The sequence below is a fragment of the Panthera pardus genome, unplaced genomic scaffold (genome assembly GCF_024362965.1).
Source record: "Panthera pardus isolate Hobbes unplaced genomic scaffold, ASM2436296v1 HiC_scaffold_20, whole genome shotgun sequence".
Taxonomy (NCBI): Eukaryota; Metazoa; Chordata; class Mammalia; order Carnivora; family Felidae; genus Panthera; species Panthera pardus.
In genome coordinates, this window is record NW_026526766.1 from 38,235,272 (window position 1) to 38,523,629 (window position 288,358).

Below are 288,358 nucleotides of genomic sequence, written 5' to 3' on the forward strand. Positions count from 1 at the left end.
AAAGATAAAAGAACATAGCTAGTTCTTTCCACTCTCAATAAATCCTGACTATATCCCTTACCTGGATGAGAATGCAAAGCTTCCTTATCGAAGGATAGAGACTGCACATTAATTCTTTCCTTTTATGTTGCTGTAATAACATTCTTAAATCTCCTCTAGTCCTTTTGCCGCAACACCCAGACCACATTCCGATCAGGCAGGGGTTAGCCTGAGGACACCAAGAAAATCATGCAAACAGAGCAAAGAGGAGCAGAACTCTCATCTTCATTTATCCTGGTGTCTCTCTCACCACCTCTACCAAGACCAGGTAAATAATTTGCAGGGTTAAGTGCAACATAAAAACAAGGGGTCCCTTCTTCTAAAATTATGAAGAGTTTCAAGAGTTGAGAAACCGAGTGTGGGCCTTTCTAAGCAGGGAGCCCTCTGGGACTGCACGGGTCACACATTCCCGAAGCTGGCCCTGACCACTGCTCTGTCCAGGTCTTTATCACCTCACTGGTTATTCAACAACTTCCTCAATCATATTTCTTCTTTAGATTCACTCCCTTCATAATCATCCGATATACATCTTCCAAATAAAATAAAATGTTCCCAAATCACACATCTGCTTCTGTCACATCCCTGCTGCAACCCTGCTCTAAATCCCCTACAGGGTAATGTCCGAGTTACAACGTGGGCTTCAAGGCGCTCCTCCATATGACCTCTAGTTGACTGGCCATCTCCATCTCTTTCTATTTCCTGCTTCACACGCCATGTTCCACTCGGTGTCAAAGTGCATGCCATTTAGGTATCATGGATTCAATCTTCAAATAAGTGGAGAGAGAAGGTAAGACCATGATGGACCGTGCTACACACAAAGCCTTCATTTCATATCGCTACCAGTTGGTCCTTTTGGAAGATATACAATTACCAGAAATGTTCATTTGTCAGCACAGGAAAGCTCAAGGACCCGAAAATCAAGTTAAATATTTGAGCGAATGGTCCTTAAACCCAATTACTCACTCACATCTACAACCCCTTAACTTTTATCTTCGTTACAATCTTCCATTTAAGAAACGATAGTCACCTCACTCTTTCTTCACATTGGAGCAAACCTTCGCTCTCTCGTCTCTAAATCACATTATTCTGTTGTTGCTTCTCTCTTAATAGAAGACCTATTTGCATTCAGTAATAACTATGGACATGTTTTCCTTTCTTCTCAATTATCCTCTAAGAAACCGGGTGCTATTCCAGGAAGAAATGTTCCGTAGCTTATACGTGGGGCATATACTTATGTATACTTATACATATACTTAAGTATACTTATACTGCTACCGTTCTCCACCGTATACACAGGATCTCCAGGAACATATTCAGTTTGATCCCCTTTGAGACAGCTGGGGAGGAATTCATCTCCTTATTTTACAATGAAGAAAATGGAACGTTCAGAAAATTTGTGCTTTTTCTGTTCAAATAGGGGTACAGCCCAGGCTGCAGGTTTTCGAAAACACGTTCATCGATCTCTGTGGCTCCTCCCTCTCCCAGCCAGATCTGGATTTTATTGACCAGTAACCAAGTAACCAGCATGTGCGTTGTAATTAAGCATGAGAATCTGTTCTTTAAAAAATAGGGCACTCACAACTTTTAGGATCTGGGGAGGCTCAGACTCAAGCCAGTTTCTGTTACATAAGGATTCATCTGGTCACTTGAATTTCCTCCTCACCCTCCCGAGATGTGATGTGTGATTGGATTCAGGCATTTTGCACAGTGCAATGGATCAGCTAATTGCCCCTCTGCTCACTATAAGCACAATTGGCTACATTGGTTGGAAAACCAACCCAGGGAATAGACTATGAAATTGGTACGGAAGCTTTGGTAGCAGACTGGCTGATCGGGATACTGAATGAAAAGCCAAAACACAAAGCACAGCTTGTTTTGTTTGGTTTAGTTTTTTTAACAGTAATTTCTAGTGGCGGAGACAGATGTTTCTTGAAGTGGCAAGAGATTTGCAAAGCAGGATGTTATAGCACTTACCATAATTGCTTTATTAATATTGTATGTGTATATGGCTTCTATCTTTTGGCTTGTGGCACCTCTTACTTTAAATGACTTTGGGTTTCCTGATGACTGGCAGTTAATCTTTACTTCAGAGACCCTTTGAGTCACATGAATGATTTCATATGAAGCCCTCAGGGGGCACTGAAACGCCATTAGAGAGAGAAGTCCTATGTGTGCAAAGGGCCCTCTAGTTTGCTGACAAATGAGTGCCTTGTTACATGCCCATCCTGCCACAGAAATGACCTACTCTTCCCCTCGCCAAGTCTCAGGACTTAAGGTCAGCTACAGTGTCATGAGAAAGACCTAAGAGACTCCAACCCAGGAGACTGAAAAGACTGGTTCCATTTGGAAAAGTCAAGTGTGTGCAACAGACATTACCTAAATCACCTCTTTTTTGGGTGCTTGGTTGACTTTGCTTCGAAGAGGTAGAGGCCATGTTTTAAACCTCTTCCAATGTTGTTAATAAAAAGAGGGAAGAAGGAACAAGGAAATAAACCAACAAATGAATGTGAAATTTGGGGTTGGTATTTTCTGAGAAGGTCAGTATGCCCATTTGGCCATTGCACTGTCTTGTTCCCTCCCGGGCCCCGTCAGAATGGCTCTCAGTTTCGTGGGTGATGTCATTATTGCTGTAATTTGCTTTATAACTGCCCCTAATGACAGCCTGTGAGTTAAACCCAGGCCCCACTCAGCCAAAGGCCATAAGGGGCATGTGGGGAAAATAGCAAAGCCCACCAAAAGATCCTGAGCTCCAAGCCATTACTAAGACCGGCTGAGATCTCCTTCTGCAACCAGCTGTGGAGGGCCAAGCCCGCACGTATTCAGCATTCTGCACTGTGTCTGGACCGTCCCATTCCTTTGCGCGACACGCACAAATGAAGGCCTGTATACTTTACTGGTGGAAAAGAAGCACCTTTCTTTAATTCGTGTCTCTAGGAGAAAGCCTACTCAATATTTAATTTTAATCTCACATGTCACATTTTTTCCCATGCCAAGAAATCGCCCTCCAGTTATGCATAATTCATTGGAGTGGACAAGACCTACATCAGTTTTAGACGAAATGCTTTTAGGAGGTGTGGTGTAGCGGCTAGTATAGTTGCCTTCCATCTGGATTAAGGCATTTTAATTGATCAACATAGATTGTTTGTTTATAGGCAGGAATTACTTGAAGGAAGAAAGAAAAACACCGAAATGGAGTAAAGACATGTTGGATTTTGAATATACACTATACAAGAAGCATAAATAAGGGCAGCACAGAGCTGCACATAGACATAGACAACTTTTCTTTATTTTAGAGAGAGAGAGAGAGAGAGAGAGAGCAGGGGAGGGGCAGAGAGAGAGGGAGACAGAGGATCTGAAGCGGGCTCTGTGCTGACAACAGAGAGCCCGATGTGGGGCTCGAACTCACAAACTGTGAGATCATGCCCTGAGTCACTTAACCGACTGAGCTACCCAGGCTCCCCAGACAACCCTTCCATACTGCAGACTCTTCATCAGGGCCAATGGCCCTTCTTTAGTAACGTGTGAAATGGCTTTTAGAACAATCAAGGAGAAAGAAACAGGACTTACATATATTTATTTCCAAGATGCTCCAGTATTGTTGCCTTAACTTTTGCAAATATTTTATCTTCAATAGTCGTTCATTCAATCAATATTCTCCTCCCTTAAATCTAATCTCGTTCCTCTTCTTGGGAAAGACTCACGTACTACTTTTTTAATACAATTAGGAAACAAGGGGCGAGCGATGAATATCTATAAAGTTATAAGTCATGTACTTAGGCTAATAGCATCTTGCAGGTAAACAGAGATTATTTATAAAGGCCAGGTTAACATATAATATTATTAAAATACTGCCATTCCCTCAAGCTGTTCCGCCGCACCACCAATCTGACACATTAACATACTGCATAGTGAAAAGGCTGTACTTGCTACATTTTTCCCAGATTTTGTTTCATTTAAAATATTGTGTACAAAAAAAAAGTCATCTTCGAGATACTGCTTATCCACAACATCCCTGAAGTGCTTTGACAGCTAAGAGACCTTTTTTTTTAAGTAACTGAGCCATGTATACATGCATTTGTTCCCCTTAATGTTTTTTGGGTTTTGTGGGGTTTTGGGGTTTGGTTTTGTTTTCTTTTCTTTTAGTATCACTTACCAGCATTTAATTTCACTTTTCTTTATGGTTAGTTCTTAAATCGTGAGTTGTTGTTGTTGTTGTTGTTTTGTTTTGTTTTGTTTGGATTTTTTTTTTCCTGCATGGGTTTTTCCAAGTGGATACTGCAGACTGGACGTTACCACATCTTACCTGTATCTTATAATATCTGACTGGCCTTCTTGGCCCATGTTTCCCCCCACCCCCACTAAAATAAAGAAGGAAAAGGAAGGCAGACAGGAAGGCAAGAAGGGAGGGAGAGGTGGGGAGGGGAGGAAAGAGGGAGAGAAAGAAAGAAACCCATGGATATTTTCCCTCCAATTTCTCATTTTCTTCAATTCCAAGATGTGCAATTCTCAAGAATATTATGTTCCCTGGGCTGATCAGTATTCTCTTTCAATAAAACCGCAGGACATAGCTGTTGGGCACAGAAACTAAATGTCATGAATTCAGTGCCCTGCTACTTGGCAGGAAACTCTGGCTGCATGCTTTTTATGTAATGTTTTTTTCACCTTCACTCCCTTATTGTGCTTTTTTTCAACAAAAGTTAGACAGTAATAACTAGTACATTTACACACTGCAGTTAATGATTATAATAGTATAAGGTAAGAGGATAAATACTTATTAACACAAAAAAAGTACAGTATAACCCTACGATGAATAGAAAAAATTATTTCAGCAGTTAATGAAAACATGGATACATTTGACAGTATTACTTAGGGGAGGAAAATCACTTGCATGCCTCCCGGGGGCAAATTAACTGGGTGTGTATGTGTTTAATCCTTTCAAGACTGTAAAGTATAATTGTTATAAACTGCCACCCTCCTTGCCTCCTACCCAAGTCTGAGTAGGCACCCCCCCGGTCCTATCTTACCTTTTGGTAACTAATTTGAGTTTCTCTTCCCAAGATGCACCACAATGTCTGCAGGAAAACAGGCCAATAATGCCTTCTTAGGAAATTCTAGATTCTGTTCCCTGGGGTTAATTGTTGATCGAATAATGGCCAATCAGAGCAGTAGCCATTTGGATGAAGAGGGAGGAGGTGGGGCGCGGGGGGCGGTATGGATAGAACAAGGAATAAAAGGAGACTTTTAGAATACATTCCATAGATTATCTTAATTCATTTTTCATTATTAATTAACACTTTTATGTCTTTTGATATGGCACTGTATATTAACTTGCTGGTGTGGCCTAATTAAATAAAATATATATAAATGGGCTTTCCACGACTGTCTTGTTCCTTGCTAATCTAGCTATCAACAAAGAACCTTCCTTGGGATATATGAAATATGTGCGGTCCAGGAGAAGGCACTCATCACATTTAGGGGACGAATCTATCAAACCCTAGAGGAGTAAAATAATCTTAGTTAAAGACATTAGGAAGTAATTTAATAAAATTAGTAAATGAGCAGCGTAGAGAGAGCTAAGATCTGACACTTTCTGATTAGAAATGTCATGAAAGTGAAGACATTCTCTTGAGACAATTACCTTATGAAGAAAATAAATTTTATATGTATATATACATTCTTGCAATTTGAGATGAATCACTTAACTATTCTGGCCCTCAGCTCTATCATAGCATTATTAAAACAAAACAAATAAACAAAAACAAACAAACAACAACAACAAAAAACCCACGGGGTTAGGTAAGGTGGCTACAACTCTAGAATAATTTGATTAGGTCACATTTAAAATTTGTAATTATTGGGGCACCTGGGTGGCTCAGTCTGTTAAACGTCTGACTTTGGCTCAGGTCATGACCTCCTGGTTCGGTTCATGGTTTCGAGTCTCAAGCCGGGTTCTGTGCTGACTGTTCAGAGCCTGGAGCTAGGTTCGACTTCTGTGTCTTTCTCTCCCTCTGCCCCTCCCCCACTCACACTCTGTCTCTCTCAAAAATAAATACACATTTTTAAAAAAATTTTAAAAATTAAAAAATAAAAATAAAATTTGTAACCATTACCCAAAAAAGGACAAAAGACTTCAGAAAATGAGAACCTAGCTATATCACGTAGATATATGAGAATCTTAGAGTTCTTGATAATATAGTCTTTCGAAAAGCAGATTTCAGTAGAAATGTGGGTTTCTACTGCCGGAGAACCTAACAACCCCCCCAAGCAAGGATGGGATACACTAAAATTTTCAAGCAATCACAGAGAGGAAGAAAAGGGAAATGATTTAAGAAACTGTGTCCCTGGGAAACAAACATGAAAACAGAATTTGGAGAGCAAGAGAAGGGGTAGTGATGCCCAAGGAAGAGAAAAGGAGAAGGAAGCTGGTTGGATGAGAGAAGCCGTTAAATCAGTCAGTGCAGATCTGACCCATGTGTAAGGAAGGCAGGGAGGGGCACAACTGGGGAGGGGAGTTTGGACAAACTTGGCCAATCCAACAGGAAGGGCAATAGAAGACTGCTAGATAAGACATGTCCTACCAACATGGCCAAGTCCTAGAATCCCCTCCATACTCAGACATGGCTGGGGACTTTCCAGAAATGTTATGTCCCTGGCCCAAAGCTAAGGTGGTGATATCTCACTGTAGCTTTGACTGCATTTCCCTGATGATTAGTGATGCTGAGCACCATTTTATGTACCCGTTGTCCATTTATATTTTTTCTTTGCAGAGAGATAGCTATTATCAAAAAACCCAAAGACAACAAGTATTGATGGATGTGGAAAAAGGGAAAACTTGTACAATGCTGAGAGGAATGTAACTTGGAAACTATGGAAAACAGCAAGGAGATTCTCCCGGAAATCAAAAACAGATCTACCATATCCAGCAATCCCACTTCTGGTAATGTACCCAAGGGAATTGAAATCAGGATCTTTTTATTTTTTATTTTTATTTTTTTTAAGTTTAGTTATTTATTTTTGAGAGAGAAAGAGAGAGAGCAGGGGAGTAACAGAGAGACTGGGAGAGAGAGAATCCCAAGCAGGTTCTGCACTGTCAGCACAGAACCAGACACAGGGCTCAAACTCGCAAACCGTGAGGTCATGACCGGAGTCAAAACCAAGAGTCAGACGCTTAACCAATGAGCCACCCAGACACCTCAAACCCCCTTCCAAAGAACTCTTTTTTAACTAAAACACTATCTGGGGCGCCTGGGTGGCTTGGTCGGTTAAGCGTCCGACTTCGGCTCAGGTCATGATCTCGCGGTCCGTGAGTTCGAGCCACGCGTCGGGCTCTGTGCTGACAGCTCAGAGCCTGGAGCCTGTTTCAGATTCTGTGTCTCCCTCTCTCTCTGCTCCTCCCCTGTTCATGCTCTGTCTCTCTCTGTCTCAAAAATAAATAAACGTAAAAACAAAATAATAAAAAAAATAAAAAAAAAACACTATCTAAAGTTTCCAACTTCAGATTATCATGGGGCAGTTTATTTTATGGGTATTTCACTATTGAATACCTTGACCTAAGGAGAAAAAGTAAAGAAATATTTTTAATTATTTCTAGAAAGGACTGATTATGATTTGCACCAAAATGTTGTTTAAATTTATTGAGTTAAAGCATCCGTTTCAAATTGAAAAGAAAGTATTTTTGTGTGTGTGTTATAAAACACTGTATGCTGGTTAGCAATGGTTTGCTGAGGAGTCTTAGGTATGAGGGCTTTTCTAGTAGATAAGAAAGTCTTAGGCCTCTGTGATCCTGGAGATTCTAAAACATGTCTCTGCCTTGGAAACAGGATCTTGAAGAGACATTTTCACTCCCATGTTCATCAAAGCATTATTCACAAAAGTCATGCAAACAATCAAAATGTGCATCCGTTTTTTAATCTAATACAATTTTAGTCCTTCCACCTTGTTCTAACTGTTGAATCTTGTAATATATCGTACTGCACTATGTGTGAAGCTTCTTTTCCAGTATCTTACAGAATAAACATATCACTGATCTAGGCCGTGCCAATGGATTAATTCAGTTCAACTGTGGCTTGTTTTCGACGCACCAACGCAACATTATAATGTGTTTACTTCAACATCCTAAGAAAAATACCATAGGTTATGATATCTATGTAAGTTTAATTGGTAACTCAATGGAAATGAATGATTTTACAATGATATTATTAACTTATTTTTCTAGTTGAGCAAAGTATGGAAAGAATTTTATAATTTAAAATAAAGACATGTGAGGGGAGATAATGAAGTAAGTATTATGACCGGAGCAATAAAGGAAAAAAAAAAAAAAAAAGAAGGAATACGGTTTGTCACAAATACATAAAATGGAAACTGAAATTTGTCAGGGAAAAACAAAATAAAATGGCAGTTTGTTGTATAATGTTTCTATTAAAAAAATTTTTTTTAATGTTTATTTTTGAGAGGGGGGGTGCAGGGGAGGGGCAGAGAGAGAGGGAGGCACGGAATCCAAAACAGGCTCCAGGCTCTGAGCTGTCAGCACAGAGCCCGACGCGGGGCTTGAACTCAGGAAACCGCAAGATCATGACCTGAGCCAAAGTTGGACGCTTAACTGACTGATCCACCTGGGTGCCCCTGTATAAAATTTTTAAAAATTAAATATGACTATGCACTGTGAATGTTCTTGTGAATGGGTCTCAGATAATAGTAACATTTTAATCAATGCACTTGAGTAAAGCATATCGCCTTCCAAAATGCCAGTGGTCCTCATTCCATCAGGTAAAGCCTGAATAAAACAAAAGACTGACCTCCCTAAGCAGGAAGAAATTTTCTAACATTTGATCTTTGGACTTGAACCACAACACAGACTCTTTCCTGGGCCTCCAGCTTGCCAACTCAGCCTACAGGTTTTGAACTTGCTACCCTCCATTATCATGTGAGCTAATTCCATAAATAAATCTCTACATGTATACATTCTATTGGTTCTGTTTCTCTGGATAACCCTGCCTAATGCACACTGCACCTCACATCACCACCAAATAGGTAAGCCCCTTGTGCAGCCAGCTCCATCATTCTTTAGTTCCTAAAGATGGGCAGAGCGGGGAATCCGAGAACGTCTCAGAATTTCCTAATTTCTTTCCTTTGGATCTCACTTCTAAAGGCTCTGTTTCGGAGAAGGACCTATGCTAGAAATGGACCTCCTCAGATTATGGACCTGGGTCTTCACAGAAAAAAAAGCGTAAGGTCAACCCTTGGAAAGCAAAGTCTAACGGGCAGAACCTTCCTGTTAATGTCCTACCTTTGATCTTCTTCCTGGATCTGTGTGGATGCTGCGAGACAAGAAAGAATGAGAGTCGGGGACTTAATTCTCACTCTTCTCTCTAAACAAGCTTCAGTCATTCATTATTCATGAATACTATGCTTTTCTTCTTTGAATTAATTAAGACTGTTTCTTTTCCCTATTATTATTTTTTTAAGTTTATTTATCTATTTTGAGAGAGAGAGAGAGAGATCCCAAGCAGCGTCTGTACTGTCTGAGCCGAGCCCCACTTGGGGCTCCATCTCACGAACCAGGAGATCGTGACCTGAGCTGAAATCAAGAGTCAAAAGCTTCACCTACTGAGTCACCCAGGCGCCCATCCTGTTATTCGTTTTTAAAGTGGATGAAACAATGTCCCACGGTTTCATCTCTGAAAAACGCAAGTAACCAAGGTTTCCTGCCTGAGGTCCTCAGCTGATATTCCCACTGTCAGTTTCTTGCGAAATGACACAGTTCCTCATATCTTTAGAAACATCTAGTTCAATTCAGCAGGACTCTGTTCTCTGAGCACAGGTGGGCTAGCATCTGATCAGAGTCTTCTAGAGACCCATTGCTCTCCACGTCAGCCCAACACAAGGGGAAGAATTGTTGCAAGGACACACGCCACGAAAGATAGCTCATAAATGATGCTAAGAAGCTCTTCCTCTCAAGTGCCCTGAAATAACCTTGAAAAGTCAAATAACCATCCATAAGCACTAGTAGTTGGAATTTATCCTAGGAACCTCTACCACACCCAGGCAGACGGTCTGCGAATTCTGCTTGAAGTCCCAGTCCCTGCTCTCACCTCTGTCCCATCCCACTGGTTCCCCTCAAAAGATGGGGTCTACTGCCTCCTGAGCGTTTTCATTTCAAGTGTCTCTCTGCTCCCACATGAGTTAGAAAAGTGAGCAGAATAGGAAAAACAAGACTCAACTTCTTCCAGGGGGCTAGGTCTAGAGTTCCCTTATCTGATTTCGATCTCTTTCCCCAATACTGATAAAAACAGAAAGAGGAGCCGCATCCCCCAAGCAACATAGGCAATCAAATCAAAATTCCCCGGGGTGCCTGGCTGGCTCAGTCGGTTAAGCGTCTGACTTCGGCTCAGGTCATGATCTCGAGGTTCGTGAGTTCGAGCCCCGCATCAGGTTCTGTGCTGACAGCTCAGAGCCTGGAGCCTGCTTTGGATTCTGTGTCTCCCTCTCTCTCTGCCCCTCCCCTGCTTGCACTCTGTCTCTCTCAAAAATAAATAAACATGAAAGAAAAATTAAAAAAAAAAATCAAAATTCCCCAGGGAGTAGAACTTGCACTCACTCCTAGGACAGAAAATGTCCACAGAAGAAAGAGAGCTCATTCTGCATTATCTGATGTGCTCTGAATCCACAGGTAACTAGGTACTTGAGGAAGGTACACTCCAGAGTGGGGTTCTAGGCCTGCATCACATGGCTCTGTACCTTTCACAGAGGCCTCCTAAGGGTGTGGGAGGAGCCGAGAGAGGAAATGCACACCCACTCTCTGGGTCACTAGATTCCCCTATCCTCCTCTGGACCTTACCATTTTCCACTCCACCCTTTTATCATGCCATATATATATACATTAGCATAGTTTCCTATTTATTCCACATATCACACAGATGCAGCTGGGTCCACCTTTTACCCCTGGAGATAATGGCTTTGAACCTATCAATTCTCTGGCAGCCTTGAAAGTCAAGGGTTTACTCTAGAATTTCTGCAAATTCCCTGGAATTTACACTCTTAAAATCTCCGTTCTTTTTTTTTTTTTTTTTTTAATGTTTACTTATTTATTTTTGAGGCAGGGGTGGGGGAAGAGAGAGGGAAAAAAGAGAGAATCCCAGGCAGGCCCCATGCGGTCAGCAACAGAGCCCGACGCGGGGCCCGAACTCACAAACCGTGAGATCATGACCTGAGTCAAAATTGGACGCTTAACGGACTGAGCCCCCCGAGCGCCCCTCTCTTCCATTCGTCACGCCAGTTTCTCCACATAATCTATTTTGGCCTTGCATCAACCCAGACACCTTCCTCAGCCTCCCCTTCAAGCATCCCCAAAGGAAGCCACTTTCACAAAAAAAGCCTAAGTGAGCAAAATAGTCTTTACTAAAGATTCTATACGGGTAATAAAGGGTGGATAACCCATCCCACTGCAAATAATATGCATTCTTCTCTTCAAAACGGTTTTCCATCCAAAGTGCTTTTTGGACTTTTATGCCCCTTAGGCCCTCAGCTCCCCCAACCCCCCACACACCTGAGCAGTGCCCTGCCCTCCTGGTTCTATCCTCGCTCCCAGATTCCCACACCAGAACCACAATATTTCAGTCTCCCTTTTTTGTAAAGAGTAGGTATGTCTGTTTGTTTTGAATCACATCTATAGGTTGATTCTTTTATAAAAGTTTTCCTAATTTTCCCATCTACTTGCTAACTCTTCACCAAAATCCCTACTAGTCTCCACACATCCTAGTGTCTTACACTGATTCAAAACAGGCGATGGTGGTTACCAGGGGATGGAGGGTAGGGGGAAATGGGGAGGTGTTCAACAGGTGAAATGGTTCAGTTACGCAAGATGAGTAAGTTCTAGAGCTCTGAGGGACCACACGGTGCCTGCAGTTAACAATAACGTATTGTCCTCTGAGAGTTGTGTTAAGAGGGTAGATTTCCAGTTGCGTTCTTACCACAAACCACCACCACCACGACAAAAACCAAATGGGCAAGAGGCAACTTTGGGGCGTGATGGATTTGTTTACTACCTTGATCAGACTGATGATTTCGCAAATGCTTGCATATATTTAAACATATCAGACTGTACACATGAAGTATGTGCAGTTAGGTGGATATCAATTACCCTTTCATAAAGTCGTTAAAATTAGTTGATATCATGGTGTCTATATGGCTGTTTTATCTACTCACATTAGCCATACATTCAAGAGATTTACTCTACCTATGGCCTCACCCTTAAGATGTTACACTGGAGAATTTAAGCCCCGTATCATTTCCTTACTTTGATTTCTTCAGTTCTGGTTGCTAATGCTCATGGGTCACTTTGTACAGAATTCCCAATGACCGCAAAGGCGAAAGGAGTTCCGTATCTATAGGCATCCTTTCAAGGCTGAGCAAAAGCAAGCTCTAAGAAAACTATTTCCAGGTCAAAGAATGGGCTGTAAAAATGGCCCACCGACTGCATTCTTAAAAAATGTCAAAGTCACAAAAGACAAATCTGGAGAGTTGTTCCAAATGAAAGGAGACTAAAGGATCACAATAAGTAAGTACGATGAGTGGTCCTTAACTGGATCCTGAACTGGAGGAAAAAAAAAAAAAAAAAAACAACAAGCTGCAAAGGACATAAAAATCCAGTGTTCATGCTAAATTACTCGAGTTGATAAGTATACTGTGGATGTGTAAGGAAATGCTCTTTTTCTTAGGAAATACACAGCAGAGCATTTAGAACTTAAGGGCCATGATGTATGCCATCACATTTCAAAAGTCTGAGACAAAGAACAATGTTTATAGAGAGAAAAAGACAGCAAGTAGGACAAATTATAAACCAGTAAGTAAATCTAAAGGGTATTGTGGCATTCTTACAACTTTTCCATAAGTTTCAAATTGTTCCCTAACAAATAATTTTAAGAAATGGCCCAGGGATGCCTGGTGACTCCAACTTTTATTTCGGCTCAGGTCATGATCTCAGGATCATGAGTTTGAGCCCCAAATCAGGCTCTGTGCTGGCAGCATGGAGCCTGCTTGGGATTCTCTCTCTCTCTCTCTCTCTCTTTCTCTCTCTCCCTCTTTCTCTGCCCCTCCCCACTCACACACATGCTCTCTATCTCTCTCAAAATAAATAAACTTAAAAAAAAAAAGAAAGAAAAGAAAAAGACATGGCCCATTGGTCAGTCCCACTGGGTTTTAACTCCCCTTGTGATGAACAGACTGATGTCCACAGCCATCACCATTAAACCCAACTCCTGAAATTGAGGAATACTAAATTTTAAACAGTTTTATTAGGTTCTATCTTGGGCAAAAATATTACAACTATGGTTCCAACACTGTCAACATGTGTTTTAAAAAAATATTGGAGGGGCGCCTGGGTGGCTCAGTTGGTTAAGCGTCCAACTTCGGCTCAGGTCATGATCTCACAGTCTGTGAGTTCAAGCCTTGCGTCGGGCTCTGTGCTGACAGCTCAGAGCCTGGAGCCTGCTTCAGATTCTGTGTCTCCCTCTCTTGGACCCTTCCCTGTTCATGCTCTCTCTGTGTCTCAAAAATAAATAAACATTAAAAAAAAAATTTAAAAAGTATATATTGGAAAAAAGGCAAATGGAATAATAATACAACTACATATAAGGACAAAAATAATCCCATTAATATCATGGTTTCAAGCCCTTGCCCTGTAACCTACTAGCTCAATGACTTGGGAAAGGCCATTTTAAATCTTTCTTTTTCAATTTCTTTATCTGGAAAGTCCAGATACAAACCCTTGATCACATGATAAGTAGGAGCTATGAGTAAGAACACTAACTGAATCAGTAGGAGATAACCACACCTGAAATCTCTTTATTCAGAAGACCCCAATTTTTCTGAGTGCATCTGGCACAGCTCGCAGCTCAATAATCCATGGGCCAGTGTCCTACAAGCCCATAGATTGATTCTCCTTGCCAAGATGGAGTGCTCCTTTCTCTTATTTTTGCGTGTTGATATCACTGCCCTCGAATGCGAAATGCTGATCTACTGAGGACCCGCCCCAGGCCAGATTGGGCACATTTCAGCCTGCTCGAGGCAGACCCTTCTTACCTCAGGGTTTTCTCTTCCTTTAGGCCCCCTCCCAGTGATGTGTTAAGCAGATCTCACTTAAATTCTACTTCCCTTCAAAGCTTTTCTACACTGGGATAGATCTGCCCCATGTTTACTTTACCATGTCTCATTTTTCGGTACTTCTCTCTTATTCTTGCTCTCTGAAAATCAACTTAGAGTTGTTATTTTCTACTAACAGATATGTTTGTTGCCAGTCTCCTACAGAACAGAAACAAATATTCAGGGACAGGCGTCCGCTACTCTTTTGTACACACATCAGCGTCACTACCTAGAAAGAAATCTATGGCTGCACAGAGATTATGACCTGAATTTGGAAATTACAAACCAACCACCATATCCGCGGATGAAGGTGTGCTTCACCAGGATCTTGATTAAGACAATGAGGGGGCTCCTGGGTGGCTCGGTTGAGCGTCTGACTTCGGCTCAGGTCATGATCTCCCGGTCTGTGGGTTCAAGGCCCGCGTCTGGCTCTGTGCCTAGAGCTCGGAGCCTGGAGCCTGCTTCGAATTCTGTGCCTCCCTCTCTCTCTGCCCCAACCCACTCACATTCTGTTTCTGTCTCTCTCAAAAATAAACATTAAAAAAAAAAAAAGACAATGAAAACTCCCAATCTGAAAGCTTGAGACAATAAAACGTAAGGCTCTATCATGTAGCCCAGTGCTAAATAATACTGAATGATTTTTGTTAAAAAGGAAAGAATACAAAGGTTCTGGCACATGGCATATGCAGTTGCAAATCCATACCAAAATACAGATATGGTTTAGAGATGAGTCTTTTAATTTTTTTTTTGGTCTCAAATACATTTGTTTTCCAAGTGTTGGCTTTAGGAAAGCCTATGTAGACTTAGCATTTTAGGGTTTCATATAAGAAAATCATATGAGAAATAAGGAAAACTTTTCAAATCATAACGAACTGGAATATTGTACGATAAGTGGTATTTCCGTGCTCTGTTTTCCTTCCCCCAAAGAGAAAATAATTAATCACCTTTTTTTTTCCAGGGAGTTAGAGAAGAGATTTCAACAACGGAACACAGGATTGTGAAAATGCACACCAGACCCAGGTAAGGATCTAAGAGGTAAATCAATTTAGCTCTCTATTCCGTATAATATGAAACTGAGGCTCCCGGGAGGTTTGCCCAGGACGGCTCAGCTACAGACAGCACATCCGGGTCTCCATTAGTCTCCTTGCTCCTGCCACTGGCATTGTCTTGCTTCATGGCCCTGCACGTGCAACCATTCCTCAGCCTCCTCTCCAATACCCCTCCCCTCCCTGTCAAGGCCTCTCCAGGGCTTTCTAGACAGGTGGCTTCAGAATAACATCTTGAAGTACTTATTTCCATCCTAGTTTTCCTTCTGTGATATTAAGATTGAACTGTAATGGAAAAATCCCGTTCTTGTTGACTTGAGGGTAATTTGATAGCATTTGTATCCAGGAATCCTTTCTTATTCCCTTCCTTTTACCTCCATTTATCCAACATGATTGAACGACTGCGGAATGAGAGGAACTGTGATTGATGCTGAGGGTATAAAGAAGAGTAAGACAAAGCTCCTGCCAGAAAGAACCCAGAGAGTTCTTGGAGTTATTTCCACTGTCATTACCGTCACTATTTCTACACCATTATTGAAGGTGCAATCCGTCTGCCAGCTTGCAGTTCTCTTAGTTCTTCTTGCTTGTTTCTGTTTGACATGACATGGCCTAGCTAATGGTGGCTGTCATTTGTTTACATGAATGCTAATATTGTCTTCCCATCTATCCATTAGCCTAATTCTTAATCTGTCTCTCCATCTACTTACTCCCTCAGCTGAAGATACCATTCTGTTGCCCAGGACACTGAATTGCCCAGTTTCTTAGTGGGCCTAGCACAGGCATGTTTCATTGTAATTACCTATTTCTCATAATGAATGGGCTTTTGTCCATGGGGTAAATAGTTCTGAGTTATGTAAAATGAAAATCTGGCATATGGTGATTTTTGCTCCTGTCCCCTTAGGGATGATCATTTTCAGGTGCTTCCTCCGCCATTTTTTTTTAAAGCTATGGAATGACATTTAAAAATAGTACCATATAATCAAATCTTCTCAAAATACCAGAAAAGATCAGTAAATGTATAGAAATTTGAGTCCTCATGTTCTTAATGGCTAGTCTCTTAATTAACAGCTTGGAGATCCCACCTGTTGTCAAAATAATTGTGCCACTTTTTCCTTAGTGTTTATATGATCCCCCGAAGACCCCCAGTTTGTTTGTTTGTTTGTTTGTTTATTTGTTTTCCTTCTTGGAGATGTGCTTGATTTCCCCCTTCACGTTTCTCATAAAGTGTTTCAATACACATCCTAACTCAGGGAAAAACTGAAAAGAAGGACCTCTTTCTTTTCTAAAATACAAGAGCCTTCTTGACAGGGAGGGGCTCTGAAATAAAGGAAGAAGCCTTGTTAAAACTTTGAGCTGTGTTCGAACACATCCTAAAATGATTAAATTGTCTGTTCCGGTTATAAATTATAAGCTGGGTACTTTAAAGCCAACTCCCATTGACTAATAAAATGGAAAATATTGGGGTAGGCCAGATACTCGTTTTCTGTGAACTGCTTCTTTGTGAATCGCAATGCAAAATGTTCAGCAGAAGTGACAGTAAACAAAAGTTGGATTAAAAAGAAAATGCCTGGAGGATATGTGATTCACAAGAATTATGGAATCTGTTTCTGCTTCCAGATAAAGACTACTAATAAATTATAAGCACATCCAGTGTAGCTGCTGAGACAGTAATAAATATTGATGTAAAACAAAACTCATATTACCTTCTTTTGCAGCCTGAATCTTGCAGTCCAGTCTGGCAGCTCCCTGCTACTTAGGCTTTAATGAAGGGAAAAGTCTTTATCTATTATTGTTTTTTGTTTTTTGTTTTTTTTTAAATAAACTATAACAATGGAAAGCTCTATGTCTCTCTAGTAAGGAGGCATTACAGTCCACATGGGAGGAATGGATTCTTGGGGAGACAAGACTTTATGTAATGCTAAGTCCCCCAAAAGGTCAAATAATTGGTTACGTCTAAGGAAACTAGCATATAACAGCAATAACTGCTGGTCTTAGAGGCTTGCCTTCATGGTGTTTCATGTAAAACCATACGATTGAAGAGTCTACTCTGACTTTGCTTTACAAATTAAGAATCTCGAATATTTGATTTCCGAGTAATTATTTGCATCTCTGCCCTTAGCTTTCCTCCCCAGAATGCTCCCATTTTGGAAACTTTGATGACAAATCTGACTTTCTGTGATTGGCTCTGATTTTTGCTACATGCTGAAAATCTGGAACACGGTATAGAATAAAAAGATGCCTAGTTTGGAAACTGGAAAATTCTGGACACTGGTTGAATATCTGCCTTGAGTTTGCTGTGAGGCCATGGGGAATTCATTCGGTATCTCTGCACCTCTGTGCTTTTATTTATGACATGAGAATGTTGGCCTGGATGACCCCTCTTCACTGTAGATTATGACTTTGTCAGCTCTAGTTTTGTACCCCCAAGGCTCATTAAAATTACCTTAAGAATGTAAAAACAAGAGAGAGAGAGAGAGAGAGATCCAAATCCCATCCCCAGATTTTCTAATCTAATCGAGCTAGGGTGGCACCTGGCCGTGACTATTTTTAAAAGGCTCCCTGAAGTTTCAAATGGGGGCAGCCAGAGTTGATGACCACGGCTGCATGAAACCTTCTCAAGGCTTCTCATGTCTCAGCGCTTGCTCAATATCGCTGAAACCCTGCACAATAGTCTGCATCCTCCAATGCAGCATTTCTTTTTTACTGCTAGCTTCAGTTTTCCTCACCAGATTGTAAATGTCTTTTTGCTACGTTGTCTACCACTGCTCATGGCAGGTTCTGGATACATGTTTGATGACTGAGCCATTTTCACTTACTGTACATATTCTTGAACTGCAAACAGTGATAGCTTTCGATTTTCCAAACCCTAAATGAGGTTCAGCTTGCGGTGTCTACCTGTCTTAAGACCATCACCCTTTATGGTAGCGAGTCTGTTAACGAGCGACTTCTGTGCTGGACTGTAACCTCCATGAGAGCAGGGGCCATGAGGATTGACCCCTGTATTTACCACCTCGTTTCCGGTTAACCACACAAGAAGCATTGAATACATCACTGTTGGATGAATAGTTCAATGAAAAAATAAGCACCTGAACGGATGCCTTGAAAGTCATGCCAGTGCATTATCTTGTCCGTGGAGAACGAACACACGGTCAGCGTTAACTTGAAGAGGTAGGTGTATGTGTGCACGTGTGTGCACGTGTGTCTGTGTGCGTGTCCCGGTTGTGGGTTACAGATGCACAATCACTGTGAGCATCCTTAGGAGGATCCAAAAGCTGCTGAGTATTCCAAAAGATCCCTCAGCACCTCTTGGTTCTGCACAGCTGGTGGCTCTGACCTCCATAGCTATAGTCCTGGGAAATACGGTTTTAACACCGAGCGAACAGATGGTGGAGGGTGTGTTACTTAAGACAGTTTTGCCAGGAGGTAAATGTATGCTTTATAAATGTACTTCAAAACTATGCTATTTGATTTAATCACTTAATGCAAAGACAGCTGCATACTATATTTGCCTTAACTGCAGTTATATGGGTTATCTGCCAATCTGTTAATTATAGTATTTTGAAAGGCTTCAGGAAAAAAACAGTAATTATACAGATTGGGGGGGGGGGGGAGGGGGGAAGAAAGGGACATTTTTGAAGCCTAAATTCAGACATTCATTCCCAGCTAACACAAACTTATTGAAGATTGAGAAAGCCTGTTAGGAAAGTGGGAGTGGATGGGATGGTCTCCCTTTGAAAGGGACATGTGTGCGCTCGCGCGCGTGTTCTCCATCGTCGTCGGCATTAGTTACCATGGGTAACCGCCAGGGAGCTAGGAATGCAACACTGTGCAACCGGACAGAGCTCCAGCCCACTCCCTAAGGTCTTTGAGCAACTGTTCAATTCCATAGAATTTTGAAGACCATGGGGGAGGGGAAGGGGAGGAAACAAAAAAAAAGTTACAGAGAGGGAAGGAGGCAAACCATGAGAGGCTCTTAAAAACTGAGAACAAACTGAGGGTTGATGGGGGGTGAGAGGGAGGGGAGGGTGGGTGATGGGCATTGAGGAGGGCACCTGTTGGGAGGAGCACTGGGTGTTGTATGGAAACCAACTTGACAGTAAATTTCAGATTAAACAAAATAATAAAAAAATAAAAAGGAGGAGGAAGATGAAGAGGCAGAGGTTATACTTTCATTATAAACATCATTCTGCCCTTGACTTTCTCATACTCTCCCAGAACCTGCTTGCTCCCCAAGCTCTCTGTACCTACGTTTTCTCTGCTAAGCAGTTGCAGTAGTGATTAAGCAGGTTAAATTAACACTATATCAGGGAAGAGGAATATTTTAAGCTTAGTCAGACAGCTTCCTTTTCTTGCCAGGGACTAGATGCCACATACTTGTAGGAGAAGTCTGGCCCATTTTCCTGTCCCCTGGGAATTATGTTCAATGAATTTCATTGTCATTTTGAGAACATTTCCTCTCTGTGTGCAACTCTACCACAATAAAAGGTTTGAATGGGACCTAGGCTATAAATCAAAGAATTCTGGAAAGGGTGTTACAGATTATCTGGTCCAACTCTCTCTTTTCACAGGTGAGGAAACTGGGGACCCAAATCTTTAACTGACTTGCCTTCCCATATTAGTTAAGGAAAAATGGGAATTTTGACCTGTGTCAGGGAGGGGAAATTAAGGCAGTTCATGCATGGGAGGCCAGCATTCCAAAACAGGAGACATTTCTTTCTGGCGTATACGGAATGGGACAAGGTTGAATGTGAGATGGTGACTGTGTGTGTGTGTGTGTGTGTGTGTAAAATAGCTTCCAAAAAAGCTCTGTTGCTAGCCCAATTACCCACTTCTGTTGTTCCAAAGAAGTCATTGTTCCTAGGAGGTATGTCAACCTGGGAGAAATTCCAGTTGTTTCGAGATTTACAGCCCCCCACAAAATCTAGGTGTCTCCTGGCATCCTTACTTAACCAGCAGTATATTGGCAATCCTTTTCTTAGACACTGTGATTTAGAATTTAAAAAAACATCTCCTAATGTCATCAAAGTGAAAATCTGTGTCTGTGTATGCCATTATTCTTGTTGCTTGGAGTCATTTCTGAAACAAGGGAACAAAACCAACTTTATTCAATCATCTACCAAATTCAAATGAAAACCCTCTCCTTATAGATCATTTAGGTTTTTCTTATTTATTTTTCTTTCTATCTAATAAGCTTTATTTTTAAAATAGAGAAAAAACACAAGACCTGCTCAAGTATAGTCAACTAATCTTTGTGGGGAAAAAAAAAAAGGCAATTTAATTATAATAATAAAAAAAAAAACATGGGTTTTTCAACAAATGAGCCTGGGACAACTGTACATTCATATGCAAAACTATAAATCTAAATACTCTAGACATAGGCCTTATATCTTTCACAGAAATAACTCAAATGGATCATAATCCCAAATGTAAAGTGCATAAGTATAAAATTTCTAGGAGATAACATATGAGGACTTCTAGCGGACTTTGAGTTTGGCAAGGAGGTTGTTTTGTTTTGTTTTGTTTTCTCATTAAAAAATGTTTATTTTTAGAGGGAGAGGACACTCACATGAGCAGGGAAGGGGCAAAGAGAGAGGGATACAGAGAATCCCAAGCAGGTTCTGTGCTGTTAGTGCAGAGCCCAGTGAGGGGCTCGATCTCACAGACCAGGAGATCATGACCCGAGCCAAAATCAAGAGCCAGATGCTTAACTGACTGAGCTAGGTAGTTGCCCTGGCAATGAGTTTTTAGATATGACACCAAAATTCTGAGAAAATACAGGAAAAAAATTTGATCATTGGACTGACTTAAAATAAAAAAATCTCTGCTCTGTGGAAGGCATTGTTAAGAGAATGAAAGACAAGGTGCAGACTGGGAGAAAATATTTGCAAAACATATCTAATAAGTGACTTGTATCCAAAATGGACAAAGAACCCTTAAAACTCAACAATAAGAAAACAAACAACCCAATTTAAAAATGGGCAAAAGATCTGAACAGACATCTCAGCAAACAAGATATGTAGATGGAAAATAAGTGTATGAAATGTCATACGACAGAGGTCATAAGGAAAATTGCAAATTAGAACGAGATCCCACCACACACCTAATCGAATGGCTAAAATGTAAAATACTGACAACACCAAACGCCGGTGGAGAAATAAAGCAACAGGAATTCTCATTCATTGGTGGTGGTACAAAATGGTACAGCCAGTCTGGAAGAAAGTTTGGCAGTTTCTTACAAAACTGAAACTAACTCTTTCTGCATGACCCAACGTTCACGCTCCTACGTATTTACTCGATTGAGTTGGCAGCTTATGTCCACACAAAAGCCTGCACATGAGGGTTAGGCAGCTTTACTCATATTTGTCAAAATTTGGAAGAAACCAAGATGCCCCTCAGCAAGTGAATGGTTACCCAAACTGTGGTACATTCACATACTGGAATGTCATCCAGAGGTGAAAGAACGGAAAAGAACCAAAGTCATGGAGGAATTTTAAATGTCTATGGCTAAGTGAAAGGAGCCAGTCTAAAAAGGCCACATGCTATGTAATTCCAAGTGCCTGACATTTTGGACAAGGAAAAACCATAGAGGCAGCAAAAAGATCAGTGGTTGCTAGGGGCAAGGGGGAGAGATTAATAGGTACTTCTCGGGATTGATGACACTACTTTTTATGATGCCGTAATGGTGGATAAAGGCATCATGCATTTGTCAAAACCCATAGAACTGTCCACCCTAAAGAGTAAACTTTAATTTAAACTATGGACCTTGGTTATAATAATGTGTCAGCACTGGCTCATTAATTATAGCAAATGCACCAAGCACAACAATGCAATATAATAACAGGGACAACCATGTGAAGGCCAGTAGGGGCGCGTAGATGGAAACTCCATACTATCTACTGAAATAAAAAGTATTTTTAAAACATCACATTTATTTTGAGCATCCACAGCTTTGGGTGATGATGCTATCAAAATGAAGATCTTTGGGAAATTCTTCTTCAGGCTACCTTAAGAGGCTGTGATGCATCTTTTTGAACATCTTCAATGCTCGCAAGCATTATTTTTTCTTTGAGTTTCTGAAATAACCTAATGTTGTTAACAGGTAACATAAGTGGAAACTTTTGTTGATAAGTCTGGGAAATAATTTTTTTGTTTCAAAAAATAGGATTAAATATGTTTATGACAAAACGGGCCTGTGAAAGATGGATTCTTAAAAAGACTATGAACATGGGGCCCCTGGGTGGCTCAGTCAGTCGGGTGTCCAAATTCAGCTCAGGTCATGATCTCACGGCTCCTGAGTTCGGGCCCCGTGTCGGGCTCTGTGCTGACAGCTTGGACCTTGGAGCCTGCTTTGGATTCTTTGTCTCCCTCTTTCTCTGCCCTTCTCCCACTCATGCTCGTGTCTCTCTCTGTCAAAAATAAATAAACATTAAAAAAAATTAAAAATAAAAAAGACTATGAACAATGACAATGTTATTACCATATTGCATAGTTTCCCGAGATAACTGTTGTGGAAGACTGCCTTCATTTGGATGCTCAACTACTGATTTTAATAAAATCCATCAGAAATATTAACCCAGTCCCTCCTGCACATGCATAAGGAGGAGGAAAGAATGGAAAACAGAGATGAGGGAGTCAAGAATCAGGAACTTGACGTTAGAGATAAGGTGGCAAGAGAAGAAATGCATGGGACGATAGAGGAAATAAGAGAAAGGGAAATAATACCTGTTTATTCATAAGGGATTTTACTCACTCATTTTACCGGTGAAATAAATAATGTTGGAAATAGGTTGAAATTAAATATGTAATATATAGGCTAACATTATTTTCTTATAGAATACAGAAGATACCCAGTTAATTATAGGAATGTAAGTTACACATAGAAAACAATTTTGGGGTGATCATCCCTATTGCTTAGTATAGCCTGAGGGACAAGCTTACATGTCCTTTGTTCACAAAACTCTTCTTTCTTATAGATTCTGCTCACATAGAGCCACACCTTCTGTACTGTAAGTTGCCCTAGAGTGCCTCTTAAGTCTTCATAAAGACTTTAGATAAGTGATTTAGAAATGGATTAACCCAACAAAGGGTGTTACCTGGTGCATGCCTGTGGCTGTCGGAAGCACAAGCTAGGACAGAGAGTTCAGCAGCTTCTGTCTGAGAAAGCAGTCTCTCTTTGCCCAGGAATAGTGGAGAGAATGTCACCATCACTGAGAAGAACAACAATCTTTTGAAGAAGGAGAACGGCAGTCAGCCGTGGTGGACTTGGGGCATCATGACTTGTATTGCTTAGGGTACTAAGAAAGTGCCTTAACACAACTGAATTCCATTGGATTCTTGTGAATATGATGTATATTAATAATTTGGAGTTCCCTACAAACTACAGAGACCAAGATATACTACTGACATTATCATTCATTTGCCACTACCTGCTATTTTTTGGTTATATTTGGCTATGTTTTTTTTTTTTACTGACTTCCTTAACTAAAGACTATATTTTTTAAAGTCAAGAAATACTATGTCTTCTTTTTGGCTCATCACGCCACACTGCCTTGAACATAGTATATGCTGAAAAAATAAAAATTTGTTAAAAGTTTTACTTAGATTTTATTTAAATGTACGTAGATATTCAAAAGCATATGGGGCAGGTTATAAATTCGTTGTGCTTCTCCTTTTCCTTCTTGAATGTATTATTCTTTTCTTTTTTTAAAAAAGCTATATCTTGAACATATTTCCTTTCTCTTTTCACTTTCACCAAGATTACTACAAATCCTATCACATTAATGTCATATGCTACTTGTTGCATACTTTACCTATACGCTCAAGACATGTGTGGAGATGGCTATTATAACAAAACTGTGGAATTTTTAGAATTTCTATATACTCTGTTTGAACACTTAGGTTCAGACAGAGTGAGTGGGAGATGGGCAGAGAGAGAGAGGGAGACACAGATTCTGAAGCAAGCTCCAGGCTCTGAGCCATCAGCCCAGAGCCCGACGCGGGGCTCGAACTCACGGACCACGAGATCATGACCTGAGCTGAAGTCGGACGTTAAACCGACTGAGCCACCCAGGTGGCTCTAGGTTCATTTTCAATTTCAGCACTGGTTTGTATTTTGACCTATGTGTAAATGTATTTAGAGATGAAATATGAAATTTGACAATGATATAAAAAAAGACCTTTTATAAAACTGTTAAATTACCACAATATAACTTACACATAACCTTTAAAAATTAAATCCCTGTTGTAGACTTTCAGTTTCTGGCCACGTTTAAGTAACTTCTGTGGGACCTACCATCCTGCTATTAAAGAAAAAAAATACTATAAAATTTGACAAAATATGAGATAGTTATATTCAGATGGTGGGAACAGGCAGAGCAGGACTGTGATCCAGAAGGAAAAAGTCTAATTCAGATCATTCCTACACTCTCCCTGATGACTATAGCATTAAGATATTTTTCTGGACCATAGTGCAGGATAGCAGTACTCAAGCAGAGCACAGACAACACAAATCAGAGTCTGGGGAGACTAGAACAACTGAAGTCTTCAGGAAGATTACAAGAGAGATAGTAGCGTTGCAGAAAATACCTCCAAGAGTTTGAATAGGATTCCTGTTGAATCTGTTGCTAAATGTTACATTGCACATATATAGGATGAAACTTCACAGGGGAGTCACTGAAGCCCTGTAAAATATAGAGTTCCCAGAATTCACACAGAGCTGAGAAACAAATGAGTCTGCCAAAGAAAGTGTAGAATCCTTGTGGAAAAAACAGGGCATTCAGCGTTGACCCTAAAAAAAAAACCAAAATGTTGCCTTAGTAATAGAGTTAAACTAGGTCTAGAGTAAAAGCTGTGCAAGGCCAGCCCTAAAAGTGCTTAAAAGCAAGACTTAAAAAATGAAGCTGATATGTAAATTACCATATCAGAACCGTATCCACCACTGTGTTTTTTTTTAATGTTTTGATTTAATTGAGAGAGAGAGAGACAGCACGAGAGGGGGAGGGTGGAGGGGTGGGACAGAGAGAGAAGGAGACAGAGAACACAAAGCAGGTTTCAAGCTCCAAGCTGTCAGCACAGTGCCCGATGTGGGCTCAAACTCACGACTGCTAGATCATGACCTGAGCCGAAGTCAGATGCTTAACTGACTGAGCCACTCAGGTGTCCCCCATATCCACCACTGTTTAAAGAAAGACAACAGAATCAAACAATTATATGCATAAACAATCTATAGCAAACTTCTAGAAATAAAAACCAGAGATGTCTAGCATATAATGAAAATTTATTAAACATGTCAAGAAGCAAAACAATATAGCCATGAATAAGGAAAAAAAAACAAAATCAGTAAATAGAAGCATGCAGAAATCCAAATAGTAGTAGAATTAGCAGACTTTGAATGAATTATTACACATCTGCTCAAGATTTAAAAGAAAATCTGACATCAAAAAAAAAGAGAAAAGAAACAAATATTTCTAAAACTAAAAGATATCTGAAATTTTAAAAATTTGCTGGACATGGTTAATGACAGACACTACAGAAGAGCACTAAAATTAAAGATAAAGGAATAGAGAATGACAAACTGAAGCACACAAAGAGAAAAAACTGGGGAAATGAACGCTGACTGAGAAAATATTAAGTGGGTTAATGTACATATAATTGGAGTCCCAGAAAAAAAGGATGATGATGAAAATATTTCAGTAATAATGACCATTTATTCCAAATTTGACAAAAATCTATAAATTAACACATGACAGAAGATAGAGTATGATAACTTAAAGATGAATACCATAAATCACTAAAATAGCAAAATAAAGAGCTATAGTGTATAACTAATGGCAGGTAACATGTAACTATAAAAATATTTAACTAGTGCAAAAGAATACATAAACAAGGAAAATGGAATAAAGACCAGAGGCAAAGAAAAGACAAACAGCAAGATGATGGGTTTAAAACTAATCATATGATTTTCATATTAAATATCAATGGTCTAACTATCCCAATTAAAAAAAAAAAAAAGGATTTTCAGATAGAAAAGTAAGACCCAACTATATGCTGCCTATAAGAAATTTAGCTCACATGAAATAAACAATTCAGAAACGGGATAAGGAAAGATACAATAGCGCTAATGAATAGAAATATGAAGTAGCTATATTAATATCAGACATAGATTTCAAAGCAAAGCATATTATTAGAGCTTAATAATTTCATTTAGAAATGACAAAGGGATTAGTTCATCAAGAGGACATAGCAATTTTAAATGTTCTTGCAACTAATAATTTGATTTCAAAATACATGAATACAAAAGAAACAGAACTACAAAGAAAAAATAGACAAACCTACAATTTCAGTAAGAGATTGCAATATCCCTATCTGAACCAAATTTTCAATCCATTTGATCCATTTATGGACCACTCCACCCAACAAAAGTGGATTGCACATTAATTTGTAGTTGAAAGTCTTTCCACAAAGAAAACACTAGACCCAGATGGCTTCACTAATAAATTCTACCATTTAAAGAAGAAATAATACCAATTCTATATAAACTCTTCCAAAAAATTAAAAAGAATATTCCTCAATTTAGTTGATGAAGACCATGTTATTCTGATAACAAAATACAAAGACATACAAGAAAACCATAGACTGATATTACCCATGAACATATATGTAAAATTTCTAAACAAAATATAGCAAGTTTAATTGAACAATATATAAAAACATAATACATTATAATCAAAGTTAGATTTATCACAGGAATTCAAGGTTGGTTGAACATTTGAAAATAAATAAATTAAGGTACTTCAACATATTAATATGCTTAAAAAAATTTCAACTCAGAAGACACAGAAGAATCACTGAACAAAATCTAAGATACTGATTAAAACTCCCACCAAACTAGGAAAAGAGGGAACATCCTAAACCTGATAAAGGGAATAGACAAAAAAACCTACAGCACTCTGGTTTCTCTTCAGATCGTATAAATCTTTCGCCTTTTACTAAAAAAACCTACAGCTATATCATGCCAAATAGCAAAAAAAAAAAAAAAAAAAAAAAAGAAAGAAAGAAAGAAATTAAACAGGACAAGGAAATGAGTGAACTCTCACCACTTCTATTCAATATTACACTGGACCTTATAGCTAATGCAATAAGACATGAAAAATAAATTAAAATTATCCATACTAGAAAGGTAAAAATAAAACTGTTTTTATTCACAGATGATATGATTGCCTATATAGAAATTAAATGAAATCTGCAAAGAAGCTACTAGAAATAGTAAGAGATTTAGTAAGTTTGAATGCTACAAGATCAATATATAAAATTGCATGGCTATATAGTAGCCGAAAAGAACCAGAAATTGAAATTTAGAAAACGATACCCATTAAAATAGCATCAAAAATATAAAACACTGAGGAGAGATAAACCTCACAAAAGATGTGAAAGACTTGAACTCCAGAAACTATAAAAGGTGTCTTAGATATTTAAATAAAGAAGAAATAGGAGTGCCCGGGGGGCTCAGTCGGTTGAGTGTCCAACTTCAGCTCACGTCATGATCTCACGGCTTGTGAGTTGGAGCCCTGCATCAGGCTTTGTGCTGACAAAAGCCTTTGTGTCTCTCCCTCTTTTTCTGCTCCTCCCCTGTTCACACTCTCCCCCCATTCCTCTCAAAAATAAATAAACTTAAAAAAAAGGAGGAAGAAGAAACAGACTTTGCTCATGAGTCAAAAGACTCAATGTTGTTAAAGTGTCACTTCACCTCAAGTTGATTTATATATTCATAATAATCCATTCAAAATCATCAAAGGCTTATTTGTAGAAATTGAAAATTTGATTCTAAAACTGCTATGGAAATGAAAAGTGCTCAGAATAGCCAAAAGCACTTTGAAAATTAAAAACAAAGGTGGAGGATTAATACTACTATATTTCAACGCTTCTTTTAAAGCTAGAATAGTGAATACTTTTGTATGTATGTAAAAATAGTGAAATAATTGAACAGAAATAGACTGGCACATAAATGAACAGCTGATCTTCCCCAGTGGTGCAAAGATAATTCAGGGGAGAAAGGACAGTCCTTTCCACCAATGGTGCTACAACAACTGAACATCCACACTTTAAAAATGAACTTGGATACATACCTCACACCACATATGAAAATTAAATCAAAATGGATCACAGAACTAAATGTCAAACTTAAAACTATTATAAATTTATGAAAAAAGATATGAGAAAATCATTGTGACTTTGAGTTAGACATAGTTTTTGAGATGCATGATGTATACAAGAACAAATTAATAATTGGGCTTTATTGAAATCAAACTTCTTGCTCTCTGAAAGATAGTGGTGAGAGAATGAAGAGAAAACTAGACAAAGATGAAAAAATATATGTATATATATATATATACACATATATATGTATATGTATATGTGTATATATACATACGTATATACACACATATATATAAAACAAAGGACTTGCATCAAATATATATATTTGCATCAAATATATATATACATACATATATATGTATATATGTATATATATGTACGTATATATACGTATGTATGTATATATATGTATATGTATATACATGTGTATATGTGTATGTATATATACGTATGTATATATGTATGTATATACATGTATGTATATATATATATGTACATATATATATACATATATATATAAAACAAAGGACTTGCATCAAATATATATACAGAACTCTCAAAACTCAATATAAGAAAAACAGGGGCGCCAGGGTGGCCCAGTCAGTTAAGTGTCCGACTTTGGCTCAGGTCACGATCTCGCGGTTTGTGAGTTCAAGCCCCGTGTGGGGCTCTGTGCTGAGAGTTCAGAGCCTGGAGCCTGCTTCGGATTCTGTGTCTCTCCCTCTCTCTCTGCCCCTCCCCTGCTTGCACTGTGTCTATCTCTCTCAAAAATAAACATTAAAAATAATTTTTTTAACGTTTATTTATTTTTGAGACAGAGAGAGACAGAGCATGAATGGGGGAGGGTCAGAGAGAGGGAGACACAGAATCTGAAACAGGCTCCAGGCTCTGAGCTGTCAGCACAGAGCCCAACGCGGGGCTTGAACTCACGGACCGCGAGATCGTGACCTGAGCCGAAGTCGGCCGCTTAACCGACTGAGCCACCCAGGCACCCCAAAAATAATTTTTAAAGAAAAACAAGCCACAATTTTTGAATGTGCAAGACAGATATGAATACTTCACCCGAGAAGATCTATAGAGTTAATAAGCACATGAAAAGTTACCCAACATCATTATTCATGAGGGAAATGCAAATTAAGGCTGCAGTGTAACACTGCTACATGCCTATTGGAACGACCACAATTAAAATGCCTAACCATACCAAGTATTGGCAAGGATATCAAGAAACTAAACGTCTCATACTTGGCTGTGGGAACATAAAGTGGTACAGCTTAGAAGTTCCCTATAAAATTTTACACACACACACACACACACACTTTTCTCTTGACCCAGCAATTCTACTTGTAGGTTTTATTGAAGAAATACAAATGTTATATCAACACAAAAGCTTTCTCACGAATCATCATAGAGTCTTCATTTATCATAGCTGAAAACTTAAATGTCAACCACAGTGGTACAAATAAATAGACTGTAGCTACCCCAGCAGTGAAATACCACTGAGAAACGTACTCCTGATACATACCATATAGACGATCTCAAAAACAAGCTGAGCAGTAGAAGCCAATACAAAGAGAATACATAATATATATGATTTCATCCATATGGAATTCTTTGATTTCTTCATTTTTTTAATTTATTTTATTCATTTTGAGAGAGAGAGAGCATGAGCAAGGGAGGGGCAGAGAGAGAGGGAGAGAGAGAATCCCAAGCAGGCTCTGTGCTGTCATGACCTGAGCCAAACTCAAGAGTCGACGCTTAACTGATTGAGCCGCCCAGATGCCCACATATGAAATTCTAATAAAGAAAAACTAGGGGCACCTGGGTGGCTCAGTTGGTTAAGCATCTGACTTCAGCTCAGGTCATGATCTCACAGTTCATGGGTTCGAGCCCAGCGATGGGTTCTATGCTGACAGCTCAGAGCCTAGAGCCTGCTTCAGATTCTGTGTGTCTCCCTCTCTCTCTGCTTCTCTGTCTCTGTCAAAAATGAATAAACGTTAAAAAATTAAAGAAAAACTAATCTGTAGTGACAGAAAACAGGTCAGTGGTTGTCTGTGACGGGATGTGGTCACTGCGGGGGAAGGACACTTGACTGAAAACGGACACAATCAAATTTGGGGAGATACTGGAAGTGATTGGCGTGGAGATTTATCAAAATTCATTCAGATCGACAGTTAAACCTGGTACATTTTACTGAATATAAATATGCCTTGTTAACAGTGATTTTAGCTCCAGTTTGTCTAACTCCACAAAACATCTTGACCAGGGCATCCGTTCCATGGTGAGATCTACATCATTCCCTATGCTCACTGTACCTCCATTTGTTCTTTACTTCAAAAAAAAAAAAAAAAAAAAAAAAAAAAGAATTAATGGGCGTTAAAGGGAGAAAAAAAATCCTTCTAGAGATGTGCCAGCTTGCTTTCAAAACAATCATTTATATAACTGAGATTAAAATGTAACTGGGCTTTTCAGCCGAAGCCGATAAAGATCTGGGTTGCTGAAACTTGTTTTGCTGCTCTATAAAATAGCGGCAGAATCACTGGCACTTATTAGGCATGAATCGTGGCGCAACCTTCCTGTTTCAAGACTTGAGCAGAACAGTTGCATTCCGAGCTGTAATGAGGTGGTTGAGGGCAGGATAGGGTCTGTGGGTGCAAGAAGGCTTGTTGGGGGTTTATGCAACTGTTCCCATTTAGTAACGATGACCCTTGAACCTGGCTTGTGCTTTCAAATCCTGTTTTAGTCGGGTTCATACCATTTTTTGCCTCCAGGAATGTAGCTACAGCTACACTTCTGGCAAAAATAAGAGTGGCAATGAAGTCAAAAGATGTGGCTTTGATTCCTATTCTGCCTCTTTTTAACCTGTGTGACCTTAGACCAATTATTCAACTACCTGATCTTTATTTTCCTCATATGTAAAATGGAGATCATTGCCCTCATCACATGAGTGTTTTTTTTTTTAATTTTTTTTTTTTAACGTTTATTTATTTTTGAGACAGCGAGAGACAGAGCATGAACAGGGGAGGAGCAGAGAGAGAGGGAGACACAGAATCCGAAACAGGCTCCAGGCTCTGAGCTGTCAGCATAGAGCCTGACGCGGGGCTCGAACTCACGGACCGCGAGATCATGACCTGAGCCGAAGTCGGCCGCTTAACCGACTGAGCCACCCAGGCGCCCCCACATGAGTGTTTTTAGCATTCCATTTTATAACACATCTGAGTGAACTGAGTCATCTTAAGCCCCGAGTAAATAATGGTTGAATAGGAAACTGGAGTTTTGGGCAAAAAGCTAACGCATTGGAGGCCACCAAGAACTAATGCAGCAGATAACGGAGGATGGTTGAACTATTACACTGTGCCCCACTAGAAGAGGATTAATCGACTGTTACTCTCCGGGGCAGGCTGGGCCCCAGAGTCAACCGACAGAAGCTTTGCAAAGTTGGACAAATTGGAATGCTCGTCGAACTGGATTCCACATTGGGCTGAGGTTATCCCTTCCAGCTGAATGTTTTCAAGCATCTCATTTGAGCAATCATCTTATCCATAGGGAGGAAAAGGATTCTTTCACAGACCTCTCTCCCCTATAAAAAAACAAAAAAAACAAAAAACCCTCCTCGGGAAAAGTTGCCAAAGAAAATATCTCATTCAATTTGGGCGATATTCATGAGATAAACAGTCCTGACAGGCTTCCAATTCCAGAAAAGTCATTGCACAAATGCAGGTCTTCATACCTGAAATACCAATGCTCTGCTCCAAGGTCTAATCTGTTCTAAGGAGATAAAGGTAATATATTGGAGGTTAACTTGTATTTTTTTAAAGACAGAAATGTCAGAATCCACTGTGACTATCTCCCAGGGAGTCCCCTTTAAAATTATCAGTAGGTTGCTTTGATACGAGCACACTGTCTCCTTGCGATCACGTCCTTGTAGTTTCCTAAGAAGGACCAACGTAAAACAACAGTGCATGAGTAATAACAGACTTATACACCAAGGAGATAGTTAGACTGAGCCAGGAGGATTTTCGTCTCAACAGCTCTCCTTGCAAAGCCTTTCCAGGAAGTTATTTGTCAACCCCTAGGTCACATCCAGAATCAAATCCGTTGCAAATCTCCGAAGTGAATTTATGCAGAAGGGGCAGAACACAACACTATGGAATTATAAAAGCAATGGTTTTTGGTTATAACATACAGGAATTTTGGAGCAGATTCATCACCAAAGCCAGTAACTGACAGCACTGTCTTTGAGACACTATAGTTTGTTTGCAATAATCTCACCGTCTGTTTAAAGCTTCTCCGCTAAAATAATCCACTTCTCTTTAGTTGGAGAAACATACGTGGCAGAGAGCACGTTTGTGTGCAGAGTGGAAACTTTAACATTAGCAAATACAGGTGTTAAAATTAATTTGGCGTAGAGTTATCAATGTCAAACATTTATTAATCTAGAGACTTTAGCTCCTATAAGGAAGAATAAGAGTGTCCAGCATAATGTTTAGAATTCAGATATACTTAATGTGCTAATTTTTGTTGGACACAGGGACCATGTGCTCTATGCCCAGCCCTGCTCTTGGGAATAAATAGTTATTCAAAAGTATAGGTCAGGGAGCCTGGGTGGCTCAGTCGGTTGAGCGTCCGACTTCGGCTCAGGTCATGATCTCCCGGTTCGTGAATTAGGGCCCCGCGTCTGGCTCTGTGCTGACAGCTCGGAGCCTGGAGCCTGCTGCGGATTCTGGGTCTCCTCCTCTCTCTGCCCCTTCCATGCTCATGCTCTGTCTCTCTCTGTATCTCAATAATAAATAAATGTTAAAAAAAATTTTTTTAAGTATAAGTCTAACCATGTCTAAGTTTTCTAAGGAAATCCCATATTTGTTCAAAATGTTTCTCCATGGCATTCCATTTCTCAAATGGTAAAATTACCATTTCTGTAAGTATGTTTGTAGAAAAATTTACTTCTAAGTGTTCCAAGGCCAAAGATACTAGCTACGTATTTTTTTTATCCTTCAGAGAAAAGTTTATGTACAAAATGCTGAAGACTACAGTGACAATCACTGATAGAGCTGAAAGCAGAACCTAGAAAAATGGATTTTTATCAGTGACATATTACAACATAATCTTTATTGGGTAAAATACAAAATAAACACTTATGAAATCTGTCTAAAATAAGTCAAAGAAAAATTGCAGCCAAATCTTTCTTTTTAGCAGAAGTGAAAATCTTCCTTTTGTTAGGAGAGAAAGAGAAAGACAATGGAAAACGATGATTTTAAAAAGCCACTTTTCTCTTTTAAATTCTAGCCGTGGCATGCGATAATAGCATCAGTGAAAAGCCAGGCTTCTAAGTATCAAGTATTTCATGAGGCTATTGTTGTAATGCTCTTCATATAGAATTTCTTATTCAGATTACAAAGAGCTTGGCGTTATCACCTATATTTTCTGACCCTAAGGTATATTTTCAGGAATGGAAGATTTTCTTAAGGACTGAACAATTGGGGCGCCTGGGTGACTCAGTCGGTTAAGTGTCCAACTCTTGATTTCAGCTCAGGTCATGATCTCAGGGTTCATGAGTTCAAGCCCCACATCGGGCTCTGCATTGATGAGTTGATGGTGCAGAGCCTGCTTAGGATTCTGTCTCTCCCTCTCTCTGCCCCTTCCCACTTCTGCACTTGCTCTCTCTCTCTCTCTCTCTCAAGATAAAGAAATAAACTTAAAAAAAAAAAAAAGGACTGAAAAATTAATTGATCTAGTGCTTAGTAATTTTTCAATAACACAGAAAAGCCTAAATGTACTCTTCTTTTTGCCCTAAGCATTTACTTCAAAAGGAGCTAATCAAACTCTCAAATTTGGAAAGGGGTATCTATCACATTCTACTCTGCTTTGTGTCTTAGGTATGAATCTGAGGAAATACAATGTTCCCGTATTTAGAAATGAGAAAAACAAAACAAAACAAAAACCTTTCCTGAAGAATCCATTTAGCTACTCAGAAGGAGAAGGCTGGGCTGGGGATGGAGAAAAGGTTGGGGGCGGGAATTCAGGGGTGGGGAGGGTAATGGAGACAACCCAAAGAGCATGGACTCTACTGCCCTCTGGTGGGCTTGGACTCCAGAAAATATTAAACCGTTTCATGGATTTCCTTTATTCTCTAGCAGCTTTTTTTTTCCTTTGAGAATTTAAACTAAATGGAAAGGTCTTTAACCAATTAACGTTTCCTGACGTCTCCGGGGCGGCCATATTTTACTGCATCAGTCACAGTTATCATCTGGTCCCTTATTTTTTCAGGTCACGAAGGAAGCATACCAAGCACAGAATCAGCACCATAAAAGCATCACAGGAAAGTGCTTCCCTCCCCCCTCTCCCCCCCCACCCCCACCCAACCCAATAGCGCAGTTTCAGAAATGTAGGCACATTTTCCTCAAGTGTCTCCACTTGTCCTAAACATCTAGCTCTCTTTTTACAGTCTGGAGCTCAGGAATGAAGATAAATCTGGCCCGGTGGTGTCACTGTTGTACTGTATGCGCACACCTGAACCCGCATACTGAAACCTAAACGGTGATGCTCCTGGGGTAAGCCATAGATTTTAATGTGGGCGCAAGTTTATTTCATCTTTTACATTTATTTATTGTGTCTCTGAAAACCGTAGGCTAATCCTTAATTCCCTTATTCCTAAATTTTCCCTTCAAATAGGACTTGCACTTTTTAGAAACTTACACTAAAACATCTTAATAGTGTTCCTTGCTAATCTATATTGATCAATTTCTAATGCGTTTCCATGTACTGAGTGTACTTTGTAATCACATATAATCCAACTGATTCTATGTACAGATACTTTTTAAACTGCACAACATATTAAATTACCACAAAATGGCTCTATTTTATATTCTGATATTTTAATCCCTATTATACAAACCTAGACATTTAATCAAGGTTATGTAGGGAAACTGTGCCAATAATAACCACAATAGTAATCAAAGTATCATTTAGCTTAGTTTTGCTTTTGTGTAACTGTCCCAAGGCTTAGTTGTTGGCATGATAAGAAACTGACGGGGCATTTGCCTTATATTACCGTGGGTAGGGCAGATAAAAGTTAAATGAACTCCAAATCACAGATACCATTTAGGAAACCATGATCTTTATTTAATACTTTTTGAGCAAGTTAGTCATATGTAGCTTCCTCATCTGTCAAAGAAAGACTTGAATTGAAAAGATCTTTCAAGTAACTTCCTGCTGGAAATTTCTATATATTGATGGCTATGAATTCCAGTGGCTTAATGTCTGAACTTTGGGGAGGACGGTTCAATATGTTAATGATAACAATCAGCTATTACTTATTCGTCTTCTTTATCCCAACTTCAAATGAACAAGATAAGCCAAGATGCATCGGGCTCATTTTCCTTGAATTAAGCTAATATGGTACGATACTATTATTAGAAATTATTTAAATGAACCCTTTTAAAAACATCATTTTCATATACGTGCGGTAAATTAAGAGAGCCACTGACTGTCAGAAAACTTGAGACTTTTAGTCCCAGTTTTACCACAGATTACTGGTAATTTTGAAGATTACTCATGTATAACATTATTGCGTTGAACTGCATTCTTTCCCAATTTACAATCTTTAATCTTATTGAAAATCAGAAATTTCCAGGCATGTTGTTTAGTCATATTAATAACACCGTGCCAGGCCCATAGAATATGATCCATGTTTGGGCCAAATTTGACAAGCTAGAGAGATGGTAGGTAATTGGAGTATGAAAATATACCCAAGCACAGGAACTTACCCAGTAAGAACAGCCAACTTGCAAACACATTTTACCATTAAAGGACTGGCTTGTATTCTACACCTAATCCTCCAATATCAACTAAATTATTTTGCTGCAACTTAACGGTTATGCCAACAGCTAACCCAATGTTTCCCTCTCCAGCTCCATGTTTGCTGCAGGTTAGACCATGCACAGAGGGTTTCCTTTTCACCACTCACAACTCAGTTAATTCCTCAAAAATAAAAGCACAACCCCTATCCAGTTCCTTTAGGGGGAAAAAAAAAATCTTTCTCTCTCAGGAAGAAAAAAAGAATGTATTATGTCCTGTTTCACTCTGTGGGTTAAAAAACTGAAGGAGACCCAATCCTTCTGCCCAAAAGCTCAAAAATCTGTTGGGGAAGAGAATATACAGCTGAATTACTCTGTCAAATCAAAGTCTAGTGTGGGAGAGGTGTGCTCCCAAAAAGGTATTCCTTAGAACTTGAGCCTCACTAGATATTTTTGGCCAAGTGGGTTTGGAAAATGGTATCCACAGTCAGTGGCGATTTACAATATATTGCTATATTTGACGTTCTGATAAATCAAACGCAAAACAGATCTCTTTAACTGTGTTTTAGCAATGTTTCAGCCATTTATCTTTGGACCGTGGATGGTTTGTGAATATATCACATTTGAAAAATACTGTGCCAGAGACACAATTTTATAAGCACAAGAAGAAAGACGAATTCTGATTAATAATAGTTCCTATTTTCTGAGCGTTCATTATATTCTAGGTACACCGTCCATGAGAAGCACTGTAATGTATATTAGCCCATTAAATAGAAAAATTCGTGAAAAATAAAAAAAAAAAATTTTTTTTGAGCTAGAACTTAAAGAATGAATAACCCAGGGGCATGTTTGAGGATAAGGTCATTCCAGAACAAAGCTAAGTATAAATAGGAACGTAAAGGCCAGCCTATGTCAATCTCGTTTGGAAAATTATAAAGAGAACAATAGGCCTAGGTTTCCATCAGAATGAAACTCTGGAGTTAGATGGGAAACTTGGGGCCAGGTTGTAGATGCCTCAAATACTGAGCAAAGCACGGACTTGTTTTTCTAACCAGTGGAAAGCCTGAGACGCATGTGGGCAGCAAGTGGTAGTTTTGAACAACTGGTCCAAGCACTGTGATACATGTAGATCAAAGACAACAGAAGCCACGCATTTGAAAGTCGAAATCAGGACTCAGAAAGAGCCAGTACTTTCTTCACTTCTAGAGCTCTTGCACGGCAAGAGGTTTTCTGCAAAATCTCTGCAAAAGTGTTTTACTCCTCAGTGAAGCCTTCTTTTCTTCAAACATTAGCTTCTGACACATCCCCAACACTAGCTTTTCTAGGCAATTGATTTCAACTATTAACAGAATACAGCATTAGTAGTGTTTGTTTATTTATTTATTTGGTTAAAAACTGCAAACATGCTGATCCACTTTGTGAGTTAAATATTTGGAGGTGAGGGAACCCATCTTATAAAGCAGCAGAGAGGAGTGGCCGGACACACGGCAGGAGGACCCATCCCGTCAGAACGATGGGCGAACCCTGAAAGTGCAAAGGGCAGGTTTGGGTCAGCGGACAAACATATGGCATTAGGGCAACCTGCGCTCCCAACCCAGATAAGGAGAGAGCAAGAAAGGACAGACACTAAGGTAAGCCGGAGGTGTATCTCTATCTCATTCAAAGCATGGGCAGATGACAACAATGACAAATGCAGGGCAGGCCATATTTGAAACTGAAGAGAGACCTCTGCCAGGGCCCAGGGGAGGAGGGCACTACTGAATTATCTTTGCAGTTCAAGGAAGGAAGGTTTTTCCCTTAACAAGCCAGTCTGGGTGCAGGGCGGTCTAACCATTGGCTAGAGCAGTGGTAAAATACCCCCTAAGGCCTATCTTCAACCAGTACCTTCTTCATCCCCAACTATCCCCAGATAAAATGGTGAAACAGCAGCCAGTTGGAAGCTGGAGATAGCCTTTGTGCATAGGGACTCAGAAATTTTCATTGTAGGAAACAGAAGTGCCATAAGCCTTGTTGCCCTACCCCTTAGAGAATTTCCTAGCTGGTAATGAAATACGCCCATGTCCTTAATGAAAGGCAGGAAGAATTGTGTTTTTTGTTTTTTGTTTTTTTTCCTTCCATGTCACCAAACTCACCCAAGCCGTCCAATGCCTCCTCTTTCAGTTGGGGGACTTACCAAGACTGGTTCTGTCACATGGTGCATTGTCCACAGGTGATGGGGTGGGGAGGAGAGATACAGTGGGTGCACTGTTGGCCACCCGCATGTGAGCTGGCGACCAGGGATCATCACTCAAGGACAACGGGTCACTTAGTCTCTACCCCCAGCCTCCTGGTCCTTATGCTGAGGACTCTTCCCCACCTCCTCATTTCAGGCCTCTCATGCCTTTATTCCTTCCCCCTCACAAGCCTCATTCTGATGGAGCTCTGTGGAGTGAAAAATTATGCGTTAGGCACCCAGACATTTTGCTTTAACATTTCTGCCATCAACCACTCTGAGACTCTGCTTATAGTTCAGTGTGGTCTGGGGCAGGGGAAAATGGCTTTTTGATTAGGAGAGAAAGAAAGAGAGAGAGGGGACGAATGGAAAGGGGGGCAAGGGGGAAAAGATAAGAAATATATAGAAGACACACTTATTTACATTTCCAAATATAGTCCCCCCCCACATGCCTGTGCACTGCTCTCTACATAACTCACATATCCTGGTTTGCCTTCCCTATACAATCCCCCAAGCTTTTTATTTTTGCTCGCTATCACTTATTTACGTGCTGAAACCAGGTAATGGGATGATTTTTACCGAGAAAAGTTGTCAGAGTTAGAGATTCAATGTATTTCCTAGGGGTTACTCTGTGCTACCCTCCGTGACAGTCAAGGAGTACATGGAACTTCTAGGTTGTCCAGCAGTCCCAGGTCAACTTGCCATGCCTGGCAGGCACAAGTGGTCATTCCGGCTTGAAGGTGGAAGAAAGAAATGGGGCAGCACATAGGGAGAGGAAAGTATCAGAGAACGAGTAGGGGAGGCGATGTCAGTTTTAATCATTTCTTTGAGAGTAGAAGATTAAGAGAAGATACAGGCCAACAAAGAATTTGAAGAAGATTTAATGAGCGTAGCATTTAAGATTTCATAAAGGAAATAAATATTTAGACTCCTTTTAGTTTTATTATTCGGTTGCCAGACTGTGGCGTTTCTTGGACTATGGTGCATTTATATTTGTACTACATATAAATGGGGGTTTACCTATTGATCATGCCTTTATGAAAATCCACCATAGAGTTCAAATCTACCATAAAATTTGTATTTGGGAATCTGGAGGGGGCCCACAAGAAAGCGAAAGAGAGTGGAAAGTTGATAAATAAGCTATGGGTAGAAAAGGCGTAGTCTTCAGGGATGTCATGTTTAATGATGGAAAACTAGGGGAAAATAAGACTTCACGAAACTATTCAAGTCACTTAAGTCTCGTGGATTCTGTTTGCTTTATATTTGTCAAGAAGGGGTTGCAAGTACCTCTTCTGGATGAAATGTTAATAAAATCATGGGAGTGAGCTGTGGGCTTCAGTCTTTGTGGCAAAACAATAGATTGGAAGCGAAGGCTTCCCTTGACTGTTAGAATCAGATTGTCCTTTCCCTCTCAGCCTAGTGTTACGCAATGATCTCTCAGTCCACTCGTCTTAACTCGGATACTTCATGCTGTGATCCTTCTAAAGGAAAGGCTTGCCAGCATCGCCCTTTTCCACTTGTACTGATCCAAACTAAAGACCACGCCCTTTTGTTTCCAGGAACTTGGCACCTACTTGTTTCTCTGAGAGAGGCAAAGAATCATTCTTCCTACAGTCCTAAACAAAAGCAATGATAATCATGTGGACGGGAAGCATGTCAGTGCTTCAAGGGACGTGCTGCATTGGGGTGTGAAGAATGCACGAATATCCTTCACTAGAGGAAGAGTTGCTTGGTGTGGGGAGAAGGCAAGGCTGGGCAAGATCCCACAGAGGATGTCTTTGCAGTCACTGAGCCTCCCTCAATCATCTACTTCTAGTAAACATTCACTGTCTAGACACTTCATGCAGAATATAGGTAAGAAAATACTTCCTGGCCCAAAGACTATTCTGGTTGTCAACACTCAGCTTATTTATCAAATATCTAATCCATAGCCCTGTGTGTTCAGTTTTTTGTTAGTACTTTATTTTGATTATACCTGTAGCCAAATCTATCCTAAGAGAACTATCTGGGAGACTGTGACACTTACTGAGTGATTTAATCCAGAAAACTAATTTCATCTGAAATATCTAGATTTTTGGCTTTACTTCATTTCTTCTCTCAGCCCATCTGTCGTGATGCTTCTCAGAGGACTTTGGATGGTTCACAGGCTGAAGGGCAGAGGAAATAATATTTTCCTTGCATGGTACCAAGCACCATTGGAATGGACTATTCTGATTATCGTTACCATTTCCTAAGATAAAAGTCAAGGAGATTGAGAAGGCCCAGGTGCTAAGTTTTATAAAGATTTATTGTTTGTCCAGAAGATAGGGCACTCATTTTGATATGCTGTATAAAGTGGGTTTGATTTAAGGAGATACACGTATTTTCTTTTTTATGATAAAGACTATCTTGGTGAACAACTCCAATTAAGAAGAATTCAAATTCCAGAAAGGTTTAAACCATACTGCCAGCATCTACCTGGATACCATCCGTTCCCCCTGGAAAGCATCCATTGGACTTAAGTTTTGGCAATGTCTACAGAAATAAGCAACAATGACAATCTGCCCTTCGTGCCTTTGACTGTGAGCAATTTTTTCTATTTCCTCAGAGTGAAAAATAGCCATGACTTACCATCGTTCTCTTAGTCTCATTTTCCCAAAGTTAAACAAAATGTTTAAAAAGAAGGGAAAGAGAAGATACAAGCCAGCAATTCCCCCCATTGGCGTAATTCTTGGTTTGTTTTTTCTTGATCTATCTTAGTCTGTCCCAAAATGACTATACCATCCATTTATCTTTAGTCACTAAACACTTATGAAGCCCTTGGTAAGTATATGCAAAATGTGAGGTTTTATAAGTTCTCTTTGTCCTCAAATTCAAATTAGAATTGACCTTGCCCTTTTGTTTTCCATGGGCTCTGAGGAAGCCTCTATTTAACCTTCATATATAATGGTAGACATTTTATCAGAATAGGCTTGGAGCCAATGATCTTCCCCTTTCCTCTAAGCTAACTTTTTCCCTTTAAAAAATAAATAAATAAAATAAAATAAAATAAAATAAAATAAAATAAAATACCTTTTTCCTTCTTCCTCCCATCCTTCTTCTTTTTCTCCCTCAGCCCTCTTACCATTGTTAAGCAAAACTCCTGAGCTAATATTATGTTCAGTATAGTAATAAAGCCCATAATGTAGATAAAATAAAGCAACAAAGTACAATCATTTCCAATAAAACATGTATATCCAAGACACAGCGAAGATAAAAACAATGGAAATAGCATACGTGGGAATGGATGTGGGATTGTTCTTCAATGGATCTATTGTGAATATATTTTTATAATTATATATATATATATATACACACACACATATATGTATGTATGTAATATATATGTATATATGTATTTTTAAAATTATGTATGTTACTATATAATATATATAACGTATATGTTTTTATATATAAAATATATATTTTAAAATTATATATATGTTACATATATATGTATATATGTATATGTATATATGTATATGTATATATGTATATATGTATTTTTTAAAATTATATATATGTTACTATATAATATACATAACATGTTTTTATATATATGAAATATAGATATTTTTAAATTATATATATGTTACATATATATGTATATATGTGTTTATGTATATACGTATATGTATATATGTTTATGTGTGTATATGCATGTATATGTATATAAGTGTATGTATATGTATGTGTGTGTATGTATACATATACATATATATACACAAACATATACATATTGCAAAATAAGAATTATATACCACCTCATACACTGGAAAAAATGGGATATATGTGATTCATTAATAAAGCACTGCATCAGTAAGGATGTTTCATTTCTAGGGCTGTACAACAGGAAAATGACAGCATATATAGACAATGTTGGATAATGTGATAACTTTTAATCAAAATAGCTATAAATGTGTGGTTTAGCTAATATGCAACAATGAGGTATGCTTTTAAACTTTAAAAAAGCTTTTTGATTTTCAAAAACCTGGGTAGAAGGTATTATTCCCATGAATACATTTAGAGAAACTATCTGGCCCTAGTAAAGATTAATGAATCCAATCCCATTTTTTTACTCCTTTGAATTTTAGAACATTTTCCACAATCCCATTCAAATTCTTTAGTAACTAAATTTCTATTCTCTCCAGTATTCAGAGTCCCCATATGGAAAGTCAAGTTAATTTTAATTATCTTTTTCTTGTTTTTCACGTGGAAGGTGAAAAATAGATAAGCTCTCTTTCTAGTATTAACATCATGGTAAATATGTCACAAAAAAAGATGATGCACGGTCACAGAGGAAAGTTCACCAAAGACTTGCACACTTTAGGACTTGCTATCACAACTTCATTTTACTTACTTACTTTATTTATAAGTTGATTTGCTTATTTTGAGAGAGAGAGAGAGAGAGCGCACATGAACCCATGCACACGTTGGGGAGGGGCAAAGAGAGAGAATCCCAAGGAAGCTCCATGCTATTAGCACTAACTGGACTCTGGGCTTCTGGACGTGGGGCTTAACTCCAGGTTCCATCTCACACATGGTGAGATAATGAACTGAGCCAAAATCAAGAGTTGGCTGTTTAACCAACTGAGCCACCTAGGCGCCCCTGCCATCACAACTTCTCACGGGCACATCTATCTATCAGGTGGTTAAACACACTGTATTCTCTGGGATCGCAATTCTTTAAATGTTTAAGGGTGATTCTTGACCCTTTGCTAGAGTCTAATATTTAGATAATCAAAAAACATGGTTTCTTTTATAAATATTCATAAACTATTTTATTAGCATATGGAGATTGAGAATGTTTTTGAAGCTTACCCTATTCAATGTACAAACCTATAAATCGGTCTGCTCTCCAGTTCAGAAAAACACTACCCTTCATCACACCCAAAGAAAAGTGTGCAGTATCCCAAATAGAAGTCTCTATTTTCTGGAGCACCTGGGGGGCTCAGTCGGTTGAGCAGCTGACTCCTGATTTCAGCTCAGGTCACGATCCCTGGGTCTTGGGATCCAGCCCTGCGTTGGGTCCTATGCTGAGTGTGGAGCCTGATTGGGATTCTCCCTCTCTCCCTCTGTCCCTCCCCTGTTCATGCTCCCTGACTCTCTCTCTTTCTCTTTAAAAAAAAGAAAAGAAAAGAAAAGAAAAGAAAAGAAAAGAAAAGAAAAGAAGAAAAGAAAAGGAAAGAAGAGAAGAGAAGAGAAGAGAAGAGAAGAGAAGAGAAGAGAAGAGAAGAGAAGAGAAAAAAAGAAAATAAAAGTTTCTACTTTCCCTACCCTCACCTAAATCTTAAATGGTATGAACTTACACAGACCTTGAAGCTTATTTATTGTGAAATGTGATCATCACTTGGGAGAAGTTCTGTTTAAATGTAAATCCCCAGGATGCCTGGGTGGCTCAGGGGGTTAAGCAGTGAAGCATCTGACTTCAGCTCAGGTCATGACCTCACAGTTCGTGAGCTCAAGCCCCACAGAGGGCTCTGTGCTGACAGCTTAGAGCGTGGAGCCTGCTTCAGATTCTGTGTCTCCCTCTCTCTCTGCCCCTCCTTGCTCATGTTCTGTTTCTCTCTCAAAAATGAATAAACATTAAAAAAAGAAAATTAAATCCCCTTTCCTTGAATCCTTAGAAACTCAAAAATTAAAAATTAAAAAAAATAAAATAACCATTAGTACTACATGTAACTTTCACCTTACATTTCCCCATCCAGTTTAGTATCAGTCGCTTAAGAAATATGATTTAATATGAAAGAAAGGAATACCTGGAAGACATTCAGACTTACCAACTTCCTTCTAGAAGACTGTTTAGTCTACCAAACTAGTTTCTTCTTTGTTCTCTCCCTTCTGAGACGGGATTGTGCATGAAAAGGAGGATGAACATAAAATCTATCCCAATTTAACACAGAGGACTAAGGAAGATAGATTATGTGAGTGATGGATATTGTACAATTTCCCATTTATTTTTAAAACTAGATATTTATGGATGATGCTAGTGATGTGGCTAGATTGATGATAAAAACTCCCACTGGGTTTAAATAATTCCCATCCCAAATACATCTTATTTACAATATTAAGGAGTGGCACATGCATTTCACCAACCAATGAGACTCTGCAGCTCTTACTTCTCCTGGAATTGTTTTTGCTTCTGTTTCCTATTCTAGCAGAAATGATAAGGAAATTACTAGAGTGAGAAAGTAAGGGGCACTTTACAAGGTTATTTTTAAAGTCAAAATATAAACCAATACTAGTGACAGCATACTCCATACGGCCCCCACAATTCTACGTGCATCGTCATAGCCCTTGAGTTCATGGACTTTACCATTTTTCAAGTGCCATCATGTGTAGACACTTCATATCATTTGATAGGAACAGAACTTTGAAGAAGATGCTATTATTCCCATTTTACAGTCAAGAAGGCAGAGGCTCAGAGAGAGAGGTCAGCTACTTGCCCTGTGGCAGCCAAGCCAGGGTATGAATCCAGGGATTAGGAGATGAAGGCTCAGGCTCTTCACACTCTATTTCAGAGAAATCTAGAATTCCTTCAGCAGAAGACATTGATCACCTATGACTTACATTCATGCAAGACAGTCAAAGTGAGTGTTGAGACTTTGACGTCTTCATTACATAAATACCTGTAACATACAGAGAGGAAAAACTAAAAAAAGCATCAACTACTGAATAGAAGGAAAACTAGCCAGGTCCCTCGCAATAAACGTAGATGAATGGGGTGGAAATAATTCACATCGTTTGTTATCCAAATGCCAATAAAAATTACAAAAATAGATTTTAAATGTACAATTCCTTTATTTATTAATCCTGAGATTAAAAGATGAAGAAATTATATGCCCCTTGGCCTAAAAAACCCTCCACTCTTTTTCTGTTCTTTCCCCAGACTTTTTTTAAAGGTGGGTCAGGGTCCTTTATCATACAGTGAATATCTGGCACCAGATCTCCTGTTTCGGTGGAAACAACGTCTGAAGAAGGATAGATTGTCCTTTTATTTTTAAAATGTGAGTAACAAATACATATCTGATCGTAAGGGAAATAATAGGTATGTATACAAATTTCATAAAGGCGTTTAAAAAACCACTGTGAAGCTAAAACTAGAAGATGCTGGGTGTCCTTTTAACTGCACAGGTATCCACCGGCCACAAAAGAAAGCTCATGAAAATTCACATTCCTTAAATGCAGAGAACTCACAGTTAAGTTTTAAAAAGCTCAGGGGCGCCTGGGTGGCTCAGTCGGTTAAGCGTCCGACCTCAACTCAGGTCATGATCTCGCACTCCGTGAGTTCGAGCCTTGGCCCCACGTCCGGCTCTGGGCTGATGGCTCGGAGACTGGAGCCTGCTTCCGATTCTGTGTCTTCCTCTCTCTCTGCCCCTCCCCCGTTCATGCTTTGTCTCTGTCTGTCTCAAAAATAAATAACGTTAAAAAAATTAAAAAAAAAAAATTTAAAAAGTTCGGTGACGTCTCTGAAATTCCCATAACAAAACATATTGTCTATATGTTTCATTATACTGACATATTTTCAAGAGTAGCTAGCTACTTCTTAAAATGTTGAAGGTTTATTAATATCTGAGCGATGACTGGCCGATCAAGTAAACCTATTAAATATTCAATTAGTAAATTTATCTTTTGAACTAACGTGTAGCCAGTAAAATGTAAACTTAAGTACTGCCTTGCTGGTTTGAGAGCAATCCTTTCTTATGGGACATATATTTTAATATTCACAGAAAGGAAAAAGATCATGACTGTGAGGAAGGACTTATTTTTTAAATTAGGTAAATATTTCACTATTTCATTTCACTTACAGAATCACCTTTTTTCCTTAAAAAAGAAGGATGTCAGGTTGCGTTGCCTCACTCAAAACTTGTCTGGTGCCAGTGAAGGAACATATTTTATACTCAGTTGAGAGATTTTTTATCAGTGCACTTAAAGGCAGCGGGGTGCATAATTAGGTATGCCTGCCATCTGCATAGCCCTCCAGGTGCAAGAGGCATTAGCCTTATTTAATATTACCACAGCATTAATTTTACTTCATTAATTTATGTCATTTGTCCTTTATTTCAAACTCGGATTGCCAAAATGCAATGCCAAAACGTGATGACCCAATCCCAGTGTTAGAGCCTTATAAAGAAAATTCTAACCTCGTTAACAAGAATACTCTGAAGAACAGGAATTGACTGGCTTGCTTTCACATTTTAAAAAAGGAGCCTATAGACAAAGACACCTATGGGGTAGGTGGCGCTGATGAGGCTCTAGAAAATACTGAATTACATAATGAAAAACGTTTTCTTTCAGTTCCTTTAAGAAAAGAGTTTCCACTGAATTATTACTACCATTCCGACATTTGCCATTCTCCCTTTCTAGCAAAGCGAGCAGGCCTTCCGACCTTTGGTAGGCAAGAGTATCTTGACAGAATTTAATAATGTAGTTTTTGCTTGTAGTTACTTCATATTAATGGCAAATGATAATAGCTTTCCGTTTAAAGTACTGAGACGTGGGGCGCCTGGCTGGTTCAGTCGACTGAGCGTCCAAACGTTGATTTTGGCTCAGGTCGTGATCTCAGGGTTGTGGGATTCAGCCCTTCGTTGGGCTCAGCATGGGCTCTCTCTCTCCCTCTGCCCCTCTCCCCTGCTCAGGCTCTCTCTCTAAAAATAAATAAATAAATAAACAAACAAAGTGCTGAGAAGCGTTTAGGTTAAAAATTAGTCTATATTTAAAAAAGAATATTTAGTAATTAACAGGAGAGTTATATGAGGATATGGAAATTATGGGTTGTATGACAACTGAAATTTCAGCGTAAGTTGATTTGCACCCAACTTTAGAAGAAAAAGACAAGATTACACAAAAATGAAAACTGAAGGCTATTTAGGAAAGCTTTTAAATTTATATTGCTCTGTGTCTACCAGGATATAACACACATGTACAACTATCACCATTTCTTGAGAGATTATCCCGTGGACAGTGTCGATGCTTTATATACAGTTACCTCTTTGAATTTTCCAAAGCAAGGTCAATCTTGTTCCTTTGGGGTAATGAAGTTCAGGGGAGTGGAACTCTGAATGTCAAATATTTCAAGGTAGACTCAGGTGAAAAAGAAATATCATGATTTCTAGTCCACCAATAAGAAAAGAAATGAGAGAAAAAGTATGTTTTCCAAGGGTAAGTGTGCTTGTTCCTGAAACTATGTCCACAAGTAAAGAGGAGGAGGGTGGGGGAGGGAAGGAGAAGGGATCACAAAGTATTCCCAAAGGACACACCCTCTGAAAAAATGCCCAGTGTCAAACAGTTGAAGCTCCCCACAGAAGCTGCCTAAAGCAGTCTTTCCACGGTGGTACTTGTAGAAACTTCTAGAAACATTTTTAGTGAGAAAATTCTGAGATCACTACCATAGATATGCCTCCTTTTGGACAGAATCCTTTTTAAGGGCCTATGATTGAACTTTCAGTACTTCACCGCTAAGCACAATTCTGAGACAAATAATACAATTTTTTTTCTAATTGACACCAAAATGAACAATGTGGACTACCTACCTATATTTTGAAAGGGAAAAGCAACAGCAATATCAAGTACACAAAAGTCACTTTTAAAACATTTGCTCTGCCTAGTTTTCATGCTCTTTCATTTAGAAAATTTCTTGCTGCTGATCTTTTTTTTTTTTTTCCTCTTGAGGTAACGGAGGACAATCCCGCCTTACAAATAACTCTCTTTAGAAAGGGGCAACGTTAAACGTTAGTTCCCCGTAGACAAAACTGAGGACCGTCTTTGCACAAATCTAATGCATTCCAGAATACCTGTCACTGACATGAAACAACACACCGGGGCTGCTGAAAGCAGGTGATGATAGTTCTGACATTCCCACACCTAGGCCAAAAAAAAAGGGCTATTTACTCCTGTCTCCCTGCAGGCGTCCTTTCAACTCCTCTATTCACTGGCCTGAGATAAGAACAAAGGCACTAAATCACACATGCCACGCCATTCTCAGATGACAGGCTCCCTGGCCAGATCCAAGACAACCTCGACAGTACACCTCCAGCAAGGAAGGGCTCCAGTTGCCTCGCCAAACCAATCAAAATCTGCTTTACCAAGATGCCCAGAAACACAACAAGAACGTGTCCTCTTACGTTTCGTGGCTTGTAAGGTTGGTTTTCATGCTTCCAACTGGACCACCGTTCTGATGTATGGAGCCCACGGACGTGCCACACCACATTGCTACTCCCGCAGCTACATACCCGTTGGTGCCGAAATTAAACACATCGTTATTACTCTCGTCACGGTTATAGTTATTGTTATCGTTGCCATCATTATCCTGTTGGGGGGGGGGGTCACGAAGAACACCAGGAATGTGTGGTGTTCTCCCGTGTGACTTAATCACGCAAGCGATTATATTGCACCTACGATGGGCTATCCGCCATCTTGAGTGTACGTAACATCAACACTATAACGTTCAAGTCCTCAGACTCTTTGTTCACTTTGTTCCGTCACTACAGAGAACTCTTGCTCTTAGATCTACAGAAAATAATAATAGAGGAAGCGTAAGCCTTTTCACTTTTCTACAGTGCTGATGAATCTATATTCCCCTCGGTCTTTCTCGTCCTCCTCCCCTCTTCCTCCCTCCCTCCTCTTTCATGTGCTGACTCTGTTAATTAGTAGGTTTCAGGAGGGGTGTTTTTCCTCAGTATTTATATATCTCTACAGTGGCATACCCACTGTTTCTTCTTTTTTTTTTTTTTTTTTTAGTATTTTGTTTTTGAGAGAGAGAGACAGAGAGAGAGAGACAGAGAGAGAGAGACAGAGGGTGGAGGGAAGAGAGAGAGGGGGACAGAAGATCCCAAGCGCTGACACTGACAACAGTGAATCTGACGTGGGGCTCAAACTCGGGAATGGAACCCCGAGATCATGACCTGAGCCAAAGTAAAGAAGCTCAACTGACTGAGCCACCCAGCCTCCCTCCACTGTTTCTTTTTTTGCATCTAGCCTGTAAAACAATATTAATACTGTGAAATGAGTCATGACCTATGATTTAATCATGTGTGTGCTCAACCAACAGGTGCTGTGCACCTCCTGTTCCCAGGTCCAGTGAGAGCAGCCATGAATGTAAAAACATCGAAGACACTCACTATTAGTGCCCCAGGGCCTCCATGGCAAAGTACCACAAACTGGGTGGATTAGAACAACAGAAATTTATTCCTTCACAGACCTGGAGGCCAGAAGTCTGGATTCAAGATGTCAATAGGGCACCGCTTCCCTCTGAAGACCTCAGGAATACATCCTTCCTTGCCTCTTCCAGCTTCTGGTAGCCCCCAAGGTGGTCTCTGGCTTGTTTCTTGTCCCATCTTTACATGGCCTTCTTCCCCTATGTCTGTGTGTCTCTCTATGGCAGTAAGGATTTAGGGCCCGCTGTAATTCAGCACGGTCTCAACTAGCTGTATCTGCAAAGACCCTATTTCCAAATGAGATCATGTTCTGGGGCTCCTTGTAGCCATGAATTGTGGGGAGACACAACTCAGGCAAGTACAGACACATACCAGGGACTGTTCTCCTTGGGGTGCCCCACGCATTTACTCAAATGTTCATGTGGTTGGTTAAGTTGCTCCCCTAGAGTCTAGCGTGAAGTGTGGGAGAAGAATACCTCCTGGATTGCTGGCGGTGTGTGTGGCTTCGTCCATCCTGTGTAAGAACCACGGAATTCTTACATGTTAGCACTAGATGCACGCTTTGAGATAAGATAACCCATCGTTTTACAGATAAGGTGAGTCAGACAGAATGCACACGTTCATTAGCTAACTGGGGACAGAACTAGCAGAACAGACGTTCCTCAATTCCTTCCTCAGTGTTCAACCAGACTTTTCATGTCTATTAATATAAATAACTTCCATTAGGACTTTTTCCATCTGAACTCACTTTAGCTCGTGACTATCCCCAAGAACAATTTATAGTATTACCACATTAATACAGCACCTCAGAAAAAATACAGAGGCAGGACACGTCTCTTTCCACCATGCTGTCTGTCTTCCACCGCTCCGGGAGGAGTCTATGGATCTGCAGTATTAGTAAAAATTCTGGATGTAAAAAACATGGGGCTTTTCATAATGATGTTGTCCAAACTTCCTCTGATTGTAACTATGGACACCATATGTTCAGTTAGACAGGATAAAAACCAATTTTAAATTGTAAATCTTGAACAATATAATAAGCTTTTTCCCAGTAAAAAGAACAGACAAAAACTACGCCTGTTTCTTTCTTCGTGCACCATGAAACTTCTTATTTATTCACTCCAATTCTGCATTTACACAAAAGTGCTGTAATAAAATATCTGTACACTACTTCTGTTACAAATATAGATAATATTTAAAGTGACTTCATATATTCTAATGTAGGAGTTTCACGCTCTAAAATGGGAATGAACACATGATAATTCCTCACCAGTTGTCTCAATAAACAGCTCCATCTGTTTCCCTTAGTCTTAAACTATTGTATTATAAGATGTTAATATAAGGCAACGAAATGAAGTTATGTTAATCCCCTTAATTTTTCTATCAATTTACTAATGGCACACAACCAAAATAATTACTAACACATTGCTTTTTTCTCTGTCATTAAGATTAATAGTAATTGAAAACCAATTGCACAGCGCGCTAACACATTTTTAGTGTTGCATCGGTTAAAACCAGCATTAAAGATTCTGAGAGACGTCTACGTTCCTCCGTGGTCAGCTTGGCCGCGTTCTAGAGAAACTACAGTCAATAGTGGGTGGCATCACCACTGTACTTACAGAAACATGAAAATATTTTATCACAGGTCAAAAATAAAAATGAACATCAAGATTTGCATCAAACATTTTCTTTACAAACTTAGGGATACTGCTTCATTTAACTGCTATTTACTCAACCTTAGAAACCCATTTTAGGATAAAATGTATATGTGTATTTTAAAGGTGAGGAGATGCCATTTTTCTATAATATTCAATATTGTAACTACTGAGAGTATTTTTAAAGATTTTTCAATGGAAAAACTGTTTAATTTCCTTTTTTATTTAGCAATGGGGAGAGGAGTTGGACTGACAAAATGACGCATTTTTTATGACACTTGAGATTTCTTCTTTATTTTATATTTTCATTCTTACCCTAATTTATTAAAGCCATTTCTCTTAGGTTAGCTTTAGACTATTTTTTTCTCTACTAACCAGTTCAGCGTATCGCATTTTCTGTACATGTGATGACAAGTCGTCAGACATCTTTACAAAGAAAGGCTGGATTTACCTATGCACACAGTCCTTCTCTTTAAGTGTACGTTCACAAGATCCAAGGAGAAAGGCAAAATGACACTAGGTGGTAAGAGAATCATTTCCACACGAGAAAAACAAATTTAGATGGTACTTCCCCCACCCAGAGTTTTGAAGAGCCTGCTGAAGACCGCACGGGGAAAGGTGTCCACAAGACCCATTCTCTCCACGGTGTGGGAGGTGAGCGAGGGGTTGGTTGAGTTGGCTCAACTCTGCAGTACAGTCAGGAGAGAACCATCAAGGTGACAGTTCCTTTTGTCCGCTTAAGGATGGCAACAGCTTCTTCATGGGTCACCCCTTCCAGACTCTGGCCATTGACAGCAATGATCTGATCACCCCTTTTGAGACGCCCATCTTCCGACGCTGCTCCCTGCAATTATAAAGCAGACTTGTTTGCTTCTCAAAAAATGCTGCCTCGCAGCTACACAACAGAAAAAGATCTAAACAAGAATGTAAATTGCTCTGCATGTACACACACATTGCTCTCGAAGCTCCATGGGCGCTGCACAGCCATTAAGCAATGATGAACATACACAAAGGAGGTCTTGCTCCTGCATGGTTTTAACACTGAGATTCCAATTTTAGAGAGAATTTAGCAGTCAACAGATTAGTTGGATGGTTTTTGGCTGTTCAGCACAGCAGTTGGTGGGAAATCAAATTAATAAAGAATATTTGGGAATCTGCCTGGCAGCAATGATTTCATAGAATCCAGGATTTTTCATCCTGTCAAGAAGGCCTACAGAAGACGACAAAGGATTAGATACGAACAAAAGCAGCTTTACAGGACAAGGGCATCAGGCCACGGAGCCCAAAGGTCTACAGGAGCAGAAAGCCCGTATGCATGTTGACAAGGACTAGGCAGGATGCAAGTCCTACTAATTCTAAATGTAATTCTTTCTGGGGCTTTGAATAGGCCGCTCAAGCTGCTGGTTCTTTACTTCCTGAGGGTATGTGCAGTCTTCGCATTTCTTCTGGGCCTTAAATGATTAAGATGAAACACAGACACTGCCGTTTGAAAAAGAATCCCATCTTAAGGCATGCTTACAGTAGGCAATTATGCAATTAAATATAAGATTAAAAATATGGAAAAGTTAATGAGGAATCCATAATGATGAAATTCTTAAAATATGTTCTAACTAGCATGCCTTAAATAAATTGTTCCCAGGCTGAGGAAAAGGACTGCATGAGTCTTCTATTCACTGACAAATGCTGTTTGTATTTTTGGACATACCAATGGCTTTTAAAAAAATCTCGTAAATTAAGCCTATAACTAGGTTGCTGTAGATACAGCACTTTAAATTGGTTAAAAATAATAATTCTTTTTCAAAATAATGGAATAAAACCTCCACATGTAGGCACTTTAAAGGACTATAGCGCTAACCTAAAGCAGCATCAAACTGTTCAATAGGTTGCCCATAAGGACTGTTCCTTTGCACTGTAAAATCCTGAGATTCCAGATTTTCTCCATAGGAAATTATGTCCAATTTTGTAGCTCCTGAAGAAAATGTCTCAAGAACGAATTAATAATAATTATGTGGGTTTGGATTATGTTAAACAGCACCAATGTTGTGATAAACTTATTCTCAACATCTTTAAATTAGAACACTTACTGTATATACAACTATATAAATTTTTTTACGAAATCGAGTCCCCGGGCTACAAATAGCTGATTTACTGTAGATGATATAGCTTCTGGATACTCTGCAATTTTTTTAGTTGTTATCTATTTTATTCAATAAAATTAAACTACAGAATAAATGCCCTGTTAGATATTAGTGAATCTGTGTAGCTATTTTATGTACTTTCCTGTGTCTATTTAGTATTTCACAACAAAAAAAATGCAAAGAAAAATAAATGCCAGCCCTCTACAGCATACATATTTAAAATGTCCCATTTTCAAAAGACATTCAATCATAGGCGACCTGTTTTCAAAGGACAAAAAAATCAGGTCTTACTGTCTAACTAAAGTTCATTAATAATTTTATTGCATGTTGTCAAGAGTTCCCATGGAATTTCAATTTGAGCCTCTTTTCCTTTAAACATAACTAAGCCTCAAATTGGACAAAAATATTTAATGACCTGTTCCTGAAGGGAGTTCCAAAAGAAAATGATCAACTGTTAACCATTTGGCGTTACCTCAGGCCATAAACTAATAAGCCAGCTGCTGACCACTATTAATGAATGTTTAGGGGGGAAGGGGGAGGTTGACATTCGCAAGCTTACCTTCGCAAACACTGTTTTAACATAAATGGGTAAGTCTCCATGAGGGCTGCCATATCCTCCTACTATACTGAAGCCTAAGCCATCTGGTCCTCGGTCTAGTGTAATAGATTTACACTGAGGAGGCCTACAGCAAATGGAAGGAAAAAAAGGGTTTTCGGATTTTCAAAATCAAATCTGTAAGTTATGGATTATCTGACATCCACCTAGAACCAGGAAAATTCTCTGTGCTACTGACGAGTATATTGCGGTATTTTGGGGATGCTTAAACTGTCAGTGCATGCCGGTCTCAGTATTTTAAATTTACATAATCTGCCAAAATCCTACTTAACACACCCTAATTCTATTACTCATCTAAAGTTCCCTTACACTAACATGTTCATGACATGATCCCCCTGCATGCATGCACATTCTTTTTCCCATTTATTTAAAGGAAGATGGCTATCATGGAAAAGGCATAAACATCAGTATTCCCAAGCTCAGAGAAAAAAATCGATTTCTAACAATGTAGAGGCTGCATCAAATTATTTAAAAGACTTTAAGATGTTCCTCTCTCCCCCTCTCTCTTGCTTTTTTTTTTTTTTTAAATTTTTGTCTTTAATGTTTATTTATTTATGAGACAGAGACAGAGCGCAAGCAAGGGAGGGACAGAAGGAGAGAAAGGCACAGAATCCGAAGCAGGCTCCAGGCTCTGAGCGGTCTGCACAGAGCCCAATGCGGGGCTCAAACTCACGAACTGTGAGATCATGAACTGAGCTGAGGTCAGACACTCAGCTGACTGAGCCACCCAGGCACCCTTCTTCCCCTCTCTTTATGTTCTAATTCTTTTGGACTACTTGTTGGGGGAAGTGTGAAATTTTTTTAAGTTTATTTATTTTTGAGAGACAGAGATAGAGCGTGAGCAGGCAAGGGGCAGAGAGAGAGGGAGACACAGAATCTGAAGCAGGCTCCAGGCTCCGAGCTGTCAGCACAGAGCCCTACGTGGGGTTCAAACCCGTGAACCACGAGATCATGAATCGAGCTGAAGTCAGACGCTCAAATGACTGAGCCACCCAGTTCTGGAGCCCCGGAACTGTGAATTTTTTCATCAAAATGATCATTTATTAAATGAGTTGGCAATATTGGAATTTAAAAGGGATAGCTTTGATCGGTTCCATATCACACAGGGTAGTGACATCAAGAATAAAATGCGCCCTCCCCCAAAAGAAAACTCAGGGCAGTGGCATGCTATGTACCTATGCTTGATAAACTGAATCCATGCCATAATTACCTGACAATTTAAAAAACTCATCTCCTATTTTTTCACCTTGAGGTGAGTGGTAGGGACATAGAAACCATAACATGAGCTCACCCTAAATCATCCTGAAATATACCGCTTGACGTGAGCCCGGTGAAAGGGATACTGGAACCAGCAGGCTCCTGCTGGTGACTCGTGACCACACTCACGTCTCCTCCAGCAACTACCTGTACACGGGAGAAAGAGAGAGACAGAAACACACGTTCAGGTGGCCAGGGCCACATCAGTGATTTTTCTTCAAAAATAACTTTTGGATTAAAACGTGTACTTTAATGTCCACTTAATCATTTCTGTTAACTTCATATTCAACCGAAAAGAAATAAATTCCACAAGGTCCAGAGGCCTCTTCAGCTGACAGTAAAAATACTTTAGTAATTCAATTCTACAAAGTTTTTTTTTTTTTTGATGTTTTCCAAAGGTGGTCTCATATGCAGTTATTTTTTAAAGATCTTCAGACTACAAAGCCACTCATACCACTTAAAATTCTAGCAATTAACTGTTTACCACTAAGGCCTTGCATATATCCCTTTAGATATAAAATATGAAGCAATAAACGCATCAGGATAAAATGTTTCTTACATGCTTTCTTGGAACGCTTGATGTAATCATCTGTGTTCAAGGGAAATATTAAATACAATAGCATCAGGAGATTTAAGCAGTTTTACCGCCTTACTGTGAAAGCTCATGTGTCAAGCTAACCACACTGCGAAGAGTGGTCGGGATGCCAACTCTTACCTGCATCTCAATGGAGCCAGAGGCATTTTTCAGTAAGTTAACTGCTTGGGTATGAGTCATCCCCTCAGTGGATGTGCCACAGATAGTGACGATCCTGTCCCCAACCTGCAAGGGAGAAAAGAAAATAGACATCTGCGAAGGCAGCCATGGAGAGTGGGACCCTGAGACCTAAACAGTCATTTCCTTCTCTGCCTTGAACATCACACACACAGTGCTCCCAGCAACTGAAACACAATCAAGGAAACCCAATCATTTCAAGAAGGAGTGATGATAAAAAGAAGCTCTACATGATGACTGAGTTCTAGAAGTCTCTGGGGCAAGGGGGAAAATCACTCATCCCTTGCCTTCATTTCTCCTCAGGAGGCACTGCTTCCTATTATAGAATAAAATATCTGCTATCAATTAAAAAAATTGCTTTGGACATTATTATTTACACATTAGCTGTGTCTCTAAGTCGGGAGTTGGCAAACAATGGCCCGTGGGCCAAGTGTGGCCCACTGCTTGTTGTGGTGGACAAAGTCTGGGTGGAACATGCTTACTCAGTTGTCTGCACAGGGCAGAGATGAGTGGCTGCAACAGAGACCATCTGTCCCGCAAAGACAAAAGTATTCACTCCCGGCCCTGCACAGCAAAGTTTTCCACTGGGTGCAACCATCAATTTTTAAGTGTCAGTCACAAATGTAGTTATCAAAATAGACTCCATCGTTTCTAGTTTAGAGACTATTTAAACTAAGACGTGGCTATGTCTTGAGACCCTTTCTGACACGAGGCCACACAGATTTTACTGGAATATCCACGTAATTTTCGGGCTGGACATTTAGTGTAAATTTCATCACAGTGTTCTATGCTAGCATAATCCCTCAACTTTGAAGCAAGTTTTGTACGGTTTTACAACGTAGGTCACATTTATAGTAAACTTCTGCAAAACTGAAGATCAACCACAACCTACGTGATAGTTTTCAATTTAATAAAGTTAAATTGGCATTTGAGCCAGTGACACGTGTAAGGAAAAACTTCACTTCATACTGGTATTCTGAAAACACTTTGTTTTCTTTTAACTTCTTTCACAGACCTTCAAACAAGTAAAAAACGACGGTAAATCTTCCCAGCTCATTTACTTGTCAATTTGCATACAGCGGGAAATTCTCCTCTCTTACTTCTCTTCACCTTTTACTCCAAGCAAGCCCTCCTGTGGCTGGACTAGTGGATTTAAAAGCAGAATCAGACATTTAAAACTGCCTGCCACAGCTGGGAGGACTCAAAGGGTTTATAAAAACTTCTGCCAGCTCTGTGAGGGCCGCCAGGGTAATTAGTAGAACTTACTCTGAGTTTTTGGGTCTGAGCTGCCACTCCATTTGGGTGCATCATTGCAATAAATATGGGAACATCACCAAGAGGGCTGCCCACTCCTCCAGCAATGCTGATTCCCAGGGAGTCAGCAGGCCCCTGCCATGGAAGAGATTAAAATATTTTTTTGGTCAATGTGGTATTTTAAATTGATGTTTGGTTTCTTTGGCACAATATCATCCAGTTCACTTAGGTCTTTGAGGTGTGAGGAAAATGAAGCTCAAGAAAGCTGCATTATTTCATGTGACACGGGTCCTTAGCATGACTTAGGAAAATGAGCATCCTTGCAGGAAATGAAAGAAATTAAAACACAATAAATGAAAATCATATCATTATGGGGTGACGGAAAGAAAGCAGGTAAACTGGTGAACTGAAGGACCCCAGTTTTGGAATCAGAAAGGTCTGCATTCAAAGCCAGGAACCCACACTTACAAATATTGGGCCCTGATGAAGTTCAGCCCTCTTAATGAGTAACTAGGCCATCACCGATGAAATGGAGATTAGAGCACCCCTCAGAAAGGGCTGCAGAAAATATTAAATGAGATGGTGACAGCATGATGTGTCTATGAGAATTTTCAGCATATAGAAAAGGCTCAATAAATTGTAGCTGGTTTTATGTTCTCTCTGTGGATGGCGGTCAGGGAAATCTGTTTCATGAGAGTAAGAAATAGCTGTTGAAAGCCAAGGCTCACTTATGAGAAGCGAGAGATGGAGTGATCATTTGTGTGGGATTCAGTGGATGCCAGTTTGGGTAATACAGGATATGCCAACAAAGATTTTCAAACAAGGTCCTGTGACCAGGAAATTCAGTGAAGACTGAATTGTGCTACTTTCCACTGTATTTCGGACATAATTTTTCAGATGGCATGGTAAAATAGTAAGACTGCTAATAGGAAAGTATATATGCAGATGCCTCTGAAGTTTCAACAGAATTTATATTGTTTTCTCTTCCCCAAGTTACCCTTTTCATTTCTTTTTAAAGATTTTTTTTAATGTTTATGTATTTTTTTGAGAGACAGAGACAGAGCGTGAGTGGGGGAGGGGCAGAGAGAGAGGGAGACACAGAATCCAAAGCAGGCTCCAGGCTCCAAGCTGTTGGCACAGAGCCCGATGCAGGACTTGAACCCATGAACTGCAAGATCATGACCTGAGCAGAATTCAGACACTTAACAGACTGAGTCACCCAGGCACCCCATTACCTTTTTTATTTCAACTGTCCTTAATCCCTGTATTTCAGATGCCACTGTAAAGGTGAAAAAAGAATAGGGTTATTAAATTATTTTATGTTCAACTAAATTTTAGTCAATGCCTGAAGCTGGATGTGACTAAATGAGACACACTATTTTTTTTTTTTTTTTGAAAGGGGGGTATTCAAAGTTGCCAGTACACATGACTTAATCCATCTCACATAGGGACTCTTTATTTTTCCAGTTGGAAAAATATGCACACCATCCCATTTCTTCTTTCTTATTTTAATCATTGATTATATAACTGCATAATCCACCTTGAATGAGTCAAGGACAGAATAAGCTTTGGACAGAAAGACACATGTGCACAGCTGAGAAAAATAAAGTCATGGATACATTAAAAGGAATTCATGGACCTAAGTGGCTAAATTTCTAGAATATTAGTCACATTGCAAACAGAGACTGCCATATGGTTAGTTCTTCAATTTGAACAACTTTCAACCAATGCTCCAAGCCAAAAAACCCTCTGCATCATGGTTTCATGTAATTAAAACACAGGAGGATCATACTAATTTTCTCAATCAAAATTTTGCGGTCTTCATGGAAAAGAAGGCTTCACTTAATGGTATCTTCTGAATTATTGGTGTTAAACAGAAAAAGGAAATGAAAATCAAATGCACCAGTCTTCTTAGTAAGAAAAAAATTACAGAATCCTGATTCTAATGTTTAGCATAACTCATAGAACAAAACAACAAATGGAAAAGCTGCCAAAGAACAAAGGCACAGCTTCACGTTGTTCAGATTTTTTGTCGATGCACACCTTGGCACCTGTATTAGTGCACAGAATGATTTAGGGAAAGAGAGCTCAAAGGTAAATCAAGACAGGGGGAAAAAACCAACAGCGTTGGTTACCAAAATTCAAACCAGTAACTCATGTTTAAAGTATCAAACCGATCTCACATGCATTCTTCTTCAAACTACTTTCCAGTGACTCCGATGTACTGGATCCAGAAAGTGGAAAAGTGAATGATGACAGGCTGCCTTCACTCATCTACGAAATACACAATAATTATTCTAGAAAGTTTTGGAAGTAATTATACTGCATAAATACCACTTATTTCGGAATTCAATTCTTTTTTAATGCATCTAGAGAGAAATACCTTTTAAACAACAGTGGCATTTGATAATTAGAAGGGCACTTTAAATAGTTTCTTTTAATTTTTTTCCATATTACAGAAGAATTTTCCTAGTGGCATAAAAAACGAAAGCTAAAAGAATAGATGAGGCAGATTCCAACCCAACTAAAATTTTAGTGGATTTTCATAATCTCATTCAAGCGAACCCTCTCTAGGTGGAAACGGATGTTGTACATAGACTGGGGCTTGTGCAAACTGTAAAATCAGGGCCAGTCAATTGGAGATGAATGGTAGTCCTGAGGAGGTGAAGAAGGGGCCTTTCTGGACCGGTGATGGAAGTGGGCTTCTGTCATCAGAAGACAACTGAGGAGAGTCATGAACAAATGTGGTTTGTTCAACTTAAATGGGAGTTTTTCCGCTGAATATCGATAAATGTTTGTTATATATGTGTCATCTTGGTAGGCTTTACATCCACTAATTGGTTAACGTATGTAATTATGGGAAAAGAAAAGCAGAATTGTTGACATCAAGTTCCTTAGAATGACTTACAAACTACTCAAGAGCCACACCTTGTTTACCTGTCCCTCTCAGCAGGTGCCCCCCCCTCAGACTCCCCACCTCACTCCTGGGGCCAGAGGGCCAGGCCTGGGTATGCCCCCCCTGGGCAGCCCCACCTTCGGGGCCATCGCCAAGTCCCTTTTGGCATGCAGACCACATCACCCTGATGAATCCCACAGCTACCCACCTGGCTGCTTTGAGAAGGCCTCCTCTCCGAATGGAATGGACCTGCTTTGATTCTTCCGACTTCCAAGGTTACCGTGCCCAGGGAACACTAGGGGAGTGGTTGTTTTATGAAAAAGTTCAATTAAAACGCTCCATTTATCGTCAGCAGTACATAATATTCTTTAAGACTAGGTGTTTGAAAGGCACCCTCGTTGTGGGGTTTCCACAGTCAAGGATGCCTCCAATGCTTTGTGGAAAGAGACTTTCCTAAAACATAAAACTAGTAACAGCAAGCAGCAGCAACACCCAGTGTCTGCCTCACCACCTCATGATTTACATGGAGACTGTTTCTGCCGAGGAAGAGAGAAACGGAGAATCAAGCCATCAACGCAGGAAACCTACTGGTTCAGCTAGGCCAAGTGTACTAACTAACCAGGGCTTAACAAACAAAACAGAAACAACAGAACAACTGTGTCCTTAATCGATAACTGGGCAAACTCTTTACTGCCACACTGGACCTGAACAGACCTATGACACAACACTGAAATGAGCCACACTGCTATAAACACAAAATAAGAATGAAGACAACTTCCCTGTGACCTTTGCCAAATAAATCATAGGCGTGCAAAAGACACCATGTAGTCTAATGTGCAAGCACAATGAGGTGTCTGAGATCCTGGGCTTCTGGAGGTAGACGCACTGGTTTAAATCCTACTGTGATTCACTAGCTATGTGACCTTAATGGATGTCAACCTTGACAAGGCTTTTCTGTGACATTTAATAACAGAAAAGACATTATATAATAAAGCACTATTACAGACTGTTCAGAAATTGCCACTAAGAATGTGTCTCATTTGAGACAACATTTTAAATAAAGAGAATTCAGTGCTTATTTGACCGTGGTAGCCCAATTAGTTCGCCCTCCTTCCCCCATGCCCCGCATACTCACTGTTGGCCTCTGAGGTTTACCTTCAGCAAAGCAGCCACAGCTTCCTGGGTGGCATCACGGACATCTTCTCCATTCACCGTTAAAATCTGGTCCCCCTGCACCAGTCTCCCGTCAGCGTCTGCAATCCCTCCTTTGACAATGTCGGATACAAATACTCCACTATCACTTCTGCAAACATAATTTTGAATTTGAACATGACTGTTTTTCTGCCACTGGAATGTACTGCTTACTTTTTGAAAAGAGAACATTTTTTAACTAAAAACTTGACTTTTAGTTTGATGACTTTAAAAGTTTGTTTTCAGCAACACAGGGGCAACATTATTAGAATTATTTTCTATGATAATAATAGCTTATGTCTTATAGTATTTCATGGATTAAACGTATGTTTCATAAGCATATTTATTCTTCAACAATTATATAGTGTGAGGTGAAGTGGCTACTATTATTTTCTCATTTTATGGGTCACAGTTACTAACTAGCAAGAATGGGACTTAGGAGTTAGTTCTTGGGTGCTAAGTCTATTGCTCTTTCTACATCATAATGAAGCCCTGAATGAATATTGAGCTGTGGCAGCATAAATATGTTGGTATTATCATCAACATCATTAACATTATTGAAAATAAATAGCGGGGCACCTGGATGGCTCAGTCGGTTAAGCGGCCGACTTTGGCTCAGGTCATGATCTCACAGTCTGTGAGTTCAAGCCCAGCGTCGGGCTCTGTGCTGACAGCTCAGAGCCTGGAGCCTGCTTTGGATTGTGTCTCCCTCTCTCTCTGCTCCTCCCCTGCTCACACGCTGTCTCTCTCAAAAATAAATAAAGATTAAAAAAAAAAATTAAAAAAGAATCACCTTTTGGCAAACATCATAGGAATAATTAATTCAGGCAAGAAAACATTCATGGACAATGAAACTCATGGGCAAAAGCAGGATGAAAAACTGGATAATCCTGAAGTCTCAAAACAGCTCCACAAAGAATATTTACTGATGATAAAGGGAAAGGAGAACTTACTAGTGGAGAGGCCTGGAACATAACACCTTAGCCAAGAGATCAAAATCAACATCCCCAGTGCAGAAAGACATCATGAGCCCCCTGGTGGGATGCTGTGAGAGGGGCAACGCTCCGCGTCTGTGATATTCCTGCCAAGGATGACTGACCTACCCTCACATGAGCAACCGCAGGCAAACCGGCAGATCCAAACAGCCGAGTGTTCTATAAAATAAGTGGCTGCTGGGGCACCTGGCGGCTCAGTCGTTTAAGCAGCCGGCTTCCGCTCAGGTCACGATCTCATAGTTCGTGAGTTCGAGCCCCACATCAGGCTCTGTGCTGCCAGCTCAGAGCCTGGAGCCTGCTTCGGAGTCTGTGTCTCCCTCTCTCTCTGCCCCTCCCCTACTCGCACCCTGTCTCTCTCTCAAAAATAAAATAGAAACATAAAAAAAGAAAATAAATTGTGAATGTGTACCTTAAACTGAAACCATTTGTTTAAGTATCACTCCTGTGATGTCTTTTATTTTAAATGGATTATTCTTACAATCTAACTTTCGTGCAAGATGGATTTATGCAAAATGAACTAATACTAATCTTATTCCAACCTGCCTTCCATTCATAAAACTACAAAACTACCAGCATTTTCTTGCTGACATAAAACATAACCGTAAGTAGAAATGTGCAGTGTGAAAGTGCAGTCACGTAACTTCTTGTCAAGGTCAGAACCTCAAATGCACCATTTCCCCATCTGATCCTCTGGCTTTGCTATCTTTAGCATAAAGGTGTTGGAATTTACTGGATTATGAATTGGTTGATACTTATCTATAAATATTTAAATAAATTAGGTACTGAATTCACCAATTTACCACCTGGCCTCTTACTTTCTGTTCCCTTCTGATGGCAAGCTTCTGCTCAAGCCAGTCCTCCCTAGAATATCCTCCACTCCCTGCACACAGACTATCACTTATCACTTTCAGCCTCAGCTCCGGCACCTCTTTTCTGAGCAGTTTCTCTAATCTGCTTCCTCAAATAGAGTCATTTGTCCCTTTATGCTGCCACAGCTCCCCCACCATATGGTTTGGTCACTCATCAATGGAATCCTTCTTTGCAGGAACATATTTAACTCTCATTTACCAAACTGTGAGTTTTTTGAGACCAGGAACCATATCTTATTTAACTTTGTTCCCCAGAACCTAATGTCTTCCCTGGCACACAGCAGGTACTCAAGAAATACCAAACGTCTTTTTGTCTAGTACCTTCAAAATCCCCCAAAGTACTAACTTAAAAAGTTCAAAAGTGAGGTCGTTTGGTGCTCCGTTACTGAATGGGCTGATAGCAGCTGCCTACGGAACACCAGCGCCTGGGAGAGAGTCTACTACTGTTAATACTCTTTAAAAGAAGTGACATTCAATCATTTCCGAAAGGTCACTGGGTTTGCCCTCGTCGGTCATACCTTTTCCCAACAATACTTAATCCCAGGCCTTTCCCCGGCTTCTTGTGCAGCTCAATAGTGAGGGTATCACACACATGTTCCTCCTTGTAGGGGGCCTCATCTCTATACAGCGTCAGGCGTACTCTGTGTGGCGTCTGTCTCAGGACATTTATTGCTTCATCATGTGTGGCCTTTCTCAAGTCAATTCCATTCACCTGGACAGACACAGGACACTGTGAGGACCCGGGTGAGTCAAATAAAGAAAAAGCAAGAACGGGGGGGGGGGGGGGGGGGGGGGGGCTGATGAGGGGGAGACGAGAGGAGGAGGAAAGAGGAAGTGAAAGAAACAGAGACCACCCTCCCCAGAATAGCTCTTTCTTTGTTAATTATAAAGGTATTCTGTACCTCTAAAATCTGATCTCCAGCCCAGAGTCTCCCGTCTTTACATGCTGCTCCTTCTTCATAAACTTCATGGATAATAATGGCACCCTAAGGGCCCAAACAAAATATGCTTTATCCCATTCTCCCTAGGACTGATGAGCAAAAATAAAAGGAAAACACACTGTACTTTCAAAGATAATGCTAAGGGTTCTATACTCACTGGATCCAGAGTGAGTCATATCAAATTTCAAAGAAACGTGTAATGTGATTTTCAAGGAAGTTTATATTTATCTATTTTTTCCAATGATAGGGAGGTTTAAAGAAAAAAATTATGGGGGCGCCTGGGTGACTCAGCTGGTTAAGTGTCCAACTTCGGCTCAGGTCATGATCTCATAGTTAGTGGGTTTGAGCCCCATGTCAGGCTCTGGGCTGACAGACCAGAGCCTGGAGCCTGCTTCAAATTCTGTGTCTCCCTCTCTCCCTGCCCCTCCCCCGCTCTTACTCTGTCTCTCAAAAGTAAGTAAACATTAAAAAAAAAAGAAAAAAAATTATGAAACATATAAATCATACATATGTATATATAATAGATAGATATCACCTTTCCTATCTGCAAATGAAAATGATAGATATACATCATCTTTCCTATCCACAAACGCAATTACTAGATTTTAGAAGATTTTTGACCTTTAGAAAATGTTGTTCACGACTTTTCAAACTCCTCAGTATGGGACTGACCCAATCATATCCCATCAGTAATAAAGGAAATTAAAGTACGGCAAAGACTGGAAAACTGATGGACCTATTTTGACCTGAAAGTCACGATCGCGAGTGTAACTATCTTAGTGAGTCGGTATTCACTTCCTCAAATACAAATCCCAGTACTAAATTTCTGGTATTTGCTCTACAAATGAAAACAACAGTGAATGATGCATTTTTCTAAGCCTTTATATTTCATTTAATAGAACTGATAAAAACCTCCCGGACAGTGATCTCTCAGGTGCACTGAGGTTGCCTGAGTAACCGAAGAATCTCTGTGTATCTGAGTGTCCTCACCAGCAGAGTGTCGGACCCTCCAACAATGCTCAGGCCCAGCCCTGTTCGCCCTTTGGAAATCTCAATTGTTGTTTCACAGCCTGGGATAATGGGGCAGGTTGCAGGATCAGAAGCAAAGATTGCTGGTGTTGACGATCTGCTTGTACCTAAAAATAAATTAAACATGAAATGAAGTAAGATACAAATTGATTAGATGGTATAAACAGCAAACTCACCACACTGGTTGCCTTTGGGGGATGGAAAAGAAAAAGGGCCCAAGATTTGGGACAGCAAAACGTCAAATTTATCTTAATCTTTTAGTTATATTTAAAAAAAAAAAAAATCAGGGGCTCCTGGGTGGCTCAGTCGGTTGAGCGTCCGACTTCAGCTCAGGTCACGATCTCACAGTCTGTGAGTTCGAGCCCCGCATCGGGCTCTGGGCTGATGGCTCAGAGCCTGGAGCCTGCTTCTGATTCTGTGTCTCCCTCTCTCTCTGCCCCTCCCCCATTCACGCTCTGTCTCAAAAATAAAAAATAAAAACGTCAAAAAAAAAAAAATCAAACAAAATGATTACATCATCATTAATTAGGCTGGTGGGTGCCAAGTTACTTTCTGCACTATTGTGTATTTTCTAAATCGCTCGAGATAATATGCATAAAAGCCCAAGAACAGAGAGTTGAACTGAACCTCTAGTGTCATGTTGATAGTCGACATTTCACTAGAGCCAAAAAACCTTCTCATGAAATTATGATTTGTAAAACTCAGAACTGTGATATGTGGCAGTAAACTAAAAACACATTCTGAGAAGACCAGAAAACACAAAGCACATCAATAATTCTAATCATGGTGCCCGCATTTCAGGGCTTTTTATGCTTTTGTTTTGGTTTTCCTTTTCTTCGTCTCCTAGAGCATCTCTTCTTATGTAATCAGATCTGTGTCTACATGCCCCAGGATTTACTATCTGAGTTTATAAAACGTCAGGGGACCCCCACCCCCACAAGCAGTTTCGTTCTTTGTGTGTCTCACGTGATGTTTTACAAACTCAGATATTAAATCCTGGTTCATATATGCTCAGGACTAAAGACATAAGAACAGATCAGGAAAAAACAAGGAGAATATAATTTCACACGTTGTTTTATGATAGTCTTCATATCATATGTTTTATGATATCCCAAAGAGCATACAGCAAATGTGATGTTTTGAAGAAGTTAAGAGGGGTGCCTGGGTGGCTCAGTCAGTTAAGCATCTGACTTTGGCTCAGGTCACAATCTCATGGTTCGTGAGTTCGAGCCCCACATCAGGCTCTGTGGTGACAACTCAGAGCCTGGAGCCTGCTTTGGAATCTGTGACTCCCTCTCTCTGCCTCTCCCCCACTCTTGCTCTGTCTCTGTACCTCAAAAAATAAATAAATGTTAAAAAATTTTTTTAAATAAAATTAAAAAAATTAAAAAGTTAAGATACTCAATGAGTAGTTTAAGACAAGAGGCTCTTTTTAGAAATCGGAAACACACTAATTCTTGCTCCTGAAATGGTAAGAGTAGGTGTAAGATGTTTTCTTTTATGTTACATTTTCATTTAGCATTTCATATTTTTATAGACAGTGCTACTTACAGATTGACATAAAATTGAAAAATGAGAAAATTTTTGTAAAACCTTTTAACATTTCAGTGAATTACCCAGTCTTTCTAAATAAAGGATTACCTTCATCACATATGTATTACTTTAAGATTTTTTTTTTTTATCTAACTATATTACATATGTTTTAAAAATTGCTGTTTCCCTAAATACCTGTCAAAAGAAGTTAATGTTTCAGACTGGAGGCCAAAAGATTTCTTCTCCCATCACAGAAAACGCCTACGTGGGGGTGCCTGGGTGGCTCAGTCAGTTAAGCGTCCGACTTTGGCTCAGGTCATGATCTTGCGATTTGTGGGTTCGAGCCCCGCATCGGGCTCTGTGCTGACAGCGCAGAGCCTGGAGCCTGCTTTGGATTCTGTGTCTCCCTCTCTCTCTGTCCCATGCCCTCTTGCATGCTGTCTCTCTCTCTCTCAAAAACAAATTAAAAAATATTAAAAAAAAGAAAACGCCTATGTGTTTAAGTACTTTTTTCAATGTTGCAAAGCTTGAAATTTACTGTCTTACTTAAAAGTTAGTGAACTGTTGTCAAAAAGCAACTTAAAGGAAGGATTTGCCTCAATATGCCACATTGGCATTTTAATGGCACACACCAGTCTCATTCCATAGTCCACATACAACCACTTCATTTATTTTGACAGGATCAATTACACCCAAATGACAGAACTCAAATCAATTATGCTTGCCATAGCAATAACTAGCATTTTTAAGAGTTTCTGGTAATGCCAGGCATTGTTGATTCCACAGGTAAAGAGATACCACTGTATCCATTTTACAGATTAGATCACTAAGGCTTTAGAGAAGCTGAATTATGTGCTCAATATAAAAAGGGGATATTCCAAATGTTGTTTACTTCATTAGTCAAACACCCAGACTCACAGGTACCTTCAGCAAAAGATCCTTGGAGAGCAAAGAGTGTCATTGCCTTGCTTTAGACAGGAAGCAGCTGAGGCTCAGAGTGGCTGGATGGGTTTCCCGAGCCTGTATGGCTGGTTAGCGTACAGCCCACAGACTCCCTGCCTGGAAGTCCAGCACTCTTTCTTCAGGAGCTCCTCTCTTTATACCATCTTGTCACCAAAGTGTTCCCTGTCTACGGCCTTTCAAACAGTGAGTTACATACAGGCAGGTGGCTCCCAAGTAGGAGCCAGCTGCTGAGGTTAAGTGCACCACACAAGCCCTTACTTCGGATGGACTCCGGTTCCGGGGAGCCAGAAGCTGGGGGCATCGGAGACAAGGAGCTGCTCTTTTCTCCACTGGATGTACCAGCTGCTGAAGCAACAGCCTGGGAGTCTGGATTCTCAGCACGAATGGTAAGTTTCACTGTTGTCTTTGCTGTTTTCAAAAGGCTAATGAACTGGCGGGGTGTCGGTATGGCAGGGAAACAAAATTCAAAAGCAAATTAGTAGACATACCAGTAAGTCACTATTATAGTTGGAATCTCTTTCCTTGTCAGAACTTGAGGAGTCAAGAAAGAATGGTTGTAGTTTCAGAGTAAGGAAAACGATGCAACCAAAGAATCAAGCCAAAGGGAAAGTGAGAATACAGACGTATGGGTTAAAGGGTCCAACCTTAGACAATTATTAAAACTGAATTTAAAAAATGATTTAAGCTTCTTGCTGGCCAATGTAGAAACAAAAACATTTGCACACCAAATCTCACAAGAAACATAGCTTTTTTTCTAGCACTTATATATGAAAGGCCTAAGTGAGTCTACTAGTAAGTACAGACATAGGGAATATTTATTGGAGCAAATAGTCATAAAAATTCCTTTGATCTTAACACTAAGTTGATATTTCTTTAGAAATGCAAGTTTTTCTAAGGGAAAATGGAAATTGTATTTATCAAAAACATCCACTGAACACTGGACTTACTAGGCAAGAGAAAATATCTTAACATCATTCCATCGGAAAATAGAAAACAGAAATTGGAGGATTTCCAAATAATCTCTCTTCTTCCTTAACGACATCGGTCTAACATAGCTACATGGTCCCAATTCCCTATGATCACATACACACAGACACACACAAACACTGGCCATGCCCACGGATGGGTTCACAGCGTTATTTGCTTTCTTTTGGAAAAGTACCTTTTCAACAGGATAGCCAACAACAACTTCATCATCTACAGCCAATATCTGATCTCCAACTTTCAGCCGTCCATCCTGAATGGAAACATGTAAGATTTGGGGCGATCTTATAGAAGTAATTCCCTTCTCCACCACTTTATGACCGTGAGAAAGCCTCACCTTGGCTGCCGCCCCGTGCTCTGTCAGACTCTTTATGATGACTCCGCTGAGCGTATCTTCTTCACTGATAGCAATGCCCAAACCCCCTTGATCCTAGAGAAATAGGAACAACTTAGAAGACTTGAAACAGATTAAATTTATCCAAAGGAAAGCTATGTGGCCGTAACTTCTAAACATTATCTTCCACCCAAGGGCTAGAAAACTGATTAGAGCCATTCTAAAGTTCATTAATAAAAATCTCTTCTTAAGCAAACTTTCAAGTTTTTTAATGGGAAGGAATTCTCTTCCATCAACTATTCAAATGTATTCATTCCTCCCATATGTATACTGTTTCTAGTATATTTAGCATATATATCCAGTTACACATCTCCAGTAACTTTAGAAAAATATCCAGGGAACAAAATGCATTCAATAACTCAATAAACATACAACATTTGCCAATGTAGTTCTGTGTAACTGGCTGACGGCATAAGTCATTTAAAACCAAATCAAAGTATCCTGCTTCCTCTTTGTGGCCTACAACTTAGAAATAACAACCCAAACTGGCCCCGTCATCCTGCCCTTCTTCCTGGAGCAGACAGACTGCAATTACTTCTGCGTGCTCTGTCCTTTCTGGGGCTGAATGCCCAGCGTTGTTTCCCCAGACACTTGTGTTTTGATTTGGTGCAGAGTGAAAACACTCTCAACCCTGAGCCCAAAGACGTGCACTGAAAACCTGCCAAGCCTAAAGAGCCATCCATGTTTTGTCTATATTTTCCACATTTTCTTTTATCAAGACCAAATGTTCAATAGTATTGGCTTTTACATTTCTTTAATGTTTACATTAATAAAATTAAAATAGGGTTTTGGATATTTTCATTCTGGTTAGAGCTAGCAACCTTTTTCATTGTAGTTTCTACCCAGAAATGTAAACTGTAAAGCAAAGGTAAAGCAAAAGAGGGAAAGGGAAATCTTGCCGTGATTTCTACGACATGTACACATGAGAGCCAACCAAGCCATTGGGCCTTTGGGACCATGACCATGATACCAGATAAGGTCACACCGCCATTTGAAAGACTATCAACACTGTGGCTTTTCTGAGGTAGACTATTCATCGTAGACTTTCAGACTGTCACTGGGCATCTCTCTCTACCACTGCTCTCTTTCCAGACAATCAGTCACATGCATAAGACAGAGAAAATTGCACTTTTGGGGTGAGAAGAGCTCAGTTCTAATTTACTTTCTGCCTACCTGCAGGAGTTTGGATAAGCCACATAACATGTCTGAACCTCAATTTTCTTATCTGAATAAAGGAGTAATGATGCAGGTGACCCTTGAACAACATGGGGGCTGGGGTGCTGATCCCCCTCCACACAGGTGCAAACCCATGCATAACTGCTGACTCCTCCAAAGCTGAACTACCAACAGCCTACCACAGAATGGAAGTCTTATTATTGATAACATGAATGGTTGAGTAACGCATTTTGCATGTTATATGCATTGTATACTGTGTCTTCCGATGAAGTAAGGTAGAGAGAAGAAAATGTTAAGAAAATCATAAGGAAGAGAAAATAAACGGCAGTACTATCCTTTATTATCAAAAATGCCCACATATAAATGGACCCACACAGTTTAAACCCATGCTGTTCCTTCCCAACCATGACATTGCTCTGAGGATCGGACGTAATAAGAAAGGGATCGGAAACTTGGTGCGCTATATACAGTATACGTTCCTTCTGCTTGTTACTCTACAGAATGTAACTGGATTTACTCCAGATAAATTCTCTCAACTTGCCAGGATTTTGAGACCTGAATCCTGATTTAGTGGTAAAAGAATCAGGATTAATGAGTAGGAAGGTGAATGTGCTACCAAAAAGATAAAATCCCAATGCCAATGCCAAGTGCATCTAATATAGTTAAACATTCTATTTGGGATTTTCTACACCAATGGTCTTTCCTATTACCACAAAGAAATATTTGTTTGAGTATTACTGTGTATCTACAATGATTGTATGTACTCAACTCTGGGATTTGATTCTATTATTGCCTATTCACTTACCTGCTGTCAGGAAAGTATTTTACTAGTACAGTGAGCATTTGCTGGTTGTTTGCTTAACGCCCATTCTCATCTTACTCTTTTGTATAAGCTCATACATTTGTTTTAAAGAATATCCAGCCCCATTCCCCCTGCTGCCTCAAATAACATACAGGAGCACACACACTCTCTCTCTCTCTCTCTCGTTGGCTCTCTTCCTCTCTGCCTACGTGTTGGGTGGTGGTTTTAAAATATATATACAGGGGTGTCTGGGTGGTTCAGTAGGTTAAGCATCTGACTTCGGCTGAGGTCCTGATCTCACGGTTTGTGTGTTCAAGCCCTGCGTCAGGCTCTATGCTGACAGCTCAGAGCCTGGAGCCTGCCTCAGATTCCGTGTCTCCCTCTCTCTCTGCTCCTCCCCCACTCACATGCACGCATGTGCAGGCTCTCTCTCACAAATAAACATTAAAAAAATTAAGAAATAAATAAAAAAGATAAATAAAATACGTATACAAACTCTTCACCATTCCTCCCTTCAAGAAGGAGATGCTGAATGTGGGCTGGATTTGGTTGCCTGATTATAAAATACGGAACAGAAAGAATGGTGTGTAATTGCACAACTATGTCAAAAGGCCCTGGGGCTTCTCCTTACTCTCCCTCTTAGATGACCTGCTCTGAGGGAAGCCGGTTCCCTGTCATGAGGACATGAAAGCAGCACCTCAGAGAGGCAACGGGAACCTCCTGCCAACAGTCATTTAAGCAAACCAGCCCGGATGCGGATCCTGTAGCCTCGGTCAAGCCTTCAGACGCCTGCAGCCCTTAGCTGGCCGTTCGTTGGCAAAATGTACAACAGAGTCTCACCAGACCACCCAGTTGAACTGCTCCCCAATTCCTGATCCACAGAAACAGAGATAATAAATGTCTATTGTTTTAAGCTCCTAAATTTTGTGGTGATTCATTATGTAACAGTGGATAAATGACCCCAAGGATGGAGCGTGAATGAGTGAAGTCCATAGTACAATTCCAGTCCCCTGGCCACAGTCCCTATAGCTCAAGAGCAGGCATGTGATCTGAACTGGCTTAACAGCACGGGTCTCAGGACTTGTGCTCAGCATTTTGGGACAGCCACTCTGCCCCCACCCTGCATGTGGAAGAAGCGGCACATGACCCCAACTGTGGTTGGCAGCCATTGTAAAACTGAGAGAAGACAAGCCCGGGGATACCGCTGACCCTTCACGGCTGTGCAGGGAGGAGAAGAACTGGTTCTTGACGACACGACGGAGCCACAGGATCAACTATCCCTGAGGATCGCTGCCCAGTAACCCGAGCCCATAAATCCCCTTCTTTGACTAAGCCTGTCGGAGGAAGTTGTTTTTTCTTGTGGTTGTTTTTGTTATTGGCAACAGGCAGAGTCCTAAAAGGAACAATAAGCTGCACACCTGCAAACGCGAAATGTTCCAATTCCACCTGGAGTCCTATAAAAATAAGCATGTGTATACATATATACAGACGTTACTGGTATCAGAAGAACAGGATAAAACACGGGTAAAGGATAACAGGGCATAAGAGCAATGTCTTAGCTAACTGCTTAGCTCTCCACCTCACTTCTGCCACAGGACATACAGTACTTAAGAGAAAAAGAGCTGAGAAACACCGTTCTGAGCCAGTTACTAAAACACCACCATACAGAGAAGGTGAAACAAATTAAGGGACCAAATTATTTATGGATCAACAGATGTATAATTAAACAGCTAGAAAAGAGTGAACAAGAATTAAAAGTGCAACAAAGCTGAACTCTTATTATTGTCAGGAGAGCTATTTTGAAGTTGGAACATTCCCCCCAAAATTCTCAATGCTATTTGAAGACTTTTACCCTATAAAACTGTGTGGACACAAAACCTATCTCTGACAACCATGTAAGGTCGTCACCTGCTTTGATGTATAGGTACTTTCCTAGGACAATGTGTACTAAAAAATCAATCTTTCTTTAATCAAAAATATTTCGTCTGATAAACTGAACTGGCATTTCAGTCAACACTAAGGGTTCAGATTATATACATTATAAACTTTGTTTATACTTCTATTTTCTCACTTCAAAAGGGGGGGGGATTAAAAAGAAAAAAAAAGATAATCAACCTGTCTCAAGTGTTTAAGAAGTCAAAACAGAACTAGAAATGACCTGTTACTACAATTTCTGTTTTGAAACAGTAACAAAAACTATTCTCCCCTCCTTGTATTCTTCAAGTACACTTGACATCTTTCCTTTGTGCACACGTGGCATGTAAGCATCCGTGCATTCCTCCTTCTCACATACTTGGCATGAACTATGGTACCCCATACTATGTAACCCCCCACTTGTCATGGGAGAAAAAGTATGGCAGTTTCTCCCTTTTTAACGTGTTTGCAATACAGACGTACAGAAAACTTATCCACATGAATGTTTACTGCAAGAGACATGCTCTTGAGCTATGATTCGTTAAATGACAAATAAATGAAGATATCACTAGTAAGCATTACATAGGCCAGAATGTTGAAGGCGTATGTCAAAATAAACAGGCATTAGATTAAACTAGGCCTTGAGTTACCCAGGGTGTAGATAAGCTAAAAGAAAGCAGAAGGGCATCCCAAGTGCAGAGGCAAGGAGGGATGAATTCTCAAAACAAATCTCCATGGGCTCTTGATACAAGTCAGTCTGAATGAAGTAGAAGACTCATAAGACACAGGTCTTTTGGAAAGGTGAATGGGCCCTGGTTGCAAGTTGAAACAAGGAATGGCAAATGTAAGACTAGAGTTTAAGTTCTAGCGGTAGGTACCATTTTGAGTTATGGGAACTGTTACAAGTGGGAAAAGCCAAACCAATCGCACAGGGTTGCTGAGAAGTACAGAACACAGTGACTTTACCTTTAATTTTTGTCAAATAAACGTAATTTTTCAAAATACTGGGAGTATAAAGGATAAAGAACTGCAGATGACGTATGAATGCTAGAAGATTGGTTAATTCTCCCTTCTTTGCTTTCTTGCATTTTCTTCCCAGAGTCGACTAATAATGGGGTTCAGAGTGGACAGGCTTATACCATATGCCGTCTCTTAACATGTCATTTTTAGCAAGGGCTTCCTCCAAGGCTACATTCTGTGGAGCATTCAGAACCTCATGGTTAAAATATTAACTTGCAAATAATAACTCAAACTGTGCCAAGTGTAAAGGCCGCTTTAGGCAAACAGGCTTGGGTGACGGAATGTAGAAAGAGCCCACAGCGACCCCCTGGCTTAATACAGGCAGGCTCATCAGGTGACCCCCCCTCAAAATATCCACAGGCCCTAACTAACCAATAGGCTACTTATAACCAGGCACAGTTACCAAAACAGGGAAAATTCCATTTGTTGCCTTAACTCCTCACCTTCTCACTTTAACTATGGCCCCCAGTCCCTCCCTGGTTGCAGACAGCCTCTCCTTTGCTGTCCTGCCTACTGCTCCCCTGCGGCGTGTTCAATAAATTTCTATCTTCCTTGTTCTACTACAAGTAAATGCTTTTACCACCTGTGCCATTGGCTTCCACCAGATTGTCACCCCACATGCGGGGGCCCCCATATGATCAGGAGACACATCACATTTACACACCACGCTAAGTGCTTTATACAAATTCTTTCATTTAATCTTTACAAAAATACTTCCAATATAAAGGTATTATTATTTCCCTATACTGTAGGTAAGGAAACTGAGGCCCAGAAAAGTCAAGTGGCTCCAAGAGCCCACATTTTAAGTCATAGTTGATTGCTTCTTCTGTCAGCTGATCTTAAAAGATCCTTGAATATTCCCCTTTATTCACTTTGGCTTTCATCAATAAATACATTTCAGTTACCGAGCTTTAGATGTGTTTGAAATCGACATATAATCAGAAGCTTTCTGTGGGCAATAAAATCTGACATTCTTCCTAGTTCTTAGGTTTCCCCCACAGCAACTATTTCAGAAAGGGAAGTGTACATGTTAGACAACTGCTGAATAAATCAGCAGTAGGCTAAAGACAGAATAGCTCTTAAGCTGCTGTAGAATGAGGGCAGCTTGCCCATTAGCTTGAAGAATCTCAGAAGCAACCCCTGAAACAAGCAGCCCCATCTACAGAAGAGGAGAGTGGGGACCAGTGATATCAAGCTTCCAAGTGATTTATGGGAGATCACTCAGAAGGGCTTCTGACAAAGCAGGCCTCTGTCCACTCCACTGCTGAATGCCAGGTCAAGAGACTTTATCTGTCTGGGAATGGAAGTCCTTGAAAGATTCTGAACAGGGGATCAGGACGATTAAACATCTAAAGAACACCTTAATCAGGTAGCCTGAGGCAGGAGGAGAAAGCATCACAAAAAAACAGTGCCAACAAGCAGTTAGACATCTCCCTCTCTGCCAGCTTATTCCTTCCTAATAACAATAAAAACAACAACAACAACAACGACAACAAAAACAGGCAGTGTTGATGTATGTGTGCAAGGTTCTAGACTCTTCACACAACATACATTTCATTCCCAGTACAACTCTATGAGGCGAGCACTACCATGATCTCCATTTGGTAGAGGGGAAGTTTTCCAGATTAAGAACCCTATCCAAGGTCCCAGCCTGTAAGAGGCAAACGAGGGCTCCGACTCGGAAGGTTTGGCTCTAAATCTGCCTGTTCAGCTGCTACTGTGTTCTGTTCCTTATTCATCTGTTTAGCTGGGTCACTCCCCCAACACTTCCTGGGTACTCATATTCTAGGATATACTAAACCCTCGGTAAATACATTAAATCAGTGCCATGAAAAGTACTTGTAAAAAATATATATTATTTTGGGCTTTTCTAAAGATACGCATAAACCTGTATTTTAAAAAAAGCACATAGTATAATGAATCCAGCCTACATTTAAATGCTTCATAATTAACAAACTGTAGGGAAGTAACTGCACTGTTAAATACTATAAATTCTGACACTTCAGGATTTAGGAGGAAAAGGAAACTCAATCTGAAATCAGCAGGAGAGAAAGAAAGGTATCCTCTCTCTTACATGGCAACAGAGCAAGGGATTCCTGAAGTGTATGAACTTCTCAGTAGAAGAGGCAAAAACCTTAATGACTTGATGTACTTCTCCTTCTGCCAGGAGACAAATTGTGCATAATAATGACTTCTACGTGTACTGTAAATGACAGGACCAGGGCAATCCATTTTGCTCATAGTTATTTATTGAAAAAAAGAAACAAAATCAAGAGCCACAGTCTTCCTCCACCCCACCCCTCGCAAATACTTAACAAAGACTGGCTGTGCGCCAGGCATTATGCCAACTCCTTACATACAACTTATTTAACCTCTAAAACTAGGTCAAAGGTGATATTATTATCTCCAATTTACTGGTGAGAAAACGGAGGCAAAGGAAGATCGCGTAATGTGTCAGGTGTGTACCTGACGAAGTAAGGATCGAAGGTGGACAGACAGACTCTGGAGCCCAAGCGGTAAGCATCACACTGCACTGCCTCATCGCTGAAGACTGGCGTATGGACCACTTCTCTTCTTTCCGCCCATGGCGAATATCCCACCGCCCCGCCGCCTTCCCCTTCTCCCTGAGCACCCCAGGGCTCTGTGCTCTCCTTCACCTACTGCCTGCCTGTATTCCAGCATGAGCCCGCAGCACCTGAAAGCATTTCTAGGTTTCTGTTCAGGAAACCACTTCTTTGAAGTGGTCATTTGAACGGAAGGTTCAGATCTTTTCAAAAGTAAATACTTCGCTGATGTTTATCAGTGAAACTTCTAGTAATTGGAGCTTTCGGTTTTATGAAGCACAAAGACTATAACTTGTTTCTTTATTCTTTTTATTTCCTCCACAGCGGGTCTTTGGTGAATGTATCAGAGCAGAGACTGCCAACCGTCATGCTGGGAGATAATCCTAAAGGCGGGAAAAGCTTAGTCCCTGCTAAAGTATCAATTAACACGGTAATTCTCAAACTTCCGTGTGCGCCGGAATCGCCAAGAAGGCTTACAAAAATCCAAACCTCGGCCCACCCCCAGGGTTTCTCATTCCATAGGTGTGGGCCGGCCCAAGCGGCCGCATTTCTAACAAGATCCCAGGTGATGCTGATGCTGCTGGTCTAGACAGCACACTTCTGAGGGCCAGTAAATTAGACCACTGGTGTGAAGGTGCTCACACCTTTTCATTCCAACGCAAAGCAGACTCACCTTGGGAAGCTCCAGATGCTGCACGTTTGTGAATGAACAGAGGTCCACAGGTGCCTCAGAAGCAGTCACACTTGGTTCGGCCTGACACAGGGAAAGAACGGCAAAATAGACAACGGAGTGTTATGTATTTTTGCTTAATAAGGGCCACTTCATCAAAATTGTTTCATGTATTAGAATTCGTTATTATTCTAACATTTCATGACGTTATGAACATTAGACTCTTCAAAATACTAAGAAGGCGTGATTAGACAGCGATTGTTTTAGACCACAAATTGTTTTAGACACAAAGCAGCTCTCAAGACTGCCTGCATTTCCTCTCAGTGAAATCTAACAGCGACCCAGCTACCAAGTGGCGAAACTCGCTTTTTAAACACAGAACACGAGCAGAGGCGCCATTCACTCCTTTTCACTCTGTTAGTCATCAAGTGAATTTGGGAGCTATTAAACGTTTTACTTGAAGATTACTAAAATATTCCATTTTCCTAAGGGATATATGCAGTCCCACTCATACGAAAATAAAATTTTCTCCTTTCTAATCTTGAGAAATCACTCGCTCGGTGCACCACTGTGAACGACTGCCAGTTCACCAGAACGAGCGGCCTGCATCGCGTACCGACGCGCCCAGTGTTTGTACGCTCCTTTACGGGACAGTGTTTCCGTATCTGCACCTTCTTCCACCACGATCATCACAGCTTCTCTCATTTTATGCTCTTCGTTCTCTATGCCTCCTTTCATTCATCCTAAACAAGTATCGGAAGCTTTACCACATCAGAACTCCCACCAAAAACTCCAAATTCTAGACTCACCGTCTAGCCACTGCCTTCTCTTTCCTAATTTTTTAGCCACCATTTGCTCTCTCAAAAAAACACCAGTAATCACCTGGCTACCAGGTCCAATGGACTCTCTTTAGTCATCTCCTCATTTGACCTCTTTGCCACACTCAAGACTGGAGAATGTACCCTTCGGCTGCTATGCAACATGCCCGCTGGTCCTTCCTCATTACCTCTGAGCACTCTTTGTTAGGTTTCCTCCTTATTGCTATTAAATAATTCTGACCTTGGCCTTCTTCTTCTTTCTAAGTGTTTTCTGTACATAAGAGCCTCAGCTCCTGTGGCTAACAAATGACAAATCTGCATCTAAGGGAATTCCTCTCTAAACTCTAGACCCAGTGTCCCGATGTACACTTCTCCCGGGCTCTTCAACAGGCACTTCGTTCTCAAGCAGCCTCAAATAGAATGTTTTCCATTTTTACAGCTATCTGCTTTTTAGTATTCTTTTTGGTAAAAGTCAGCCATCCACCAAGTCACCAAGTGAGCCAACCCAAACCTTGCTACATCTTGTCTGTTTCCTTCACCAGCCCATTTCCAGCCCCCAAAGCAGCACCAGACACAAGGCAGATACTCAGCAAACGCTTGTTGGACAAACAGATCGTCAACCACTCACTGTTCCTCACTGAGTACATTTAGTCAGGGATAAGGTGACACTAAGGTGGATCCTAAACTTCTGAAACTTCTGACATAACCATTTCTTTCTTTTCTTCTTCTTCTTCCTCCCCCTCCCTTTCCCCCTCCTCCTCCTCTTAAGTTTATCATCTCTTCCCTGCAACCTCTGATTTTTCTCTGTGCCATTTCCAAAGAAGTATTTCAAAACACAATTCTTACTGAGGTCCCTAAGGCCTCAAAGACAAAGTTTCCATCGTGAGTCCCATGGTCTGACCCTACCTCCTCTCTCTCAGTGACCCTTTCCTCACCAGGAACCCACTCCCCCGCTCCCACTATTCAGTGATGCCCTGTGATTTACATTCCTTGCATCAGCCAGAGTCCACACGCCATTCCTCAGTGCATGCCCTCAGTTTGGAAGGTTTTTGCCCCCCCACATCTTCTACTTCCGACATACACTTCATGTGTCACTTCCCCTAGGGGGTCATTGTCTCTCTCCAGAAGGAGACTTGACAACTTTTTCTACTTTCGTTATTCCCCATGCAGACGCCACTAGTGGCCTCCACGTAAGCAGTGTGCCTATTTACAGGAGTGTTTCTTGTACCAGGCTATAAACTCCTTGGGGGCCAAGACTATGAGTCATTTATCTTCAACATCCCAATAAGGGCTGTGTAATTGTTCACTGAATTAATACATAGTACATCAGTCAAAGCTTCCCAGAGAAATAGACAGAAAATACATACCTCCTTATTCTGAGAATTCTCTGAGGTAGAAGGCAAAGGTTCTACTGTATTTCCAGGACATACAGCCATCTGACTCACCGCATCTTTATTTCTAAAAGAAAGAGTATTGACCTATCATAGCATAATGATTCATATTATATTCATTCTTTTACTTGAGGACTCAGAAGGATTATTAGAGAAAATTCTGCAACCTCAAAGACTTTGGACTATAACACTCATACATTTATAAATGTCTTATTTTCATTCAAAAGAACTCTGAATTGAAAGCCTAATCAAAAATACTTAGTAAACCAGAAAAAGAAAGTGCTTACCTGATAAAAATTATTTTTACTTTAGAAGGGGCACATTTAATGATTGAAGAAGCATTCTGATGACTTCTTCCATATAAAATTTGACCATTGATCTATGAGAAACAAATAGCATTAATTGAGCCTGAAATTTTAATTTTGCTCATTTCTTATCACCTTATCTAGCTAATATACAGGTCATTTTTTTTCTTCCTATAAAATATTATATGTATGTCTCTTCCAAGAACATGAACCTAACTCTGAAGGAGAGTAAAGAAAAGCTCATGTTTGAAGCCGACGTTACGATGACGTGTGTGTAGTGTGATCCCAATAGACAACAGAGGCAGCACTTGGGACTGTAAAAAAAAAGCACAGCAAGCTTCCTGGAGGGCACTGGGGTTCCAGCATGTTCTGTCGAAGCAAGGGCTCTCCTGGAAGCACTAGTGACCTCCGTAGATCATCAAGGGAAGTCCCTGTGGTCACAGATCTTAGTCAGTCTCAAGAATCAGGCCCTGGGATTGGCCGCTGGGAGAAGCATTCCGGCAGACCAGGGATGTGGGAAGCAGAACGTGCCCAAGCAGAATAGTACCTAATGGAAACTTCCCGTCATCTAGTCACTTAGCCCCTGCTGACTGAGCCTTCCTGGCCAAGGGAGAAGCACAGGAGTGCAAGGAAGAGTATTAAGGCAATATAAAGACACGTGGATCCCAGCCTCCAGGAGGCAAGGACAAACAAAACAAGCACATGTGATTCTAAACACTATAAAGTCTGGTCCAGAAATTTATTTGGTTTGGAGGGCTGAGTTATTGTTTTTGTTATTTAGCCTTAACCTTGACCCCACCTCACCCGACCCCTATCGCTTCTACCATTAGGAATTCAACTTCCAGAACGTCCAGTGGGTCAATCTCATTACTAAGGAGTGATTGGTCGTTTGGCTTTTCAAAAGCTCCTAATAAAAATGCAGCACACAAAAAAATGTTTTTGAAGTGTGATCTTTATTACTGTCTTGGGGCAAAAATTGTTTCTGGTGCGACACAGTCACAACCTTTTAATGGAAGTTAATGGGAACACGGACTCTACTTAACAGAAATTTGGTTTAGAGCCAAACTTGCTGCAGCACATCTATTTTATTAGGCAAGCAACAGTTTTCTCAGTCACCATATGAGGCCCGGGTGGATTTTCTGGAAACTGATGACTCCAGTGCACCAATTCAGCAATGAATTCAGCATTTTCCATTAAGAACTTACCTCTAGAAGCTCGTCTGCAACCTGCAGTCGACCATCTTTCCCAGCTGCTCCATTTGGATCGATCCCCACTATAAAGACACTCATCCTGGATCGGTCTTTGTTTCCAGCAAGACTTAGACCCAAACCACTACGACCTTTCTCCAGTTCAATCATATGGAGCTCTCCTGTTAGGGTTCCATAACGCTCTCTGATATTTTCTACGCACAACAAAACAACAACAACGACAAATTATAAGTTAATTCACAGCCAGATGTTTTACTATGGAGGGTCATCTGGCTTCAAAAGAGCATTACTTGGACCAAAATTAAATCCTTGGCAGTTAAGGAAAGCTAAGAAAACTCTGGTCCCCTAGGCGTCAAGACTGGGTTCCTGGAGTACCCAAACTCTGAGGAATTTCTTTGCATCTAGTGTGCAGACAGTATCATGTCTAATTAATCAGTTCATCTGGGTGATCAGGCCCAAGAGATTCATTATTAACCAACTCTCAAAAGACTCCGATTAAAACAAAGCACTAGTTTATCATTCACAGAGAAGAGAACATTCTTCTCAGTGAAGGATTTATCTTCACTGATCAGTGGAGACATCTCTCCCATAGAAAAACTGGCCTATGTGTGTCACATCATGTTGGGCAGCTACTTGGTACATACACCCAGAATAAAGAGGATGCACTGTCTTATTGCACAGAGCCATTAGGCCAGGACAAATCAATGTACCCGTCTCAGATTTAGGACCCATGTCCTCACTAGATGAGACCATTCAACTCTCCCATCCCACATGTTCAAGAGTTGAATCTGAGAGGGCAAGGCTACACGGAGGTGCCCTAGGCCACAGGCCCAGATGAACAACCAGCCAGGAGCCAACACAGATTTCTAGCCATGCGAGTGAGCTACCCTTAAGGCCCAGTCCAGCTGAGCCCAGTCGACCACAACACCACAACACAGTAATAAACTGTTTCCTTAAGCCCTTAAGTATTGGGGTAGCTTGTGACATGACATTCCCTTTCATGTTTTCCTCAGAGTATATTCTGGCCACCTCAACGGATTAGCAATATATTCTTATTTTATTGAAAACAGACTTAGAAAACTGCAAACTTTACAAATCTTCTCTTAGAAAATGTTACTACACAGCTGATGTCTTGCATTCCATATTGATTCTCACCTGCGCCAACTTCATAAACTGCCATTTCCTGATTCCTTCTAGAATCCAGCGGCACAAAGTTTATACCCTGTGCTTCCTAAAAGCATATACCATGGCTTTCTTAAAGGAATTATATTTTTTAAAACAGAACTTCTTAAAGCACTGATACATGAGTAACTTTTCACTAAATTTTTAATATTTCCTTATAAAAAGGCTTCTTTCATTAGAAAAACAGACACCCCAATGATCCTAAGAACAGCTGCCTTTGAATGCTTCCTGTGCATCAGACATTGTGGTTTGCACTCCTCAGACATTATCAAATTTGATGTTAGCAACCTGAGGTGAGGACTGAATTTTCAAAAGAGATATTAGCCCACTGGGCAAAAACTTAGAGGCAGTTAAACAACTTGCCAAAGGCCCCAAGTTTTTATCTCAACACATACTATGCTACCACCCTAGGCAAGACAATACCAGAGTTCAAGGCAAAATATGAACAGCAACCAGACTTTACAATGAGGAATGTGAGGTCTGGAGAGGGGCAATGACTTGTTCAAGACCACAAGGTGGCGGATCCTGTACTAGGTTCTGAGAGAGTGCCCTGCCCTCTTTAATGCTCATACAAATGGCAAAATGGGCTTAGCAGGAACGTTCGGTTAGAGGCAAGGAAGAATATGATTTCATGCTTTGGGAATGTGGGCTGTATCCAGCAAAACAAACAGTATTTTTTCCAAACAAAATTGCAGTATATATAACTAAAGCTGAAACATACTTATCCACCCAGGGCATAAGCCTTGAGAAACCCAGAGCTACTTTAATGTCGCTATTATAACTGAATGCATCACAAAAGACAACTTACTCCAGCTGTAACCAAACTCATCCTCTTTGTCCACATCTTCTGAGACTTTGCTTGTGGATGACTGTGTATGATCGCCGCTCATTTCTTTAGACGCTGAAGAAGGGGGTGGAGGCACATTGCACAATGGAGCCTTTTCCGGCTCTGATTCTGACTGACTGGGTGCCTGCGGGAACAAGAAGAATACAGTGGGTATGTGCAGTCTAAGGAAGACCAACTTAAGTAAAAGAAATAAAAGTATAATGTCAAAAACTGGCTTTAAAATATCTAACATATATATAATCAAAAAATGTATATACAATGGCAGACAGGATTCAGGTAAAGTTTAAATATAGTAAAAAATAGCATAATATATAATAAAAAAGTATAATTCATTAAACTATTATTTGGTATTATTTGGTATTTTAGGCCAATGATTTTTTTCAATTTGAAGGCTTAAATGACAAGATAGAAAAAAACTGTGCAAACTTCCCCTTTTGGAAAAAAATTCTCATTCAAAAGTTTTCATAAATATGCAGGGGTCTAGGCGAGATTTTGTGTGTCTAGAAAAGTCTTCCAAGAAATTGGAAAAAAAAAAAATGAACAAATAAGTTAATCAAACAATGAAAGGCATTCAAAGGCTGGCAGTCAGACTATATACAAAGAATTCTTCATCGCTACCTGAATCCTCTCTCCAAATGACTCTCTTAACAAACCCATGAAAATGAGCATTACACATGCAGGCTCATCTACCAGGGGAGCTGGTTTGTTAGCACAGAGCGCACAGACTCAGATCTGAGGAGCAGGTTTTAAGGGAAGGCCCCATCATTCCCTTGCCAAGGGAGTTCACAAGGTAAGTGAGAAAACACAAGAGACCACTTCATACAAACCCAGAGTACGGCATACTTGCTGTCACTTGGGGCTATGGGTCCTACTTCAAAAAGAGGGCTTGGTATCAAACTCTTATATTGCAGATTATCAAATAGAATATTAGAGTTGGAAAGGCCTATAAGTCACTGAGCTCATTTTACTCATTTTTCAGATGAAAGACCTGAGGCCATGAGATGATGTTGTTCAAAATCACACCGGTACTAGATTTCTTTTAGTTCTGCACTTTCCATTATGCCATGCTGTCTCCTCCCACTTCCATAGTTAGTACCTAATCCAACGCTCAGAGATACCCACTTAAACTTCTAACCATGGTATGAAGCTGTCCATGATGCCTTGAATCAACATTTTTCCTATTCTTATTTTACCCTTTTTTCATACAAAAATCCCTCTGATATACCTCATTTTATATGTGTGGATCTGGAAAAAGATTTTGATGAAAAAAAAAAACTTCCTATAGAACACATCAGATGATAAGCATGCACAAATAGTTAGAAATTGTTAACTCGTGTCAAGAACCAGAATACCACAAAATACACCTAATACTACAACTATATAGCACTGAAGGTGATCTTTCTTTATTGATTCAGAAACCACGTTAGGATGCTAAGCTGCCCCAAAATGAACCTAATAAATATCAATTACTATTTTTTCTGGCAAAGTAACAGAGAGCTCATTGGTAGAGACTTATAGGCAATAGATTTTCAAGTGACAGAATCTACTGTGTTCAAATGTTTGGTTTACACACAGCTGGCCACCCAGACAAAAACTACCACTGCAAACAAAACCCTTGTTATCTTCCCAAATACTGTGCCATAAAACCCTCAAATCAACAATGTACAAATAAAAATGTCCAACAAACAAACAAGGTTCATTTAACATACTAAGGTAGGGGCGGCGGGGGAGGCAGGGAGTGGGGGAGGGGGGAGGATGGAATTTACTTTTTTTCTGGTTAAAATAAAAACAACTTCTCTACAACAAGAGAGAATATTAGCAAGTATAGGTTAAGCCCATTCGGTTTTTAAAAAGGGGGACAAAATCTGATTTAAACTTCCCATAATTTTAATAAATTTATGGATGCAAACGTTATAGATCTTGCTGCATATCTTTCCTGAGCGGTTATTTTATTTAAAAATAACAAAATCTGCCTAAAAAACTGTTTAGGAACTGACTTAGGCACACCATTTTCATACCGTGAGTAAACTAAAACGGTGGGTCCTCACATTACTGACTAATCATAAAGGGAATACAAGCCTGTTATTTATATTTACTACAGGGGCAAGCGATTAGGTGTTCTATTTTACTACTCCCGAAAACCCTCCTTCTGAATGAGATCATGTAATTAGCTTGTGGTTGACACTTAAGATTTATTAACGAAAATACAATTCTTTAACAGAGACTGTTTAGCCTTCATTGGCAAAAAACGCAAAGTGCACTTGAGATCACTCCATGCCATGTATGCACACAAGTGTAACACACACATAGCACACGGTAACACACCTACTTACTCATGAAAATTTCACACTGAGACAAACCTTAAATGGTGTGGGAGCAAAAGGGTTAGTTGGGGAACAACGGAAGATAACTCTACTTGAATTCTGTAATTCCTATAGTAACAGAAAACATATTCCTTCAGATACAACATCTTTGGTTATCCATATTACAATAACATGAAAACCCAATGAATATTCATAAAATGCTTCCTGAAACTGTTGAGAGCTTTCTTCCTTATCATGATCAAATTATCATATAGAGATTCTTGTAAGTAAGGTTTTGTTTCAATTCTGGGTTTATAATTTCATCAGAATATAAGACTATCCAAGTATAGGTTTACAAGCATTGAAACAGGGGCATGTTTCCTCATTCAGGCATTTATATGGACACACTTTATGAATATTCAACATACTCCTGCATACACACAATTATTTGTGGAGTGATTAACTTACAGAAGGGCTTTTTTAGGACCACCTTGTAGAAGTCTGAGAAGGATTTAAATCAATACAAGGCTTTAAATAAATTATGTGTGAAAGTACTTCATACATTTGGCAACTAACAAAAATTCAAATATCAGAAAATTTAACTCACACCAAAATATAGGAAAGGCACTGGACTCACGATTCTCCCTTACTGTTCAGAAGGGCCATCTAATTTCAGCTATAAAAATGAATATGCTCTGGCAAAAAAAAATGTGCTTATGAAAGGATCTGCATGCCCACTCCAAACACACAGTTTTGCTTTTTTTTTTTTTTTCCCTGCCCCAATTTAGTAAACAGTGAACTAGGACAAAGGCACAACAAAGAACGAAACATTTGCAAAAGGCAACGAATGGCAAGACAATGGCATTATCCAACCTTGTCAGCGTTGAACTGAAGAGAATCAGCAAATGGGTTAGTGCTGCTGAAGTTGTACTTAGGGTAAAGGTTGTGCGGCAAGGAAGACAAAGGGGATTTCTAAAAGGAAACATAAGAGGCGCTGAGCGCAAAAGAAATATATTTAAAACAACTCAAGTTTTAAGAACAAAGTACTGATTTAAATAACAGTGTGAAATTACTAGATCCAGTCAGATCTAGTCATTAAGAGCAACATCGTATTAAACAGTCTAGGACTAAAGGTTAACCTCTAGCGATCTGGATCTACACCTCGACCTAAATCTGGCCACGAACTACGTAGGATATGAGCTGGTGAAGCTGATACCACATTTCTTTTATTTTCACTGTCACAGACAGATGCACATACACGTTGCCCAATCTATATAGTCATGTATGTCCCATGCATATCAGTAAACAGGTTTCAAGACGAAAACCATAAATGTTTTTTGTTTACATTTAAAAGCAAAGTATGCTTCTATTGTAAAACAAAAAAGAAACAGTCTATCTGCTGCAGAATGCAAATTAAACATTTGTCTGCTAGTTCACTGGTAACCTTCATGATTCTTTTATCTTGTTTCCCAGGAAGGAAAATTTTCAAACTTAGATTGGATATTAAGGTTACATCAGGTCAATAGGATTTTTCCCTTTAAAAAGGGAAATCAACAATTTTAAATAAATGAACCACCCTACGGTGGTGTTCTTTATTTCTGCCCTTTTTTTTTTTTTTTTTTTTTTTTGTGGAGGTAGAAACATTGATTTTTAAAAGTTTCCTATAAAAGTTCCCATATGAGAGGGAATTTATGAGGCTATGCATATACTGAAGTCCTGCCTTAGAGTGTTTCTCACAGATTTTGTGGCTTGCTTGAGATACTCCCTGAGCTAGGACTACTGGAGTTGAATATATGTATTAAAGGCAGGATGACTGCCAGATAGAATTTAGCATTTTCATAGTTTAAAAAAAATGAAAGTAATTTCCTTAGCACAATAAATTCTTCTCCTTCTTTTCATACCCGCTATCTTCTTCTTTTATTGACTGTATCTTTCAGGGGAAATTGCAGACATTTAAAATTCATTTTGGCTCCAATTAAATGTTTGTGTTACTTCTGTCTATAAAAAAGCCCTACTGGCAAGCATCAAGAGTAGGGAGAGGTTGTCATGTGACGCCACCCTGTACGGGAGAATACTCTGGAAAGGCTCTATCCTCAGTACGCCTGTACTAAAGCTTATGCCACATTACCCTTTCAATCTGCTCTTCCTGCAATGTTTTTCCTACAGAGGGAAGATGGGAAAAAGAAATGGGCACAATGACATTTCTGCTCATCTCAACTTTCTCTCTGCTTTTCAGTTTAAATGTCAACTCCTGCTTTACAAAAGAAAAGATCATGAATGCCAAGGAACGCGACCATTTATTAAGGGTGGGAGAAATGACTAGGCAGAGATTAAAATCATATTCTAGGCAAAATAATTCCATGCTATGGAAGGTGGAAATTATTTCTGATCCTCATACATGGAATTTTTGGGTTTTAAAGTTCCTTTATAATTCTATAGAATAATAAAAAAAACATAATGGTAAGAAATGGAATATTTAATGAGAGCTCTCCTTTCCTGTTTTTTTGTTTTTTTTGTTTTTTGTTTTTTTTAATTTGCAGCTCCTACGTAGGATTAGAATTTGGCCCTGATAGCAGAGTATAAAGTACAGCATGAGTACAGCAAATGGAGTGGTAGATCTATTACTATGAAGAGATTTATAGGAACAGGCCATATTCTTTATTAAAAAATCAATGATGAAACTTCTACTTATAGTTCGAAGGGCTGATAAAAACGAAAATGTTATTAACTAAGACAAAGCATAGGAAAGACAAAACCATTCTCTAGTCCATATTAATAGGGTCTGTCCACCCTTTGGTATGACCATGTGGTCCAACTGATGGAACTGTCAGTAATAATAAGTACAGAATATATTATTAATTATCATGAGGATTATTATCATCATTCTCAGTTCTGGGAAATAGGTGCCAAAGAGATTGACTATCTTTTCATCCTATGTACAGGATTTTTTTGAAGTTTTATTGTATCTACAAAGAAAACATTTTCTATTAAGAGAGTCTTCTGTATTGGTGATTTTTTTTTCCCTTTAGATTACTGGAAACATGATTATTTCCACAAGGAAGTAAACCACTGAAAATAGACCTCATTTTAAATGCAAAAGTGATTCTGATTTCCCAAAGCTGAATGCGTATGAAGAGGAAGAAAAATATCTTTCCCCTATTCATCTGAAGTTCTCAGCTCGATCTCTGTAATAAAAAATGGGATTAACAAGAGAAAAGTACTTATGTTGATTTAATGTTAACTTTCACATGACACATGATCTGAATGACACAGAGCCTTCACTAGATAATGAAGAACTGAAGCAATAGTTAGACTTGAGGTTTTTTTACAGGAGGTTTGCTTAAGAGTGGAAAGTCATGGAAAATATGATGGGACAAAAGAGTATGAACACAGTGGGGAAACTGAGGAAAACTTAGGAAGGTCTCTTCGTTCAGATTCTTCCCAGTGTCCCTCTGTCTTTGGAGGCAGGGATGTTCCTTTCCTCCAGGTATGGGGAGGGCGCCTCTCAGAGGAAGGAGGAAGGTCTTACGACCTGCATCAGGGGAGAAGGGGGAGGTCTGAGTCCTTCCAGCACCTGCCTTTTCCTAAATTCCTTTGGCTTAAAATATTCAGTATTCTCTATTTTGGGGTAGCATACTCTGAATCCTGTCACACATAACTTGACTAAACATGTCACTCTAAGAAAGATTTATCCTGGAGTAATTGCTATAAAATGAAGAGTCATTATACCTCAGAATAAAAGAGCGGTATGTTCCAGGTGTATGAGAAAATATCTTCCCAGTTCATTAGAAACTGTGACCAGCATTGAAAGAAATGTCTGCAGTTTAAGTTTTTAAAACTAATATGAAGAATCCTATTCAGCAGTTTACAGTACTGTCCTGCATGATATGCAACTTGGAAATTAAAAATAAAACAAAGGAATAAAACCTACCCACGTACAAAAAAAAAATGGTTTTAACTTAAACAGCCATTTGCCAACATCATCATTCTGTATCTACATTGGACACGACAAATGGAAACAAATGTGGAAAGATTTGTAGTTATTTAAACAAACTGAATACCATTTGAAGAGAATTGCAGCATGGTGCAGCCCTACCATTTGGCAGATTTTCTCATCTGAATGGGCAATTATTACCTAACAATAAACAACGGAATGATTAAAAACTGCAGATGTGAAGATAACTGCTTACATGAAGAACGACTAAATTCATTTCTTACAGTAAACCCAGACCAGAGCTACACCTGTCTTGACAACAGAAGGACCGACAGGATAAATCTGGTCACTTCGAATTCCACTGCACAGAATACTGACGAGTCACTTTTGCTGACCTCATCTACGGAGCTGCCTGCTACTCTCTTTCCATCATCTGAGCACTGATTTCTTGCATTCTTGATTTTAAAGTTATAAAGTAATTACCTATTTTAAGTTTTAGAAGGTTCTTTTAACTTCCCTCACAGATGTTGACATTTTTCTTTTAAATAAAGCTAATTAATGAGCAGGTATTTGAAAGACAACCAGTGTGACAGGGTCTTTTTGTGTTTTATTTTCTCTTTACTAAAATCCAGAAGTTAGAACCTCTGTGAACTTCAGAACATTTAGGAAGCCCCTGAAATGATACGCAAACTTTTCAGTGAATGTGTGGCTCTGAAGAACTTTCCAAGGGGTATGGTTAAGAACTGCTGCACATGAAAATAAGCTTTTTCAGTGAGACCTGAAGAAGGAATAGCTAAGCAAAAAAACAGTTGTAAACTCTTGGCATCGTTTTCCTCTTCGGAATCGTCAGGGCATATCAAATCCACAAAGCCTTGCTTCGTCTCTTCTCCATCAACAACATTCATGAAATTCATTCATCCTACTTTCTCGAATATTTTTTCAAGCCATTTTACCTGTCAGGACTGATGGTAAAATGGGTCAGTAGGTTTTTGTCTGCCAGGGATGAAGACCTTTACAGTGACTGTGGCCGGGAAGCTTCAGTTATGAAATCACTAGTGTATAAACACACTGCTTACACATTTCCACTGTGTAGAATGTTCAGTGGGACAGACAAATACACTCAAGATGATTCACAGGTGATCACGGGATTGCATCAGCTAGAAATTCTGTCTAGAAAGTAAGTGTAGAAAGAAAATGTAATCTCTCGGGCTTCTCAGGGACTCCACCAGAGGTCACACACTATTAAGTTAAATGATTGTATCACGTTCCTCTTAACAACTTATATATTTTGTGACTATGGTGAATACTAACAATTATCCATCTAGACACCGATGGCCATCAATGAATCCTACTTCTCTGTGTCTTCAATGGGCTTCCAGTGTTTATTAAACATGGCAGAAGGGATTTCCAGGATAACTCAATAAAAACAAAAACAAAAACAAAAACAAAACAATATAAATTTTAACAAGTCTCCTGAGATTTCAACACTGGCTATCTGCTCTTAGAGACAACTTGGCCCTTGTTACATTAGCTTCCAAGTTGAACACTGTTTGGGTTTGCCTACCTTGCCCTTTTTGTTTGCTTACCCTTGGTCTGTTTATAATGCTCTGTACCATAAAGACTACGGGGTTGCCTGCTTTCCGAATGGCTTCCACAGCTTGTTCATGGCTTGCATCTCTGAGGTCCATTCCATCCACCTGCAATGGAAGGCCTCAGCTTAACATTTCAAGAAGCTATAGAACAACAGAACAATTTGTGGATCTGGAGTTTTGAGGATCCTGGGTGAGGCTCCTGGAAACTCTGTTTCAGAATCAAAAATAATGGTGACTACTTGTGAGGCTCCAGAACTCTTAATTTGTCCGGGAGACTTGTGGTCCCTTTTTTTGGACACAGATTTCTGTCTCCAATAATCAACTGAAATAATAATCAGTTGAAATGAAAGCTCTGCTTCTGCTTTCCTTACACTATCAGCTGTTCCCTTAAATTAGGAAATCAACATCATTAAAGAAATCATATGAGGGATCTGTCCCGCAGCACTGTCTTCATCAGGAAAATCACCGTACACATTTGCTTCCGATTCATTATAGATTAGTTTGGGAAATGGGTGGGCGATGCTTTGTGTGTTTCTCTCTGTATACAGATGCTTGAAGTTAAAAACAAAAGTCTGATGTTCGGAAAAATCGGGTTATGACAAGATTAGTTTTGCAAAAGAATCTTTGTAGTAGATGTGACAGGAGCTGGAAGCCAAGAAATTGTGCTTGTTAGTAATTCTTATATAAATAGCTTGAAAATGAAAGTTATTTTGTAACTTTTTTTTGACCATGGAATGCCTGGGTGATGATCAGGTCAGCTTATGCACTGAATAGGAAGGAGAATAGTTCGAAAGGCCAAATGCTAATCCTGCCAGGTTAAAATTATAGGATACTGTTATCATTTTATCATTTCCAATTACCACAATATGGTATATGCAACAAAATAGCAAAATCGGAATAGGCACAATTCTGGAAAAGAAAATTAATTATTCGATCTCTGCATAGGACATTATCACCTTTAAAAGAAGTACATGCATTTAATTGAAAACCTCCCTCAGGTTGATACTTAGATAATGTATTACATCTTTCAGTGCGTATTAAAAATGGCTTTCATTTTTGTAGAATAAAAGTTAGTGTTCACATCCACTAAATATTCCATCTGTGGATGTTTACCAGGACGTTACAGATCTTTGCTCAAGTCCAAAGAACTCTATACTTAGAATGGAATAGTGTGCAGGTCTCTACTCGTCTAGTCTAAATACATTTTTAGACACTTGGCAGAGACAGGTTTTAGAATCTCCAGGATCCCAGAGGCCTAAGGCTTTCTTACTTACTAGAAAAGCCCCTGTACATAAGAGCCTTCAACAAACTAGTGCTAAAACGCATATAGTATTTTACCACACACAGAAACATACTTTCTTTTCAATTTGAAAGGGATACTTTAACTCCCTCAATACATTTTAACAGCATTTTGGTACAAACCATAATCAGTCCTTTCTAGAAATAATTATAAATGTTTCCTTACTTTTTAGCCTTGGGTCAAAGGTATTTAATAGTGAATTATCCATAAAATAAACTGCCCTGTGATAATCTGAAATTGGGAACTTTAAATAGTGTTCTAGCTAAAAAAGAGTTCTTTAAGAAGGTGCTCTGGGCCTGCCTGGGTGGCTCAGTCTGTTAAATGTCCAACTCTTGATTTTGGCTAAGGTCATGATCTCACGGTTCATGAGTCTGAGCCTGCACTGGGCTCTGTGCTGACAGCAAAGAGCCTGCTTGGGATTCTTTCTTTCCCTCTCTCTCTGCCCCTCCCCCCATTCACACACGTGCACTCTCTCTCAAAACAAATAAGTAAACATTTCTTTTAAAAAGGGGCTAAGATATCACCTAATGAAAGGCAAGGATGCAGGAAGAGAGAAAAAGCCCATTATTCTCCCTTATAAATGGTTGGAGGAAAAAAACAAAACAAAACAGAAAAGACATGACCCTTATCCTACCATGTCTCAATCTTCCTCCCTCTTTAGCTCTCACAGACAATCAACCAGTAAAGGACTAAATAAATAAATCCTGAAACTGTTCATTTTAAAGTTGTGGTTAATATGTTATCATCTTTTTCTACACAATTAATGCATTTTAATGCATTATTAATTATTAATTAATTAGTTATATTGATTTAGAAAATGAGAGACAATCACTTGCATAAAGTAAATATAATGGTCCTTATAATAATAAAGTGATTGGTTTCTACTGGGAAGTTGTCTCTTATTCTACTCTATAAATCCTGACAATTTAGCAAATCTGGGTCAGGTACCCTCCCTCCACCCTCTTAACTAAAACTACACTTACCCTGATCAAATAATTTATCACACTGTTCTGAAGTGACTTGATTACTTGTTAAGTCTGTCACACTTGACAGGCAGGCATGGTGCCTTGTTTACTGCAGAATGCCCAGAGCCTGTCGTAGCATCTGGAATGCAACAGCTGTTCCAGGAATATTTGCTGAGTAAATGAGTAGTGACCAAGGAAGAAAAGTCTATTTAACATATTATACTTTGTTTTGAATTAAGAGATTAGCAACAATTTGACCAAATACTTCTCTTGTTCATAACAAAGTTACACATACGTGAGTGTGTAAATACACACACACACACACACACACACACACACACACACACACACACTCCTCAGTGATAAATGGGCACAGCACTGAGAAGTAGGAGGAAAATCTGAGCCTGGATTGTGGGGGTGGGGCATTTATATAAAAGGTTACCAGGGTGATTAGCATAAAAGATTTACCAAAGAGACTCACTTGGAAAACAATCTTATCCAACGAAGTTAATCTACAATGAAATGATCGTGACAAAGCATTTCTTGAAATAAAATCTCACTGGAGAGCTTAGTTATGATGTACACATTCTGTACATGTATACATAATTTCAAACAATTCAATTTTTCCCCAAGAAACTTGCTTTGTTCTTTCAAACAGAACTTCATTATTTTAATTCAGGGCCAATGTTTTTAAAAATAGTTGATGATACCTCCAAACACCAGTGTCTGAATCAAGATATATAATCTGTCACCATGCTCTAAAGAGAAAAATTATAGATGAAATGGGACATATGAGAGAGAGATGCCTCCACCACAAGCACATTTGACTTTCATGTTGGGTCGAGTAAGCAGTGTAAAGACAACGATTCCCTTAGTAAAAAGGATGGAAGAGGGAGGGAACTTTGGCACAGAAAGCTCACTAGAGGATACCTCTACTATTCTATCTCCGGGTTTCAAGGTTCCATTTGTGCCAGCTGGACTATCTTCAAGAACATGTTTGATGAAAATGCCCCTCATCACTTCACCGTTGCTTAGACGACTCCCCATGCCTCGTCCACCAACAATGCTGATGCCCAAGGATTTGCTTGGTTCTCTCCAAAGTTCAACCCTATAAAGATAAATAAAATTGTAAACTCTTATAAGAAAGCTTAGAGAGAGAAGTCTCACAACACTGGGCTTTGCAATGATTTTTGGATATGACTCCAAAGTCCCAAGCAACAAACGACAAGACAGACAGACTGGACTTCAAAAAAATAAAAAAAAAACAACTTGTGTTAATCAAAAAATACTATCAATAAAGTAAAAAGGAAACACACAGATTGGGAGAAAATACTTGCAAATCACTCTTTAGATAGGGATTGATATCTAGAATTCTTAAAGAACACCAAAACATAACAATAAAAAATTAAGCCTTCGGGTTAGTTAAGCGTCAGGTCATGATCTCCAGCTGGTGAGTTCAAGCCCTGTGTCCAGCTCTCTGTTGACATTTCAGAGCCTGGAGCCTGCTTCTCATTCTGTGTCTTCCTCTCTCTCTCTCTGCCCTTCCCCCGCTCACACTCTCGCTTTCTCTCTCTCTCAAAAATAAATAAGCATTAAAATTTAAAAAAATTAAAAAATTAAGCCGTCTGATTAAAAAATGGACAAAGGAATTAAACAGACTTTTCTCCAAAAATGATATACAAATGGCCCAAAAGCTCATGAAAGATGCTCAACATCACTGATCATTAGGGAAATGCAAATCAAAACCACAGTGTGATACCACCTCACACCCACTGGGATGGCTATTATCAAGAAACAAACAAACAAACAAACAAAGAGAGAAAGGAAGTGTTGGCAAGGAGAAATTGGATCCTTCTGTGCTGTTGGTAGAATGTAAAATGTTGCAGTCACTATGGAAAACAGTATGGAAGGATTTCCTCTAAGATCAGGACAAGACAAAGGTGTCCACTTTCACCACACCTGTTCAACATATTGCTGGAAACCCCAGCTAGCGCAATCAGGCAAGAAAAATATTCAGAAGGTATCAGAATTGGAAAGGAAGAATTAAAATTGTCTCTATGGAGATGACATAATTTTCTATACATAAATCAAAAATAATCAAAACACTGTTAAATCTAATCAATGAATTCAGTAAAGTTGTGGGATACAAAATTAACATACAGAAATAAGTAACATCTCTATATACTGACAACAAAATTTCTGGAAAAAAAATAATTGATCTCATTTACAGTAGCACCAAAAATAATAAAATAGTAATGCATTTAAGGACTTGACATTTCTCTACTCTGAAAACAACAAGACATTCACAAAATAAACCAAAGAAGACACAGATAAATGGAAAGGTATCCTGTGTTCATGGGTTGGAAGAATATTGCTAAAATGTGAATACTAACAAAAAACATCTATAGATTCAATGCAATTCCTATCAAGATTCCAATGGCATTTTTTACAGAAATAGAAAAAAAAAAAAAACACTCCTCTAGAATTTATATGGAATCACAAAAGACTCCATCTAAATAGTCAATGAAAGCCTGAGGAAAAAAGAACAAAGCAGGAGGCATCACACTTCCTGATTTCAAGCTGTACTTATAAAGTTACAGTCATTCAAAACAGTATAGTTCTGGCATAAAAACAGTCACATAGACCAGTGAAACAGAATCAAGAGCCCAGAAATAAACACAAGAATATATAATAAGGTCAACTAATATTTGACAAGGGAGGCAAGAATACTCAATGGAGAAAAGAAAGTCTCTTCAATAAATGGTGCCAGGATAATGGAATATTTACATGTAAAAGAATTGAAAGGGATTCGTATTTTATACCACACACAAAAATTAACTTGAAATGGATCAAGGACTTAAACGTAAGGCTTGAAACCTATTGTGATAATCTTTCAAGGACACATATAAAATCAAGCCATCATGCTATTTGCCTTAAACTTATACAGTGATGTATGTTCAATTCTCAGTAAGACTGGGGGAAAAGAAAGAAGAATGGTGATTGCTAGCAAATGGGGGTAGGCAGAAATGGGGAGTTATTATTTAACAGGTACACATTTTCAGTTTTGTAAGACGATTTAAGTTCTGGAGATAGATGGTAGTGATGGCTATGCAGCAATGGGAATGTTCTTAATGCCAGTGATTTGCACACTTAAAAAATGGTTCATATGGTCAAAAATTGTAACAAAATTTTTAAAAACTCAATGTAATGTAAGTTAATGTAATGTAATTTTAAAAACTCAATGTAATGTAATGTAAGTTAATTTTTGCCAATTTATGAAATTTTGCCAATTTAAGGTTTTACCGGTAGTGAAACAAAATCATTTTATTAAACACTTTCTCAATTATATGTTTTATAGGGTCTGATAAACACTAATGCCATTCTGAAGCTGATTTGTTACAAGCAAATGCTGGACTCACACTCCTGGCTGGGACGCAGACCAACGTAAAAGTACCATTTTCCAGGAGCTCTAATACTGCAGACATTAAGAAACCAAGAAATTCAGCTACCCCTGAACAGATGGTAGCTTCTACACTTGGCAATCAAATCAAGGAAAAGAACATTCCTGCACACTCCATGTCAGAAGCTTGTCTCTGTAGAAATCCTCCTTGCCAAGGTAGACCTGGTACCTAGCAGTCCGGGCATGAAAAGCAGTGGCTGACAATATCCTACGTGATTTGATCCCACACCGCCGCCCTAAATTCCTCTCCCACAATTCTGCTTTCCTCTCTATACTCCAGCTACCCCAGCATCTTCTTGTTGTTCCTTAAGTAGGTCAGGCATGCTCTCTGCTCTGGGGCCTTGCTGCTTGCCGCCTCCCCTGCTTGAGTGCACTTCCCCTACCCCTATAATAAACACAGGAACTCCTATTTAGTGACTGCATATAGCTCTAAGAGCTATGAATGCACTAAATTTATGTCTTAAGAAAAGGCTGGGAGATAAGAACAAGGTGATTTGCAGTGAGGTAGGTGTCTGGCTGGGAGGAGGAACAAGCAGCTCAGGGTGTTGGAAAAAAAGCAGAGAAACCTAGCAGAGAGCTCTGAGATAATGCAGTCTGCTCCGGGCTACAGGATGGGAGACAACGTTGGGCATTAAATAGGAAAACAAAGCATGGTCCAAACATGGCCTCAATTTGAGGAGCTTTGAGGAGTGTCCAGAGGACAGGAAAGATTGGAGTGTGGACTCCTGTGTAGTGAGGGAGGTCCCAGTAAGAAAAGGCTGGGTATAAAGGAGTACCATGGGTGAAGGGAGAGGACAGCCCCTGGCCAGATGAAGGCAGATGAAGTCAGCATTTTTTTTTTTTTTTATTAGAAATCTACAATCCTAGAGACCTAACTATTTAGTTCGAAAGGATGTTATCAGGTTCCTGAATCTTAATAATATTTGTATAAATAGTTTAAACTGGTTAAAATCCTAGTCCTCATATTCTTTCACTGTGGGAATTCTGTGAAAGACAAGAACCAAAACTTTCTTGTTTCTTAAAGCAATTCCTAAGATAAAATGGCAAAGTAAAGATGTCAGTAAATTTAGCCATTTGTAGGGAGACATTTAAGAATTCAGAATACGTATGTAGGACTCCTTAACCCTTCTCTTAAAAAGGAAAAAAATAAAGCAAAGAAAGAAAATGTCTCCTAGGGTTCTTTGTAGTTAGTGTGAATTGGGGAGACCGATTCTTATAATTTCTCAAACAATAAAAATAGCAGCAGGAAACACTTATTAAGAGCTTATCATGTGCTCAGCATAATTCTCTAGATGAGTTTGTTTACTTTCATTCATTTTACAAAGGGAAGAGGCTCAGAGAAGTTAAACAACCTTTGGAAAATAGCACTGTATGTCTACATAGGGTCTGGCAGATAGTAAAGTGTTTTCAAATACAACATATTTGCCAGGAGAAAGGCTGTAACTCCTCAAAAAACTGGGGAAGATAACAAGGACCGAGCTGCCGAATGACCAGAGCAAGGAACCAGACTCGTTATTCACTGAACAGGACACGGTAAAACATGCCGTGGACAGAAAAAAGGAGATGTGTGAAAGAAAAATGTTATAGAACATGTTCAGACTCAGTTGAACGGAATAATGGCAGCCTTCCTTGAGACCAATACACAGGTTTGCGGAGAATGAAATTCAGAAAAGCAAAGGTAAAAGAGCTCCGAGGCCAGGCTGCCTGAGCTCTGAACCGACTCCCTCTTTTCAAGTCCCAATTTTTTGCTCCTTAACAATTGTGTGACCCTCTGCAACTTATTTAGTCTCTCTTTTACCCTTCCTCAGCCGGGAAATGGATCCAGTAAGTCTCTCTATGTCAATTACTGTGAGGACCAGATTAATGAAGGTATGCAAGGTGCAAAATAAAGCTTTGGCACAGAGCAAGCAATCAATAAATCTTTTACTACTCTTATTATGAAGATTGAGATTATGATTACTGCAGCAAGGTAAGCAAGATATAAAATTCAATCCAGATGACAGATGAGAAAATGTGTACCCCACCACCTTACTCCTGTTATACCTATACGCTGCTTATTAACACAAGATACCATTTTCTAACCATCAGATTGACAAAAAAAAAAACGTGTTTTTTAAATGATCCTATGATGTGGTCACAAGGACATGGGGAAAAGGAAACTCTCATATGTTAGAACTGCCTGATTTAAAAGTTGGTACAGCCACCTTAAAAAGCAATTTGACAACTTCTAATAAAATAAATAATACATTTAAATCTATGAGCCAGCAATTCCTCTTTTGGAAACATACCTAGATAAATCCTCACACATATGTGTAAGGAAATAGCTATATTTATGGCACACAATTATTGTAGTTGTGGATAAATGTTAACTACTCAAGTAGCAATCTGGGAATAAATGGTGGTGTATTCATGTGCTGAAATGCACTGCAACAACTAAACTGAATGAATTGAGTATCAACATGATGGATCTCCAAATCACTGGATTGAGAGAAAATAAGCAAGCAAGAAAATGGCACATAGAGTATGATACCAATTCTGTACATGAAAATTACATGCAAAATAAGAGTAACAGCTTATTTGCATTCTTAAAATTTATACTTTGCTAACAAATATCCTCTATTGCCACACAAAGTAAACTTCTTTAAACTGAATAAATGAATGTCCCATCATATTTCCCGTGTTGTAATGCATATTCATGACACTTGCTCCTCGTTTACTAAAAGCTCTGGTTAGTTCGACAAGCTTCCTCATGCTATTCTGTGAACTGTTCCCAAAAAATGCCTTCGCACAGGGTACCTTGTTTAAGATTTCTGGAAGCTCCAAACATATTCTCTCTGTAAAGTAGCTATCACCTTTAGAGATGTGAAGACTAAAACTCAGGCTATAAGTATAAAAATCTTCCACTTCCGAAGTTACACCCAATTCTTTCTCATAATAAAATATCAGATGATTCCTGTGTTCAACATTTTTTATTTGCTTAGTTATTAGTCATGGCGGTGATTACTGACCAGGCCAACCGCTGACTGCTTATTCTGCACAAGGCACTGTGCTAAAAATTTTACGTGCATTATCACACTGAATTCTCCAAATCTAAAAGATGTGATTATTAACCTCATTTTACAGATGAAGAAACAAACCTAGCAGAGATTAAGAAATTTATCTTAAAAAGTGTCAAACTTAGAATTCTAACATGGCTCTTAGGGACTCCAAACTTTTTGCATATTGTCTCCTAAAATCTACTTTTTCTCCAACAATGTTATTAAAAGCTGATAAATCTATCTTAAAATTAGACTTGTGATTTCTGTCCTCCAACAAAATTCAAGTTTATCACTAGGATCACCAGCTACAAAATAATTTCATCTAACTTACTTTTGCCTTTATCTTCATATAAACAAGAAACACCATAATCTATTTTCTGCCACAGATCTAGCATTTATATTTTGGTCTGAGTGTGAGAATGATTCAGAAAGACCTTGATTTCTTTAAGCAGCCTAAATAGCTTTACAAGAATTCCAATCAAAAAGTTATTTTATTTTTTTTTAGTGTTTATTTTTGAGACAGAGAGAGAGAGAAAGAGACAGAGAGAGAGACAGAGACAGAGCATGAAGGGGGAGGGGCAGAGAGAGGGGGAGACACAGAATCCGAAGCAGGCTCCAGGCCCCCCCGCTGTCAGGACAGAGCCTGAGGCGGGGCTCAAACCCATGAACCATGAGATCATGACCTGAGCTGAAATTGGATACTTAACCAACTGAGCCACCCAGGAGCCTCTCAAAAAGTCATTTTAAATGGCTAGAAATGCTTACTGATTTTTGTGAAAGCAATATAAAATGTTTTCTACATTTTGAATATGACTCAACCAGAAATGTTTAAATGTAAGCAAGGAAATCATCAAACTGTATTACATCCCTGAATAGTAGAAATTTTTCTCTTCACAGTATTTTATTTATTCATTGTAGAATAAATATTAAGTGTTTACTAAATAAGTGCAAGAAACCATTATGATGGTCACTTGTAGATCTGTTTATAGGACAATCCAGTGACTACTTCTATTTTATACTTAATGCAAAATACCTTACATTTTTTTCCTTCAGTATTTTGTGTGTCTCTATATCTTGTCTATCCAAGTATATTATACTTCCTTGAAGGTAGGATTTCTGTCTTATACTTCCCTGTTATTCACAAAAACATGTGCATCCATAATCAGAGCTCAATAAATTCCTATGAAACTGAATTTGATTTTACTCAGCATGAATACAAAAATATGCCTTAGTGATGCATAGGGATATATAGGAACATATTTAGGAAAGTTATCTTTTCTATATATGAAATTGGCTCCAGACAGAGCATGGGTTAAAATAACTACAGCCTGTGATAACAAGATGCTTACACACGCGAGCGCGCACACACACACACACGTTTTGAATATATATGCTATAAATGCTAGAGAAAATTTAAATTAACATTTGGTGGTATACCTAAGATCAAACTCTATAGAAAATATTATGCATTCTATCTACCTGTGCATAATTTTCTCTAGTCAACCACATTTTACCCCTACTACGTGCCAAACCTTTGTATACATGTTAGTTTCAACCCCGTGGAGTAACACGTTATCTTCTCCACTGCACACATGAAGAAACGGACGGTAAGGGATATTAAAACACCTTGCTTGATGTCACAGCAGCAAGTTGTAATCCAGTACTTGAAACCACACCTCCCTATCTTTAAACACTGAGTAGGCAGAAGACAGAAATAGTCCTTACCGTCTGGGCTGATTCCAATTACTGTATGCTGCATTTTGAAGCTCACTTTCTTCTCCCTCTCCTTCTTCTCGCTCTGGTAGTTCTGGAATGTCTCTGTTAAAAATTTACATAGTGAGTACTCCAAAATCCTAGTAAAACTATGCAAGTTTGTCTTATATATACCGTATTATTTATTTGGCTAAAAATGCAGAGCTACCTTATATTTTTACATACTTGGCCAATTTTACATTAAGGGGAAAAGAAAAACCTAATGAAACAAAATGAAAACCTTATATTAGAATCAATCTACCACAACTTAGTCTGGAGATATAAGATGAACACTAAGATTCTTAGCTAGTCTGTTTCTTTCCCAAGGAAATATGGGAAAGGAACAAGAAAGGGATAAATGCAAGAACTTTAAAGAAAAACATTCAACAAGTATTTCTCTTTTTTTAAATTTTTTTCATGTTTGTTTATTTTTGGGGGGGGGAGTGGGGGAGGGGCAGAGAGAGAGGGAGACACAGAATCTGAAGCAAGCTCTAGGCTTCCGTCTGTCAGCACAGAGCCTGATGCGGGGCTCAAACCCACAGACTGTGAGATCATGACCTGAGGTGAAGTCGGACGCTTAACTGACTGAGTCACCCAGGCGCCCCTCAACAAATATTTCTTAAACTAAACATATAAGAGATAGGAGCACCATGTGGGTTATAAACTTGTATGGCCCTGATTGATTCCATTCTTGAAAGAACTTATCCACAAGTAAGACAGAAAATTAGCATCTCCGCCTCCTAAGGACAGACCAAAGCTTTCCCTTCAAGGAAGACAGAAGATGCTTTAGGTCCAGCTTCAGCCCACCCAGAGGGGTCATGCATAAAATACTCCTCACAGAAAGCAGTGTACAATGTACCTGTATTCAAGGCCACTTTTCAATTTCTTTAGGAATTCAGATTTTGCCAAATGCCAGGCACGTAAAAAAAAAATGTGTTCAGTCTGTTAACTAATTTTAAATTAAACTGTAAATAAAACCATATCGATACATACTTTGTTTTTCAAAAGGTATACTCTGCATCAATACATTGTAAGAGCAAGAGAGAATGATTAAATCGATTATAGTGTGTCCTTACACTGTTAGTAAAAATCGGATTTCTAAAGACATACGTGAACACATTCTTTTGAAAGCAGAGAAGGCTGTAAAAATTCTAATTTAATAAATGTTTCCAGTTGACTTTTATAGAAGCTGAATAATCTAAAGAAAGTGTATGCTCAAATTATGTCTATTCTCCAGTGATATGAATACTCAACTCTGTCAAATTGTATAACCTTTAGACTCTGAGATCAGAAGTCATGTAACCCAAACCCAATAATCCATCTGTGTTTGAATGTGTTTCACAACATCTTTGGAAAGCAACTGTCCAGGCTCTCCTTGAATGTCTCATTCTTCCTTTGACCTAAATGTTAGATTTTTGGTTTCATGTGAAGAGGAATTCTGCCTATCTGTCCTACCCATTGTCGTATGTTTGAATTCCCTTCCTGTGCAAATTGAGGTAACAAGGTTCTGAATGAGGCTGGGACCCAGGAGCCTAAGCGTGACAGTGGGACAAGACTGATGAGAATGGGTCCAAAAAGGGGATTTAAGAAGGATGTTGAGGAGCAGACTGAGGACTAGAGAGACTGAGGGAAACCGTACTCCTGAAGATACAGGGTACACAGGTGAAAACTAGACTAACCCTCAGGAAATACAGCTGGAGGGAAGATGGCAGAGAAGCCGGTATGGAACACAGACAATAATGAGAACTTAAAATGAGTTCCTGAAATACTCAGTGACAGCCATGGGGATGAGAGAAGTTCTTACCCATCAAGCCCAAGCTCAGGGAGCTACACAGACACCCTCTCAAATACACTAACCTCATGTTCCTACCTTTTTAGCTGTAAGACTAATATCCCGAATCCTCTGATACAAAAACTCCATTTTCTTCAAATGATTCTATAATCCTAGAATCCTTTAATCAACCCAGATAAGCTCCTATAAATGTGCTGTTCATTCATTCCTTATCCATCTTAGAATGTGGTTTACAGGAATCAAGTGCCGTGTGCTCCAGAGAACAGAATGGACCAGTTCTCTTCTCCTGAACTCATTTGGCTAAGAATGAATTAGACTTCTTTGCACCTGTGTTTGGCCACTACCAATGACATTTCTATCAAGTATAACAACTCTTTGTACATCTGCATTCAGATTTGAGAAATTGGCACAAGGTCACACAGTAAAGTAACAGAGGTAAGGTATGAACTGAGGCCATCTTATTATAAAACCTGAGCTCTAACCTCCATGCTATACTGTCCCATATTTTTATACTGGGCTTGTGCAATTCTCTCTTTGAGTACAAAGGTTAAGAACATAGGGCCTGACTGTTTATATTCTAATCTTGGCTCTGCCAATTAGTAGCTACGGAACTTGGACAAATTACTTATCCTCTCTGGTGCAGATTCCTTTTCTACAAAATGCAGGCTGTTTTGTTTTGAGGGCCCTTGTACTAACAGCAAATATACTTTCTCTGCAATGAAGCAGGCAGTCACAGCACTGGACAATCCAGGTCAATGTGCTGGGAGGGAGCACACAGTGCTGAAAGTGGCTGTTTCTCTAATGACTTTTGAGAGCTTGTAAGGCCTCAGAACTTAATAGGAATATGATGTTACCTTGGCATAGTCTTTAAACTATTCGAAATAATATTTTAGGGGGATACTGGAATTATTGCTTTACCATTTTGACAGGAAGCTATAATCAATTAATGCCATTAACCATGAGACAAATTCTAGAGAGGGGTATGGCTGAACTGTGCACAGGGTGGAGTGAATACTCCTTTTCCCATAAAATTCATGAGGCCCCAAGGCCTATGACATTCCGCCTCCTTATTAGCTCATAAAATACCTTTCCCTTCCCTAATGCTTTCTGTATTACTCCAGTCATGAGCACTTCGCAAAGGAAACCGTGATGCTGTATCAAGATACCTGCACAGTCACTGGACACCCGGGTGTTCCGGGATGTTCTGACATCCTCTATGGAATGGCAGAACTCTTGTGAGAACACTCCAGAATGTTTGCAGAGCCATCACTTCTCTGCCATGCTTAAAAGGAAATCTGGCACTCAGTTGTTAATGCAACTGAAAAAAACAGGCCTGGGGTTGAGAGTGTAAAATGGTTCATTCTTCATGGAAAAGCAATTTGACAACATTTCTCTTCCTGTGTTGAACTCAGTCAGCAGCAGCAGCAAAATTTACTTTCTGACATTCTTAGGGGAGATAAGAAAACCTTTCTCTGTGTTAAAGGTTCTTAATAAATTATGTGTCAAAAGCCTTCAAAAAGCCATACACTGTTGCCTAACATGCATATATACAAAGATGTTCAGTTCACAACACTCCAAAAGAGTAAGAAATAATCATTAAAAATGTTTCTGAATTGGTATGTATGTTAATAAAAAACTAAGTATAATTTCTGAATGTGTTTGAAAACATTTATGAAAGAGGAAAAACCATGATACAATACCATACGATCTGTAGGCTCCAGGGAATCAATGAAATAATACTGAAATCTGGGGTAAATTCCCAAAACCCAGTCTGTTAAAAGTACCATACTGAGTGGTGCAACTAAAGAGGATTTTAATTTCTTGATTTGAACTGTCATGTATTTTCCACACTATATGATAATTTCTCAAGTAATGGGGGCTGAGTATTTTTAAAATCTTAGAAGAGAGAAAAGGAATCCATTCTTTTTCATTGTTAGTCCTCCCTGACTCTGGCTCCTAAAGTCTTTCTAGCTTTCTGTATCAGTCACTCATTGCAGCCAACTTACAGCTTCACTCACCTGCCAGTATATGAAGAAAATATATCCAGTGCCATTATTCCTCCAGATTGTTGCCCCAAATTTATTTTGAACTCTTCCAAATGTTCTGCAGGCACATAAGTAATTCTGAAACAGAACACAATCCAGGGGGAAAAAAAGGAAGCAAAGTTTTTTGCCTAACAGGCAAAGTTTCTGAAATATAGAAATAAAATTCCCTTCATCCCTATTTTTTCATTTTTTCATTTAACAGCTTATTCAGCAGAGAATCCAAACTTGGAAAAGATAAAGCATCCTATAAGCAAAAATAACAGGTTAAGGTTTACATTTTTTTTTTAGAGAGAGAAAGAGAGAGAGAGAGACAGAGGAAGAGAGAGAGCATCTCATGTAGGTTCCACACTCAGTGGGGCTCGATCTCAGGATATGAGACCATAAACTGAGCCTGAGCCGAAATCAAGAGTTGAACGATTAACTGACTGAGCTACCCAGCTGCACCTAAAGTTTCTTTTTTTTTTTTTACTTTAAATGTCAAGCGACAATTAAACTTTAAAATGCTGATAAACTATATGCTTACTAATAATTATGTGAGGGAGGAAAGCAGCGTTATTTTCATTTCTGAATGAGAAGAGTAACAGCAATTTTTAGAAAGATCTACTAATCCTTAGAAACATAACAAACACCAATAACACTGATTTCATCCAAAGATTTCTGGGTTCCTTAGCAGACAAAAATCAGGCATGCTCTACTAAAACACTACTTACCCCAAATTATTTTATATTCATCCATAATATATAATTAATTTTAGGCACTGATAAGCATTATAATAATTATATGTTAGCTCTATTAAGTTATGAACCCGAAAGTCTGAAGTTAAACTATCACAAGTTTATGGGAAGATTCTCTTCCTAATTTGGAGCAACTCCCTAATAAGCTATTTTGGTTTTAGAGAAAAGCCTGATATTTGCCCTTGAATGGTCACTTACTAATTCAACAAATACTGGCTGAATGCCTACAATATGGAGGGCATGAAGCAAGATGCTGACTACAGCTATAATGTTTAGAAACTGATATTTAGAAGTTCAAGTTTACTGCTGCCCTATAAGGCTACAGAACTGATTGATACAAGGCTACAGAACTGATTGTTCAAGGAGGTGGTCCTGAGATCTTCAAATTAAGGAACAGTTAGGTAAGAGAAACACTCAATTTGAAGTTGGTTCAGCACCTTGTGCAACTAAAAGAAGAAGTATGTATCAAAATTGCACAATATAAAAATCATGAAGACTATTAAGCCAGCTATCCATAACTTACCCATGAAGACAATAAGTACATAAAACCTTAGCAATGGAGGACAAGGATAAAAGGACTGTCTTTTATGCCATAATAAAATAAGAATTATACCACTGGCATAATTTACTGAGTGAGGAGGATATGTAATTCCAGACATATTGGTTATCCCATAAAAAGCATTCACTCTTGTGAGGTCACTTAAATTTGGAGTCAGAAGACACAGCTCTGTTGCTCATCAAGAGTGTAATGGGAGGGTAAATCACCACGACCAAATCCCTATATCCTCAATCACGAAAAGGACGTCACTTTTTATGAGGCTGTTGTAACCCGAGAAGCATAAAACAAATGCAACGCCGTGCTGTACCAGGGCATCAGCTAGCCTGGTCGCACCTGATCGCTCTGGCCGACTCCGTGGACCCCTGGGAGTCTCCTCATGACACTTTTACCGCAAGGATCAAAAAATAAAGCAGCACAGTTGAGAGGGTTCAGGAGTACACTGGGAGACAGAGTCACATTCTAATTCTGGCTCTAGCTAATTTATTCATCTATAAAAACACCTTCTCCATGGTGTTAAAAATATATGGAATAATAAACTTGAATTTATCCCTTCAAAAATAATGAGTAAAAAATGTGTAACACATTATGTCAGGAAGACTGACTCTATTTTACACGAAGACAAGTAAAGATAAACCTAAAACTAAAAAGCCCATTCAAGAAAACTGGCATTATTTCTGAAGACTCAGTAAAGGTAAAACATATAAATAAAAGTCAGGTAAAACATATAAATAAAAACATAAAAATAAAAGATAAAACACATAAAAAGACTTGTATAAATAAATAAAAGTCAGGAGTTGAGGGGGGAGCTGGAACACAATAGCAAAAATAATAATAATCAGTTCAAAGTATTGATTTTTTTTTCAATGTTTCAAGAAGGAAAAAAGGTTTCTACCCCTAACAACGCTGAAAATGAATTTTCCTCCGTGTTCGTCCCAAATTGTTTTTTTCTTTTACCAAGGCTAGGGGACAGGGAGTTTCACAAATATTTTTCTGATACGTTAGATGGCAGTGAGAAATGGAAAAGAAGGCAGTTTTCATAAGTAGTTAGCCCACAGACAGCGAGGACACCAGAACAAGAGGCCCACAATGCAACAGCACATGCAAAGCAATTCTAACACACGCCTGGTCATACAGCACACAAAACCTCCAAGTCGCCAGAGCACCAAAAATAAACACACCGCAACAGCTTATTTGACAGCTGTATTAAAAATTCTTAAATGTAAACCAATCTTTGGTTACAAATGGGGTGGAAGAAAAAAGAATAGCATTAGGAACGCCGAAATGTGATACGGCTATTAATCCCGAGACCGCGTCTGCACATGCAGACATTCCCTGACAAAGAGCCTGGTAGCTTAGTAGTTGGAAAATGTGATTTTCAAATGAGTTCACAATCAGCAGTGCAATGTGAAAATGTAACAATCTCATAGTTCTTTTGGGATTTATGTTCTGAAATAAATGGGGGGGGGGGTGCAAAATGTATACACTGAATCTATTATCTGGATGTATCCCTGCACTGGGAAGTTATAAAAGCATGAAATGGTTTTCACAGACAAGTTGTAACACACAGCCATAATGAGCTTTTGAATCACCGATACTCACACATAAAAGGGGGCTCGATCATCAGCAGGTGCTGTAGAAAATCTAGAATGTGAAGCATACGCCGCGGCATCTTTTTACAATGGTGTTAACAAATGTCAATGTCTTGTGCTGAATGTGAGATGCATACATATGTAGTTAAAAGTGGGTGCTCCTGGTTGTTTTTTTTTCCCCTTTCCACCTCCCTCCCCATCTACACCTCCCCCAGAAAAGCATCTGCTCTTCACTGGTGTCTATAGCAGTGATTATTAACAAGCATGGAAAAATATAACTGCAATCAATCTTTTATTCCTTGATCAGGAATTCATCCCACACTTTGGGTTAAGGCAGGTGAATTCTGATTCAGCTTGGTAATTATCTGGCAGATGTTAGAAGCAGCTGCTGCTAAGCACAAAACCCTGGCTATTATTATAGGAATATAAGAGCTCCTGGCAAGGTGGAGTGAGAAGTGAAACAGTGCATTCTGGTGAGGCTTCACATCTGGTTTTCCATAGAAAATAATGAAACCTGGAACTTAAACTGGCTGTTCTTGAACTCTTGAAACTCAAATTATCTACCCAGGCACGCATGAACGCACACACACCAAGTTCCCAGCTATCTATCGTAAACAGCAAAAAAGAAATTCGGTACATTATCTTCAATAAGCAATGATTTTCCTAAAACCCGCCAGTTATGTAACTGAACCATTTAGAGCCTCTTATTTTCTAAGTCCCCCCAATACGCTCCCTCCACTCCTATCCCACATCAAGCTAGGCTCATAACCAGAAATAAAGAGGAAGAGACGTGGATGGAGCCTACATCCAGCAATGACTGCAAAGCTTAACTGGCCAGGGGCAACGTTATGGTTCCATTCAGAGTAGTGGAAGGACTAGACTTTCTTTTTGGGAGGATTATTCACAGAGCTTTTAAGGTAATTCTAAACCTTTGCTTCATAAAAGCAAGTGATAAGAAGGGGACGGGGCCAAAACACTTCGCGCAAAACGCACGGAACACGCTGCTCAGCCCTGGTCAATCTAAATGGCTATTTGTGTTGATCATTTAACACGCTTTTTCTGAAAAAGGATTATGTGATTCTAATTTCGTTCTACCATTTACCCAGTGAGTCAAATCAAACCCATCTGAATCACAGCCTTACCAGGACACTTGAGAAGAAATCAGTGTGTTTCGCGTGTTTCTGCCTGTGTACATCCCCACACACCTGACCATGTGACAAAGAAATGGATTGACTGGTCTTCAGAGGAGGGGAAGATGCAGGACTTTTCTTATTCTTTACGGTATGTTCTGACTCCTGGGATCCTAAAGCAGTAATTCATGAGGTTCTCTCTTTAGATATCCTCAAGGCCCTCATGAAGCTGCTGTCAGCATGAATGGGTCCATTCTGGTGCTGAATCAGAAGGTGGGAGAACAAACAAAGCAAAGGACAGTAGCAACAGAAATGAGGAAAAGAGAAAAAATGACTTTGGGAGCTTGAAAAAGTACCCTGAGACTTTTCTAGAGTGGCCTAGATGCCTAACTTAGGCCAAAACAGTGTCAAAATCGTCTTATTTTTCGGCCACTTTGTAAGTTTTGTGGGACATTCAAACTGAGGGGGAAGACTAGACACAGGCACCGTTTCCGGGCCTCAGTGCCAAAAACTGGGCAGGGGACTCGCATTGGTGCCTAGAGCATAAGACATGCGTATCACACAATAAATCAAATGATCAGTTACCAGGCCATGTGTGTTTTATACTCCATCTAAACCATGTAAGCTAAAAGCCTTGCAAAAAAGGGTCTCCATGTGGGTCTGTATCATTCATCTTTGAAGCTAGATGAATGGGCACTGGTCTATAAGTGGTGAAGAAAGCTCTTAAAGTTTCTCTTTTTTCTTAGAGGCACTGACATTTTTAACGTATTCTCTTGGACTCACATTATTCAGATAATTAAGGAACTGTCACATGATGAGATGATCCATTCCATTACAAAAGTCAAAAGGGCATGCAAATTTACAAAAGTCCATCACTGAAATTCTGCCTAAAAATAATACTTCTTTTGTGTAAGATAGCAGAATCCACTTCAGACAGTATATATTTTTCTGCTATTTGCTGATGGCAGAATGAAAAACAGATTGTAAATACAGTTTTCTTACCAAAGTTCTAGCAGTATATACTTTGCACAAGAATAATAGAGAATGCAGTCAGTAAAACAACATTAATACAGCAAAGTTTCCCATACTGGTAATCGTTACTTCAATGTAAGCTAAACAATCTTTCCCTGTGCTCTTATTTTACTATTTTATCCCTTATACATTAAATACAAATATTCAATAGTTGATGCAAGAGAAGAAAAGCCAGACTATTACACTGATGAGGTGTGTCAGAGTCATAAACTGATTTTTATGTTCGCTCAAGAAATGTTTTGTGACTTAAAAACCAAGCGACATATATGATGTGCTTTTAGCACAATATGGGATTATGGGATAGTTTTAAGCACTTCCTGACAAAATGGCCTACATGACCTACAATCAGACTATACCAACAGATTGGTGAATTCTCTTGGATCACAAGGTAGTTGACCAAAGGGTGAATTATGGGTCAGACTGACACTGTTCTATATAGTCTTTTCCATGACCGACCACTGAAAAACTAGCTTAGTTCTAGGATTCGCATAGGTCAATTAGGTAGTACACAGTTCCTTATACTGATCCTAAGTGGACATCCTGTTCTATGAGAGATGGCTCATATCACGGAGACCTAAGGTTCTTGCAGAATTATTAGAGTAAAATTAAACACAGCAGGCAATTTTTTTCAAATATTTAAACATTGTATCATCTTAAAGAAACTGTATCTACAATCAAGAACTATTCAGGAACAGTCAAATTTCTGAGTGATTTATTTTTAATAAATGTGTGATAATTTTAGCATATTAAACAGAAGTACATACTGAAAAAAAAAAAATTGATCCGTGAATTGAACTTCCTGAATTTCCCAAGCCAAACTGGAGTCCGAATGATACTTACTTAATGTCAGGCCCGATGAGAGAGTGTCTTCTCAACATCGCTCGTGCTTGGGCATTGGTTAAGCTGATAGTAGATTCTTCATTAATGGACAAGATGCAGTCCCCAACGGCAATGCGGCCATCTCGACTAATGGAACCTCCGTGAATGATACTTCGAACGATCATCCCCAAGCCATCTTTATTAGCACTTACTGTCATCCCTATGGTAAAGGGGAAGCACAGATACTTGACCTTCAAATTCATTTCAACTTGAATTTAATATACCCTATGGATTCACAGATAAAAGAATAGGAGTAACTTTTTTATCCAGTAAAACACAATCAAAAGGAAAGAAAAAAAATGTTAACACAAAATTTACTTTTTGAAATGGTTGTGAAATTATATCCAGAAAATGATACTCTATGTTAGACATATCAGAGATGAAATAGGTCTACGTTGTGGAGTGACTACAACTCAGGTTACTGATGTGTTGCCCCTGAAATAGAAAACGCTCCTGAGGAAAATATTTTGACAGAAACAAGTCAATTTTATAGCAGTTCGTTTCTTAGACATATAAGAGAATAAATAACAAGACTACAAAGGGAAAATGAGTTGTGTAAATTAAGAAACTCGTGCTATTATTTATTATTATTATTTCTAGTTCATTTATTCATTCAGTATATATTTACTACATGCGTACTATGTGCCAAGTACTATGCTGATTTCTTGAGATTAAAAAAAAGGATAGCTAACACCAAGAAGCTTTTCTTCAAGTCTTATCCTCAGTGACTGATGTACAGTGGTCTGTTTAACTGAAGTGATGTGGACTTAATCCTAATCTCTTCCCATTTTATCTCTAAGTCTGAAGTGCTATGAGCTCCAGATTTGGGTATTTAATTGCCGTCCCGACATGTTCCCTGGATGGCTAACAGGAGACACAACCTTAGGATATACAAAACTGAACTTCCAAGTTTCCGCTTCCTTTATTTCTTCCCATTTTTGACAATGGCACCATTACCCTACTCTCCATTTCTCAAAGCAGAAATGTTGGAGTTGTTCTCGATTCCTACCCCTCTCTCTCAGCTCTTGTATTTAATCCCTCACCACGTCCTGTCATCGCTGTCTCCAAAATGTATGGCAAATCCATTCACCCTTCTCTGCTTCCAGGCCAACCCCACGCCAAGCTGGCACTTCTTGCCCCACCTTTTGAAAGAGCTTCTCAACTGGTCTTCCCATTGCACTCTTGTCACAGCAGACACAGCGACCGTTCAAACAAGACAAATCACATCACTCCCTTGTTAACTAACAATCCTTCACCAGCGTCCTGTCGTGCAGGACACACCTACAACACACTTAAGTGGCGCAACCCAGAGGGCACTGCTGGCCTGGCCCTCCTGACGCGCGCCCTTCTTCAGCACCACGCCCTGGGCTCCTTCTCCTCCCGCCATGTTGACTGCCTTCAGAAATACACCTAGTCTCTCCCCACTTCAGTGTTGGCCTCACACCTTCTTCCCGAAGCTCCCGTACGGCTAATTCCTTCTTGCTCGTCACCACCACTTCCTCCAAAAGGGTTTCTCAACAAACGCCCTCTGGATTTATATTCCCTTCCCACCCTACCCTTTCTCCAAAAATATAAAACTTTTTGAAATTATGTTTAAAACTTCACATAAAATAATGTAAATTCACTTAAAACCAAGTGCTAGAAGTTCCTTCCAAACAAGATCATATAATTAAATAATATAAGGAGAGGTACAACTCTGTAAGGGTAGTTTGCAAAAACCTGCTTTGAGAGAAGTCACAAATTCCTTTTTAGGTTTTGTTTTTAATGTAAAAATAAAGAAATTCTAAATACTAACATTTTTAAAAAAAATTTTGATGTTTGTTTATTTTTGAGAGAGACAGAGTGAGAGCAGGCGAAGGGCAGAGAGAGAGGGAGACAGAGAATCCGAAGCAGGCTCCAGGCTCTCAGCTGTCAGCACAGAGCCTGACACGGGACTTGAACTCATGAACCGCGAGATCATGACCTGAGCCAAAGTTGGAAGCTTAACCGACTGAGCCACCCAGGAGCCCCTATATGTTTATGTTTAATTTTTTTAAACATTTATTTCTTTTGAGAGACAGAGCACAAGTGGGGGAGGAGCAGAGGGACATGGGGAGACAGAATCCGAAGCAGGCTCCAGGCTCTGAGCTGTCAGCACAGAGCCTGATGCAGGGCTTGAACTCATGAACCGTGAGATCATGACCTGAGCCAAAGTTGGAAGCTTAACCGACTGAGCCATCCAGGCGCCCCTAAATATTAACTTTAATAATACCAAACTAGATTTCTGAGAATATCTTTCTGAGAATAATCCTGACTATAATGTTTCCAACTTGATATTTCATACCTGGATATGGGACATCTGAGCTCTAGTTATAGTTTTCTGATAGAAATGAACTATTATCAAATGTATTTAAAATATTGTTAAGACTTACACTGATGATTTCTAAATGTATTGTTGTCAAGGAAACACCCCTGCTTCCCATAAAGTAACAAGTTTGGATGCTGTTTCATCCCTAGTGGGTTTCTTACAAGCAAACGGGGTGGGTCTGGAATGTTTCAATAGGTACTTTAGGTTGTCCTGATGCTGCCAGCCTTCCTCCCATCAAGACCCACCAAATAACTACTATGGTAAAATTAAAATTAAAAGGCAAGAGTATGAAACAAAATTTAGCTCAGTGGTATAGACCAGGACTCTAACCCATCATATTGTTCTCACTGCCACCATGTGCTGGTATAAATAAAGCAAGTCACTGGGTCACCTGGGTGGCTCAGTCGGTTAAGCATCTGACTTTGGCTCAGGTCATGATCTCACGGCTTGTGGGTTTGAGCCCGTGTCGGGCTCTGTGCTGACAGCTTGGAGCCTGGAGCCTGCTTCGGACTCTGTGTCTCCCTCTCTCTCTGCCCCTCCCCCACTCACACTCGGTGTCTCTCTCTCTCTCTCTCTCTCTCTCTCTCTCTCTTTCTCTCTCTCTCTCTCAAAAATAAACATAAAAGAAATTAAAAAAAAATAAAGCAAGTCACAGACATGGGACAAATCATCATGAGCTACAGTTAATATGACCTCTGAATTCACTTTTAATGGTACATTTAACCCACGATTCCACCAGCTACTAGCTATTAAAGTTTCCCATTCACATTAACTACATAAACCAAGAAGTTGGCACCAATTTGCTCAGCTTATACTTTCCTTTCACTAGGTGATAATTTTGGGGGTTCAAGAAATTCTGTATAATATAATATCCACTAATGAGATTTTGCTTGTAACTTCTAAGATCTCTCAATGTTTTTCCTGCAAGAAATAGAATAGAACAGCCCAAATCACGCACTGTAGAACCAGAGAACTGATTCCAAATCTGAGTTTCACCACTTCTAATCAGTATGGCCTTATGCTGACTTAACATCACACTTGGCCTCATTTTACTCATCTGTAAAATGGGAATAATATCTCCTTTTAGAGTTGTTTAAAGAATTATATGAGAAAAACATGGGGAGTACCTTTCAAAGTGCCTGGCACAAAGTTCCCAAAAAAGTACAAAATAAAAGCAAAAGAAAACTCACAAAAATGTATTCTAAAGGCATCTCTAGCCCAATCCAAAGCTATATTGCTCTCTAAAGGCTAAATGCAAATCTCAGCTTTATGTATTATTTTTTTTAACATTTATTTATTTTTTGAGAGACAGAGAAAGACAGAGCTTAAGTGGGGGAAGGGCAGAGAGAGAGAGACGGAGAGAGAGAGACAGAATCCGAAGCAGGCTCCAGGCTCTGAGCTGACAGCATAGAACCTGACGTGGGGCTCAAACTCACAAACCTGGAGATCATGAGATCATGACCTGAGCTGAAGTCAGACACTTAACTTGACTGAGCCACCCAGGTGCCCCTTAATTCAGCTTTAAAGTAAAGCATATTCTAGTAATCTTGATGTAGCCTTGGGCAACGCAAGCACTAAAGTGTGACGTATGGTACATGAAAACCAGAGACAGACTAAGGTTTGAGTACTGGCTCCACCTTCCAACTGCTGAATACTTTTCAGAGAAATTCCTGCGTCTGCCTATGTTTCTGTTCCTAATCAGTGAAAAGAAGGTAATACCTTTCTTTCCATCTGACCTTTTGACCTTTTCTTTTTACCTTCAAGTTCTAATACAATGCAATTAGCCAATGGACCACAACCTTATCAAAAACCATCAAGATTAGATTTTTTTAAAGATATTATGTGCATGTGTATGTATTAGCATATAACATTTCTCCCTTAAATTTAACAAAGTTAAAAAAGAAGTGATTCATGACATTAAAGCAAACAGAATGTGGCAGCTTTTATGGAAGTCTGTCATTTATTAACAATTTCTTTTGGTTATCACTAGAGAAAGAAACAAATTATCCAGAAGGCTGAAAGTGCAAACAACCTTATACAGTTAATTAAGGGGAGACTATGAATCTAGGAAAATGTGTTCAGTGATAGACCCTTTCAGAGCATACTCTCCTATCAGCACAAAGCCAGCCTCTATTCAGGTTTTCTAGAACATAAACACACTTTTTTGTTAATTTACATTGTAAAGGCAACACTTTTTAAAAGCTTAAATGAATGATTTATTTTAGTGTTTTACACAGATTTTAAATAGTCCCTTTTTTGTGATCCCTTTGCATTTCTTTACTATAAATGCTATAAAAATCTGAACGTCCAACATCTGTCAAATGAGGTAATGGATAAATGTTCTTTCTTTGGCATACTGAAGTTGAACCCCAAAACGCTAGAGGAACCTCAATGGGTTCCAGGAAGTGTAACATCCAGGAACAAAGCCCTGAAAACATTTTGCATACATAAATCATATAAATAAAACTACAAGTTACTTATACTTTTATATTACAAATTAGTTGGCAAACTAATGGTGCTATAATTTCCCACTTACAAGTAAGTGGTTTAGTCTCACAAAGCAAATGAAACGGCTCCCTTATGCTTTTATTTAACCTTATTTTCTTTTACTTTAAGAAAAAGCCCCAAATCAATGCAGCTTTTATTGCCTCTTTAAAATATCACAAGGAAGGCTGGAAAATCAGAGAAATCATGTGGCATCTTGCTGTTTCTGTAGCTGAACGACTTAGATCTTATTCATCAGCGTGCTGGACTGTTCCTTTTTCAGAAACATAGATGCCATCCCAAAATTTTCCAATACCCTTGTTTTTAGCTGTTGCGGCTTGCTGAGTCAAAGCAGCTGAGTTTGATACAAATTCAACATCATTTCCTTCAAGAATTAACTCATCTTTCTGGGTTTGAGATACTGAACAAGCAACACCCGGCCTCGCCCAACCCTGTGGATGTATTTTCACCCAAGAAATTTCAGATTTCAACAGGAGAAGGCTTCTCCTGAATAACAACACTGAAGGGGAAATGAGCATACACAGACCTCATCTTAGAACAGAAGCCCAGCGTAACGCCCTTGACCACGTTCTGCACGTGACTACAGATAGTACAAATGGTAGCCAGTTCATTTGTATTTCCCCACCATTTGTCAACTCAGAGCCTCTTCTTTTTCCTTCCAAGAGACTGAGTTCCATATTGATGTGACTGAAGTCCTTCCGCACAGTTCCTCCGGGGACCTTCACTGTACCGGTGCATCTCTTCAGAATGATGTCAACATTCTCTGCTCTGTCGACGGTCTAATTACTGACAATGGTCTTCATTCTCACAGTAGATGCAGCAAAGAGCTCTTACGATTTAATTTTAAAGTCAAACTGAGGTTTAATGGGATTTCCTGGGACGCCCGGGTGGCTCAGTCGGTGAAGCGTCCGACTTCGGCTCAGGTCATGCATGATCCTGTGGTCCATGAGTTCGAGCCCCGCATGGGGCTCTGTGCTGACAGCTCAGAGTCTGGAGCCTGCTTTGCATTCTGTGTCCCTGCCTCTCTCTGCCTATCCCCCACTCCTGTTCTGTCTAGCTCCCTCAAAAATAAATAAGTGTGAAAAAAAATGTTTTTAAAGGGATTTCCCGATATGGTAGAACGCAAGGATAGTTCCCCTTTCACTGCTTTTTTTCCCCAAGAGCTTCATCATCTTAGTGTATTTCTTACATCTAAACTTAAAAGTCAAAGTGTCCAACAATAAATGAAGGTGGTGCTTATATATAAAATGGCATTATTACTTAGTCTTAAGAAGGAAGGAAATCCTAAAAAACCTAATAAAGGAAATTCTGACATGGGATTTGAATGAATGAGTCTTGAAGACATTATGCTAAGAGAAGTAAGCCAGTCACAAAGGGACAAATACTGTATGATTCCATCTACAGGAGGTTCTTAGGGACAGTCAATATATATATATATATATAGACACACACAGCGGAATGGGTGCCAGGGGACAGGGAGAATGGGTATTTATTATTTAATGAGTACACAGTTTCAATTTGAGAAGATGAAAAACTACTGGAGATGGCTGGTAGTGACAAGCTGTGCAACTATGTGAATGGACTTATTGTTACAGAAATACGCACTTAAAAATATTTAAAACGGTCAATTCTGTATATCCTGTATGACGCTAAAAAATGATATAGCCTGACATACTAAAATAGAGCAAGCAAAAAATCCACATGATTGTCTCAACAGATGAAGAAAAATATTTGACAAAAGTCAACATCCTCTCAGCAAACTAAAAATAGGCAAGCAATCCAAGGGGTCAGTTTGTAAAATCAGGTATACTCACACCATGGTTCTTACAAGAGTCTCCCAACTGCTTCCAATATAATCTACCAGCCTGTGCCAGAATGATCTTGAAACGCAATCAGATCATGTCCCTCTTCTGCCCTTAGCAACCACCTCCGGTAGGAACCTAAAGCAGGAGGGTGTTAGGACAGACGTCCTGTGTCCTGCACAGGAACCCCTCCAGCAACTGTATCCCACCTATCATTTCTTCAGCTTCAATTCTCACTCTGCCCACTGTCACACCCCACCTCATCCACGCCACAGAAACCAGTCATGTTTCACATCACTCTGCCTCAGCTCTAGCAGCTTCCGATTTTTCCCCATCCCTCAGTTATGTGATAAAAATCTCCCCTTTGAAATCTTTCTTTGCATTCTGTGTCCCTGCCTCTCTCTGCCTATCCCCCACTCGTGTTCTGTCTAGCTCCCTCAAAAATAAATAAGTGTGAAAAAAAATGTTTTTAAAGGGATTTCCCGATATGGTAGAACGGAAGGATAGTTCACCTTTCACTGCTTTTTTTCCCCAAGAGCTTCATCATCTTAGTGTATTTCTTACATCTAAAATTAAAAGTTAAGGTTACTCGACACTCAGAGTAGGCATCAGTTATTCCTGTTAAGCTTTCAAATGTTCTTTATATGAGTGTCTATCATAGCGTGTATTTTAATGCATTTAGGATTCTATATGTTGATTTTCTTACTCTCTAAAACTCATGTTCCTTGAAGAAAGTGATTAAATCGTGCTATCTATGCATGGTGGTGAGAATACAGAAGACAATAAGTGTTTGATAGTTGAATAAATAAATACATTAGAATAGGGGTTTTCACATGGGCTTTGCAAAACCTCTGCCTTACAAGCTAGTCAAAAAAATGGGTTCCGTGGCCAATGAAATGTGAGAAATGCTGCATTCTATAACCTCTTCTTAGAGATCCACAGTGCACATCTGAGTGCCGAAGATTCCAAGAAGTATTTTTTGCAAACAAAAATCTGTCTCCTTACGTGTATCACATTCCAGACCTCTAAACTTGTAGCCCATTTACACTCCTATGAACATCCCACAGAACTAGTATTCAAAGTAACATGCTTTCCTTCCAGGGGTGTCTGGGCGGCTCACTCATTTAAGCATTGTACTTCGGCTCAGGTCATGATTCCAGGGTTCATGAGTTTGAGCCCCGCATTGTGGGCTCTCTGCTGTCCGTGTGGAGCCTGCTTCAGATCCTCTGTCTCCCTCTCTCTGTGCCCCTCCCTGCTAGCTCTCTCTCTCTCTCTCAAAAAAAAAATAAAAAAATTAATGGGGGGGCCGTGCGCCTGGGTGGCTCAGTCAGTTACGTGTCCAACCCTTGATTTCAGCTCAGGTCATGATTTCACAGTTTGTTAATTTGAGCCCCGTGTGGGGCTCCATGCTGATAGTTCGGAGCCTGCTTGGGATTCTCTCTCTCTGCCTCTCTCTCTCAACTCAAAATAAATAAGTAATAAAAAATAAAATAAAATAAAATAAAATAAAAATAAAAAAACCCAAAGTAACATGCTTTCAGAAACCCTGTATTACCAGATGAAATATTTCTGACACGTTTAGATACCCGTAATATCTGTCTCATAATTAACACATTAATAGGAAGCTCTGTAGCTTAAGTTCTATGTTACTCTACCAAATACAATATATAAGAAATATTATAACTACGGAGAAATTCTCTGCTATAACTCTCCATTTAGCTGCTGTTAGCAGTACCTGGCTGCCACCGAATGGAACAACATCCTGGAAACAGAGATTGGCATCCCGCTCAGCAAGTAAGCACTGTTTGGCTTCTCCACCAAGTCTCAGATTTAACAAGGAAACAATACTCTTCCGTAAGATACCAATGCAGAGGAAACTGCCTGGTCCCATGACAGAAGAACATCACCTCTGATGTGGAGCTAAACAGAGTGTCTCGGGCCACGACTGGGCATCCAGAGCAACTAATTTATGATCCTATTTATCAGCACCAAGCGCTAGGGACAGAGCTGAGTCATCAACTCAAAAGCCTGTGCTCTGCCCGCATACGGTTTTAGCTACTGTAATTGGGACCGCATGTCTACAGGAAATCTTCTTTGTCCGATTCAGAAAGTTTTGTGACTGCTCACCAAACGCAACCCTTTATGGGGTTGCGAAAACCCTGCCACCTGGGAAGAAATACTGAATAACTTGCATTTATAGTTTGGTGCTGGCACACCTGGCTGTCTTTTTAGTCTTTATTTCAGTGAATGAGAGAAATTAAACACAAACTGACTTATGCATAACTGGTAACATTCAAAGAAACTAATAATTTACTTTTTCAAAGAATTTGAAATTCCAAATTGCTGACTTTTCATTTTCTAAGAATTCCTTTTCTGATTTGCTGTTTCATACACAAACAGTTCGTATATCTGTTCTTGAAAGTAAATGATGCTCGTGAATACTCTTAAATAATTAAGAGAGTGAAGGATTTACGCTAGTCTGAAGTAAACAAACCTATTAACCATTTCAGGAAAAAGAGTACATAAAAAGAGAAACCATAAAAACTATAGGAAGATTTGTAACACCTTTTTTATCACCTACAGCCAACAATGCTGAAACCATGTTTGATATTTCATCTTTGGCAAGAGGGTTGAAGAGGCAAGATATATGTGGAAAGGAAGGGACTTACCTAGGCTAGAATTGCCTTTTGCTATAGTAATAGTCCTCTCAAAAGATTCGTTGGTTATATTTTGGAGCATGACGCACTCAGCAGGTGAGGTCAGGGAGTTCTGCTGAATTAAGAACTCGGAGCCCTGACAGGAAAATAAATAAATAAATAAATAAATAAATAAATAAATAAATAAGTCACATGGAAAGGAAAACAAGACTTTGGAGTATGATTTCAACATCACCCATATTCTCTAACTGGTTGCGCTTTCTTCAGCACGAAGCTACAACCAAAACAAGTTCATAGGTTGGATTCTGAAAATCTCAGCGTCAAGAGAGCACTTGCTCCAAATGCAGAGACCAGCCCGAATCCTCGACCACGTCACTGCTTCCAACCTCATCATAATATACGATACATATCTTTACAACGTTACCTTTCCAGCTGAATCAGGAAGCACAGAAGTAAGCTCTGCACTCGATGTAATTTCAGTTGGCAGGTGAGATTCAGTCCATGCTCTCGAGTTCTCACATTCGTATTGCTGTTCAATAGCATTTGCAGGTGTATAATCATTTACGGTAAAGCCAGAGGCAGGTCCCATGGTCAAGTCCACTGAAGGTGGACTCTCGTCCTGTCTCTGCAGGAGATTCTGGGTGTACAGTTCCTCCAAGGACATGTGCAGATCAAGCACTGGATCTGAAGAATTTTCAGTAACATCCTGATGATGAAAGAACAAAAGGTAAGAAATCATGGCCAGAGACATCAGTGTATTTTTTGTAAGACCATTTCTTAATGAATAACTATCTGGTAGAAAACAAAACACAACACAATTATTCATTACCCAAAAAGTATTAGCAAACATACAAATTCTTCATTTAGCTAACATTCTGTAGATGTTTATTTTTATAATGCTTTTGAATACATTTCCTACAAATCATAGATGTTATGTTCAACTGAGTTATTCTTGTATACTGTACACGAGATCGCTGAAATACAATATTCTATTCTATTCACAAATAAAATTATTTTTAGTTCAATCCACACAGGAAGGCAAGTAACTTGTATTTTCAAATCCTATTTAAACAAGCAGTTCATTTTCAATCAGTACGAAGTTCCTATTTAATATCAAGAGAATATTGATTCTGATTTACAAGAATCTCCATGAAAAAATTATTTTGATAGTCACTTGTAAGTATTTATGGAGAACAGAAAGCTATGTTATTCAAATTATTATAGGGAAAAGTCTCATAAATATTGTGCAAGATATACACAGGAAATATTAAGAAGGTATATAATAAGGTATAGGTTCTAAAGTAGGCTCTCTTATTAACAATCTATATACATCACCGCAGAACCTCTCTTGGCTTTATACTTTACTTAATTTCTAAAATTCCCTGAAACTTTAAAATTCGGTCCTTCGACAAAAATGCAGGCATGTACTTACAACAGACATACTGTATCACTTGTGTGCTTTGGGCAAGCCGTTGCTACACGAACTGCTAGTGAACAAACACCAATTTTCCCTACAATCCTCATAATTAATATGTTTAAAGTATAAGAGTAGCATATGAATACATTATCATCAGCAAAGATTCAAGCCGTGCAGATATATACGTGTGTGCTTACAGAGTACAATCTGAAAGCTTTTCCTTATGGCTCCTACTCCCATTATTTTCCCTGGTAGAAATGGCTGGAGTCAGTTGGATGTCTGTCAGAAGTTTGTATTTATTTGCATAATAAATAGATATACATACACGTGCATACTCACGCATACTACATGCACTTGTACATTTTTAAAACCTCACTGAAACCATTAGTTAAATAGAATGTTTTCACTTTCTTTATTGAAGTATCTAATATCTGGGCAGGAGAGATATCCATGTCCGTAAATAAAAATCAACTTCGATCTTGTGACCACAAAACTATACCTAAGTATGAAAGGCACTGGAGCACAGACTCTGGAGCACAGGCTCAGATGCTCACTGCATCACTAGTTATACTCTGTGTCGTGGTCTCCTCATCTATTAATTGGGAAAATAAAAGGACATATTTCAGGACTGTTGGGAGGACAGAGAGAGTTAATACCACAAAGTACTGGGACACCTGGGTGGCTCAGTTGGTTGGGTTAAGCATCTGTCTCCCAGTCAGGTCACGATCTCGCGGTTTGTGAGTTCAAGCCCTGCGTTGGCTCTGTGCTGACAGGTCGGAGCCTGGAGTCTGCTTCAGATTGTGTGTCTCCCTCTCGCTCTCTGCCCCTCCCCCACTTGTGCTCGCTCTCTCTTACTCTCTCTCTCTCTCTCTCTTAAAAATAAACATTAAAAAAATTTAAAATAATACTATAAAGTACTAATAAGATATCTGACTTAAGAGAAAATGCCCAATAATTATTAACCATTGCTGTTATCTTTATTACACATCTTTGTGCATATGAGAAAATTTATTTAGTATAAACTAGAATTATGGGCCGAATAATATGCACACTTAGATGCTGGCATATATTGCCAAAGAGTCTTCCAATTTTTGCTCACAAAAATATGGGAATACCTTTTAACTGACCTTGCCAACCCTAAATTAGTTTGCTAATTTGAGCTGAAAGAAACATATTCTAAATAAATATAAAATTTAGAGTTTACTATGCATGTCCCTGACAATTAGTGAGAACGTGACAATTGTATATCTCCTGTCAATACTTCCTTCATATATTTAATCCAACTTTTCATAAGTTTCATCAGGGTTTCCACTTGTTCCTGTCATTGATACACTGTATATGAAAAGTCTGTGATATATACCACAAATATTTCTGAGTCTTTACTTATCTTCTCAGCCTGTACATGTTATATTATATAGGTATACATGCAGAAATTAAATTCTTTATGTAATCAAGAATTCTTTATGGAAAGAAATTCTTGATGCAATCAAAGTGTCAAATTATTTTTGTGCTTCTAGGTTTCGTAAGTTGCTTAATAAATCCTTCCACACAAAGTAAATGAAATGCTTTCTAGTATTTTTCTTATTTATAAATGCTTTCTTTTCAGATTCAGTTTTAATCCTTCTAGAATTGATTTCAGGGTGTGGCAAGAGATATGAGTCCCTTTCTGTTTTTCATAAAAGGGTAATCAATTTTTCCAATACAGTCCATTACATTCCTCTTCTTCAGTGTAAGTTATCATCTCTCTGGAATTATCAAATATTCTTGGTACAAAGAACTGAGGCAAGTGGGAGCATCACACAAGCAAGTAACACCTTTAGACTCTTTGGGAACAATGACAGGAAACCATCATCCTCCACACAGTTGGAGTCTAACCAATAACCTGCTGGCCCACTCACCCAACTTTGGTGATTTTGTTCTAATGAAAAACAACAATGCACTTACTACAGAATTAGCTTCTGTATTACTATATTAATTATAATATTTAGCAGTAAATCATTTTCCTCAGGCCTCAAATAAAGGTTACAATTAAAAACCACTTTTCATCACAAAAAGAGGTCAAGCCACCCTTGTTAGCTGGGGTTTACTATAAATCGTGTAACAGAAATTTCCATGCATTATTCATAAAGGAGTTAACACAGACACACAGAAAAGAAAGAGCTAATCAACACAGCAGACAACATACGCCTACTTCAGAAACGTTTCTGGTTGCTGAACAACCAACTGAGTTTTATTTTTAAAAGTCTTATGGATCTAAAAGAAAAGCAGCTCTTCCCCTGTAAGATGTTCAAAAATAATTCTATAATTTCCCAGTGCAACTTGGTAGCTAAACCGAAGTCTTGCAAAAAATCCACATTAATATGTGCCTCTACTTGATACGGCCTTGTTCTCAGGGAAACAAAATGACAGGTTAAATAAAAATGTCAAGGACACTTGTAAACTGCCGTTTAAAGGTGATGAATAAGTGAGGGTAATACCTGGGCACATTATTTACTCAGATGATTTATTTATATAGACTAAGTAAATACTGAAACATTTACTGGACACAACCTAATATTCTCAATGAGCACTCTACCACAAAAGCCTTTTCATAGTCTTTTCACGTGGGAAAAGCTGCCCCAACTTACCATCATTCTCCCACCCTTTCTGAGATAAGGTATAGTGCTTCCTTTATTGTTCGTACACTGACCCGACTAAGCAAAAGAAGCGACTGGTTTTATACCTTGAGAGCCTGTCGGTTTGTCACTAAGACTTCCACAATCACTCTCAGCATTCTGACTGGAGTGCTTTAATTAGTTTTTCATACTAACCCCTGCTCCAAAGAAAGAAACAAACATTTTAAACATGGGTGTGAAGGCAGCAACATTTAATACTACAGAATGACTCTAAATGGAGATCTATAGGAATAGGTAGATTTTTATTTTTTGTTAATTGTTTTTTTTTTTTTTTTTTTTTGAGAGAGAGAGAGAGCACAAGCAGGGAAGAGGGGCAAAGGGACACACGCAGAGAGAGAAAGAGAGACAGAGAGAGAAAGAGAAAGAGAGAAACAGACAGGAGAGAGAGAGAGAGAGAGAGAGAGAGAGAAGCCCAAGCAGGAGAAAGAGAAAGAGAGAAACAGACAGGAGAGAGAGAGAGAGAGAGAGAGAGAGAGAGAGAGAGAGAGAGAGAGAGAGAGAGAAGCCCAAGCAGGCTCCACACTCAGCACGGAGCCCAACACGGGCTTGATCTCGGGACCTACTGTGGGATCGTGATCTGAGCCAAAATCAAGAGACGCTCAACTGACTGAGCCACCCAGCTGCCTCAGATTTTACTTTATTTTTTTTTTTAAATCATGGAATCCATTAGCTGTGTTTTATGTGCATGGTGCAAGAAGGGGCTTCTCTCTGGACAAACACTGAGTTTCCCTTGCACTAGAATCAACAGCATTTCCTAGTGGGACCAATATGAAGAATGAAGGGCATGCACAAAACTGGTAATCATTTCATCCCTGGGGTGAGAGCCAGTGTGGATGTAAAACAAAGGGCGGGGCATGGGAATGTGGATAAGGAATAGAAAGGAAGACTCCTTTCCATATAAGTATTCTATAAGTATATGTAAGTATGTATGTATTCTTTATAAGTATTCGATCTTTATTGGGTGTATTTAAAAATCCAAAACAGGAAAAAATAAATGAAAGCATCCTCTTCCCAAAACCATGTTGAGCTTTTAAACAAAAGTCTACAAGCACTTCAGTTTGTAAAACAATTATTTCTGCATTTTGTTATGCCTGTGAAGGTGACAAGGAAAAGGGGATAAAAAGAAAAAAAAATTCAAACCTATAACAATGAGAAAATCCACTGGGTTCTGGCCATTCAAATTCACATTTCAATGACCTTCCTCTGTTAGTCCAGATGCCATAGAAGTAGCTGGACGGTATTTTTCAGATTCCTGAGTAATGGTTATTTTCCTTGAACTGTTACATGATAATCAAATTAAGCAAACACCACTCCTTAAAAAATAAAAATCAGAATGGGCTCCCAGATGGGAGAATTTGGGGCAAAGGAGCTCCAAGGTGTGCCTCCAGGCCTTGGTATCCAAGCTGCTGGCCAGGCCCACACTCTGCTTGTAGGAGTCAGGCCTTCCTCTAAGAGGACTCCCCGCTCTGGATGATTAGTTCTTACAGCTTCTGGTAGTATACATGACCACGGTCAAAGACTTCTCTCTCATCAAGGTAAGAGAAAAGGTGAAACTATTTGTGCATTTCCAACCACCAAGATTATTACATAGCTAACAAAGTAAAGTCAAAACTGTGAGCAATCACTGAGATCCTCACACTATTTTATACTTCTTTCAAATCAGTATGGAGGCTTTGCTGTCTTAAATATCACATACTGTATGATTTTATCTTATCAATTAAAGGATTCCAAAGTGAACTCACTTTTAAGAAAAATGGCCAGTTCTAAATTCCATGTCAAATTGCCATGCTGCCTTTTTTTTTTTTTAACATTTATTTATTTTTGAGACAGAGAGAGACAGAGCATGAACGGGGGAGGGTCAGAGAGAGAGGGGGAGACACAGAATCTGAAACAGGCCCCAGGCTCTGAGCTGTCAGCACAGAGCCCGACGTGGGGCTCGAATTCACAAACCGCAAGATCATGACCTGAGCCGAAGTTGGATGCTTAACCGACTGAGCCACCCAGGCGCCCCAACCATGCTGTCTTTTTAAAATAAATTTAGTGCAAAGAAACAGGAAGATGGATACATCATCTGGTTTTTTATTTATGTACAATTTTCTAGTAAATACCTTGGTACTATGAAGATGCCATAAAACAAAAACAAAAATAAAAAACAATGCTGCAGTGATTTACCACGATGCAGAAACAGTCCTACTTGCTAAGAAAAACTGAAAGCACACAGGAGTTTCTCAATGTGTTTTAAAACACCCTCATTAATGTCTTCTTTGTTGTTTTGTAGTTTAAATATTTCAGTTGATAGGCCAGCTTGCCAAAATTTGCTTCAACAAAAGAGTAAACTGCTTAGGGAGAAAAAAAAAAAAAGGAGGCAAATAGACTTCAGTAAGCCAATATGGTGTGCTGCATACAGCCAGCATTTGCCCTGTAAAATATATGCTTCTCAGTATGCAGATTGTGTAATCCCTTTAAGTAACAATTACTAAGTTAAACAATGCAATCTGTCCCGCTGGCAAGAAGAAGTGTGCTATGCTGTGGATTAGGAGGGTCCATTAGGAGATGAACTCAGCTTCCAGCCCTGAGGCCAGTAAAGACTGAACACGTTCCAGACGGGACGTGGTCACACAGACCGTCTCAGGTGTGGTGAGAGAGGAGCAGCTGCTCCATTCAAGATTATACCTTGCAAACCAATTCAAGGAGATTTCCCAGCATCATTTGCAAGGGTAACAGGTGCACCTTGAACGTGAAAGAAAATGCTTTGAAAATGTTCTGGCCAAAAAATTACTTGTTAATCAGGAAGGGAGGAAAAGTGTGCTAGACTCGCGGAAATTCTGCTCTCCATCTTGTTCAAAAATACAGATCTCCTTCCCACTGAATTTATGTGGAAAACAGATGTTTCCTGTATTTAAGTAAGTTATTGTCCAGTCTTTTTATCTTCGTTTTTAATGTTTATTTATGGTACATTTCCAACATAGAAGAATAAAGAAAATATATCCATATATGAACTCTTGGCCCGGATTTAACCGATGTTAACATTTTGCCATATTTTCTTCAATCTCTCTTTCCTCTTAAAAGGATATAATTCATTACAGATACAGCTGAATTCCTACGCTTCCTTCTTTCTCAAAGAATAAATTGTTTCCTGAAGTTAAAAAATGTCATTTCCCACACACACTCACACACAATCCTCATAAAATACATTGTATTGTTTTGTCTATCAGTTTCTAGAAAATATTTTTAAAAACTCAACGAATCAAGAGAAAGATAGGCAACACAATATAAAAATTGTCAAAAGATATTAAGAGGCCATGGGTAGAAGTGAAAACCAAATGGCCAATATATGAAATGGTGTTCAACCCCACTAGAAATCAGAACTCCAAATCCAAATAGTAAGATACCATTTCACATCCAGAAGATTGGACAGGTTTTAAAATATTACTTATTAAAGCTTATAAAGTACCTCACCAAGAAAATGAATGGAGTTGGGGCACTCGTGCCAATACTCTATTTCTAAAATATACTTGGCACAGATATGTCAAATAATAACTAAATTCTTCATCCAGTGACGTTTAAACATACTTTGCCATTCACTGTGATTTCTACATAAAGTATTTTTGGCATCATTTTACATAAAAACATATAACAGCATTAAATTTAACTTGCTGGTAAATATTAATGCAAGAAACATTCACCATCCAACTCTGCATGAAAATCAATTTTAAAACCATTAAGAAAATAAAGTTATACTGGTGATTTTTCTAAAGTAGACACAGCTAAAAACACAATTTGAGAAATAACATTGACTTCTTTCTTTCTAACATGCAAATCCTAATCAAGGCTTTGAATCCTTGGGTCTATCATTCTGTAAAACCGAACAATTTAGGTAGTACTTAGTAGTCTAGTAAAAGATGCTCAATCAGCACTACCTGAATGAAACTGTGCTTTAGTCTGAATGAATCCATGACTGGAGAAACACAGTGCCTCTAACATGCTACTCCCACAATTCCCCATAAACACTGACCTCTGGAAAATTACACGGAAGGCTCTCCCATAAATAAAATGACAATCCCTTTGTACCTTGGGAGGAGAAGATGGAAGGGAGGGACCATAGTTCAGGCCATCGCTACAAGCACTGCCATGAAGAGATAAAATAGAGGCTTGAGTGGAGTAGATACTGTCATTATCAGGAGAGTACTGAGACTCAAATGTAGACTCATCTGCTAAGTCAGCCTCATTTGTGTCCACCTAGGAACAAAAATGATAGTATCGGTTGGAAATTCTGTTCTGTTACATATACGACAAGTCTCTACCTGAGACTAAAAAGCATCCCGGCATTCATTCTATCTCCTACATGACCCCTTCACACTCTACAACACATCAGAGACCGACTAACGCAAGAGAATAAGGACAAATCAGGGCTGGCATCAGTTATTTATTCCAATAATAAAAGGGCAAAGGTAACAATTAACAAATGGCCGGGATCAATTCTAAGTTTAAAAAGTTCCATAAATTAAGGAAAATATTTACTTTCTCCAGTCACACTATTTTAAAAAATACCTGCCCGACTCCTAGAACTGTCTAATAAAATGAATGAGGTCAACACCTTCCCTATTCAACTAACATAAACTCAACAAGTTTATTAGATTTTATTAAATTTATTAAAGTTTATTAAATTTTATTTATGTAAGTTGAATTAAATTTCAGCAAGGCATCCAGGCAAATATCTATTTAGAAAACTCACTAAAACAATATATTTTAAGTTATTTTCAACTAGATTTTAAAACCATTCAAATTGCAAACTCAGAACCTGATGGTGATCATCAGAAACCAGAAAGAGTATCTGTGGTTTCATGCTGAAATTATACTAACAAACAAGGGGCCTGATTATGGCTGTGGGGAAGCTATAAAGTTATAAACTCCTATTGTTGGAAAACTCATAGAAAGTAGAGAATTTGACTGTATATTAACTCCTGTTACTATTGGGGCACCTGGGTGGCTCAGTTATTTAAGCATCCGACTCTTGAATTTTGGGTCAGGTCATGATTTCAGGGTTCGTGGCACTGAGCCCCACATCAGACTCTGTGCTGACAGTGCAGAGCCTGCTTGGGATTCTCTCTCTCTCTCTCTCTCTCTCTCTCTCTCTCTCTCTCTCTCTCTCTTTCTCTGTACCTTCCTTGCTTGTGCTCTTTCTCAAAATAAACTTAAAAAACAAAACAAAACAAAAAACCCCAACTCCTATTACTATCTTCTGTAGCAGAACGAAGTGAAGCAATCAACTCATGATGAGTCTGAAGCTCCATTTACAATTCACTTACAGTTACACCTTAGAATACATAGAACTAACATAAATACTACCCTTCTCCAATATTACCAGTATTTTCTGTCTTGATGGCAAAATCCCTGGTGTTCTACTTCTTTGTGATTTCAACTTACATGTATTTTGCCAAGAGAAGAATTAATAACATTATACCAGGTCACATTCTTACAAAAACATGGTAAGAACACAGATAGGCCATTTCCAAGTGACCCTCTTTCTAATAATACATTTTAAATATATGTTCAAAATTCATTAGCTAACTGCTTTGTTGAGTTTTACTCTTCACAAATACACATCATATAGAACAATCTAGATAATAAATAACACTGCTATCTAGATAGATGGTATTAACTAAGCTTTGTGCAATGGATTATTAATATTGTAATATGATACTGTTGCATTTAATATACTCCAAAACTTTCCAAAAGGCAATTTTAGGAGCTGGTTAATATAAAAATATTAACAAGGAGAAGTGTCTCCCCAGAATTAGAATTATCAAAATCAAATAATTCATACTTTGTTTTAAAGCAAGATATGCACAATTGGTTATAAGTACATAATGGAGAATGTCATGGGTTTTAAACCTCACTCTAGTCTGATGCCCTGAAACAAGAATTTAAAAAGTTGGGCATATTCCTTTGTAGTCACCCAGGGCAATGTCTGCCCAAAAGAAAAGTTAGGTCAGGAACCTGGCTTTAATAGAAGTAATGCAATAGGATGTACAATCTGTTATATTTATGTTGTATAAATGCCACATGTTTATTTATATCTAGTATTTACCTTTATATTTTAATTATTGCTATAGTATTGTCTCCTCTACCAGACTGTAAAGTTCTTAGGAGCAAGATTCATGTGTTTATTCGTCAAAGTGACCTCCAGTGGTCCACAAATACATTTATTCCAACAAATAATTTTTACATAGATCAAGTAAAAATAAAATTTTAATTCAAAATTTTCTAGCAAATCAGTGATGTTTACATTCTGTAATTTGAGAAAACGTGGATTTTAACTATTTTGGAAACTTTTGTGTTCTTAATAACTGCATCAATTGATATATTTTCACATTATTTAAATATCAAGTGGAAAAAATACACTTGTTAACCTTGTTAACAGGTAGCCAAAACACCTGATTAATGACTGAATACTAAAGACAGTTACATAAATGCCTAGAAATGGCCCAAGTATGAAATTAAAACAATCAGATGTTTCAACAACTTTTGGTATGACGTGAAGATTAATTCTACCAGTTGTCAGAATGCATTGCCAACTGAATTTCCTCCCCAAATCCAACAAATAGCTTTCACACATGATTTCTGAACTATGAGAACCACTGCAGTTGAAATTAAAATGTTTACTTTTCCAAAACATAATGAATAATGAGTAGAGTAAGATTTTAGGATATTTTGAAAGGCAAAATATAAGACTCATAAGATTTCTGAAAGAAAGCTTGATAAGTTGTGGCCACTAACCAGAGCCAAGTCAGCCCTGAAGAGGGCTTTGTCAGCCAGCCCTTCCTCCTTGCAGGAGTGTGGCGAGTAGAGAAAGGAATCTTCCTTAGCAGAAACATAACCTTCTTCTGGTGAAAGCTGCAGGGAGAATGAGGCTCAGTGTTTGAGGATGAGGATAAGAGAGAACAGCAAGGAGGAAAGAAGGAAAGCAGGGGAGGGGGATAGGAGAAGAACAGTCAGAAGAGAAGAGGAAAAAAAATGGGAAAGTTTTCAAATGATAAATATTCATATTTAATGTTTTGATTTGTTAAATACAACAAGGATATTTCTTCTAATACCAACACATCAACTGTTAAGTGAGAATCCCTTCTAACGTTTTCATTCTTCTTATAAAAGATCATCCAAATCAATAATTTTTTATATTAATCTTCTGGCCATTTTTATCTGCCAAATATTCTGGCTACACAATGACTTCTTAATATAAAAATAAGTAAGGCACTTTTTAGGTGTTAAGATATAAAGCAAGCTGCATGAAAAAAAAAGAACATTAAAAAGAAGGATCAACTTGTAGTTGTCATCCTTTACTAGAACATGATGATAAAGCATGTGATTTACTTGACAAGGAATGTGAGTGAACTCTACAGTGAAGCCTCTCAATTGAGCATGGTTTAAAAAAACACACAAAAATTCTCTCTGTAGACAATCTGCTTATATTATAGACCCAATATAAGGATATTGTAACTGATCACACTGACAGAAAACCTAACATTTTTATTTCAATCTCAAATAAAATAGGCTAAAATCTTCAGATTGCCTTGCCCACATCACCCTGTATTAATAACATATGCAGAACTTGCCTCCTTTTCTCTGTTTTCATAAATATATTTTCATAGACTACCAAAGTTCACTTTGTAATACAAAGTGAGGCATGAAAAATTTAATTAACATTGCAAATACATTAATAAAGCTTACTATTTGAACAAATGCTTTCATAAAGTCAGCAAATTGTTATCTGATGTTTAGGCAAATACACCTCTGTGTTTGTATTTTAAGAAAGGTGTATTTTCCCTTTCACTTAAAATAGATTTATACACAGAAAAAGCCCTCCAAATATCGAGAACGTCTCTAATATTTATTTGCAATTCAGTGATAAGTGCTATGTTGTAATCATTATACCTAATAAACATACTGACGTTATGTAGCATGAACTGATTAGTTGTTTTTAATACTGTACTAATTAATAACAGGAGGGCTATTCCCTCCCAGGAGGAGAGCCAGAAGCTGATGAACCTACTGTGAAAAGTTCAATTTCTTGCTCTGCAGTAATTAGACAAGAAATGTGTTGAAATCAACAGAATGCAGGACCTTAAACCACACTGACAGAGATCCTACTTTATTCCACTATAATTAAAGATTCCACTGTCAGTTGTTAATGCTATTAATTTCTCTAATACCCCACTACATTGGTATAGATGTTTTAAGGCATATTTCTTTGAAAATACTCATTTGATACTCATCGTGACCTTATTATCCAATAAAAAAAAAGATCAAAAGTGAACTACAAAACTATAATTTTAAAGTTACAAATTTATTTCTGAATTGTCAGTTTTCTTTACTTTTTAAAAAAATATTACTCAAAATTAAATCTTTATACTCATCGAGCCAATAACCATCGTGGTCAAAATTACCACATGTCATGATTCATTCACGAGAACACCTTCTGAAGCTAACAGTAAGCCTGAAAGCCATTTTGTTTACAAATTTTAAAAAAGCAGTAAAACATGAATTCTTACAGGTAAAGGCTTGGCTACTCCAATTCTCACAGTTCCTGACGGCGCACCCTTCAGCGCCTGCACTGCTTCCTCAAGACTGCTGTTTTCCAAGTTAACATCATTGACAAACATGAGTCTATCTCCAGGAAGAAGTCGACCATCCTTTTCGGCAATGCCCCCAGGCACCAAAGAACGAATTACAATCACAGTGCTCGCTGGATCAATGGGATCCTGACAAAATGAGGGGGAAAAAAAAATAAGGTATCTCCTTTTTACACGGGGGGGGGGGGTGGGGGGGGGGTGGGGGGGGTGGGGGGGTGGGGTGGTGTGGGAGTTTTTATAGATTGGTCACTCTGAATTGTAATGGACGGGTACTCATTTCAAATGTCTCAAAAAAGAATTTCACGCACCACTTCTGAGGAATGAGTGGGGTAAAGGCTGTCTCCGTTTTGCAGAGTGCAGAAGGAGTTCCCCCTGAAGGACGGCATCCTCAAGTACCAAGCTGTTCCTGAGGAGACCTCATCACTGTACAGATCCCTTTAAACTTGTAATTTGAATTTTCGATAAGCTGCCCACTTTTATAACAGGCTTTTGAGGCCAGACATCAGATACAGGATTATTAACAGCGTTTGTTAAGTAGGATGCTACTGCTGTGGAGTGTACTGAATGACGGTCAGGCCTGCCTTCTTGAAATGAAGACATCTAGAAAGAGTCCGTACAGTAGTATGTGACGATGCAGCGTTCAGATACACAGCAACAAGGCTCTGCAATCAAGCCCCATGAAGGAGCACAACTCCCATGAGTCCTCAGAGGTGGCTCTCCGGTTCAGTATTAATTAATGAGAAGCAACAGCTGTGCTCTCGCACCCGGCATAAGCATTTCCTCAGTTACTCAGCACAGAACACAATGCAGGGTAAGGGTGGAGGCCACACTTGACCAATGTAAGCTTATTCATAAATTTAGTCATTTAGTCAAATGACAGGAATCCATATCCAGTTAGAACTCAGTCATTCACTACAGACAAAAGAAATAAGTATTTAACACTTTCAGTCTTACCACTAAAATATGAACTATCAATTATGAGCACGGGGATAAGAATAATTTAGACATACTCCCCAAATAACAAAAAAAAAAAAAAACAAAAAAAAACTCTATTTCTAGGATAGTCCTAAAATGTATTTTGTAAGCTCTTCAAATTCTCAAGGCTGAAATCTAGAAGAGCTCAATGAATTCAATGTTAAAAGAACCCTTCATGATAAATGAATCCTATATATCATCATTTGGAAAGATTTGCTAGAAACAAGGAAATGTCTTTGAAAACTAAAATATTAACTGATTTTTCTATTATCCACAATATACCTTTAGTATTGTATCATTTTACAAAAATTGTTAAAAACAGGATATATTTACCTGATAATCTAAGATGCTAAACCCAAGTCCTTTGTTTCCTTTCTCCAGCTCGATATGCTGAACATCAGCCTCCCACATGGCCAAAGGTCCTTGAACCTCCTCCGCATTCTGACCCACGTCGGTCATCACCAGCGCAGGATCCTCTGTCTCCGAGGACCCGGTGAACTCGCCCAGATCTATATGCGGCTGCGTAACAGACCGGGCAGCTCTTATTTCAGAGGCACTAGTTTTAGCAGACACATAACCAACACTACAAGGGAAAGGGAGAGGCCCCGCATCTGCCCAGAATAAAACACCCACAAATAAGGGTAGCAACAGCTTACCATGGAACCTTTGCAAATTAAGGCAGTCATTACTGAAAGTTGTTACAGAGGAAGAAATACCTAACTTGGAACAGGCATTAAAAATGTATGGTTCAAAGATCACCTATAAAAATACACAATGGTTACATCTCAGCAGCAGGACTGTGGGCGGTTTTCACTTTTTTTCATCAAGTGTCTGAATCACCTCTACAGTCAGAAACAAAATGTAGATCTATTTTGATATTAAAGAAAAGGAATTCTTATGATAAATAACAACAATTGGAGAGGAAACGGCTATACGTAAAAGTTTTGTACTCTTGGCAAACAAAGGTTCTAAAATGTTGTGACTTGTGCATGTGATTATTTCATTAATAAATTAGCACGCACAGTAAGACAAGATGTGAAGTCAGACTGGCCTGGCTTAAAGATGGGGTCTATGATTTCTTACTGTGTTGCCTTGAGCAATATTCTTAAGCTGGACTTCAGAGTTACCCATTTGATAAAAGTTTTGAGGATTAGAGGAGGTAACAATTATAAAGCATTTGGCACAGAAATAGGAATACAGAATGTTAGCTTCTTTCAGTAAAAATATAGTAAAGTGAACCTAAATTAATTCAATTTTGTTTATCTGTATGAACATAACAAATTCAGGAAAGGCATATTTTTGATGATGAAATTCTAGTTGATATAATACCTTTGCTGTTAATTACTGCACATGCTAGGACCATGGATGCAAATCTGCCTACCTGCTTTATTGTAATAATCCCCTTTATACCACATTAAAATGTATACGGATATGCACGGTGCCAGACTGGTGTCTCTACAATCTAGAATTACGTTCCTTATTTACCCTGTTCTACTCATATGAATATTACATTCTTCAAAGTTTTCAGAATTACTCCACTGTACCGATTCCTGCAGTCTGATGTAAATCAAATCCTAACATCATGTCTCATTATACCTTAAATGAGATTTGACTAGACTGCAGATTATGCAAAATTCAAATTCAAATACCAAATGAAAGAAGAAAGGCTTAAAAAAATTTTAGACGCCATTTAGGCTTCCCATTATTGATTCCGAGTAGTCTCGGATCTAATACCTTTTCTGCCAGTTCAATATCACATAAGTCCAGGCTATCCAATTCTGACTGGGGGGTGGGCGGTACAGTCCGTCGACAGCACACCATTGTCACTTCTATGGGCAATTCTTTCAAAATATTCACCACATCTTGGTGATTCTCCCCAAGCAAAGTTATGCCATTCACCTGTGCAAAAAGAGAAGTTGCTCAAGAGGGAACATTTCATAACATGAATACTCCTTTGAAATCAATCTTTTATTAAGTAAATAGGGATTTTACTCCAGTGATTACTATTGTTCTGCTGTGCTCGGAACTACAGTCACCTACATAGTTGACTTAAAACAACTCACATGCAATTTACAGTTGTGTCGGAAGATAATCACTATCTTCCACCCACATTTCATGTGCCAGTGTAGTAGCTGGGAAAGGGAGAAGTAATGAAAAAAATACCCAGGGATGAAGGGATAAGGAGGAGATTATTTTACAAAGTGACATTTCATATCATTAAGCGATAAATTACAAGGGAAAACAGTACATACAGCGTGCCAGTATGCTTTTCAAAGCCGGGGGAAAGAATATATTCAAATTTTCTTAGTTATTCCTTAAATATACCTGGAAGACGGCACAGTACCAGATATAACAGTAGTTACTTAATAAAGGGTAATGAGAACTGGCTGGATTGTTCACTGCCCATCTTTACGTTTTTTGCGACTCTGAAACATGTACATGTATTATCTAGTCTAAAAAATGAAAAGATGTCTAACATTTTTAAAAAAGAAAGTGTTTATGGTTCTCTGGACTAAAACAAACCAAAAAATACCCAGCATGGAATTATGTGTGAAGATCAATGTATGTACAGATTTGAAATTTCTACTTTTGGTGGGTTTTTACTCGCATTATTTTTCTCAAGTACCCTTTGGAGGGGAAATTTAAAATAAGAACTTACTTATTATGCATACTATTATTACACATTAAGCCCCCCGGCAGCCTTTTCAGAAGTTTACTTAAGGGGATAAAGGAATGGAATAGCTCTTTACTTCCAATAGCTCATCTCCACTGAAAAGCTTCCCACTGTGTCCAACAGGACCTTCTGGTAGAACAGATCGGATAAAGTGATGTCCCACTGTTGCTTCCAGACTTATCCCCAACCCACTGCTCTCACTGAACTTGATCACGTGGGCCACCTGAAAGGAGAAAATCATCATGAATCTAGCACTTTTTTCATTTTTTTTTTCCCTCATGTATATATTTTATGTTTACCCCAAAACAGTCAACTTTCTCACAAAAGCTTCAAAAATCTTATTGTAGAGCTGCAAAGCTTTGGAGCTTTGACAGATTATTGATTATCTGTCAGCTCTAGGAACTAACACAAACCCCAAAGGAGGAGCCAGGTGCAAGCACCCAAGATACTCTGCAGTGCCTAGAGATGCTGGTAACAGATGGAGGGTCGTCTAAACTACCACAGATAAAATCAAATGCCTGAGCTCCAACAATAGTATAGAAAAGACACATACCTAGCATTTAAACTATGTCCGAGGGACCGGGTTGACCCATTGCACAGATTATCTCATAGGCCTCTCATAAAGAATGCCAATGTCTATCCTTGTTTCCCAAATTAGGAAAATGAGGTTCAGAGACAGTCCCTTTCCCAGAGTCACACAGACAGCTCTAAAAGAATTTTGAACCTGAAGCAGTCTGAACCTGGAGCCCAAACTCCTGACCTTATGCTGTGTCGACAACCGACAACAATGGTCTTTAAAAGTGAATCAAAGCTTGGGGCGCCTGAGTGGCTCAGTTAGTTAAGCATCCGACTCCTGATTTCAGCTCAGGTCATGATCTCGCAGTTCACGAGTTCGAGCCCCACGTGTGGCTCTGCACTGACAGCGCAGAACCTGCTTGGGATTCTCTCTCTCCCTTTCTCTCTGCTCCTCCCCCACTCTCTCTCTCCCTCAAAATAAATAAATAAACTTAAAAAAAAAGTGAACCAAAGCTTAAAATAGGAGAATGAACTTCCTATTTCCCACTATTACACTAAATAATGAAGAATGTTGGGAAATCACCCACTTTCACAAAGAATCCAATCATTATAATATTAAAATCAGAAGGTATACCAATGATTATCTACTTCGGTCCCTTTATTGTACAGTTCAAGAATCTAAGGGATAGAGGGGCTGAGATTAATTTTTTTTTTTAATTAAAGAGATTTTTTTTAATTAAAAAAAGATCTCTTTCAAATCTTGCTAATGTGTGCAGGGCTATTATCAGAAACTGCATCATCCAATTTTGAAATCTGCTGGATGAAATCCTTCTAACTCCTTAAAACCCAATTTAAATGTCACTTCCTCTGAGCAGCTCTCCAGGTCCCTCTCGGCTAATGTCCATCAATCCTTCTTTCTACTATACCACTCCTCTTATAACTACATTTATTCTGTATAATCACGTAGCAAACAACTTAAAGTCAGATCTATGTCTTTGTTCAATGAAGGCCAATAAATAGCTTAGCTCTTGCTTACAGCATGCTTTGCCCTTGACACATAACTGGGAGTGCTACCAGATTACTGGACAATGCGCATGAAAGGCAGCCAAAAGTTCAAGGTCCTGGGTCTTCCCTCTGTGAGCAAGTGGTTCCTTAAAAGGTTCCCTTCACTATTCAATTACCCACGAAGAAGTGCAGTCTGGTTATTTGTCCCAGCCATGTTAATCCCAGCCCAAAGAAGGAATCTCCCAACTTTCTTTTCATGCCAAATTAACCACAGTTAAGCTGGACCTTATTGTATTCTTCCCTGACTTGATTAGAATAGTAACAACAGCTGGACTTATTTGTTAACCATCTTGAGTTTTAAAAAAAAAAATTGTCATTGTCATGAAGATTCAATGAAACACTAAGAACACCGCTTAGCACAAAGTGCTCAATAAATGCTAGTTACTATTATATGACATCTGTTCTTTGATCTCTTCTAATCTAGAGTTGTTTGAATATTATAAGCAATAAGAAAAATTCTACTTAACCTAGTATTTTATTTTTCCTTTTGAAAACCGTGAAATTTGCTGGTGTACATCTCAAGACTGATAATTTGGGTCACAATTGTTAAGTCTCTTTTCAGGACAGCAAATCATGATTGCTGTATGAGATATGCAAACTGCTAATAAACATAAAACATTCACTGTGGCATAAGTGGTATGAAAAGAGAATGCAGAATTAAGCCTCTTAAGGAAAATATATATGGAAAGGAAGAGTGGGAAAAATCCTCTTACAATATTATATATGGATCATGATGATTTTTTTTTTACCTTTAAGTAAATTCTGTCATTCTATTCTGATCCTTTCTCTAAATCCCAGACTTAAGAATAAAAACAAAAAAACAAAAAAACAAAAAACAAAAAAAAACATTCCTTTTGTCGAAATATTGGTGAATTACAAGTCCTAAATTTTTCAACCCATTTATCTCAGTTCCTTTGTTGCTATCCAACTTTCTCCTACCTAAATTTTTTAATACAGGAATCAATGCATTTAGGTCTTCAAAAAAAGTCCTGGGCATTTGCTACTTCTCTCGGTCTCTTTATGAAGATCATCTTTATTTTTGTCATGAACTTCCTGCTCAAATACAAGTTAGGAAGTTAGGGAGGCTAAGCTAACCTACCACTATTTCATAATTAATTCCCATAATCCTTTGCCACTTCGTCAGCAGGGCAGCTTCCTGTTGTTGTGGGTCTTCTGTTTCTTCCATCTCTGCTGCCAATAATGGATACCCTGAAATAGTCAACACGATGACGTTAGTGACAAACTACAAAAATCTCCATATTTTAACATTCTATAAAAGAGACACTGTGATCAGAACCTGTCTGTTGTAGCAAGTCTGACTTTTCACCCAGTATATGTTACCCTTATTTTTTATTAAAAGATAACTGACAAACAATATCCTATTAGTTTCAGGTGTGTATCATAGTGATTCAATATTTTCATACATTATAAAATGACCCCCACAGTAAGCCTAGTTATCATCTGTCACCATATAAAGCTATTACAATATTACAGACTGTATTCCCTATGCTGTACAATGCATCCCCATGACTTATTAATTTTATAACCAAAGTGTGTACCTTTTAATCCCTGTCTCCTATTTCGTTTGCTCCTGAACCCCTCCTCACTCTTGTATCAAACAGTTGTTTCCTGTATCTATGGGTCTATTTAATTTCTTTTGTTTGTTTGTTGTCTAAGGATAAGCACTAGGGTAGATGCATTCGAATCATTTAGAAGCTTTTCCCTAGTTTGTGTAAAAAAGAATTTGGGACTTCTAATTCTAAGTCTAGAGCCTCTCCCACCCATCCTCCCACACACATATGCACATTCACAAGCAAAGATGTGGTCTGGGCCTTCGAGATGATCCCCCACACCCATCCCTATGTACTGTCTCAAGTTTCATGCTCTAAAAGCTTTTTATTCTTTCCTGCTACTCTTGATACTCACTTTAGCCTAAATAATTTCTTCACCTACTTGTATAAAAATGGCAGAGTGCAATTAACACATATGAATCCTACACATCACACTCTCAGGATATTACTGCAAACACAAATATTCTTTTAAAATAATAAAAGTAAAGCAAAATTTTCAGCAGAAAATAAAACCTGTTAATAATGGAGTAGATACTTTAAAGAACCACAAAGCTCCAAAGGAACTATTAACAGGAAGACCACTCTTGGACTCTGTTCAGTAGATGTAAGTTACCAAAGCGCCTAAAGCAATCTGACAGCTAAGGAAAGCACATAGCTCCCAGACTAAAAAGATGGCAATAATATTCTGGCATAATTATATATTAAAACAATGCTGCTCTAAAAAATGTTTAAATGGCTCGAGGAAGTCTACGTTTATACTGAAAGAAATCTCAGAAAGTTTTAATAATTTCTCCATACAATTCCTTTCCAAACCAATTCCCCAATATTAAGATTTAGAATTTATGAAAAATTGACAAGGAAAAGCCTCCCAAAATAGAACGGTTTCATTCCTAAGAGCTTACGCTTTAAAAGAAGATTTTCACGTTTCTTTTAAAAATACTTCATAATTTTATTATTCCTTGCTCAATAAGATATGAACATGTCGGCTATACTGAAGTAAGGGGACTGATACAAAACCTTGTACATAACTGATTCCTAAAGCCCTCTGATTTCAAAAATATGTAAGACAGACTGGGGTGCCTGGGTGGCTCAGTCAGTCAGGCATCTGACTTCAGCTCAGGTCATGATCTCACAGTTCATGGGTTCAAGCCCCGTGTCGGGCTCTGTGCTGACAGCTCAGAGTCTGGAGCCTGCTTCGGATTCTGTGTCTCCCTCTCTCTCTGCCTCTTCCCCGGCTCATGCTATCTTTGTCTCTCTCTCTCTCTCTCTCAAAAATGAAAAAACATTAAACATTTTTTTAATTAAAAAAATATGTAAGAAAGAACATATGACCATAAAATATGCCAGCTATAAATGAACTATTTTAATCTGTTAGAGAAATTAATCCTATCTACAAATAAAGACTTAAAAACATCTCTTTTTCTTTCATGATAGATTTTTTTAGTAATTTACAATATATCCATAAAGACTTAATCACATTTGCAAAAATCATTTCTCTAAAAAACAAACAAACAATAAAGAACGTAATAACCTGGCTCCAGGTGTTTACCTTCTTCTTCAATTGGTAATATGCTGGTGTTTCTACTCAAAGATGAAGAATCTTCATCTTTTTCATAATTTTCTTAAAGATAAGAATATTTTAGTAGTTATATCTATGATATAATCAAGCACATGACGTTTTTCAAATCCCACTCTATTTATCTGAACCCCTCAATGAGTGTTTTTTTGTAAGTACACCTTTCAAAACAACCACCTGTACTTAAAGGGAAGTTCTCCTGTGACCTCCCAATTTCCTAGTACTGCAATGAACAGTATATGGCATAAATACCAGAATGGTCAACAGTTTGAGAAATGAAACAGCATTTTCAAACCAAAAGCCTGGCTTCTACCAACAAACTCTAACACCAGTCAGCTACCTGGGGATTTCATAATTTTCAGAGATATTCATGGACTAACAGCTTATAAAAGACATTTCTAAATGTGTTATTAAAGTAGATTCCTTCAGGGGAAGGCTGGATGTTTAGAAACATGAGGCTTGCATACATACACTGCCCAGGCCGAAAAGGTTCCCCCTAAAGGGAAAGAAAACATGGCAATGACACCCAAAAGTAAAGCAGGGATGGAAGGATAGATGCACGTTTCTGACTCTGAAATGGGGACTGAATAAACAGGAAAGAAAGAAATTTGCTTTAATCGAGAGCCCATTTTATAGTCAACGGACACATCACTGGTTCTCGTTAGTCCCAACTTCATCAAATTTCCTTTTTACTTGGTTCATAGTGAACAGTTAAGACTAAAGACCATTCTTTAAATAATTTCAGAATTAGAAAAACATCTAAGGGATATAAGGGTCTAACTGAAAACCAACTGAACCTGCCACTACCTTTGCTTCCGCTGGCACTCCCAGGAGACAAGACCGCGTCCTTCATGACATCCTCCCTTGACACCAGCTCAGCTTCTTGCTTCGTTCCTCTCCTCATTAGTGTCAGGTGCACAGTTGGTCCTGTGTGTCGCAACACCTCTACTGCTTGTTGATTGGTAAAACCCTGAAGGTTTGTGCCATCTACCTGTGATAAGAGCAACATATGTTAAAAAATAAATGAATATTTGTATTACCGATTCACGTAATGCATGCTTACTGCTTGTTAGTGGGAAAAGAATGGGGCTGAGTGCTCCCCTAATTGCAGAATGAACGAACACCTGTTTGGGGACTAGTAATAACTTAGAGCGCTAGAATTACCCAGAAGAGTTTTGCTTTGCGTATTAGAGATTATGGTGTCTCGCTTCTAGATATTAGGAGCCAACAGTTCCAGGGTGGGAATACTCTTTTACATTCCTCAGGTGATCCTGATACACAGTCATGCTTGGAAACCAGTACTCTGCAGGATATAAAGTGTAGAAGACAGTGACAAAAGTAGTCCCCGACAGCACTGATGTATTCCAAAAATCACACTTATCCTAGCTTTAAAAAAAGACAACAAAACTACCTTCCTTTTTATTTCTTTGCCTCTTCAAAAAATACATGGGGTTTTCCCTTTTTCTAGTTCACAAAGGATGAAACATTTGAAGATGCCCCTGTGATCTTTCCAAACTGAAGATATGATCACATCGTCCCAACCCTGCCTTTGGTAGAATATTCCTTAGGTCAATTTTCCATACTGTGAACACAACTTAGAAAGACCTATGTCAAGTGTCCCCAGCTGCACCACCAATCTCATCTGGCACGGGGCTGCCCACCCCTGTGCCCTCCAGCCCCCATACACGCATTTCCGCTCCCACCCTGCAATGCTCCCCTTAGCCAGAAGACCTCTGCAGGTTCTGCTCCCCGAGTCTAGACTCTCTGGGCTCCCTCCAGCCCATGTTCTTTCTCATCTGTCCACCCAGAAAACACCTGTACTTGCTTCAAATGTCCGTGCAATAGTTATGTTCAGAACTGAGCTATCATAAGGTCTCTAACTAAAAGCCCCCTTTGCCATTTCTCCCTCCCAGCATTAACCAGAATATTTTTAAAAATTTTTTAATGTTTACTTATTTATAAGAGAGAGAGAGGGAGAGAAAGAGAGAGACAGAGTGCGAGCAGGGGAGGGGCAGAGAGAGAGAGGGAGACACAGAATCTGAAGCAGGTTCCAGGCTCTGAGCTGTCAGCACAGAGCCCAAGGCAGGGCTCAAACTCAGGAACGGCAAGGTCATGACCTGAGCTGAAGTCGGACGCCTAACCGAATGAGCCACTCAGGCGCCCCTACCAGAACTTTAATTTTACAGTTTCTGTCATTATTAGATTTGTGACTACATACTCCAAGAGGACGGGCTCTGATGTCACCAAAACATACCGCTGTCTATACAGCAGATATTCATCCTAAATGGGAATATAGAGTCATTTGTCCATTTGTCAAGGATTTATTTGTAAAGCAAATTACCTTTTGAATAAATAAGTGCAGTTTATAGCACCTTATTTTTTTAAATTTCACTGAAAATTATAAAATTTCAAAACTACATTGAAAACGGTTTGGAAAAGTGTAACATTTAATATTGAAACTCCAAGTCATTGATATTTCTTTTGTATTGTAAAATGGGTATAAAATGGCTGTGTAAGTGTCATGCTTTTCTAAGCACAGTGCTGGCCACATTAGGCACTGAAATGAATGAGAATTACAAGAGCTAGATCATGATCTCTAAGATATAATACCTTACTTCAGAGGTTTCTGAAAGAATATAAAAGGACTTTTAATTAAACATATTTTAAAATTCCATTTGTTTTACATACACATATAACATATATACTAATTATATAATACCATATATATATATATATATATATATATATACACACACATATATACATATAGACAGAAAGAGAAAATATATATCACATATGAATACATAAAGGGGGAAGAAGAGGGAGAATGCAGTGTTTAATTGGGAGATACTCAAAAATCTAGAGACTTCTGATATAGATTTTTCTAAATTTATCTAGATAACAATCTTACCCTTTGCAAGTTACTTAAAGTTGACATAATGCTTTTGAGTTTAGGTGTCTACCTCTCTTCTCTTTCCTCCTACCTTCACCCTGTTGATTCCCTTTTGGACTAACTAATAAAAATATAACAACAGAGAAAACACTGCAACACAACTGGAAACCATGGAAAAATAAAAGTCCCTATGCCAGTAACTTGGAGGAAACTTCTACTAGGAGTGGCCTGGACATGACCAGATCCAAAGCAGGCCAGTTGAATCTATGTGAAAGAATAGTTTGTTTGGTCTTTGAGAAGAAACTCCAGTAAAATCCAACAAGAGTCTCTTATTAAAATGAGGTAGTCAGATGGTACCTGTGGATCTTAACCAGTGATTCCACAAAATTACACCAAGTGCTAAAGGCTGCACAGCATGCTGGGAGCATGCAGCAGCATGGAATTACACATACGCAATGACATCACACCCTACACACATGCACCCACACAACCCCAACCAACTCCTGGCTCCACAACAGGCACAGAAAACAATCTCTCAGTACACAGGGGCAAAATTCCCCACGGTGATACCCCAGCACTGGTTTCGTCTTTATTAATTAATCTACAAGTGAAACTTAAATAAATTTAAATGCCCCCCTTCCTTCTTGCTCTGTCAATTCCTGAATCATCTGGACAAAACCAACACAGTCTTTGGCAGAATCCATCTCAAATCCCATGTGTACAAGCACAATTCCTACTAAGAATGATGAAAGGTCACAGGATATGGAGGAAGATACCATGTCCAAAAGAAGGTGCTTGCACTGAGGCGTCACTACAAACATCTTCCAATGAAATTGTTACTGTAGTGAACAGGAAAAAAGATATTTTCTGAAACTTCCCTCAAAAGGATTCATATTTCACAGCATTCAAGGAAACATGGATTTAGTTATAAAGAAAAAAACAAATATCTACCAGAAAAGAAAAGGAAAGTTGTGACAATGAGGGCAGTCAACAGGATTTTAAATACCACAAAAACAGCCAGGTAATGGAAGGCAGGAGCATACAATGTTCCCCTATTTCAGAAGAAAAGAATAAGCAAAAAAATTATCAGAAAAGACTAAAGACATATACAGGCTGATCTAAAAATCAATATAAATGAAAAGAATTACAAGGAAAAGAGAATAAATGAGGAAAAAAATAAGCAAAGAAGTGATTAGGTTAGGAAAATTTACCTTAGTCTACAAATAAAAGAGGTACATGAAAAACCAGAAAACAGATTTAAAAAACAAAACCAAATAAAATGCTAACACTTAGACATATCCTGGTAAAATTCTTGGATTCCAAAGGTCAAAAGAAAAAAGAATCTGCCAGCACTTAGGCAACAGAGTGAGCAGGTTATCCAGAGAATTTGTGGTAAAGAAATTACAAATCAAGGGTTTTACATTTAGTGTAATACATGTAAAAATGGAAATCATGGTTGAGATGCTAAGATGATTTATATCCTGTACCATCACGAGCTATGAGCGGGCCCATCAGGCAGAAATTTAAACCAAGTAGTAAGGATGAAAATGTACACACAGTTACGGCATAGAAGAGGTGGGTTGTTACAGGTCAGGAAAAATTAAAGAGGAGGTTTGTTTTTTTGTTTTGTTTGTTTGTTTAAGACAGAAGATGACTGTAAGTCCCCAAGCCACCCACTTATATGTTTCACCCTTGGCCTCAAGTCAGAAGAGATCAGTCACCGGTAGTAGGGAAGGATGCAGTGGATTATGTCTAACTTCATCGGAAGGACAAGGGAGAGGCTGTTTAGTCGCTTTGACAGTGGAGCAAGAGAAAAAAGGCTATTATGTTGATAAATGTCTGACTTTGGGCATAGACCTGAGGCAGGCCACGCACATGAGAAAGTCAGGCTCAAGCCATTTTGAAACCTACCCAAGAGTGCCCCTAGGGAATGATGGTACCCCAAAGACAATCTACGGAGTAGACTGCTGAGAAACCAGAGGCCAAAGGTAAGGAAAGTCAGATGAAAACTCCATCATCCGTCTTGGGAAGTTAAATCAAACATCTTCAGGAACCCATCTAGGACCTCCTAAGAATCCAAGAAGGAACTCTTAAGAAGCAGTTTTAAGCATCTGCCAGGCTCACTCGGCACAAAACCATCTTACAGCAGAAGAGTCAAGGACAGTGTGTCTGATTATCCTCCCTACACTTCCTTCTCTCGCCTTTTATGGTGGTAGGGGAAGAACCTGCCATAAGAAGGTGAGGGAGAAAAAGAATAGCTAGGTAGGGAAAGAGAAACTGGAGCATACACTCTCTATCCCTAGGTAAGCCATCACTTCAGAGCAAGCTTCCGCTACACCAGGGCTGTAGTTTAAAATTCAATTACTACTTAGGAGGAGAAATTTTCTATCTTTTCTTTTCTTTCTTTCTTTTTTTTTTGGGGGGGGTAGGTTTTTGTTGTTGTTTGGTTTGTTTTTGTTTTTTGTTTAGAGAGAGAGAACAAGTAGGGGAGAGGGGCAGAGGTAGAGAGAGAGAGAGAGAGAGAGAGAGAAAGAGAACCTTAAGCAGGCTCCACGCTCGGTGCCGAGCCTAACATGGGGCTCAGTCCCATGACCCTGGGATCATGACTTGAGCCAAAATCAAGAGTTGGACACTCAACCGAATGAGTCACCCAGGAGCCCGAAGAAATTTTTAGTCACTAAACTGGGACTGTGTTTAGTGACTCTAATTGGCCATAGGGCATTTTATTCTGTGAGAATGAGGTAAGCCATGATACTTGTATAAGATTTCTTCCAGAGGGAAAGGAAAAATCCTTCCCTATTAAAAATTAAAAAGGAATGTTGCAAAATCTTAAAAGTTGTTTAAGATTACCTCCCCTAAGTTTCTCTTATGGAATGTTTTTGTTATTCCCAGCCAAACTGTCCAAGGCAGCAGAAGAGATTCTCAGATAGAAAAGGTTTGGCAAGCCTACCAATACATTCTCTTTCCATAAAATTTACTCAAAACACTCTAGCTGATTGAGAGATTAATCAGATTTAAAATTTAAAGAAAGAAAACAGTGGCATACAAGATCCAATGCAGAGGAACAAGTAAAATTCAAATCTAACAGTATTAGAGCAAAATCAGATGCTTCAAGTCAGCCTGTAAAAGACATAAAAAGTGGTATGTAATGCCAGGTGTTTATAACAGCAGAAAACTGTAAAAAATATTAACCATCCATGAATACGTACCACTTAAATATATTACAATAGAACTACATGTGATGAGATGACTATACCCTCCAAGTATGTTTTTAAGTAAAATAAAAAATAAAAAGGTAAAACAGGGGCCTCTGGGTGGCTAACTCAGTTAAGTGTCCAACTTCGGCTCAGGTCATGATCTTGTGGTCCGGGAGTTTGAGCCCCACGTCCGGCTCTGTGCTGACAGCTCAGAGCCTGGAGCCTGCCTCAGATTCTGTGTCTCCCTCTCTCTTTGCCCCTCTTTCTCTCAAAAATAAATAAACATTGGGGCGCCTGGGTGGCTCAGTCGGTTATGTGTCCGACTTCAGCTCAGGTCATGATCTCGTGGTCTGTGAGTTCGAGCCCCGTGTCAGGCTCTGGGCTGATGGCTCAGAGCCTGGAGCCTGCTTCCGGTTCTGTGCCTCCCTCTCTCTCTGCCCCTGCCCCATTCATGCTCTGTCTCTCTCTGTCTCAAAAATAAATAAACGTTAAAAAATAAATAAATAAATAAATAAATAAACATTAATTTAAAAAAAAAAGTAAAGCAAATATAATATGATCCTATTTAAATATATATGGAATTTTTCTGAAATACTAATAGTGGTTTCTATGAGGTTTTTCAACCATGTTCCAATGTTATGATCTTCAAACCTCAAAGACAAATATTAATCTAAAAACAAATGAACATGTTACTTACCACCAGGATAGTAAAGAAAATAAGAAAAAAATCATAAAAATCTCAACTTTGAGGCTCACTTAGGTTGCAACTTTTCATCTATAATAGATTTTTATTGCTCACCTCTTTCAAAGCTCAATTTCATTTTTAAAAATCAAATGCACATTATTTTGTCAATAGCAATAAAGTTCAAGTATGGTAAAAACAAAAACAAACCAAAACCTGCATGCTTCCTTTACTTTCAAAATTTGATGACCTCAATTTAAAACCACATCCCCTTTTACCCAAACGTTAGATAGAGATGGTACCAGTACAAAAGAAATTGCTGTAATGGAATAATCATGGAACTAGATTTCAGTTCCAATTTCTCAGTATCTTCATCTGTTATATGGGAATAAGGGTACAATTTCCCCCAAATTACAGTGCCCGAGCACTTTACACTGGGAAGGAACCCAGAAGCTGGTATTATTAACAGACGGAAGAAGCGATTCATCAACATGAAAATCTCAGGCCTTCCCGAGAGCAGTTTCTGTTCAATATCATTACACTCATCACACACATGAGACGAGGTCACCAGAGCCCAAAACAGGGACCCGGGCGGCCATGGTCTGTCATTATCACAGGCAGAGTGAAGACGTGGCTTCAGACCCAATGGTACCACAGGGCACCGGAACTACACGCAACAGCAACAGAACTGCCTATGTGCTCCCTCAAGGAGAGTTCCAGTAACCTCACAATGCACAGGGCAGACACGACAGTTACAGGAGAGAATCACTAGTTGAAACAACTTGAAAACCCCAGCTCCTGAGGTTTACTCGATCTAGCCAGCCAACACCTCCAACACAGCTTACAGAGACACGTATTAAGAGAGAACTTGCGCCTATTAACAAAGTCAGAATATCTAAGGCAACATTTGACACCTTTCCTTACTTGTTCAATAATTTTTTTAATAATTTTTTTAATCAATCATAATTCCACATCGCTTTTAGCAAAGACCTCTATATATCAATCTAAAAAGAATGAGATGCCTAGGTGACAGAGTCAGTTAAGCGGCTGATTCTTGATTTCAGCTCAGGTCATGATCTCACATTCATGAGATTAAAACCCCACATTGCGTTCCATGCTGGGCAGGGAGCCTGCTTAAGATTCATTCATTCATTCATTCATTCATTCTCTCTCTCTCTCTCTCTCTCTCTCTCCCCCGCCCCACCCCTACTTGCACTCCCTCTCTCTCTAAAAATAATTTAAAATTTAATTAATTAATTAATTAAATGGAATGAGTATATGATCTCATCAGATGACAAGTTTGGTCAACTTTTTAAAATACAATAGAATCCCTTGATCAAATAATTCTTATACGGAATACCAATATACCAGAATAAAATGGAGTCAACTGCTCTATTCCCTCCCCTAGAATAGTCACAGTGAAACCCTAGGGGTCAACAGATCACAATGTGTGAAACAGGAATCTTATAACAAAATTGGTTTAATGTTATAAAATACTTCCTCACAATAGTAAGAAACAATTTCTCAATCTTCTCGCCACCTCAACAACTACAAAACAAAAACAGAGTATAGCACAGCTTCAAACAGCCGTTGCCAAAACAGAAACTGAAAAGCAAAGACTGCAGTTGTGAAAACGCAACCAGGGTGAAGAATGCCACCACCAACATCTCAACAGTCCACAAGATGGCGCCATTCACAAAAATTCATGCATGAGCAAAAGCACTGCAGGAAGTTTCTTTAGAGCCTGAGATGCTTGCAACTTTGAAGAGCAGATTGCTAAAAATTGAAACTCAGAACACTGATGACAGTGAAGACAAGTGATTTTACTGAAAGCAAGAAAACAGAGGAAGGGTGCTTCTACTTTCTCTTCAACAATGCCCTTTATTACTGACCTTATGTGAGCAAAACCGTATATGAATTTCCACTTTAATAAGAATGAAAATGACACCAAGTTTGGAGGGAAGCTATTGTGAGACTCTTTAAAATGTGCAATCATTTCAGGTTTTCAGGAAGTACCTGCCTAATTAATAAAACGGTACTTATATGTCTAGTGTATATTAATTATGTTAATTAAATTACAGGTATATTAATTACTCATTTGGTCTTGCTAAAAATTACACACGGGAAGCTTCCTTATCCAAATTTTGTAGGTGAAAGAAGCTTACTAAACAGTTATAATGGGATCCAGCAACTCCACTCCTAATTATATACCCAAGATAAATGAAAACATACATCCATACAAAAACTTGTACATGAATGTTCATGGCAGCATTATCCGTAACCGCCAAAAAGCAGAAATGACCCAAATGTCCATCAACTGATAAATAGGTAAATAAAAGGTGGTATATCCCTACAATGAAATATTATTCAGCTATAAAAACAAATGAAGAATTGATACATGCTATGACATGGATGAACCATGAAAACATGCTAGGCGGAATAAACCAATCACAAAGGATCACATGTTGGGGCGCCTGAGTGGCTCAGTCGGTTAAGCGTCTGGCTTCAGCTCAGGTCATGACCTTGCAGTTTGTGAGTTCGAGCCCCGTGTCGGGCTCTGTGCTGACAGCTCAGAGCCTGGAGCCTGCTTCGGATTCTGTGTCTCCCTCTCTCTCTGTGGCCCCCTTGCTTGCGCTCTCTTTCTCTCTCTCAAAAATAAAGAAACATTAAAAAAAAAAAGAAACACAAAGGACCACATATTGTATAATTCCAACTCTCACAGGCTTTCTCTTTCAAAAGTAACTGAACATTTTAAAAACAGCTTTCTAATGGATTAAAATACGTATCTTAGGGGGAAAAAAGAGTACATTAGCTATGTTTTCAATTTTTAATTCAGTATTGGGTATGGTTTTTGGGGTCTATATCTATGCACTCTCTCTCTCTTTTCCTCCAAAATAAAAAAAAAAGTAGTTAATTTTCATTTTATGTTAAAAAGAAAATACAGTGGTTAAAACTCATGCATAGGATATAGCCAACCAACCTAAGTGGCAAGCACAACTGCATCTTCAGAATAGCTTTCAAGAAGTGAACAGGTGTACTTAGTTTGAAGCCCAAGAAGAAGTTGTAACGTAGAAGCAAAGGCAGAGAGATAAGGGCACCTCTTTTTTTTTTTTTTAATTGTGGTAGAAAACACAGAACAAAACAATTCAGCATCTTAATCATTTTTACATGCACAGTTCAGTAGTGTTAAGTTTATTCACAGTGTCATACAATAGATCTCCAGAATGTTTTCACTTTGCAAAACTGAAACTCTGTACCCATTGGCCCTCTATTCAAAATCTTGCAATGACCATTCTATTTCTGAGTGTGACTATTTTAGGTACCTCATATAAGTGGAAACACACAGTACTTGTCTTTTGGTGACTGACTTATTTCACTTAAAATAATGTCCTTAGAGTTCAATCGTGTTGCAGGATGTGACAGAATTTCCTTCTTTATAAGACTAAATAATATTCCACTGTATTTATATAACACATTTTGTTTATCTGTTCATCCATTGACAGGTATTTGGGTTACTTTCTCTCTTAGCTATTGTGAATAATGCTGCTATGAACAGGAATCTTAACATTCTTCTTTCTTAACATATTAACATCCCAAGGGAACAACAGGGACTTATATATAAACAGATACATTTTAAGATAAATCAGTATACTCCAAAATGTCTTCCAAAGTATGTTTGAGGAAAGAGTCTATGATTACAAAAGCTTAGGAAAATCCAAAGTAAAACAGCTGCATTTTCTCTATTGCAGAAATTCTCAGAGTCTTAGATTTTTTCACTGTGCTTTATGAATCCCTAAGAGACCCTATCACATGCAGTTTTTCCTAAACTTACCTGACCAGGAAGCCCCTGATATAGGGTCTCTCGGACTTATGTTATGAGGAGTAGTTAGGGTAGCCCAGTTTGTGCAGAACACTGAACTGAAAGTTGTATTCTTTTGTACACAGCCTTGAATAGCCATAGGCTCAAAACACACTGAGGTTACGACAATATCCATATGATGGGGTTGATCTGATTAAGGGGATTAGATCTATTTCTTTTATTCTTATATATTCCTAAAGTTAAAAGAGTCCTGGACATGGAGCCAACAACAACACCATCATTCTGTTGATATTAAAAAAAAAAAAAAAAAAAAAAAAAGCACTCATCCCAAAATTCAGATTCAACTACACTAAAGATTATGATGTCTGGTCTTTACCTTTAACGTATCAACAACTAAAGTGTGATATTACTGTAACAAGTTCATTACAACTAGGAATCAGATATATCAGAAATTATTCTAATATTTAGACTTGAGATCAGTGAAGCTTCTATCCAATGCTCTTACTTTCACAAAATAACAAAACGGGTAATTGTAATGATAGCCTCAAATTACCAAAAAGCTTAAATTAGTATGGAGCTAACAGTAGTTCCCAAAACTGAGTAAACTATGAGAATGCACTTCTCAACCATGAAAATTAACAAAGCTCTTATTAAATGTGTTACTTACTGCTATAATTTGGTCTCCAATTTGGATTCTTCCATCATGTTCAACAGCACTGCTCTTTGTAATGCTCTTTACAAAGATTCCTGAAGGCTCTAAGATTAGAAATAGGGTTGTTAGATTTTATTTTTTACTATTTACAAAGCACACTCAAAAACTATACATCCTTCATTCTCCAAATATAAAGTCCTAATTATGAATAATTACAAATCAACAAGCCACACAAGCAAAACCAACAGAAACTTAGGCTAGAAAATATGACAATGATTTTGTCTGTCAAATACAGTATCAGAGTTTCCTACACTGAATTATTCCTAAGGAAGTTTTCAATCAGTTTATCCAACAATCTGAAAATACATAATAATGTTGATTCAATGTTTCATAAGACAAAGAAAAGATATGAGAGGCAATTCTCAGGTAGAAAAAAAAAAGTGTTTAAAACTACCTAATTTCTTATCTCCAATGTAACCAGCAATGGTAATTCCTAGTCCTTGGACATTTTTAGTGAGTTCTACATCAAATGTCTCACTTTCTTCACTTTTCTGAGTAGAAGCATCAACCTAAAATAAAATTGGTAAACAAATAGAGCGATTAGACATGTAAACAAACAAGATAAACTCAAAAAGCAACAACCTTTATCTAAGAATAATACAACGTAATTAGATGGCAAATAACTCTGCTAGAGAATTATAGCAGGGACTACTCCTTCAATGTTGACAACATGAACTGTCCATTACATTTTTACTCAAAAGGAATGTCAGCAGTAAGGGTGAACACCCCCTTATCAGAGAAATACATAATTATTTGTCTGTACAATTTTTTTTTAATCAAATAGTCTGTTATTAACAAATTCTATTTTTGGAGATGGTTTATATTCATTTCCACAATTGAAAGAACTCATATTTTGAATTCAGGTCAACAAGTTCATATCCAGTTTTGCCACTGAACTTTTCTAAGCATCACTTGGCTCAACTGTCTATCAGGAATAAGAATAACAAGCCCAGCTAACATCTACTGAGCGGTTTCTATGTAACAGACACTTGACTTGTCTTAGTTAATTTACTCCTTAGAACAAGCCTATGAGGTTAGGTACAATTGATAAATTCTTCTCTGGGGAAACTGAGGAACATAAACCTTACCAAAGACAAGCAGCAAGCAATCTAATAGAGGCAGAATTCAAATGCAGATAAGCTGGCTGCAAAACCAAGGCTCTTAAAAGGCCTTTCAGCATGTAAAATCCTCAGGAGAATGTAGGAGCCACAGTGTCCACTAAGTTGTTGCTGCTATGATCTTAAGTTGATAGTTGATTCTAGTACCATGAATATGAGTTAATCTATCTTCCAGGTATTTTATTAATAGACTGAAGATTATTTTGAAAGCCAGGGAAATGCAACAAAGCTATTTAAAATTGTTACTGTATTTGTTTTATAAATTCAGACTTTAACATAAAAAGCTCTTTGTAAGAAAAGTATGCCTTTCTGCATTGATCTTCATTCCTGAAATGACAGCTGAAAGCAAGTTTCTCTAACATGTAGAGTTGTTATTAATTATATATTGGACTGAAGGGCATGGTTTTCTGAATTAAGCACTGGTGGACTAGTGTGGTATGTCACCAACAAGCTACTGGCATTACATACTTGTGTGGTTCCAGCAGAGTCCCCAGAGAATCCTACAAAGCTCGTAACGGAACGAAGGTTATGGGTTCGAATGCCCATACACGTTGCAGTGAGCTGGTAATGGTTTTGATTTTCTTTAAGCAAACTCTGTATCTCACTGATAGTCCATCTAAATGAGATATAATTTTATAGTAAAGTTTGATTTATTTTTTTCATTGCACATAATTATCTGTGCAAACTTAGCAAAAGTTTAAAGTTTAGATAATTACAAGAAAATGACAGGATGAAATCTGCTTCAATTGAAACAAATGTGTTTTCTATTTTTAATAAGACTTATGCGAGTGCTATTTTAGAGGGTGGCAATTTGACTATCGAATGGTTTTAAAAGGGGCACAAGCTTCAGAAATGATGATATGCACAGAATAGATATTTTTCTAAGCTTTCAATTACATCAAGTGGTTTTCGGTATTGCATTCATTTATATATTGCTGAATAAAATGTTTTGTTTACCACAAAAGAATGTGATTTAAATACTTTCATACACAAGCTTTCTTTCTTTACTTCTTTCTCTCTGCAAAAAATAGCAACTAACTCGATCCTAAAAACAACAGAATCATGGAAATTTCAAGTGTTCTAATAAAGTTTTAAAGGGCTTGTGGAGGAGGTTAGGATATTAAAAAAAGAATCTGTAGCAACTAATTAGAAAAAACTTTAACAGGAAAAAAAAAATCATTGATGTTTTTAGATCTACCAGAAAGGAATGTAGCACTTGCATTTGCTATAAAGCTTATCTAGAAATTGGGTGTAATTATTTTCTCAAATATTTAAGAGATTTGGGGATAAAATTATTTTGTTGATACTCCCACCCCTATTCCTCCCCCCATCCAAAGTCAGTAAAAGGAAAGCTGTTGAAGGAGAATGACTGGAACTCCCAGCTCACCTAACTAGAGCCTTCTAGTTAAGAGATAGATAGAATTAAACATTTTAGTTATCAGTAGCAAATAATTATTTAAAATTTAGTCCATTATTTCAAAAGATTATCCTCATAAATGTGCTGCTTAGAGAAAGCACACGAAACATTTCTGTAAACATTTCATGTAACATTACATTTCATGTAAACGTTTACTATGTAAAACAGTAATCTAGAATTTTTTAAAGAAACCTATTTTTCATCTGTTACACATTATTCCTAATTAATAAGATATCAGTGCTGAAACACAGTTACACTTGAATTTACATTCTTTAGCACTAACATGTGAATATCATTAAGACTAGTTTCTAAACATCACCATCATCTAAATGCTAGTGCCTGCGACTTTCCTCCTAATGTTTCCACCTACTTACCCGCATTTCTGGCGTAGATGGGGATGAGGAAAGGGTGATGCCCACAGAGGCAGGTGCTGCTGCTTCTTCTACGGCACCTCTTGCAATCACCAGTTTGACCCTGTTTCCACACTGCCTGAGCACGTGTGCTACTTGCTCACTGCTCATTCCTGCCAGATCAGTGTCCCCAATCTTTAGAATGTGGTCTCCACTGCATAATCGCCCATGCTGAATAAAGAGATCGGTTAATCAGGATATTGATTTTTTTTTAATTTTCTTAAGTTTATTTATTTATATTGAGAGAGGGAGGGAGGGAGAGGGAGAGAGAGAGAGAGAGAGAGAGAGAGAGAGAGAGAGATAAAGAGAGAGAATACAAGCTGGGGAGGGGCAGAGAGAAAGAGAACAGAATCCCAAGCAGGCTCAGTGCCGTCAGCGCAGAGCCCAATGAGGGGCTTCAACTCACAAACCATGAGATCATGACCTGAGCAGAGATCAAGAGTCAGAGGCTTAACTGACTGTGCCAACCCAGCCCCCAGGATATTAATATTTTAATTTCATCAGAGAGATCCCAAACGAGGGAAAGAGAATAATGTAAAAATAGCAGTCATGTGAATTACCAATCATGGAATATTAAACATGTGGTTGTTATTTTAACTGCCTTTTGAAGCATCTTAATGTTATTTAATGTGATATAAGTAACTGAAATTCACAAATATTCCCTAAACCAATAGTTGATAAGAGCTTATCACTTCAATATCTACCCACCAGATGCAAGAAAATATGAAGCCTTTTGAAAATTTTTTGAGAAACAGAAAAAGAAGAAAATGCCACTAAGCAAAGATGAAGCCCAGGTCACTATGCAAATACATATTACTCAAAAAATATAGTACAGAACACAAGAAAGCACTGAATTAATACTACAATTTTTTGTCTTGTGTTTTCAATTAAAAATATCCCTAAAAAACTACTCATTTGCAGATGAAATCCTTATGAGATGAAAATTTAGATGGATAAGGGGAGTAAAAACAGCAGACTTATTATCTCCATACTAGAACTTTCTTCAATGACAGCATCATCCAGTATGGCAGTAACTAGTGACATGTGGTTACAGAGTACTTGAAATGTGGCTAGTCCAACTGAAAAGCTGAATTTGTCATTTTATTTAATTTTAATTAATTTAAATTTGAGTTTTACAAGTAGCAAGTAGCTACATGTGGCTATATTATTGGACGGGGCAATTCTACACTGAAGATAAAGCTTAATTTACTGCAAGCCAGTCACCTAGGGAAATTTCACTCAATACTGTACATGCTGGCTAAGAGCTAAAAGGAAGAAAATATGCACATTATTGTGTTACTGCTAATACTTCTACTGATAAAGCTGCCATTAAACAAGGCTTGTATATATGAATATGAGAAATATCTGATGAATTGCCTTCCTAGTTTAAGTTCAAATACACATGGAAAAACAAACAAATTTATAAACAAAATGTTGTAACAACAGCAAAAGTTTCTGACACTAGAAATTCTCAAATTAAAATATAAATCAGGGGTGCCTGGGTGGCTCAGTTGGTTGAGCATCCGACTTCAGCTCAGGTCATGATCTCATGGTTCGTGAGTTTGAGCCCCGCATCAGGCTCTGTGCTGATGGCTCGGAGCCTGGAGCCTGCTTCAGATTCTATGTCATACTCTCTCTCTGCCCCTCCGCCACTCACACTCTGACTCTCTCTCTCTCAGAAATAAACATTAAAAAAAATTTTTTAAATATATAAATATTTAAATATTTAAATATATAATAACTTTGCATTTTTTCTCTCATATATTCCAGCAATGTCACATAGCATAAACGGCAATGCCTTAACCAACTACTCCGAGAGATAAAAATAGGCTGTGCTTTTACAAAGAAGACACAAGTGACCCATCACTAAAGGGACAAGTTGAATCTTGTTTTTTTTTCTCTCAGTAATAAAGTATTCTTCTTTCCATAATACCTTGTGGCTATACAGCAGCTAAGTAGGTTTATAAATAGGATACATGATTGTAAAATAAAAGGTAGCTACCTCTACAAGGATCAAAACCATAACCTGGACTTTAATCTATGGTTCTACAAGAGTCTTAAGATCACTGCCTAAAACTGTAACTTAAGATCAATGTCCCTTTTCAAAGGTATTTCTCCCAAATCTAAGAAAACACTTTAGAAAATGCCCAGCAAAACAGAAGATTCTCATTCAGCTTCTTTGACATTATGTAAAGCCAAAGTTTCTTCTAACACAAAATATAAATGATGAAGGCATAGGGGCTCCATTACTTACGTGTCTGGCTCTCGGTTTCAGCTAAGGTGATGATCTCACACTGTGAGTCCACACTGGGCTCCACTGCTGGCAGTGTGGAAACTGCTTGGGATTCTTTCTCCCCCAGTCTCTCTCTGCCCCTCCCCCACTCAATGTCTGTATCTTAGAATGAATGAATGAATGAATGAATGAATAAAGGCATACAATTTGATAAAACGGCATAAGAGACCTGTTGGAATAGCTTACCTGGTCAGCTACTCCTCCAGGTAGAATGGTTTTTACTATCACACCAGTTGCTTTTCCTCCGACAATGCCAAACCCTAGTCCAGACCCATCATTCACCAATTCAATAGTTTCTACATGCTGCCAGTGAACCTGAAAACAAAACTCCTGTATGAATTTGAAAAAAAAATCTGCGGAAACTAAAAGTTCTATTACAGTTGAGATTTCTGTGAATATTACTTTGTGATTAATATTAAATAACGGAGTTCAGACATAATAATAAGCCTTAACAATGTCCCTTTTATTTAGTATACTTCCCTTTCAACACATTGTTACTGCTACTGATATAATCATTCTTGAAATTATCAATACATCTTTATAGTGACCACATTTAATCAGTTGAAGATAGGCACTGATTTGCAAGATCCTTTCTAGAACTTCTAAAAAAAGACAAAGATCAAGGAGAAATCATCACCTGCTAAGATTATCTTAGCAGTAAAATCTTAGTAAATCTTAGTAAAATCTTAGTAAAATCTTGACTCAGAGAATTTCAAATTACAAGATTCCTTTGAAGTCACTGACAGCTACCACTAACAGTATAATTCTGTAATTTACAAAGCAAAATCAAGACTGTATCTGCCTACAGATAGAATCTGATTTGTTGAAGAAATAAATTTTTTTTTTGAGAAATGCAGTCAGTCAACTGAAAGAATCACACAAAGAAAGGTTAAAGTTGATTTAGAAGACATAGACTTAAATAACAAACTTTCCAAGCTAGGGAGAGATAAAAGCAAAAAATGGGAAAAACTCAAGAACTACATAGGACCTACACAAAGGTAGGTCTATAGACAACCAACAAGAATGGAAAAATATGTTCTGTCCCTTTTAAAAATCTTACGGACTCACCGGGTTAGAGTGAGCGGAAACTGTGCTGGCCGCAGATGGAGAACGGGAAACTATGGGGCTGATGAGCTGAGGCAATGAGCCTCTGGCAATAACTAGCTGGACATTATCTTTGGCTTTCTGCAGGATGCTGATAGCCTGCTGATGTGTGATTGTCTGATCAAGTGCCTGTCCATTGATGGCAAGGATCTGATCAGTTTCCTTCAATCTTCCATCTCTAGCAAGAAGGAAAAAAGGGGTAAAAGATACCTGACAGCTCTCAAGAAAAGGAAAGCTTCTTTGGCATATATTCTCAGGTTATTTTTAATCCAGTTTTCTAATGTCCACACTTTTTAAGCTTTTCCCTACAATTTTACTTTCAAAAATATAAGTTTTGGCTCCAGCCGGTCCATCCTTAATCAACCCTTCCCATTTAAAAGCCACCTTTACAGCTACTCACTCAACTTATACGTTTTATCTTAGATATTCCTATTTACTAACAAATAAAAGCAAAAGTGTATACATGTAGTTGCTGCTTTGAGTATATTACTAAAAATGTAATTCAAGCAATCATGGGTCATTTGTATATTTTTCTATATAGTAACCTTTAAACTAATCAAAAAGAGCCGTTTTAATAACAGTGAGAATAATGTTCTGCTTAAATTTTCCTTTTCTTCCTAAAAAGTGATTATGACTGTATTTAAAAGATATTCTCCCTTAAAATAACTTGCTTACCATAGCAGTGTTAAAGAATTCTAACAACTGGTTAATAACAGATTGTTTCTGTTTTAATTCATTTTTGTTTCTCTATATTCTACCTTCTGAATGTGGTATCAAACACAGAGAAGATACCATGAGAGTCTCACCTGTGAGCCACACTACCCTCTTGAATCTCCTGCACGAATATTCCCAGTTCTCCCCGGTTTTCACTCCTGAGTCCCACAACACTAAAACCAAGGCCCCCACATGGAGGTTTGAGGAGCTCAAAAACTTCTACATGGCGACCCTGTTCAGGAAACAAAGCAAGAAATCAAATTAAAAGTCAATCACTCTATTCAGTTATTTTATTAATGGTATTACTTTGTTTAAAAAAAATAACAGAGGGGCGCCTGGGTGGCTCAGTCGGTTAAGCGTCCGACTTTGGCTCAGGTCATGATCTCACGGTCCGTGAGTTCGAGCCCCGCGTCGGGCTCTGTGCTGACAGCTCAGAGCCTGGAGCCTGTTTCAGATCCTGTGTCTCCCTCTCTCTGACCCTCCCCTGTTCATGCTCTGTTTCTCTCTGTCTCAAAAATAAACAAACATTAAAACAAAAATTTAAAAAAAATAACAAAAATTTCAAAGAATTTTCTCAGATAACTTTTATCACTCATCACCTACAATGAGACATTTTATTTTGACCCTGAAGAATAAAAAAATAAAGAAAAATGAAATAGAAAAATCTCTGAACCATCCAAACTGACGCAAAATCCACTTTTTTTCCATTTCAATTTTTTCAAATGTTATGTCTTCATAAATACGTTTAATAATATATGTTTATATCTATATAATGTTAATATAAACAAGCATATTCTTCCAATTATCCAGGACCTGACTGCACTGTTCTATCATAACTAACAGGAAGAAATGTTCTTACCTGGGCCATATTTTTGATTAGTTGATCAAAGTCATCACAAGCAGGTTTTCCATTGATGTGTGGAGTGCCAGATCCTGTAAATGCTTCCAGATTCCCATTATTTGAGGATGATAAAAATAAATCATTTTGCAGAGTAGGAATTACAGCTGGGCTGAGATGTGGAATGTGGGCATATTCAACATTTGAAATTGCCGAAGTTGCAATGTTTACCTAGGAGCAATAAGGAGATTATTAACAATTTTGACATTCCATAAACTATTTCATAGGAAACATCCCAAGAGGGTAATAATGAAGTTACATATACAATTTCAGTATTGTACCCTTTCAATCAGCAACTCTATTTCAAGAAATTAATTTCAAGCGCAAAATGAGAATAATACACAAAGATGTGTGTAAAAGGAAGCTCAAGGAGCGCCTGGGTGGCTCCGTCGGTTAAGCGTCCGACTTCGGCTCAGGTCATGATCTCACAGTTCCTGAGTTCGAGCCCCACGTTGGGCTCTCTGCTGACAGCTCAGAGCCTGGAGCCTGCTTCACATTCTGTGTCCCCCTCTCTCTCTGCCCCTTCCCTGCTCATGCTCTGTCTCTCTCTGTCTCAAAAATAAAAAAAATAAAACATAAAAAAAAAATAAAAATAAAAGGAAGCTCAATGCAGTATTGTTTATTAGATGGGACAATTTTTAAAAACTACCTCCAGTGTTGAAGGTATCATTAAAACACACACACACACACACACACACACACACACACACACACAATCATACATTCTATACAAACTTGTGAAAAAGGCTAGTTATCAATGTGCACAGTACGATACAATGTACATTCAAAAAGATGTTTACATTTGTATTAAACATCTGAAATATTATACACCAACCAATATAACAGTTGTCCCTGAGAGGGGATTCCAGGGCACCATTTACCTTCTACATTCTTGAATTCTATTTAGAACAATGTATGTAGTAATGAATTTGGCCTTTCCCAAAGACAGGTCTGACTTTCATCCTCAGCTCCTAGGAAGTAACCGCTAAACCCATGGACTTTCCAGAATGATAGGAGGGTCTTCTTGCTCTTCATGGGGGGCTCCAAAGCTACAAGATATCACTCCACACTGACACAAAGTTCAACACATAGGCGATCAATTACGCCTATGAAATGATACCGTAATTGAATGTCTGAACACCGAAATCAGGCAAGGTTCCTGGGTTGGCAATACTCCATGCATACTGGTCGCCTACCAATTTGGGAAAAGAAACGTTTATGGAAGCTTCGGATTTTGAAATCCTCTCAGCCTGTACTATGTCTTCCTTTGGCTAATGTTTTTTACCCGTACCCTTTCTTTATAATGGACCATAAGCTTCCGTATAACAGTTTCCAGAAAGTTCTGTAGGCCCTTCTACTGAATTATTAAACTTGGAGATGGTCTGAGGAAGATCCAGGACTTTCAGCCCATCTCAGAAATGAGGATGGTCTTTTGTGGATTCTTCCCTCTAACTCCATAGTTAGATCTTAACTCTTTGCTGTTGGTGTCAAGTCTTGAACAGAGGTGGAAGTCTAGAGGACTATGCCCTCAAACCTCACAGTTTGGCTAACTCCAGGTACAATCACATAAGTACCAACAGTGACAAAAAAAGATAATTCCATTTTGGAAAAACATTCTATAATTACTTGTATACACCTGTTAGAAAGAGCACCAGTTAAGGCTAAATAATTTCCTATTTCTGTAGGGTGTCTCTAATGTAAATTTTTACCCACAATTATTTATCAGAAAGAGTACATCAATGATGCTTTATGGATATGTCTCTGAACTCATCTCTTGCACTGTGTCTCTCACCTGCCAGGCTCCAGCTATACTGGCCCCTTCATGGTTCCTCACACTGCCAACCTGCTTCTTCTATCAGCCACATACATCCTTCCACAAGTATCGACATGCTTATTTCTTTATTTCATTGAGATGTGCTCAACTTCACCCCAGAGAAGCTCTCCCTGACAATGCTATCCAAGAGAGCACCCCATCATTAGGCTCCATGAGCCTACCCTGCCCTGTTTTTCTCCATGGCACTTATTACCACCTGGATGCACCCTGTTGTCATAGACCTTCCATCCCAGCTGGTGGGGACAGACTAGAATGTAGAATTTGCCAGTGGAGGAATTTGAGTATTTTATTCTCTATTATATCCTCATTCTCTAGAAGAGTGCCTTACAGAGTTGGCATTCAATACACATTTGCAGAATGTTCATCTTTTTAGGGACCTACTCTGATCTCATCTGCCCAACATCCCAACTATCATTATTTCCATTTTACAGATGACATAGTTACACAAAGTCACACGTCTAATAAGTTGACTGTGACGTAGATTTTTTTTCATCACAGTGTTCCTATGTTTCTATTATACATATCACAAACAGGAGCGCCTGGGTGGCTCAGTTGGTTAAGCGTCCGACTTCGGCTCAGGTCATGATCTCACAGTTCATGGGTTCGAACCCTGCGTCGGGCTCTGTGCTGACAGCTCAGAGCCTGGAGCCTGCTTCGGATTCTGTGTTTCCCTCTCTCTCTGCCCCTTCCCCGCTCACACTCTGTCTCTCTCTTAAAAATAAATAAACATTAAAAAAAATTATACATATAGCAAACAGTCATTTGAGGTATCATTTCCAGAAATAAGACATTCGGTAAAGAGTTTACATTGACAGAGGAATAAAAATATTTTACAACACATCACCAATCCATGCCTAAGAGTTTGTTACCTATCGTTAAAATTGAACAGAAGATTCAGTAAGTGAACAAAGTTACCAATAATCCAAACATTATATTGGCTATCTACAATCATGGATTAAATACCAAAAAAAAGATCAATGTGTTTAGAAGAGGCTTTTAGGAATCTTTCAAATGGTCATTTTACAATATACAGCAGGCATTATCAATTAATATTTTTTTCAAAAGCAAGATCCGTATGCCAAACTTGATTTTTTTTAATCCTCAACCATGGCAACTTCAATAAAGTCTGCCAGCAGAAGATACACCGCTCAGGTTGAAGCAGATGGCATAATGATTTCTGTGACAGGCTGAGGATCCCACACACCAAGACCTAATGCCTATGGTATGTTTGCACAGGAGAAAAATATTTGGACTTCTGCTACGGTAAGCCAGAATGAACAAATCACATTCCAAGAACACAAAGTTTATCTATATGAAGTTGACTGGTGAAACAGAAGCTCTGATATCATAGAAGACCACGTATGAAGGCACTCTAAGAGTGAAATTACAGGACCAGAAAAGTACAACACTATGAGAATCATTTAAAAGTATTGAATATCAAATGTTTTCTCCAAATTTGCTAAAGGTTTAACCAATGTCAATAACTGTTCCAAACTCCTCTTGGCCCTTGAGGTCTATGTAAATAGAAGAGCAAGGGTTAAAGAGATTACATATTTAAAAACTATAACCTAATTATATCATTATACCAAAGAGTTGTTTTTAAATGTGCAGATTTGCATTCATAGGAGAAAGCACAAACACACCTTTCAACTCTGCTATAACTGTTTACTAAAATGGCTTTCTGAACTATATATAATCTTGAAAAACAGGAATGGATCTTACTTGCCTTGACAGACCTGTTCATAGCAGACACAGCATAAATGTTTAATAAAAAAGCTTGACTCCCATCTTGGTTTATAAATATAAAATAAACAGAAGAAAACACAACTATCTGGTGATTTTTATATACAGATAAACAATCTGTATAATTTATGTAAGTTGCTAGTAAACGAGCAAGAGTCACCAAGTAATTATCTGCTCTCTGTTTAAATTCTGGCTGAGTATTTCAATCTAAAAGGTCCTTTTGTGTTCTTGGTAAATAGACGGATTAACCTAATTTATGGATTTTAATTAGTGCTAATACCTAAAACATAAAATGAAGGTTATGTAAATCAGTCAATTGAAAAAGTTGTCAAAGTCTTTGTAAAAAGGCAGGATGAAACACCTCTCAGTTTTTAGAAGTACAGGTGAAGTCCTCTTATAAGATGCAGTCAGAACAGGAATTGGTTGAGTTATCTCAAAACGTCAGACTGAGCAGAAATCATAACAAAGGACAAATACCTAACTTGGAAAGCACTTTGATCCAAAGCATGTATGTATTCATTCACAAGTATCTTGATGCATGAGAGGTCCCCACCTTCTTTCCTGCATGAACTGCACTCAAGTAATATGGCATTATTTTTAATTTCAGTCTCTTTAAGATGGAGCAAGAGTTTGGACACCTGAGAAACCATTTCATTAAAAATCTCGATGTTTAGAAGATCTTTCTTCAGAATGTTACAGTTTGATCACACCCAATAAATTTACCAACAACTGGGGCGCCTGGGTGGCGCAGTCGGTTAAGCGTCCGACTTCAGCCAGGTCACGATCTCGCGGTCCGTGAGTTCGAGCCCCGCGTCAGGCTCTGGGCTGATGGCTCGGAGCCTGGAGCCTGTTTCCGATTCTGTGTCTCCCTCTCTCTCTGCCCCTCCCCAGTTCATGCTCTGTCTCTCTCTGTCCCAAAAATAAAATAAAAAAAAAGTTGAAAAAAAAAATTAAAAAAAAAAAATTTACCAACAACTGTTTTCTCAATTCATTTACATAGTCTTTCAAGAGAATTTAAGTAAATGTTCATGGAAAAAGTTGTTGCCATAACTTTTATGTTATGTAATGGAGTCACATAGTTACAAAAAAAATTATGACTAGCAAAACAGCTCTAAAAAGGACTCTGACAAATGTACATTTGCCCCCCAGGTGACACTGCGCCCTCAGGTGGCACACAGGACATGTCTGAAGAAATAAGTGTTTTGTGCTCTGAGCATCGGTCACTATGCCTTCCAGGACTACTGAAAAGCAAGCCACTCATCTGGAGGTGTTGCTAAGAGAGCTGCTGCTTCTACAATAGCATGCCAGGAAAATAAACAATTCTCTTTCGTTCTATATATAATTAAGCCCACCCTGTGGGAATAGCTGTATCAGAGTAACCCTTCCACTGAGATCAATTAGAAAATTTATATAAAGAGCTGTGTGTGAGATCAACTCGGAAGGTGTCAAAAAGAAACAACCACTTCTGCCATATTCTATTCATCAGAAGTAAATCAATAAACCCACCCCACACTCAAAGAGAAGAGATCACACAAAAGCATGAATACCAGATGGCAGGGAATATTGGTGTCCATCCCAGAGGTAGACTACCACAGCGTGTCATAGTAAAACTGCTGAAAGCCAAGACCTAGGGGAGATCTTAAAAGTCACCAGAACAAAAAAGAACCTTATCTTCAGAGAAGAGTAAAACGGACAGCTGACTTTTCAAGTTAATCAATGAAAAACAGAAGACAATAGAATAAAAAAGTACAAAATGACAACAAAAAAAGGTCACCTGAGCATTTTCAGAACACCTTCCCTACACACATACTCACACACAGTGTTGCTTCAGAACTGTACAAAAGAAATGCACAAGTAAATTCTTAGAATTAATAAAGATCCTTCATGGAATTTCCTTACATTAGCACAAAAGACTGAAGAACACACACACACAAAAACAAGTTTTAAAAATGTGAGTAGGGGTGTCTGGGTGGCTCAGTCCAGTTTTATGACCGACTCTTGACTTTGGCTCGGGTCATGATCCCAGGTTCGTGGGATCAAGCCCCACATCGGGCTCATGCTGAGTGTGGAGTATGCTTGGGATTCTTTCTCTCTCTCCCTCTGCCCTTCTCCCCTGCTCACACAATGTCTGTCTGTCTCTCTCTCTCTCTCAAATAAAATAAAATAAAATAAAATAAAATAAAATAAAATAAAATAACAGGGGCACCTGGGTGGCTCAGTCAGTTAGGCATCCAATTCTGGATTTCAGCTCAGATCATGATCTCATGGTTCATGCTTAGGATTCTCTCTCTCTCATTCTCTCTCTCTCTGCCCCTCCCCAGCTTGTGCACACATACACTCTCTCTCTCAAAATAAATAAATATACTTAAAATAAATAAATGAAAATAAAAATATGAGTAAATCAATGGTAATATCTTAAAACAATAAATAAAATTTGTGGGGTTTTAAATATAAGTAGAATGAAAGTACATGTCAATTACATAAAAGACACGAGTAGGGTACATGAGGTTGAACTGTACTAAGCTTCTTTCATTTTCCAAGAAGTAGTAAAAGTTCCAATTAAAATAAAATCAAAATAACTTCAGGGTAATATATCTGACAAAGGACTCAGGTCTGGCTTAAAAAAGGAAAACCATTTCACCAAAAAGTTGTGTGGATGGCAAATAGGAACATAAAATATGTTCAGCATTATTATCCATCCTGGAAATGCAAATTAAAAGCACAAATAATATCACTATATATCTATCAGAATGACTGAATAAATAATAGTGGTAACACCAAGTGCTAGTAAGAATGTGGAGAAAATGGATTTCTCCCACATTGCTGGCAGGAATGTGAAATGGTACAGCCCCACTGGCAAAGAGTTAGGCAGTTTCTGAAAAAAAACTAAACATGCATTTACCATACAACATGTCAATTACACCCTTAGGCATTTATTATATAGAAATGAATACTTAACATTCACACAAAAACATGTATGCAATGCTCACAGAAGCTTTATCTACAAAAGTAAAAACCTAGAAACAAACAAAATATCTCTCAAGAGGTGTACCCCTACCAGCAAATAATACTAAACAAAAAAGAATAAAATATTAATATACACAACAACTTGGATAGATCACAAGAGTGTCATGAGTAATGAAAAACATGAGACAATCTCAAAAGGTCACATACATTATGATGATATTTTCATAAAATTCTTGAAATGGTTAAATTATAAAGATGGAAAAAGTTGCCAGAGGACAGGGGTGGTGGCAGGAAGGGAACAGGGTATAACTATTAAGGAGTAGCACAGAGAGATCATTGTGGTGATGAAATAGTACCTAGATTGCGATGGTGGCTCCACAAATGTATGCCAGAGAATGACATGGACTGAAGAAATGGACACACATTGTACCATTATCAGTTTCTTGGTTTTGATATTTTACTAGAATTACCAAGACATCACCCCTGGAGATAACTGGGTGAAGTGCATATAGGACCTCTCTATTATACTGAAAACCTCCTGTGAATTTATAATTATTGTAAGATTTTTTAAAAGTTGACTCTAATAGGCCAAGGATGCTCACTCTAATCTTTAGGGTAACCACTAAAAGAATAATAAAATTAAGTATAAATAGCATGCTAATAGAGGAAGAAGATGAAATAAAAAGTGAACTAGGGGCGCCTGGGTGGCTCAGTTGCTTAATTGTCCTGATCTCACGGCTCAGGTCATGATTTCATGGCTCATGAGTTCAAGCCCCATGTCAGGCTCTGTGCCGACAGCTCAGAGCCTGAAGCCTGCTTCGGGTTCTGTGTCTCCCTCTCTCACTCTGTCTTGCACTCTGTCTCTCAAAAAAGAAAACAAAAGACACCAAATTTTAAATTTTTAAAAGTGAACTAATACCAAAAGGAAAAAAAAATGAATAAATAAGACAAAGAGAAAAAAATAATGAATCAAAATAAAAATTTATCAATAATTGCATTAAATGACTACAATTGCCCCACTGTATAACACAACAAAACAAAATACCTGCTGTTTACCAAAGATATGACTAATAATAAAAAAGATAAAGATGAAAATAGAAAGACCCACCATACATACATCAACCAGAAGAAGCCTGGTACACCTAAACTGGTACCAGGCAAGTGGACTTTAAGGCAAGAAGCATTACTGGAGACAAAGGCAGATGATTCATAGAGATAAAGGGTCAATTCAGTAGAAATAAGACAATCTCAGTCACCTAAAAATATAACCTCAAAACACGTAAGGCACAAGGGCTCAGAATCCAGATGAGAAACAGACAAATCCAAGTCCTAATTAGAGATTATAACACATCTCTCCCAGTAACTAATAGAATGGGGGGGGGGGGATTAGTAAGGATATAAAAGATCTGAACAAAATTCTAAATAAATTTGATAGAATCAATATAAAAAAGAAACTATATTCCTAGAAAAGAAAAAAACAATTAGAAAATCAAAAGCTTTAAAAAAAGATTGCATTTAAAATATAATAAAATTATTTGAAAAAACTGGAATACAACATAGAGTTCAGAAACACTCACATATACATGACCACATGATTTACTGTGCCAATGTAAGGGAGAAAAGAATGGTCTTTTCAATAAAAGGTTCTGGTTCAAATGGATATTCAAATGGAAAATTAATTCACAAACACACTTTACCTCACAAAACAGCCAAAATTTAGAAGCTAAAGCAAGCTTCTGAGAGAAAAATCTCTATATCCTTGGCATAATCAATGATTTAAGTAGGACAAAAAAGGCAGTGTATACACATAGAGGAAAAGTTTTAAAAACTGGACTTTATTAAAATTAAAAAAAACCTTCTTGTCATCAAAACATATAACTAACAGAGTCAAAAGGCAAGACAAAAGCAGAAAAAACAAGTTGCAATACAAATATCCAACAAAGAAGTTGTATTCAGGAAACCAAAAAACAAAACAAAACAAAAAAAAAACAAAACAAAACAACAACAAACTCTTGTAAATCAATAAGACTCACAAACCAATAGAAAAATTGGCAAAAGACTTAAACAGAACTCCACCAAGGAGGATATCAAAATGATCAATAAGCATACACAAAGGTGCTCAATATCATTAATCATCACATGATACTACAACATACCCCCCACAGTGGCTAGAAATGGAAAAAGAGAAATTTAAAGCTGACAGTACCAGCAATGAGGCAGAACAATGAGAATTTTCTTACATTACAGTGAGAACGTAGACCTACAACTTCTTTGGAAAACAATTTGGCAGAATCTACAAATGCTGAAAAAAATACCTTAAGGCCCAGAAATTTCACTCATAAGTAAACATCCAAGAGAAATGTACACTTATGAAGATCAAAGGACATGTGTTAGAATGTTTATGGCAGTTTTGTTTGTAATAGCAAAAAACTGGAAAAAATTACAATCAACAGAAGAAAGTACAGATATATTCTAGTACATTCATGCAATGAAAAGTGGAAAAGAATTACAGCTACATATAACAACATGAAGAAATATAACAGACACAAAGTGAAGAAAAAGCCAGGAACAAAGCATGTATACTCATATTGTATTTATGTAAAATTCAAATACTTATTCATGGGATAAAAGTCAAAATAGTATATGATCTGACTTCCACGAGAAATCTAAATGAGCCAAACTCACATAATCAGAGAGAAGACTGGTAGTTGCCAGGGGCAGGGAAAATGGGGAGATGCTGATCAAAGGGTACAAACTTCCAGTTATAAGTAAGTAAGTTCTGGGGATCTAATGTACACTGTGGTCACTACAGTTAACAGTACTCTATGGTATATTTGAAAGTGGTGAAGTGAGTAGATCTTATATGTTTTCATCATACACAAAGAAAGGTTATTACTGAGGTGACAGATGTGTTAACTAGCCTCATTTTTGGTAATCATTTCACAACACACATGTGTATCAAATATCCCTTTGCATATCTTAGACTTATGCAGTTACATGTCAATTTTATCTCACGCAGCCTGGAAAAAAAATAGTGATTCTTTTGGGGTAGAGGATGGGGACTGACTGAGGGGATACAGAGTATGATGGAGTTTTAGTAACTTTCTATACTTTGATTTAGATGAAGAGTTTTATGTGTACATTCCATTTATAAAATACCCATGAGCTATATAGTTTTGCCCTTGACTTTATGTTAATTCTAATGTTTTTTTAAGTTTGCAAGGTAGGTAAGTGCTAAGAACTTGGGGCACTCCAATGACTAATAAAACAACAACAACAACAACAACAACAACAACAACAACAACAACAAAACCCTACTTCTCTGAAAGAAAGAAGGTGGTTTGAACAACCTCCATATTATTAAGCTAAATCTCCTGACAGAAACTCGGAATTTAAAGTTCAATTACCAGGCACTCACCTTAAATGAAAGAGAACACAGAAACTAGGTATCTGAAGACGAAGCCAAGACCATTACTGTGATGGATGGCCCTCTGCAGGCTTGATACGGATTCCACTGGCTAATTCCCATCTACAGAAGAAATCCTTCAACAAGTGCTCAAGTCAAGATGAATCCTCAGCACGTGTGTTTTAACCTCTGTAGCATATGTAGATGTTTCCTCCTCAAAGATCATGAATTTTTGCAACTTGTAATCATTTGATTGCACAGCACATTACAAGAAGAAAAAATAATCATTACGCTATCTAATATTTTTATACTGAAGTATTCTGATCTACCCTGATACAAGGTTGACACATGAGGTTTCAAAATTATAATTTTTTTTCAACAATACCTATTCTGTAAAACTAATGTCAATCCAAAAATACTCGAAAAGATCAATGTCTTAAATATGTTGATCATAAAAATATGATCTATGCTCTCAAGTTTAACAAAATAGAATATTCTCAAATATGTAGATTCACTTAACTAATCTGCTACAAAATATTGAAATATTGACTTCTTATGCTCCATCTATTCTGGGTTGTTAACTGAAAATGAAGTTAATATTATTAACTCTGTTTTAAGGCTAGCATCAACCTTTCCAGAAGTACTCGTATAATTGTCTAGAAAAATGATTGCTTAGGACCAAACCAAATTTCCTAAAGCATTTTTATACAGATTATCAAAACCTGTTTATGGTCCTGTTATTTTGACTTATTCTGAATGCTAGAATAGCAATGAGAATACAGTGACCCAAATGCTTATATAATTTGATGGATATTTCTATCACTTAAAAGCTAAAATATATATATTATCTTGAATTAAGTAAGAAAATGACCACTGCTTTTGCAGTCCTAGTTTTGGTAGACTTTAAACAAATTTATAAACAAATATTGCTAGTTCAATTTCCCAATTTCTGTTTGTTTGTTACTCCTTAATGTAATGAGAAATAAGAAATAAGGCACTCTGGGGAATCTGCCATAACAGGTGCACCTCATAGAAATGCAGACTGTTGTTTTTAATCTGAGCCTTGTTTTTTCTTCTTGCAGAGGAAGAAAAGTGCTTATTTTCTTGTGAACTTACAAAACTGCTGTAAAACACTCTCTGGAACTGATCCCAAACATGAAATGCAAAGACAGACAGGATACCGAGAGTATTCAATGAAATACAGCACCTAAAATGGTAGCAATCAGAGGAAAAAAAATTTTACACATAATAGAACTGCATTTCAAGTTTGGAACCAGGGGAGGCCTCCTTTTCCATAAATCTTTCAGTGAAATACTGATTAGAGCACAACTCTGATGCATTATTGAACAGGCAAACCCTTGCACAGTAATTGATGGTGGCACTCTGATTTAATGATCCTTATTTTTAAAGCTAATTAAAGAAATTGAGTTGCATGTTCAACGGGGATTAGCTTAATGTGACGAGACTATTTTGGACATAAAGTACCTCATAGCTCCTGTATTAAACAAGATACAAAATGGAGCAGCAAATTATAAGATGGTACGGGGGGGGGGGGGGGTATTTTCTGATGGAATCAGCATAATTTCATGTTTTCTATGAAAACTTCTCTTCATTCATTCAAATACTTACTGAGTACCTCAAATGTCCAAGACATTGGGCTCTAGGTAACAGGACAGAAATTAAACATATAAAATGCTTTGCATAATCACTAATATGTTAGATATCCTATAAAATTACTCTACCAGGCATAGTTAACCCACCTCCTGAGATAGAAAACTTTCTTTTCATAGCTATGAGTTCTTGGAATAGCAAGGCAGATAGTGGATGAGAATTTACAGATATTCTTAATGTAGCCATTGATGATCATTGGCTGACAAATTTAAAATATAAGGTTATTGAATCTAGAAAATAATCCCTTAACCCAAGAACATTTAGGCAGTCATTCTGAGTAATCAAAATGTAAATTTTCTGCATGTGGAATTTTCTATGTGGATACAAGTACAAAGTTTCAGAGGCACATTTGTCTTACAATTCCCATGTGCTATATAAAAAGGATAAATGATCAACCAGGAAACCCAAGATGAAACACAAAGAAAAAAATGAATTAAAGAGTACCTACGACTCTTCTTGTCTTCTCCCTTTTGATATTTAGAAAGATATATATAAATCATCAAAAATCTACCTAAAGTAATGTGTATTGTTATAGGCCATTAAATGACAAGATCAAGTAACAAAATGGTCAACTTTGTACCTTTATACAACTTTGGTGATGTTGTTAAGTTAAATGAATGGCCACACGGCAAGTTATGCTATTTTATAACGTTTCAGTCTTCATTCAGAGCTGCATCTATGAAAATTTGATTTATTTTTAAAACTACACCACAAAAGATACTAAGTAGGATCAATATACAAGGCATACGGCACTAAAATGTCAGGCTGAGGCATCATAAAGCAGGGGGCTCCATGTGTATTTATAAACTAATTTTTTAAAAGTCTAAATTTCACTAAAATCTTTAGAAATACTCATAGATAAAAAGATTCAAATTCTTCCCTTCGACCCATTTTCCTAAAATATATATGAATACTTGAGTAAAGATTGCAATAGAAACTGAGCTTAAAATAGTCAGTTTAGAACAGTTTTAAACTTTTTTTCATTATTGTTGTAAATTTTATAAAAATAAATTGTATTTATTTATTTATTTATTTAATTGTATTTATGTAAATAAAATTTTTACAGAAATTTTAAGCTTACCATTTAAAGGAAAGTTAGGTTCAGGCACCTGGATGGCTCAGCAGTTAAATGTCCAACTCTTGGTTTCGGCTCAGGTCATGATCTCATGGTTCATAAGTTCCATGAACCATGGAACCATGTTCTGTGCTGACAGCACAGTCTCCTTGGAATTCTGTCTCCCTCTCTTTCTCTCTCTCTTTTTCTCTCTCTCTCTCTCTCTCTCCCAAAAGTAAATATTTAAAAAACAAAACAAAATACTAGCTTCACCACTCAACCTCCCTGTGCCTCCATTTCCCTATCCCTTAAAGAAGAAAGGTAACATTATCTACTCCCTCTATCTCCTAGTATCTACCACTTTACAGTATTGTTGTAATGACAAAACGGGTACTTGGAACAGTTCTGGCACACAGTAAGAATTCCATAGCTGTTAATTGCTATGATGTTGACGGTGAAAAGTGGTGCATCTTCCCAATATGGCTAGTAAGAAAAATACAAGGTCTTCAAAGTAACTTCAGTTACTTGGCTAGTTTATTTATATTAAAGATTAGTTCTCTGGCAAGGAAAGATAATCACTGATGTATAACAATTCTGAATTTTCATGAATATTTACATATTCCTTAATCGAGCAATCATTTATTGACCTTGGGTGAAATGTATTAGGCACAAAGCAGTCAAAGATGAACATGACATGGTTTTATCCCAAAAAGCAATAAATGGTCTCCAAACAAATGTGAAATGCACTTAATTCTACAACTCCTTTTTATGCTTGGTGAGAACAAATGGCAAGTGGAATGCAGCATACACACCACGGTCTAGGCATGTGTGTTGATGTGTATTTGCAGAATGTCTTTTCTTTATTTAAATCTCAACACTTCTGTGCTTTCTTAGCAAAAGTTCCAAGGGAAAAAAAATTTAAGGAATGTAGCTTGACCAAAAGTAATATTCTTATCAAAGTATGCTAAAACTTTCTACATTAAAGGGGTGAAGGTATCAAAAATCAGTAAATTAATATATTTTAAATGCCAGGACAAATAGAAATTTAGAATCGAAAACTCAGACGAACAACATGTTAGAATGTTTGTAGTGTTTTTTCTATCGGTCCCACTTTTCCAGAAGACAAATAAAACTGATTCACAGTTCACAGTCTGCTTAGAGAAAAATAAAACAAAACCTTACAGACAAGTATAAATATATGGAAATGGGCACAGGAAGCTGATGTCACTTTGTCACATGGCCTCTCCATCCCACTATTATCCCACCCAGTTCATCTACTTTAAAATCTAGAATATTTTAAAAAGCAGAATGAAAATTCTGTTTTGTATGTAAAAGGTACTCTGATTAAAATCTGGGGGAGAATTTAAGGGAAATGGCCAATCTTCATGAACGTGAATTTACTAAACATTAAGTGCATTTCTCTTTACTAATGCTAATAACTGTTTTTCTAACCTATTTGTTCCTTTATGGAAGAGAACTAAGAGTTTAGGAACAGTGTAAATTAAAAGTAAAAAAGCACTCCGGCTTCAGGGTCAGACGGACTTACATTCTTCCTCTAAATCTACCAAAGACTAATTGTGTGGTCCAGACTAAGCTACATCACCTGTCTCAGCCCCAGTTTCCTCCTGGACACGATGGGGATAATACATACCTCACAGAGCTGAAGGACTAGTTAAATGAGACAAAGTCCACAGCAGTGGAGGGCTTCCTAAAGGCAGTAGTGGTTGTTTTGGTTATAGCTTCAGATGTGGATCAACCTCTCTTGTTCGTAAATTCCTGGGTTAAAAAACTCATTTAGGTTACACCCAGTAAATTTCACATTTTTTCCCTCTTCTCCAAAGACCATTTAACTTTGTCACAAAAACACCATACAATTAGCACCATTTGCTGTTTTAGATACACATGCATACCCAATAGCAAGATGGTGTTGCATTTTAATCCAGCACTGTATAAAAAGCTTGAACAGTGCCTTCTTGCCCAGGATAAAACAAGAATTTTAGTCCCTCAAAGGCTCTATATTTACAAACTTTTGGTTAAAGGAACAAACATTTAAAAGCTGTTATTGTACCAAAAATAAAGTATTTGAAATTCCCACAGTAAATAAACTCTATGGTAAATGTAAAAACATAAGACTCACTCCTTCTCTTTTAACTTCCCCTAGATAATGTATGGTGAAGTCTCAAGAAACAGATACTTTCCTGTTAGGCAGCTGCAATGCTGCAACGCTCTATCATGAAAGTAAAACCATTTCAGGGGTAAGAAAAATATTTTTTCATTTTCACAAGCAACACCAACTTGGAAGAATTCCATTCCATTTTTAGATAATTCCTGTTAATGGGGTCAAGGCATATTTTCTTTCTCTCTGTATTTCCTCCCCCGCCACCACCAAGTCATAACTTAACCCAGGCATTCTTGGGAGACAGCAGTTATTCCCTTTACTGATAGCAAGACTGCAGACGAATCGTCTCCATTTCAGTCTCAAATTAGAAACCGTAGAGAGAGGGGTGATGCTTTTACCATTTATGTAAGCAATAAAGCTGAAGAAACACAGGCATTTCTGCCTTTTTCCATGAATCCTACAAAACTGTATCTTTCTGATTACAAAATGCCCAGTTATCAAAATTCTCGTCTTTCCACCAATCTAAAAAATATAATTGTAAGAAATTACCAGTGCTGCAGATGCCACTGCTTCAAAGCAACATACCTTAACAGGCTGCCCATGAACCTGAGTTAGCAGTCTTACAAATGAGTACCCACAGAATAGTAACTCCTCAAGCATGCCCCTGAATACTTGTGTTTTAGCCAACACCCCCTGCTTACATCGGATATTTGGAAGGGATACTGTGAAATATATACTGACTACTTATTTCTCCAGATTCTCTAAAACGTACCCTCTTTTAAGACAGAGTATCAGAAAAAAAAATTCATAGAATGCAGTACATTTTAGCAGAAGAGCCATCACTAAATTAGGATGGGACACTGTATTCGTAGTGTGTGCTCTTAATGTACTGCATTCTTAGAAAGATGAAAGAAGCATTTCTTTGAACAGTTTATGCATTTTACAATTGTAACTGAAGGTCTTATTTATCAAAATGTCAGTAAAAACTTTACTTTAAATTTACCTTAATTCTGTTACATGTTTTTGCTATAATTTTTAAAATGTGGAAAAACAAAATATATGATGGCTGAATATCGTATTTAAAGAAGTGTTAGAAGTTGATACAATTTTCAACTTGATCCAATGACGTTTGATACAGAATGCTGAGTGCAAAAGAGAAAAGATGATAAACACACATACAACCCTCCCCAGAAAAGCGAAAAAAGCCCACTTAATAAATCCTTCACAATCTGGCTTCTAAGTTTCCTCCCTTGCCAAGAGCCCACACATAGGCTACTGCCCTGATAACATACATCTCTAGTTGATTCTGTATCAAGGTCTCAACCTCAGCATTACACATATTACAAACCCAGCAATTCTTTGTTTTAGGAAGCTGTGCTATGCGTTTGAGCAATGTTTAACAATATCCCTGATGTCTGTCCACTTACATGCCAGTAGCATGCCCCAACCACCCCCAAGTTACAATAGTCAAAAATGTCTCCACATATTGCTGTACAACCCCTAGAGAGAGAGAGAATGTGAAATCACCTTCACTTGAGAACAACTCCTCTATTCCCTTGTAAACACTGTTTCCTCTACCTGAAATAATTTCCCCTATCACTGCAGAAAACCCCTACTCACTTTTCAGATCCGTCTTATATGTTCCCTCCAATGCAAAGTTTTCTTTCAAAGTCAAAGTTAATAATTCCTTCTTCTTATACCTCTCACTTTCTCATTTAGTTACATAAAATGCATGTATGTTCTTCCCCCCTCTATATAATGAGAACCTTCATCTTATTTATTCATTGTATTTTTATCGACTTTATTACTAAATGATTATAAGTCTTCTATAAAAGCATCCATGAGATAACCCTCCAATTGCCAAGGAAAATCTGGCTCACAGATTGATGTCTCACACTGAGCAATATATAACCCTCCAGCTCTCTCTTTATATGTATACAATTGTTATTGCTGCCTTTGCTCCTGGGAAATGGAAATTAAATAATACTCAACTTGAGTAAACCAAGGTCGTTGGAATATCTAGTTCTCTGATGTTTATATTTGGTCTTTATTTAGATTTACCTTTGAATCACCCATTAGTCAATACATTTTGCCATGAGAGTTGTTCCAAATTCTTTTCTGGGAATGTGAATAGGTAAAATTTAAGAACACGGAAATACAAGACAAAATTTTTATACCATGAAGACTATATTTCAAATAAAAAAGAAGGAGCCAATTATTCTAATCAACATTGAACAATAATTTCCAACATGATTCTACATGTCCAATTATTTCAAGACATGTCATAAAGTTTCCAAAGAAAACTTAGAAAAATCCTGGCTTCATTTTGTGTGTGTATATATACACTTTATGCATTTAGATGCTATGTATATAAGCCAACACTTTTCTGGAAAAAAGGTGAAGAACAAGGAGCCTTGAAATATCAAACAACAAAAACAACAGCAAAATAACAGAATATCATACTCCAAAAAAAGCCAGAAATCATAGACATGGAGAAACCTCCAGAATATGCTGTGCCCTGAGGCTCGCTTCCCTGTATCAGCAGCATTTGTAACCTGAATTATCCACATCATTTTTTGGTCTTGGCTGCCATAGCTTAAAAAAACAAAATCGCAGCAATGCCGATTTCAAGGTACTAGTCCTAAATTTCCACTGAAAGTAATAATTTTAATTCACGGTTTTTGTACAATAACTCTGGGTAAAAAGGCATTTAATTTCACGTCTATGGTCAGCTCATCAGGCAAGGCAATTAATTAATCAGGAAAGCAGTATCCACCTCTACTGGACTGGAGAAACATCACAGAATAAATATGCAAATCCAACACCCTCATGGCTGACAAGTTTCTATTATTAAACTGCGAACGTGTTTATTTCCCCCACAATAGCTGGATTTCTGTCGTGAATACGCGGTGAGCCCTGCAGTGATTAGCTGTGATGACTAGGTGACAGTGAGGACACTACTTGAGAATTTGCATCTGACAGATCACTGACACACAGTCACAGCTCTTTTTCTCCCTTCTCTTCACTTAAACAGGAATCATGCAATAGGAAAAGAACTGGAGCTATTAGAGATTATTCAGGTTTAATAGCACACATCCTTTTAGCTGGCGGTTAGAACAATACACAATGTGGCAGAGTTAAACAGAGGCATCAATTATGCTCTCAGACCTGTTAATATTTTTGACAATATTTAAATAGCACATCCCTTCAGGGCATGGCTTTTTTGCCCTCTCAGTTACACACCTGTCAAGTGTTTAATTTGCCAAAGGGAAACAGTTTGATTTCTAAGGGCAGTCTTAATACTGAAGAAGCAAATTGGAAAAATTACACATTATTGAATGGAAGTAATGAGAAGGATCTGAGGGGAACAAATAGTTGGCTTAATTCAACATGGCATGTCAGCATCTGTCATTAACGCAACAATATGATCATGTTCTCCAATATGCTGCACATACCTCGGGCTTTTCAATTATTCACTCCTTTCGCTTTCTAAAAGGTAGGAGAAATGATGGTGGAGTAAAGTTGAAGGAGTCAAATTTTTTGGTAATACTAAAAAAGATGGAGACAATAACTTGTACCTGTTGTGCACATAAAACTATACATCTAAAACATAATTCAGTCAGACTGGTATAGCTACTGGTTTAAAAGCACAAATTTAACTCCTAGGTTCATTAATATTAAATAACAATTATTTATACATTAGCAGTGGGTAAGCTACATAGAAAATTTAATTCTAGCATGATGAAGCCTATAATATTTATGTTTAAACTTTAAAATAGAAAACAATACAAGGTTTTAAAATTTACTCTACTCATGTAAGAAAAACACTGGTTCCACAAACACATGAAATTGAGTTAGTCAGAATGAAGAATGAAGCGAGGAGTCGCAAAGACTGTGAGAGAAATCAATGGTATTTGCCAAAATTAAACTCTTGACTTACAGGGGCCACGTTTCTACCCTTGCGGGGAAAAAAAGATGTGAGACAGGCCGCAGAATTAAAAAAAAGGGAGAAGACTGTACCTCGGGAGCCTAGAAAACCGAGTTCTAGTTCTGGCTCTGCCCTTACAAGCAAGTAACTACAACTCACTAAGTAGTTGAAATAAGCAGGGTATGGGCCAGTTCGTTTCCTGGGTCCCTTTCAGTATTTGAAGAGACCAACTAGCCAAAAGTCCAAAGGCACGTGAGACATGCCCACAGAATTTCCAAACCTCACAATGTACTGAGTCTTGAAATATATCCGTATCTATCACTAATGAACAAGATCACACTCTCTTTAGTCGCAGACTGTCTGGCTTGGTAACAGTTTGCTCAAGGGTTTCCAGGGAGATTTCAGCTGAATCACGTGGGACCCAAAGTTTCGGAGCCCGTATCCAACTTCTATTTGGAGATGGTAGAACAGGGTCAACAAGCAGAGCCGTTTCTGCCCTCCTTTTGGAGCTGGCAGGGATATTTCCAGTTATCTCACTGGATTAGTGGTATTTCCTAACACACTAGTACTTTCTGTTTCAACATTTCCTCTCATTCTATTCATATTTTCACATAATATAATAGGGGAGAAGATACCTGTTCAACTTCTTCACTCTCTCTGAAAAACCAGATAATCTTCCTCATCATAATTACACTTCTATTCAGGACACTGATCTCTCTAAACTCTTGCCCATTCATTCTGAAATGGGAGTACCTAAAACCAATCTTTACAATAACTTGCAAAAAAAAAAACCTACATATAATAAAACACACCTTTTTCTTAAATCATGATCATGACTTTTAAAATCACTAAGTAGACATTCACTAGAGAAGACTATTTTTTTTTAATTCTTTCTTTCTTTCTTTTCTTTCCTTTTGCTACCGAAATATCTAGATTAAGAAGTGATGTGACATTAAATAAATTCCTTCCCTATTGCTACTATTTGTTCTTTTTGCATCTGGCACATTTGTTTTTAGCTAGAGCTATTCTTTCACTGAACTATGAAACTAGTCTTCAAATTTCATTTTTAACCTTTTAATAAAAGGTAAAATACCTGTTAGCAATCCGTCCATGGTAATTCAATTAATGCTAAAACCATCAGAATGAAAATTAACTTAGGTTGAAAGCATGAGGAGATTGACTTGAAACGATGTAAGGATAAAAACCATTTTAAAAACATTTTGTTAAAAAACCTGAGAAATGATTATTAAATTAAGTTCAAAGAACATCTAACTTGAGTGCTCATTCTGTCATTGCAATGTTTCGATTTTAATATAAATGCTAGGAAATTTTAAAGCTCTTAATTTTTACAGAAAAAAAACAGTGTTACATTTAGAAGTTCTAATGTTTATCACCATCTGATGCTGTCATTGAAGCAATTGCTACTTACACTCTTATAAGAAGTGAGAATTGCAATTCCTCTAACTGATGACAATGTAATTATTTCTTTTACTGTCAAAATAGAGGTGATTTCCCTTCCTCACACACATGATTACACATGCAAATCCAGGCTTATCTGAAATCTCATAAGCGTGCTGAATGTCTGAATCTGAAGACACAGGATCAGGTGAACAAAAAGTCTTAATGGGAAGGGAAACCAAGTCTACGGCCATCTACCCTACACTTATTTTTATCATCCCCTCCTCCTGTAAGGACTCACACTTCAGCATCCACACAGCTTTCAACACAATGTCATATCATCTACAATATACAGCAACAACCATTACAAAAATAACTAGGGGGGTGAAAAGTCACAGTGAATCTGAATGTCTCATTTGGAGGTTTAAATGACTTCATTAACTATTCATTAACACATTCAAAAATCAGCCTTTCAGAAAAACACAAGACTTTCACGAGATCCTTGCCATGAATGCCTGTTTCAGGAGCATCGTGTCTTACCTGGTCTTTCAGCTGCTGTACTGAAGTCTGAAGGTTCAGAATCTGACTGAAGAGCGGGCTCTGCAAGACTGACTTTAGAAGGCTCAGTTTGTCTTCATTCGCTACATCCCCGCGTTCTCGCAGCTTGGCTTGTAAACGCTCTGCGGCCTGCAGGGCCCGATTTTTGTCTAAATCAAAGGGCAGCAGGTCATTATCAAGATTCGAAAGACACACATCAAACCATGCTTACAGAAATCCTAACACTACTCCTTTCAAGACCATAAAATAGACTCAGCACAAAAGGGACTATAATATGTCCCTATAAACGTATCCTTCAAACCTTCAAGTCTCCGGTAAGACAGTCTGTGTGAAAGCAGAGAACTGGGTATAGTGTATGCTCCATGCAACTACTTGTAAACTATGGAAACCAATTCAGATGAAGTACAGTTGAATTCCGGTGCCAAGTGTCAGCTCTTATGCAAACTACTGAAAACTAACCACTTTGTGATCTTGCAAATGCTGGTGTTACTACTTTTTAAAAGATATTATTTACATTCAAGAAAAATTAGAAATATAACCAATAAGTGGATGCAGACAATGTCACTGATGAGCAAAACATCCAAAATATGACAGTCTCATATATTAAGGAACAAATATTCTATACTTGAGAATTTACTTGAGAATATATCACAACAATGTATAACCCTTCAAAAACACTACTTTTTTAAATGTTTTTATTTATTTTTGAGAGAGAGAAAGACACAGAATGTGAGCAGGAGATGGCCACAGAGAGAGAGAGGGAGACACAGAATCCGAAGCGGGCTCCAGGTTCTAAGCTACCAGCACAGAGCCCAATGCGGGACTCGAACTCACCAATAGTAAGAACAGATCTGAGCCGAAGTCAGATGCTTAACCGACTGAGCCACCCAGGCGCCCCTAAAAACACTACTTTTTAATCCTTTAAATGTCTTTCCCTAAAATTAAATAGCATATTCATATAGGCATCAAGGCAAAATAATTCAAATGTTTATCGATCACCCTATGTATCAGGCATAAAGTTGCAAAAGTAAGTATTTTGAATCAGTGTATCCCTAGTAACCCTACCTACCGGCCCTAATCCCTACCATTTTACATGCATGCTACTACCAGATGGTGAGTTTCTATGACAAATAACAGTTAAAAACATCTCCCTTAGGACGCCTGGGAGGCTCAGTTGGTTAAGCGTCCAGCTCTTGGTTTCAGATCAGGTCACGATCTCACTGTTCATGAGATTGAGCCCTGCATCAAGCCCTGACAGTGCAGAGCCTGCTTGGGATTCTCTTTCTGCTTCTTTCTGCCCCTCCCCCATGCAAGCACACTTGCTCTTTCTGTCTCTCAAAATAAATAAATAAACATTTAAAAAACAAAAATCAAAACATCTCCCTAAAACTATCTCTCACTCTCTCACAAATGAACCCAAATTTGTTTTAAAGGAATAGAGACTATTCAAATATATGTTCTAACGGATTCATCATGGTAATAAGTGTACCTATTAACATTCATTTGCTATATTATAGTAATCAAAGAGTGTGATCACCACAGACACTTTCTATAGCACCAAATGTGGGATTACACAGAAATGGGGAAATTAAGGCATGAATTATTATTGACCATGAGGTCACACACATACTCAAATTTAAACAAACAGTATTTACCCTTGCACATAATTTTACAAGGCATAATAAAGACAGGAGAATTTTATTCTAGGCTTATTTCCCATGGGATCTCAGAATACAAATCTAGTATTAATTTCCATGTCAATTCTCAGAAAGTGTACAGATCAGTAATAACTTACAAAATAAAGATTGGAAGGGGACAGCTTAAATAATTCTGTATTTCCCCTTTGCTATCCACTTTTTTATCAGAGACTCTGGTTTGTGGACTAGTAGTCTTTATGGTGTGTGACTTTACCACAAAATAAGATGAGGGAAATACACACCCATGCATTTTCATCACTGGCACAGCACATTACGAACAAAAGTCATAGTCATGATCCCATCTATCACAAAGACAGCTCCTTCTCCTTTCCCTGCTACCTACTCTCATCCTACTCCCCAAACCATGCAGGTATCAAGGCACCAGCCACAATCATAAAGGCACCAGGGTGAAATTCAGATACCTTCTGATAATCATACCCAAAGACTTCCCTGGAAAATATGAGGCACTGGGCCATCAGACAAGGGATGGGTATACCTGATATACCTCAAACAATTTCTACAAACTAGCTTCTGTAAAACTAAAGAGCAGTGAAAAATAGACTAACACATGAATTTGGATATTTCAACCTAAATTATCTCATGCAGAAATTAAACTGCCTTAAACTGTCACTAAATGTTTGTTACCGTTATTGTTCATCATCAACTTAAAAGCAAAGTTCAGTAGTATTTCAACTGCCACAAATAAAGCAGGCATTGAGCTTCTTTCAATATTAAAAATACTGTTAAAATTTCTGGTGCTACCCATACACAACCATTAACCAGAAGTGGGTCCATAAATCAACTAGGTTTACATTAAACTACGGTTTCATTAAATTTCTCATAATTGATAGAACGTTTCATATGGCTTTATCTTTTGCTTAAAAATGAGGTATTTTTATAACACTTCAGATTAAATCATCCAAATACAGAAACACATTACCCTGGTATAATTCTAGTGGATACAAACTTGTAAAAACTTTAAGTCAAAATCCTGCTATGTAGAAAAACCATTTCAAAGATCCCAATGGACAAAGGTTTGATTTTTATAAAAATAAGGAAGAATAGGGGCACCTGGGTGGCTCAATCAGTTAAGTGTCCCACTTGAACTCAGGTCATGATCTCACGGTTTGTGAGTTCGAGCCCCACGTCAGGCTCTGTGCTGATAGCTCAGAGCCTGGAGCCTGCTTTGAATTCTGTGTCTCCCTCTCTCCCTGCCCCTCCCCCATTCACACTCTGTCTCTCTCTAGAGAATAAACATTAAAAAAATAAGAAGAAGAAAAAATAGGTCTTACCTATAGTTTCTAACATGTTTTTCCAAATTTCAGCGTTCTTCTCTACAATGATTTTAAACAGCAACTAAAACAGAACTCTGGGGAGAAAAAATAAAATGGAATGGTTATGTTTTACCACAACTTTAAAACTATATACTTTAAAAAGTACTTGATGCTACTATAATTCCTTTGATCATTAAAATCTTGTTGATTTAACTTAAGATAGTTTTCTATGTAGGAAAAAGTAATCATTTTTGGACTTACTCAAAATTACAGTTGCAGGTAACACTAGCATAGTAAAGTAAAAGGCATACAATCTGTTTTAAATAGAGTGATAGATGTACCCAAAATATTTTAATTTAATGTTTATTTATTTTATTTTTTTAATGTTTATTTATTTTTGAGAGAGAGAGAGAGACAGAATGAGAGTGGGTTGGGGCAGAGAGAGAGGGAGGCACAGAATCCAAAGCAGGCTCCAGGCTCCGAGCTGTCAGCACAGAGCCTGACGCGGAGCTCGAACTCACGAGCTGTGAGATCATGATCTGAGCCGAAGTCGGTTGCTCAACCGACTGAGCCACCCAGGTGCCCCTATTTATTTTGGAGGGGGGCAGAGAGAGAGAGAGACACATAGAATCCAAAAGCAGGCTCCAGACCCCAAGCTGCCAGCACAGAGCTACTGGCACAGAGCCTGACACAGGGCCCTAACCCACAGTCTATGAGATCATGACCTCAGCCGAAGTCGGACACCTAACCAACTGACCCACACAGGCGCCCCCAAAATATTTCTTTAAGAACGTCTCAACACAGCCCACTATAATCTTGGATTCACTTACAGATTCTCACCCACAGAGTAAGGACATACTTGGCTTGGCATGGGAAATTCTGTGGGGAAGAACATTAAAACTTAAAAAGCATAAGATGTGATATTGCCCTTGACTACTCATAGTCTTAACTGGGGAGACAATATACGCATACCAATTAGAAATGAACTATGACACTCAAAGAATATGTGAACCACGGGGAGCTAATACATTAAATCATGAATGAAATGCTGAATAAAAGAGAGCACAGTGTTAAATGGAAGAAGGGTTTTCAAAGGTTTTCAAAATACCCTCTTGATTATATTCTCTTCTCCCTCAATCAAAATAAACCTTCTCGACTCCTTCAACTCACACAGACTCACCTTTTCTGAAAATATTTACCTAGACTCTTTAAAGTACCAGCTACAGATTTCCAATGACCATGTCCATATCACTTACCACATCTACTGTTTGCTAACCACATCTCCTCCAACAATTTATAAATCTCCTTAGTCACACCTATCCTCTGCCTTGCAGAAAACCCTCAGCCACTCCTTCAAGGGAGAAAAAAAAAACCTACAACCAGACTTCCTCACTTTTGGAAGATGAAACAGGATTTGTCTGAGAAGGAACAAGCCATCCCTGTTGTCTCTTTAACAGAAAATGCATCCGGAAAAAACGAAGTATGTGATGTACGTGAGCAGACATATAGACCACCAACGCTTGTAATTAGCTCTGTGTGATAACAGGGAACAGTTCTTATCGACTCTCCTGGCGCCAATTTAGAATATACTATTGAAACCATCAAGTCCACTTCCAATAGTCAAATAGCTCAACTACTAGCACTTGTTTTATAAAATGCCCTGGTGTCAAATGAGAACACCCCAGCTCTAACGTGGAATTGAACCCTAAATCACAGTACAGGCCTGTGCCAGGGGCCCATCATCCAAACCTCCGTTTCCTAGAAAACTTAATCAGTGGGTATAGTGTGATAAATGAGATAAATAAGGTATACAAATTTCCAAGAGTATAACTCATAACTATAAAATATATATTCAGGAACAAGGCTGAGCCCACACAGGTGAGCATTTATGCACTGCATGGTTTCATGGGGAAAAATACAGGGAGATCTCTAAAATAAGCTCGTCATATTTTTATCCTAACTTACAAGGACATGTCATACAATAGTATACTATTAGGTCCACCCTCAAAAACTTACCAACTTCTGACAATTAACAAATAAAAGTAAAGATACCCCAATATAAAGAAGGTCTATAATTGATATATGTCCAAGAGGAAGCATGATAGTAATGAAACTGCATGAACTAGGGAGTCTGATAACCTGAATTAATATTTCAGCTTGACCATTTACGAGCTATAGGTCCTTGTTAAGTCACTTATCTATCTTTACTGAACTAGAAAACTCTAACTGCAAATGAGTGACACTCAAAGTTTTGAAAGGAAAAAACTATATACATGAGTGTTTGGTATGCACAATAAAGTTAGCTCTATCTTCTCCCCCCTTTGAAAAAGTAACTCTGAAAGACAGGCAGTATTGATGACGTGGAACGGGTGGTAGCCTGTGGATTTACAGACCCAGTGATCTATGAGGAGTCTACAGAGAAAGTACAGAGTAAGCAGTTCCCTACTGAGAAAAACACTGCCATTCCAAAGTTGAACCTCAAGTCAGTTATGTGGAAAGAGAATTACTTTCTTTTCCCCAGAGCAGCTCTTATCATAAAGGATTAAGAGAAGAAGAAGAAGAAGAAGAAGAAGAAGAAGAAGAAGAAGAAGAAGAAAAAGAAAAAGAAAAAGAAAAGAAAGAGGACAAAAAAGGCTCAATTCAGCTGCAAGTCACTGACACTGGCTCCCAGAGGAGAGCTCCATTCCTCTGGATTTCAGAGATAAAAAATGAGTTCCATGATTTTTCTTCTCTGATATCCCTAAAATAAATATGTGGCTTTTTTGAGGTTTTCTAGTTTTTACAATTAGTAGCCATGACAAAGAGACAAGAGGTTAAAAAAAATTGCTCCTTTCTATGACCTATACTTCATCCCCAGGATTCAGCTCTAAGTATAAAAAAACTCATCTGTAACCACAACTTTCCATCAAACTGCATGGATTTTCCTTCTCACCTCACCATCAATCCTCCCCCTTCACCTATCTCACCACCATGTGGAAACAAAGGGGTACCTGGGTGATAACAGTGGGTCATGGCCCACGGGTAAGACGTAAAGTAGATCCAATACATGTCAGAAGATACCAAATTCTTGGGGTTTTTCTGGACAATTCAGTCTAGGAGTGAGGATGATGGGTCAGAGGGGCAGTAAAGAGAGGAAATGAGATGTGGATACGGTAACAAGTAGGTGACTCCAATGCTGGGGCAGAAGCAGTGGTGAAAACAGCAAACATACATAACAACTACCACATCCTGGGCACCGTTCGGAACATGTTATCCAACTAACCCGTTTAATCTTCACACTATCCATTCGCTTTACAAATGAGGAAACTGAGGAAGTGGGAGAGTAAGTAACTTGCGTGGGGTCATACCACGGGTACATCACAGAGCCAGAGGTGAACCCAGGCAGCTTGGCTCCAGAGCCAATTAACAATTTAACTTCTACAATATGGTCCTCTTGTTAAAAGGAAGATCCGCTTTACCATCCTCTTCCTCTTTCCAAGTTCAAAACTATGTTGACTTTGCCCTACACAATGAGAAACCAAAGTAAAAAAACAGAGGCCCAAACTGCATGGAGTCTGAAATGGACTGGGGTAGATAATGCAACCAACAATCCAGGCAAAGGTTTGAGTAACTCAGAACGAAGCACTTTGGAAACTACGGGTGGGTACATGAAAGAAAGATCAGTAACATTCACTATTTATATCATGTCCATGTATGTTTAAAAAAATCACTTTTAAAATCCAAGATTTCAAGAAAAATCTCCAAGAGAAAATAAGCCTCCTTACATCAATATTCGACATATATTAAAAAACATGGCTGTTGTATTTCAAGGTGCTAAATCCCTCAGCACAATGAAAATATGCATTTTTTAACAGTGTCAAAAACATACCTACCGTACACTAGTCCCTCTAGTTACTGCCCATGTAATTGAACCACTATTTGGTTACAGCCGATCCTGTTTCAGTAGCCATGACACTTAGAACTACAAGACACACCCATAAAAGGCTCAATGAATTCAGCACCTATGAAGCTCTACAGTGCTGGGCAACGGCAGTCTGCACACATTACATCACGGGAGCAGGGACACTGACCCTCATGCTCTCCACAATATCTTCCACTGGCTTGCATATATCCGCTCCATCTTCCAGATAAGACAACAGAGGGAGGGAGAGACTCAGGTCTGACTCAAGGTCACGAAGCCACTAAGCAAAGAACCCAGATTTGAATCTAACTCTGCCTGATTTCAAAGCCCACATTCACTCTTTCACACAGCCCCATATTTTCCATATTGTACTGCAAAGATCACGTGGTGGAAATGCACAGTTAGATAAAAAGACTGTGCAAAAATCGAGATCATACTGTGCATATTTTCAGACCACAACGCTATGAACCTCGAAATCAACCACAAGAAAAAATTTGGAAAGATAACAAATACTTGGAGACTGAAGAACATCCTACTAAAGAATGAATGGGCTAACCAAGAAGTTAAAGAGGAAATTAAAAAGCATACGGAAGCCAATGAAAATGATAACACCACAACCCAAAACCTCTGGGATGCAGCAAAGGCGGTCATAAGCGGAAAATATAGCAATCCAGGCCTTCCTAAGGAAGGAAGAGAGGTCTCATACACAACCTAACTTTATGCCTTAAAGAGCTGGATAAAGAACAGCAAATAAAACCCAAAGCCACCAGAAGACAGGAAATAATAAAGATCAGAGCAGAAACTAATGCTCTCAAAACCAAAAAAAAGTAGAACAGATCAATGAAACCAGAAGCTGGTTCTTCAAAAGAATTAACAAAACTGATAAACCACTAGCCAGTTTGATCAAAAAGAAAAAGGAAAGGACCCAAATAAATAAAATCAAGAATGAAAGAGGAGAGATCACAACCAACACAGCAGAAATAAAAACAATAATAAGAGAATATTATGAGCAATTCTACGCCAGTAAAATGGGCAATCTGGAAGTAATGGACAAATTCCTAGAAACATATACACTACCAAAACTGAAACGGGAAGAAATAGAAAATTTGAACAGACCCATAACCAGTAAGGAAATGGAATTAGTAATCAAAAATCTCCCAAAAAACAAGAGTCCAGGGACAGATGGCTTTCCAGGGGAATTCTACCAAACATTTAAGGAAGAGTTAACACATATTCTCTTGAAGCTGTTCCAAAAAATAGAAAGGGAAGGAAAACTTCCAAACTTCTTCTATGAAGCCAGCATTACCTTGATTCCAAAACCAGACAGAGACCCACTAAGAAGGAGAGCTATAGAACAATTTCCTTGATGAACATGGATGCAAAAATCCTCAACAAGATATTAGCCAACCAGCTCCAACAATACATTAAAAAAATAATATAATTCACCATGACCAAGTGGAATTTATACCTGGGATGCAGAGCTGGGTCAATATCCACAAAACAATTAATCAGACAACAAAAAGAAATAAAAGGTATCCAAATCAGCTAGGAGGAGGTTAAACTTTCACTCTTCGCAGATGACATGATACTCTATGTGGAAAACCCAAAAGATTCCAACAAAAAAACTGCTAGAATTGATTCATGAATTCAGCAAAGTTGCAGGACAGAAAACACACAAAAATTGGTTGCATTCCTATACACCAACAATGCAGCAACAGAAAGAGAAATCAAGGAATCGATCCCATTTACAGTTACACAAAAAAACATAAAATACTTAGGAATAAATCTAACCAAAGAGGTGAAAAATCTATAAACTGAAAACTATAGAAAGCTTATGAAAGAAGTTGAAGAACACACCAAAAAACAGCAAAATATTCCATGCTCCTGGATAGGAAGAACAAATATTGTTAAAATGTCGATACTACCCAAAGCAATCTACATATTCAATGCGATCCCTATCAAAATAACACCAGCATTCCTCACAGAGCTAGAAGAAATAATCCTAAAATTTGTATGGAACCAGGAAAGACCCCGAAGAACAAAAGCGATCTTGAAAAAGAAAACCAAAGCAGGAGGCATCACAATCCCAGACTTCAAGCTATACTACAAAGCTGTAATCATCAAGATAGTATGGTACTGGCACAAAAACAGACACTCAGATCAATGGAACACAATAGAGAACCCAGAAATGGACCCACAAATGTATGGGCAACTAATCTTTGACAAAGCAGGAAAGAATATCCAATGGAATAAAGATGGTCTCTTCAGCAAGTGGTGCTGGAAAAATTGGACAGCAACATGCAGAAAAATGAACCTGGACCACTTTCTTACACCATACACAAAAATAAACTCAAAGTGGATGAAAGACCTAAATGTAAGACAGGAAGCCATCAAAATCCTCGAGGAGAAAGTAGGCAAAAACCTCTTTGATCTTGGCCGCAGCACCTTCTTACTCAACACGTCTCCAGAGGCAAGGGAAACAAAAGCAAAAATGAACTACTGGGACCTCATCAAAATAAAAAGCTTCTGCACAGCGAAGGAAACAATCAGCAAAACTAAAAGGCAACTGACAGAATGGGAGAAGATATTTGCAAACGACATATCAGATATAGGGTTAGTATACAAAATCTATAAAGAACTTATCAAACTCAACACCCAAGAAAACAAATAATCCAGTGAAGAAATGGGCAAAGGACATGAATAAACACTTCTCCAAAGAAGACATCCAGATGGCCAACGGACACATGAAAAAATGCTCAACATCACTCATCATCAGGGAAACACAAATTAAAACCACAATGAGATACCACCTCACACCTGTCAGAATGGCTAACATTAACAACTCAGGCAACAACAGATGTTGGCGAGGATGCAGAGAAAGAGGATCTCTTTTGCAAGGCTGGTGGGAATGCAAACTGGTGCAGGCACTCTGGAAAACAGTATGAAGGTAACTCAAAAAACTAAAAATAGAACTACCCTACAACCCAGCAATTGTACTACTAGGCATTTATCCAAGGAACACAGGTGTGCTGTTTCGAAGGGACACATGCATCCCAATGTTTATAGCAGCACTATCAACAATAGCCAAAGTATGGAAAGAGCCCAAATGTCCATCGATGGATGAATGGATAAAGATGTGTCATATATATATCACACACACACGCACGCACACGCACACACACACACAATGGAGTATTACTCGGCAATCAAAAAGAATGAAATCTTGCCATTTGCAACTATGTGGATGGAACCAGAGGGTATTATGCTAAGTGAAATTAGTCACAGAAGGACAAATATCATATGATTTAACTCATATGAGGACTTTAAGAGACAAAACAGATGAACATAAGGGAAGGGAAACAAAAATAATATAAAAACAGGGAGGGGGACAAAGCATTAGAGACTTATAAATAGGGAGAACAAACAGAGGGTTACTGGAGAGGGATGGGCTAAATGGGTAAGGGGCATTAAGGAATCTACTCCTGAAATCATTGTTGCACTATATGCTAATTTGGATGCAAATTTAAAAAAATTAAAATTAAAAAAAAGACTGTGCAAGACAATGTATTAAGTTGTTAGTATTTGTATAAAAGGGGAGGGAAATGTTTATGTAAATAAAATTAATATATACATGTTTACAAAAGCACAGAATATTTCTGCAAACTTTCCAAAGACACTAATAGTGGGATTATAAGGGACTAAAGGACACCAAGAAACTTATTTTGCACTGCATTTCTTTGGGGCTTTTAAAATTTTATATCAATATTAAGGTTGCCAGATTTAGCAAGTAAAAATACAGGATGCAAAAAAATTCAAATAAATTTCAAATTCAAATAAATTTGAATTTCAGATAAATAAATAATTTTTCAGTATAAGCATATCCTGTGCTATACTTGGCACATACAACTAAACAATTTTTTGATTATCTAAAATTCATATTTCTAATTAGACATCCATTTTATCTGGCAATCCCACTTATACATATATTTCCTTAGGGGAAAATCAAGTTTTGAAAATCATTTTTACTTTAAGGCCTTTATGCTTCTTGCATAAATCTCTTTACAAATCTCTAAAGATTTGAGCTGGACCCAATGACTGTGCAACAACTAGTTGATAATACTAGTTTCAGCAGGGGATAAAAATCAGATCACATTTGGTTTTACTTAGAAATAGGACCTGATTAATTGACTAATCATTTTATTTTTCAAGAAGTTGTACTGGTAATGTGTGGGCACAGATTGTATGCAGTAAAGAATCAGTGCTTCAGGCATAAAATAGATCTTTCTGTCCAATGCAGATTATATGGCAACTAACAAGTGAAAATAAGCTTCTGGCTAAAAATAACCCAGAAAGAGAAACTGTCCTAAACACATAAAATTTTCTAGTTATCTTAAACAATTCAACCGTGAAAGGGGTAAAACTTTATTTTTTATGTTTTGCTTTTAATCCCAGTTAGTTAACATACAGTATTATATTAATTTCAAGTGTACAATATAGAGATTCAATAATTCCGTACATCACCCTGTGCTCATCATGATAAGTGCACTCTTCATTCCTCATCACCTGTTTAACCCATCCCCCCCCCCCCCAACTCCCCTCTGGTTAATCATCAGTTTGTTCTCTAGAAGAGTATGTTTCTTGATTTGTCTTTTTTTTCCCTTTGCTCCTTTGTTCTGTTTCTTAAATTCCACATATGAGTGAAACTATATGGTAATTCTCTTTCTCTTATTTCCTTTAGCATTATACTCTCTAGCTCCATCCATGTCATTGCAAATAGCAAGATTTCATTGTCTTATGGCTGAATAATATCCCAGTGTGTGTGTGTGTGTGTGTGTGTGTGTGTGTGTGTGTGTGTGTCTCACACCTTCTTTATCCATTCATCAATCCATGGACAGTTGGACAGCTTCCATAATTAGGCTATTTCATTATAGTACTGCTATAATCAGCCAGGTGCATGCATCCTTTCAGGATTAGTGTTTTTGTATTTTCTGGGTAAATACCCAGTAGTACGATTGCTGGATCATAAAGTAATTCTATTTTTCACTATTTGAGGAACCTCCATACTGTTTTCCACAGTGGATGCACCAGTTTGCATTCCCACCAACAGTGCAAAAGGGTTCTTTTTTCTCCACATCCTCACCAAAACCTGGTGTTTCTTGTGTTGCTGATTTTAGCCATCCTGACAGGTGTGAAGTGATACCTCATTGTAGTACTGATTTGCATTTCCCCGATGGTAAGTGATGATGAATATCTTTTCATGTGTCTGTTGGCCATTTGGATATCTTCTTTGGAGAAATGTCTGTTCATGTCTTCTGCCCATTTTTAATTGGATTATTTGTTTTTAGGTTGAGCTTTATAAGTTGAGTGGGGTGTTTAGGTTGAGTTTTGTAAGCTCTTTATTTTGGGATACTGATCCTTTATCAGAAACATCATTTGCAAATATCTTCTTCCATTCTGTAAACTGCCTTTTGTTTCACTGATGGTTTCCTTTGTTGTACATAAGATTTTTATTCTGATGATGCCCTGATAGTTTAATTTTGCTTCTGTCTCCCTTGCCTCAGGAGACATCTAGGAAAAAAGATGCTACGGCCAAAGGAGTAAACTTTAAATGAGCTTGCTGCAATGCTTTGTGGCTGGTCACAGTCACTCAGCATCTATTTACTGCACACAAATTTAGCATCTGTCTCATTTACAGTGGCCTGGGCATTCCTGAAGGGAGCAGACAAATGCAAGGCTGTAGTCATTAGCAGGGAGTCTGTCACAATGTCAACTGGCCATGAGAGCAAACCTTACACTTGTAATCACAATTCACATTCTAGGGTAAGTTTACTGAACGAGGACTCCAAAAGCACAGAAACATCACCCTACCCACCAATGTTAGTGCACCCATCCGATAGAAAACACTCCACCTCTTAGTATCTGCTCTTTTCAAATTCCCCTTCATTTCCATAGGCTTGATCAAAAGGCATTCGTGAACAAAATTTTTATTTTCAAGTTCACATTTATGAATCTTTCCGAATTCCTTCGATAATAATAGAATTTATTAATTCTATTCTGTTCCCCAGAATCAAAGGAAATCAAGTATTAAATAACCTTGCCTTCCCAATATACTTGAAATGCTAATTGACAGTCCTGTCATTCCTTTATAAAACAGAGAGATAAATTACCTGTCCAAAGTGAAACATGCTAAGGGGATCACAGGGCAAGAAAAGAACTCAAATTCTGTTCTTTACCGATTCAACAACACATGGGGCACCTATGTGACTGCCATGTTGTTGGGCGGCAGAATTAGAAAAATGAAGACATGATCTGGGAACTCATGGGCCAAGCAAATAGAAGAAAAAAATAATAAGCAGACGATTAAAATACAAATGACAAAAGCAGGGCACCAATCCCAAATTAAAGAGAAAGAGAAGGCTTCCTGGAGGGAAAGAGCCCCACACAGAGTCCTGAAGATCAGGTGGGAGTCAGGGTGAGAGTCATGACTCTCAGGCCACACAGAGGCAAGAGCACACAGCTCCTTCTGCGCACTGCAAGTAGTTTCTTTTAATGTTTGTTTGTTTATTGAGACAGACAGACAGACAGAGAGCATGAAGGGAGGAAAAGACAGACAGACAGAGAGAGGAGAGAGAGAAAATCCCAAGCAGGCTCCGCACCGTCAGCATGAAGCCTGACATGGGGATTGACCAAAAAACCGTGAAACCATGACCTGAGCTGAAATCAAGAGTTGAACGCTTAACTGACTAAACCACCCAGGTCCCCCCATTAGTTCCTTATACGTGGGCTGGGCCTGGAGAAAAGGAAAAACAGGTGATAAGGCTAGAGATGTGGGTACAGGCTAAATTACTACAGGCTCTGCATACCATTCTTAAAGAGTTCAGACATTTAATTTTGGTTTTTAGCGTTTTTCATTTTTTGTTCTTGTTTTTGAGAGAGAGAGAGAGAGAGTGAGAGAGAAGAGAGAGGAGAGAGAGAGGAGAGAGGGGTTGTGGGAGAGAGAGAATCTTAAGCAGTTTCCAGCCCACCATAGAGCCCAATGCAGGGCTCAATCTCATGACCATGAGATCATGACCTGAGCCCAAATCAAGAGACAGGGCACTTAACTGACTGAGCCACCCAGGCGCCCCTAGACATTTAATTTTGAAGTTTATTTGGTATAGTGGATGACATGGTCAAACTTCGTTTTAGAAACATCACTGTGATAATGGTGTGGAAGACGTGTAAAAAGAGAAACTGGAAACAAGAAAGCCAGGTAAGAGGCATTTTCAAAAACAGACATGAAAGTAAATAAATGAAAACGAGAGACAGATTCAAGAATTAATGAAAAGCTATAAGCAACAGGACCTGGTAATGTGGAAGCAAGGACGATGAGCCTAGGATGAACCCCACATTCCTGCTTGAGTTTATGACCGGATAGGAATATCAATCACCAAGATACAGAATATGAGAAGAGGGTGTGGTATGACTGTTCCAGAAATTAAGATGGGTCCTGACCAAGAGTTTAAAAGGCTGAGTTCTAGTACTTTATAATGCTGCTATCAACTGAACTTATCCCCCAAAATTCATATGCTAAAGTTGTAAACTTCAATGTGATTGTATTTGGATGTAGGGCTGTTCGGACATACTTAAGGTTAAATGAGGTCATAAGGGAATGGTCCTCATCCAATAGAATTAATGGTCTTATAAGAGGAAGAGCTATTTATCTATCCCTTTTTCCCTCCCTCTTTCCGCATGCAAGTACCAAAGAAAAGGCATGTGAGGACACAGGGAGGACGTGACTATCCACAAGCTAGGAAGAGTTTTCACCAGACACAAAACCCTACTAGACCTTGATGTTGGACTTCCTAGCCTCCAGAACCATGAGGAAGTAATTTCTGTTGTTTAAGCTACCTAGTCTGTGGTACTTGTTATGGCAGCCCAACCTAACTAATACAGATTTCAATCTTTCCACTGCCTCTGCTCCAAGGAATATGCTACTGCACACTATTCTACATTCTTCTCTTCCACCCATAACCAGGAGAACAAGGGTTGGGCTCCTCACTTGAGGGAAGACAATCTAAGTGCTGACCTGAAAGGCAGAACTGGGCTAGAGTCTCTCTCTTGGGAACTGAAGAAAAACACTGAGAGAATAAATGAATAGTGGTGAAGTTAGAGTTGAAAAGATAAGAGGAAGAATAATGAAAAAAAAAAGCTAAGATAAAGCACAAGCCTTAGTTATAAGAGAACAAAACAAATGAGCTGATAGAGACATAACACAACTGACATGAGAGTGACAGGTATTCCTTGTGAGATCCAACACAGCCAATGAGAGGTAAAAAGAATAGCTGGTCCATAAGATGCACAGTCACTGACATTCATTCTTACTGTGAACCTCATTTTGACAGAAAGAATTTGTATGAGGTTCTGTTTGTCCCATTCAAATACCTACCAATCACAGCCTGTTTGGGTACAGCAGCACACTATCATACCCCAAAAAAGCAATCCTTCCAAGCATCCTGCTTAAGAAGTACCCTTGCTCCTTGAACTACTTCATTTGGACACACTAGTTCCAATAAGAATTTGAGGGAGCTTTCAGGCAAAAGTAAATTTAGTAAGACCACTGAAATAATTAAGAATCTTACAGGGGGGATAGTTACATCAGAAAAACAAAGTATAGGGAAGCAGCTGCTATGGTAGGTGAATAAAATACTATGAAGTATTCAGTTTTGTTTTGTTTTTAATTTTTTTAATGTTTTTATTTATTTTTGAGAGAGAGACATCAAATGTGAGTGGGGGGAGGGGCAGAGATAGAGGGAGACACAGAATCTGAAGCAGTCTCCAGGCTCTGAGCTGTCAGCACAGAGCCTGATGCGAGGCTCAAACTTGTGAAACACAAGATCATGACCCGAGCCAAAGTTGGACACTTAACTGACTGAGTCACACAGGCGCCCCTGAAGTATTCAGTTTTGACCAGAGCCTGAGCAAAGCCACCAGGTTCCAACCAAACAAAACAAATCCACTGTTGAAAAGGCATATAAGATCTAACTGACAAAGGCATAAAAGATCTAATTCACTTACTAACTGTGAAAAAAACACAAATAATTAAAATATTTCTGGCTTCAAAATTCTAGTCATAGGAGAACAGAAATATTCACTTCAAACTCCACTAGAAAAATAAGCCAAGTATGCATGTTAAAAGATTTAAATTAACAAAGAAAGAAAGAAAGAAAGAAAAGAAAGAAACCAGAAATGGATATAATTTATAAACCAGGAGAAAAAAGATGCAACAAAGAATACTCAAGCAATCTGAAAGAACTTGGGAACAGAGGGGGGAAAAAAAAACGAAAAAAGGGAAAATCATAGTCAATAAAAAACACAAAACAAAGGGACTAAAATAAATTCAAATATTTGTATTCACAATAAATACAAACAGGTTAGATTCACTTATTAACAATAAATTCACAATCCGGGGCACTAGGTGGCTAAGTCAGTTAAGTCTCCCATTCTTGATTTCGGCTCAGGTCATGATCTCACAGTTTGGGAGATCCAGTCCAGCATCAGGTTCCACACTGACAGCATGAAACCTGCTTGGGATTCTCTCTCTCCCTCTCTGTCCCTCCCCAGCTTGCACTCTCTCTCTCTTTCAAAATAAACAAACAAACAAAAAGGAATCCAGATTTCAAACATGAAATTTAGAGTTGCAGAAGAATTTGGCATTGTTCACCTATATTAAAAAAATGTGGATATATATATATAGATACACACACACACACACACACATATACATAAATGAAATAACAATATATGCTTACATATAAATATGTATACATACAGACTTTCATTATATTCAACAATGAATTAAAAGGGCACATTCTAAAATCAATTACAGTATAAGTTACTTTTAGGTGTAGACAGATAAAAATGGTAGTCTCAGATCACAGAGAAATCCAAAGGGTGCCTTAGCTTTCTCTATTTTTTTAAATAAACTATACTTTTAAAATATTTTTAAAGTATATATGTAAAAAGTACCCAGGTTGAAATATTTATGAATAAAATTGTGAAATGTCTGATTTACTTCTAAGAAATGAAAGAGGACAAAAGCAACAGGACTGGCCATGAACCAAAGGCTGTTGAAACTGAATGATGGACACGTGAGGATTCTCTATAATAATACTTCACTGTGAAATGTACATTTGAAAGTTTTCATAATAAAAATTAGAAAAACCTGGGCAGTAACTATGTTAAAATGTTAATAACTAGTTTTGGAAAATAGAACGAGAGAAGAGTATTTCCTTTTTTATAATTCACAATGTTTTTCAAACCCTTCATTCTTGCTCAGGAAAAATAAAAAAAGATTTCACCTCAAACTACTAAGTTACTTAGAAAAAAAAATGTCATTGATAAATGCTGCCAGAAAATAATTGTCGCAGGCTATATTAACTCCCGTGAAAGGAAATGAAATATTCTGAAAAGATTTCTTCAAAAATTAGTATCTTGTAAAGAATTTTCATTTTTATCGTTAAAAACAAGGCTTTAGAGGCACCTGGGTAGCTCAATCGGTTGAGCTTCCAACTTCGTCTCAGGTCATGATCTCGCAGTCCGTGGGTTCAAGCCCCACATCGGGCTCTGTGCTGACAGCGCAGAGCCTGCCTGGAATTCTCCCTCTCCCTCTCCCTGACCCTCCCCCACTTCACTCTCCCAAAAATAAATAAGTCTTTAAAAAAACAAGTGTCTTTATTCTGATTTCCTGATGGCTACTCAGATGCTAGCTTTACCAGTCTGTTTTAGTAAGAGCCTTACTAAAGGCTAGTTAAGAGCCTAGTAAAGGCAGAAGCTAATGGCTGTGGATTAGCCACCCACTCTGTGAGAGAGAGAGCAGCAGGGCAGGAAGTGATGAATGACCTTCGCTGCTCTACTTCGGAAGGCATATACAGTGCAGATGCAAAGCCCCACCTTTGGAAATGATGGGTGAATCCAAGTGAGTACACATAAATATAAGTCTGTTTCAAGTAAGAGAAAACTTATCTTTCATGTATACTCAAATGACAATTCAATGTAATAAACAGTCACGTATCTAAGCTAATACTATAAGAGAGAGAAACAGCAAATTAATCCACAATTACGCAGACATACATAAATCAAAATCATTACTTTGACCAAGAATCCACATACTTTAAACAAGTTTTGGTGAAAATAATATCGCCTCATTCCTTTTCACAGTAATTTCCTAACAGGGAAAAAAAAACCTACTGAAAAGGAAAATACACATAATATAGAAATTGGAATATTTTGTTACAGGTAGATTTTCACAGTATAGTTACACTAACAAACATGCTGATTAAACTTCTTTTGGTTTTGAAAGTTATTTCCTTTTATCTTTAAGACCGTTGGCTGGCAGTAAAGGGTTCATTATCCCTTCAAAAAGTACGAACATTCTACCCTTAACTGCAGATTCCCTAAAGCACATGCTTACTTTATAAAGACATTTACCAGATTCATAACCACTTCCAGAATTACACTCTTAAATCATATTTTGTGATGCTTTTGAGTTAATTTCCCCTATTTGCTACGCGCACCAAAGCAGGAGTCCAATGCTGGTGTTGAAAGGAATGTCAGAAAACATCCGGCTCAGAGACAAGACAAGCTGAAGCTCACCTCCCGAGGAGGGGCTCCACAACAAATCGGCGGTGTGTCTGGGATTAGAGCCTCAGGCTGCCTGCTACTATTACTCAGCTGGTCATCTGAAAGGCCGGACTTTCTCTTTAAATTTATTAGACACATCAATTCTGTCTGTAATCTACTGTATTATATTTATTTCCTTTCTCCTCACCCTCACTCATAACTTCACACACACACACACACACACACACACACACACACACACGAGAAATACGGACTTCACAATACCTGCTCTCTCGGGACCCATTTTTACATATTTTCCATGCATACTGTCCTATCTTAGTACATCCCCAGAAGGACAGCAGCCCTCCCCCCAAACTGTGAACTCACCCCAAACATGGTGACTCAGGGAAAAGATTTAGATGCTTCTGAGAATGCCCATTCAGCCCTTCTGTTTCTCACTCCCTAGTTAAACTCAGAGGAATTCGGATTGTTGGGCAGTCTGCCACGATTTGCTACCACATTTTCAGTGTTAAGGACCAACATGCAACAGGCCAGCATATTTCTTGGACAGAACCAGAGCGGAGGACCCCTCCAAGGGCTGCCCTTGCAGGGGAACAACAACGGGTCAGCATCAGACTCCAGAGGCAGGTACTGCTCATAGAGCACTCACTCCAGGCACAGAATTTTCTTGAGGGAAACCAAAAATGCACAGAAGGATCAACTTCAGGCCACAGAATTCTCAGGTGCAATTCCTGAACTGGCAACATTAATCCTCCAGGGAAATTACTCCAGGTTCCTGCCTCCTGCCCTTTTGCCTGCCTGGAGTGAGGCAATTCTCCAGTGGACCCGAAGCAAACTGTATCCTTGGTGCTTAGAAAAAGCATGGATACTCCAAGAGTCCCCATGGGACCCTGAAACACAGCCCACAGCTGCTGTTAGGACTTGTCAACTGCAGGAGGAGGTACAGAAGTATCTGTCATTTCTCAGCTGCCCTCTCAGAGACAGGACTTTCATTGAGTTTGTGAGATCTCAATGACGATACCCAGGCAGAACAATATACAGCTTTGTCAGCTGTGACTGAACAATTCCTCAGGGTAAAGCCTTAAAGGACAGTATAGAGATGTTTTCAATGCAGACTAAACTGCAGAAAGGCAGGGGCGGGGGAGGAAAGAATATTATAACCCTACTGTTTCAACTTCGCTCCCCACCCAACTACCTCAAGTTCATGCTCTTCAGCCAAGATCCATTTTCTAGGGCTTTTTCCCATCACTTTTCAAATAACTCTACTTCTGCCATTTCCCCATTGTTGTTCCTTATGGTTTCTTCTGTTTGGGAATCTTTTCTACAAAAATTAGGAGGACTGCAATCTATCATCATATCGCCTACTTGGCTATCACGAAGCTATAGATATTTTTATCCTTTCCCATCAATCAGTGTGCCTCCTAAATTCAGTTTGTGGCCCTTATGATCTCCCCCTGTTGAATCTGGATATGAACAGAGATAAAGATTATAAACTTTACTCAGAAAAGGGCAGGCTCAAATTTCCGATAGGAAGTCCTCTGGGAAGAGAATGGCATATTGGAGGGATATTTAATGTGGCTTCTCTTCTCTCCTGTACTTTGCTTGGGGTGACTAGTAGTCTGCATCCCCCGGTGGCTTGGTTTCCTGGTCTGCACACAGAAGTACCATGTGTGTACTGAGAAGGGCTGCTGAAAGATTATGCTTTCTCTGAGCCCATTTTTGCTATTCTTTTCATGAACCAATTCAGAACCCTTAAATTCAGCTGAAAGAAGAAATCAATGTATGTTTTTGCAATTACTAATGTAGCATTTCGAATATCTTATCTGAAAACATAAGAAAATTTCCTGAGTTTTTACTCTTTCCATAATATAACCTGCTAATACCACATTTTACAGATGTGGAAGTGGAAAGTCAAAAAGATTACTTTCTCAAAGTCACATAACTCAGACTTTTACTAAGCAATCATATTTCGATAGCCACTATTATGTAGGGGTACCAAAAAGTCTATGTAATAAAACATCAACAATTATCTGAAACTATCAATCAAAAGTAATCTAATTCAGCTACAAGAGGATTTGGGGACAGAGAAGAAGAAAGAAATAATAGGCTTAAAAGCCTTATTCAATCTGATTGGATGTCTGTTAGTAGCTTCCCTAAGTAACAAAGTGTTTAATTTTCCATGTCATTTTGCTGATTAAAAAAAAAAAAAAAACTTTATTCCTCAGGTATAAATTGACTACCAAATACTCCCTTCAGGAGGCAAAGTTTCCAAACATATATTCACCACTGATGTCTAAAATGTAAACTTGGTTGTAATCCATAAATTAAAGCAATAACTTGTTATTTGGGGCCTTTAAAAATATGCTGTTCAGTAAAAAATAATAATAAAACTGCATATAAGAATTGATTGCTATTGCATCTACCATAACAGTAATTCTCCCAGGGAATTAAATAGTCTCCATGAGTGACTATTTTTGGCAATAAACTAACATTATGTCTACTGTAGGAAATGAAACTATTTATGAAATAGCCTTCCTGTATCCCTGTCTTCTTAAACAGAGCATATGTGCTTCACACACATACATTTCCTTTAACCCTACCAACAGTTTCATATTAGATACACACATTTTTAAAGAAGAAAATTGAGGCTCAGAAAGATAAAGTGTTTCCCCGAACCTGATGAAGCTTGTAAGCAAGAGAGCTGTCATTTAAAATGAACCCAAGTCTGATCTGATTGATATCTGACTGATATCAAAACTAAGACCTTTCCACCTCATAGCTCTGTGCTCTAATAAGACTACTGCAGATAAGAAAATAGTTATTTACCTTCAGATTATGTAGCCCCAGGCACCTTTACTTTCAGAGTTCCCAGAATACTTTATAAAGCTCACTTACAAAACCACTATACCTTTTTATTAATTGTAAGATCCTGAGCTGCTGTTGTAAAGTGGACATTTACAATAACACTCAAAGTGACTGGAAATAATAAGCAAACCAAAAGCTACTATTATTATTTTGTTTTCTATTCATGTGTGGATGCTAATCTCTCCATTTTGCTACTTCCAATTTTCTATCAGATTAATCAGGTTTATTAAATCAGTAACTCTTTAACAAATGAAAATCCAGCATTTCTGAACTGGAATTTGCAAAGCACAATAAAGAAAGCACACAGCTTTCAGGACATTTCTTTCCCCATTGCTGAAAACTATACATACTTACTGCTGAATATCCCCCAAGTCACCCCCAACAATACTTCAAAGAAGTAGAAATGAATCCAACCATTGCAAACTCAAATTCAGCTTACACAAAGAACTGTCACTTAAGAGTATTATGTTGTCTTCCAGAGAAGACAGATGGAGAGAGAATAGGTCTGATGTGTGGCAAGACAGAGATAAACAAATAGGGCACGAACGGAATAAAAAATAATGAGGTGAGGAAGCTAAAATGGAGAAGAGATAGAAAACATGGAGGGGCAGCAAGATAATTTACAAAACTCTGAGAAAATTCCTTAGCATTCACTAGCCTAATAGGAGGTGGAACAGGGTGTTAACGGAGATTCCAGACGCACAAGAACTGAATCACTTCCCCCAGCAAAGTGAAATCTGATCAAAGGAAAAACTTCAACTCTATTTTCTGTCACCAACCAAGTAATCATACACAGTAACAATCATTAAGTCTGAGTCACTTTCCTTGTAACTAGCTTGTCAATATCCCGTAAGATAAAGTGTGTGAAAGTATGGAGAAAATGAAAAGTGCCGTACGAGCATTACGCATTATTATTAGCATCAGTATGGTTAACTGATATTGTCCTAATTTTAAGAAAATTAGCAAAAGGGCACCTGGGTGGCTCAGTCGGTTAAATGTCTAACTTCTGATTTGGGCTTAGGTTATTTTCTCACAGTTCGTAGGTTCAAGTTCCGCATCAGCTCTGTGCTGATAGCATGGAGACTGCTTGGGATTCTCTCTCTCTCCCTCTGTCCTCCCCTGCTTGTGTGCATGTGCACTCTCTCTCTCAAAATAAATAAGTAAACATTTTAAAAAAAACAAGAAAATCAAAGCAAAAAAATCTATCCGTGTGTGTGTGTGTGTGTGTGTGTGTGGATATACACACACACACACACATACACACAGCATTATTTCACCAAGTTTTAGCCACACACTTATGTTCCCCTAAACAGAGTTAGCATGAAATATTTGTACAGGATCCTTCCATTCTCAAATAAATAGGCACTCTCACATCTTATTTTGTATTCATAATTTTGTTACGTTTTTATTCAAGAGGGCCTCCCAAAGTCTACAAATTGTAAGCCCCACAATCTGTATCTGCCTCTATCAGATGGACAGATACGTAACTTCTGAGCTCTCAATTTAGTGGAAAATAGTTAAATAACTACGCTGCAATGGGATATGCTAAATTCTGTGAGAGTACACTGGAATCCAATGCTCTCAGCATGCATTAGAAAGAATTTGGAGATGTGACATGTGAACTGTCCCAAAGAAGGCACAACCTAGGAGTTCTGCCTAGAAGAGGCAAGGGCATGAAGAGGGAAGGGCATGTCTTGCTAAGAAAGAAACCACAAAGAAACCAGAGAATTTAAATGACAGGAGTTCTATAGTACAGGGCTCCCAAACTAGACAGGAGCCAGGAAAGCGATGTTTCAAGCCTCCTTGGGCCCTTGCCCTGCAGGTGAGGCAGTGCATATAATAGATACCCAGGACTAGGGGTGTGGTGGGGCAACTAAAATTCATTTCCTGGAAAAACAATTTTGGTAATAGGGTAAGTAACTTATGAAAAAGACAAAGAAATAATGATAGCATAATCACGTTAGGCTGTTAAAACAGACCAATAGAAAAATAATATAGGCCAAGATTAAGGCAAAGACCAGAAAAACAAGGAAATACAGACACATTCATTAGAGGGAAACAAAAAAATTCAATGACCACTAGATGTGTTCTGGGGGCAGGCAGACTGAGTAAGTAACAGCAATGGAAGCTGACTCGCAATGTTTCTAATTTGGGAAACCAAGAAATATTGGGACATTGTTAGCTTAAACAGCGGAAAGAGAATCGTCTTCTATTTTTTAGAGGAAGGGGTGGAAATACACTCCTGTGAACATAACCAGTTTGAAATGTTTCTAGAAAATAGGAAACATTAGAATTTAAGCTCTATGAGGGCAGGATTTTTTGTTGTTGCTGTTGTTTTCGTGGTAGTGGTGGTCCCTTCTTTTCTCAGGGCTATATCCCCAGAACCACAAACAGTGGTGGGCTCGGATTAGGCACTAACTAAATATTTGTTGAAAGAATGAATCAACTACACATGTGCATCTATGGAGAAAAGAACTTGGAAGACCTAAGAGTAGGTGATCACTAGCCTCTGGGTGTCGCTGAATATAAAAGACATTAGTCAAGAAGTAGGTAGGGATTAACAAGGAGAGAGAACTAAAGTTGGAACCCTGGGGAACATGAACATTTTAAAATATAACTCAATATATAAGAATTATTTTAGTGGTAAAAATCAATTAGAAATAAAGACCCTTCAACAAGAAAGTGAACGAGGATGTTCAAGGAGGAAGGGAGGAAGGAAGGAAGGAAGGGAGAGAGGGAGGCAGGCAGGCAGGCAGGCCGGCCCTTCATGCTCTATCACTCTAAGTACCATATGCATAAAGCACCCACTATGACTAACACACTAGGCAAGGTTATTTGTGATACTGATATAAAATAAAGCTTATTTGACCTCACTTTGGTTCCTAGACCAATGTGAAAACAAATTACTTACGGAAGATAACCTTAATAAGATCAAATTAAAAACAGGGTGAGATCAAAGTATTTTTTTTAAGCAAACTCCACACCCAACGTGGGACTCAAACTCACAACCCTAAGATCAAGAGTTGCATGCTCTACCATTGAGCCAGCCAGGTGCCCCAAATCAAAATATCTTAGACATCAAACAATCATCTGTGAGGTAAATTAAAAATCCTAGCAGAACTGGGGCACCCAGGTGGCTCAGTTGGTTAAGTGTTCCACTTTGGCTCAGGTCATGATCTCATGGTTGGTGAGGTTGATCCCCACATCGGGTGAGCTTGAGACCCACTTCAGGCTCCGTGCTGACAGTGTGGAGCCTGCGTGAGATTCTCTCTCTTCCTCTCTCTCTCTCTCTCTCTCCCCCTCCCTTCCTCCCTCTCTCTCTCTGCCCCTCGCTCACTCACGCCCATTCTCTCTCAAATAAATAAAAATCCTAGTAAAATCTTTATTTCTTCAAAAATGAAATAAAGTCTACATATACAGAAAAGAATATATTTAAAAAATATAAAATCAGCTATAATCCTCTCTTATTCACCTCCAAACCAAAACAAACTCACCTTCAGATCATTTGTTAATTGAATATGTATACAGTCAAGAGGAAAACAAAATTTGTTCATAATAATAAAAGCAATGTATTACATAATTGGAACTAAAGAATGACTGGAGAGAACCTTGTATTGCTCTGACAGCAAAGAGATGTCATGGTCTAAATCAGCAGATAAGCCTGTCAGTGGTAGTCTACACTGCTGAGAATACACTGAGGCAAGTCAGCAAAAGAGATGACAATTTACATCTTGCTGGCAAGATTACAGGTATTTCAGATTAGGGAAATTTATACAAAGAAATCCAAATTCATATGAACCTATCCAAACATGAAACTTAGCCATGTAAGATAAATAAGCATGGACCAATTCAATCCCCTAATTACTAATTGACAGAAAACTGTTAATAGGCTACACTATTTAGTTACCACATATAATTCCACAGGACTCAGTAGGGCCATCCTGACAACTGGTATTTTCTCTCTGAAAACATTTTAAGAGGTCTTATTTTCTTTCAATAAACATGACTATTTGCTTCTTAATTAACTCAACCACAATTTAACTACATTCATTAACAGTCTTTTACTATTGTACTCAAAAGACTGTTAACATTAAGATTATAAACCAACTTTTACTTTGGTAATAACCCAGAGAACACATCTGCCTTAAATGTTGTTTGAGTTTTGTTTTGCTTAGCTTTTGCCACTTAATTTCAATTAAGTGACTAAAATTAAGAGACAAACATATAAATGTTAAAAGCGGCCCCCAAAATCCGAGTGATGCCAACAAGAACAACATGTTTTCACAATATAACGATCATCCTCTCTCCAATTCTTGGTACCTTTGACAATGTTAGTTGTAACATGTACTGAATGGCAATTACTTAGATAATTTAGGCACCAAATTACAACTTAGCAAATTTACTATATGATTGTCACATAAATCTATCCCAAGAAATCACAAATAAATTCATCAAAAACTATAAAACTACAAAAACATATGCAAATAAGTCAGGAGAATTAGGCAAGCAGTCTTAAAGTTTTGAGCTCAATACTGAAACTGACTTCACAAAGTAGGATACATAGGCTTGTGGAAAGCCTCAACACTCACGTGACCTTTTTTTTTTTACTTGATATCTTTAAAGACTAGAAAAATTTTAAATCTCTATTTTACAATTGTTAGTTTTTTTTACAAAATATGTAATTTACATATTTTGAAATCTCAAGTAATCTTATATAAGGGCATTTAAATTTTAAGTTTATCCAAAAGAGGCATGAATTTAAGAGTCAGTAATAGTGTCAAATACAAAAGTCTAACAAAACAAAGTCAAAACCAACAACAAATACAACACAATGAATAAAGTGCAGGAGAATTCTAAACTATTTTTTTTAAGTTTATTTATTTGGAGAGAGAGCAAAAGCTTAAGCACCCGAGCAGGGGAGGGGCAGAGAGCAAGGGAGAGAATGGATCCTAAGCAGGCCCCCCACTGTCAGCGTGAAGCCCAAAGAAACCCTGAAATCTTGACCTGAGCAGAAATCAAGAGTCAGACCCTGAACTGACAGAGCCACCCAGGCAACCCGAAACTATTTCTTTAAAAAAACCTCTGAATGGTATATCCATTCAGTAAGATGAACTAGTACTCAGCAATAAACAGTATTGAACTATGAAGAGAGGCAACATGGATGAATCCCAAAACACAAAGCAAAAGAAGTCACATAAAATGAGAGAATATCTTGTATGACTGCATTTATTTAAAACTCTAGAGAATGCAAACGACTCTGTACTGACACAAAGATCACTGGTTATAGGACATGGGTAGGTAGGGGGGACAGGGAAGTTTTATAAAGGGCCATGAGGAAACTTTTGAGGGTGACGAATATGTTCACTATCTTGATTATGGGGATAGTTACACAGGGGCCAAAATTCAACACTTTCAATACATGTGGTTTGTCACATCAATTACAAATTACACATCAATAAGAAGGAACTAATGTAATGAATGCTCTGTCCATAAAAAACAAAGGCCAGTTTCTCAGTGAAAACCAGAAAAAGAAAACAAGTGGCCTCTGGCTTCCTCAAATAGCAGTTTCTCTTTCTTCCCAAACATCAAATTACCACAATAACACTTAGACTCACACAACAGCCTCCTACATGTCCTCCCTCCTTACCCTAAACCAGTCCATTCTTCAAGGTCACCACCAGTTTATAGCCTAAGGTCTCTTTAAGAAGTTTGTTATGTGCTGAACTGTGTCCTTCCCACTGCCCCAAAATTCACGTGTTGAAGTCCTAACCTCCCATACCTCAGAATGTCCTTGTATTTGGAGACAGGGTCTTTAAAGAGGTAAAATTAAATGACATCATTGGGGCTCCCCTCATCCAGTATGACTGGGAAACACAGGGAGAAGATGGCCATCTACAAACTGCCAGGAAGCAATCCTATGTTGACATGTGTAAAACTTTTCTTATTCTTTCCTTTCTTTGTGTGACTACTTTTTCGACCAAGACAGTAAGCTTCTAGAGCAGTATCTTATTTGACGTTCTCCTCAGTGCTTAACCCAATGCAACATGCGTCCTAGTCCATCTATTATTATCTACTGAACAAATAACTACCTCTGATCTTCCCAGAAAATATTTCACAGGAAGGCAATGGATTATTTAAGTAGAAGTAGTTCTTCATCTCCTTATTCGCCCACACAGAACCCCACTATAATTATTTAACCACAGTACATCAACTTTACCATACTAACCCTAATTTACAAGAGAAAATAACACCTTTCTTGTTATAAATAAGGGGTTGATAATGTACATAACAATGTAACAGTACCAAATGAATTCCTACTTTAGGCCAAATGTACTTTAAAAGCACATACAGCTGTTTGGGAAATACAATGATGATAAAATATATCATCAGTCATATGTCCCACTAAGAATTCTATGGGAAGTTTTCTGCCTCTTCATTTTGAAGTATAGGATCTCTCTCTGGCAGATGTGTTGTTTGCTCAAGCATGTATGGGGACATTTCCAGTCCAACACATCAACTTTGCTTCAAGATATTTTATGAAATTCACCAAGTACTTTGTACATATTATAAATGTACAACGTGGAACCAACCTGCAACTCAACCTAAGAGAGTCAGGTTATGATCTCAGACTTGGAATGTAATCTGAACAAAATAATCTGCCTTTAACTCAGGGCAGTTAGTTATCTTCTGTACAATTCACTGCTGAATGCCAGCTTCTAAATCCCTTAATCTTAACTCTAGACAATGGGTCCACTTCTTCATTTGTAAGGCAGAGCCTCCACACGCCAGCAGCTAATGGGTAAAAGCCTGAATCAATGCAAACTTACATTTCAAGGATTTCCACACATCTCTCTGAGTACTCCCACCTTGCAGTGAGACAGTAAACTCTAGGGACAGCCTCCACTCCTTCATGATATCTGTGCATTTCAAAGGTATCTGAAATGCAAAGAAGTCTTTAACGGTCAAACAGGGCAATGTCTATGTAACAGGAATTTGGAGCACACTAAAAACTGCAACTGACATCTTTCCCTGCCTAAGTCAAAAGCAACAGGCTCAGGCACTCAGGCAAAAAAAGGAAGAAGTATGGTAAAGCGAGAAAGAAAACCAGAAACGAGACATGGGAAATGGAAAGAAGAAAGACCAATGGGAGCCAAAAAAAAAAAAAAAAAAAGAAGAAGAAGAAGAAGAAAAGGAACACATGTTAGAGGCATGTACGCATATGATCAATCTCTTAGTAATACTGAGAATAAACTTCATCATTTTTTGTTTCAGCAAATGTTTAGGAAGGAGGAGGGAAGAGTCAAGCCTCCCCAAGAAACTGGCTTTGTCTCAAGTGGTAACTTCCCTACAAAAAGGAATCTATGATGCCCCCCAACCTCTGCTGGTCTCTACCTAAAAACACAAAACTATAATTTCAACCTGCTCAGGTAGCAGGGCAGTAAGATGTCACTTGGACTAACTGCAGAACACCCTGATATTTGCCTATCTATATTAAAGTAACTACGCACACAATTTTTGCCAATCAGAAAACCCACTGACTGTATTCTATATTCTGACCCAGAGCAATACTGAAAGGTTAAGAAATCTTTTTGAGAGTGAAACTTGGAAATGAAAAAAATCCAACACATTAACTTAATCTGACTATTGAGGAAAAGTCAGACAGTTCAAGGGATACCAGAAACAGAGCATAAAAGGCAATGAGATTATGTACCCATCGCAAGAGGGAGCATTTAAGCAATACTTTTAAAGGTGCTCTGCGTTGACACTTTTTTCTGTAAAGAAAAGAGTAAATATTTCATACTCTGAAGGTTATACATCTATGTCTCAACTATGCAACTACTCAAGTCTCCCACTGCTGCTTTGAAAACAGCCACAGACAGTAAAAAATCACCATACACGATTGGAATGAGTGAGGCTGTGTGCCAATAAAACTTTACTTATGCACATTAAGATTTGGTTTTCACATAATTTTCACATGACATATTATTCTTTTGATTTTAATTTTCAACCATTTAAAAACGTACAAACGATTTCTAACTCCTACACTTTATGGGTAAAAACAGGCTGCTGCTGGCCATCGTGGCCTATGGCCCTTAAGTTTAGAGACCTCAGCTTTAAAAGACCCTATTATGAACTCAGGGCAGAGATAGAGCCCAATCCAGATAGACCTGCCAATTTGCAAACTAGCTTATTAGCTAGCTGGAAATTTGAGGATCCTTGACAAGACTATCCTCACCACTCTCTAACCCTCTCAGCCCCTCTTTCAGGCAAGGGCACAGGTGCACCCATCCAGAGTTTTGCATTGAATTAGAAGTTCAAACCTAAGAACTTGGAAGTTTGTCGGTTTTTTACATGTACCAGGCGCTAAAGCATGTATTATACAAATTTAGCTGACTCGACCCTCTAAAAAGGTTCATTGTAGTCACCTATACCCACATTCAACATATAAAAACTCCCAAGCCCCAAACCATAATCTCATAAGTTTTTAAGATAATGCCCCCCCCCTCCATAAAAGGTAACCTAAATGAGCGATGTCTAGGGAAACACAAAAGGTATATTTACACCACGGCTGTGCACCAAAGCTGGATGACAGCATCTAGACACTTTCCAGATTCTTCCCCTCTGGACATGTAAGGAATATGGAGAGTATTCTTTCTAGGCTGAAGTCATGGTCCTCTTATCTGATGCTACCAAAGAAACCCTAGCCGCCACCGGCACCCTCCCCACACAAGGCATGTAGCGCCCACGCCCGGGTTCTTCGCAAGCTGAACAAGCTCTGCAAGCCCCGCCCGCTTGGATGGAGACGTCCAGCCGCCCCCGACTCGCCCCCAGCCACTGCGCAGCGGCGCCCACCCCCCAGTCCCCCCTCTGTCGCCTGGCCCCTCCTACGTTAGGCAGTCCCAGCCTGAATTCCCATGTGATCTGCAGGAAAGAATAGCCTGGCCTTTGGGCCTCCGCAAGGAACGCAAGCAAAAATGTACACCATCACCACCCCCGACACACACACACACAACTTCCAAAACACAAAGCATCTCCCGAACCGCGCTTCCCGAGAAATATCCGGCTAAGAATCGCAGACAAAGGGGCCCCAAAGACACGGGGTAGAGGAAGAGGGTGGCGAGAGCAAACTGATCCCACCATGGGTGGGGGGGGGGATGAAAGGGGACACGATCCGCAGGGGGTTGGGGCGGGTACCAATTAACGGAGCTCTGGGGTCCCGACGACTAGGCTGGAGACGCCAGTCTGGGGGGCCTTTCTCCCCACCCGCTACCCGCCTGGCACAGCATAACGCTAGAGGGGACGTCCGGCCTGGACCGGGGCCACACCAGCGGCGAGCAACAGGCTCCCGCGCCCCCGAGCACTGGCTCGCGCGCCAGGCCCGCCGTTCCCCTTTCTGGCACCATCCTCGGGCCCCTCCAGGCGAAGAAAACGAAAAAAAACTTTTAAACCGTTTAGAGTAAGCGAGGGCAAAGAGGGGGGTGGGAGGGCTGAAAGGACTGGGACTAGCGCTCGGGGGCCATGCAAACAGCGAAGGAAACTTCCAGACCCCATCCTTTTAAAGAGCCGGAGGAGCCGCGGTTTCCCGGTACGGCCCGGCCGCGTGGGGTGGGGCGAGTGCACCCCGCCCGCCGCCCGCCCCGCGCGCGGAGCCCCCGACGCCCGCGCACCTTCCCGGCCGGCGCGCGCGCGCAGAGCGCGGGGGCGCGCTCCGGCCTCCGGGCCCGGGCCCCGGCGCCGCTTACCCGGCTAGCGGCGGCCGCCGCGGGCGGGGACGCGGAGAGGGAGGAGGGCTGGGGAGCCGGGGTCGCCGGGGACTCGGGTGCCTCGCCTCGCTCGCGCTCGCCCTCTTCTCTGCTGAAGTAACGGCCCGGCGGGGAGCTCCGGGATAAACGCGCACAGAAACTCACGCGCGACCGAGAAACTTAATCCCGCCCGGCCTGCGGCGGCCAGACGCCAGTCTCGCGCTCCGCCGCGCCCCCCCCCACCCCCACCCGCGCGCCGCACTTGCGCCGACCGGGACTGCCGAGGAGGAGGAGGCGGCGGTGGCGGTGGCGGCGGCGGCGGCGGCGGCGAGGCCGGAGCTGCCGGGGCTGCGTGACGCCTGCGGCCGGCGGGGCGGCGGGCGCGCCTCGGCCAATCAGGGGGCGCGGCCCAGCCCGCCGGTCCTGGGGTGCGGGGAGTGGGTTCCGTGCGGTTGCCTGGGGAAATACGGAGCGCCCCGTTACTTGGGAATATCCAATAACAAGGAATAATTATTTTGGTCAAGTGTGGCCCGTGCAATGTTTGGGACATACGAAACATTTACACTAAAAAATTATTCATTGTTTATCTGAAATTCGAATTTAGCTGGGCGGCCTGTATTGTCGTTTCTAAGGCTGGCAACCTGTGGGAACTGGTAGCCTGTATTTATAGTTTTGAGGTCTTAATTTTTTTTTATTTTTATATTTTATTACGTGGACTGCCTTGTGGATGCCTTCTATATGGGTAGCTTAGGTAAGTGGTATGGGATGGTGACGAGAAGCGCTTTAATGAGGCATGGGGCGCGGAGACGAATAATCTCACATTCTAACTTTCAGAACTTGGTGTGCTTCTTAGACATCCAATTAACAGACAAAAGCTGTAAACCTCAAAGAAGGGTTCGGAATCGCACGGTGCCAGGAAAAAACCTACTCATTTCTATTTTGTGCCATTAAAGGATGTTTCTGATACCCTCAATTCCTGAGTCCCAGGAATCTTCTCTTGGAAGAAAATTGCTCCTTGTCTCCAAACATAAATCTAATATTAGGGCATACATCAAAGATACTCAGAAGTCCAATTTAAAATATTTACAAGAATTTCTTTTAATATTCTGAATTAAAAATTCCGATTTCTTTGACAAACTTGTAATTTTTTTTTTTTTTGGTCTACTAAAAATAGTCCATTGTGTTTCTCCAGTATTCACCAAATATTTAAGGGGAAATACAATTTTTAAAACATACAGAGCTGCAGACGGAGACTGATTTGAGCTATGTTTAATGAATAAGCTTCGAATTAGATCATTTGCCCGCAAATGACTGGGAGTAAAATGAACTCAAGTGCCCTGGGTGGAGGAAGTGTCCTTGGCCCAAGACCCACTGTGCTGTCTCAAAAGTCGGCATCAGCGTAGATTTGCCCACTAGCGATTTAAAAACACTGACTGAATTTCTTCAGCATCTGTGGATATCCATCTCCTCTGGGTCGTTTGAAAATGAAAGTGAAGTTAGGATTGAAGGGAAAACTCATCCCTTATATCTTCAACACATCTCTGTGTTGTATAATCTTTCAATCAGCACGCTCAAATCTCATCTTGAGAGAGAGAGAAAGACAGGCAGGCAAAAACATTACTCTCCAGCCCATCTCTCTTCAGTTACATTTTCTCTTTCCTTTGCTATTAGACTTCTTGACATCAGCTAACTGCATCCTGCCTTCTTGCCCCATCAACTGCACTGAAAGGGCTTTTGCTGGGCACCAATAACCTTCCATTACCTAAGCCCAATGGGTATGTTTCTCTCGTCATATTTCTTGTCCTCTCAGGTGCATTTATAACTGTTGAACCCTCTCTTGAAGCATTACCCCCCACCTCATGATTCCATAAAACCAACTTTTTCGCTCCTTCTTATTCAAGGGCAGGTGTGTGGGACCTAAAGCTTATATAATTTGTGGCTCTGCTTTAAGAAAAGAAAACCAAATATATCTTTCTTTTGAAAACTTTACAGACATATGTGACCATGCAACATTGCAAACGTTCTCCTAGGCAAGAGAAAGACCCAGAATCCTTTTTATAAAGTTTTATTTAAGTTTTATTTATCTCTACCCCTCGTGTGGAGCTCAAACTCATGACCCTGAGCTTAAGAGCCGCATGCACTTCTGACTGAGCCAGTCCAGCAGACTCTGAGAAAGACCCAGAATCTTAGACTTCATTAGCTTCAGAGTAGGCCTGCTTCTGACCTCGGGCGCTCTTCAATCTCTGTTGCCAACTAACCTCCTCTCCCTAACCTTATATGCTGGAGTTCCTCAAGATTCAGTTACTGGTCCTACATAAGTAAGTTGATTTTCCCCTTCAGCTTATCATCTATTGGCCAAAGATTCCTAAATTTTTACTTCAATCTAGCATTCTCTATGTATCTGAGTGTTTACTTGACTTCCCTGTTTGCCTGTCTCAAACCTACATTATCCAAAATGGAACCGTGATATTTCTGCTCAAACTTGGTCATCTTTCACAGTTCAGTGTCTCAGTGAATGGACCTACCATGGATGTTATTCAGATTCCCACAAATTAATATAAACCCACTGTGCTACATTCCCCTTGTATTCTATTGCTTCATAGTATTTGTCCTACTTTGTAATTCTCTAGTTAGTTTTATAATTGCCTATGCAGTGGCTTTATGCCCCCTTAGGCCACAAACCCCAGGACAGCAGGGACCAGGTCACTGTTTCATCCTCAGAGACCAGCAAAAGGTTTCACAACTGGTTAATGTTCAAATGATATAGACAAATATATGACTGCAAGAATGAATGATTCATTTACTGTACTTCTGTGTTCTCGCCATAGACTCATCTCAAGGCATCCCTTTTGGAAAGGATTATCTTATTGCTTACAAATTCTGAAGGATTCCTCTTCTTTGAATAGTAAAGCTTTGCCATTTGTCATTTTCCAAATCTGGTCATTCTCAAAGGCAAAGGAAATAAGTGCATGAAATGCTAACCGCTAGGAAAGTACAGGAAGGGAACAAATCTGAATACTGCAGGTATTCTGAGGGTCTTAAAAGGTAAAATGACATCTGTTCTATTGAACTCTAGGGGAAAAGCCCTTATTAGAGGGTAAGTTTAAGGAATTTCCTTTTCTGATTTAATGCAAGTATATAAATGAGATTAAAACAAAGGATTCTACCTCGTTTAAAAAGACACTGTTGCTCTGGTCTCATTTCGCAAAGCGAATCCTACATGCCCACTTTAAAAAGTGGTATATCAGAGGACAACAGGCATCTTGTTTAGGTCAGTTCTTCCATAAAATTATCTAGCACTTGGGGATGATTTCATCTGGGAGCTTCCCCTTTTGAAGTTAACCCATACAGTTATAGCTCTTTTGTCCTCTGCTTGTTCTAAGCCAGAGGGACCAAGATTTTCTACAAGAAGCAAGGCACTGTGGTGTATTGCTCTGATTTAAAAAAAAAATTCAAGAGGTTCAAGCAAAACCTTACAGAGAAACCCAAATTATAGAGTAGATGAAATGGAGCCGCACTTCTCTATGAGGTGGGTTGAAACTCATCGCAAGCATATAGATCAATAATTCTATTTTGTGTAGATCACAGACTCTGGAATCTGAAGATGAGGGAATTAGGAATGCTGTGTGCATCCCAAGTATATCCTCAGTGAGGCATTCTCCACACCAATTTGTTTTTCTCAAATCTGAGTAATCTTCAGACCATTTTTATACAGAAAACAATTTGGGGGACTTCCAGGATTGACTTAAATTATTTTTTATTATAATTTAATAATCACAAGCATAAATGAAGTACATAATATTATTTTACATTTGTTGCCCCTCTGTAACTCTAAAACTGGTGAAAGGCACAAGTTGTCTGCTCAAAATCTTTAATGTCTGCTAGGAGGATAGATCGTGGACATTCAATTATTTTTTTTTTGTTTTAATTTGTTTTTAATGTTTATTTATTTTTGAGAGAAAGAGAAAGAGAGAGAGACCGAGTGTGAGTGGGGATGGGGCAGAGAGATAGGGAGACACAGAATTCGAAGCAGGCTCCAGGCTCTGAGCTGTCAGCACAGCGCTCGACACGGGGCTCCAACCCACAAAACCCTGAAATCATGACCTGAGCCAAAGCTGGACGTGCAACTGACTGAGCCACCCAGGTCCCATGGACGTTCAATTCTTGGTTCATGAAGATACAGAGGAAGGACCCTTTTAGTTGCCTTTCAAGCACACAGTCTCTGTTCCACCTTCCTAAAGGCGGATAGCCTTGGTGCGCAAGACAGGCATCTCTCACTGGGAGGTGTTTCTGCAGGACTCCAGGTCAATGCTTTATATGAACCAAATCCTTTCCCCAGGACTAAATGACTCTGGAGAAATTCTAAGTGTGGGACAGTGGACTATTTCCATACCTTAAGCAGCTCTAACTCTGATTAATGTTTCATTTAAGAGCAAAGAAGGTAGCATGTGTGCATCATCCTCTGCCTAAAGCTTATCCACTACATAACAGATAGGCATTTCTGATTTGTTACAGTTTGCAGAAAGATTTTTTTTTTCTGTCCACTGGCTGACTGATTTAATGGGTTCAGTTGGCCTCTAGTTTCTCAAATAAAAGAAGAGATTTTTTTTTCAGTCTGTTTAATGTTAGAAAAACATAGACCATTTTAAACAATCTTTGGCTTGTTTTCACCATTGGAAACAGACAAGATTGAAAGAGAAGAATATGAAGAAGACAGGAAAGAATGTTAGCATAATAAATATATATATGTGTCTAGAAGAAAGCCATTAGGAGGAGGGAATGGCTAAGAAAGAATTCCAGGCATGAGAAAAATGCAAAATTATATCTCTTTTGAGAACATGTAGAATAATCTGTCTCTCTTCATGTAACAACTGTTTATAGAAGATTAGAGGCAGTGAAATCTACAATGTGTCTGATTGGGTCTCATATCTCTAAGGAAGAAAGAAAGGGCACTAGGAGGTCATGACCATCTGACCTTGAGTTAATTTGCTTTTATACCCACAGAATTCCGGTGGAATGAGGAAATCCTGGGCAAAAACATTGGAACTAGGTTATTTTGGGGGTAGATACATCCAAACACTGTTCCAGAATCTGACTCAACTTAATGCAAACTTGAATGACATTTTAGAACCTCTCTCCTACAAAATATGACTGTAAGTCAAATATCCAAACAGAGGTCAAGAAAAATAAGCAATGAATAAGCAGTTAACAGTAATGAAAACAATTTGTTCAAGTTGCACAGTGTCTTTTAGGTAATAACTCTCTATGTTCTATAAGAATAGAGAAAAAAAAACAACTGAGCTTTTGAGATGACCACTGTGTGACTGGATCACATATTACCTGAAGCCTGCCCCATCTCTTGAATTTGCACTTAGATGAGCCAATAAATCTCCTCTAGTTCTTAAAGTAGCTTGTATTGGGTTTTCTGTTATTTGCAACTAAAATCATTTAAGCTTATGAAATATCCATATTAAGCCATTCACAGTGAGCTAGACAGGTACTTTCAGGTGTCAAAGAACACACTGAGATTACCTCAACTGAAAGGAGTTTGTTAAAGAATAGCTAGGATTGTAAAGAAGACAAAGTCTCCATAGGTGAAATGTAACATCTTTCTGGTCATACCACAAGCACACAGAGAGAAAGGGGAGGTCAGTTCAGAGGATCCAGCTCTTAAGTTCTAGTTTTCTTGGAGTTTTTGCCCTTCTACCATAATAATGATTTAGCACAGCCTTGTTTCTATTTACCTGGTTTTCCTTCTGCCTCTAACAATGTTTGCTTAAATTGGTTCCTTGAAAATCTGGTGATTCTTCATATTCTGTTTTATTACAATGAGGCAATGAACAGCTCTTGTGTTCTGTACCCACAGTAAGGCTTGTTGACATATATGTTTCCATTTTTTTTTAAATAATTCTTTTCATGTTTATTTTTGAGAGAGAGAGAGACACACACACACAGAGTGTGAGCAGGGGAGGGGTAGAGAGAGGGAAACAGAATCTGAGGCAGGCTCCAGGCTCTGAGCTGTCAGCACAGAGCCTGATGCGAGGCTCGAACTCATGAACCCCTGAAATCATGACCTGAGACAAAGTCAGGTGCTTAACAGACTGAGCCACCCAGGAGCCCCATATATGTTTCACTTTTAAGGGAGCAGCATTACATTCAGGAGCCCTGAAATTTCAGAAAAAGAAGTCTTTGCTCAGATCCATTGATGATTTAAAGAGGATGTTTTTAGGTGTTTGAGAAATAGACCCCTGGCTGCCAGGAGTTCTGTATGGTGGCTGCCTATGTGTATATATGCATGTGTGTGCACAGATTTATTTGTGTGTGTGTGTGTGTGTGTGTGCGCCTGTCTATATGCATGTATATGGTAGTGTGAATGTCAGTGTTTTTAAAAATATTTTTTAGTTAATTAATTTACTTAGAGAGAGACAAAGAGAGAGAACACACAGGAAGAGCAGAGAGAGAAGGAGAGAGAATCCCAAGCAGGCTCCGCAATGTCAGTGTGGAGGCCAACGTGGGTTCGAACTCATGAACCGTGACATCTCGACCTGAGCCAAAATCAAGAGTCAGACACTCAACCGAGTGAGCCACCCAGGCACCCCAGTAATGTCATTTGTTTTAATCCCCATGTTTTGTACCTGACATTTTATTTCAACTCTCCATTATATGTGACATTTCAATACCCACAGCTTTTCTGCAGTTTAGTACATGGATTGCTTCCCTCCATAGCTGTAGTATTTTAGGCCTTAGGGCAAACTATTTGTGAAGATTTCTGTTTCTTTCTTTCTTTCTTTCTTTCTTTCTTTCTTTCTTTCTTTCTTTCTTTCTTTCTTTCTTTCTTTCTTCTTCTAATTTCCAAAGTATCACTGACCAATGCACCTTAAGTGAATTACAAATGATTAGATGCGTAGATGTTGGGTCAATGTCCAATTGTTCTAAAGAGCTTTAAAGAAATGTTTAATTTCTTTGTGGACCAGGCTACCCACAAAGCAATTCTCCAGGGCCCTGTTACTCCAACTATGGTCAATAAACCAGAAACATCTGCATCTCTTTGGAACTGGTTAGAAATGCAGAATCCCAGTCATCACCCGAGACAACTAAATTAGAGTCTTCATTTTAACTCGATGTCCAGGTGATTTGTACACATGTCAAAGATCGTAGAGAATTTCTACTCTTTCATCTGTTTTTTGTCTTCCAGGAATGTACCGCTTACATCTTTATGCAGAAAGCTTCATTTTTTTTTTTTTTTCTGAGTTTCAGATTGCTGGCATCTTTTTGTCTTTTCCTCATTCATGCCACTGATCAAATATCACCTCTGCGGAGAAGGCTTCTTTGGCTCTCCAATAACATTAGCAGCCCCTTCCACATCACATTACCTTGTACTATATTCTTTACATTATTTAGAGCTATCTAAAATTATTGCTGACTCTGCCTGCCCCACCCCCTCCCCTGCACTCAGCCCAGCTAGAATGTAAGCTCAACGAGAACAGAGATCTGTCTCATTTCCTGTCCTTTACCCAGTGCCAGCTCCCTGCCTGCTTGGGGGTAGGACTCAGCACTGCTTACACTGTGCTCCAGTTCATTTCATGACTCTGCTCGCCCCTGGCTCCTACTGCCCCACCTTTTCTGTCTATAGCTTCCTCTGTGTGTCCCTCTGAATTTGTAGCAGAAAGCCCAACCCAAACTGGCTTATAAAAAAACAAGGATGCTGGCGTAAGTAACTGGAAAGGTCCGCAGTAAATGCAGAGGTCAGGCCCAGTTCCCTCAGGGCTCCGGCCCTCTTACCCTCCAACTTTTTCAGCCCTGCGCATTCTCCATGTGCCAGCTTCCTGTTCATGTTAGCTGGCGGCTGGAGGACCAGCGTCCTGGCTCTCACGTTCTCATGGAGTGCGACCCAGAGACCACGTTGCTCTCTCTCTCGAGGTAAGGAGACTTCTGTCCCCCAAACCTCCCGCAACCTTCCTCCAACGTTCCTTCGACTGATTTGGATCACAGGCCCATTCTAATACATATACACATATAGAGTGGTATAATTACAAACGTTAAAATGTATAGATTTAAAGGTAATTTCTTTAAGTTTTGACAATTATATGCATCCACATAGACACCATCAAACCAAGATGTAGAATATTTCCAATGCCTGGAAAGTTGTTTGTGTCCTGACCTTTCCAGTCAGTCCCATTAGTAACAGCACCCTGCTGAGCCATACTGGAGTTGGAAACAAAGAACAATCGGGAATATCGAACCTGTCTTTATGTAATATATTGATGTTTTATTCATCATTTACATTAACTTTTAAGAAATACATTGCATTTAAATATGGTTTATCTCGGGGTGCCTGGGTGGCTCAGTCGGTTAAGCGGCCGACTTCGGCTCAGGTCATGATCTCCCGGTTCGTGGGTTCGAGCCCTGCGTCGGGCTCTGTGCTGACAGCTCAGAGCCTGGAGCCTGCTTCGGATTCTGTATCTCCCTCTCTCTGACCCTCCCTCATTCATGCTCTGTCTCTCTCTGTCTCAAAAATAAACATTAAAAAAAAAATTTAAATATGGTTTATCTTAATTACTCGTTGTTGTTGTTGTTGTTGTTGTTGTTTAATGTCCTCTGTCTTAAATCTTGGCCCAAGGCCAGCGCACACACCTTACATGAGTCTCCCTAGTGGCTACCCTGCAGTCAGAGAACCTCTGTTTCTGTCTCTTATTTCTTTCTTTTTTTTAATGTTCATTTATTTTGGAGAAAGAGAGCACGTGCGTACACACATGAGCGGGGGAGGGGCAGAAAGGGAGGGAGACACAGAATCCGAAGCAGGCTCCAGGCTCTGAGTTGTAGGCACAGAGCCAGACTTGGGGCTCGAACTCACGCACCATGAGATCATGACCTGAGCAGAAGTCGGATGCCAGTCAACTGAGCCACCCAGGAGCCCCTCTTGTCTCTTTTTTTAATATGATAACTACATGTGATTTCTCCACATGATATCTTCCATATAGCTGAGCTGTTTACATGGTAGCTAAAGGCTTCCAGAGTAAGTGCCCAAGAGAGCCACAGGCCAGCTGTATTCCTTACCTGATTTAGCCTTGGAAGTCACCCAAGGCAACTAACTTCTGCCATATTTCATTCATCACAACAGTCACAAAGTCTCACCAAGTACAAGGAGAGGGAACATAGACTCTGTCTCTTGACAGAAGGAGTATCAAAGAATTTTCAGATGTATTTTTAAACCCCGGATCCCATTGCTTTTGTAGCCAATTTTGGATTATAGTGAATAACCCTTATTTTTGAGTATTAAAAATTCCTATCCAAACGACTTTTTTTTAAATTCATCTTCCTTTCAATTCAAAGTGTCTCCTCTTTATACCCAAGTTTAATTGGATATTGTTGGTTTCATTCACTCCTTCCTCTCCATTCACTCACTCACTGCTATTTCTGTCCCATCCAAATTAAGAGTAAGAAGCTGAGACTAAGATGAAAAGGAAGGAAAACATCTTTTTACTTGGCCGAATGTTGAAACCAATCTCCAAGGGCAGATAACCAAAGGCCATCTCCTTCTCTTAGGGGGTGATTTGGTTATGGGGAGACCCTCTCCACTCTGGCTCCTCAGACCTCTGTCATTATAGGGACGATGTACATTCCTGCTGACCTTGTAAGATTCTCCTTCAACTCCTGCTTTCTTGATATACCCCACACAGCCTCTTCCTGTAGTGTCCACTAATCCAGGCAGGCAGTTCTTTTGGGATTTTTTTTTTTTTTTCAAAATGGCACTAGTCTAGACCTAATACATCCAAGTTGTCTTTATGGCACTTCAGAAAAACTCAGCAGCTTAGCCACATCCAAATCTGTGGATTGGTCTTAGCCCTTCCATAAAGGCAATTTTAGACAGGCTTTCATATCCAGACTTTCCTAGGGAAGAGTCAGTGTTCTCTATGTTCCCCAAACCCCAGAGGACCCAGAATGAGTTTCCCTAAAGACGTACTTACCATGTTCTTTTTTAAAAAAGTTTATTTATTTTTGAGAGAGAGAGAGCATTCATGAGTGAGGGAGGGACAGAGAGAGAGGGAGAGAGAGGGAACGAGAATCCCACGCAGGCTCCACGCTGCTAGCACCGAGCCAAACGTGGGGTTTGAACACGCAAACCTCCATATCGTGACCTGGGCGGAAATCAACAGTCTGATGCTCAGCTACCTGAGCCACCCAGATGCTCGACCAGGTTCCGTTTCAGTAACCACACCAGGCAGGATCTAAGTTTTACAGCTTGGCAGGCATCCAGGCTGGGTAATGAAATGCGTCCTCTCTATCAGTCAAACTAGACTTGGTGAGAGATTCTCTTGAAGCCCCCCTCATTTTTATAGGGAGATGGTGAAGAAGTGAGATTCTGTGACTATGAGAAGTGGTAAAGAAACATAGTGCTCTCTCCCAAGTGTGCATTTTTCGCCACAGAAAGCCTCACCTGGAAGACACTGGTTGAAATCCTAGTCTCTCTTAACGTGGCCTGAAAGGGCCTCAGGATCCATGTTGTGTTTTTTAGTTAAGTGCAGTGACAATGTGTCTAAACAATTTCTCTGTTTAGAATATGTGGAGCAAATAGCCTTTGGGGCCTGAAATTTGGGACTTCATCAAAGCTTCACGACCACAGAAATGACCCAATTGACATCACTAACACTTCTGTTATTTTCTAACATTTTTTAAAAGTAGCCTCTGTGTCCAATGTGGGGCTTGAACTTGCTACTCTGAGTTTAAGAGTCGTATGCTTGGGACACCTGGGTGGCTCAGTTGGTTAAGCGACTGACTTTTTTCTGCTCAGGTTATGATATCGCTGTGAGATCTCATGAGATCGAGCCCCTGCTTGGTGCTCCACACTGATAGCAGGGGGCCTGCTTGGGATTCCCTCTCTCAATCCTTCACTGCTGGTCCCCCGCTCCTGTAACCCCCACCCTCACCCCCCGTCGTACTTTTGTGTGCTCACTCACACTCTCTCTCAAAACTATAAGTAAACTTAAAAAATAAAAAGTCAATCTACTAACTGACTGAGCCAGTCAGTACCTCAACACTTGTGTTGTTGTATTTTAGAGTCACATATGACAGTGCCTGTTCCTGGATCATGCCCCATTTGTCCCATTTGTTGCATCAATATCACATCCTTTTAATTATTATACTTTGTAATAGGTTGTAATAAACTGGTGCTCTCTCACCACTACCTTTTTATTTTCTCAAAATTCCCGTAGCTTTTCCTAGCTGATACGAAAAATTATTTAATTATATACTTCAATTTGTGGAAATCAAGAATACTAGAAAACCCAAAGTCAATCCAAATGGAATTTGTAGTTTCTTTCTCTCTTTCAGTAGAATCTAAGGTTATTTGCATTTTGTTACAGGTTGCAACATTTGCAGATTTTATGGAATCTATATTTTCTAAGCAAATAGATAATAGCAATAACAGCAATGTGTTTGAGATGTGTTTCTTTCTGTGACATTCCTTTTATTTATTTTTTATTTTTTAAATGTTTTTATTGATTTTTGAGAGAGAGAGAGAGAGAGAGAGAGAGAGCAAGCAGGAGAGGGACAGAGAGGGAGACACAGAATCTGAAGCAGGCTCCAGGCTCGGAGCAGTCAGCATAGAGCCCAACGCGGGACTTGAACCCATGAACCGTGAGATCATGACCTGAGCCGAAGTCAGACGCCCAACTGACTGAGCCACCCAGGCTCCCTGTGACATTCCCTTTAAAAACACAGTTATTCGGCCAGCAGCCACCTATCAAATTAATACATGATAAGGGGTTAAGTGAGGCATTAGGTACACAAAAGTGAGGGATTCAAATTATCCATAGACTAAATAATTCACCTTTGAAAGCTCTTATCTTTTTTTGCAAGAGAAGTACACATTTAATGAGCATAGTGATTATATTTTCTAAAAAAAATGCATGAGATGAAGAAACTCGGTGGGTTCTTCATAATCTTAGTTCAGTAACGTTATTGCAAAATTGAAAAGGGGAAGGTGAAAAATTTGACGAAAACACACTAACATAACACACACTGCTCACTAACATATCAGTAATATCATTTCAGGTAAATATTTGAGTTTCTACTTTGGAGGGCTTTGCCTCATCATAACAGTGTCTGAGTTTTGGCTCTTTATCGCTGCGATATATGCCATGGTCTTTATGTTCAGTTATTGAGAAACTTGCTCCAGTTTACAGGGAAAGTATGGGCTTGTTTATAATTGACAGCAATTCAATTTTGAGGCTTTTCTCTTTTCTCTTGCGATTATGAGTTATGTTACATATAACGTGGATGATAACCTGTGAAACTGAGCTTACATGAATAATACTTACTATAATATTTAGCGTGAGGTGAAATTCATCCAGACTTAGAGTCTGAGGCAAAAAGGGGAAGCAGCGGGCCCACCACAATGGATTGACTTCAACCATGGGGGTGATATGTACATCAGAACTGTTCAGGGACCCCATTGACATAGCTCCTAATACCTACACACGCTATTTACAAGGACCCTGCTGTCGACACTTTCCTGCTACCACCAGTGCTGCAACCGACTCTCTCCCAGTCACCTCCCTACCCCACACGGCCATGATCAGCCCCAACAACACTGCATGCTGCAGACGACCTGGTGTGGGTGGTGATTGTATGTTTGGACATTAGGTGAATACCCATTGTGAGCCCTAGTTGGATCACTCTGTGCACACACACAGTGTGACCTGGGCAAATGCACCTCCAAAATCAAATTCTGGGACATTTCCTTTCCCCTCAGTGAAAACAGAGAAACTAGGGGAATTGGCTACAGTTTCTTATTGCTGAGCTTCCCCCAGTTTGATTTATTTTTGGCTTTCTTTTCTGGATATCTTCTTGCCTTTTTTTTTCACCACATTTTGATATGGTGTTTATCTCCCAGGTCCAACATGTCTGCAGAGTCATATGTGATCATAGAAAACACCCAACTCTGACCCGCCCACCAAAATTACACTTTTTTATTTTTTTATAGCCATTATTTTTTTTTTTTCATTTTAGAGAGCAAGAGAGAGAGAGAGGGAGAAGCATAGATAGAGAAATAGAGAGAGAGAGAGAGAGAGAGAGGGAGATTGAGAGAGAAAATCTTAAGAAGGCTCCATTTCAGCATGGAGCCCAGTGCAGGACTTGATCCCATGACTCTGGGATCAAGACCTGAGCCCAAATCAAGAGTCAGACACTCAACTAACTAAGCCATCCAGGTGTCCCAACAGCCATTTTTATCCAAGCAACTTCTGCACTAGATGGCCTGACTTGACCTAGTTCAGATCCAACAAATATTTGCAGAGAATGTCTTCTTCCTGAAGTTTTCTCTTCTCTTGGATTTTAGGCAATTCTCCTCTGCTGATCATGTCAATCTTCCTATAAAAAATCTTGAAAATGTTTACCACTGATTTTCTGTCTAGAGATAGGTGTCTCCAAAACCTTTAGACAAAACCAAGCTCTTGCCATATCAAAATGATTGTACTTTGTGAGATTTTGACTTTTCGGTTTTAGCTACTTATTGAAGTAAAATTTAACTTTGTACATTTTGTCATCATTGGATTCCCTGGGAAGTGTAAAGTGTACTGGGGGGATGCCATGGGGATCAACACTTAGGTGAGGGGATCATGAAAGTAATAGGAGTGGGCAAAGGGAGGTGTTGAATGTTAAAGCTTTGCAACAAAGCAGATCCTACAGGTGATCTGAACTAAGGTGGCCCTTTAGACTCGTCCCACCTTGAAGAAAGTGGTCTGGCCTTTTATAAGTCCATGAAACTTGCCTAACTTATTAAACATGATTCCCAAAGATTGTTTCAACACCATCATCCTTCTATTTTTGTGGACTTTGCTTCAACGATTTGCTCCGGATATTTTTCTAATTCTATAGTTGCTTTTCAAATAGAATCTAATTACATTGAATGAGTTTTGCCCACCTCTCCTTCTCTCCATACACAAGGGTGCAGTACAAAAATTGCAGTGATGATTACAGCAAGATTAGGGTACAGTCAGCACATCAAAGCACTCTCAAGTGGAAGGAGACAAAGGCGTGACTGACTCAAGCCTGGGAAAGCAAGTACAAAGGTCAACTCCAAAGGCAGAAACAGGGTAATGAACAAACAGGAAAAGTGTTTGGGTATCAGGATAAAGACAGAAACTGGAGTGGGGAAGAAACTGGAGCAGTGCAAGAGTAGGTCAAAAACAAAGCAATTGCTACAAATAGCACCCCGTGACCACAGTGTGCCTTTGTGGGTCATTTAGTCCTAAATATGTAGTAAATGAAGTGGTTAGTGTGGCTCAAAAGGACACAAAGAGAGGAGACATCTTACTGTTTGGGTTTTTTTCAAGAGAAATGAATCATGAAGAAATAGAAAATCTGAACAGACTGATTACTAGTAACAAGATTACATCAGTAATTAAAAAACGTCCCCAAAAAACAAAAGTCCAGGACCAGATGGCTTCACTGGTGGGTTCTACCAAACATTTAAAGAATGAATACCAATCTTTCTCAAACACTCCCCAAAAAATTAAAGAGGGAACACTTCCAAATATTTTAGGAGGCCAGCATTACTCTGATACCAAAACCAGAAAAGGACACCTCAAGAAAAGAAAATTACAGGCCAATATCCCTGATGAACACAAATGCAAGATTCCTCATAAAATCCAAACCAAAATTATGAAACCAAATTCAACAATACACTAAAAGGATCACACACCTTGAAGAATGGAATTTATTCTTTTTTTTTAAATGTTTTTTTAATGTTTATTTATTCTTGAGACAGAGACAGAACGTGAACAGGGGAGGGACAGAGAGAGAGGGAGACACAGAATCTGAAACAGGCTCCAGCTGTCAGCACAGAGCCCGACATGGGGCTCGAACTCAAGAACTGCGAGATCATGACCTGAGCCGAAGTCAGACGCTCAACCGACTGAGCCAACCAGGCGCTCCACGTGGAATTTATTCTAAGGATGCAAGGATGGCTCAACATATGCAAATCAGTCAGTGTGCTACCCCACTTTAACAAAATACAGGATAAAAATCGTATACTCAACTCAATATATGCAGGAAAAGCATCAACACTTATTTATGATGAAAACTTTCAAGACAGTGGGTGTAGAAGGAACGTACCTCAACATCAAAAGGCTGTAACAAGCTTAAAGCTTACATCATACTCAATGGTGAAAAGCTGAACTGAAATCAGAAATAAGACAAGGATGCCCACTCCTACCATTTTTATTCAGTGCAGTCTAGCCAGACCAATTAGACAAGAAAAATATATAAAAGCCATCCAAATCAAGAAGGAAGAAGTAAAACTGTCACTATTTGCAGGTGACATATATCTAGAAAACCCTAAAGACTTCAGCAAAAAAACAAAACAAAAGCAAAAACAACAGTTAAAATTAATAAGTGAATTGTGGAAAGTTGCAAGATACAAACTCCATGTATAAAGCTCAGTTGTATTTCTATACATTCATAAAGTATTGGAAAGAGAAATTAAGAAAACAATCCTATTTGCAATTGCATAAACAGAATAAAACACTTAGGAATAAATTTAACCAAGGAGATGAAAAACCTGAACGCTGAAAACTGTAAGACATTGATGAAAGAAATTGGGGAAGACATAAATAAATGGAAAGATATTAACAGAAAAACAAGATAAATAAAAATAATTATTAAAAAAAATAAGAACACACAATCCTAAAATTAGTATGGAACCACAAAAGATGCATTTCTTACCTAGCTCAGAAAACAACATTTTTCAAGCTCTTTGACCAACTGACTTCCAGGTCAATTCCACAAAAGGACAGAAAAAAAAAGGGGAGAAACCATTTCTGACCTCTTTCTCTTTGCTTTGGGCAGCCTCTAGCAATGCCTTGTTCCTTGGAGATGTCTGTTTCCTCTGGATTTATCCATGGGCCCCCATTCACCCTGCTTTTGAGCTCTGGTGTATCTGCATCATCCCTTTGTCTCTTAATCCCTCACTAAGGACACTATGGGCTTTCTGCTGTAGCTAACATCTGGGAGGGCTCATCAGCCCTTCTTTGTTTTTTCTGTCTTTCCAATACATTTGTAGGTCATTGCTCATGCTAAATTCCTTTTATGAAACTAGCTGGCATAGGCTGTTTTTCTGTCGGAAACTTGATATAGCCACTAATTTTTGTGTCCCTTTACACAACATGAGGATTACACTGACTTCTAAGGTCCTTTCGAATCTCCCTTTTATTGGGGATTGTGTCCCACTACACTTTCCATGTGATCTTGCACACCTTTTCATTCATTCATTCATTCATTCATTCATTCATTCAGCTAATATTTATTATGTTACTATTGAGTACTAGGCACCGTTCTAAGTGCTGAGGATACACAACAGTGAAAAAATTAAAGTTTTGCTCTCATAGAGCTTGTATACTACCGTGGGGTAGTAGAAGCAAGTCTCTTTTGGCTGAGGACTGAGGGGATTCTCTAGATGTAGGACCTTCAGCACTGAACCTGAAAAAATCTCAGACACAGGCATTTTGAGACATGGTCATCCTCATGTGGGGAGATAGATTTTTTTTTTTAAATCTCAGGTGGTAATAAATGCAGTGAAGAAAAATAAAGCAGGATGGGAAGAAAGGAATGGCAGAGGTGCATGAGTTTTCTGTTTTGATAGTGTGGTCTGGAAGACATTTGGGCTGAAATAACATTGAGCAGAGACCTGAATAATTTAAGGAAACAAATATTGCAGATATCCAGGCTGAGAGACCAGTCAAAGAAAAGACCCTGAAACTGAAATATGTTTGACAAATACATCAGTCATGGTTCCAGTAGGAAACAGATGGCATAAATAAATAAACAATAGGTAGTCAGTAGGGATAACTTGAAGGGTATGGAAACCAAACCAATTAGTGGGCCTGGGTGCATGAAAAGATGCCATTTTCTCCATGATGCTCATCTCTCCTCTGCTCACCTCGAAGACATCATCGCAACACTCCCTTCCCACAAACAAATGAAAAACAAATTCACCAAAAGTTTCGTACTCTTATTCCAAATCAAAGACCTCATGAGTTGAAGAAGGGTTTTTAGGGAAGTATATTCTACATATTTACCCTAAGTGTACAAGTTCCAGTTGCAATGTAGCCAGAATGCTAGATTATAATAAAATATCTTTTTAAATACCTTAGAACATATTGGATTATTTAAAGTTTCATTAAAATAAAATCATTATATAAAGTAGGAATCTCACAAGAATACAGTAACACGTGACAGAGACTACTCATTTTATGTAAAATTTTATTCTTCCCTTCTTCCTTAGTGAAGGAATCTTGTATTTTTTCAGGGGGGTAATGTATGTTGGGAGAGGCATGGACCCTGAGCATTCCTGCATTTTCTCATTGGGTATGTCAAGGATGCAAGGTCCTGACTACTCTTGACCCAGACCATTTCTCAAGGTTGTTTTTGCAGCAGGCAGAACCAAGAGTAGGCTTGCTTTCTACTTGCTGTAAGATGTTGTGTTTCCCAAAACTCAGTGTTCTTCTCCTGTAATGCAACCAATCGCACGTGCAGGCTGTTGTCAAGGCCATGACATCATTCCCAGAGGACCTAGGGGGACAACATATGCTGCATAACGATTAATAAAGACCCAATCGTCTGTTGTCTTCTGTCAGTATCCATGAAATAGGATAACGTAATAGCTTGTAAGTTAGGTAAAATCAAATTCCAGGGTTTACTTGTGGAAAAGTAATTGTAGGTATGGATAACCAGGCATGTAAATTCTGACAAAGGATCTATAAGTAGAAATTACTGGGAGGAATTTGTGCAAAGCTTCTTAAAAGGACGATAGCTAGCTAGAGTGTACTTTTTTTTTTTTTTTTTTTTTTTGTCCTTTATCTCCTCTTCCTTTCTATTGTTGGAATAAAGTAAGATGGTTGACTATCTAGCAGCCATCTTGGACCATGAAGTGACGTTGAGGATAAAAGCCCGACCCGAGGACAACAGAGCAGTAAGATAGAAGACCCGGGTCCCTGTTGCCTCTGTGAGGTTTTCATACCTATTTTTGTCTACTTGTTTAGATGGTTATATTTGGTGAGAGAATAAACTGTCATGTCTTTGTTACAGTACTTGGGGGTCCCCTACTTTCAAAATTATCAAATAATTTTTATATATTTTAAAAATTTAATATATGAGATATCAGTGGTTTTAAGTGTCTCAAAAGCATAAGTAATTTCTAAGAAGTGCCTCATAGACCTGTCCGAAAAAAACAATCAATGAATTTGGGAGTAGGAGAGTCTGTTGGGCAGACCTCTGAGTCCTGTAACTAGAGAAGACTTTTTTTTTTAATTTTAATTTATTATTTTGAGAGAGAGAGAGAAAGAGACAGAAGAAAGAAAGTGGGGGAGGGGCAGTGGGAGAGGGAGAATCCCAAGCAGGCTCCGTGCTGTCAGCACAGAGCCCAACATAGGGCTGAATCCCACCAACTGTGAGATCATGACCTGAGCCAAACTCAACAGTCCGATGCTTAACTGAATAGCCACCTAGGTGCCCTGAGAAGACTTATTTTTAATCTGTTTTGTATCACTTGGTCTTCTGGATAAGTTATTATTTGAGGAAAAACTCCACCTCTGTTGGAAAGTTTGCAAACTACTGTATTAGAGAAAGTTTATAAAACATCATCCATATTATTATGTGAACTTGAAATTAGAAAACTTTATCTTAAGTTTACTATTTGGAATTCACTGTATATTTTTATAATTGTATTTGCAAGAATAGAAAATTAGCTTTAGTTGTGATGAAATGTGTTTTGGCACTCCTAGTGCATGGATTTCCATTTGTAAGTAATTTTAAAAGGTTATATTCTTCCCTGAGTACACATTTTCAAGTACCTATTATTACTATTCTACTGTATGCATTAGTATCTTGGGATGAATATGGCCCTTAATGTAGAACCGGGGATTACAATGTTATCATTTTTGAATTTTTTTAACAACTACTAAGAGGACTCTGCAATTACAACACATTAAAATACTTTTCCTATTGCACAAAAATAATCTTACAACAACTGCTTCAGCTTTTACCATGGTAAACACAGTGAAACTGATAAAATCAAATGCAAAAGATTTTTCAGTTGCTAACGAAACAGAATATGATTTGGTTCTATTTTGTTTATAAATGGTCATATACCAATTTACTTTGAATTCAGATCTACTATGAGTAATGAGAGGTGGGAAGCCAGTCACACAATATACTAGCTAGTCTTGAGTTGAAAGCACCAAGATGTCTTTGGGGTAATAAACGTTTTTCAAAATTACAATGATGTTTTTAAAAGTTGATCTACAAAAATCCTTCAGTAACAATAATGCTATTTCTTACCTGGGTAGCTACCAGAAAGGATGCTTTCATGAACCATTCACAATGGCTCCATTTCCTTTCAGTAAAGGAAGATTATGTAACACAATGATCGAGAATCAGCAACTGATTGAGGTTGAATAGGAGCCTAACCAGGGATGTCTTCAAAATTTTTAACCACCAGTATGGCCTAGGCATCAGGAGACAAGAGGAAGAGACTCAACCTCTTTATTGGAGAAGAATGAGAGTCACATGACATCGGGTCATTTGGGAGGGATGTTTGTGACCATCTTCAGAAACAATCTACTACAATTTTCTTCTTATCACTGGTTGCCCCAGTTGACTTATATCTGAGAGTTACAAGGCATTCACAGGTAGGCTCGGAGGAGGAAGCATTTTTTTTAATTTTGTGGAAATATTAGGTACTCCTAAGATTCCACCTGAGCTATAGTAAGATGCCCTGGAAAGATCTAACCCCAGCCATAGTCTCTAGAGTCAATAAAAATCAAGGAACCACAGTGCAATCCTGTGATGGAGTTCTAGTATCTTAGATTAAGTGTTAGAAATGGAGGCATGTAGTGAAGCTTCTAATGTGACCTCTATAACTGTCTGTCATCTCTTAGATGTCACCTATATTGTCCCTGAGATGGGAAGTTCTGCCATTTCTCTAACGAAACATTCCAATTACTCAACAAATCATCATCAATAATTAATTACAAAATCAACATTATCAAAATTAATATATCAAAAAATGAATTACAAAATTAATATTATTAATTCAACCTTTTCCCTATTAATAAGCAAATATAGTTAGTAAATATTATGGAAGAAAATATTCCATTTATAAAACCAATAGAATAAAAAAACTAAGAAGAAACTTCTTAAAACATGGGACATACACTAAAAAGACAATATTACTTGATGCACACAAAAAAAAGACACAAATAAATGGAGAAGTATGTTTTGTTGTTAAAGAAGACTGAGAAGCATGTCAGTTCTCTTACATTAATCTAGAATTTAAATGTAATTCTTATAAAGATCTGCTTAGAAACTGTTAGGGGGAAAATGGTCCAATAACTCAAATGCATATATAGAAGAATCAATACATGAACCTTCTAATTAAAGTTGGTTGATAGCAAAATATACACATTTCCCTCTGCTACTGAGCCCCGCTTACATGAGAAAAAGTGGAGATGACCATATAAAAAGTAGTCAGAAATACACAAGGGTAAAAATATTGCGAGAAGAGTCCACAGTAACAAATTCGTAATGTTGGAAAGAAATGGAAAGCCACAGAACCACTTGATGTGCATTGCAGAGTTGGGAATTGATGGTGCCAGGTGCTTCTGGAAATGAGAGTAAAGGTAATGCAAAAATAGTAGACTGGCTGGAAGTATCTTTAAGCTGAAGTAGCTCCCAGATTCCCTATCCCATTCCACACCTGGGCCTTTGTGTCTTTTCCATCATGACAACAGACGGGGGAGGAGGGGGCGCGTTATTTTTTGTGACGAGTAAAACCAAAGGCCTCTGCCCTGGAGAAAATGGGGCAGTTGAGAGCTAGTGTTAACTGTACTGAAAAAATAGGGATGTTGAAGTGAGGGTGAGAAGGTAATTGTTAATGCCCAACAGTCCCCTCTTCAATTCAATTCCCAGAGCAATAACAACCTGACCTATACCCTTAAGCATGGAATTGGAATATTCTTTATTGAGGAATCCAATCAAGCTAAGATTAAATTCCTAAAGATATTGATATTAGATGCTCCCTAAATTTATTTTTTTAATAATAAAAATAAAAACAATTATAGGTTAGGTTCCCCAGGAAATAGACTCTGAAATAGAAATTAGCTTACAGGAGGTTAACTAGGGAGTACTCATGGAAACCACACCTACGAAAGGGAGAGAAGGGAAGAAGCCGGATTGGAGGGAGGTAGTTGGGCTATGACCACATCTCAAACTGATGCCATGGGAGATCTGGAGCAGGTATGGTCCTTCAGAGTTGCCCTGCATTACCACACAGGGAATGGGCTTTTATGCCTTCATACTGGCCAATCATTGGATGCAGGTTGCCCCCAAGAAGGACGCATCACTTTGGTGAGGAAAATTTTTTCACCTGGGGGCAATTTCCAAAGAGGGCAATTTCCAGCTGAAGACGGTCAACTGGAGGCACTTTGAGCAGCTAAGAAAATTAGACCTTCTGTTCTGAAGGAGCTGGGAACACCTGCTAGATTGTCTGTGGTGGGCCCCACATTTGTCACACGCACAAGTTCCCCATTAGCTATTTAGAGTCTGTATCATGCAAGAAATGCTAAGTTGTGCTGGAGTAACAGATGATCTCCAAATTGCAATGGTTTATAACAATGCAGTGCTCTGCTCAAATTCAGCTTTCATTTGAGACATAGTCTACTGGGGAATAACCTCTAGCTGAAATATTGCTGATTTTTTGCAGATTACAAAGAGCATAGCAAACTGTGCAATGACCCATAAAGCTCAGGAGTAACAGACATCACTCCTGCTAACATTTCATTGGTTAAAGTATATCACATGGCTAAGCCTAATGTCATAGAGATACGTAATACCCTTTCTATCAATTATCTATTACCCCAGAGCTTAGTGACCTGACACAATATGTATTGATGTATTATTTTTCATGATTCTAAAGGTTGGCTGGGCTCATTAGGGTGATTCTTTTCTACAGTGTAGACCAGATTCACTGAAGTAGCTGCATTTGACCAAGAACTTAGCAGAGGCTAAAACAGCCACGATATGGCCTTTTTCCCATGTTTGACAGTTGGTATCAGCTGTTGGTTGGAATCATCTTGGTTTTCCTTCATGAGGTCTTTTATTATTCAATAGGCTAGGCTGGACTTATTTATATGGTGGTCAGAGCATTTCACGAGAGTCAAAATGGAAGTTGCCGGCCACCTAAGGCCTATGCCTAGAACTGGCATCACTTCTGAGGCACTCCATTGGTCAACCCATACTCAAGGGAAGAGAAGTATACAAGGATGGGATAAATTGTTCGCAGCTGCCATTGGGAGCTATTTACACTGAAAGGGAGGGAAAATAGGAGTTTGGTTATCGGTAATACCATCTAGCACTGGAGAGTCTGCTAATATAAACATCTGAAAGCCTTGAACATGAAAGAGAGACCCCTAAACATAGAATAAGAAGGAACCTGGAAGACATATGCAAGGAGAGGAAAATGTAAAAAAAAAAAAAAAAAAAAAAAAAAAAGACAAAAAAACCCATTAAAGGTACTTAAAGGTAGAGGAAAAAAGAAAAGATTTCATTCATAAAAAAATAACATGATTTAAAAAAAGAGAAAATAAAAAAGTTTTGGAAATATAAAAACCAACGGTAGAAATAAAAAAAAACTGCATTAGCAATTTTAAATTATTAAATTGAAATCTGCCAGGAGATAAAGCACAAGACATAAAGTGAAAAATAATAGAGAAAAGATAAAAAAATAAGAAGCTGGGAAGTCCAGATTTTCAGTAATCAGAAATGCAAACAGAGAACAAAAGAAACAGATGGAAGAAAATCACTAAATAAATAATTCAAGAAAATTTCCCAGAACTAAAGGTCATGAGTTTTCAGATTATAACATCCTCTGACAACAAATGGATCAAGATGCGACACATAATTATGAAATTTCAGACATTTGGGAGAAAAGATAAGAGCCTACAAGCTCCTAAAGAGCTTTCATATAAAAGTTCAAGGAGCAGAATGGCACTGAACTTAAGCAATGATGGTATTGGGAGATAGAAGCCAAAGGGGATTTGCCTTAGAATTCCAAGAGAATGAGATTTGTAATTTACAATTCTAAACTTGCCAGTAGATCACAACTAAGGGTACCCGACAATATTTTTTCGAGCGTGCAACATCTCAAGATACTATCTTCCATTTACCAGAATAAAGAAATAAATCATGGGAGAGCAAGACGTGTGAGCCAGAGAGCTGGAGATTGGCTGGAAGAGGCAACGGGACGCCCCAGGAGACGCCTGTCTCCTTCTTAGGAGAAGACAGACAGTCCACATGGGGAAAAAAAAGGAAACTTTACTGAAGACTTCATATACTTGAAAAAACTGAGAGAAAACAAACACTTCTACAAGAGAGTTTGTGTGTAAATAAAAAATGAATGTTCACATAGCTCGTGTATGAATGGCAGTTGAGTAGCTATAGAAAAATAACCCTGAATATTGAACTGCATTGGAAAGTAGGAGAGGGAGAGAACTTGGGTGGGTGGTGGCATACAGAGGACAGAAATTGGTAAGTAAACTAAATTCTCATCATTCAAAGGAGGAAGTCAATAGAAAAGTCCTACAACCAAAATATAAGAATGGGAACTACTCGTGTTATTTACGAGTAGCAAGTATACCCCAATAGAAACATGTAAAATAATAGACTAATGTTTAAATTCCTCTTACTTGAGTCAGTTTGAGTTCCTTTTCCCTCTTTTTTTAAATTTTGTTTTCATGTTTGTTTTGTTTACTTACTGACAGTTTAGTTTCCTGACTGACCAAGTCTTGTCCAAACATACATCCATATACTCCAATGCCACATCAGAATTTTGGGGAGAAAAAGTATTTGGAAAAACTCCCTAGGTGATTCTGATGCATGGTCTGGTTTGGGAATCACTACTCTGAAAAACAGTGATCTTAGCAATGAGCTGAATTCTTCCATAAGGATTCTAATGAGCTCATCTTTCAAATTCGGATAGAGATAATAGCTTGTGTTCCAGTAAACTCTGCACTTCTTATCTTCAGCATAGGAGGCAAGATCTTATCTCACATAAGAAGTATGAAATAGTGATGATGGCAGGAGGAAGAAACACGTCGCTTACTTAGGAAAAAATCACACAAAACAAAGGGCTTGAAGAAATCAGAAATTTTCATTATCTGATGCATACATAAATTGCTTAATGTACTTTGAACTTTTCTGCCTCTGTAATGCTCCTTCACCTCTCCTGCCCTGAGCCTGGATAAAAGTTTCAGTGTTTTATTTTCTATACATAAAGCCGAGCAATGGTAGCACCTTAATCCTTCATTCTATGAAGAATCTCTTTCTTCTGCCCGGAGATGTTTTCTAGTTGAACTGAAACTGTAAATTCACACAATACAATGGCTAACCGGACAATTTTGCACCTGCTGAACACATGTTTCTGCACCCCAATTCATTCTGTAGAAAGCCCAATTTTCGTAATCTCTACCATATTAATGTTGTTGACCCCAAAATGGGTGTGAAATGCTTAAGGAATAAAACCGCCAAACTTCTACAAGCAGGGATGAAAATTCTAGTTACCGATTGCTGCATAACAAACTACCCCCAAACTTACTTATTTTCTAACCACTTTCTAATATTTCTTGATTTTGCAGGTTGGATTTCAGGCAGGTCTAGGTGATCATTCTATTCTGGTCCACATAGCATGAATAGAAGTCACGTGGTGATATTCAGCCAATGAGGAGACTGAGTAGGGGATCTCAGGTAGCTGCATTTGCTATCTGTCCCCTTGGCAGAGGTGACTGGAAGGCTGAGTTCAACTGTGCCAGTTGACCAGACCATCTATAAGTGTCATCTCCAGGATGATAGCCTCAGGGTAGTTAGGCTTCTTACCTGACTGGCCAGTGCTTACAGAGAAAATGTTCCAAGAGATCTGCTGAAGGTGCAAATGGTAGCCACCTTTATTCTACCACAGAAAGTATCATGACACTCATATATATGAGCATTGGGAAATCCCTTATGATACAGAATCAATCTAGAAGTTACTCTTCCAAGTAAAAAAAAAAAAAAAAAAAGGAATATACTACTCAGATCCTTAGAAAAAGGAATGACCCAGAAGACAAGCAAGATACATGAACACCCATAATAGAAACAATTACATCAATTAAAAAACAAAAATTTTATAGGTAATAAGAATCTAATACAGTCATTTAGCAGAGTGTATCAGAGAAAGTAGAACCTCTGTATTAATACAATTTTAAAATAGAGTTAAAATAAGTAATTGCAGATACAGTGAGTAGGGTACAGTGAGTACAATTTTCTGCAAATTGTAGTAAGATATTTACATATGAAAACTTTTCTAGCTCAGGTCATGAAAGACAATACCCATGGAGGCAGACACAAAAGCAGAATGTAGGCAATGAAAAAGAGAAATATGGATGAGGCAAAAGATAAGCCCGTTTTTAAGTCACAGATAAGTAAGCTATTTAAATAGATTTTTGGCATAGAGATACTAGTATAAATATCCTATTATATTGTCTTTATGTTTGTTTTCTGTAAATTATGTGTATATTAACCATCTAATATGTATTCAATAGCTGAATACTCCTCCCCAGGTACTATTTGCAACTCAATATATATTTGTTGATTGAATAATTGAGTGTATAATGAAAGAACAAACAAAAGATTAGTAGTAAAGAATGAATAATCAAGATCCCCTTTGATTGTATTAGATTCTCAAAAGCTTCATAGTCTATGCGATGGTATTCTAAATTATAGTAGAAAAAGCTAAAATCCATTTTTTGCATAGCTAATAAACAAGCTTAATGATTCCAGTAATGAAGGTAATGAACTTTGATCTGAAGTTCTCTTAAGTTATTACAAATTTCTTTACAATGTCCTCTTATGTTTTGCTTTCAACTTAGAAGTAATTATTCCAACTATGTTGCCAGGATGTATGTAGAACTATATAGGAAAAAATGTAGATGACCTTTTTTTTCTTATAAAAAAAAGAATAATTGTTGTGCTGTTGACACTGAAACTTCTGGAGGTAATAATATCAGGCAAGTTAGGACACTGATTCTCTTAGATGGGCAAACATCTCATGAAGGAATTGTATTTGAGGAATAAAATGGGAAAATGTCACATAGTGCAATATAGTCAATGGAAAGTAGACAGCAAGTTATCAAATGTGATATAAAGAATTCAGGATAGGTAGATTTTTAAAAGTCTTCCCTAAGAAATGAGAAATAACTTTACATAATATAAAATTGGGAAATAATGTTTATAGTTTAGCTTCCTGAAACTTATTATAAATTTGTTCTGCACTGTTAATAACACTAGCTGTATAGTCTGGGGAATGATACACACTGGAGCCAGGCCAGGCATTACCATAATGAATGTTTTTTATTTGAATGGTATTGTAATTAGGCAAATTAAACTTTAGCTATAGTTACTCTTGCCTCCATGCTGAATGGGTTGTAAGCACAGATCTTATGCAAATTTGGAATTCTGTTTTTAGTGATGCACATTTACCTGTGCATCAGGAAAGGGGTTGAAGTAAAGGCTGTAGAAATGAAGGGTGGCTTTGGTTACCAGAATAGTTTCAGAGTCTGCACTTTCTTGTATTGGTAGCATGGCTTCATGTAAAGACTGAAATATTTTTGGTCCAGACAGAATTCCTCACGATGTCTTTCTTAACTCAAATATGTGTATGTTTCTGATTATAAAATTAATATTTGCATATTGAAGGAGATCAGAAATTGTACAAGAGCAAAATAAGACATCTGTAATTTTCACCACCTCAAGAGAGGCACCATATTCATGTACCAGCTTTTCCTTCCAGTGTCTTTTTTTATGTATCTGTGTGTATATACTCAATATTTTAGAAGTTGCTGTAGCATAATGGTTGCAAGTACATGCATTGAAGCCAAAGTCCTTGTATTAAATTCTGATTTCATCCATTCATGTCTATGTAATCTTATACAATGCCTCAGTCTCCTCATTTGTAACATAGGGACAATAATCTATTACTGAGAGCTTTTATGGGCATTAGATAACCTAATTAGAATGCCCAAGGAAGAAGGTCTTCCCCTCCCCTCATCCAAACCTTATTAGAAAGGGCTGGATGTGGCACGTAGAATGGAAGAGAACTTGGGTGTGGGAGCACATTGGCAGAACTTACCAGAAATCTACTCTCTAGAATACCAGGAAAGCTGTTCATGGAGAAGTGTCTAACAGGAGGCTCTGCTACAAATTGCCTATGGGGGAGGGACAGGTGCCAAGAGAAGCTGCTGGTAACCATGAGTTGCAGGAGCCAGCTGCAGGAGAAGCCACAGAGAGAGGCAGTAAAGCCCTTTTCTCCTGCAGTGTCTCTCCAGCACCCTCTACTGACAAAGCTTAACATTGTGCCCAAAGGCAAAGGAAAAATATTTAAAGGGCCTGGTTTAATTTTCACAAAGCAGGCAAAAAGGGTAAATTTGAAGTTGCGAGGCAATAGATTCATAGGGATCATATCTGAACGTAATAAAGACCATCTATGAAAACCCACAGCTAACATCATCCTTAATGGGGAAAAACTGAGAGCTTTCCAGCTAAGATCAGGGAAAAGACAAGGAGGTATACTCTCACCACTTGTATTCAACATAGTAGTGCAAGTTCCTAGCCACAGCAATCAGACAACAACAACAGAAAATGAAAGGAATCTAAAGTGGTAAGGTAGAAGGAAAGCTTTCGCTATTTGGTGATGACATGATATTACATATAGAAAACCTAAGACCCCATCAAAAACCTGGTAGAACTGGTAAATAAGTTCAGAAAAGTCACAGGATACAAAATCAATGGACAGAAATCTGTTGCATTTCTATACACCACTAATGAAGCAGCAGAAAGATAAATTAAGAAAACAATCTCGTTGGGGCAACTGGGTGACTTAGTTGGTTAAGCGTCTGACTCTTGATATGAGCTCAGATTGGATCTCAGCATTGTGAGTTTCTGGAAAAAAAAAAAAATCCCATTTACAATTGCACCGAGAATGATAAGATACCTATGAATAAACCTAACCAAAGAAGTAAAAGGCGTGCACTCTGAAAGCTTTAAAACACTGATGAAAGAAATTGAAGAAGACACACAAAAATGGAAAGACATTCCTTGCTCATGGTTTGGAGGGACAAATGCTGTTAAAATGCCTGTATTACCCAAAGCAATCTACACATTTAAAACAATCCTTACTTGATACAATCCTTATTAAAATATAGAGGGCAACTTTTACAGAACTAGAACAAAGAGCCCTAAAATGTGTATGGAACCACAAAATCTCCCAAACAGCCCAAGCAATTTTGAAAAAGAAAAGTAAAGCTGGAGGCGTCACAATTCCAGACTTCAAGTTATATATCCAAGCTGTAGAAACCACAATGGTATGGCACTCACGCAAAAACAGGCATATAGGTCAATAGAACGGAATATCAGCACATGTCTTAAAATGTATGCTTTGTGAAAATATGTTTTTATTATTTATACCAGTGATCACATGTAAGAAGAATAGTACTACTCATTACAACATTTTCTTAATCAGTTAAGAATCCTTTGTTAATTATTGTAAAAAGAATTACAGGGAAGCATAGTCCTCCATTTCTAGAAGTTTGTTTGGTAAAAATAACTCTGCTCTGCCATTATCCAGGTGATAGTCAAAAGAAAGAACTGACTTGATTTAGAAAACTACTGAAACTTTATCACCTGCATAATTTTCTTCCGGCATGAATTTTTTCTTCGCTTTAGGAAGGAGAAAATTTTTCTTTAATTTCTGCTTCTTATAAAAATATATTGTATTAGACATCAGCAGTGGCTGGTCACAACTATGCTTTAGCCCTGAATAGGTTTTAATTTTAGCAATTTACTTTAATCTTTAAAAATTAACTATTTTCTAAAACACACACACATACGTGCACACACACCTACTTCTGATTATGTAAGTAATTCCTGAACACAGAAAATCTGTAAAATGCAGGAAGATATAAAAAAGAAAATTTAACATCATTCAAAACTAACCACTAGGGAAAACCATATGTTAAGATTTTGGTGAATCTCCCCCTGCCTTCTGTGGTTTCCCTGTGCGATCTTAGAAAAGAGACAATTTTTGGATGCAAATCATATAGAGTTTTGCATATATATATATATTCCTTATAAATAATTAAATATCATTAGTACATTATAATATAACATAATTATATTAATAAATAATAGTATATTAATATATTACTAAAAAACTCATATATACAAATATATAAACATGCTTCTTATATCTTTTATTGTTTTAGTATTCTCGTATTTTTACTCTATTCAAGTTTTGTTCTTTACCGCTATTCTATTCAATATTTTTTTTAAATCCCCTTAGAGCCCACGTGCCATTTTAGTACATGCTCTTCTGTAATTTAACACATTTCATATACTTGAGCATTTATGTTGCTTACTTTAAAGCACTACTATGATGCTATGGATACTTGTCTAAGCTAGACCATTGTGCAGGCTAATCACCTTGTAAGAATAGATTACTAAAAATTGAATTACTGGACCAAAGAGTATGAACATATTTGAGGTTCCTATCCATATTACCTCATGAAGTTTGAAACAACTTATACTCCCAACAGTGTGAGAATGATCTTTTCACCACATCCTACCCTGTACTGGATATTTCAAACAAAACAGGGTGAGGAGGGGAATCCTGCTAATTTGATGGGTTAAAAAAAAGGTATATTTTATAGTTGAAATGTTATTGTATGTTATTAAGTTTTCCATTCAAGTGGGAAGTATCCTGTTCAATAATCTTTAGAAAAAAACTTAACTTTTTTTGCAAGTTTTTTTTTTCAAAGCAGCTTTGAAGGTCATTCCAATTTTAAAAATACTGTGAAGAACTTAATTGGGATAGGGTTAAATCTAAAATTGCTTTGGGAAGAAATGACATCTTTATGATATTTCAATTTAGGAGCATTTATCCCTTCCGTTTATTCAAGTAGCATTTTACATTTCTTAAGTAACTTTTTTTAAGGTTTATTTACTTATTTTGAGAGAGACAAAGCAAAAGCAGTAAGGGGCACAGTAAGGGGCAGAGAGAGAGAGGGAGAGGGAGAATCCCAAGCAGGTTCCACACGGTCAGTACAGAGCCCGACGTGGGGCTCGATCTCACAAAACCGTGAGATCGTGACCAGAGCCTAAATCAAGAGTCTGAAGCTTAAACGACTGAGCCACCCAGACGCCCCATAAGTAAATGTTTCCTATACCTCTTTAAGGTTTATTCCTACATATGTTATGGTTTTGGTATTTTATGTATGTAGGCAATTTATGATTTTTGCTGCCATGGGGATTGGAATCCTTTTTCGCTTTTGATCTTCTAAAATGTGATTTTGAGATTAGGAGAAGCAGAAAATGTGGTAATTAAAAGCTCAGGTCCTACATCTAGATTTCTCATCTGTATCTGGATTCATGTCTTATTGTGTGACTTGTGCCGTATCACATATCTCTCTCACTTCTCCCTTCTTTGTACCCTGCTCTGTGCGTATAGACACAGGCCTGTAAGCTCCCTCACTAGGGCTTCCTTGCCTCTTTTTTTTTTTCTTTTTGAAATGTTTATTTCTTTATACAGAGGGAGAATAACCGTGTGTGTGCAGGGAAGGGGCGGGGAGAGAGAGAGAGAGAGAGAGAGATTGAAAGAGAGAGAGAGAATCTCAATCAGGTTCCACACTGTCTGTGCTGAGGCTGACATGGGGCTCGACCCCACAAACTGTGAGATCATGACCTTAGCTCTGGAATCACGAATCAGAGGCTTAACCTACCGACCCACCCAGGCACCCTGGTTGCCTTTTGACTTCCAGTTAGATTCAGCAAAGGAGGACATTGGCAGGAACTCAGAGTGGGAAGAAAGTAAGGGGAAAGTATTCCTTTTCATTTATTTCTCTCCCTGCTTTGCAGTGGCTGTGGCTGCATCTGGCCAAGGACAGCAGCCCTGTTGGGAGTCTTGTCCACATAGCCAACCTATCCCAGTTATGTTTATGGGTCCCTCCATTTGCCCCTTCGGCTCTGTAAGAGGTCTTAGTTCCCTGTCTTTGCTACTTTAGGATGCTATGGAATCGTTTGGTGTTTTTCTAACCCTGCTACCCAAGCTTGAGTGTGTCATCTGTTTCCCGCCAGGATGTTGATTGAAAGCAAATAGCACACAGGGACAACACTCATCGTTGTCATTTCCTTCATGTTACTGAGACTGCTTCTTGGCTTTCACGACAATTATGATTTTGGCAATTGATGTACGATAGGTGTTCTACATTACGTTCATAAAGTACCCTTCTCTTTGCGACTTTCTGAGTTTTGTCAGGAAGGGTTGCTGGATTTTATTCTCTATATTTTGATATTATACTGAGATTATTTTTACATTGGACTCACTGATGTATTCTTTCATATTCTGAAGTTTTCTATCAATCAAACATCCTTTCATTCCTGGAATAATCCAAATGAAATTTACTTTGATAATATTTTATCTTAGGCTTTTATTTTTTTTTTAACATTTATTTATTTATTTATTTATTTATTTATTTATTTATTTTTATTTTAGAGAGGGAGAGAGAAAGAGACTATGAGCGGGGGAGAGGGAGAGGGAGAGAAAGAATTCCAAACAAGCCCCACGCTCACTGCAGAATGTGACATGGGCTCAATCCCATGACCCTGGGATCATGACCTGAGCTGAAACCAAGAGTCAGCCACTCAACTGACTGAGCCTCCCGGGTGCCCTTATTTTAGGTTTTTAAAAATCTCTCTCACCTGGCCATCTCAAGCTATCTAAAACAATAGACTTAGATGGGAAAAGTAGCACCCTTAAACTCATATTTTGCTTAAGCATGAATCATCTTGAATAACTGGAAATTTTAGTAGCCCTTTATCATCCAAAGTCCTTATTTTATTTTATTTTATTTTATTTTATTTTATTTTATTTTATTATTTTAGAGAGAGTTGGGAGAGGGGCAGGAAGAGAAAGGGTGAGAGAGTCTTAAGCCAAATCCATGCTCAGCAAGAAGCCTGCCACGGGACTTCCCAAAGACCTTTTTGTTGTTGTTTTCCCCACAGTTTGGAGTTCAGAAGCAAGTGGCTTATTCAACCTTTCGAGGTGCCATATTTTGGTGGGGCAAGGTTGCGGGGTGGGGGGAAAAGAACAAAGAGCAAGGGACAATGAAGACTACAATGTAATGTCTGAGCCAGAGTGAAGAGAGTATAAAATGACTGGAGTGTCTTCTTGCCCTTTTTATTTCTTGAAAAAATTTACTTTGTTCCTTCAATTGTGGTTTTTATGCTAACACTATCCATCTATGAGTTTCAATCTGGCAATGGCTTAAAATAGAGATCTTACCTAGGTGATGACACTGTATATTAGGTCGAAACCTAGAACTATCAATTTATAGCAATTGGTAATTCCAATATTTTACACCTGTTCTGCCATGCTATATCATATTATATCAAGCATGGATTTTCAGTTTGGTTCCCAGGAGTCAGTTTCATCAGAGTACGATCCTTAGCACAACATCCCCTTGGGAAAAGTCTAAATATACTTACTACTTTTATGAATGACTATATATTTGGTGCCAAGTGCTTGAAACATGAGAATTATAACTGATATAATTGCTGAGTCCTTTCATTCTGGAAAGGAATGAAGAAGAGTCTGGCATAGAAAACAGAAGGAAGACTACAAACGTTGTATCTGAACTTTTAAACGAGATTCTATCAGGTTTGGTCTGATTTAAACTAAGAATAGAATCTGCAAATATTAAACTTTACATTTTTATTTAAAATTTTCTCAGGCAGATTCCTAGTAAAGACAAATGTCATGATTTATAATCAAAGGTAGCTACACATATCAAAGAAGATGTACAATTTGAGAAGAGGTGAGTTGCTAAAGTCTGGAGTGAAGAGTTTATTTTATTTTATTTTATTTTATTTTATTTTATTTTATTTTATTTTATTTTATTTTATTTTATTTTAATATCTGAAATTTATTGTCAAATTGGTTTCCATAAAACACTCAGTGCTCATCCCAAAAGATCCCCTCTTCGATACCCATCACCCACCCTCCCCTCCCTCCCACCCCCCATCAACCCTCAGTTTGTTCTCAGTTTTTAAGAATCTGAAGAGTTTATTTTTTGAAGTGTTTTCTCATTTATCATCCCTCGTCACTTCCCACTCCCTAACTAAGGATGTTCCCTCCTCTGAACCGCGCCCCCCTCCCCCGCCCCGTACGTGAAAATTCCATTCCCACAGTAAACTTGCTTCATTTTTGTGGTTTAAAGCTAAAAACCAAGCGTGAGAACATATAGTATCTAGTAAAAGCCAGCATTACTGAATGAACTCATTAAAGCCAAGTGGGAATTGCAACTCTGAAAATTAAAACATCTGAACATCTGTTAAAACTCAATCTGTGTTTCTTTGAGAAAAATAATAAATCTGATCGCTTTTTGGTGTAGCATCTCAAAAGAATAAACAAAGGAGCTTGATAAGTAAAATTAATTTGGCAGATGGTTCAATAAATTAGAATTGGGGACAATTCTTGGAAAGTTCTCCTAATTTCCTTTGAAAAGTAAATATAAACCAAGAAAATTCCCAAGCAACAATAGAGTGGAACTGGAGAACTGCATTTACCAGTAGTGGAAGAGGTGGAAAATGACAAAGAACAACTCTGTAACTTGGAAAGAAAAGTCAACGGACGTGTACTTTATCAACAAATACTTCAAGTTTTCAGGAAGGTTAACATTTTGGTTTTTTTTTAAACTTTACTTAAAGTTGTTTATTTGCTTGAGCTTTATTTTTTACAAAGAGTTTTTATCCCACTCTCAGAACAGTCCTTGTGAAGTTTTTTTGTTGTTGTTGTTCTTTCTTCTTCTCTCTCTCTCTTTTTGTTTTGCAATCAGCTTTTTCTCACAAGGGACAAATGAAATGTTTGTAGGATTTGTCAAAAAGTCAGGTTTGTGCAGAGTATACACGCAAAAAGCACTGCGCATTCCAGTGTTGCTCGAAACACATTTAACTCTTACTGTCCAGGAACAGCTAAAACTACCTCTCCTATTTATTATTTATCATTTTTTCCTCTATAGTTTCCAAATTAAGGTACAATTTCTTTGTCTTCTACTCAGGAAATTCCTTTTTTTTTTTTAACGTGGTGGCAAATTTAAAAACAGTAAGAGAAATTCGTAATCGGTTTGGCGTGCCTTACGGGGAATATGATTCCATCGCTGAAACCACGTTTCCACGAGCCACGTCAGCACAGGTGTGGGGTGACATCAAATGCACCTGTATGATTGGCCCCTCACAACCTGGGGTCCTAAAACATCAGCTCCACGCCCACCCCAGCCCATCACCATACTTTCTCTTCAATCAGAACACTCAGAGAAGAAAGAGATGCTCAGAGAATTCTCTGTGACCTTGTTGTTGCTTTTTTTTTTCCTCCATGACATCAGATGCTGCAAATAAGGCTGTCTGGCGTCCAGTTTCAAGCCATCTGGCTTTTGAGCTCCCAGCTATACTATAGATTTATCAAGTGTGTCTGATATTATTGTTGAAACCATATGGAAACATAAACATGAAGACCTGCTTCAAGCTAGGAGAGTTAGCTCTCTAGAACACCAGGACTCCACCCACTTTCCCCCAGATGCTGCTTCTGTACCTGCTGTTCCCCCAGTTGCAAGTTCCAGTGTTATCATCTGTCTTGCCATGTTTGAGGCATCTAGATTCTGGCCTGGGGTTGACATTGGATTCTTAGAGATTTCCTTACTCCCCTCTCTCCCCGTTCATAGCTTCTGCACAGACAGAGCCATGTTCCCTTTTACTCTTCCCTTCCCCTATCATTCCACCTCCTTCCCTCAACCCTCTTGAACAAATACTTCAAGTTTTCAGGAAGGAGTGGTTTCCTGGAGTGGTTTTCCTAGTTCATATCTTACCTCGAGAAAGGACACAGTAGAGTAGTGCTGACTTTGGATACAAAATATTTCCATGGAGCAGTTTAAACAGGGGATACAGGCACCTGGGTGGCTCAGTCAGTTAAGCGTCCAACTTTGGCTCAGGTCATGATCACAGTTTGTGAGTTGGAGCCCCGCCTCAGGCTCTGCGTTGACAGCTCAGAGCCTGGAGCCTGCTTTGAATTCTGTGTCTCCCTCTCTCTCTGCTCTTCCCCCGCTCATGCTCTGTCTCTCTTTCCTTCAAAAATAAATAAAAACATTAAAATAAAAAATTTAAACAGGGGATACTATGTACAACTGCTTTTGTATTTTTTTTGTGTGTGGGTTTGTTTTGAGTTTTTAGCCATTTTTACAAAGTTAATTCAGGCACATGGTGCAAATTGAAAAACATAAAAAGGGTAGAGTTAACAATGCATTTCCCTCCCACTCTTGATGCCTATTCATGTGGTTCTTCAACTCAGAGGAAACTCAGTTTAGTTTCCTATGTATATTTCTAGAAACAGCTAAAAGATACACATATGTAAGCTGACATATTTATGATTTTTTTCACAGAAATGCTAGCATGCTATATGTACTTTTTTTCATCTTTCCTTTTTAAGTTAGTGAAATATAATATAGATAATTCTCTATCAGTGTTACAGGGTTGTCCTATGTTTTCATTTGTGTTGCCATTTGCAATGGGCACAGAGTGTTTTATTGTATGAATGTATCATATCTTAAAAGTATATCCTTCCCTGGTGACTATTGATGTCGGTTCCAGTTTTTGTTTTTGTTTTTGTTTTTTTTTACCAGTACAGAGGTGCAGTAAGAATCTATGTGCATATGTCTATAACAAACTCAGAAAATTAGAAGGAAAGTCATTGGGTCAAAAGCTATGTAAATTTTAATTTTTAATAGGGATTGTTAAATTTCCCTCTCAAGAAATTATACCAATATATACTCCTTACTAGTGCCTAGCTTCTCTCTTGACCTCACCAACACTGTGTGTGTGCATGTGTGCATATATATATATACAGTGCATATATATTTATATGTGTATAAATATGTGTATATATTATATGTATGTGTATATACATACACATGTAAATATGTATATACATATACGCATATGTATATGCACATACATATATGTGAATATATATATGTGTGTATGTGTGTGTATATATACATATATTTAGTTTACTTTTTTGTTGTTGTTGTTTTTTTTTTTTTTTGATACCAAAAGAGCACTAGCAGGGGAGGGGCAGAGAGAGAGGGAGAGAGAGAATCCCAAGCAGGCTGTGCACTGACAGTGTGGAGCGGGATATGGGGACCGAACTCACAAACCGCAAGATCATCACTTGAGCAGAAACAAGAGTCAGTCGCTTAACTGACCGAGCCACCCAGGTGCCTCATCACTGTATATTTTTTAATGAAATATTTATATCTTTGTGAATCTAATAAATGAAAATATTATTTCACTGTCATGTACTAAGAGAGAAAACTGATAAACTGTGATCTTCCTAGCAGTGGCGAAGCATAGTTATTGAGTCTTCCTTATTCGTCCTGATTCCAAACCTCACTAGCACCTATGCCTTCAGGCTAGTTATTTTACCTTTCTAAACCTCACTTTGCAAATCAATAATATTATCTTACTACGTGAAATTACCATTATATACATCAACTCAACCTTCATAACAAATCTACCGCCTAGCTATAAGTAGGTTTTTATCATGGATGTGAAAAAAGTTTCCTCATCATCTAGACGGACATGAACGTGCCTCTTTATAGGATATTATGAGAATTAAATGATAAACGGCACGTAAAACAATTAGCACAATGTTTGGCCAGGACTCAGTACACATTGTTTTATTTTCAAGGGTGTAGGAAAGAGCTTTTATCACCATAGGTATAAGTTAATGGATCTCAAAATACGTGTAAAGTAGTTCACTTCTTATGGTACCAAACCTTTAAAAGCTAGAGTAAAATGTTTAATATTAATTTCTAAGCTGATGAATTTCAGTGTCTATTTTCCCTGTTATCTTTAGGGTTAACCACTAATTCTCAATGAAATTAATTTAAATGTACTGACTTTAAAAACAAAATGCTGAAATCACTCTTCAGGAGTAGCAGTGACTATTGGAAAATAACACTAAAATTAAAATTATTAGAGGCATCTGGGTGACTCGCTCAGTTGAGTGTCCAACTCTTGATTTTGGCTCAGGTCATGATCTCATGGTCTTGGATCAAGCTCCATGTCGGGCTCTATGCTGAATGTAGAGGCTGCTTGGGATACTCTCTCTCCCTCTCTCTCTCTGCCCTCCCCTCCTCTCTCCCTCTCCCAAAATAAATAAATAAATATTAAAAAATCTTTTAAAAATTAAAAATATTAAACTTAGAAGAAGATATCAATTTTTCTCCTTTTTAAAGGATATAGTCTAATACTTTTGTACCTATACTTAGAATTAACAAATGATGATAGTCTTGTCATTTATGATATAGTTACCCTTTGTATGCCTAAGTGATTCAAAATTACAAAGATGAAATCCTTCCATCTATGGAGAAACATTCCTATACCACCCGAAAGGTAAACCCTGTCATTAATTCAGAGTATATCCAGGCTCTGTTTTCATATATTCGCATATATTTTATTCTGTAATTTGTTACGTTTATTAAACATATATTTTTTTACATCTATGTAGAATTGTTTATTCCTTTTAATTGAGATACAATTTTTTTGTCCTGACTTGTAATAGTGGAGATTTGAATAGTTTCCAAAGTTTACTATCAAAAATGGTGCTACAATAAACATTATCGGACAAATTTCTTTGTTTGTAGAGCGTATTTACCTAGAAGCCAAACTGCCAGGTCATAAGGAATTTCTCACCTTTACTAGACATGGATAACTTTAAAATGATTGACTCATTTATGCATCTACTGAAGTATATGGCAGTTCTCATTTCTTACATCTTGCCAACACTGTTGTTGGCTGAATTTCTTCTCAGTTGGATGAATATGAAATGTATCTTATTTAAATTTATATTTCTTTGATTACTAGAGAAGATGAACATTTCTTTATATATTTACAGGGGTTTGTGTTTTCTCTGAATTGACTATTTCTATTTTTTTTTGTCTTTTCATATTAGTCTTTATGTGTTCTAGACACCAATCCTTTGAATGTTGACTATGTTGCAATATATTTCATCTGTCACTTTTTTGGGGGTTATCATTGTGTGTTGGGTGGTTTCTGTACAGATACTAAAATTTTTTTATGTATAACAATCTTTCTTTTATAGTTTTATCTCTTTCCATCTTGTTTAATAAATAATTCCTTAATCCAAAATCCCAAAATATTTTCCTCCTACAGTATGTTTACATGGAGTTATATTTCCGTTTGAAATTTGTTGTATGTGTGTGGTAAACAGCTACCCTTAATTTTTAATCTATCTGGCAAGTCAATAGTCTTAGTACCATATATTGATATGTGTTGTATTTCCGCTACTGATTTGTAATGATATTTCTAGCATATATTAAGTCTCCTTTACCATCCTGAGATCTTGAGTCTGTTTCATTACCTATTATCTATCTCTGTACAGATATTACTATATCTTAATTGTTATAGATTTATACATCTCAGTGTCACTGTTCTATTTTGTCAGAAGGGTATTTGGCTGCTCTTGGACTTTGCTTCCATAAGAATTTTAGTAAAAGTATGTCAAGGACCAAGATAAATTCTGTGACAACTTTTATTAGAATGTGTATGTATTTATCCTGTTGATATACCAAGTATTTCTGTCCATCATTTCTTGCCATTCATTTCAATTTTTTTATGTTCTTCAAAAATATTTTGTAATTTCTACCCTAAAAGTCATGTATATCTGTTGTTATATTCATCCCTAACATATTATGGGTTTTGTTGCTATTATAAATGACATATTTTCTTAAATTAAATTTTCAATTTTGTTAGTGATGGTGATTAGAAGCATTATTGATTTTGTATGATGATCTTGTTTGTGTTCAACAATTTTGCTGAACTTGCAAGTTCTAGTAATTTCTAAAGATTTTCTAGTTAGATATTTATGTTATTTGCAAAGAATGAATTTTCTCATTATCTTTCTATTTCTTATTTCTTCTTTTTTTTTCTTATTTTCTTCATTGGTTAAAAATTCCAGTATAATATTGAATAGCAGTGGGGTCATCATTGATTTACAGTGGCTGTTTCATCATTAAATGTGATGCTTACCATCGATTTTTGGTAAGATCCTCTATTAGATGGAAGAAATCTATCCTTCATTTTCTAATAATTTTTATCATCAATGGGTGTAATATTTTATGAAGTGATTTTTTGCATCAATAGAGATAATTATATGAAATTTTTCTCCTTTTCTCCATGAATATAGTTATATAGTAAATCACATTTATTGATTTTCTAATATTAAGCCATCTCTGCATTGCTAAAATAAATCTCACTTGATCCTGGTATGTTATCATTTTTAATACACTGTTGGGTCCTATTTACTACTGTATTAGCATTTTTATATCTGTATTCATAAGTGAGGTTAGCTTATAGTTTTTTCTTCTTTCATAATTTTTTCCTGATTTTAAAATAGTTTCATAAAATGAATTTGATAGATTTTCCTCTCTCTCCTTTTTTGCACTTTTCCTCCTTTCTTTTGATCTTTTAAAAAATTCTGAAACAGTTTTCATAAAATAGTGACTCTCTTGCCTGGATACATGGTGGATGTGGGAGGATTTGACTATTAATTTTTTGGTTATTGATTATTCAGTTTTGCTGGATTTCTTCTTTAAGTTAACATTAGTGATTGTTTTAAAGAAGTTTTTCATTTATTTTAAGTTTGCAGGTATAATGATCTGAAATTTCCCATTGTGCTGTATTTGTGTGATTTTTTTGTTTGTTTGTTTGTTTTAACTAGTAAAATTTTTTATTAGTGCAAACTTTTTTCATTGATTGATGTACTGGAAATTTTTGTTATTTCATTAGCGTTTCTAAGTAAATTGCCCTAACATTTGCTTGTTTATATTTGACTCTTTGTTAGTTTATTGTTCTCTGTTTCTGATATTGTCTTACTTATATCTCCTATAGGTTTCCTTTCAAGTTTTTAAAAATTCTACTTTTACTATTCATTCTACATATTTTATAATTTCTGTTTTGTGTATCAGTTATTTGTGGATGTGAATTATAGTTTCCAAACAATATGTTTTAAATTAAAGAAATGTTTACTTCTAATTGAATTGCAGTAATGGCCAAATGCTTTAATTATGGTCCTTTCTCTACCCAGCTTCCCTATTAATATTGCCTACTTTGTATTTTACTGCCTCCCTCCATAATATTCTTATTTTGTAGTCAATCATTATTTTTCCATGCTTTTCCCCTATTATCCTAAAACTTTAATTTTGTGATTTCAAAAATCTGTTTCAAAATTCAAAATATACAAAAGGGTCTCTGGTGAATTTCTCTATAATCTTCATTCCTTCGCTTCTGAGGGTCCCAATCTTTTCAATTTCCTAAGTAGATGAAAGTTGTTAAACAGGGAAACATGTTCCAATAAAATCCCCAAATACATGTCATTATGGGCAGAGAAAAAGGCCTATGTGCAATTAATAATGCCCACTTTGAGGAGCTATAATTAACAGACGTTGTGTACATATACAAAAGCACTTAATATGATAATTGGGACACAATAAATGCTCAACCAATGGGAAAGATACACATTGTGTTAATTATTATTAATAAAAATGTATTATTACCATGTGTCCTTGGCTTGGATAGTAGCTGAGAATATAGGCTTATTGTCAGCCACTCCCAGGTCAGATTTCTTGTTTTGACACTTTCTACTTGTGTGATCGTGAACAAATCACTTTAATCTCTTGAATTGTCAGACTTGCCACCTGTGTAATGGGCATCATCATAATACCTACCTGTTAAAATGTTGACAATTAAGTGAAATCATGGATGTTAAGAGTGTGTACACCTACGGGTGCCTGGGTGGTTCAGTGGGTTAAGCATCCGACTTTAGCTCAGGTCATGATCTCACAGTTCATGAGTTTGAGCCCCGCATCAGGCTCTGTGCTGACAGCTCGGAACCTGGACCTTGCTTCGGATTCTGTGTCTCCCTCTCTCTCTCTCTCTCTCTCTCTCTCTGCCCCTCCCCTGCTCATGCTCTGTCTCTGTCTCTTTCAAAAACAAATAAACATGAAAACAAAAGAGTGTGTTCACCTAAATCGTGGCATTGACTGAAAGATACCACTCAATATTATTATTATTATTATTATTACTATTATTATTATTATTTTAGTGGTGGTAATTAATGATAATTATACTTTTAAAATCATAGTGTTTATCTGGAGGACTAGCACTTGATCCAGTTTAGTCTGGAAAGGTAGATTGGATGTGGGTCAGGAAATTTAAAGATCGCCAGGAGTGTGGCTCTCCCAGACTTATGCCAAAGGAATGATCGTGTTCAATCAGTTTCTTGGATGTTGTTAAAATTTGAAATATAAAATATAAATATAAAATATATTTTTTTCCATTTTACAGAAAATGAAAGTAGAGCTACCCAATTGATAGATGGGCCATCTGTGGATTGAGATCATGGGAATCACAGCCATGTTAACACATACTCCTTTATTAGACTTTCTGTTTCTCTTCAACATCAGCTCCAGGCAAGACTACAGATTTAAGTTATGCATGTAGTGGGCGGGAGAAGACTGATCTGGGTAGGAGGTAGGCGGACTGCCATATTCCCCGGGGTGATAGAGAAATCTTTTTATTATAATTTAATAGAAAGTGTTATGCCAAAAATATTTCCGTAAATAAATGCAAATGTTGGTTCTTGTTGAAAAATGCAAATCAGATGGTTTCAATGTTTTAAAGCTTACTTGAAATACCTTAAATAACAAGCACAAACATTTATGTGTGTACATATATACATTCAAATGTATACCAAATTAAGCACATAGAAAATGTTCTACGAAATGGCATAATAGGACCCCACCAGCATCCTGCCATCAGGCTGAAATTCAAACCAAATACTGCCACCCTGAAAGCACTGCGGGAACTTTCATCCCCATAGCAAGTATTCATTAGACCTTTTTGTAGGTTGTGTTTAAACAATCACAGCCCCAAACAGACAGAAATAAACATCTGGTCTGTCTGGCTGCATCAGTCCTATTCCAAAATATTAATCTTCTACTTAGAGGGCATTAAAACAAATTGCGCAGATTAAAAATGCCAGTGTCTGATCCAAAGTCTGACTCTTCTATATCAAGTAGAGCTGACTTGATCTTTTCTTTCCACTGTGGGGGCAGGAATTACAAAACTCTCTGAGAATTAGGATGTTGGCGTAAATTATGGAGACCCGATGGTTAAGCTAAATTTAAGATTGTCTGTTCCTTATAAGAACCATCTGTAGAACATAATGGTGCTCTTTGGATATTAGGTGATTGGCATAGATGATAAATATATACAATTTGCTTTATTAAAGCTTTCCTGACGTAATCAAAATATTTGCTGAGCTATGCGGGCCAATTCACTTCTAAGTAATGTATTCCTGGGAATGAAAGACTGTATTTTAAGACTATTGGCTGATCTAGCAAATTGAAAACTTTCCCAAATAAAATGTAGATTGATGAAAGATTTCATATATGAATTGTAGGCTAAATCCTCATTTAAAAATTTTTATGGAGAAGCAAAGATAATGTCGGTAATAATAATAATAAACGTGATTGTCATTATTGTTATGTGGCCTGTAACTGGCACATAAATCTTATTACAACGGATACATAACAATAAACTCTACAAAGTAGTTGACATTAAGTAACTTTTCTTGTTGGGGAATAATTTATCATTTATTCCCAAATTAAATGAAGTGTTTAATAAAATGGCATATTATGGCCCTCACGTGAACCTTTTGATTACCTAGAATGACATGCTAATGACACCAAATAGTTGATGTAACTAGTTTATGTAACTATCTCACCATTTGACCTTGGTCAGAAGAGTGTCCAAGTGAAGCCTTTGAATAACTTAGTAGAAACCTTCCTTGCCACAAATTGGAAAAAATCAACTGAGTCCATATTTTAATGATGACAGGTAGGTAGTGTTAATTCTCTAAACGTATTTCAGAAATTTAGGAAGGAAAGTAGAAGACTAATTTATTCATTTACAATATTTAGATATCTAGTTAGGTTTACCAGGCACTGTGCTACATAGTGGAGGTTAAACAAAGTATGTCTTCTGGCCTCAAAGAGTTTGCAATCCAGCAAAAGTGAAGTAGGACTGAATAAGCCCACCTTCGCTTAGGAGCCAGGTATATATGTATGGAAGATGCACTTAGAGGTCATGTAAGAGGACCTTTAACGCTGAGGTCCGTGAACATTTTCACGAGAGCTAAAGAAGGAATGAACATCGACCTGGTTAACAGTATAGAAGCAACATACCCTGGGCTCCCAGGGGCAGGGAAGAAACACTGGAGGAAGTTCTTGATCTCTTGAGAACATGTGGATGCAGTTTTGATGAGAGATCTTGGTAAGATGGGAGACAAGAGCTGTAGGCACTCAGGCCTGACTCTGGGGCCGGAAATTAATCCTGCAGTAGAGCAGTTGGGCAACTCTAATCTAATTCTTAGTTGGCACACGTACACAGAAGTCAGAGGTTTGGGGCTCTGGGGCAAAGACGCAGAAGCCAGATGGGTGGCTCTATGGTATGTTAGCTGCACATCTGGTTACTTGCCAGGACATGGAGTTTTTATTACATATGACAATGATATATTATAAATATAACAATATAGCACATATTATCATTACCATTATAATTCCAGAGAGACCAAAGCTGAGCTCACCATGGAGATGACTCCAGAGTATCTGTGTATAAGGCAAACTCAGCGACCTGAGGGCCAGAGGTACTCCAGATACACAGGAGACAGCACAGCAGTTTTCAACCTTGGCTGCACATTTGAGTCGCCTGGAGAACTTATTTTTCATTTTTATTTATTCATTTATTTTTGAGAGAGGGAGAGAGAATCTCTTAAGCAGGCTACATGCTCAGTGTGGTGTCCAACACGGGGCTCGATCCCATGACCCTGGGGTCGTGGGATCATGACCTGAACCGAAATCAAGAGTCAAATACTCAACCTATTGAGCCACCCAGGAGCCCCGGGGGAACTTGAAATAGATGCTAATGCAAAGTCCTGGCCCCCAGAGATTCTGTGTTAATTGCCTGGGGTGCAGCCAGGCATTGGCAATTTTGTTTTTTTTCTAATTAATAAAATGTATTTTTTTTAGAGAAGTTTTAGGTTCTCAATAACATTGAGCAGAAAGTACAGATTTCTCACATACCCTCACCCTACCCTCCATAGGCACAAAACTCCTGCTCCATCATCCCATACTGTACAGGTACATTTGCTACAACCCATGAACCTGCGCTGACGCATCATTATCACTCAAAGTCCACAGGTTACATTAGGGCTCACTCTTGGTGTGGTACATTCTATGGGTTTTGACAAACATATGACAAACATATGATGATATCTGTCATCGTAGCATCATGCGGTTGGGCAGTTTTTTTTAAAGTCTCTCTTAGTGAGCCAGTGCTCTAGCAGGTAAGGAGTCACAGACACAGACTGGATATCCAGAAACTGCCAGATGTTACCGTCAACAAAATTACGATGGGTCCCTCACCCTCCGGGACCATTAACTTTTAGGCAAAAGCAGAAGAGTATTTCCGAGACTCTACTGACTGGAGGAGAGATCACTTGGTGAACAGTCTTCATTGTTTGTGGGAGATTCCGGAGGTCGGAATGTTGCCAGCAGTGCATGGAAAGAACTTTCAGGCAACAAACTTATGTATCACAAGGAAAGAAGGTGTTTGGAGCTCAAGACAGATTTGATTTGGAAACCTAACTATGTCAAGATTTGTTACGTTGAACAAACTGTCTCAATTCTCTGAGTGTTGGTTTCTGTATCTGAGCAACGAAGATGATAGTACCTAACTCGAAGGGTCATTGTAAGGACTGCCATGGGGATGATCTATAAATGGGTTCTATTACAAGTATTGCTGGCAGTGATTAAAGACAAGCATATAAACAATTTCTTAGCGGTATAATGTAGACCAGAGAATCATGAGAATTCAAGAGCAGGGAATGGACTGGTGGTAGAGTGGTCAGGCAACCTTTTTTTGGATTTTATAATTTCCATAACTTTGCCTAGAGGAGTGGGGGAGAGAAGGGTATGACCGACCGGTGTGACAGAAGACGTGGCCTGATGTCACTTGTTTGGGGGAAATGCAGGTCAGGGGGAAGCATTGCTGTGCTCTATGGGAGACCTCACAGAGTTGAGGCTGAACAAGAGGAGTTTACAGCTGTCAAGTGAGCAAGGCCTCTGAGTAAAGACCACACTGTCAACACGAAATACACAGGTCGTATCCAGCGGCCTTTCGAGATGGTGGTAGTGAGACCATCCTACGAATCTGCAATTCATGCAAAAACCTTCTTTCTCCTTCATTTTCTCCTCCGTTTGTCACAAACTCTGTCTTTCCTGGGCATTCTCACTAAGAAGAGACATCTGGTTTTGCATAAGCAGGAATGAAATGATTTGTGACAATCTGTCACCAACAAAAAGGGCATTTTATCGCCATACTCAACAAAGATAACAAACCACCACATGCCAAATCTGTACTCTGCAAAAGAAAATGTTATGTCTATATATTTTATGTTACCAAAAAGCTACTGAAATGAGTTAGCTGATGAAACGAAAGAATCTGCTGTGGATGGCGAATTTGGGGCCCAAGAATGAAAATATGGATGTACGACATTATTGTTTTCAGTATCTTTAAGAATTAGGTGTGCCTCATCACCAGTAGGTGTCACTGCAACCATTAAACACAGTCTTTGTTTCTAGAAAACTTTGTCCCATAAATGTTGGTGTAATTTAATTGCTAGAACATAGTTATGATAGGCATAAAGGATATTTATTCTGAAAAGCAATATATTTTATCATGGTCATGAACTTGTAAAAACATTGGCTTAAGGAAGCTAAAGTGTATACTTTAAATGGGCTTACTTAATACAATATACTGCAAAAGTAATAGAATCTTATGAGGTTTTAAATATATACAGTGGATTTTCCTGGATAAGATAAGGTTTGCTTTTCAGTTATTCTATAGAGTCTGATTTATAGAACTAATTTAATGAGAATTCATAGACCCAAATGTTACCTTCTAAATCTTTGTGCAATTGACATTTTTTTCTTTATAACGTTTCTTGTAGGTTTTGTTAGAGAAGGAAAGGAAATTAAGAATTTTAGCTTGAATTACATTAGTTACCCTCTTTTGGGTTTCTTTGGCCCTTTAAATATACGGTACCTGATATTAGGAGGCTAAATTCACTAAGCTCTTTTAAAGAAGCACACGTTAGTAGCTTCCAAGCATCTTACAGAGAAATATTGGCCATAACGAAACACTGATCTCTTTCCTTTTCTACTGTGGTTTTAGAGTTGATTCATTAGCGCAATCCTGCTGGCATTGCTGGGTTGAACTTTTGAACAGAGTATTCTCAATAGAAATCCTTGCACTTTGAAATTAATTTGCCTGCTGAAGGTGTTGGTGGTTCTTACTTATGCATAATTTAAGGGCTAGGTGTGTGAATGTGCCCCTAGCGACAATTTCATTGGCTCCATTTTACAAATTGAAACTGATGGTGGTGGTTGTGGTGCTTTTCAAGTGTGACTTGGGGGCAATCTAATTTACCTAAGCTGTTCAAAGGTGAACTCAATCTTTTAAATCATAAATTAAAAATCTATTCCAGTTTTGAAATCAGAAACTGCGCAAATTACATATCTGCAGGCCATAAAGATTCTCTTGCCCTGGCCTACCTCTGTTGATTTCATCAGGATAGACAAGACATTCCCAGACATCCCGTGTTTTAACACGTCCCTGTAACATCTAAAGTATTTTTGGAAGATCACATTGCCTTTTTTGCTGTATATACTAACGGGAACTTTGTGATCATCTTGCTTTTGCCTATCTAAGTAAACCCATCTATGATAATACTTTTGACCCGTTAGGTTACTGAACTGCCATAATATTAGCAGGATTTCTCCAAAAGATATTATATTACATGCTAAATATCAAACCTTTAGAAAATACTTAGCAAAGCCAACTCTGTGTGTGTTTTTCACACGTAACTATATATCCATGTTAACTACAAGATGGAGACACTGCTCTCTGCAAAGACTACATCCTAAACCTACACCGTAGATCATGGAGACACAGCAAACAGATAAAAATGTATGTCAGTCGACTGCATGATACACAAATCACTGTATTTGTAGCATTTGTAGTCAGTAGGATTCCTATGTGAAGTCTGATGCATAGCAGTTGTCAAAGACCAATCTCCCGGATACTCTAAAACTTACATTGCATTGGACTTCAGGGATGAATAAACTTCAATCACATCACTGTGACACCACGTGCCGTTCTTTCTACTTTAATTCACTCTGTTGGGATGCCTTTGACTTTCATTAAGGGCCAAACACAGGAAGTAATTTTGGGGGAACTTGTGTTAAGAATGAGGATGTGGGGGCGCCTAGGTGGCGCAGTCGGTTAAGCGTCCGACTTCAGCCAGGTCACGATCTCGCAGTCCGTGAGTTCGAGCCCCGCGTCAGGCTCTGGGCTGATGGCTCGGAGCCTGGAGCCTGTTTCCGATTCTGTGTCTCCCTCTCTCTCTGCCCCTCCCCCGTTCATGCTCTGTCTCTCTCTGTCCCAAAAATAAATAAAAAAACGTTGAAAAAAAAATTAAAAAAAAAAAAAAAGAATGAGGATGTGTTAAGTATGCTGGTCGTTGTTTGACGGAGTTCCAACTTTCAATCTTTGGGTCAGCAATGGCTTGCTTCTTCTGAGCTCTTTATAATTGTTTTTATTTAATTTTACTCCACAGTAGACCGTTTCGTAACCAGATTCCTCTCTCTCCCTCAACTTCAGCTTGTAAGAAAGCATAGAGCCAAAGTATGGTCCTACAGCAAGTGTGATGGTCTTTAGAGTTTACATTTTTACAATAACTTCATTCCTAAGCACAGTTGATTTTTTTTTAATCTTCCATACTCACTTATACTCCCTCTCATACTGCTGTATGTTATGTATCCTTGTAGACTCTGGAACTTTGGGGACAAAGCGAGGAGGGATATAAATAAAACACAACAAAAATAAATGGGGCACGTTTCCAGAATAGATGCTATTAGACTTAAAATTCACGTAGGTAACCATAGCTTAACCTCTGGAGTTTACAATAAAAGTACAAGAAGATAGTACCCACAGTTAAAAGGAAAAATAAACAACACTAAGACCCTTCTATAATACTTAAACTTTTCGACTGTACTAAGGATTGAGTCTGTACGTCAGTAAGAGGGGCGACACTCATGCAGTTTTCCAGTTAGTTTGAAAGATGTATTGTTAGGACTTCCTCCATTCAGGGCAAGAGCATCTGTTAAACTAGAAAAGGAGCTCTTGAGATTAGAAAGAGTAATCCATTGTTGGAGTTAAAGATATAGGCATAGATATTTTAAATTACTACACGACTATGAACAGAAATAATGCGTGTAAGACTGAAATTTGTGGCATCTTTGAATTATAAAAACAAATAACTTAATTGAGCCAGAGAGGAGTTACCTTTCTGGGCTCAGTGTAGGGGTTGCTGGAGGACTGGGGGACAACCATCTGAATAGGGGAAATGAAGACTGATCTGGGTGGAGGAGAATGAGTAGACATTGGGCTAGGGCAAGGGAAAGTGACTCATTGAGGTCCCTTTCAGCATTATGGTTTTGTTATTTGATTTTGGACTCTGGGTATTCTGGCAAAATTTGCTAAATCTGAGACAGGAAATTGTCTTCACTTAAAAAACATTTGAATGATCTTGAAAATAGGAAAGCTATTGTCAAAATAGAAGTAAAAGATTTCTTTTGTTTTAGTAATAGAATGAATAGTAAGAATAATGGGTAGATCAGTACTGTTAATAGTGGAATTCCTATTAAATTTTTAGTGTTCCATTGACACATCAGACAACTGATTCATAGAAGCCTTGATCCCAGGAAAAGATTTCTGTACTTGAAGATCTTTTCCTCCAAATATTAATAATTTTATATGATCACTTTTTCTTCTTCTTGTCTTTATTTTACAAATTTCCTAAAGGTTTTCAACCCAGCCTACAGAGATTTGTTTATAATTGAAAGAGTAAAAACTGTTTTAAGAAAAAGCTCTTTAAAAGTATGTAAATTAAATTCTAAAACAGTAAAAAAAAAAAAAAAAGAGTATCACATAGGAAGATTTAAGAATTTCTTCTGCAATAATATGTCCCTGCTTCTCTAACTCTGTAGAGGTAATACAGTAAAAAATGGGGGAAAAGCACATATTTGTTATTTAGGCTTACATATCATCAAATGGATATGGGAAAAATATACTACTTTGAATTTTGGTTTTGGCTTGAAACATGTTTCTCCCTTTGGCATAAGGATAGGGTTAGTCATTACAATTTGTCATCTCAGAAGAGAGGAAAGCAATCATTTGATTTGGAAGCTATGCATTTTCCAAATGACCAACCTAAATTTTCTGTTTAGCTGCTTTTATAAATGAAAAAGAGGAGGCCACTCTATTAAAGTGACTGAGACACAATTATTCACTGAATCAATGGCAAAGTTAGGCTTGTATTCATCTCATCCCTTTTCGTCCCACAATCTCATTTCAACTATGGGAAATTCTATTTTTAAGTACTCATGTATCTACAACACGATACATGAAAATTTACTATGAGTTAGCTAGCTGTAATGGAATACTGGGTCTGGAATTAGACAGATCTGGATTTGAATTTTTACCCTCCATTTACTAGGCATGCAATTTTGGGAAAATTACTTTATTTTTCTGGATCTCAGTAATCTTTTCAAAAGGCTATTATGAGAACCAAATGAGAAGATTTATGGGAAATGCCTGGCAATTTTAAATGCTAAACAAATGGTAATCCCTTTCCTGTTCCTTTCCCAACTATAATTGCCACAGTGAAACTTACCATTTTTAATTGAGACTCATCACTGAGGTAAGATTACCCTGATTCAAGTTGAACTGTCAGGAGTCTACCCTAGGCAGCTATTTTGTCCATTCCCTGTACTGTGAGTGGGTCATGAACACTCAGCACTGTATGTCGAGAGAGACACACATAAACTTGGAATCTAGAAATTTGCCAAAATGATTTTAATTTACTTCAAACTCTAAAGTTGTGTTGGAGTTCAAGATGTACAATTTAGAACTTAGGCTTTTCATTACTGTCTATCACTTCTCTCTTAATCCAGTTTATCTAGATGCAAAGTCAGAGGAAAAGAAAAGAACATGCTTCAAGAACAAGTCTGCATTCTTAGACTTCGAGCTTTATATTCAATAAATACCTGACGACTGGTTGCCAGAAAAACTTCATTTAGGCTCTTCATATTGAAAGAATAACACTGAATCTGATGGTATTTTTAGCAAAATGGATACTATGTCCCTAGATCATCTGATTAAATTTTGGGATTTTATGGAACACCAGTATATATAACTTCTGTATACTGTGTACTAGTCTCTAAGAGTACTGACATAAACAGGATTAGGTATCATTTGATCTGGGTGGCACAGAGAAAAAGAATCGTTCCTTAGCTTTTGTTGTTTTCATGGTCTTAAGAAGTCACAAAAATCAGTTGAGGGATGAGACACAGTAGATTCATAGTAATATACTGAACCTTAAAAATATGAAGAGGCCGTAAAGATCATGCCAAGGGAAAGCAGTGATATTTCTAGTCCCATTAATCTTAAAGCTCTCCTATTAATTTCAGGTCCAAGGGACTTAGCTAATACATTTTCCATTGATAGGCACTCTAAATCGTTTTCATATGTATACTACGGGAATGAACGTTTATCCTTGGAAAGGACGAGAGCTTTAGCGGTACATGAAAAAGGTCTTTATTTCTTTCCTTTTGAGACAAACTGAGGAATCTGGGTACTTAGGTCCACGTCTTTTTATTTTTTGCTGCACCCTCCCAAACCTAGCTGATCAATTACTAGAAATCGAGAACATCTTTATCTACCTAATAACAAACATGACTAAAAGTAACAAAATTTAATAAAAATTGCTTTATCTCTTGGGGCCCCTAATCACTCCCTCTCCCCCAACTTGCTATCTCCACTCTGCCGTCAGCTCTAAAATGTAGCAACTAGATGCTCTCTAGCCTTCCTGCTCTCAGTGAGTTAGTTCACGGACACATAATTTTCCAAACATCTCACTGAAGGCTGGTTGAATCGATGGAAAATGAATATGCAGATGTTTGACGCCATATGGTCAAACATCTGGATATCCGACTCAACTCTTCAGGTTTTAAAGGTGTTTAATCTTTGGAAGACACTTGTCTGCAGCTGAACGTTCGATTTAATTCCAGAAAGGCGGAATGGTAGCGTTAACTGCTCTGGCAGGAAAACCATTTACCTGAGCCACGCAGAATTAGCAAGTCAGAAAAGATTTCAGCCACTTTTTTGCGACCCCTTTAGTAGCCCACATCTACAACCGGTCCCGGAGGCTGAGTGTCTTCGCTGGGTGTCACAGTTCTGCTCATCTGCTCCCTCGCTCCTTATTCATCATTGCCGCGGCCCTAACTACAGAAATGGGAGTCTGGCTTTTATTAATAAAACGAGAGAGGACCGTGCGGTAATAAGAAGGTAGCCCCCCTCACACTTCACAGTAGTTGTAAGACTCAAATACCTTCAAGGCTTTTTCCTTTAGGTTGAAGTTCTCTCTCTGGTGCACACAAACAGGCCTGCATACCAAAAACATAGAGTCATCGACTACATTCACTAGATGAGAATTGGGCCTACAGCCATACCACCAACAGACTACGACCTTTGCCAAGGCTCACAAAGAAGAGTCAGGCCAGCTTCTCTCGGGAGAAGTTAACTCTGAAGTATCAGGTCGGGACCGTAACAGCGTGTCAGAATAAATAGATTCCGGAGAGGTGAATTCTCTCAGATAGAATCATAGTCTAAGGTCCCAGTCTGAAGGGATGCCACAGGGGCCTTCCTCGCGGCTAAACGAATTTTTTGGCAGACCACATCGAATTTGAGGGGCAACCTGAATCCAAGTTTTGTTATTCTACACGCAGATTGCTTTTCTAAAAATTTTATTTATTTAAATTCAAGTTCGCTAACATACAGTATAGGATTGGTTTCAAGAGTAGAACCCAGGGATTCCCATCTCACATATGACACCCAGTGCTCATCACTAAAAGTGCCCTCCTTAATGCCCATCCCCCATTTAGCCCATCCCTCAACCCACCTCCCCGCCCCTCCCCTCCCAGTTTGTTCTCTGTATTTAAGAGTCCCTTATGCTTTGCCTCCCTCTCTGTTTTTATCTTATTTTTCCTTCCTTTCCCCGATGTTCATCTGCTTTGTTTCTTAAATTCCACATATGAGTGAAATCATATGATATTTGTCTTTCTCTGACTGACTTTTTTCGCTTAGCATAATACATTCTGGTTTCATCCACATTGTTGCATATGGCAAGATTTCAGCAGATTGCTTTTCAGAAAAATCTCAAAACGTCGTAATTTTTATCTTAAATTTTAGAAATTGCTCATTGTGTTTAGCTAGTCTCCTGGCATTTCATCTTCTCTTCCTGCCATATTTATTTTACCCCCTACCCTCTACCACACCTCTTGCTCCCCAAAGCTCTCCTGATACTCCTTCCAGGAAAATCTTGACATCGATATATCTCCCAGCTATAAAGCTCTATCTGAAGCTCTGTTTCTTACCCGTACTTAGTTGGAACTCATTTCTCCAGTTATTTGGCAGAGGACCCCCAAATTACAGTTACCCAGGAACTAATGAACATGATTCTTAGAAAAAAAAAAATTCTAGACTGTTTCCTAAACAAATACACTAAAACATTGCCTTTGTATGGTATTTGTCAATACCAACCCTCCAGAGAGGGTCATGACCATTATGCTGAGTGTTCAGCAGCATCAAACTGAAGCATAAGAACCACTCAGCTCTATGAATGTGTCAACCATCCCATTCTTGTTGTTTTCACTGCCATTATCCCTGGTCCAAACCTCTTCTTCCCCCGAAGGAGGCAATAATCTTTAGATTGTCTGTCTATCTGCACTGTCTCCCTTCCAGTTCTCTCTGCGTCTTGCTTCCAGATGACCCATTAGAAGGTGCAAATGCAGTTATCGTCACTAACTTTCAGTGACTTTCCATTGCTTTAAGGATGGTGGCCCTGTCCTTAACCTGACATTCAGTCCCTCTTCCTGTTTCTCCCAAAGACTCTTCTACTGCTGTTCTGTGCTTGAGCTGAATAATTTAATGTTCCCTAAATACTCTCTGTGCTTTCACACCCCTTAGATCTCCCAGTTTCCTCTGCCTGCAATGCCCTCTTTGAAGTATTTACCTGAAATTTGAACCCAAGTCCTTGAATTCCTACCGAGTATCCTTTCAATAATTCTATGGTCTTTAGGTAAAGATTGTGTATCGTGCACATAAATTAATAAGTTGCTAGGAATCCTGGTGTGGTAGACAGAATAATGCCTCCCCCGTGCCTCCCAAGGTGCCATGGTGTCCATGTCCTAATTTCTGGGATCTGTGACTAAGTTACCTTACATGGCAAAAGAGACGTTGAGGATGTGATTAAGGCCTATGAGATGGAAAGATTCTGCTGGATTTTCTGGGTGGGCCTAATCTAATTACATGGATTCTTAAAAGTGAAAAATCTCTCCCGGCTGTAGTCAGAGATGATGGCAGACGAAGGGTCAGAGATGAGACATCTCTGGCTTTGAAGACACAGGAGGGCTGCCACAAGGAATGTGACCTAAAAAAGCTGGAATAGCAGGGAAATGGATTCTCACCAGAGCCTCTAGAAATGAACAAAGAAAGACCTTCTGGAACCTTGATTTTTTTTTTAATTTTTTTTTCTTAATGTTTTTATTTATTTTTGAGACAGAGAGAGACAGTGCATGAACAGGGGAGGGGCAGAGAGAGAGGGAGACACGGAATTTGAAGTGGGTTCCAGGCTCTGAGCTGTCAGCCCAGAGTCCGACACGGGGCTCAAACTCACAGACCGCGAGATCGTGACCTGAGCCGAAGTCAGACGCTCAACCGACTGAGCCACCCAGGCGCCCCTGGAACCTTGATTTTAGCCTAGTGAGATCTCTGTCAGACTTCTGATCTCCACAACGGTAAGAAAATAAATTTGTGTCGCCACGAAGTTTTTGGAAAATTGTTGCAGCAACAGAAAACTAATTCTAGAATTTGCTAAAATAACTGTAAATTGAGAGAAATTGGAACACAAGGTTTCTTAAGCTCCCTCCCAGTGGCAGAATACCTATCCTAATCTAAGCTTTCCTGATCCTTCAGAGACCAAGATGCCACCTACTTAATATAACAAACAAATGTGTACTCATGTGCTAATGAATTTTATCCCACAAGCTCAGAACATTTTCAAGTAATGAGAAAAATAAAACTCTTGAAGGACACTAAACTCCACCATTTAAATAAATCCAATTAAATTGATATGGGGAGATGCTTCGTGTCAGGGCTTAGGTACCTCATACATCGGAGTTGCCAAATGAAGACTTGGTTAAACCCCCATTTAACATATTAAGGAAATAAGGCTCAAGGATATTAACCCACTCAGCAACAATCACTGATGTAAGTGACTTGTTCATGTGTTAATTCATTCAATAGCTCTTCAGAACCTTTTATCAGCCAGCCTATTCATGGAAAATCCAGAACTCTAAACAATGTCTGGTGCTAAAGACAGGTAATTGTATATAAGGAAACACAGAATTCTCGTCGCTGGGCAGCATGAAATTTTGCGAAAGTCAAGCAGACCTGTAGTAAAGGTGGGATTTGGGAAACAGAACATTTTGATAAAAGGGAAGCCACAGAACTAACGTGAAGGAACCACTGAAGGTAGTCCTACCTAGTTAATGGTTTTTACTTGGGGTTGGATTTTAGGGATTCAAATAGTCTCATTGAAGTATTTATTCAACAAAACTGAAATATATGTCAGGCCTGGTGTGATGCATTCAGTATAGATTATGTTCGTTATAGTCCCTGCTTTTCTTTATTTTTTTTTAATGTTTATTAATTTTTGAGAGAGAGAGTACGAGTGGTGGAGGGGCAGAGAGAGAGGGAGACAGGGATCCAAAGCAGGCTCCATGCTGTCAGTAGTGAGCCCAATGTGGCGCTCGAACTCACCAACCATGAGATCGTGACCTGAGCCAAAGTTGAACGCTCAACCTACTAAACCACCCAGATACCCCCGTCCCCGATTTTCTGAGGCTCACAATTGCACTGCCTGTCAAAAAGAGAGACATTTAAGAAATCACTGTAAATTATATGAGTGTTAAAAGGACAAGTATGCAAATAGGGCCCTAATTAAATACCACGGGTTTTTGGAAGCAGTGTTTTTTATGCTGAGACCCAAAGGATGAGGCAAAGAAGGTAAGGTTCTCTTTAGAGAACATTCTTCTTGGAGAATATTTCCCTTAAAATATTGTTTTCCCTCTCTGAGGGCTTGTTTCCTCAATGAATTAACATGCCCATTGCATCACTTAAAGAGGTTTTCTGCAGGTCACAGAATAGCCCTTATTCTCTTAAGAAGTTTAGAGGTAGGAAACCCAGGGCTGATGATTTTAAACTTTATCAAAGTTGTCAAGAGTCTAGAATGTTTTAACCTTCTCCTCAACCAGCCTTAGCAGGTTGCTTGACCTCCAGGATCCACGTTCTGCCCCAAAGACAGGATGGTAAGGAGGAGAAGAGCTTGTATAACATGTATCTCTCTCTTTTTGTTCAGAAAAAAATCATTCCCAGAAACAAGTCATTCTCTACCTGCCTCTGAGAATATTGTCCCTTCTGTAGAAGCCTATGACCAGGTCTATTACAGGCTACATGATGCAGTGAAAAATAGAACCGAGAGGGGGCGCCTGAGTGGCTCAGTTGGTTGAGCCACAGACTCTTGGTTTCAGCTCAGGTCGTGATCTCATGGTTCCTGGGATCAAGCCCCTTGCTGAGCTCTGCAGTGACAGCGCTGAGCCTGCCTGGAATTCTGTCTCCCCCTCTCTCTCCCCTGCTCATGCTCCCTATCTCTCTCTCTCTCTCTAAAAAAAAAAAAAAAAAAAAAAAAAGAAAGAAAGAAAAGAAAATTGAACTGCAAAGTATGAAACTGTGATGCAGCAGGAAATCACCATATAAAGTAGCAGATAGACCCTCTACAACCCACATAGCCTCTCTCCTAGTCTAGTCATATAAAGGACTTGAGACTGCAGTTTCTTGGTTCCCGAGAACTGTGGTGGGTTTCACTGGGCACCACTCCTCAGCCTCCGGGAAACCACATGCACCCTTTCTTGTAGACTTATCTGGTGTGTGTGATTTGTACCACTTGTTTGCTAGTTCAGTCATAAACCAAAGTGATAGATTGCAACCTTGAACAATGTCAAAATCGTCCTCTTCTCATATATATATATATATATATATATATATATATATATATATTTTTTTTTTTTTTTTTTTTTAACCTGGGCCAATTCTTTGTTGTCTGACCTGGTCTATTACCCAGGAAAGCATTTGGCTTCCCCTAGCTGCAAAGGAGATTGGGAAAGGAAGTATCTGGCATTTTCAGACTCTACTACTGCATGTTTGTATAGAACAAAATGGAAGAAACTAACTGTTGGTTAGGCAACCTACAGTGTCTGGGATCCCATCTACATTTTTAGAAACCAGTTAAGAAACATTTCTTTAAAAGGAAAACCCACCATAATGATATGATGGGGGAAGAAAAAAGAAAAACCACAACTTAACGTTCCTTAAGAAAGTGATTGAAGAGGAGAGTTCCTTCTGGAAGTGTAAATCCTGTATACTTTTTCATGTTTCTCAGGTAAATTTTAGATAGCCCAATTCTTTCTGCTATTTTCCAAGGCTGCCGCAGATAACCTAGGTTTGGTGAAAGTTTTGTTCTTTTATCAAAGATAAAATCTAAACAATATCGAAGACAATGATTCTCGGTTTAAGATAAGGGAAGTGAAGCTAATTTTCAGATACCAGCTGAAGAATTAGACAGCTGTGATAGACACTAAGAAAAATAGTTCGCATTCTGTGTGGTAAGTGTTGCGATTGCCCACAGAGCATCTGTGTACGTTTCTGAGATTACTGTGTGCTCAAAATTAATGAAGCTAAAGGCATGGTTGCATTTCCAATTATGGATCAACTCCAGTGTCCCAGAGTACACAGTCCTGTATGTAGTCACATATGACTTCTGCAGAATTATCAGTAAGCACCTCTTAGCTCCTTTTCTAGATGGTTCCTCAAGGACAGGAATGCTGTCAGTTTTATCGCTGTGTCTCTCACAAGGCCCGGATTCAAATCCTCGCTCCATTAGTCAAGACTAGTGTGACCTTGGGCAAGTTATTTGACCCCAATTTCCTCACTCGTCCAGGAAGGCTTATACTAATAACGGCCTTGTGGGTTGTGCGTGCGTGTGTGCGTGTGTCTGTGTTTGCAAATAAAGTGTGGAAACTTGTGTAAAGAATTTAGTGCAGTATCACTCAGAGAAAGTGTCCAATAAATGTTAGTTATTAGGAGCCAAATTTATTTCTTAATTCGAAATTAAGGCCTGCTTTTTCCACTAGCTAGCTGTGAGCTTTTGGCTGAGACACTCAACTTTCTGAGCCTCATTTAACACATCTGCTGAAGGAGGGAGGTAAAGCTTACTTGCAGCTTTAAAGATCAGTGACTTCTGGCATTGCTTATCACTCATCCCTGGGCATGCTGCAGCGGTCTGAGGGAAGAAGAAAAACCCCAATGCCCACCAGAAAAGACACATAGTGTAGTTAAGAGCCATAGAAACTTCAGTATGTAGTTTGACAGTGAAATTCGTCCACTAGTCGTTACTAATCCGTTACCACGGAACAAAGTATTGACAGTAGAGGGTAGAATGTCCAATAAGTGGAAGGACCCATTTAAGAAAGGAATCTTTTCTCCTTCGTGTCACATGGAGAAAAGGATCCTTCCATGGTGTTTTGTAAATGAGCTCTTGGCTATTGCTGGGTAGTAAGTTCTCAAGTTTAAGTTTTACCATTTATTGGCATCCAACAGAGAAACAGAGTACTTTTATTTGGAAATACATTTGGAAAGGATTCCAGAGAGCCCAGGCAGCATTAATTGTACTCTAGTTTGGGAGATTTTCACCTTTTCTGAGCTCTGTAACTAGCTGGCATTCTTCCAACTGTAATTTAGACTTACCGTGAACCGTAGGGCTTTTTAATGTGTGCAGTGATTTCTAAAAACCAATAACTTCTTTTACTCGTTCTAAATTTTAATTCTGCATCTGCCTTTCTTCTTTTCAAGCACTCTCTAGCCCCCGAATGTTTATTCTCAAAAAAAAAAAAAAAAAGTATCAGTGGGTTCTAGTAACATTTAAAAACTTTGGATATTTGGTGAATTTGGGTTCACTCATGAAACCTTTACTAATCCCTTTCTAAACTCTCATCAGTAAAGTCTACTGCCCCAAGACTGCTTTATTTAAATTACAATAGGAAATGCCTCTGAACCTTCAGGCATCCCAATTTATGCTCTTTTAATCAAATAACTGCAAGCCACGGTGACTCTCATAGTGAACTCATTAAGGGAATCAGGTTTCATCTGACAGGATGTTTTATTTTCTAGAAGATTATAAAGATAGAAAAATTCTATGTGCAACCTCGTCTTATAGCTGTCTATATGTTATGAGCAAATAATCCATGTTGTAATCAACCACATATTAGCATGAACATTCTTTGCATGAACACGTGAATAGTCCGATACACTTCGGGGTCTTTGGATTCAATTTATTAAGATGAACAATTACTTTGTTGTTGTTGTGAGCAGCTCATTCTCCTCTGGGAACAGAGAAGAATAAGATTGATATTGACCTGAGGAATCAGATCAGTATTCAAATTCTTATTTTGTTATGCACTAGTGACAGCAATGGCAAATGTCAGGTTACATAATTTTCCTAAAATCTATGTAAAGACTCTACCTTGAAGGAGTGGAAGAAAAAACGTAAAGGGTTATCAAACACAACAAGGCTAAAAGAAAAGCTATGTTTTAGTGGGCATGGGGACATCAGATCAGCCCCCAAGTGCAGACAGAACAAAAGACTCAGTCAAGAGCAGGCATTTTTAATATGTTTTCTGTCTTAGTCAAGATTGGCTCAGGAACAGGGTACCTTGGTGGCCGAGTTGACTAAGCGTCAGATCTCTGGTTTCGGCTCAGGTCATGATCTCACAGCTCGTGATATCAAGCCCTGCGTTGACGGTGTAGAGTCTGCTTGGGATTCTCTCTCTCTCTCTCTCTCTCCTCCCCTTTCCTGCTTGCTCCCTCTCTCAAAACAAATAAATAAACATTAAAATCAAAGATTGGCTCAGGAACTGGGAAGGGTGTAAGGGCAGTGGAAGACTTCGGAGATTGTAATACCTGGGGTAAAAGTCCTCTGGCTCTTTGGTGTTGTGGGTGGTGAGGCTAGGAGAGAAGAGGAGTGCCACCTCCCTTGTCACAGGTCTTCAAGAGGCTGCTAGGCTAGATTGCTATCCTCCTCTTCTTAGTGAATCCTCCCTTGCCTTTTCCTTAAATTTTGGGGTATGTATTTTCACAGTCAAATCTATGACTTATTAGAAATTTATACTTGGTGTGAGGTACCCTACATGGGTCCAACTTACGTCTTTCAGGTGATCGATGAACCAGTTGCCTCCATGCCATATTTTGAATAATAAATATTTTCTCAACTGGATTAAGATGCCCCCTCCACTTTTATATCCTAAATTCCTTTAAGTATTTGAATTTGTTTCTGGATTCTCTATTGTATGTCATTGCCCTGTCTATTGAGTGATGCACCAGCACCGTATTGTGTTAATCATTGAGAATTTAAATTAAAAAAATAAATAAATAAAAACACTTGGTATTGAGAGTCCCTGGCCCATCTCCACACCCCATACTCTTAAAACACAAATTCTTCATTATTTTTCATATTTTCCCCTAGGGCCAATCAGAAGATTCATCCTCATCAACTCTTCACCTACATAGGCATTTACCTAGAACATACTTATTCTAAAAAATTGAGATTCTCACAGTGTGCTTTACCAAGTGACAGATATGGTGAGAGACAGGTCTACTGTGGCAGAAAAAAATGAAACTATTCTAGCACATGAGAGAAGTATTTCCAGACATCTAAGCTCTGGATTGCAGAAAGTTCATTCTGTGGTATCGTTCTATCATGTTATCGTATCATATGTATATGTATCATATCATGCTGGACTATCATATCATATCATATCATATCATATCATATCATATCATATCATACTATCATCATTCTCTACTATTAACACCAGGAAGAGAAACAACTATCATGCTTTGGAAGGTATTATTAATTAAGTTTAAATATGAAATATTTGAAGCTACTTCCTAAAGCAAGCTATTTTGCCACTACAGAATAGAAAATAGTTTTCATTCGTTCATCTTTCCTATGGAACTCATCTGGTAGGATAGGTTTATCTGCAAACCAGTGCATGTAAAGCAGTCTTTTGTATTGCGTCCAATTTTTAACCCAATAGTTACATTTTTTAAAAAGAGTGGTTTTGATTTTCAAAAAAACCCTTAGTCAAAAATTTAAAAACATCAGGGGGAGCTTACTATTTAAAAAAAAAAGACTTTGGTAAAGCTCTTTGTGAAGTAAACTACTGCTATTTTATATTTGATGAATCTAGATTTTGATTTTGCTACAGGTAAGGTACAGTTATAGAGCCATACCCTGTAGCAAATGCTATTTTCTATCCATTGCAGACTTTTTTTTTTTTTTTGGCACTTCTGGAAAGAAACGAAGCAAATGGATCAAGCAATAATGCAAGAGAGATCAAAGCAATTCCTTCTGTCAACAGTAGCAATTCATGCAAATCTCTAAACACTGAAGGCTTTCCTGAACTACAGAGAAGTCTGTGAGAGAGGATCATTGTGGAACACACATCATAGAAAGTGGTATCAGCTTCTTAATTTTAAGGTATAAGTAGATTCTGCTTAAGGACAACCGAGCTTGCTGTAGGAGAAGGGAAGGAAGGGGAGAGAAACTGGGGTTTATTGAGCACTAAGTGTGTTATTTCCCGTGCGTGCGAGCAAGACCTCTCCTCTATGGGGTGGTTTTAATGAGAGGGGCCTTTGAGCTAAGCTGCCTAGACCCATACTCAGTCTTGGCCACATGCTAGCCATGGGTCTTTGGTGTGGGTAATGTAAGCCTCTTTTGTTAACACTTTCATCATCACAAATACTAAACTCAGATTATCGCGAATATAGAATAAGTCACTTTACGTAAGGCATTTACAACAGCTGCCGGACATCTAGTACCAATTGAATATTATCCCTTCCATGTTACTGATGAGGAAACAGGGGACACTGCCTTAACTAAATTGCTTATGACTTGGTGGAGCTTGGTTTTTGTAGCGGACTGACCCCCTGCTTAAGGATTGTTCTACACGCTTGCTACTCAAGGTCCCTGAATCAGCAGCAGCAGCAGCAGCATCACCTGGGAGCTAGTGGCACCTGCTCCAGACTCACAGAGGTGGGGTCTGCAGCCGGACAAGATCACACCGAAGCCGAGAAGGGTGGCACAGCAACCCACATGACTGCCCCGTCAGACCTCTGCAAAGTGGAAGGACAGCCGAGATGTATTTGCATGCAATCTACAGCTTTAGAGACTTTAAGTGTCCCAGGGCAGGGCTGGTCTTCAGTACTTAAGGTTCTGCCTTTCTTCTTTGTCAGGCGGACTGCCTAGAGGCTCTCAGGCTGGTTTGTAGTTTGTCTCTAGCGTGAACTAATCTCCACTGTTCTTGATCTCTCTCTCTCTCCCTCCCTTCCCTCTCTCTCTCCCTCCCGGTGTCTCTCTCTCTCCCTCTCTCCCTTGCCCCCTCCACCCCTCACTCTTCCCCCCCCCCCCCGCCTCTTTCTCTGTTCCCTCACCCTCCTTCTCCCCCTCCCCTATTTTTTATGTCTACATTGACATCTTGAAAGATTTACCTGGGGCTGCCCAACCATTTACCCGCTTGTGCCTGTGGTTCTGAACAAAACCCTATGGAAACAGCCTTGACAAAGGCAGTTTATGGAAACAGGACAGATTATGGAACTGGACAAAACTGGGTCCAAATGTTCATTCTTTCACTTACAGTTTTCTCCAAAAAATTTATTTAATCTCTCTGAAACTTTATTTCCTTGTCTTTAAACATGATGGTATTAGTAGCTATATCTCAAGGTTGACAGGATCAGATAAACTCAAGGTATGAGAAAGCACCTGGCGCATACTAGGTGCTCAGGATTGTAAAACAAGTAACTAAACCCTGATCTATGATAGGAGGTTTCCTGCCAAAATTTAGGAGACCCAGTACAGCGGTGCTTGGGTGGCTGAGTTGGTTAAGCCTCTGATTTTGGCTCAGGTCATGATCTCACAACTTATGAGTTCCAGCCCCACATGGGGCTCTGTACTGACAGCTCAGAGCCTGGAGCCTCTCTCTCTCTCTGCCCCTCCCCAACTCATGATCTGCCTCTCTGTCTCTCTCTGTCTCAAAAATAAGCAAACATTAAAAAAAAATTAAAATTAAAAAAGGAGGAGAACCAACACATTTAAAGGAGTAGGAGACAGTGGTGCCTGGGTGGCTCAGTCAGTTAAGCATGCAGATCTTGGTTTCGGCTCAGGTCATGATTATGCGGTTCGTGAGTTTGAGCCCGAGTCGGGGCTCTGTGCTGACAGCATGGAGCCTGCTTGGGATTCTCTCCCTCTCTCTCTGCCCCTCCCCACTCTCAAATACATATAAAAGAAAATACAGGGGTGGGAGACAGGGACTGCCCCTAATGGAATGCATGAATTCCAACTGTGTTTAAAGGAATATCTTTTATATTTAAAGACTAAGGCAATTGCTTTTATGTGGAATAAGCCCCAGGAGGGCTCTGTTTCTTAGAGAGAATCATCAGTTTCATTTTAGTCTGTACAGATGTTTTTTTAAGGAGGATTACCATTCGTGAATTGCAAGAAATCTTGTCCCTTTCATCATGTGATTTAAAAAAAAAGTTGCTCCAAGAAATAAATAATAAATAAGCAAATCAATAAAATAAAGGTTGCCGCAATCTTAAGAGGAATTTTTATTTTTTATCAGAGCTAAAATTCCTGATCTAGCACTAATTTTATTAATAACAAATTGAAGGCAATGAGCAGAAATTGGCTTTCTGTCCTTACTTAGAGCCTATGTTCCTTCCATAAAGGAGGGTGCACCCGCATAGCAACAAGGCAGGGAGCAGGCTGGTAAGCTCTCTCAGTTCCGGTTCTCAGGACCACAGAGAGCAGCACACAATGGAAATGCCTTTCAAATTGTTGCAGCTGCTCTCCCTGGTGCACCCACTGCGTTAAAGGACAGACACGCCACATACATGTGAAATCCTCAAGCTCTAAAGCCTAATTAATGACCTGAAATCTATCAAAAATGGTACAAGCACGCATCTAAAGTACACATCCATGCTGGAATAGTAAACAGTTTAAAAGTAAATTGGAAAAAAAAAAAGAAAAGTAAATTGCACACAACTTTATTCTGTCCTTTTTTTCTGTGTTCATATACTCTTTAAAGATTAAACTTAAAAACAGCCTAAACCTTTCACCTCACAGTTTGGCTTCAATTGTTTCACAGTTTTGTGCAGTTTGGCACACTTGAAATTGGGTTTCTTTGTAATTTGTGGTTATGTGCACATCATGTAGGCACACCATTCCTGCACATTCTCTCTTGATTCCTTTTTCTCCTTTCAAACAAGAGAACAATGCTCAATGAGAATAAAAATAAATAGCAAAGAATCCTGCACAGTTTGGGGGCAACTTTTTGATTTCCCACTAAAATAGTTTTAAGAAGATTTGGCAGACTACATAAATATGAGATTAGATTACACTTTTTTTAGTCTTAATTGAAGTGTCCAGGTATGAAAATGTCTGGGCATGAACAGAACCTCTCAAATGTCTATCACATTTAGAATAATTTTTTTCTGGTACACCCTGGGGAGATAATGCCCTTAGAATTTCCTTCCCTTGGGAAACCACATTTATCACTGGGAGTTAAGAAGAAGGGTCGAGTCAAGGATGATGGGGCTGATTGCTTCCTGTCTCACTCTGTGGAAAAAACAAGGCTAATCCAGCCCCAAACATGCTAGAAGTATGTAAGAAGGCTGTCAGATATTTGCATTGTATCTCTAAAATGCATTCCGATAAACTCAGTTTGCTTCCTCTGTCACTGCTTGTTCACTTTCCTGTTTCCATGAGTGATTTTGTTTTGTTTTGTTTTGTTTTGCTTTTTCCTGTTTTCAATCTAGTCCTTGAATATTGCGACTAACTATCCTGGTTTAACCCCAGAACCCTTTGGAACATGGTATTTGCCCTCCACCTCCCTGTTCCAATGGTTTACTCTGTTTGTCATAATGTGGCTTAATGAATTAAAACAGGCTGGTGGAGAGAGGGCAGATGTGAAGCATTCACTTGCCTTGGAAGAATAAACCTCTCATACTGTCTCACAATAAGAGAGCCTATAGGTCATGGATCATTCTGAGACTTTAGTGGTTCTCTGCCCCCAGGTCCCCCATTGCAATACCTCTATCAGCAATTGCTTTAAATGAGCATTAGAAGTCTCTCTTGAACTTTCTTTTTGCAAAACTGTCAAGGAACGTTCAAATTGCTATCTTGCCAGCTGTGAATTATTTCCTTTGCTCTGGAGTTTGCACTGGCATGTGGGGAGAGGGTAGGTAGCAAAGATCCCTTGAATTTCTGGAGTACAAAATTAGGGAGTACAGAATTCCACTGCATCATTCCAAAGGATCCAGATTGATGTAGGAGCTCTATTTTGCCTCTTAAAATGATCAAATACCCAGATTTTCTCTGCAGCATAATATGTGGTCTTCTTTGAATGCACTGAAATGATGTGGCTACATTTTATCATGGAGACTGCCATATTTTATCAATTCTAAGTCATCCATATTTTCACATTTTAACTTCTCTGAAATTGGAATGTGTCTTAAAATTGATGGTGCATTATAGCTTGATTGCCTGTATTTTTTTTTCAACTTGGTGGTGCATAAAATTCATGTTCCATTTTACAGTTAAAGTCCTCTTACATTTAGAGTTACAATGCACCTTTTTTAAGCATGCCTTCAAAGAGGTCCTAATTTTCTTTTTTTTTTAATTTTTTTTTTAACATTTATTTATTTTTGAGACAGAGAGAGAGAGAGAGAGCATGAACAGGGGAGGGTCAGAGGAAGAGAGAGACATAGAATCTGAAACAGGCTCCAGGCTCTGAGCTGTCAGCACAGAGCCCGACGCGGGGCTCGAACCCACAGACCGCGAGATCATGACCTGAGCCGAAGTCAGACGCTTACCGACTGAGCCACCCAGGCGCCCCAAGAGGTCCTAATTTTCAACTCTGGAACTGTGATAGGAATAGTGAGCCTAGCCGGCTCTGCATTCTATTCTCCATAGCAAGAATATTCAGAAGTGAAACTTAAAAGAAATGAATGAAAAGCAAAACCAGAATGTTTGAAAACATTTAACATTTGAATGTGTTGTCGTTTACTATGACTGAGAGCTCTTTTCCTTTTACATCCATTTCAAGTGTCCATAATAAATGAGGTCTCCATTTGCAAATGGTAAGCTATGGAAGTCAAATAACTGCTGATGTATCATTAATCTTCACTTCCAACAAAAAAACACATCCTGAACTGGATCAATGTGTTCGATCTGATCAATTACCGCAATAGTGAGCGTCTGAGATTCTGAATTAACTGTGTCATGACTGATTTACTTATACTAGAGTCATGATATTATTAAACCTTAAAGTCATTGTTCCAAGGATAGCTTATACATTAGATTTTCTTCAAATATGTATAGAGATCTTAGTATAGCTCTCTAGTGACTTGCTAGGTTCTCTAGGAATTTAATCTTTGTTAAGATTTGTGCTTGGTTTTGAAAAAAGTTAGGAGAGAAGGATATGGGACTTGAGACATTTATTGAGCAAAACCACCCTGAATCCTTCATGGCTATTGACCAAGTAGTAATGGAAAACGGGAACCAAGAAATAAAAATCTCATCAACACAGTGAAATCTGTTCTTCTCTCTGTGTATATAAACCTCATGTGTTGGCTTTGGCAGTATTTGAACTTTGTCATTCCAATAAAGTTCCTGAAATTCACTAGATAACACTTCTTTTTACAGGAAAACATCTGCAAGTTTATTTATCTGGTTATAAACAAAACTACATTTCACTTCTTCAAATGACATATCAGAAATGTTTATTTGTATTTGCCATATACATTATTAGCCCATCACAGAAATCTGTGAACACACACACGCATTATTAAAACATCGCTCGTAAGTTTAAAAATATACTAACTAGAGAAGCATACATAGTTCTCTACTTCAGAACGTTTTCATTGCACTGGTGAAAGAATTTTACTTGGTCGAACAGAGAATGGTTTTAAACTTTCTTGAGGGAAATTTTGTTAAAACGTTCCACTCTCAAAGTTGATTCAGACAGCAGTTTCAATCTTCGAACACACACACATACACACACATTCTGCATTTTATAGATCTGAGATGAAACCTTTTTCACGTTTCTGATGTTACTCAAATTTGAGGCATCTTATAGTCGATGTCAAGACATGGTTGAATTGACAGGTTTTTTTCTTTCTTTATAGTAAAAAATAATGTGCTACCTACGATAAAACACAGAATGCGGGTGATGGTGCAAATGGGGTAAGAGCTGCTATGTGTAGTTTACATTGTGTCGGGTGCCACTTCAGGTACCTTACAGACTTTATATAATAGTCACAGCCACCCTGAAAAGCAGATATTGTTAGTTAATTTTTACAGACGAGGCAACTAAGTCCCGGAGAATTTGAGTATAACTTGCCCGGGGCCACTGACTGTAAATGTTGAAGTTAGGGCTGGGATTCGGGTATGTCTGATACCAAAGCTTGATTTTTTGAAAAATATCTATTTATTTTGGGGAGAGTGCAAGCAGAGGAGGGGCAGAGAGAGGAGGGCAGAGGATCCAAAGGGGGCTCTGGGCTGACAGGCTGACGGCAGCAAGCCCGATGTGGGGCTCGAACTCACAAACTGTGAGATCGGGACCTGAGCCGAAGTCAGACGATTAACCTACTTGAACCACCCATATGCCCCCAAAGCTTGATCCTTTAAGAGAGGCACGATGAACCAACTTCAAAAAACAGCAACTCATGTCCATTTTTGTCCAAAGGTCTACATTTGGAGAGGACTGCAATTTCTTCATGGCATTCCCACAACCATAATAAAGTGATGGCATACTTAGGTGGGAAAACACATCTACTTTTTTGTAAGGCCCCGGCCTATTCAGGCAGAATAGTTTGTTTTCCTTCAGTTTATATTTCCTATACACCTTCTTTAGGTCAGGCACGGAGCTGAGTAAATATTGGAGGCATGTGGTGAGGAAAAGGAGTCAGCTGAAAGGAGACTGAGGAGCAAGCCCTGGGTCCATGTTCAAGATCAGCAGATCCAGGTTTGGCTGCAGAATCCTGCTGGTACTGTCTTGCTGTGAGATATGAAATATAAGTCCTTCTCTGTGACTAGGTTTCTGCACAAGGATCTCTGTACCACATCTCATGATGGTGAGGATAACATGAGATGAAATAAGAGAAAGTGGTCTGCAATGCACAGAGGACAAAGTGTGTGGCATTATTCATTCCTAGCGGACTTGTTATGTGGATAATCATTGACCAAAGATCCTTTCAGGCAGCCCTTGCGCCTCACAATTGGAGGGGTGTGTGTGTGTGTGTGTGTGTGTGTGTGTGTGTGTGAAAGCAGAATTTTTCTCTGAGAATCACGAATGAAGCACTTCTTAGCTCTAAATTGTCATTTCATTGGGATCACATAAATTCACGTTGCTTCTGTACACAGGCACAAATCTTCAGTTCTCTGTCTCTGTCTCCCTTGGTCTCTTTCAAGCATGTTGGGTCATACTTTTCTGTCTGTTCTGGAATCAAGCAGATTGAGTTTGAGCACTGGTCTCACCACTTACTGTGCCACCGTGAGCCTGTTACATAACCACACTGCGGTCAGGGGTCTTGATTTCCTTATTTAAAAATGGGAATAGCACATTCCATTCAAGAATTTTTTGATGACTGAATGTGATAAAGCACTTAGCATAGGACCTAACACATAGTAAGATTTAATAAATATTGACTACCTGTTGTTGTCCTAGTAGGTTGCAACCATCCATCACTATTTTAATCCCACTGTAAATTCCATATGGACACGGCAATTCTGGTATAGAAAATGTAGAAATGCTGCTCTAGTCACCATAGATGACATAGAAATAATGAAATATTGTCCATGTTCTTGAAGAAATTAAGTGCAATTTAATATATGCCAAATCAATTATTTTTCCCACTTTAATAATCTAACTTGATATTTTATAGAAAGCAAGGAACTAGCGTTTTTATTTAAAAATATATATATATAGGCTGTCATTACATAATCTATAAAAACCAGCTTCTTCTAAGGGATTGTTCTTGACTAACCCCAAATATTATTATCCCTTTTTCCTGTTGAGTCTCACGTTCATATCAGCAATTTGTCCTTACAGCACTGGTTGAATGCTCAATTTCATTTATTCTATTCGTGAAGGCAACTACTTCTGAGCCCTGTGGAATCTTCTCCTCCTCATCCACCTGTCACGTCCTTGCAGATGGCTTTGCCACACTAAATTCCCATGTCTGCTGTATTGTTGCCCATCCTAGAAGTCTCTTGAAATTTTTCCTAAAAATTTATCCCAGCCTTATCTTGACTTATAAACTGATCCCAATTTTACCCTAAATTGACTTCATCCTTTTGCGTCTGTGTTCTCCACCTGTAACTGTCTTCATGGTTTGGAGGCATTTAAGATCAAAGGCTCCAGAGCCTGACCCACTAAATTCAAATCCTAACCAGTTCTATGATCTTAGTAGAGATAGTTCTTTTTGCTTCAGTTTCCTCACCTATAAAGCAGTATTATTAATGACAGTACCTACTTGTAGAGGGTTGCTGAGACAATTACATGAGTTAATATGTGTAAAATCAGGCTTAGAATCATGCTTAACACATAGTGAATGTTATATAAATGTTCACCATCATATCACTGTTTATTTGAGATAACTCACCCTGGGTTGTTGAGGCTGCCAGATGTGTTCATGATTTTACCAATAAGCTAGATGATGTGAATTAAGAACCAAACCACAGGGAGTACAGAGAACACATATCCAGAGAAAAGTGAAAAAGCTACAATGAGATGGGAAAGTTAAGGGTGGTTAGACAGAACAATATTTCCTGTAGATGGAAATCAAAGTCTCAGAAATCTGAGAACAGGTAGCTAGAAAGATGGACTGGAAAAGAGGCCCGGAAAAGTATCTGTGCTCAGCATGGTGTTGGCAATGTTAGTGTAAGGCACTGGGAGGGAGATTTCAAAGTACCAAGGACTAGATAAATGTAGGATGAAAGGCAGGTAGTAGTAGGAATTTGGAACAAAAAGAACAGGGGGGCGCCTGGATGGCTCAGTCGGTTAAGCATATGACTTCGGCTCAGGTCCCAATCCCACAGTTCATGGGTTCCAGCCCCACGTGACTGACTGTGCTGACAGAGCCTGCTTCAGATTCTCTCTTCCTCTGTCTCTGCCCCTCCCCTGCTTGTGCATGTACGTGCATGTGTTCTCTCTCTCCCTCTCTCTCTCTCTCTCTCAAATATAAATGAATAAACTTAAAAAAAAGAACAGGGAATGGCAGCTTTCTAAGGATATTGGACAGGAGTACAAATTTGAAAGTGGAGATGAAAAAACCCATACAGGGCTCAGATCAATGGTGGAGAAGTGAGAGAGAATTTAAGCCCCATTCCTCAGGGACTACTAGGGAGGACAGCTTTCCTGCTGCTTCTCAGAAAACAAGTGGTGGCAATGAAGGAGAGAAGAGGAACAGAGACAGGAGCGTGAGGTAATGGAGAGGCTACTGGACAGGGAGACAAAACTTCCCCATTCCTATCTCTCCTGAGAACCAGGGGCACGACCTTTGTCCAGTCTCTTAGCATTACTGGGGTAGAGAAATTTAAAGTCCTGACACCCTTTTCATGCTTGAATCCTAATGGGGATACAAGCTGAGATGAGGGGTGGTAGGGAAAAGGTGTATATGGCAGGTAAATTTTGGTCTTAGGAAAATAGAAGTCAGAGTCATTTTTGTGAACCAATATCACAGATAGGCACGTGGATGAGTTTCGCACGCCCCCTGAGAGAAGCCAGTCACAAAAACTTAATACTATATGATTAGGATTAGACATGGTTCAAAAATAGACAAAATTCGGGGCGCCTGGGTGGCTCAGTCGGTTGGGCGTCCGACTTCGGCTCAGGTCATGATCTCGCGGTCTGTGAGTTCGAGCCCCGCGTTGGGCTCTGTGCTGACAGCTCAGAGCCTGGAGCCTGTTTCAGATTCTGTGTCTCCCTCTCTCTCTGACCTTCCCCCATTCGTGCTCTGTCTCTCTCTGTCTCAAAAATGAATAAACGTTAAAAAAAATTAAAAAAAAATAGACAAAATTGATCTTCTGTATTAAAGGTCACAAGAATGGTTGCCTTCTGGAGATGGTATTCCCTTGGAGGGAACATTTGGGGATGCTGAATTGCTTTCTCTGTTAACCTAGGTGGGAATTACACAGGTATGTCTATAGGTAAAATAATGGAGCATCATACCCTTAAGGTTTGTGCACCTTAGTTTTGTGAGTTGTACCTCAACTGCAAAGAAAGACAAGTCAAAAATCTAATCAAGTAAAAAGAGAGAGAGAGAGAGAGAGAGAGAGAGAGAGAGAGAGAGAGAGAGAGATGTCTACTCAATGAACAGATGAAAACTGAGGGCCTTGGGCAAAGCAGTTTCTCTGGAGATGGTGGTGCCTGGGTCAAAGAGAGACAGACACACAGACACATGGTTTGTCTCATGGATATGGATATGTTAACTACCTTACATGGTGAATAGTTACTATTATTGAACCACCCATCATTTGTACTTATTTTACAAATATATCCCGCTCATGATATGTAGCATATATACATTATTTTACAGATATATACACGCTCATGATACGTAACATAGATACATTAGAACAATGATTTTCAAAGAAAGGGAGCTGCTAAGTTCGAGTGCCTCATGGACGGTGCTCAGGGTCACTGTGTGGGGTGAAGGGAGGGTGACCTGCCTTTCTCTGGCCCTGTATCAGCCAGTGTGGTTCTAGTTTAATCTGTTTTATAAATTGTGGCTTGGCCTTAATAGTTAATGCATTAGCAGATTCCACTGCTAGAAGTGTTTGAAGATATTGCAGGAAGTTATACTTGAAATATACGTAGATTATGTGTGATCTAAAACTTCACTAAAAACAAACGAAACCAAAACAAAACACAGGTCCGTTGGTAATTTTTATTGCAGCCCTACCAGTAACTCTGAGAATCAACAGAGAATTCAAAGGATGTTTCCTTTTCTCTTCAAACTAACAGTCCTATGCTTGCCATGGGGTGTTGGAAACACGGAGAGCAAAGTCCCCAACCTTAAGGAGTTTAAGAGCCATGACAAACAAACCCTCGGATCAAGCCAAAGTGTTTCAGATCTTCAAGTATTAACGATTCGGGATGAGAGAAGTGCTGTACCTTTTCTGTGTTGTCCGTCAGTCCTGACTTCCCACTCCTGATAAAGGAAAAGTCTTGCTTTAACTCTTCTCTCTGCCAGGGAGAATTACTTTCTGTTTGTTAAGTTTTAGAGCAGGGGTGCCCCTAAGGAGAGATGCAGGGACAGTACAATTCTGTAGTGTATTACAGAACGTTCAACATACTCTAGTTGCTTATTTAGACAATCGCAGGGCGAGCGGAGGAGGAAGGAGGAAGGATAGTAACAGTGATGATCACTGTTATTATGATTCTAACCACCCTTGCCACCAGTGAGGGTTTCCTGTTTTCATCACCTTTGGTGGCCACCTCTGCCTCCCCACCCTGCGGGTTCATTTTTTTCTCCATCTGTTCAATTGACATTTCTGACACTCATCAGGCTTTTGTTTTCATACTCTTCAGATTCATATATTGTTCGTTGTTTTCGTGCTTACTCAGAACTCACGTCCGTCAGCAGCACAGTTCTTGTGTGTAACACACAGCTAACTTTACCCTTAGTAGGGCTTCCGTTTCCAGGGACCTAGTGGATATTTGAAAGTTCTTAATCATGAATGTTGACAAAGTCTTTCATTGTGTGTTTGTGTGTGTGTGTGTGTGTGAGTGTGTGTGTTAGAGAGAGAGAGAGAGAGAGAGAGAGACTGTCAAAGTGCCTTCTAAAATATCTGTCTACCGTGATTCATGAAGTTACCCACCTTTAAGGTATTTCTACCTTCTTTATGGACCAAAACTGCCTCTATTAAGATAAATGTATTTTTTAATTATTTTTTTAAGGTTATTTATTTATTTATTTTGAGAAAGAGACAGCGCACGTGGGGGAGGGTCAGAGAGAGAGGAGACAAAATCCCAAGCAGGCTTCACATTGCCAGTGCGGAGCCCAACACGCCCCACGCAGGGCTCGAACTCATGAAACCCCAAGATCCCTGACCTGAGCCAAAACCAAGAGCCGGACATTTAACGGACTGAACCACCCAGGCGCCCCTCAGATAAATGTATTTAGAAGACATATTCTAAAATTCTCGAACAGTTTCGATCGCAACATCTCACTGGCCATTAAAAAATCCAGTGTGGGTTGTGTATGCTGATGTAGCCCCTCTTTGTCCATCGTATTATTATAAGCATCTCTGTATTTTCTATTTCATGTTTTGTTCCTAGATTTGATGCTGGCCAACCCAAATCAGGAAAAAAGAAATGTCTGCTTCAAACTGGCATGCCACGGATTATTTTTCACAAGGTGAACATGTTTTTAATCTGCGATAGTATAATTTATGTTCCGGCGAGCAAGGAGTTTTAGAGGATCAGATTAGTGGCTCATCGAGCGGTTGGACCAGCACACCGCATTCCTGAACTTCCCACACAAATGTTTCCATGCACTTCAATCCGTTCCGAAGCCTCAGATTTCCTATAACCTTAGGAGGAGCCTCCCGCTGCTATCCTTTCCTGATAAGCTCCAGATATATTTATTTTACTGTCTCACCTTCTCCATAAAATGGAATTAGGGGGAAATAAGGGGCTCTTGGCTTTTATAATTTATTACCCTTCAGAGGATTAATGTTTGTACTTTTTGGTCGCAGAAACCTTTGTTCAAACAAAACATTGCACTAAAGCCAAGTGTGGAAAACAGATAAATGTTCAGTTGCTCCAGGTGAATTGGGGGGCGAGGGGGGGCCCGGCCCTGGCAGCTGGGCCCCTTCCCACCTGCCGGCGGCCCCAGAAGAACTCTGTAGAAGAGGGTGGAATCTGTAGCCTTGGAGCAGTGGTTCTTGTTCTGGTTGCCCGTTAGAATTACTGGGGGGACTTCTGAAAAGTAACCCTGCTCACCACCCACCCAGGGTACTGATGGAGGTTAGGGCCCTGACAATTGTTTTGTTCAGAGCCCCAGAGGTGCTCATGTGCAGGCATGGTTAAGAACCATGGCTTCAGAGCGGTGCTTCTCAAATTCGAGCATGCATCAGAATCTCCTGGGAGCTTGTTAAAACTCAGCTGGCTGGACCCCACCTGAGTTCCTGATGCCATAGGTCTGGAGTGGGGGGCCCAGCATTTGCATTTCTAATAAGACCCCAGGTGATGCCGATGCTCTTGATCCAGGGACTATAGGCTGGAACCACTGCTTTGTAGAAATGGTGAAATTGGCCAAGATTCTCTCACTCCTGCTAGGAGCTGAGAAAAAAATTAGCTTCCACTGGGTGTGCTTCTCTCTACCCATTCTTGAGTTAAAAAAATAGAATTGCTATGTCCAGAAGGGCCCCTCATGGAAGGTATTGGTTATTTTGGGCAGGCATATGGGATCTGAGGTTGCCGCTCTCCCTGTCAGTTAAGCCTTTGCCTACAACCTGCCACAGTGTCTTACTGGAAATCAATTACACTGGAACCAGTTTTCTAAACTATGAGAACACTGGGGCAATGTATCGAAGAGAAGATGTATTCTAAAGTGAAGAAATGAAAACCATGGTAGGGTCTCCAAAGAGTGCCTCCTATAAGTCGTCGTGTCATATTAGGAAACCACAACAGAGGCAAGCCTGCATGTGCCTTTGAGTAAAGTAACCAAAGCATCAGTAAGCTGCCCGGTTGCCTTTATTTCTTTCCGTGTACTTCTCTTGCCACAGACGAGATCTAGGGAGAGGAGCAGCAAAATATTTGCTTCATGGCAATCATTTGGGGGCAACCCGATTTGGAAAAAGGAGTTAAATAAATATGAAAAGTTAAACCAAGTTTTGGGACTTAAGTAGGCTTCCTGTCAGAATATCTGCTGGGAGGCATGATAGGCTCAGTCACCTATAATCACAAAGCAGACGAGCTCATGCTGGGTGTCTAAGATGCCTCCTCAAATCAGGAGCACTGGGAGTTACAGAGCCTAGGCACTGATTTCTTGCCATAAATATAGGTGTAACAACATGGGGCTCATCCTGTGCACTTCCTCAGAAGCAAAAGTTTGGAGAGGGGCCGGTTGGCATGAGAATGGTTGATATTCACTATTAAGGGTTGAATTGTCTTCCCAAAATTGAAATGTTGAAGTCCTAACCCCCAGAATTTTATTAGGGATGCAACTTTATTTGGAAATAGGGTTGTTGTAAGTGTAATCAGTTAAGATGTGGTCATTAGGATAGATCCTAATCCGATATGACTAGTGTTCTTATAAACGGGGAAATGTGGAGACTGAAACACACACACATACACACACACAGGAAGAATCTCAAGTGAACAAGGAAGGCAAAGACCGAGGTGACACAGCCATAAGCCAAGGAATCAACGCTGCTAACACTTTGGTCTCAGATTTCTGGCTTCCAGAGCTGAGAGACCGAAAGATCTCTGCTGTTTAAGCCACCCACCCTGCAACACTTTGTTGTGGCGGCCCTAGAAAACCGATACATTGACCCAGAACACAATGTCAGATAACCGTGCTATGGGAGAAGCCTCATGTGACTCCGTCCAGAGAACTCAAGCCAGCATCTCATAGGGAGCCAACATTGCATGAGGTATAGGATGTCAGTCATGACCACCCAGAGAAGCAACACCCAGTAGGGATAGGTCCATGGAAGCAGTTGGTAAAGAAATGAGACAGTAATAAGCACTTACCTCTTTCCTTCTCCCTGCTTATCTCAGTCAGGGTTGTTGTGTCTTGAAGGGCAAGCAAGTGCAAGTCTTTGGGGCCACACCACCTGCCCTCACTCTATGAAGTCAGATCCCCAGTTCAAGGCATCTGGGGGAGAGGAGAGTTGGGAAAGTAGGTAAGATGATGAGAAAAGATGGTCAGGAATTGAGATGGAAGTATTAAACAGCATTGGACTTTAACAATCTGAAGGGCCAGAAAAGTTAAGGCATTAATTCAAGACATTGCTGAGGATGGGAAAAAGGAGATCAAGAATAGCAGTGAAAAGTTTTGACCAGAGAAAAATTGAAGTGTTTCCCGATTATATTTCACTGAGACTTATGCTTTTTGGAACTGGTCAAAAACTGGTGGGAATAATAATAACAGTAAGAAAGCATGGCTAATATTTATTTTTCACTTAAAATTATAGTCTGGGCCAAGTGGCATGCATAATAT

The 288,358-nt window shown here is 38.7% G+C and overlaps 1 protein-coding gene, 1 long non-coding RNA gene and 1 pseudogene across 13 annotated transcripts; all 3 read right to left on the reverse strand.

The window, feature by feature from the left end:
• Nucleotides 1-50,652: 50,652 nt before the first annotated feature.
• Nucleotides 50,653-212,768, reverse strand: MPDZ (multiple PDZ domain crumbs cell polarity complex component). Of its 12 annotated transcripts, none has more exons than XM_019415498.2 (48): nt 212,498-212,768; nt 184,385-184,461; nt 181,378-181,544; nt 160,679-160,888; nt 159,912-160,051; nt 159,070-159,283; nt 158,188-158,316; nt 155,673-155,879; nt 153,158-153,272; nt 152,719-152,807; nt 142,267-142,450; nt 141,433-141,504; nt 139,412-139,521; nt 136,808-136,954; nt 135,792-135,956; nt 134,391-134,576; nt 133,002-133,211; nt 131,230-131,346; nt 128,521-128,688; nt 120,782-121,063; nt 120,370-120,493; nt 111,008-111,206; nt 105,097-105,201; nt 101,260-101,352; nt 93,967-94,144; nt 90,766-90,876; nt 86,119-86,217; nt 85,303-85,374; nt 82,904-83,066; nt 80,911-81,107; nt 79,688-79,779; nt 79,377-79,467; nt 77,195-77,275; nt 68,989-69,081; nt 68,830-68,904; nt 67,926-68,097; nt 65,133-65,278; nt 64,104-64,187; nt 63,720-63,913; nt 61,302-61,449; nt 60,355-60,441; nt 59,434-59,524; nt 58,486-58,529; nt 57,263-57,385; nt 55,940-56,044; nt 55,259-55,371; nt 53,911-54,034; nt 50,653-52,057 (listed from the first exon to the last, which is right to left on the reverse strand). In XM_019415498.2, exons 2-48 carry the CDS (start codon nt 184,398-184,400, stop codon nt 51,911-51,913), a joined length of 6,279 nt encoding a protein of 2,092 aa, XP_019271043.2. In that variant the 5' UTR covers nt 184,401-184,461; nt 212,498-212,768; the 3' UTR covers nt 50,653-51,910. The 12 variants fall into 12 exon arrangements, with proteins under 12 accessions (XP_019271043.2, XP_019271042.2, XP_019271046.2 ...); XM_019415497.2 differs by having other exon boundaries at nt 141,415-141,504; XM_019415501.2 differs by lacking the exon at nt 141,433-141,504.
• Nucleotides 107,775-110,994, reverse strand: LOC128778581 (uncharacterized). The gene is made up of 2 exons (XR_008424197.1): nt 109,148-110,994; nt 107,775-108,123 (listed from the first exon to the last, which is right to left on the reverse strand). It is a non-coding gene; the product is annotated as an uncharacterized LOC128778581 (long non-coding RNA).
• On the reverse strand, nt 115,913-116,701 carry LOC109247099 (60S ribosomal protein L9-like; annotated as a pseudogene).
• Nucleotides 212,769-288,358: the final 75,590 nt, after the last annotated feature.

Coding starts and splice junctions, on each gene's coding strand:
- MPDZ (XM_019415497.2), bottom strand. Junction 160,052..160,678: donor TAATCAAAAATATGGCCCAG/GTAAGAACATTT, acceptor TTTCCTGAACAG/GGTCGCCATGTAGAAGTTTT. Junction 86,218..90,765: donor GCATTATAAACAGACCAAGG/GTAAGCAAACAA, acceptor GTTTCCTTTTAG/AAATCCCCTTTGTCTTCCTT.